General features: G+C 41.3%; 4 protein-coding genes, 2 non-coding genes and 2 pseudogenes across 11 annotated transcripts; 3 read left to right on the top strand and 5 right to left on the bottom strand.

The window, feature by feature from the left end:
* The first annotated feature begins 2637 nt into the window (after positions 1-2637).
* LOC109258706 (thioredoxin-like) lies at positions 2638-2962 on the top strand (annotated as a pseudogene).
* Positions 2963-40878: 37916 nt separating this feature from the next.
* CNGA2 (cyclic nucleotide gated channel subunit alpha 2) lies at positions 40879-47296 on the bottom strand. Its single transcript, XM_019435779.2, has 6 exons — positions 47164-47296; positions 46857-46949; positions 46041-46211; positions 44838-44945; positions 43088-43194; positions 40879-42739 (listed from the first exon to the last, which is right to left on the bottom strand). Exons 1-6 carry the CDS (start codon positions 47271-47273, stop codon positions 41325-41327), a joined length of 2004 nt encoding a protein of 667 aa, XP_019291324.1. The 5' UTR covers positions 47274-47296; the 3' UTR covers positions 40879-41324.
* Positions 47297-61460: 14164 nt separating this feature from the next.
* FATE1 (fetal and adult testis expressed 1) lies at positions 61461-85281 on the bottom strand. Its single transcript, XM_019435778.2, has 6 exons — positions 85210-85281; positions 68276-68601; positions 67134-67261; positions 63255-63361; positions 62769-62847; positions 61461-62027 (listed from the first exon to the last, which is right to left on the bottom strand). Exons 2-6 carry the CDS (start codon positions 68379-68381, stop codon positions 61896-61898), a joined length of 552 nt encoding a protein of 183 aa, XP_019291323.1. The 5' UTR covers positions 68382-68601; positions 85210-85281; the 3' UTR covers positions 61461-61895.
* On the bottom strand, positions 79728-90668 carry PRRG3 (proline rich and Gla domain 3). 4 transcript variants are annotated; one of them, XM_053892018.1, is made up of 4 exons: positions 90596-90668; positions 86868-86906; positions 85667-85827; positions 79728-85280 (listed from the first exon to the last, which is right to left on the bottom strand). In XM_053892018.1, the coding sequence occupies exons 2-4, from the start codon at positions 86872-86874 to the stop codon at positions 84753-84755; spliced, it is 696 nt and encodes a 231-aa protein (XP_053747993.1). In that variant the 5' UTR covers positions 86875-86906; positions 90596-90668; the 3' UTR covers positions 79728-84752. The 4 variants fall into 4 exon arrangements, with proteins under 4 accessions (XP_053747993.1, XP_053747992.1, XP_053747991.1 ...); XM_053892017.1 differs by lacking the exon at positions 90596-90668 and adding an exon at positions 90436-90566; XM_053892016.1 differs by lacking the exon at positions 90596-90668 and adding an exon at positions 89906-90119.
* Positions 90669-112376: 21708 nt separating this feature from the next.
* Positions 112377-226777, bottom strand: PASD1 (PAS domain containing repressor 1). Of its 3 annotated transcripts, none has more exons than XM_019435784.2 (17): positions 226277-226777; positions 222180-222264; positions 218140-218286; positions 207768-207834; positions 177571-177626; positions 176183-176337; positions 172560-172648; positions 169636-169725; positions 161947-162046; positions 161410-161523; positions 158416-158546; positions 155732-155814; positions 135031-135103; positions 127578-127704; positions 121682-121926; positions 117515-117715; positions 112377-113092 (listed from the first exon to the last, which is right to left on the bottom strand). In XM_019435784.2, exons 5-17 carry the CDS (start codon positions 177600-177602, stop codon positions 112937-112939), a joined length of 1596 nt encoding a protein of 531 aa, XP_019291329.1. In that variant the 5' UTR covers positions 177603-177626; positions 207768-207834; positions 218140-218286; positions 222180-222264; positions 226277-226777; the 3' UTR covers positions 112377-112936. The 3 variants fall into 3 exon arrangements, with proteins under 3 accessions (XP_019291329.1, XP_019291331.1, XP_019291330.1); XM_019435786.2 differs by having other exon boundaries at positions 112377-113089; XM_019435785.2 differs by lacking the exons at positions 218140-218286; positions 222180-222264; positions 226277-226777 and adding an exon at positions 215651-216039.
* Positions 140108-142418, bottom strand: LOC109258703 (mitogen-activated protein kinase kinase kinase kinase 4-like; annotated as a pseudogene).
* Positions 205962-206068, top strand: LOC128773947 (U6 spliceosomal RNA). The gene has a single exon (XR_008418440.1). It is a non-coding gene; the product is annotated as a U6 spliceosomal RNA (small nuclear RNA).
* On the top strand, positions 207385-207489 carry LOC128773978 (U6 spliceosomal RNA). Its single transcript, XR_008418466.1, has one exon. It is a non-coding gene; the product is annotated as a U6 spliceosomal RNA (small nuclear RNA).
* Positions 226778-288358: the final 61581 nt, after the last annotated feature.

Below are 288358 nucleotides of genomic sequence, written 5' to 3'. Positions count from 1 at the left end.
AAAGAAAAAGGGAAGGAAGGAAGGAAGGAAGGAAGGAAGGAAGGAAGGAAGGAAGGGCAAGCCACAATCTGATACTAGTTTTTTTTACAATGTCATCTGAAGAAAGCAGAAATTTGAATCTGAACAATATAATCTTTTGTGTCTAGAGTATTTCACTCAGCATGATACTTTTGGGATTCATCCATGCTTGACATGCATTGGTAATTCTCTTTTATTGCTAAGCAGTGCTCTATTGGATGAATATGCCAGTTTGTTTATCCCATTTGTATATCCAGCTTGTGCATATAAGTCTATCCAGTTTATCATTGTCCTGTTGATGGATATATGGGTTGTTTCCAGTTTTAGGCTATTATTTATAAAGCTTCTGTGAGCATTCTTATATGATTCTTTTTATAGACATGTATTTTCATGGTTCTTGAGTAAATGCCTAGGAGTTGAATGGTTAGGTTATAGAGTAAGTGGATGCTGAGTTTTATAGAAACTACCAGACCTTTTCCCAAAGTGATTATATCATTTTACATTCTTACCAAGAATGGTGACAGTTCCACTTTCTCCATATCCTCATCCATAGCTAGGATTATCAATCTTTTCATTTTTAACTATTCTGCTGAGTGTGTAGTGGTATCTCATTGTGATTCATTTTCATTTCCAAGATGACTAATACTGCAAGAAGTTTTTCATGTGCTTATTGGCCATTTGTATATTTTTTGTAAAGTGTTCAAAAAATTTTTTGCACATTTTTGGTTGTTTCTCTTTTTATTATTGAGTTGTAGAAGTTCTTTACATATTCTGAATGCTAGTCCCTTATCAAATACAAGTTTTTAAAAATATTTTCTCCCAGTACATATTTAGTAAGCAGTGTCATTTGATAAGCAGAATTTTTTTTAAAAATATGGATTGTAATTTATCAATTTTCTATCTGTTTTCTGTATCCTGGCTAAGAAACTGACTAACTCTAAGAGGCAAAATATTCTTCTACAATTTCCATTAAAAGGTTTATGGCATTTCACTATATGTGTAGGTCCCTGATCTGCACCAAATTATTTTTTGTATATGGTGTGAGGTTAGGTCCAAAGTTCATTTATTCATATGAATGGACTGTTATTTTAATGCCACTTGTTGAAAATATTTTTCCTTTTTCATTAGGTTGCTTTGGCACCTTTGTCAAAAATAAAATGACTGTATAAATGTGGATCTATTCTGAGATCTTTATTCTGTCATGCTGATGTATTGGCCAATATTTATGCCAGTAACACACTATCTTGATTAATATAGCTTTAGAGAAAGGCTTGAAGTCAGGTAAAGGTTAGTCCTCCGACTCTGCTTATATTTTTCAATATTGCTTCAGGCTTTCTAGGTCCTTTGCATTCCTATATAAATTCTAGAACCAGCTTGTCAGTTTCTACCAATATGAAGTGTAGATTGAACTGGAAGCACGGATACCATTTGGGATGCTATTGTGGTTGTCCATAGATAAGAAATATGTGCTTGAGGGGCACCAGGTGGCTCAGTTGGTTACGACTTCATCTCAGGTCATGATCTCAAGGTTTGTGAGCTTGAACCCTGCATCAGGCTCTGTGCTGACAGTACAGAGACTGCCTGAGATTCTCTCTCTCCCTCTTTCTCTGCCCCAACCCCACTTGCACGTGTGCCCCCTCTCTCTCTCTCTCTCCCACCCTCTCTCAAAAAATAAATGAATGAATGAACTTTAAAAAACAGAAAAATAAATATGTGTTTGAATCAATGCAGTTATATGTGGAAATTAGGAAATGCATTCTAGAAAATATCATGTCTTAATAATTGGACATGAAAGTCGAAAAACATGATGGAGAGTTAGATTACTCTGATATTTCTGTCCTGGATGACCAAGAGGATGACATTTCCCTGAAACATAAACCCTCTTTCATCTGGAAAGTATTTATTAAATCCATATTATGTAACAGAGCCTGTGCTTGGCACTGGGAACATAACAGAAGCAAAAGCATACATGGTCCCTACTTTACTGGAACATCTTGTGGATGAGAAATATATTCATTAAATAATCAAACAGATGTAAAATTGAAACTAATAAAAGTGTGCTACAGCAAGCACACGTAGCACCTAGATCTTGGTTACTAATACCTTTCTCCAATAAAAAGAACCAAGGACTCCTTGGAGAAACAGCTGCTTCTAGGACTGGGGTAAGGAAATATACAAGATAAACCAAGTATCTTAGCACCAGAAAGTAAAGAAGTGCCAAATACATTAGCTTCAAGCATACAATACAGTGATTCAGCAAGTCTATGTTACACCGTGCTCACCACAAGTGTAGCTACCATCTGTCATCATACAACACTATTACAATGTCATTGACTATATTCCCTATGCTGTGCCTTTTATTCCTGTCATTTATTCATTTCATAACTAGTGGCTGGTCTCTCCCATTTATCTTCACCCATTTTGCCTATCCCTTAAGCTCCCTTTCCTCTGGCAACAATCAGTCTGTGTATCAGCTAGATTTAAATTAAAAAAATAATTTTTTGAAAATGCTAGTTGCTATAAAGGGAAGGTGACCTGTGTGCTCTGCAAGCTCTGTCTGCTGTTTTTTGGATCCACTTTCATCAGTCCTTACCATTCTTGTCAGACCCAGCCACCAAAATGGTGAAACAGATTAAGAGCAAGTATGCTTTTCAGGAAGCTTTGAACAGTGCAGGACTACCTAAACTTGTAGTAATTGACTTATTAGCCATGTTATGTGGACCTGCCTTGCAAAAGGATCAAGCTTTTCTTTCATTGTCTCTCTGATAAGTATTCCAACATCTCATTCCTTGAAGTAGATGTGGATGGCCATCAGGATGTTGCCTCAGAGCGTGAAGTCAAATGCATGCCAACCTTCTAGTTTTTTAAAAAGGGATAAAAGGTGGGTGAATTTTCTGGAGATAATAAAGAAAAACTTGAAGCTACCATTAATGAATTAATCTAATTATGTTTTCTGAAAACATAACCAGCCATTGGCTATTGGAAACTTGTAATTTTTTATTTACAAAATGGAATGATCAAGTATTAAGACTATATACACAACTTCCATCCGATTATAAGTGACAATAAAATATTAATTCTGCCCTTTAAAAAAAAGAAGTGCTAAAAATGAAACAAAACAAAATCCCACTGTGATGAAGTGTCAAAATTACACAGGAGCCAACTGAAAGATTTCTCAATGGCCAAAGCTGAAATAATTTAAACAATAAAAGAAATAAAATAATACTAAAATATATTCCAAAGTATAAATTAAATATTCATGAGTCCATGGTGATATAAAATAATTGAATAAGTTGATAAATGGAGAAGAGATAGCTTCTCATGCAGACACCTTAAAGGAAGGAAAGCATAATACTTAACTCCTTAAGTGAGGGCTGCACATATTGACTTCTTAACAAAGAGGATAGTATGGAAAATGGGGGGAGAAAAATCATTTTACAGTGTAGAAACTGAACAAACACTACTTTAGCCAGGTGATCAAGGTCAACATCAACTATCATAAATCATGTAGATCATGTGTTGCCTTGATATGATGTGATGAAAATGCCATTTTACTTCTGTGGTTTTGCTCCCCAAAATCATAATTCCAGTCTAATCATGAGGAAAACATCAGACAAATCCCAACAGAAGGGCATTCTACAAAATACAAGATGAGTCTTTCTCAAAACTGTCAAAGTCGCCAAAAACAAAGAAAGTCCGAGAAATTGTCTCAGTCAAGAAAACCCTACAGAGACATATATCTAAATAACTAAATATAGCTTGGCATTTTGGAACACAAAAAGGACATTCGGTAAAAAATAAAGAAATCTGAGTGAACTACACATTTTAGTTCATAATATATGTATATTGGTTCATTATTATAACTAAGTTTCCACATTAATGTAAGATGTTAATAATAAGGGAAAACTGTGTGAGGGTGGAGGTATATGGGAACTGGCTGTACTATCTGCTTAATTTTTCTGTAAATCTAAAACTGTTCTAAAAAAAAAAGTCTAGGGGTGCTTGGGTGGCTTGGTTGGTTGAGCATCTGACTCTTGATTTTGGCTGAGGACATGATCTCACAGTTCATGAGATCAAGCTCTGTATCAAGCTCAGTGCTGACAGCACAGAGCCTGCTTGGGATTCTCTCTCTCCCTCTCTCTCTGCCTCTACTCTGCTCGCTCTCTTTCTCTCTCTCTCAAAATAAATAAATAAACATTTAAAAAAATAAAGTCTATTAATTTTTCTAAAACTTCTCTAGAGGAGAAGGCGAACCAGAAGATGGCGGCTTAGGAGGACGCTGGGCTCACCGCGCATCCTGCTGATCACTTAGATTACACCTACACCTGCCTAACTAACCCAGAAAACCACCAGAAACTAGCAGAACAGAGTCTCCAGAGCCAAGCGCAGACAAGAGGCCCATGGAAGAGGGTAGGAAGGTCAGAGAGGCGGTGCGTGCTGCACGGACTGGCAGGAGGGAGCAGGGGCAGAGGGGTGGCCTGCCGGCCAAGCAGAGACCCCGAGTCAGGCTCGCAAAAGCAGAGGGGCCTGACGGAGTGTGTTCTGACAGCAAGCGGGACTTGCCTAACATCTGGGAGGTCATAAGTTAACAGCTCTGCTCCGAAAGCAGGAAGCCTGGAGGACAAAGGGAGGGAGAGTTGCTGAGCCCCCGGAGGGCAGAGCTCAGTTTGGCGGGGAACAAAGGTGCTCTTGCCAGTGCCATCTCCCTCGCCCATCCCCCAGCCAAAATCCCAAAGGGAACCAGTCCCTGCCAGGGAACTTGCTTGCTCCACCCAAACACCCAACACTGTGCTTCTGCAGATCCATCCCTCCGGCGGTGGGTCTGACTCCCTCCCAGTGCCGCAGGGCCCCTCCCGAAGCAGATCTCCGAAGGAAAAGCGAGCTGAGCCTGCTCCTCCTGCCCCTGTGCACCCTGCCGATCCACCCCAGGTAATACGCCAGATCCCCAGCACCACAAGCCTGGCAGTGTGCAAGTAGGCCAGACCGGATGAGCCACCCCACAGTGAATCCCACCCCTAGGAGAGGGGAAGAGAAGGCACACACCAGTCTGACTGTGGCCCCAGCAGTGGGCTGGGGGCAGACATCAGGTCTGACTGCGGCCCCGCCCACCAACTCCAGTTATACACCACAGCACAGGGGAAGTGCCCTGCAGGTCCGCACCACTCCAGGGACTATCCAAAATGACCAAACGGAAGAATTCCCCTCAGAAGAATCTCCCGGAATTAACAACAGCTAATGAACTGATCAAAAAGGATTTAAATAATATAACAGAAAGTGAATTTAGAATAATAGTCATAAAATTAATCACTGGGCTTGAAAACAGTATAGAGGACAGCAGAGAATCTCTTGCTACAGAGATCACGGGACTCAGGAACAGTCAGGAGGAGCTGAAAAACACTTTAAACGAAATGCAAAACAGAATGGAAACAACGACAGCTAGGATTGAAGAGGCAGAGGAGAGAATAGGTGAACTAGAAGATAAAGTTATGGAAAAAGAGGAAGCTGAGAAAGAGAGATAAAAAATCCAGGAGTATGAGGGGAAAATTAGAGAACTAAGTGACACACTAAAAAGAAATAATATATGCATAATTGGTATCCCAGAGGAGGAAGAGAGAGGGAAAGGTGCTGAAGGGGTACTTGAAGAAATTATAGTTGAGAACTTCCCTGAACTGGGGAAGGAAAAAGGCATTGAAATTCAAGAGGCACAGAGAACTCCCTTCAGACGTAACTTGAATCCATCTTCTGCATGACATATCATAGTGAAACTGGCAAAATACAAGCATAAAAAGAAAATTCTGAAAGCAGCAAGGGATAAACGTGCCCTAACTTATAAAGGGAGACCTATAAGACTCATGACTGATCTCTCTTTTGAAACCTGGCAGGCCAGAAAGGATTGGCATGAGATCTTCAATGTATTGAACAGAAAAAATATGCAGCCAAGAATCCTTTATCCAGCAAGTCTGTCATTTAGAATAGAAGGAGAGATAAAGGTCTTCCCAAACAAACAAAAACTAAAGGAATTTGTCACCACTAAACCAGCCCTACAAGAGATCCTAAGGGGGATCCTGTGAGACAAAGTACCAGAGACATCGCTACAACCATAAAACATACAGACATCACAATGACTCTAAACCCGTATCTTTCTATAATAACACTGAATATAAATGGATTAAATGCACCAACCAAAAGACACAGGGTATCAGAATGGATAAAAAAACAGGACCCATCTATTTGCTGTCTACAAGAGACTCATTTTAGACCTGAGGACACCTTCAGATTGAGAGTGACAGGATGGAGAACTATTTATCATGCTACTGGAGGCCAAAATAAAGCTGGAGTAGCCATACTTATATCAGACAAACTAGACTTTAAATTAAAGGCTGTAACAAGAGATGAAGAAGGGCATTATATAATAATTACAGGGTCTATCCATCAGGAAGAGCTAACAATTATAAATGTCTATGCGCCGAATACTGGAGCCCCCAAATATATCAAACAATTACTCACAAACATAAGCAACCTTATTGATAAGAATGTGGTCATTGCAGGGGACTTTAACACCCCACTTACAGAAATGGATAGATCATCTAGACACATGGTCAATAAAGAAACAAGGGCCCTGAATGATACATTGAATCAGATGGACTTGACAGATATATTTAGAACTCTGCATCCCAAAGCAACAGAATATACTTTCTTCTCGAGTGCACATGGGACATTCTCCAAGATAGATCATATACTGGGCCACAAAACAGCCCTTCATAAGTATACAAGAATTGAAATTATACCATGCATACTTTCAGACCACAATGCCATGAAGCTTGAAATCAACCACAGGAAAAAGTCTGGAAAACCTCCAAAAGCATGGAGGTTAAAGAACACCCTACTAAAGAATGAGTGGGTCAACCAGGCAATTAGAGAAGAAATTAAAAAATATATGGAAACAAACGAAAATGAAAATACAACAATCCAAACGCTTTGGGACGCAGCGAAGGCAGTCCTGAGAGGAAAATACATTGCAATCCAGGCCTATCTCAAGAAGCAAGAAAAATCCCAAATACAAAATCTAACAGCACACCTAAAGGAAATAGAAGCAGAACAGCAAAGGCAGCCTAAACCCAGCAGAAGAAGAGAAATAATAAAGATCAGAGCAGAAATAAACAATATAGAATCTAAAAAAACTGTAGAGCAGATCAACGAAACCAAGAGTTGGTTTTTGGAAACAATAAACAAAATTGACAAACCTCTAGCCAGGCTTCTCAAAAAGAAAAGGGAGAGGACCCAAATAGATAAAATCATGAATGAAAATGGAATAATTACAACCAATCCCTCAGAGATACAAACAATTATCACGGAATACTATGAGAAATTATATGCCAACAAATTGGACAACCTGGAAGAAATGGACAAATTCCTAAACACCCACACTCTTCCAAAACTCAGTCAGGAGGAAATAGAAAGCTTGAACAGACCCATAACCAGCGAAGAAATTGAATTGGTTATCAAAAATCTCCCAACAAATAAGAGTCCAGGACCAGATGGCTTCCCAGGGGAGTTCTACCAGACGTTTAAAGCAGAGATCATACCTATCCTTCTCAAGCTATTCCAAGAAATAGAAAGGGAAGGAAAACTTCCCGACTCGTTCTATGAAGCCAGTATTACTTTGATTCCTAAACCAGACAGAGACCCAGTAAAAAAAGAGAACTACAGGCCAATATCCCTGATGAATATGGATGCAAAAATTCTCAGTAAGATACTAGCAAATCGAATTCAACAGCATATAAAAAGAATTATTCACCATGATCAACTGGGATTCATTCCTGGGATGCAGGGCTGGTTTAATGTTCACAAATCAATCAACGTGATACATCACATTAATAAAAGAAAAGATAAGAACCATATGATCCTGTCAATCGATGCAGAAAAGGCCTTTGACAAAATCCAGCACCCTTTCTTAATAAAAACCCTTGAGAAAGTCGGGATAGAAGGAACATACTTAAAGATCATAAAAGCCATTTATGAAAAGCCCACAGCTAACATCATCCTCAATGGGGAAAAACTGAGAGCTTTTTCCCTGAGATCAGGAACACGACAGGGATGCCCACTCTCACCGCTGTTGTTTAACATAGTGTTGGAAGTTCTAGCATCAGCAATCAGACAACAAAAGGAAATCAAAGGCATCAAAATTGGCAAAGATGAAGTCAAGCTTTCGCTTTTTGCAGATGACATGATATTATACATGGAAAATCCGATAGATTCCACCAAAAGTCTGCTAGAACGGATACATGAATTTAGCAAAGTTGCAGGATACAAAATCAATGTACAGAAATCAGTTGCATTCTTATACACTAACAATGAAGCAACAGAAAGACAAATAAAGAAACTGATCCCATTCACAATTGCACCAAGAAGCATAAAATACCTAGGAATAAATCTAACCAAAGATGTAAAAGATCTGTATGCTGAAAACTATAGAAAGCTTATGAAGGTAATTGAAGAAGATATAAAGAAATGGAAAGACATTCCCTGCTCATGGATTGGAAGAATAAATATTGTCAAAATGTCAATACTACCCAAAGCTATCTACACATTCAATGCAATCCCAATCAAAATTGCACCAGCATTCTTCTCGAAACTAGAACAAGCAATCCTAAAATTCATTTGGAACCACAAAAGGCCCCGAATAGCCAAAGTAATTTTGAAGAAGAAGACCAAAGCAGGAGGCATCACAATCCCAGACTTTAGCCTCTACTACAAAGCTGTCATCATCAAGACAGCATGGTATTGGCACAAAAACAGACACATAGACCAATGGAATAGAATAGAAACCCCAGAACTAGACCCACAAACGTATGGCCAACTAATCTTTGACAAAGCAGGAAAGAACATCCAATGGAAAAAAGACAGTCTCTTTAACAAGTGGTGCTGGGAGAACTGGACAGCAACATGCAGAAAGTTGAAACTAGACCACTTTCTGACACCATTCACAAAAATAAACTCAAAATGGATAAAGGACCTGAATGTGAGACAGGAAACCATCAAAACCCTAGAGGAGAAAACAGGAAAAGACCTCTCTGACCTCAGCCGTAGCAATCTCTTACTCGACACATCCCCAAAGGCAAGGGAATTAAAAGCAAAAGTGAATTACTGGGACCTTATGAAGATAAAAAGCTTCTGCACAGCAAAGGAAACAACCAACAAAACTTAAAGGCAACCAATGGAATGGGAAAAGATATTTGCAAATGACATATCAGACAAAGGGCTAGTATCCAAAATCTATAAAGAGCTCACCAAACTCCACACCCGAAAAACAAATAACCCAGTGAAGAAATGGGCAGAAAACATGAATAGACACTTCTCTAAAGAAGACATCCAGATGGCCAACAGGCACATGAAAAGATGTTCAACGTCGCTCCTTATCAGGGAAATACAAATCCAAACCACACTCAGATATCACCTCACGCCAGTCAGATTGGCCAAAAGGAACAAATCAGGAGACTATAGATGCTGGTGAGGATGTGGAGAAACGGGAACCCTCTTGCACTGTTGGTGGGAATGCAAATTGGTGCAGCCACTCTGGAAAGCAGTGTGGAGGTTCCTCAGAAAATTAAAAATAGACCTACCCTATGACCCAGCAATAGCACTGCTAGGAATTTACCCAAGGGATACAGGAGTACTGATGCATAGGGGCACTTGGACCCCAATGTTTATAGCAGCACTCTCAACAATAGCCAAATTATGGAAAGAGCCTAAATGTCCATCAACGGATGAATGGATAAAGAAATTGTGGTTTATATACACAATGGAATACTACATGGCAATGAGAAGGAACAAAATATGGCCCTTTGTAGCAACGTGGATGGAACTGGAGAGTGTGATGCTAAGTGAAATAAGCCATACAGAGAAAGACAGATACCATATGGTTTCACTCTTATGTGGATCCTGAGAAACGTAACAGAAACCCATGGGGGAGGGGAAGGAAAAAAAAAAGAGGTTAGAGTGGGAGAGAGCCAAAGCATAAGAGACTGTTAAAAACTGAGAACAAACTGAGGGTTGATGGGGGGTGGGAGGGAGGGTAGGGTGGGTGATGGGTATTGAGGAGGGCACCTTTTGGGATGAGCACTGGGTGTTGTGTGGAAACCAATTTGACAATAAATTTCATATATTGAAAAAAAAAACTTCTCTAAAGGAGAAGTGCATGGTCTAAGGGAGACTTGAGGCCAGAGAAGGAAGCATGATGTGTTCAAGGAACAGAAATAAAATCATTGTGATTTAAGTAGCATGATCAAATGTGAGTACGGTGCAAACTAAAATGGAACAGATAGATATATAGGGGCCAGAATGTGCAAAGCTTTGTAGATCATATTAAGTATTTTTGTCTTTATCTTGGGAGCAATGCTGTTAAGTAGCAGGGGATGGGAGGTGGCATGAGGCAAAGGGAGAGGTAAAAGATAACACCCAAAGTTTAGTTTGGCCAACTGAATGCCTGATACAGAATTTACTGAGACTGGAACACTGGAAGTGGGCAGAAATCAATTTTAGACATGTGGGATTTAAAGTGCCTATGGGATATCCAAGTAGAGTGGTAGTGGTGGTTGTAACTGTATTGTTGTGGTTTCAGGAAGGAGTGAGACCAGACTACTTCTTTCAAAAATTTGGTGGTAAAAAGAAGGAGAAAGTTGGGACAGTCACTGGGCAGGAATGAAAATTCAAGGGAGAGTGATAGAACAAGAGAAAAGGGATAGGCAATAGAATAAACTCTTGTCAGACACCAATTTTAAATTCAATCATTGGGCATTACCATATTTGATGACTATCTTCTCCCCCAACTTAATGGTGTCAGTGAAGAGCTTACTCTGCTCTTCACCGTAGACATGACTGTAGAGTGGCTGGGGCTTGTGATAGGTGGGGAGGCCATAAAATTCTGGGTGCTGGTTTGGGATGTGCTTTATATTAATATTTACTAAGAACATAATCAATACAGATTCTCAGAGTGATGATTCCAAAGAAATAAGTGTCTTCTCTAAAGTCAGTCCTGCCTCCACTTCAGGCAATAAGGAAGTATCCTTTGAATCCATTGCAGTCTTGCTTTTTGAGTGATTTTGAGTTGGTTGTATGGTAATTTGTAGCTCAGGCTGTAGGCAAAGAGCAGGCTTTGCTTTTGTCTCTCTCCTAGGCAAGATCTTTAATGCAACAGTGATCTAGACCCACCCTTTCTCCACAACCTGCTCTGCTTCAATCTTGTCTATTCCTTTTCCCACGTTTCAGATCACCAAACCAAGGACTTTCTTCCAGCAGCTGAAAACACAGGAGCCATGATTTCTGGCCTATATCCATTGCTATTTTGTTGATGGCTAGTAGGCTAGGTTCTTAGAATTGACTTAGGTTGGGACAGGGGTAATGGTAAGTAACTGCATGTAGCCACCTCTGAATTTATTCTGAAAACACTGTGGGGCCAGCATTAGGGTTGCCTTCATGTACTTTACTATGGGGAAAACTGCATTACCACAAACCATCCTGCCTGCAAAGAAACTTAGTTTGCCTGTTCCCTTAGAGTTAGGTATGGTACCCACTATTTCAATTGCACACATGTAAAAACCTAAGTGTGCCAGTCTGTTGGCAAGAGCTTTTCCTATCCTTATTGAGCATTAGATCCCAGAGAGGGTGGCAATCTGAACTGGCACACACTCTGTGCCTTGTCTGCACAGGACACAAATGAGATACCCAGGGATGAAATAAAAAGTTTTATCCTCAAAGAGCATAAGCAGTAATTTAAATACAAAGAGGGAAGACACCTAAAGATCTAAAAAGAGCATGAACACAGAGCTGCAGTTTACCAAGCACTCACATCTCACCTAATTCTCACAAATCCCTGCATAATAAATCCTATTTTTATTATCCCCAAGTTACAGAAGAGGAAACTGAAGTTCAGGATGGTGAATCATTTGGTCATGGTCAAGTTTTATAAGTAGAAAATACAGGATTCAAATCTAGATCTGATTGACTCTAAAATGTGTCTTCTTAACATCTTCTTAAGAACTCTGCAAGGCTATCTCAACAAACATTGACCTTTCCAGTGACCCCCCACCATCAAAAGATGGTAGAAACACCTGCTACAGGATGAGGGCATGTGGCGGTGGTTTCAGGGAAGGTGATGCACTGGAAAAGTGGAAATATAGCCTGAATCCTATTAGTGTGGGCAGGTGCATACCAGAGCTCAACATAGCTGCTCCATTCCGCTATCTTGTCCAGGCTAATCCTGTGCTGGAAGATGTGGTATTTCATTGAATATGCCCTTTGCCTCTGTAACAAGATTCCCTTCATCTCCAAGCAAAAATGATGGATTGGCTTTCTGCTTGCTTAGCTGCTCAGATTTGAAAAGCCATCTCAGTTGAGCCAACTTTTGAATCATTTACAGGAAAATAGTTCTGCTGCTAAGACCTGCGTTCTGGCATGACTTGGGTGTGATGACGGATAAGTCTCCCTGGGTCTCAGATTTCTCATTTGTGAAAAATAAATGTGCTGAGTTTCATTCCATCTATGCTCCATTGATTGAGAAGGGTAGAATTAGTCATTAGGTCAACAAACAAGAAGTTATTGAGGACCTCCTATGTGCCAGGCATACTGAGATGAAAAGTATACAGTGATGAATAAGACACGAATGATCCTGGCCCTCGTGGGGTTTAGTATGTATTGAGGGAGGTGGCCATGTAGCAGGTAACACATTGTAAGTAACACAATTATAATATATTGTGATCACAGCATGAGGGCTAAGAGACCAGGGTGTCTAACTCTGCCTGGGGGATTGGATAAGTTTGTCTTCTTTACCATTACCTTTCCTGGATAACTTCTATGCATCATTCATTCATTCATTCATTCACTCCCTAAATATTTCCTGAGTGCCTGCTGAGTGTCAGGCACTGGAAATACGGTGAAGGTCAAAAGAGACAATATCCTGGCCCTGTGGAGCTTACATTTAAATAAAAAAGATGCACAATAACCAAGTAAACAAATGTATCTACAGAGATAACTCAAAGTGGTGAGTCATAAGAAAAAAAGCTCAAGGCAATGCACTCATAACCCTGTAGGTACTTTAGGTTGGCCAGTTCAGAGAAGGTTTCTCTGAGAAAACAACATTTGAGGTGAGAGTAATTAACAAGGAGTCAGTCAGTGGAAAAGTAAGCTCCAAAGCCCTAAAGATAGACTGAGGTTAACCTATTCAAGGAAAAAGAAGGGGAAAGCCCATGGGGCTGGCATATGGAGAATTATAAGAGAGTGGCACCAAATGAGGTTGGAGTAGTAAGTGGCACCAGGTAACTTGAAGTCTTGGAGGTCAGGATAAGAAGGGTGATTTTATTCTGCATGCAGGAAGCAGCCATGGAAGGTTTTAAAGCAGGATGATAAAATGATTTCTATTTTTAAACAGAGAGGCAAACCATAAAGACTCTTAAGTACAGAGAACAAACTAAGGATAGATGGGGGAGTTGGGGAGAAGGAAAATGGGTGATGGTCATTGAGGAGGGCACTAGTTGGGATGAGCACTGAGGGTTGTATGTAAGCCAATTTGACAATAAATTATATTCATTAAAAAAAAGAAACAAAATAAATGAACAACATTTATTGAAATGAAAATGACAAACAAAAAAACAGATTATAGAGAACAAACTTATGATTTCCAGACAAGAGGTGGGTGGAGGGAAGGCGTGAAATAGGTAAAGGAGATTAAGAATACACTTGTCATGATGAGCACTAAAAAATATATAGAATTCTTGAATCAATGTATTGTACACATTAAATTAGTATAGCAGTGCATGTTAATTATGTTTTAATAAAAAAAAGTCATTTGACCATATATGCAAGGGTTTATTTCTGTGCTCTCTATTCTATTGATCTATATGTCTGTCATTATGCCATTACCTCACCGTTTTGATTACTATAGCTTTGAAACATTTTGAATTCAGGAAGTGTGATGGCTCCAGCTCTGTTCATCTTATTCAAAATTGCTTTGACTATTCGTGGTCTTTTGTGGTTCCATATGAATTTTAGGGTTTTTTTCTATTTCTATAAAAAATGTCATTGGGATTTTGATAAAGATTGCATTGAATATGGAGATCATTCTGGGTAGTATGAATATTTTAGCAATATTAATTATGTCAATCCATAAACATGGGGTGTCTTTGCATTTATTTGTGTTTTTTATTAATTCTTTCATCAATGTTTTGTAGTCTTAGGTGTACAAGCCTTTCACTTCCTTGGTTAAGTATATTCCTAATTATTTTACTGTTTGTGATTTTAATGTAAATGGGATTGTTTTCCTGATTTCCTCTTCAGTTAGTGTATAGAAACATCACTGTTTTTTGCACTTTGATTTTGTATGCTGCAATGTTACTGATTTTGCTTATTCTCCAAAACAGGATGTAAAGATGACCAACAGACACATGAAAATGTACTCAACATCACTAATCATCAGCGAAATACAAATCAAAACTGCAATGAGATATCACCTCACATCTATTTGGATGTCTATTGTTGAAAACAAAATTAAAAAGACAAGTACTGGTGATGATATAGAGAAACAAATGTATACTATTGATGGAAATATAAATTGATGCACCCACTATAGAAAACAGCATGGATGCCCCTCAAAAAATTAAAAATAGAACTACTATGTGATCCAGTGATCCCATTTCTAGGTATATACCCAGAGGAATTAAAATCAGGATCTCAAAGAGACAGGTGCTCTCTCATATTCATTGCAGCATTGTTCACAATAGCAAAATATAAAAGCAACCATAATGCCCATTGGCAGATGAATGGATAAAGAAAATGTGGTGTATACATATATACCATGGGATATTATTCAGCTTTTAAAAAGAAGAAAACTCTGCCATCTGCAACAACATGGAAGGACCTGGAGGACATTTTGCTAGATGAAATAAGCCAGACCTAGAAGGGCAAATACTACATGATACCATCTAAATGAGGAATAAAATAGTCAAAGTCATAGAATCATTTGTCTCCTTCACTTAACTGACAGCGCCTCTATGCCAGCAATGGCCTCTGGTTCCTGTTTCTATCAAATTCACCCCACAGCCCACACCCTAGAACCTGACACTGAATAACTGATGGCTCAGTGTTTGCAAGGGAGCCTAGTAACCCAAGAAACCTACAAATATGAAGTGTGAAGTCACAGCTGCAAATATGGGTCAAGAGGTCAGTAATTCTGGGACAAGCAACCTCGCCCCTGGGACACATCTAGGGCTGTAGCTATGGCTGGGACTGATGTGAAACTGTATGTTTCTTAATATAAAGGAGAGCAGGCTTGTTTCCTCCACCCATGAGCGATGTGCAGCACCTGATAAGAAAACACTGGACTCTCCAAAATGCTCCAACACTGACACTGACTTTGCAAGGCCTTTCTTTTCTCCATCTTCCTCACCCCTCCTCCATCTTTGCATATTTTGATTTTCGTGATTTTATCAGCAATTTATGTTCATAAAAGAATATGTGAAACATTCCAAATAAGAGAAAGAAGTAGAAAATGTCATCCACATTCCACCCACCCAAAGATAGCCACAGTTAAGATTTTGAAGTGTTTTCTTCCAATATTTCCTCTAATCTTTCTAAGCAGTGAAGGCTTCTGTGTGTTTGCCTTATTTCTACTGCTTAGTGACAACTGACAACCAGGTGAGCAGGAGGGAGCAGAATGAGGAAATGTAAATGTTAGGATAGTGGCATTTGAGCCCCCGCTAAGCTACTAACATGCTCTATGGTATTGCACATGTCTTGACCTTCCCTGGGCTTCAGTTTTCCCATCTTTATAATGGGGAATTGGATTAGGTGAGTTCAGAAGTTTCTTCCAACTTAAAATTATTTGAATCCATTAAGGAGTAGGTAAGCCTTCGGGGAGAAATTATTGTTTGAGCTGTGATTTGAAAATGGAAACTTCTGTTAGTAGATTTAGAAGACAGAAGTCTAGGTGGAAGAAAATGCAGTTGCAAAAACAGAAAGGTTGAAGAACAAAAGTTGCTCTTGGGAGATAGCTCCCAGATGGTTGAGTATGTGAGAATTGTAGTGGTAGATACAATGGCCAGACACTAAATACCTGGAATTCCTTCAGTAGAAGGCTGGGTCCAAGATGGGTTCCAAGCACTGGGTGTCTATAAGCCTGTAGAGTGGACAATGGCTATTGGGAGATGAGCAGGGTACAAAGTCAGCTTTTGCCTATCCAGGTGTGAGATCTCAGGGTAGGTCTGGTCTTGCTAGCCAAGCTGAGATGGAGACCAATGGAATCAAGGAAGTCTGAGGCCAGGAGCCTAAGAACTCCATCAGCTGCAAGCATGGCACAAATCCGAGGGTAAAGGACTCAAAGAAGCTAGAATGAAAAAGAAAGAGCAGAAATCCCAATAAGAAAACAACTCAAAAGCAAAAGGAAAAACTATAAAAAGAGTGAAATGATGACCCAAACACAGAGTTGATATTATCCTGCCATCTCCACCAGACTTATTCTCCCAAGTCACACATTAATTTGGGATAAGCTGGCAGATGGGGGTGAAGATGTTGAGAGAAACAGTCAAACTTCCTAGGAAAGAAGATGTTTGGAGACAAGGGTCTGGGTGTTCATTCACCTGTTAACAAGCATCTCCAAGAGTCTGCTTAGCAGCCAGTCCTTTCCAAAGGGTGCCAACCAAACTGCTGACCCTCTCTATCAAGACTTAAATGTACAAGACGGGCATATCAAAAACAGCTGACCATTTCCTGGGACTTTGTCCCAGTTTAAGTATACTTTGAGGGAATAGCTGTGCTTAGGACCTCATGGTCCGTACACTTTGGCTTTGCACAAACGTCATTAACTGGAGATATATAATTGTGTACACACACACACACACACACACACACACACACACATAGCCTTTGTTTCCATTTACCCATAGCACTTCATTATCACAAAATATAATAACAGAATTTCAGGGTTGGAATGGAATTTGAAAATCACTTAGTCCAGAAGCATTATAACTTACTTAAACAGGCAAATATAAATATTTATTAGACTTGAAGTTTCTAAAAAGAGACACAGGTTTCTAAATGCAAGTGGGCAAAGAAAGCTAGGTCCCCACTCACCAACCTCCCACTATTATCCACCAAACAAATGATATAGCCAGGCTTGAAGAGAGCATCCCACAGGGTTGCCTCTGGTAGGCTAGAGGCCTTCCAGAAGTTTTTCATCAATTTATATACCCAAGAAACCAGCTAACATGTGGTCTCAGTTTAGCTGAACAAGCATTCGATGGTTGGTTCAATAACTTGGGGGATAACTTTGGCAATCCCAAGAGCCCTTTTCACCTAGTAGGTGTTAGCCATGGTTCCCTGCTTCCTTGCCTTTCCTCTTGTCTAATGGTCATAGAAAAGAAGAAGAAACACTGTAGCTCATCATAAATCTGTCATGTAATTTTCTTTTAAAGGCCATCTCCCCTCTCAGCTAGCTTCTGAAACTTTAAACATGTCTCCTATGTAAGGAGAACTCTGGTCTTCCAGAACCAGCTGTGTCTATTTCCCATGCCTGCTGTGAAAGGCAGAACCTGATTGACCCCATGACCCATCCACTGCCCAGTTTGTTTTGCCTCAACTAATCCCAAGAAATACCAGTTACATCCTCTGAACCTTTATTGGCCATTCTCTCTTCCTTCTTCAACAGGAGATTTGGGGTCTTTTAGGAAAATCCTGCAAACCCCAGCATGAACTGGTGTACATAAGGAGCCCAGAGTAGGCCCTGGTGTTGGTGGTATAGTAAGAATGGAGGGCTGGGTGTGGCCCTGCTTACTGTGTTCAGTACGGGGATCTCTGCAAGTTCTGGAAGGTACTCAACCCTGTCCTTAGCTCAACACCCTACCCAGCCCCTTTGTCTGCTTGTGTGTTCTTTTCCTTCTTTTTAAATGCTCACAGAATGCTGCAGAACTATGGAATAGCATGAGATTTTCATGGTGATCATAAAGGCACCTCCTTTATCACCACTCTTCATTATCTTTCTGGCCATTATAAAGCCAGCCCTGTCAATGTGGACTACGAGTCTCCCCTTGCCTCTATCGAGAATTATCACCATGCTTGCAGCTTGGCTGCAGATTAAATATCTATCATGCTGATAAATGGCTTCTGCAGCAGGAGCAGAAATGCCAAGTCACCTTAGAGCAGTCAGTGGCTGGTGATCCAACCAGAGCAACCCTGTACAGGAAGCACAGAACCTGAGAAATCAGTTTTATATTTGTGGCATTGTGCCCAATCTCACCTGTGGCTTATCAGTCCTATAGGTCAGCTCATATGGAAGGATGCCAGGGAAGTTGTTGATGCCCTGGCTAGCAAGTGACTCTAGGAAAGCAAACATGCACAATTCCTCCTTTGTTATTCCAAGACAAAATTGGAGTCCCTGACTCAAAGGCACAGACTGGGCTTGCAGCCTGGGCTTGCAAGGCATTGGGTTATGGATGCAAAGCATGAGGTAATGAGCTTTGGCTGCCTCTACCCCAGACCATTGGAAGGAAGCATCTGGGATCCCTGCAGGAAGGGAGACTGATGAGCAGGTTCCACATTTGTGCATTCCTACAGTGTCCCTGGTGACCAAATCGACTTGTACACCACAGTAGATGAATTTGTCAGTTAAATTCTGAGGAGTACAGAAGCTCATGCTGCAGCTCGACAGCTCTGTCCCCAGGGGCCCACCATGACTCTCCTGCTTCATAAGGGGCTCCAGGCTGTCTCCAAAATTCTTGCTGCTAGGAAAGAGAAGGGATAAATTCAGAGGTCTGAAGTCCCTGGGGTCTCATTCTTTTCCATACTAATTGGCAAGTTCATCTCCAAGGCTTTTGCGTCATTGCTAGCTGGACATTCTGATCCTTGGTGAGTCACACCTCCTCAAGGGAGGGTTCCCTGATGTCTCTGCTGCCTGTGGTGCCAACAAATTCTTCTGAGGTTCCGGCAACAAGCAAGAGGAAAATGTTGCAAACATCAGTGCCAGTGATGCTAAGGTCATGGCTCAATCCTAGGAAAAGTGTTGTGCATGGCTCCTGTGGGGCTTTATGCGCCATATCAGGGTGGGCCTGCCCTCCTGCCAACAAGTGGCCTCCATCTCCACAGGGGGCTGATAGTAGAGGGACAGTGTGAAGGCTTCTCTGCCCCCAGCACAGTTCTCACTGATACGTGACTCAGGGGTTTTCTTGCTTACTTGTCTTAGTAGTTTTCTTTTTCACACCAGATTGTCCCCAACTCCATTCTATTGTGGGGCCCAGAAGTATGCTCAAAAGTTTGGACATAGTCTGCTCAACAAGGAGTCACTACTTCCCCTTCTTTAAACAGTGCAACAAACTACTATGGCAGCTTTTTCTCCAGCCACATCACACTCTGAACCCCTGTCGAGCTTTGTGGTCAACCAAACTAATTATTTTTCCTCTGAATTCCTTGAGAGCCTGAGATCTTTAATCAGGGTTACAAAATTTATTTTTTAAAATATGATGGCTTTCTATGTGACTCTTTAAAACATCATCTTGTTGAGTTGGGCCAAGATGCTACAACAATGACTACTTTTTTCTCTCCAAGCCTTATATAAATCTGGTAAATTTGGCAAATGAGCCTTTTATGTCTTTAGATTTTGGACTGACCAAGAGTAAGAACAGAGTTCTGGGACATATCACATTTGACCTGTGTTCAGTGTTAAACCCCAGCTCTCACTCCTATGGTGCATTTGCTCAGGTGGTTGCAAATCAACTTATTGGCATTAACATTCAAATCATATTTCTGAGAAGGTCGTGAGAATCTTGATTGGGTGGTTTAAAACACTGATATTCCTAGCATGTCACAAGTGAATCACAACTGGGACTCTGGGTGATCACTTGTCCCTTTTTTTATTGGAAATGTAAGACAGAAGCCCAGAAAGGGGAAGAGTTTGCCCAAATCTACCAGTGTAGCAGAACAGAATGAAGCTCTGTCCCCATGCAGTCCAGACCTTGTCCTCCATACCTTGCTGCAGGTCTCCATCACCGAAATATTTGAAGTTTCCTTCTAAGTGACATTGAAAATAAAAACAGAGACATGCCACCCTGTATCCCTTTCTTTGGTACAGCAGTGAAAATTCAGAAAGTATCATTCTTTTTTTTCCATTTTGCACTGAATGCCACCAGCTCTCACATACCCGGTGTCAAGACAAATCCCTAGATGCTACAGCAGTGGCTCTTCTCCCCTGCCCTGAAGACACAGGCTAGGATGGCTTACATAATGACCAGTGTTAAGTGTAATCCATAAAAGCCCTAAGATGTTAAGGCTGGGGCTAGACCATGAGGCGGGTTGGGAACAAAACACTCAGCAGGGTACCTAGACATCCATCAGTTATTTTGGCTCTTCTCTGATGGTGAGAAGTCTCTGTACCTACTTTCATGCATAGTTTTTACAGATTTGGACTGAAAGGAAGAAAAGCAATGGATATAAATTTTTTCTAATAAACTTCTTAACCAACCAATAAACTTGTTTTTTTACTTGGTTTCCCTTGATATTTGGTAGTGTTCTTTTTTATTTTAAACTTTACTTCCAACTCTAGAGCTTATATACATCTCTTTCACTGGAAGGAAGAAGTCATTTATCAGAAGCTGAGCAAGCCAGCTCACTAGTTATACACATTTGTGCTTCCTGCTGGGCCTCTGGCCCTTTCTCACCGGTATCATCTCTCTCTGGCTCCTAGGCTATCATAGTTATTGATTGTGTCTCTATCTAGCTGTCTGCCTCTGTCTTTTCTCATTCTCTCTCTCTCTCTCTCTCTCTCTCTCTCTCTCTCTATCTCTCTCTCTCTCTCTCTCTGGCTTGCTCTCAGATCGTGTCTCTTTGTTTCTTTCTCTTTCTCTGTCTCTTTCTCATTATGTCTCTCTTCTCTCTTGCCTTAGGTCTATCTCCCAGGTGGTAAAATCTGGAAGTTATAGTAATCCTTCCCAGAAGAACGAACAGTTTCCCTTCCAACTTGTAGCTGTGGCCCTTGTCCCTAGTTGTCTAACTTTGAAAAATGTTAATGGAACATCTGATATTGAAGATTTAGCACATGCTATTCTCAAAGCAAAAACAAAACAAAAAAAGCATTCCTAGACTTGAGAAAATATAATGTAAGAAAGAAAGAGAACTTCTGGGACTCCCTGGGGCTTAACCTGGCTTGCAAAAATACACCCTCGGCATTTGGAGGTGGCTTGTAGTGAGAGATGGCTGGAACCAGATGGAAGAGGCAGAGCCTTAAGTTGGGGCTATTCTTCCCCATGTCACACCCCTTCCATGGATCCCCATTGCCAGACAAAAAAGAAGCTCTTTAGCCTGGGGCACAAAGCCTGCTTTGCCATGTCCCTGCCATCATCTCCATCTTCACTTCTCAACATGCCTCACATATACCTTCTTATTCAGCCATTCCAAGATTTCCACCTTTCTCTCAAACCACCCTCCATTTCCATGGCTTTGTGCCATTGATCATGCTGTTTTCTTACCTAGAATTCCTTTTCCTCCTTCTACCTGACCTGACAATCTCCTGTAATTTTTTTTAAAAAACTTCATCTTCCATGCCCAAATCAAAAGTTGTCTCAATGATTCAACCATTTAACAACAATTTATTGAGTATCTACTATGTACTAGGTACTCTTCTAACTACTGGAAGCACAATTTTGAACAAGTCAGGTAAAGTCTCTGCCCTTATAAATCTTTTATCTTTAGTTAAAGAGATAGGCATTAATCAGATAAGCACACCAATGAAGATATAACAACATCTGGGTTAATAGCTACGAAAGAAGGGTCCAGGATGCAATAAGAACATGTAAGAACTTGATCTAGTATAGGAGATTGGAGAAGTCTTCTTTGCAGAGGCTGTGCATGAACTCAGGCATAATTAGGAGGAATTAACTATATTTCAGCCAAAGAGATAAATATATTCAAACTCTTTGAGGTTGGATGCTTATCTGTTTCATGTAGAGTCAGGGAATCAGGGTATCCAGAACATAGTGGAAGATGAGGAGAAAGGCAAAATATGAGGTCAGAGAGGTAATCAGAAGCAAGATTAGGCAGGGTTTGTAGGCCAGGGGAAAGAGATTGTATTTTAATCTTCATGAAATGGAAAGACACTGGAAAGTTCTGAACAGAAGTTACAAGCTTTGTAAAGATCCTTCTGGCTGCTGTGAGGAGAGTAGACTTTGAGAAAGTAGACAAGAACAAAGGCAGGGAAACCATTTAGGAGACTATTGAAGTCATCCAGGCAAGGGATGGTGCTGGCTGAGAAAAGATATATTTAAGAATTAGGGTCAAGGGGTGCCTGGGTGGCTCAGTCGGTTAAGTGTCCGACTTTGGCTCAGGTCATGATCTTGTGGTCCATGACTCTGAGCCCCATGTCGGGCTCTGTGCTGACAGCTCAGAGCCTGAACCTGCTTCGATTCTGTGTCTCCCTCTCTGACCCTCCCCCAGTTGCACTCTGTCTCTGTCTCTCACAAATAAACATCAAAAATTTAAAAAAAAGAATTAGAGTCTACATAATGTAAAATACATTGGGAAGTGAAAGGGGTATCGATGGTAGAGATATTTATTGAGTGGAAATACAAGATAAGAGAAACAACTTGAAGAAGGTCTTAAATTTTGCTTTAAACCAATTAGAATGGAACATGGTAATATTAACTAACAGTTTTTCAGGGCATTAGAGGGCCTTCTGTGTTCCAGGCCCCTTTCCCTACATTTTACATGTATTGCCTCACTCCTCCTCAAACCCTATAAAGTAGATGATGATGATGATGATGATGATGATGATGATTTTCATTTTTAAATAAGGTAACTGAGTCCTAGAGATTAAATAATTTCACAGCTAGTCAGTGAATGAGCAAAGATTTAAACCAGGCAGTTGGGCCCATGAGTCTAGGTCAGCTGCTGCTCATATTGTTTACAGCTTTATAATGACCAGTAGATGATTAGAGCTATGGGTCAGGTGCTCAAAGGATAGGTCTGGGCTGGAGCTGGAGGTTTAGCAGTCACAAGCACAGAGGTTATCACTGAAGGTGTAGAAGGTGAATGAGGTGGCCTACAGAGAGGTGACCATGACACCTTGCCCTCAGCTTCCCAGTGGTTTTCCCTTGGTCTGCCCTAAAGGAACTTTAAAGCTGTTACTCTACAGTGAGAATTACCTGAAAGCTCTTCCACCCTCTGGACAACAACCTCTCATGTGTTGCCCGAGAAGTTAGGTCTCTGGTTTGGGAACTCCACTTTGAAGACCACAAGGAACCCTTTTGACCCAGGCCAGGTCTTTGCCAAATCAATGTGTGCTTTATTTAGCACATACAGTGCAGAATGAGAAGGCCTAGGCCCTTTAAATGAAAAAGAGTGGACAAGTGCTTTAGCTACATTGGTCTTTGGATTCTGAAAGAAAACTATACAATCTGCCATCTTCACAGAGAGTGGGTAACTGGGAGCCAAGAGAAGCATATGGCAAACTGAGCTCTCAGTTGGTGAACCAAGACGAAAGGGCCTGACCCCAGGGAAGCCTCACAGGCTGGAGTAGAGGCACAACAAATTTTGGTGACCAAGAACAGAGGCACAGTGGCCTAGAACCTCCAGGCTGGAAATGATTTCTAAATGAATGATCCTCTGAACCTGTATTATGCAAAGTGTGGTCCACAGGTGAATGCTTGCTGATGAGATGGGTACAACAATAAGAGCAGATATTTAGATACTGCTTTAGCAACTTAGTATGGCTGCAACACAGAAGTGATTTTGTATTTTACAAAAGTATCAATTGTGAAAAAATGAAGATTGAAAAACTAGTCCTTCCATCCTAAGTAGTGTGAGAAGCACTACTCTGCATTTCTTGTTCCCTGCCTGGGGGTAAGTCACCAGGGTAGGGACTGTCATCTGTGTTTTTAACCCATTCCCAAGGTGACTCCCAAATCATCTTGGAAACCAGTGGACCAATAGTGTAGAATGATCTACACTCCAAACACATGTATAACATCCATCTTCCTGTGGCCATGCAATCATTCCTTGCACACCTCCAGGGCAAGTGACTCTGACCTTGAAAAAGTGAACCTGATGAACCTGGAGTGCTGGCTGGCAGCTGGGCCTCTACAAGACTCCACTAAGACAATGTTTATGGTCATAAGGTGCCCGGAACAAGTTTTTATGTTGATCTGCTGCTCAGACTGGGTCTCTGTTTGGACTCTTAGCCCCTCTTCAAGATGTGTCAGGAACCCTTGCTGTGTATGCCATCTCTGTCTACAGGGCCTACTGCTGGCTGCCTCACTGCAGTTACTGGTGCCACTATGTTCTTTTCTCCCTGTCCTGATCCATGTTCCCTGCTTGCCTGCTGGAGTGTAAGAGAGCTTGGTTTGTTAAGACCTATTCAACTGCTTCTATGTCCCCCTCATCTAACTCCACAACTACTTTTACTATCTCCCAAACCATCCTCTGCATTGATTGTACCCTCCCAACTATATCTGATGACCTCCCTTGAAATGCCTATTGATCTTAAACTTTTGCCTCTTCAAAGCAATTCTGGCCATGCTGTCCCTTTTAACTTGTTCATCTAAGTGGAGACTGGTGATGTTAAGTATTTGCGCTTTGGAGCAGGAGTTGTCTATTTTGTTTGAGCACTGTGTGTTAGCGTAGTATGGCGACAAGAGCCAAGAACAGGGGCTCAGGAAGCATGGATTTATCTCCCACCACTCTAACTAACTCACTGTGCATCTCTGGGAAACCCTACCTCTGTCTGAGCCTCAGCATCCTCATCCACAAAATGCAGCTGCCTTCCTCACAGGCTTCAACACTGAAAAAATAGAGGCCTTGAAATAGGCAAGTCAGTTTGCATAGGAGAAAAGCAAAGACGAAGGCTTATCCTACCAGATATTAAGATGTAATACAAAGTTACAGCAATTTAAAAAATAACAATAGGTACTGGTGTAGGAAACTACAAATCAATAAGCAAAGGAAGGGTTTTTGAATAAATAGTGCTGAAAAAACTGGTTAGATCCCCACCCACACCACATATAAAAAATTATTTCTGATGTATTAAAAACCTAAATATGAAAGGTAAAAACATAAAACTATTGGCAGAAAATGTAGAAGAAATCCTTTTGGCTTTCAGGAGGTCAGGATCAGACCTAAAATAAAACCTTCAAGCCATATGAATTGATAAATCCAACTAATAAAAATTGAGAATTTCTGTTTACAAAATGGTAACATTGAAAAAAAAGAGAAATGACTGGAGAGGTGAATACATTTGTGATGTTTAAAACCAAACCAAGAAGGGATCATTCAACAAGAAGATAAGATTAAAAAAAAACAGATAAAGTATTTGAGTAGGCAATTTACATAATGACCAATAAACATGTGAAAAGACAAGCTCACTAGTAATCATGGACATGCAAATTGAAACAATAAGATTTACTTGGCTCCCATCAGTCTGGCAAGTATTAGAAAGTTGAATAATAAGAACTGTCAGCAAGAACAAGGTGAAATTGGAGCTTCCATGCCCTCCTGGTAGAGTGTAAACTGCTTTACTGTTTTGAAGATTGAACTAGAGGGGCTTAGTAACATCATGTACACTGTACTTTATGATCCACCAATCCCACATCTGGGTGCCTATCCCAAAGTAGGTCCCATCAGGACATGTTCAAAGATACCCAATGTGACACTTCATGGAACTGGAGATGAGCCATTTTCCATCCCCAAGAGAATGGATAGATTAAATGGAAAACTAAGCAGCACTTTGAAGTAACTAGTTGTATGTGCAACATGGACTGATCTCAAAATTATAGTGCTGATTTTATTTTAAAATAAGAAACAGGACAAGATTTATAGCACAATAACATTTATGCAAATTAGGAACACATACACAAAACAACACTATATTTTACAAGAACACATACATATTCAGAGACTAATCTCAAATGCATTAGAGTGGGTGCCCATGGAAAGGGGAAAAGATGTGATGTGCAGATCTAGAATGAAGGGGGAAAAACAAAACCATGTACACCCTGTCCATGATTCTCATAGCCAGGCCTGAAATGAAGGGTGGATTTAATTCAACTCTCTGCACCTGAGGTCTACAAATAAGTTTTAATTAGTCTTTTAAAAGGAAAAGAAAGGGAGAGGGGGAATGGGAGTAACTGCTTACTGGGTATTGGGTTTCCTTTTGGGGTGATAAAAACGTCCTATAATTAGAAAGAAGTAATAGTTACACAACATTGAATTACACAACATGAATGTACTAAATGCTATTGAATTGTGCACTTAAAATGATTAAATGATTAATTTTATGTAACTTTTATCTCAATACAAACAAAAAGGAAAAGAAAGGAAGAGAAGGAAAGAGGAGCTGGCCATTCAGGGCTCCTTGGAGTGCAGCTTGCTCTGTGGTGTCTCCTCACCACAACCCTGTCTCCTGCCCATGGGCAAGGTTCTCCAATGTAGCACAAGGACCTCTTGGGCCTGGGTCTGGCCCTGTGCAATAATGGAATTGATGGCAATGCGCTGGGCTGCCTATGCCTCCCTTGATAAGCTAATCTTGGCACTGGTTACCTCACAGCCCCATGGTGAAGATCTAGTAGGCTGATGTATAGGAAAGAGCTCAGACCTGAGAAAGCACTATGCTGGTGTGAAGGATTGTTGGGGATATTTATGACCAAGCCAAATTGCACACAAGGCAATTTTCTCTCCCTTATTCCTTCCTGATATGGCAGCCAATTTTCATTTCAGACTTGGGACTTTGAGGGGGCAATATCACAACCATCCCCTCTTTCCCAGGGCTTGCCAAAAATTTGATCACCCTCCTGATGTCAAAACAACTGAGAGGTGTGCAGTGCAGGGAGGTGTGTTGGGGCCAGAGTTCAGAGACCATCAGTCAGACACAGGATGTCTTCTCAAGCAAAGGTTGCTTTGTCCCAGAGTCCCAGGCCTACAGCATATATTTGTACAGGATCTAGTCCATGCATCACACTCATGTCCAGGGGCCTTATCTTCACCTTGCATGGAGATGTCCTCAGAGCAGCCAGCTCTGGCAGAGATGGGACACTTTCATGCTGCAAGACAAGCTAGTGGGAGGCATCAAGACATTTCCTTTCTGTAGAGGAGGTTTTGGCAGCTCTTTCTTTGCTTAGAGACCCATTCAGTTACCCCATTGGTACTACTAGGTCTCAGGATGCTTAGGAAGGCAGATTTCCCTATGGTCTTGGTATTCAAGTTCAGCACCTTTGGTAGGAAAAGGTTAAGGCTGGAGCTAGTAATGCTAACATTCCAACACACGTGCCTTTTGTTCCATTACAAGCCAGGTCACCACGAACAGCCCACATGTACCTTCCTATCTAAGGAGGACCTTGGCATGCACTCCTCTTTCAGTAGAGAGACTAATCACAGCTCCCCTCCTCTCCATCTATGTTGCTGGCCAGCAGAGAAACAGCATTAAAACAAAGATCTGAATGTGTATCTCCCCTGCTTTCGAATATTGCAAATGGACAACCTAACAAAGCAAATGCCTCCACCTGTCTTTCAAGTATCTCCATTATAAGGCTCCAGGTAGCCTTTCCTGCTTTATCTATTGTCTTCTCCTACACCTACCCCTTTAGCTAAAACATTACACTGTTCTTATGAACACCAGGATTTTTTTCCTACCTTAGATTTTGCACATGTTGTTTTCCTTACTAGAAATGCCTGTCCTACCCTTCTGCCTTGAAAACTCCTACTCATCTTTCCCAACTCTCCCAGCATGGTTAGTCACTGCTTCTCCTGGGCTTTCCAGCAAATATTTATTAAGCTTCTGCTGTGTGCCAAGCACAGTGTCAGGCCTTAGAGGGTAACAAAGGGATCAAGACATACCTAGTCTTACATTCACAGAGCTGGCAGCCTAGTAAGTAGAATAAGATAGAGGGGTGGTGAGAGGGAGATTGAACAAATAAACAGATAAAGACAATATGAATGAGCAGTGTGGGCCAGAAAATAAAAAGATGAGGTGGTGTGACAAAGATTGGTTGAATGGCCACTTTAGACTGGGTGGCCAAACATGGTGACATTTAGGCTGAGGACTGAATGTGAAGAAGAGGCCCGTAATGTTAGAGACTGGGGGACAGAGGATGTAGGCAGTAGAAACAGCAAGTAATTAACCAAAAATTCAGAGCCTCTGCCATCACTGAAACAATGAATAAACACACACTGCCTTGGGAGAGGTGTCCTACTTCCCAGCTAGCCATAGGGATGGAAGGAAAACAGCTCGTCAAAGGCAACCACCTCCCTTGAGCAGTTCTGAGGTTTGTTCCCAGTAGATTGGCCTTTAATTCTCATCAAATTATTGTTGTTGGGCAAGAGCTCGGAGTGCCATATCCCTGGACCAACCCCATCAGGAAACACCTTGATATAGCAGGCCAAGGCATGTGGAGCCAAAAGACCTGACTCTTCGACTTATTCACTGCACATCTGTAGCCAATCACTTAAACTTCTTGTGCCATGGTTATTGTATGTGCAAAATGGGCAAACCCAGCTTGTTGAGTTAATGAGAGGTTTAAATGGAACCACATGTGTATGGAGCAAAATAAGCCAATATCACCATAATTGAATGGCCATTTAGTCTAGTCCTCTGCTTAATATAGGGACCCTGAGGCCTGATGTTACCCTAGCTTTGCTTCTGGCCCCAGTTATTGGACTACATGAATGTAGGGGCCTAGTTGGCCCTCAGTGTCTTCTGAGACAGTGTTTGTGCAGCCACCATACCCATGCTCCCTTGGGGATTCTAAGAGTCCCCAGAATGCCATTGTTGCTGTCCTCTGGCAGGTCTTGGTGCTATGACAGAATTGCACCTTGTAGGTGAGCTATGTCTTCAGGAGTTCCCCTGGGCCTCATGGGCTGTCTCTGTGAAGAGTAGAATCCTCATTTGGCTGGGAATATGACTAGGGAGGACTGATGGCTTTTCCTGCTCTGTTGAAGAGCCTATGATCAGATTGTACTGTTGTCCTGTCACCTTCAGGAACCCCCTTCCCCCACACTGCCTCTTTAATCATGAGCAGCCCCAATGGCTTCCCAAAGAGGTTTCTCTGGCTGCTCCACAACAGGCTAGGAGCAGAGGGATGGGTCAGCAAAATGGGCAGGGGAAGAGAGTGAGGCAAGCTGGAAATGAAGGGCCAGGACTTGGGCCTTGGGATTGAGAGACATAGGCAGAGGCAATGAGCAGCTAAAGGTTCAGATGATGGGCAAGGATGGCCAAACCCTACAGGAAGAGGCTAGGATGGAGAGTCATCCAACCATGAAGAGGACCCGTTTGTTCCAAGAGGAAGACAAAAGGGTTGTTGTACAGGAGATCTGCCTGGTGCTCAGCCCATGAACTTGCTCCCTCACAGATGGCTCATTGCTGGGGATACCCATCAGAAGCAATTCCCACTGATGGAACACTGACTAAAGATAGCACACAGCTCACTAAAGTGCAGGAGCCTTCACAGACCCACTTCATCATTGTCCAGGTGGCCATCAGCAGCCCCATTTGGCATGTTAGCTCAGAGGTGGGACTCTGCCCCAGCATGCCTGTCTCCCATGGCTTGCTCTTTTTCTGACTCTTTGCGGCCTGAGGCAGGGCTTAGGATGGCTGGGGGAATGGGGCTGGTGTTGGGAGTTGGGGTCCAGGCCCTTGGGCTCAGCACAAAGTCCACTGAGGCCCAATCCTCACCAGCTCCAAAGATTGGGATGCAGGGAGGAGTGGAGGGGCAGGACAGGCTAGGGCTCAGAGAAATGGGCAGGAGAGAGGCTAAGAAGGAAAGGAGGAGGGGAAGGGGCTGGAGACACAGCTTGATGGAGAGAAAGGAGATGAAAATAACTTGGTTCAGGGAAGAGCTGTGAAAAGCAAGGGCTGAACAGTGGGACAAGGGCCACCTAGAGAAGACACAGAGAGGAGAGGGCATGGAGGGGTAGGAAAGGAGGGCAGAGACATATTGAAAGGACAGCAGATGAGGGAAAGGATTCTGAGGAGAGAGAGGAGGGAGGGAGAAGAAAATGGCGAAAATGATGAGGAGAAGTGAAAAGGCAAGCAGAACAGAGTAATGGAGTGGGGGAGGGAGAGAGAGGAGAAGACACAGGAGGTGGGGAAAGAGGAGGAGAAAGAAAAAGAAGGAGGGAAAGAAAGGCAAAGAAAGGGAGCTACTGAGGGAGAAAAAGGAGGAGTGGACAAAGAAAGAGAATGAGGAGGCAGGGAGGGCAGCAGGAAAGCAGAGAAGAAATGTTAAAGGAAGGAAGGAGGGTGAGGGAAGAGAAAACAGCAAGGAAAGAGCCAGAGAAAGGCAACCAAAAAAGGCTTGAAGGCAGGGGAGGACCATTTCAGATGGCACTTGTGACCTGGATGAGAGGAATGACCAGCCAAGCCTGTGAAGATTCATTTCAAAGGGGGCATGACATTGGTCTGCTGGCCAGTCTCCCAGGAGATACTTCAGCATTCAAGCCAGCACACCTGCATGACCCATTGATTCTTTCCACTCCATGAGAGAGACACATGCCAGCCCACCACTAGGTAAGCCCACTACTCAGCAGAGCTGAGCACTAAGCTCTGAGTGTTGGGTGTTGGCCTAGCTGGAGAAGTAGCTAAGCTTTTCTAGCTGTCATTACTCTGTGGCCATGACTCACCAGGATAGGGGCCCAGAAGTCTCCCTGCCTCTCTCCCTTCCTCCTTACCTATTTTCCTTCCTTCCATCCATCTTTCTTTCTCCACTCAGAGCTGGTCACAGCTTTACCTCACATCCAAGTTCTTCAACTACCCTAATGAGGTAGGTGGTGGTCTGGATTCAGCCCCAGGTCCAGGTTGAAGCCCACAGTGAAAGCCAGGCAAAACCCAGGTGCTTGTGCAGCAATGCCTCACAGCTGGCTGCTAGATAGTGCCTCCACTCCTTTGTGTAGGAAGGGAAAATCTGCTTCCAGATCCAAGTTGTGGCTTTGCAGGGCCACTAGTCCAAAGTACTAGGCATCCCCAAATGTAAGGTGGCATTACAGATCTAGTTATAGTCACTGGCTATGAAAAATATGCTCTTAAAATAACAGGCAAAATGAGCTAATATAGGATTTTCATGCCATTCACAAATGATTCAATACACTACAAGATTTGAAAATAGACAAAAATCAAGTTCCAGCCAGCTCCAACTCAAAATCCTCAAATGTCACCAGTTAGTGCTTACTCCATCTGGCTGCAATGTTATCTCTGCACTTGGGTAAACAACCCACCAGAAACCTGAGTTTTGGGCCCATGGTGACTCAGCTGGGGGCTTCCGTTACTTTAGACGAAATTCAGGAGTAGCTTCCAGGTCACTTGCCCACAGTGGCCAGTGCTTTGAACCACTCACATGATGGGATCTATCTGAAGGTGTCCAGTAGCAGGCACAATTAACTCTTAGCACATTTGGACACAGTCATTGGCTCACCTTACATTGTCTTTGGGCCAAAGAAAACTATTTTCTGTTCCACAAGATCAGAACAAAAAGGGAACAGCCAGATTGTGTCTGCAAAATGAGCGGCATTTCTGGGACTATTTTCAGGCAGATTTCCTCTTTCCCACACTCTGTTTCCCCACCTATTCTCTGACCCACATCTGCACAGAACTGATATATTTCCTGAAGCCACTGCTATGCTATGGACATACTGGACACACACTTGTCTCCTGAAAGGCTATACTTTTATTCCATAGGTATAGTAGGAAACACAGACAAATCCACACATGTTAAAAAATAAATACACTGGTTTCCTTATTCTTTCAAGAAACATTTTTTGGCATCTTCTCTGTGCCAGGCACTGAACAGGGACAAGGAGATCACGCCACAAGAGGTAACTTAATCAAGCAGGGCCAAGGGGATCTCTGGAGACCCCCAAATCAAGGTTGCTTTGGGAAAGGCCAAAGTTAACTTGAAACCTAGGGAACTGGTCCCAGCCCTTGCAAAGGCTGGAAGGCCAAGGAAGGAAAGAGACAAGGGCCATGGGCTTCTAGGCTCCACCCACATGAAGAGACAGTGTTCCTAGGCCCATGTAGCACTCCCCAAATTGTTTCAGTGTTTAGAGGGAGGGTTCCAACCCAGCCTGTCTTTCCAAGCACATTGCATATCCAAGTGCTCAGCGATGAAATCAATCTGCAGAGGTGACTCACAGGCAGACAGCCAGCGCAGTCACGGAGCCCTGTCTGCATTCCCAATTTGCCTGCTCAGGTTGTCGCCTTGTTAATGTTATTTACCAGGCTCAATTCCCCCAATGCCTGTCCACAGCCTCTGCTAGAGCCCTCCAGGCATTGTCCCTGTACGCCTGTCGCATCTTGTCAATGCCTTCCTGAATTCAACAAGTCTGGGCAGCCTGTCTCCAGACTTGCCTGCTCATTCAGGGGGTGGGGAGGGGGCCAGGATCCAAGAAGGTGGCCTACTGGCTGCAGCCCCATTACCTCTCAGAGCAGGTCTCATGGGGAAATGTCCCACAGCTACACCTCTCCTGTCTTTCCTTGGGCAAGAAAGTGAAGGGGTTGCCAAAAATGGCTCTGCAGCGTGCCACTGTGCTGTTGGCAGATGTGGTCAGGGTCCCAGTCAGTGACAGGAGGGTGTGAAGGGATGGGATAGTATCCTATGCAGAGGGGATGGGCTGACTGGCAGGCGCGGGGGGCGGGGGGGGTGCGGTGTTGGCGCTTGGAGAACTTCCTCCTACCATGGCTTGTGCCGGTGGCTGCCCTTCTTATCTCGCCCGGGGGGGGGGGGGTGTCTCTTCTCTCTCCTCTTCTCTCCCAGGGGTCTTGGGCTGCCCCAGTTCCCTGTAGTCCAGGTCCTGCAAAAAGGTTCCTGTGACATGTACAGTGGGCAAGGGCTTGGAAAACTGGGTGTTAATCTCCACTTACAGCACGAGAGCACTCCGGCCGTGTTCTCCGGCCAGAAGTGGAACAGCAGCTGGACGAGCGATCTTGAACCTGAGGCAGCCTGGCCAGTCAGCTCATTTCAGACTCTCGTCCAGGCTGCTGTTCACCTCCACTGTCCGCCTGTTCAGCCCACCTCTCTTGGCCTCCAAGACCTGGGTCACAAAGGTTTCTCCCCGCTCCAGCACTGGACAGTCCTGACCACTTTAGAGCCAGAGCTCTCCAAAAAGCCAGAACAGAAGGGTCTCCAGAGACCTTCCTAATTGTACAGATAAGAAAATAGGCTACAAATTCATGAGGCAATACTAGGAACTTCTGTTTACTATCATCTCACCACTTCTCCCAGCCAACACCAGCCCTGAAGCCTTTCTAGCCACCCACCTTGCCCTTTTAGACTGGCAAAAAGAGGCAGTCTGTGCCTCAGGACTCAGACCCTCAAGAGCCAGAGGATCAACCTATGGATCTGAGGGATACCCATTCCTCCAGCTGGCCTCTGATTCCATCACTCTGGGAAAACGTTGGAAGGACTGGGATGTGGCACAAGTCCAGATTGGATAACTGAGTTGGCATTTAAATAACCTAACAACAAATTGCCCAATTTAATTTTCTTACTCAATCCAATAAAGGAGAAACAAGAAAATGTATCTTATTAAATACATTGATCCATAGAAACTGGCAACTCTGAAGGTCGGCCTGGAAGTTAGCAGTTACATAAACTTGAGTGATGCAAGGGTATGAGTTAAGAAACTCATCCCTTCCCTTCCTCAGAAAGGCTTCAAAGGGTCCTGGAAAACTCTTTCTTTAAAATAAGTGAGAAACTGAGCCTAAAAGGGAAAGAAACGCATTCAAGTTCAGCCAGTGAGGCCAAGTTAATTCCAGGGTCTGTGGAACTCAAGAGAGCATCGGGTTCATGTTCCACTTCAGCCAGAGACTGGGGTCCTTGACCTTGGTCTTCAGGTTATTTGCCCAATTAGATCCTTGGACCTGGCACATCATCCTGCTTGCCTAGACATCTCTGCATCCTTCAAGACAACATGAGGTTTTCAGGTATATATCTGTATATGGATAGCAAATTAGCAGCTTGCTCCGACTCCCTTAGAGCACCACCCTGTTTGAGTCCTGTAAGTACAAGTAGGTTAAAAGTTCTGGGAAAGAGCAGAGCATCACCATGCCTGGTGGAGCCAAGAAATATTGGTTTGATTGGAAATAAAGATAATGCCTTATTTCCCAACTCTTCCACTGTGCTATGCCCCAGGTTTCCAACAGTAGAAATTTCCAAGTATCTAGTAAATAGGGGTAGAGCAACCTACCTTACATTCCTGGGATCCCAGGCCAGTACCCTTATCAGAGCCTATACAGGCATTGCCCTGGGTCCAGCCACAGCACTGAGCCCCTTTAGACCTGTGCTTGCCAAGCCTTTTAGCTAGAAATTCATCTTCATCACTATCCCAAATGGTGCCAAATATTGCTGGCTTGGTGTCAGGTCTTAAATCAGGGCTGGACTGTCCTTCCAGGGAAATTTCTGTCTTGGAGAAAAGCAAAATCACTTAGTAGTTGGCAGCTCAGTCCATGCCAGGGGGAAGGTGACCTGCTACAGAACCCATAGTCAGTATAGCAAGCCATTCCTCCTGCTGGAACCAGATCGCATCCCATGCCTTCCTACCCCAGCTCCCTGTTCAGTTTGAGGAGCTCTCCCTTCAGTAGGACCCTCTAGGGAGGGCCCTCTATGGTCCCCACCCACACTTGTAGCCCCAAGTAGCCTTGGCTGTGGGGAGGGCACTGTGAATCCCACACAGACCTCTCCCCAGGAAGCAAGGAGAAAAAAAGACACAAACACAGATGAGCATGGGGGACAAGTATGATAAACCTGCTTGTAAGCATCAAAGGAAACTTCAGGGAAATGTAGCTTTATGGCTGACTTTGAAAGATGAGGATGTTGCAGACAGAAATTTGAGGAAAGAAGTAGGTATAAGCTGAGTTCCCTATGCGACAACCCTGGGTGGGTTATGGAATGCCAAAGACTCTTGTGTGGCCACAGCACACCTAGAGCATATGAGGATATGAAGAGAGAGAGAGAGATGAAGCTTAGAAGATGTGATATAATCCATTAGAGAGAGGGAATGGAGGCAGCCCTTCAAGGAGTTCCCAGCATTCAGCATTTAAAGAGCACTGTAACTTGCTAGTGTCTGCTCTAGGTGCTGGCAATGCAATGGGCAAGAGCAATCATGTCTGCTTCAGGGTGTTGACAGTGAAATGGGGGAAACAATCAATAAACAAGAGAACAAATAAGCAAGATGATTACAGAGTAATAAATACTTTAAAGAAAGTCAAACAAGACAATGAGACTGTGACACAGGAGGTGCAGGCTGTTTTTATGTGCATCTGTGTGAGGGCCCCTTCAGAAGTCTGAAGACAAAGAAACAGTCTAGAGGAAGAGGGATCAAGGCAGATGTACAATAAGTGCAAGGCCACAAGCTTGGTGAGCATGTGTTAAGAATTAAAAGACCAGAAGGCCTGGGGCAGAGAGAAGCAGGGGGAGAGAAAGAGCAGGAAAGGTCAGAGATATAGCCTGGGCCTATAACAGACAGGGCCTGGAGACCACAGTCATGAGTTTGGATTCTATTATAGGAATAATGGGAAGGCACTGGGAAGTTTTAAGCAGGTAAGTGGAGAGGATTTTAGGGAGACAAGGTAGAAGCGAGGACACTAGTCTGAAGACAACTGCAGGTATCTGGAAGAGAACTTATGGTGGTCTGGCCCACAGTGGGACCAGTGGAGGTGGGAGAGGTGTGTGGATTCTGACTTTACATTGAAAGTTAAGCAGAGACTATTTCCTGACTGGTTGGATATAGTGGATGAAGGAAAGAGGTAAATCCAGGATGGCTTAAAGTGTTTTGGCCTGAGCAACTGAAAGGGTGGATAAACCATTACTGACATGGGGAGGATTGGATGCAGCTGGTTTGGGAGAAAAACAATCAAAAGGTAAATTATGATGGTGTTGATTTTGAAATGTCTTAGTGGCATCTGGTAGGCATTTGGATATTCACCATTATCTGGTCACTACCTTCATGTGCTATTGGAACAGTTATTCATATAATCATTTTCTTTAAATCAACCTTAAATCAGCTCACTTTTTCCTTTAGCTCCATGCTAAGCAATAATATTCATAACATCAAGGGATTTTTTAATTAATTAATTAATTTTTAAATTTACATCCAAGTTAGCATATAGTACAACAATTATTTCAGGAGAAGATTCCAGTGATTCATCTACTATGCTCATCCCAGCAAGTATCCTCCTTAATGTGTTTTACCCATTTAGCCCATCCCCACACTCATGATCCCTCCAGCAACCCTCAGTTTATTCTCTATATTTACGAGTCTTTTATATTTTGTCCCCTTCCCTGTTTATATTATTTTTGCTTCCCTTCCCTTATGTTCATCTGTTTTGTGTCTTAAATTCCTCATATGAGTGAAGTCATACAATATTTGTCTTTCTCTGACGAATTTTGCTTAGCATAATACCCTCCAATTCCATCCACATAGTTGCAAATGGCAAGATTTCATTCTTTTTGATTGCCAAGTAATACTCCATTTTGTGTGTGTGTGTGTGTGTGTGTGTGTGTGTGTGTGCCACATCTTCTTTATCCCTTCATCTGTTGATGGGCATTTGGGCTCTTTCCATACTTTAGCTATTGTTGATAGTGCTGCTATAAACATTGGGGTGCAATAACATCAAGGGTTTTACAGACCTACTGGTGTTTTTTGCTCAATACACGTTAAAATCAATAATTACAAACATAGTTCCTAGATCCCCTTGAAGTTCAACCCTGACATTTCCTTCATACCCAACCCTCAGCAGAGTCTGGGCACCTAGCATACACAGACTTGAATTGAGCCATTGGCTTTGACACCCAGGAGCCTCTGAGGGCATTTGAAGGGATTGCAGTGAGGCATTCAGAGAGGAAGACCTGGTCGGACAGCACAGTGAAGCCCTGAGGGCAGATACCTAACTGCCTCAGTGAGCCCTGCTCTGCCCTCTGCTAGATGGGGGGGGGGGGAGGGGGGTTCACTGAGCAGAGCCCACCACCCTTTTCTTAGGTCCATGCGCCCTCTGGTGGCTGGGTTTTCTGGCTCTGTGCACTGGAGGCTTCTGAGCTCCTGTTTTCAGGCTACTCAGTAGGGGACCCTCTACTTCCGCCTCCTTTCAAGGAAGGAAGAAGAGGTCAGATTAGCTTTAGGCTCAAGACTAAGGAACAGATATGTGCTGCTGAGGCTGGGACTCAGGCTGGGCTGAGTTGGGAGCAGCAGTCTGCAAGCCAGGCTGAAACCACCAAAGGTCAGACCAAGAGGGGAAGGAAAGTTATGGGTGGGAGCAGGGACTTTTGTTTTCTACAGAAGGTCACCAATGCAAAGAAAAGCACATCGGTGGCTATATACAAATAGGATAATTTACCTTAAGTGGGTATTTTCAGAGGAAAATAAAAAAAACATTCCAATATAAATATTTTAAAATTAAGAGCAGGGAACATCAGACTGTGTTGAATAAATACAACACATAATGGAAAATGTACTTCAGTTCTTATATTACACCCAGGTATGGAAGAGAAGTGGGCGTGGTAGCCAGAAATGGCCAGGAAAGAGTCATGCTTTTGCAGAAAGCAACCAAGGAGGGGACTGGGACGGGGCACAGACACAGACACTGTCTGTCTAGGCTGACATCCAGATACTCACACAGGTGTGTGTTTGCACACACATGTGTGCACGTACACACACACACACACACACACACACACACACATACACCCTGAGCTGCATGGATATTCTTTCTGTCACTCTTTCATCTTTTTCTCAATGAGCAAAGTGTGTTTAGATGAGAAGAGACCAATTGCTAAACAGACCCTCACAGTCCAGTATGCAAGAAAGTCTCACATAGAAGGCTGTGGTAAGCCTGCGAACTGAGTATCAGAGGAAGAAAAATCAGAAAAGAGTGATCCAGGCAAAGGGAACAGCATGAAAAAAGTCCTAGAGGCCAGAAAAGACAGAAAAGAGTGATCCAGGCAAAGGGAACAGCATGAGAAAAGTCCTAGAAGCCTAAGAGAATGTAGACATTCAAGGAACTGCAAAAGCTCATGGGTGATTCAATTCAAAGATGTCTGGGGAGAGGGTGGGAGAAGAGCCCTGAATCCTGCATCTCAACACAGTGGGTTCCCCACATGACCCACGTGAGTCAGCTGCTTTGCGCTGGGGAAAACCAGGTCCAAGATTCAATGTCTGCCAGGTTGATGATGTGAAATCAGTCACCCGTGGGGGCTGGACAGAAGGTAAACCACATTCTAGACAGAAAGACTGCAGATTTCTTACTATAACCAAGGAAACATTTTTCAATGCAGTCTTCCCCCTTATTCTGGGCCCAGTGTCATTCTAGGGCAACAAAACTAATACCACTCTGGGTTCCAGCATGTAGGGAAACTTAGCTCCTTCATGTAGCCTTATCTATAAGCATCTGGGCAAGCAACTGGTTGGCTCCCCAAGGACTCCACTTCCTGGGGGCTCAGTCTGTCTTGAAGTGAAGGGGCTTAGTTAGAGCTTTTCTTCCAGCCCAGCACCCAAAGGGGAAGCATACACAGAATGCTGTTCCATCATGAATGTCGCCTCCCTACTGCTCCCACTCTCAAGGACCAAGTCTAAGCATGGGTAATGTTACAGATCCCTCCAAGTGAGTCTGCCCCTGGTTAAGATTTGTTACTATAAAGTAGGGAAGAGGCCAAGAAAGTACATTAAATGTAAAATAATTCTGGCTAGAAGAACGAATTCCAATGAAAATCAATGATGACACCTACATCCAGGCAAATTGGACTACATCAAAATTAAACACTTCTGTGTATAAAAATGTACAATCAACAGTTAAAAAGCAACCTATGGAATGGGGAGAAGAATTGCAAATCATATATCTGATATCAGTTAACATCACGGGTATATAAAGAACTCCTACAACTCAACATTTAAAAAAACAAACAACATGACTGAAAAATTTGCAAAAGACTAAATAGACATTTCTCCAAAAAAGATAAACAAATGGCTAACAAACACATGAAGAGATGCTCAACATCACTATTTACAAGGGAAATGAATATACGACTACAATGAGATACCACCCCACACCCATCAGTATGGCTACTGTTAAAAAAAAAAACAAACAAGAAACAAGTATTCGTGAGGATGTAAAGAAGTTAAAATCCATGTGTGCTGTTATTGGGAATGTAAAATGGTGCAGTTTCTATGGCAGACAGTATGATGGGCCCTCAAAAAAATTACAAAAATAGGATTACTATATGATGCAGCAATTCTACTTCTGGTTATAGTCTCAAAAGAAATTAAAAAAAAAGAAATTGGGCAGACATTTGTGTACTCATGTGCATAGCAGCATTATTCACAGTAGCCAAAAGATGGAAACAACCCGAGTGTCCATTGATAGATGAATGGAAAAACAAAATTTGCTCTATCTATACAATGGAGTATTATTCAGCCTAAAAAAGGAAGGAAATTCTGACACATGCTACAACATAGATGAACTTTAAGGACATTATGCTAAATGAAATAAGCCTGTCACTAAAGGAGAGATACTGTATAATTCTGCTTGTATGAGGTATCTAAAGTAATCAAGTAATAGAAACAAATTAAAATGATGGTTGCCAAGGGCTAGCAGGGAAAGACTATGGGAAGTTTTGTTTAATGAGGAGAGAGTTTCAGTTTGGGAAGCTGAAAAATTCTGGAAATTTGTTTCACAACAATGTGAATGTACTTAACACTATAAAATTTTACACTTAAAAATAGTTAAGATGGTAAATTTGATATGTATTGTACCGTGATTAGTAGATAGAGAAATAGAGACATAGAGAGATAGATGACAAATAGGCAGAAAGATAGGTAGGTAGATGATAGAGATAAGTGGTGTGCACAAAGGCATCTAAATCTGCACCTAGAGCTTCTTGCTCACTAATTAGCACTTGTCCTTTGGATTCCTGGTCAACTGGTACCCACTCAAATATCTGCTTCTCCAGAAGATCGTCCACGAATCACCAGACGTAGCCAGTGTTTCTGTCAAGACCTGGATACTGGCAAATGGAAACTTAAGAGTTTCAGTGTGTTCACTTACTGCCCCAGTAATTAAACATTTTCTGAAAGCCTGATCTGGGCGATGCATGTCCCCAAGGCTGAAGACAGAGCAGTGAAGGACAGTGTCTTGGCCCTGCCCTCAAAGAGCCTACAGTCTGGAAGGGAAACCAGTTCTGGGAAAACCAACCATACAGCAAATATCCAGGACACAGACTAGCAAGTGCTGTGGGAGCCTAGAGAGGGGATGATTGACTGCATATGTGGGAGCTTTCTCTGAGAAGGTGGTGCCTGAGCTGAGTCCTGAAGGACAAGTGGGGCTTAGACAGACAGCAGAAGACAGCAGAGAGAGTGTTACAGGCAGGGTGAGTCCTGGATAAGAGGAAAAAAGAGGGGAGAAAAGGAAAGAATGTGAATAGCAGAGTTGAGCAATAACCACTAGTTTAAATTAATTTATTAACTTATAAGCGCCTCTACTGCAGATATGAACTTGAAGAGCCTCCCACACACTGCCAGCCTCAGGGCCTCTTCAGTAATGTTCTGTATAGAGGGGTGATGGCCAGAGCTCCCACCCACCTCCTTCTCCAGGTGGCATTTCCTTGCTCCTCACTCCCTGCCTTGGAATGGACCAGAAACGAGGAGAATAATCATCTCCCTGGTCCAGAGAAGACTGCAGAGACCTTACTCCTGGATGGCAACGTTAAAATGGATGGACAGACTAGGACTTGGAGTGCCCGATGGAGTGGCACCCCTAACAGAACACTCTTCTACCTGCCCCCTTCCTTTCCTTGCCTTGGGATACAGACACTAGGTACCTGTGCTGTCTGTAGTCATTTCTTGAACTACATACATGTGCAGGAAAATGGGGATATTCAGAACACATATTAGAAAAGCAAGGGCCAGAACCAAATGGGAAGTGGCTATGTGCAAAGGACCCAGGAGAGAGGGCAGTTTCACATTAGGGTGCACACTGTCCTGCAGATTTGCTTCTTCAGAACAAATCATTGCCCAGGCTTCCAGCCCTAGGACAGACCCCTTGAAGACAGTTCAGATGCTCCTCTCTTTCTTCCTCAGACTTGGACAGGCTAAAGCTCCTGGAAACTGAGCCAACATGGTCTGCATTGTGCATAAGCTTGGCTATTAGCTGGACTTGGAGGAGGGCTCCTAGATGATTGAGCCAAAAACCTAGGACAGAGAGGCTTTGGGGAGAATTCAAGAGGGTAATGCATACAAATATGAACACCTACACAGCTCTTCTAGTTCCTGGGGTCAAGGACAAGGCTGGTAAGGCAGTTGGGCCCAAGACGTTATGGCTTATCAGCAGCAGCTGGCTCAGGGCTGTTCATCCCATCTGACAGGTAATCATGGTAATCATCTTCATTGTTCTGCTTCATCTTGGTTTCCAGAATGGTGATGCGCTGCTTAAGTTTCTGCTGGGCTCCCGTGTACTCAGCCAGCAGGCGGCCAAAGCGAGTGTGCAAGGTCTCCATGTTTGTCTCCAGCTGCTCTAGTTTCTCCTGCACGTCTACCTCCATGCTGGCTGCCACCTCATTCTCATCTAGCAGTCCCTCCTTCATCAAGATCTCCCGGCCCCTCTCCTCCAAGACCTTCTTGGCATCAGGGTACTCAGTCACAGCTTCCATAAGATCATCCTTGGATAAGCAAAAGAGATCTGAGTAACCAAGGCTGCGGATATTGGCTGTGCGTCGATTGCCCATTTTGCTGCCCTTAATGTTAAGGATACTGATCTCTCCAAAGCAACTCCCGGCTGAGAGCAGGGCATATTGAGTAACACCATCATCAGCCACTACTGCCAACTTTCCCTCCTTGATTATGTACATCTCCTTGCCAATATCACCCTTGCGGCAAATGTAATCCCCAGGGCTGAAGACCTGAGGACGAAGCTTCAATACCAGCTCCACCAGCAGGCCAGCCTCACAATCCTGGAAGATGCGCACTTTTTTGAGGGTGGATAGATGGACATTGATGGCTATCTCAGCCCTCAGCTTCGCTGGCAAGTTCTTGAGAACTTCCCGCTCATCCACACTTTTCTTATTGGTCCACAGGTAGTCAAACCACTTAATGACCTTGGCTTCCATCTCCTTACTGACCTTTCGGAACTGCATGTAATGTTTGACAGCATCAATCTTGGCCTGGAATTCAGCCCGAGTGGCATTCATGTTGGAGATCATAGAGCCCACATTCCCCACAATGGTGGCAAAGATGAGGACACCAATCAAGAAGTCAAAAATGACAAATAAGTACTCCTCATCCTTTACAGGAGGTGGTGTCTCCCCAATGGTGGTGAGTGTCAGTGTAGACCAGTAAAGGCAGTAAATGTATTCCCTAGCCAGGTAACCATACTCAGGGTCAGTGATATTGGGATAAACCCAAGTGTCAACCCCAAAGCCAATAGACTTGGAGATGGCATAGTAGATGCAGGCATTCCAGTGGATGATGACCAAGATGTAAAGGACCAAGTTGCTGATTCGGAAGATGTTGGGGTAGCTGGTGCGTGTCTCAGTGCGGTCAAAGAATTCAAACATGCGGGCAAAGTGTAGCAGGCGGTTAAAACGCAGCTCAGGGCTGTGGATGCCCACAGCAAAATAGATCAGATCCGTGGGAATGATAGAAGCTACATCCAGCTTGAACTGCAGGGTGTGGATATAGTTGTCCCGCAACTTCTTTGGATCTTTGACCAGCAGCCCCTGCTCCAGAAAGCCTAGTAGAGACACAAATCAGTATATCAGCTCTGCTCTCAAGCCTGTCCTTCCTAATTGGCTAATGTTCAGCAAGGGAGAAACTGTGCATTCAACCCTCATTCCTAAAGAGAGGTATAGGAAATTCACATAGCAAAGCTAGCATGAAGGACCCCAAGAGATGATCCCAAGGTCTAAACCTCACTAGGCAAATGGGGACTATAAGATTCAAAGAGGAGCAGACACCAACCCAAGTCCCAGCCAGGCAGTTGAGTCTAACACTGTGTCAAGAGAGCTTCCTGAAAATGTGGACTCAGGATTTTGGACCTATGGGTCATGCTCCTGCCTGTGCATCACAGTTACTCACTTACCTGTGCGCAGTCGGATGAAGAGGTCCGCAATGTACACCACATCTGAGAAGTAGTCCAGCACTAGCCACACTAGGTAATAGGTTTTCTGTAGGTCACTGAAGCAGGCTCTGTAGGAAGACAGGACTGGGCTTCACCCTCAAAGCCAGTCAAGGATCACTGGAGGCCTCAAACTGAGTGCCCACTGAGTGCAGGTCTTGGGATGGCTACCAGGATGCTGATGATTCACAGTCAGTCTGGTGTCATGCAGGAACTTAATGACAAGCAACTTTTACTCCAACTCATTATTGGATAGATATCCATAAATAAACATCTACACTGACCATTACTTGTCTATCTCATCCACTGAACCATGAATGCCAAGAAGACAGAGACTACCTCTGAGTCATTACTGCATGCCCCATGCTCTAGCCCAGAGCACCAGGATTTGACAAGTGTGAGTTAAATGAAAAATGAGTCATTGGAAGTATGAATTATAATACACAGCTGAATAACATCCATGCCCATCTTTTCAACATACCCCTATTGAGAGCCCAATACAGAGCACTGGCCTATCCATGTCAGAGAGAAGATAGTAGTTGGGCTTAGCCTAAAGGTAGTGGTAATGAAGAAAGATTGGAGGATGCAGTAGAGTTTTAGGAGGAATTAACAAGACTTGGTGGACTGAATGGGTAGAGACCTAGGATATGGACGTAATAGGAGATAGAACCCAGGATGATGACCCAATGATTATATTAGTCAGAGGGAAAAGCAGTTAATTCTAACTACTTGGTCGCATTTCACATAAAAGCCCAACCCCTTCCTCTGCTGCACAAAGCCTACAAAATAGTCCTGTGACTGCCTCATGCTCACTTGGAGTCCTCCAGCCACACTAGGCCATCCTGAGACAAGGTTTTGACACTTGTTCCTCCTTCCCAGAAAGTTTCTTTCACCAACCTCATGTCTCTTGGGCATTTGTTTTGTTCATATTTGCTGCCAGTGTCTCCCACTAGCCTGAGAGCTCCAAGACAGCAGTGACCTGATGGATGTTCAGTCAAATCCTTGCTGAATGAATAACTGAAGTGGGGGATGGGGTGGAATGGGAAAGCTACCTGTAGAGAGTGGCTTTGGAACTGAAATTGCGAGAAGAATCTCCATAGGCTAAAAATGGGGAGAGGGAATTTTCTCTTGAGGCAAGAACATGTTATTATCCAGGAGTAGAGAATGCTAGGGCTGGGGTTTGTCCAGAAGGTAGTGCTAGTGAGAAGGTCAGGTCCAGAGGGCCTTGAAGGCTACATTGAGGGCTTGAACTTGATCCCGTCAGCAATGAGGGACCATTGAAGGGTTTGTGAGGAAGGACTGACAATCAAATCCCAGTTTATACAAAGCATACTAGTTGCAAGTGTGAAGGATGCATTAGAGGGGACAAGAGTGACTGAAAGAAATGGGTTCAAGGCTGTTGTACTTGTCCCAGGGTGAAAGGAGGGTGGCCTTACCAAGGACAGTGTTGGTGTGGATGGAGGAGTAGGAACAGATTATGGATACCAGGAAAAGGATAAAGATGAAGCTTTAGTAGCATATTAAACTGGAAGGTAGGAGGGGGCATTGAGGGTTAATAGGGCAGAGGGAGGTGCCATTGGCAAGCAGGAAATTCAGAAAGAAGGCTGAGCTGGAATGAGCTCTGCGTCCACAGCTGAGACTGGTATTCTCTCAAACCCAAAGCCTGTGCCCTGGGCTTCTTTGGCCACCCCCTCCCAGATCCCTCCCTGCTCACCTGGCCACCAGCAGGCACCAATTGTAGAGGACAAGCATAGCAATGACAAATAGCCAGCGGTAGTACCAGTCTCCAGCTGGGTCCAAGACAAATAGTTCAAATTTCTTCCTGAGGAGACAGACAGAGGCCAGGCTTGGGGACTAGGTCCCCAGTGTGGCAGCACCCCAGCTCCCAGAGGCTAGGGGTCCCTTAAAAAGTAACACTTATGAGGATGTACAGAGTAAGGACTGAGTTGGCTCAGGGCCTCATTTTCAGAAAGCCACAACTTGGTACTGGGCATCTGAGTAGAGGTCACATAGATAAGAGTCACCCTTCTTCCTATTTTAACCCCACATAGGCCCATTGGCTCCAATGACTTATGGAGACTCCTTGCTCAGAGGGCAAGGCAAGGGGCAGTGTCTTTATTGGGGTTGGCCTCAGGACCTAAGGAGGGACTTCCACAGGATGGTAATGAGGGCTCAGGGATCCCTCCTGGGAAGAAAGAGGAACTCCAAGCAAGTGAGTGCCATGTGCTTCCTGCCCACCCCACTCTCCTTGTTTGGTCTCTGGCCTCCAGCTCCCAAATCACTTTCCCAGAAGCTACGTCCTGTCTTGGCAAAAGCTCTTTTGCCCCACTGGCCAGAATTGTGGAATGTCGGCTTGGCCAGACACCCCCAGTTGCCTACTCATTCCTCAAAGAATAGACCCTCTGGTTCCACCTCTCTGCCCTCCCTACTCCTTCCTGCGCAGTTGTTCCAGGCCTTCCTTAGCCAGTTAGCCCCCAGTATGGCCTCTCCAAAGGCCCACCTCTGTACCCACATTGGCACTGGTGTGGTCATACTCTCAGCAGCACTCCCCAGTTTCACCCTTCTCTGCATTTACTGACTGCTGAAACTGAGAGGGGCTGGTACATATTTAGGTGCCCTTGCTATTTGCCTCATTAGCAGCAAGAGGACATATGAAAAAGGGCAGCTAAGGGAAGAAAAGCAACCAGGGGCTCCCATGACAATTGGCCCCTGGAAGTTGGAAAGTTTGTGAACAAGGAAAATGGAAATGTACTGGAGTTAAAACCATAGCAAGTCTCCTCTGCCAACTCCTTTACCTATCATGGCAGGGTTTGGTATAGACCCCAGTCTGTCCCTGGTGATGGCATAAGAAAGGTCACCAAACCCTACAATTGCATGCTTGGGAGTCCCTCCAGTCCCAAAAGCTGGAAAACTATACTTGGTGCCCTTGCCCTCGCCGTCCTTGTTGCCTTTGCCATCGTCTTGCTGTGTTGTCACGGTCTGGAGCTCAGGCCCACGGAAACGTTCCAGGAATGAGTCAGGTCGAGGTTCCTCCTCACGGAAATTCTTGTTGGCCCACTCTCTGATGATCCCCACCAAGCGGACAATCCTAGAGATGACAGGGAGCATGAGCCAGAGAGGAGAATCATACTGTTCAGAAAGGACCCGGACCCAAGAGCTCACTATCTGTTGAGGGAGATGGAGAGGAGACCCTGGAAACAGGCCAGTCTATGATGTCCCCCATGCTAAGAGTTGGGAAGGGGGCCAGCACTGAGGGCAGAGAGGAGTTCAGGTATGTCTCTGAATGCAGCCTGAGGGGTAAGGGATAGCTCTGAGAAGACTCCCTGTAGGAGGTGCCATGTCAGTTGATTATGAAGAACAAATAGGTGGTTTCCAGAGCAAGATAAAGATTGTGCTAATGGAGGACAGGCCAGGAGGAAGATTGGCCTAAGTTTCTTGATTTCCTTATGGAGCCTTATGACTCTGGGCTGCAGATCTCAAGGTCCTCTACTTAGACCCTTTTGCTGGAAAAGATTCCCCCCCCCCTTCTCTCAATGAGGAGACAGACAATTCTAAAGGGAATGATCCACTGACCACTTCTAGCTTGCTCACAGGAGCCTCCTCAGAAAAAAACTGCTTCCTAAAGATCTTGGCAGAAAGGCTCAGTTGGAGTGAGACAAGGAGACTCATGGTAACCACTCTGATAGGCCCCATGGGCAAGAACTGGTAGCAGGAGGGCAGTGGTGGAACCCACCTGCGGAAGCCACCCCTCCCCCGCTGGGAGGCATCCACCTCCGCCAGCCTCTGCAGTTCTGAGGAGGTGTCATCATCGGCTGTAGATTGTGGCCTGTAGAGGAAGGAGCAGAGTTGACCAAGGTTTCTCTGGGCATACTTTGTCTCCTATTATACTTTTATCTCCTGGAAGGTGCTTAGAAATCCCATGGTCCCTTTAGAGGGTAACTTTAAGCCAAAGATTGTTTGCTCTGTGGCAGTGAGGCAAAGCTGGGAGAAAGGAGAAGCCTCCAGGTCATCTCTGAAACGATCCAATCCAATAGATTCACCTGATTTTTGTCCTGTGGTCATCTTTGCCATTGGCCTTGATGGCAGGAAGTGCATGGTGGTTGTGGTTATTGGTTGGGGAACTCTTCACACCATTGGATTTTTCTGTCATCCTCCATGTATGACCGATATCCTCACCTGCTAGAGAGATGGCCAAAAGGAAGCTCACAGACAATCTTAGATACCATATAAAGTAGAAGAGTTGCAGGTGAGCAGTGAGAACAGAACCAGGGCTCACCTGGAAAACCTCAGCATTCCTGGGTACTGCTATGGCAATGCAGGACAGGGGGATCCAGCACTGTCTAAGTACCAGGCTCTAAACACCAAAAGGTGATGGTCTGTCCCCACCATGCCCGGTAATTTAAAAGGAAACAGGAGTAAATTGCAAAATGTGTTTATTTTTCTTTTACTGCAGTGAATTTTTTGATAAATTGACTATCAATGCTAAAATGGAACAAAACAGCGGCACCTGAGTGGCCCAGTCAGTTAAGCATCCAACCGTTGATTTTGGCTTAAGTCATGATGTCACGGTTCTTGATATTGAGCCCCACGTCTGGCTCAGTGCTGACAGCATGGAGCCTGTTTGGCATTCTCTTTCCTTCTCTCTCTCTCTCTCTTTCTCTCTCTCCTCTTCCCCTTTCTCTCTCTCAAAATAAAATAAAATAAAATAAACAAAAAAATAGATAAAAACTGTCTAAGACATCTTCTGGTGCTTTGGCTTTGCAGATGTCTTGCACATGCTTACACTGCTGAGCACCTCCAAACCAGCCACTGCCCCAAAACTCCTGCCCCATGGAACGAGATGTATCTCCTTGACCCAAAACAGCTGCCACCTCCTCTGGCTCTCTGACTCTCCTGAGCCAAGACCACGTTAAAACTCATGCTCCTCAGGTGGGAGTCCATTTTTCATTGACTTTTTCAACTAGGGGTACTGTCTCTGGGGATCCTCCTTTCAGCTCCAGTCATATTCTTTCTAGCACACATTCCAAGTAATGTTGCACAAGCTGAGAAACAAAGAGGAGCTCTGTGGGTCGAGCAGGGAATGAAGAGGAGAGAAGGGAGAGCTCCCATAGGCTCCATGAGCTCCATGGGCTCCATAGGCAGTGGTACCAGGCAGGACTCTCTCCTTTGGGCTACAGGGAGCCTTGGAAGAGCTGAGAAGTAACATAGGTAGAGCAGCATTATATTATAGAAATATCCTCTGGCTGCTAGGTAGAGACTGGATTAAATGGGGAACAAGATTGAAGGCAAGGTGGTAGGGAGAAAGCTGAAGAAGATGGTGCCAAGAGAGCCTGAGGTAAGTGAGTAGAGTGTAAAACTACTCAGGAGGGAGAAAAGGCAGGACTCAGAGATGGATGGGAGAGCAAATGGGTGGAATCACACAAAAAGAGAATACAGAGTGAGGGATGAGTTCAGAGCTCTGGAGAACTCCAACATTTAAGATATGAGTAGAGGAGGAGGTGTCCACGAAATAGACTAAGAACAAGGAGCCTGAGAGGCAAAATCCAGAAGAGACAGGAGACAGGAGATTGTATACTGCAGTATTTCTTGGCATGGGGTCAGGGGGGCTAGGGCAAAAGAGACTCAGGGCAGCTCTTCTCTGCTCAGGCTGGTCAGCATGCCCCACCAGATTTTGATCAGAAATGGTCAGCACACTCCCCAGGTTACCTATGGTCCCTACTGCTGAAACCCTGCCACTCCCCACCTTTTCATCTTCCCCTCCCCATCCACTTGTTCCAGCTTCTGAAGCTGTCACCATGGTGATGGCAAGTACATCAAGCTCCGTGGTGAGTGGTAATAACAAGCAGCCTCAAAGCTGCTCCCCTGGTGCTCTCTGTGGAACTATGGCACTGGGATGCTAATGAAGGCACCTGAGGAATAGGAAGCAGCATCTCTGAGTCCCTGCTTGGACCCTAGAGGCAGCAGACCATGGAGACAGAAAGTTCCAGGCAATGCAAACAAAGTTGATGCCATTCACACTGATCAGAGTGGGCCTCGGTAGAGCACTGTTTAGTGAATGAACAGCAGGGGTACAGGTGGGGCAGTAAAGGGCAAATCCATTGCAAGGATGGAAAGTACACTGGTGTGAGGGGGTTAGACCCAGAGTGGAGAGTGAGCAGAGGAGGTCAAGCCAACCCATGGAGGCTGCAAACACCAAGCAGAGGACTAAGGACAGCCTCTCACTGATAAACATCTAGTGCAGGTGCTGCCTGTCACAGTTGGACCTCTTCCTTACTTACTAATCATCCCTAATAGCAGTGGCTCTCAGCCCACAAAAGGGACAGCTCTGGGGGCACATAAAATTTATGCCCTCTCTAGGGTCCTAGCACCAAGACAGATTCCTATCCCATGATTTCTATTCCTTCTCTGCTGGGAACAGACCCTTCCTTCAGTCTGGTTGCCTAGCAGCTGCCCTGCCACACACACTTTTATTCATCAGGACCACCCTTTCAGGCTGCTTGGCAGGGAACAAAGGCAGGCAGCAATCCCCTTACCCTGTAGGCAGCTAGGCCACTGGTTCTCATCCTCACACTCTCCAAAAATTTCATCTAGTCCTAAGGCTTCATTTACCATCATGTCCCAAAGCAAGATCAGAACCCAGGCGTCTCTCCAAAGCTACCCACCCATATCACCAGCTGCCTGGTAGAAATCTCCTTTGAGGCACATTAAATGCAACATAGCTGAAACTAAACTTGACACCTTTGCCTACAAATTGGTTTCTCCAGGTTACCCATCTCATAAAGGGGCCTGCCTTCTACCCAGTCATCCAAACCAGAAACTTGGATGTCAACCATAACTCCTTGTTTCTTTCCATCATCACATCAAGAGAGTGTCTATCCTCAGTCAAATGAACCCCTAAAGTGTCAACAATCTGTCCATCCACTATCTTCCATTCCCAAGGCACTGGCCTGGTCTCAAGTCTTCACTATTGCTCTCTAGACCTGCTGCATCAGACTCTGGCCCAATCCTCACCAGGCTCTGGACTGGAGGGAAGACATGGACACTTTCAGGGTTTGCTGGGAGTTAAAGCTCTCTGAGGGGATGAGAGCATAGAAGGAAGTGGAGGGGAGTTCTGAGGACGTGTAAAGGTGAAAGGTGACCCAAGAAGCTGAAAGAGTGGGAGATACTGAGGACAAGCACCAAAGAAGGGAGATTTTCAGGAAGGGAGGAGGCTTCAGGAGCCCACCCTTGCATCAAGAAGAGCAGGATTGCCTGCGGGGCCTGTCTTTGTCTACTGCCTCAAGCAAGAGCAGCCTCCAACCTCCCGCCTCCCTCTCCTCTGGCAGTCATTAGATTATTCTCTGTATTTATAGGTTTGATTCTACTTTTTGTTTGTTGGTGGGGAGATGGGAAAAACAGGTGAAATGGAGTGGAAAATACAGGCTTCCACTTATGTAATGAATGCATAACAAGGATAAAAAAAATGTACAGTGTGGAGAATATAGTCAATGATATTGTAATCGTGTTGCAAGGTGACATATTGTAGCTACACTTGTGGTGAGCACAGCATGACAGAGAAGTTGATTCACTATGTTGTACACCTGAAACTAATGCAACATTATGTGTCAACTATACTTAAATTTTCTAAGAAAAAAAAAAAGAGCAGCCTCTGGGAGTGGTGGTAAAAAACAGCATGTTTTGCAGGGTTTCATAAGTGAGTAGTAGGAGGCGAGAAAGAAAAGATATGAATATAGCTAACTCTTTCCAGAAGCTTGACTGAGAGAGAAAGGAGAGAGATAGAGGTTCTCTGTGTTGCTCCTGTTATTCTTTTACTAAAAGGAGATTTTAAAAAAGCAGGTATAAAGTTTTTGAAGAACAATTCAACAGATAATGAAAGTATCTGTGCATGTGACCAATTCCATTTAAGGCTGGAGCTCATGAAAGATGGATATAATGGGTGGCTCCAGGTACCAGAGGAGTAAGGGGAGACTTATGAAGAACATAGAGGAAGGGGCCAATAATGAATAGACTAGGAAGGAAGGAGGTGACAGACAGGTTAGATGGGGATGGGGATATTGTGAGAAACACCCGAAGGGGCTCAGTCATGTGAGAATTCTCACATTCTCAGTGAAATGAAAGAGGTTTCATCTTCAGAGGCATCAGGCAACAGTAGATGCAGACTGGAGGCCAGAAGGTTTGCAATGGCTGCTGCAGGGTTACACAGGGGAAACTGAGTAAGTGTGAGGGCAGGACTAGGCTGGGCAAGAAAGACAGCACACCATGTAACTGGCAAAGGGAAGAGAAATGGGTAGGGTCCTAGATGGAAAGTGGGACACCCAATGAAGAAAGCTTTCAGAGTAACACAATGATTCTGTAAAAAGGCTGATGTCAATCATGATATAGTTCTGGACCTCTTTTCTCTTCACCTACAAGTTGAGCAACCAACCCAAAACTTTTATAGAAAAACAAGATCCAAGGAGTTTCTTGGATCCTGGTTGAAAGCATTCTCAGGACAATTCCTTCAGAGATGCTAAAGCCAGGGACAGAAGGGACAAAGTAGTCATACAGCCAAGACAAAAAGGCAGATTAGCTTCCCGTTTGTGGCTCATTCAAATGCTCACTGCTGCCTGGTACTCTTTTATTCACTCACCTATCCCATGCATATTTCCATGGCACCTATTGTGCATCAGGTCTGTGATAAGTGCTGAGGTTAAAGAGAGTTTGGCCAAGTCTCTGAAAATGTTGTTCCCAGAATAAAAGGAAAGACAGGAGCACAAGTCATCCTCAGAGTCACTTCTCAATTCATGTCTATTCTGTTTCTCAACAACATTTAACACATCTTATCTACTCTCTCTTTCTTGAAATAAGGGGTTCCACTCTCCTTGTTCTCCTCCCTCACTGGCCACTTCTTACAGCGTCCTATAAAAGCATCTTCCTCTTTCCTAACTTTAAAGTTTGGAGTTTTCTGAACTCAGTCTCTGGATGGATCCCTTATCTGTTCTTTCATTTCCTCAGTCAGGGTTGTGGCTTTAAACACATCTGTATTCCGATGACTTGCAAATTTATAACACCAGCCCAGCCTCTCACCTGAACTCCAGTTTGCCTCCCTGACATTAGGGAACAACGGTCAATGACCACTAAGAGACAGGAAGAAAATGATCCCTACACTTGCCCCAGATTACTTTTGTGAGAGGTCCCAGACTGTGTCACAGAGACAGGAAACCCAGGTGGAGCCTTATAGATTCCTTGGATTGAGAAGACAGACGAGAATATCCAAGGAAACCAAGGCAGTTAGAGTTTGCAGAACAGAGTACTGGAGAAGAGAGAACTGCAAAGAGACACAATTCTGGAGATGTGCAGAGACCCTTTCAAGTATTCACCTGACCATTTATCAACACACACCTATGATGAAGGAAGTTATCTATGGCTGGGGAAATAATGATTCCAAAAAATTAGAGGTAATAGCTCCCAACCCTAACACAGGGCTTAGAATAGTGTCTGATGGCACCAACTAGACTAGAAAACCTAATGATTAATGGGTATTGGGTAGAGTGTCCAGAAGGGTCCTGATACTGTAATGGAGAATAATTCATTCCTATACTGAACCCTGTTCTGGTCCCACTGAAAAAGTCTGAAAAGCAAAACTCAAAAGGATCAAACCCTTTCCAAATAACTTAACTTCACCCCAGAGCAAGACCCAAAAATATTTTTAAAAATTAAAAAAAAAGTATCCAGCATCCAACAAGGTAAAATTCACAATGTGTGGCATCCACTTAAAAATTACCAAGCATACAGATAACGTCTCTATAATGATGAGGAAATTATCTACCAATTAAAATAAATCCAGAACTGATACAAGTGTAAAATTACCAGACAAGGGTATTAAAATACTTAACTATATTCCATATGTTGAAAAAATTAGGTAAGAGTATGGAATATATGAAAAGACCCAGATCAAACTTCTAAAGATGAAAACTACAAATTCTGAAATGAAAAGTACATTAGATAGAACTAATTGCCAATCAGATGTTGCAAAGAGCTTAGTAAACTTGAAGACAACAAGTTTCATGTTGTTTAATGTATTTTATCTAACATAATAAAATTATCTAAAATGAGGGATGCCTGGGTGACTCAGTCAGTTAAGCATCCAACTTTGGCTCAGGTCATGATGTCACAGCTCGTGAGTTCAAGCCCCACGTCAGGCTCTGTGCTCAGAGCTCGGCTGATAGCTGAACCTGCTTCAGATCCTGTGTCTCTCTCTCTCTTTGCCCTCCTCTGCTGGTCTCTGTCTCTCTCTCTCTTTCTCTCATTCACTCTCTCTCTCTCTCTTTCTCAAAATAATAAATAAACATTAAAAATTTAAAAAAAAATCAACTGTCCAAAATGAAGCACAAAGAGAAAAGAGAAACAGGAAAAGAAAGAGCAAAATGTCAATGAGCCATAGGACAACTTCAAGTGGCTTAATATAGGTTTTGGTGAAGTTCTTAAAGGAGAGAGAGAAAAATATATATATTTGAAGAAATAATGGCCAATTTTTTTTCAATTTTGAGAAAAACTATAAGCCCACAGATACAAAAATCTCACTGACCTAAGCACAAGAAAAATCAAGAAAATGATACCAAGGCACATTATAATCAAATTCTGCAAATCCATTGATAATGGAAAAATCTTTAAAGTAACCAGAGAAATAAGACACATTATGTACAGTCACAAAAGTAAAACTGAAGTCAAATGTCCAATAATAAAGGTAGGACCTGATAGTAATAAAGACAAAATCTGTCTCTCAAGCTTTCCTTCCAACTTCCAACCGGACATCATTCTCTAGTTCCCCTTGGACAACAGCAGTTCACCTCATCCCAAATCACACTGAATTCACCACCACCATCAGCCTTTCAAAAGACACTTGTGACCGACTGAGACTTCAAGCCTTCAGCTTCTGGCCTTCAGTGTGCCTTGGTACTCAAGCTTCTTCCTGAAGAGCATGTCCAGGCTCAGTCTCCCTGTGCACAGCTTCTCACCAAGTTTTCAAAGTCCTAGGGTGAAATCCACACTATGCCACCTTTCTTGTCAACACCGTCCTGCACTAGAATGTGCACTGCCTGAGGGCAAGCATCAGTATCTGCATTGTTAGTCACTGCATCCCCACATAGCACTGAAGCTGGCTCCTGGAAAGCACTGATATACACATTGATGAATGAAAGTAAGGAAGAGATGGAGAGAGGGGTAAGAAAACATAAACCTTAGTGCAGTTCTCAGAAATCTCAGAAGACTCAGCTCAGAAGAGGAAACTGCTAGTAGAGAGACTCACTCCAGTGCCGCTTCCTGGAAATCTCATGAGTCCCTCCAGGTGACCAAGTATCCCAACTTCTTTTACAGTCCAGGCCATCTTGGCCTCAGATTCAAGTTAATACCAGCCAGATTTTTTATTCTATGATTAGGAAGGGAATTCTTCCATGACTGACAGCCTAGAAAGGTGGGCTCCAAGTCTCAGCCAGAAGCTAGTGCCTCAGATATTCAATCCTAGCCATTACAGCAGAGAAGGTCCTAGGCTGCAGGCAAAGGATAGTACCAAGAGGTGAGTCATGCACACCATGGGTGGCTGGGAGGTAAGGGCAAGCAAGCAGGAAAGCAGGGAGGTAGGCAGGCAGGCATACAGTGACAAGAAGAACCAAGAAAAAGCTAGAACCTGGGGGTACAGAGGCAGCTTCTCACTCATTCAGTAGCTATCATGTGCTGAGTATTTGACCTGAGTTAATTCACTTCATCCTCACAATCTGACGAGTCTGATACTATTATTATTCCCACTTCACAGTTTCAAACCTAAGCAATCTGGCTCAAAAAGCACACTCAGCCACAGGGCCAGACTGGAAGGTGAACAGAATCAAGAAATCGGGCATGACTACAAAGAGGAGAATTAGGTCATAACTGCACCAGGCACTGCAGGCTCTTGTAGAGCTGAAATTGCAGTGACTCCTTGTACCTCAGGCTTGGAGGGACATCTGAAAGGGGCCCAGCTATGGCAAAGGAGAATTAGCAGGAGCTCAGAGTGGGCAACAAGCTGGAGGTGGAGTAAGTACCTGGAAGGCAGTAAATCCTTGATGTTTATCCACTTTTGGTTATCATCAGCCACCCTGAGGTCAGGCTCCAGCATAGCTTCTTTAAGAAACAGATGCTTAAGAACTATTTGTTGAATGAACAAAGTCTCCAGAGAGACAGGGCTTTGTACAAGAGGTCTAGTAGGCCACCATAGTTGACCATTCCTTTGGCAATGGGCTGCAGCCTCTAGTGTAGACACCATGACATCAGAAACTTGCCATGGTTTGGCTTCTTTTGCCAAGACAGAATTCATTTCTTTACAAACTTGGGGTTAGAGCATTATTTCTGACATCAGCCACACTCAGTCCATACCCCAGGGGAGGGAGGCTCTTCCTAGGACACGCTGGACCCTAGAGATAGTTCATATCCCCAATACCTGTTGTCCCCACTGAGAAGCCCCTTCTGTGCTCCACATCCCCAGGTGCCCATTGGCCATCTCTATCTCCTGGGGGCAGTCATTGCGCCTTGGACTCAATATGTCCCAATCTGACATGACCTTCTGACCCCAGCCCCAACTCTTATCTCCCCAGTGCCTTATCTTGAGAAAGCCACATCTCCCCCCACAGGTGCTTAGTCCAGAAAGCTAGGAATCATCCTTGGTATGCCCCACCCCATCTGTAAATCCTGTTGGTTCTACTGCCGAAATCTTCCTTCAGTACCTTCTTTCTTGTCTAGCCTGACTGCTGTTGCCTTAGGCCTGGCCTCAACCCTTGTCACAGCCTTCTGACTCTTTGCTTCTTTGCCTCCAAACCCACAGCCCTACCTCGTCTCTACCTTCCACACTGCAAGAGTGAGTTCAGTAAGTCTATACCAGGGTCTGTCACTCCTGCATCCAAAACCCATGGAATGGGCAGATGCCCTCACCTTAGAAATAAACTTTTTCACAGCAGGGACTTGTCTATTGTGTTTAGTCATTAATCTCAAAAGCCTAGCCCAATGATAAGCACATATGTATTTGGGAACTGAATGAACGAACAAATGAATGAATTTCCTGAACTTGCACTTTCCCAAATCTATATCTTGTTTTATTTTCACTTTTACCCACTTTATTTGTATCATAAACTTGTCATTTCCTTACATGTTTATTGTCTATCCCTCACAAGATAGTTACATCGACATGAATAAGGATATGGTGTGTTAAGTAATTATTGAATGGATATATGAATCATCTACATGACAAATTCCAAACTCTGCATTTGGGCATTCAAATCTCTTCTGGATTTCACCAGACCTATCTTTGCAGCCTCATCTCTTATGGAACCATCTCGTGTTGGAGCCTGGTGGGGTGTGGCCAGGTCTGGTCCTAGAAGTTTTGAGGCCACCATAGCACCTAAGGGCCAACCAACTATACACCCTGTCAGCCACAGTTGGGGTTCAACTCAAAGCACATGTATCCAGTCCAAGCACTTAATGTCACTCCCTTTAGGTAAGGCAGCCGTCACCCTGGAGGCTTCACCTCACAAGTGGTACTAAGGGCTCTTCTCATGCTCTTTCAACAGCAGGGACAGGACACTGGCAGGAAATCTAGAGACTAGGCCACCTCAACAGTAGCTGCCTCTTATGGCCACAGGCCAACATGGATGGAGGGGACACTTCCTGGCCTGGGGTCAAGCTGCGATAAAGGGCAAGCTCAGGTGAGATGCAAAAATGAAGAGCCTGTCCCTGCCCTAGGTCTGGGTCTAGAATCTTTCCTCAGTCAGAAGCTCCAAAAACTTGATTGCAGATGCAATCAAATAGTAGAAGGGCTGGCTCCCAAAGCCTGAGAGGCCTGTAGTGGTAACTCTTCCTCAAGGCTCTGCTGAAGAAGCCAGAGTGAACTCAAAGGGCTGAAAGCAAAGACTGAAATCCCAGTAGGAGTTCTGAAAGAAGCACTACATAACCCCCACCCCTACCTCCATTGTTCCTCATATGCAAAGAGCCATGGAGCTCCAAGTGGCACACTCCCCATGCTCTGAGGCTGGGATACACAGAAATGCCCTGGGCTAGGCAGACAGTGGAGGCAGGTGTAGGAGGTAAGACCCACAAGATTCTCCTTCTCTCCCACCAAACCCTGTCTGGCCAAGCAGCCCCTCAGCCCCTCTACTTCAAGCCTCCTCAAACCAGTTTCTTCCACTCTCCTAGAAGAGAACAAAGACTCAGCAGCCTTGCACCAAGCTTAAGATAGAACTCTGTGTCTACATACTCCTAGAGTCCCCAGGATTTCATTCAGCTGCTATGACAAGGGACAATGGTTCCCCACACAGCCACTTTCCCTCAGCTTCCTGGGAAGACCAATCACATGAAATACCATGTCAAGACAGGCTCTAGGACCTGTACACTTTCATGGGCTCCTGCCCCTACCACATGGAGACCACCAGCCCTGGCCACAAGATGGTGTCAGCCCTTGATCAGTGGCTGCCTCAACCCAATGCCTGTCCCTTTCCTTACCAATCAGATGGTTTCAGAGGCAGGCTGTCCCCTGGCCACAGTCAGCATCCATTGGTCCATCTGTGAAGCCTCCAATCAGAGATAAGACCTTGGGGAATCATCAGCACTTGATGCCAGCAGTTACCTCCTAGTGCTCCTAGTCCCAAGCCTGTGGGGTCCCTTAATCCCCACCCAGCTGGGAGCCCCCCAGTCAGAGAGCTTCTCCACGCTCCCTGACACCAACAGGAGAGGCTGGCAGTGGCCCAGAGGAGCTCATGCCCACAGCTGCAGCAAGCTCAAGACCCTGGCTCAGAGTGGCACCTCCCCACTGGAGAAGCTGCTGGGCCTGCTGGCTGGATGTGTGACCTTGTCACTGTGGGCCTTCTACACCTCAGGCTATAAGCAGGTAAGGGCTGAATGCTGTGCTGCCTGGTTGTGGGAGCTGCTTGTCTGCCCAGACCTAGGAGCCAGCCCCTCCCAAGCTCCCTGAGGAGCCCTCGCTTACATGGAGCATGCATCACTCAGGGCTTTGCGTCTGGGGACTCAAAGCTGCCAGCTCACTGCCCCCATGCAGCTGCCTCCTGGTCTTGGTCACAGTCCTGGCCAGACTACCTCAATAGATGGCAAACCAAGGAGAAACCTGGGAAACAAAAGAGATTCTTGGGGTGGGACAAGGTTGGAGAGGAACCCATTACTTCTTCTCCAGCTCTGTCTGAACTTGGACTCTAAGAGGGGCCATGGTTGGGGAAGTGAAAGAAGTCAAGGACCCTTGGGTGGCAAGTCATTAAGTCCTTTGCAAGAGACCGGGATTTCAGCCTGCTACCAGGTACAACAGAGCCCCCTCCATGCACCTCACATCTCTCTCTCTACATGCCCACCTTCCTCTTCCAGGCTTCCCCAGCTGCTGGGAAGCCAACCTGAGACAAAACTAGAATATTGAGTTTCAGCCTTTGCCAGGGCTGATAGGGGTTTAGGGACGAGTCCAGTGGGACAAACATGACCAGAGGCTTACAGTTTTCCTTACCTGTACACACAGCTGGGGAATTACCTCATCCCTGAGCTGGTTGCGTGGGGTGGCTTACGTGAGATCGTGTGCATAAGGCCCAGGACACAAACAAGTACGTGTATCTGCATGTGACAGTGACAGTTTGCAAGGATGCACACCAAGCTGAACATGGGAGTTAGTTCTATAGAGGGGCTTAACATTGTGAGATAAGGGGATTTGTTAGCTAAACCTATAATGTTTGTTTTTTTTCAGAAAGGTATCATCAAGCAGGACTTGTGTAATTATTTTTTAAATGTAATGTGCTGGCACATAGTAGGTGAACCAAAGAAAGTAGTGCTCAGAATTGACTTACTTTTATGCCAAAGTATTTTCCACAGGGGGCATGTCCTAAAGACTAGACTTGTATGACTAAGGCAAGGCCAGCCCTCCTTTCAGGAGGCAATCAGGCCAGAATTGCTCTCCAGGGACCCTGGTCAGAGGACATCCTACCAGACCTTTACTTCTACTAAATGCCAGGGATGCAGAAGGCAATGGAAGCAGTGCCTTCCTTCTAGCAGCTCCTGATCCAGTGTGGGCATCAGCTATGTACTCCTCTAATGCAAAGCCTGGGCAGCCCATAGGAAGTTTCATAGAGGAACGATAAACAGCACACTCCAGAAGAACCCCTTCCACCACATCCAAGTATAAATGAGTCTCTCTGCTCCTCCACTTGCCCAAGAAGTTCAAACCTTCTTGGGAGATGGGTTGGGCTAATGCTGGAGTGCTTGGGCAAGGCCAGAGCAGCTTGGCAGGGAAACAGCATCAAGGAAGCAGATGCTCCCAATGGATTATAGTCAGAAGGCCTAGTAGGAGGTGCCAAACCCTATAATAGGGCCCATAACAGAACTCTGCAGAAGGACCCACTGCCTGTCTCCCAGGCTGCCATGGAGAATAGCATAGGGAAGCTTTGGCTCCAGTTCCGCTCTGGAGGGCTCCATAGATGGAGTGGGCAGGCAAGGCTGGTAGCCAAGTAGTCACACCGCAAGGCAAAGTATGGAGGCCAGCCAGGGCCCAGGCAAGTTCTCCACCTTAGCTTACCTAGCCCGAGAAGCATTTCTCCAGGGGGCTGCCACACTGTTTGTTTGCAACTTAGCTAAATTGCTCCCAAGAGTAAACCTTTGTTTCACAACATATTTTCAGCCAGACTTCTTTTGCAAACATGTCCGTGTCTGCTCACACACACATGCAGACCCATGTCCCAAAGGCTTGCCCTAGGCTACAGAACCCTTCTCTTCCTCTGAGCCTTTTGTCATGGCCAGCTGGAACAGAAGAAAGGGGTGGATTTCAAAGAGCCACTCAAGAACAGACCTCATGGCATCCTTAACTCCAGGCCTCTACACTCTGCTTGGCTGGTCTTCCATGCCTTCAAAGGCAGTGGGAACTTTGGCCTTGTCGCTGTTCCCCTTAATAAGTCCCTATACTTTGGGGCCTGGTCTGCCTGAGGTTGTGGGGAGGGAACGGGTGGCCTGCAAAGAAGTCCTCCAGCCTTACTCTTAGCCTTCAGATGATTATTGTGCTCTAGGGCCCATTTGGAGGAGGCACAGAGGCTTCAGCTTCTCCCCAGGCCTCTTGGATTTCCCAACTAGAAGCATTTGTCTCTAGAGCAGCAGCCCTCTCCCCATTTCACCGAGGGACTTCCTCTGGCACCCCATTACCCTCTCTACTTTGAGACCAAAGAGGGAAGCCCCCAACTGTTTCTTCATTAAGTGTTCTTGTATCCACTTTCAGCAGGGCCCAGGCCCCAATGGCCACATGTATGGTATCCCTCAGGGCTGACAGGAGGTTCCTAAGACTCAAGAGTAGAAGAATCCCCTCATTTTATGGGGACCACTGAGCACTAGAGATGGGTGGGGCAGGGGCAAAGTAGGCTCATGACTCAAGTCTCTCTCTTTTATTCCCTCCTTCTTTCCATCCCTCTACCACTATCTCTCATCCTTCTTCTCCTCTCTCTCTCTCTCTCTCTGCCCCCCACCCCCTTTTCTCTTACACACACATATAGTCATGTTTATTTTATGTCTAATGACTAACATACTCTCTTACTTTTGTAGATGGAGAAGCCTTGACAGATTTGGAGGATTGGGGAAAGTCCAGTTAGCCACCAAAGCCGATGAGTAGCTTCTGGGTCCCTGCCCCCCAAAACATATGTATTTATCCCTTGGTCCCAGGAAAGGGGGCAACAGCTCTTCCCAAGTCCTCCTGGAGCTGAGCACAACTGCCTTTATATTCACTCAGGCCATGTCCTACTGCCCTACCAGCAATCCACTTTGAGGTGAGCTTCATGGGGTCATGAACATGGGGGAGAGAGGTTCAAGATTCTTCCATGTGGCCTTGCATCCAGCCTCTAGAGTTGAGTTGGGGCCTTGTCCCCATCAAGTCTATATGAGACAGGCAGAACCCTAGCCTGGGACACAGGAGAACCCGTTCTAGCCCTAACCCTGTCTCAGTATTGTTGGATGACCCAGGACCATGTTCTCCCTCTGCAGGACTCAATTTCCTCCTGGGAAAATAGAAAAGTTTCTGGTCCCTTCCAGGAGATTTCCTCTGATTGAGTGCCTACAATGCCTGACCCATACAAGCTGCTGCAGAACTTCTTCCCCACAAGCACTCACTGGAATAAACCCAACAGGAAGAACTTTGTCAATCCCTGTCCCTAAGCAGGCTCTCTATCTGGGCAGGGAACCTTGGGGAGGAGGGGGAGGAAGGAACCAGGACTTCTTGGGTGTGGCATCATCCCAGTCCCTGCAACAGTGACTTTGTTCAGAGGTGCTGTCCTCACATGAATCCTGGATGTAAGAAGTTCAGACACCAGAGTTTGCTGCTATCAGTGAACTTTTATTGAGCATGTTCTCTATGCAGAGTCCCATACACAACATGGAGAAAACTGGGAAGACACAGACAGCCAAGTCCCTGCCACAAAGGATGGAACAGAAGGGACTCTTAGGGCAAAGAGGCAAGGTTTAGCTCTGAGATGGTCACCATGGAGCTGTGATGGACAAGCAGGAAGCACCTGCCACTGTGGGGGCCACATGCCACCCTCCTCACCTTCCAAAGTGGCTGCGCCTCAGCCCATTCAGACCTCTACCTCCCAGCAGCCAGGGCCTCCCCAGGCCAAGGGTGTAACCAGAGTTGGAAAATGGCCCTGATGCTGCTAAGAGCTGCTGGGAGATGGAAGGAGGATGCGCAAGGGTGGCCCAGGGAGAAAAGGGAAGAAAAGGAAGGAGAAGAAGTCTCAGGAAGCAGGAAGCATCACTGGCGCATCCACAGCCACAGGTTGACGACACAGGCTGACATCAGCATGGTGAAGAACAGAGTTTCCCTGTGGCGCCAGGTGGCACCCTGTTCCTCCAGGGCTCGCAGCCGGCAGGTGATCACGTGCAGCTGCAGAGACCAGGAGGCTAATGAATGACAAGTCAATGGCTCCTGGAGAAGCCCTTGGCTCACTACTAGGGAAAGTATGAACTTAGTACAGAAAGGGGATTTGATGTCCTTTGGTAGGCCAAAGTGCCTCTGGGTGAGAAGCAGACAGAACAACTGAAACCAGGGGGCTGGGTTGGGCCCATGGGACAGATGTCCAGGCTGTTTGTGTTCATAGGACCAGCCACTTTGCCCACTCATTGGGTGTTCACCCAGTTGTCTAGAAGAAGCCAGCCTATCCCAACTGTGCTGGGGGAGGTGAGGAAGGGCATTTCATTCTTGGGGCAGGCTGGCATGAGGGCATCAGCAGCACCAGACTGAGGACTCCAAGATGGGTGACAGGGGCCGGAGACAGCCACCAAGGTAGATGCCCCTCTGGGTCCAGGGCTGCTGTGTTCTCTTCTTGAGAAGACAACTCTTTTCCCAGACCTCTTATCACCATTCTCTCTGCACAGACTTATAGCCTTTTCTGTTGCCTCTTGGTCCTCCTTTTGGCTTCCACTATTCCCTTCCACATATCAGGAAGAGAGGCAGGGCTGAAGCTGCCATGAAGGTGGGTCACTAGAGGCCTGAGGCCTGGGAGGAAAGGAAGGGGAACGTGACCTCAACTCTGCTGCTAGAGGCTAAGATGACTTCAAAGAGGGTGGTCTCATTGCTGTCAAGCCCCACCTGCCCCAAGATACCATGAGCATAGGAGATGCTCACCTGCCTTCTCATAACTTCCATCTCTAGTTCATTTAGCTCTTCCAGGCCAATCTCTGCCACCATATCTGCCTCTGGGTTGCTGGGAAACAAGAAAAGATAGAGGGTCAGAGCTACTGGTGGTCCCAGGCCAGGCCTGGCAGGGAGCACAGGAAGGCCATGAGGGCAAGCAGGTAAAGGCACGGCCTCTTGTAGACAATGACTCAGTCATCCTTGAGTCTTTCCCTTCACTGGTAAGAAGGTCCTGGGGCCTCAGGGCTGGGAACCAGCCCAGCCCAGCCTCAGGTTGCTCGGAGTCCCTGAATGGGCAAGAGGCCAGGAGGATCAGGGGCTATGGTAAGGAGGCAACAGAGCCTCAACATTCTAAGCATGGCCAGCTGCTCACAATACCCTCCTGGTCAGTCTACTTGCCAGTCCATCTGGCCCACTGTGGTTCCTGGCCAAAGAGCACCAGCTTTCTTTCTGCAGGGTCCCTGGGATCTTTCTTACCGCTCATAATGGAATCTCCTGCTTTGGAAGCCACCAGGATACTCCCAGGGGTTGGCATCACCATGGTCTGGTTCTTTCAACACTCTGGGTATTGACACCTGGGGCCCCTAAAGAAAAGGAATGGTCAGCAAAAGTAGACTACTCAGCCCCAGCTGAGCAGCTGCCCCACACTGCCCGGGACCAATAGTGTACCCATCAGGAGTCACGTGCTACCTGTTCTCTTAAATCACAGGCTGGCAGCTTCAGACCACTAGAGGAGCCTGGGAATCCCACAAGTTGGCTATCTGTCACCACTCCAACCTACCACGCTCCTCAGTAGTTTCTGACCATCCAGGCTGTGGGGAAGGAAGAATAGTGACAGGGATCCCCATCCTCTGCCAGCACTGTCACATACAGACATCAGATGAGTCCAAGATGAGAATGGAAAACCTCAATTTTAGAGCCAAGGAAATTGAGGCCTGTCAAGTGACTGCACTTCTTCCTAACGACACACAGTAAGTGTCTGAGCTCAAGATAGAACCCTAGCCACTGGGAAACAATAGCCTCTTTCTGTGTGTGCATGACCATTCCAGGGGCTTTCATTTTTATCCATCTGCTAACGACTCCCTGGAGTGGATGTCTCTGGCCAAGAGTTCTTCACTTAGTAGCAATGTGCCTCAGTGGTCCTGTTAGGAAATGGCAAGTTAGGAGGCATGGAATATGAAACACTCAGCTCCTGGCCGAATTAACTAATGCCTGTAGCCTAGCTGCTGGAATTCTCACAGAGGCTGCAAAGCCTCCTGCTTGCTCATTACAAAAGATGAGCTAGCAAGAAAAAAAAATGCTAGCAGTCGTGTGAGAGGCAACAGGTGGTGAGAGAGCTCAGCAAGGCTGCAGCATTCAGAAGGTGTTGAGAGCAAACCAAGGGAAGTGGGCCTATGGCTCAGAAGCAAATGGGGAGCAGTAGATCACTGAATTCCCCTTCTGCCAGTGGCCAGAGAGGACCCAGATGCGGAGGCTGCAGGGACACTGGGGTGGTCTCAAGGACCCATCAGGGGATGGAAGGGACAGGGGCCTTGGCTGAAGGTCTGTAAATGGAACAGCCATCCAGCCCTCTCACCCAACCTGGCTGTCAGCCAGGCAGTTCCCCCCAAGCCCAAACTTGAGCTAAATGGATGGGGGAGAGGGGTGGTTGTGCCACAAAACAGAGCCCTCTCCATTCTGGCATTTACCGGTGCCCTTTGTACAGTCCATGTTGCTAAAGTAGAACTTAATGTCTCTCCGTTCTCACCAACACACAGAGTTCTGGGTTGGCTGTATTTGCCTCACTCTTTCTTTTTATGGTTTTATTTGCCTCACTCTTAATGAGAAATAGACAACCAAGTCTTGCCTATCACCTGAGAAATATCTGCAGCCCTCCTATGTTCTTAAGAACAACAGTAAACTGCATGTGGCCTCCATACTCCATTTTTTATAATAATGCAAAATTTGTCGTTCTCAGAAGTGCACACAGATATTGGCATGTCTTTTTCTGTGTGAACTGTACTTGACAGCAATACTACTATTTGATTTTCCTCTTCATCTTCTTCTTGAGATACCTCAAAAATAGCATAAAAGTGACAGTATTGTCAAGAAAATCCCAAGACTATAAAAGGGAATTTGATTGAGAGTTTCTCCTAGAATAATTTCCACACCATCCCCTTGATTTTCCTACAGATTGGGATCAGAAGGACAAAAAGTTTTTTTGAGAGATTTGTAGGTACATAAGGATGAGAAACTGGTGGCTGGGATTTGTTTGTTTGAGATAACATAGTTTGTTTTTAACACATAAATATACAGGAATTAATGTGACAACATCTGCAAGTCGATGATAGCCTATTGTGGGTTGCTCATCATAAGGCCTAACTGTTCAAAAACAGTTGTCTTGTTGCTTTTTTGTTTTTAATTATGGAAACTCCCCATTTAGAATTACATGCATTGTAAAATATAACATTTTATATCAATTTGATAGAGATTAAGAAAATCTGTGAATTTCAACAAGTCATAGCTTCCCTCTACTATTGCAAAACGTGTTATTTTTATTTTCATGTAATTTTCAAGGCACACTACTTTTCACCCCCAAAACAGAAGAACAGTATTATTAACTTTTTTATCTTTTCATGTTGTGGTTCTCTCAGAAGTGAGCACAGTTCCATTCATTTTTGTTTGTTTTGCTCAAAAGTAAATAATAAATAGAATTGATAAATCTTAATTCTAAATGTCTAATTTCTAAATTCAATATGTTTTTTTTAAAGTACTCCTGCGGTCCTAATAGGTAACTATAATTACTCCGGAGTTTATACCCCGCCTCAACTGCCCTCCCAAGCCCACCCCATTCTGCCTCAGTCTCAGGGGCATGGGTGGCTTGCTGGAGCCTGACCTGATGGAACAACTTGATGTGGCTTCTACCTTTGGACAAAAGAAGCCAGTTCAATATTTCTGGCTTATTTTCATTCCCAGGAGGTCTCTGGGAGCTCTTTTTCTCTTTATTCTTTGGCAGTGGAATCACTTGGGCATTTTATTTTAACTCATTCCCTAGAACAGGGAGGCCTCCCTCCTCTCCAATCTTGTTGCCTTACCCCCACTAACTTCTGCAACACTGTAACAACCATGGTGAGCTGGTTAACAGAATCCACTACAGAACTATCAGACTCAAGTGATTCCCTAGAATCATCAAGTCATCCTCCTCTCCAAAATAGCTGCCTTTTTCCGGTCCCCTTTACAACAATATGGCCACCATTTTTTTTTCTAGAACATTCCCTCACCCAGAGTGAATGTAGTTTAAAGGATTAGCTACAGAACAATGGGATTCAGGTGACTTCCAAGAATATTGAGTCTCCCTCCCTCTCTAACCTGGTTGCCTTTTCCCAGTAATCTTTACAACAGTACAAAAAACATTTTAGTAAAACTTTCCCTCACCCACAGTGAAAGTAGCTTTAAAGGACTGGCTACAGAACTTGAGACTCACATGATTCCCTCCAACAGTCAAGTTCCCCTACTCTCCAGCTTGGTTGTCTTTTCCCAGTAACTTTTGCAACAGCATAGCAACCACATTTCTAAAACTTTCCCTCAACCACCAGTGAACATAACTTCAAGGACTGGCTACAGAATGAGATATTCCCTAGAACATTCAGGTCTCCCTCTTCTCCAAACAGACTGCATTTTCCCGGTATCTTTTGTGACAATATAGCTGCCTTTTTTTTTTCTAGAACATGCCTTAACTCACGTTAAATGTAGCTTAAAGGATTGGCCACAAAATAGTCATATTAAGTTGACTGGATTTCCTAAAAGCCAGGGAGCATAGGAACCTCACTTGCCTTACATTGTCCCACTCGTGAGTTATGTTTTATATATATATATATATATATATATATATATATATATATGTTTTATATATATATATATATATATATATATAATATAAATAATATATAAATATATAGCATTATAAATATAAATAATATATAAGTATATATTTAATATAATATATTCTATAAAATATATATTTATATAGAGAAATGTATAAAATACCTATAGAAATTTATTTATTTATTTATTTATAGAGGAAAGTTTCATTTCACACACACTAGAGTTTTGCAAAGTATACATGTAGTCCCCAAGTAATATGTGATTCAGGTGTTCTGCACTCCCAAGTTTGAACTCCCAGCCTACCAAAGGATGGCCCTGACCTCTCGCTGGACCTCCCTACCTTCATTGCCTGAATGGCACACAGGAGTTTCCTCCCCTCTCCCCAAGTCAACATCTGGCTCTACTCAACCTACCATTGTCAGGCTGCAGCCCCTACAGCCAGTACTCCCAACCCCAACCCAGTCACTGCATGCCAAGGCCTCCATACAGTACCATTTTCTTGGCCCGGGTGGCAGTCTTATTCCAAACTGGTTGGCCTGAACCAGAGTCAGCAGCCTTTGAATCCAATTTTTGTCGCCAATGAGAGGCACCCAAGGGCTGGGATCCACGCTCCTTCATTTCTAGGGAGAAGAACAGAGGTCCCAGGAACACCCATAGAGGCTGTACCAAGGCTTCCTGGGCACAAGACACACCAGAAAGAGGACAGGGTCCCCAAACTTCTTAGGAATCATTCAACACTCATTCACTGCTGTCTACTGGCAGATCTCAGGCCCCAGTCTGTTCATCTGTTCAAAAGTTTAGCAAGTATTTACTGAGGGCCAAGCTCTGGACTAGGTTACTGGAGGGAGAGCAATGACCAAGAGACAGGATTACAACAATCAACTGACTGCGTGTGCACAGGGGGAGTAAGGGGGCAAAACAGAAAATAATCTGTCAGTGTAGATTCAGATGAGGGATACATTCTCCCAAAATGATAAAAACAGAGCAACATGACAGAAGGTAGGGGCTACTTCTAGAAAAGTGAGAAACAACATTGAAGCAGAGACCTGAAAAAGAAAAAAAAGATCCCAGCCATGGAAAATCTAGGGAGAGTATCCCAGGCACAGAGAACAGAAAGCACAAAGGCTATGAGGAAGAGCCAACCTTGGAGTGTTGTAAGGACAAGAATAAATGCAGTTTGCAGTGGGTCGCCATGCCACAGTATGAAATATGTTGAGGTGGTGACCTTGATCAGTTCTTATAGATCACAGAAAGGAGTATGGATTTCACTCTAAGTGAGGAGGGACATTGAAGGTTTAGGAGAGAGAATTGATCTGATTAATCTTATACATTGAGCCCTCCGGATGCTTTGTCATAGACACAGTGGTAGCTTGGACCACACATATTGGTACCATCCTACTCTCTCATGGGCTGCAAAATGCTCACATCATCAATTCCTTTCCCCCAGATTCCCTGTCAGTCAAACCACAAATACATGTATATGCACACCAAGGCACAGACACACACACAGCCACACATACATGAAAACACATACATGCATATATATGAATCTGCCCAGCTATACACACACCTTCCCCACCACGATGGCACAGGTGCAGACACCCAAGGAAAGGGAAATTTCACGGGCTCCTCACCTGCTATCACTAGGTGCTCTTGGCTTTGCACACAGCTTCCAGGAACCAGCTCTTCAGCCATGGACATTTCCATCTCCTCCTTGATTCTATAGGGGCCTCCTGCCATTGCAGCCAGTTTTTTACTTTTAAACTATGGCCAAGGATACACAGGAAGCAGGGCACAGCAGAGGCACTTGGAAAATCTTTAAGGGGTAGGAGCTCAAGTCAGATATATCTGGGCATGGGGGTGGAGTCAGACTCCCTCACTGGGCTCAGGCCTTGCACCCAGCACATTCTGTTCTTGTTGTATCTTGTTGGCTGGGTCCACAGCCTTCTCCCCTGCTACTCTGTAAGCAACATAGGAGAAGAGATAAGTGTCAGAAGCTTTGCCTATGAGAACTACCCTGGCTCTCAGGTCACCTGATTTGGCCCCATTGAGAGGCCACCATTCATCATTTCTAAAGAGAGGCAGGTACTGGCACAGGAGCTCAGAGCCAGTAAGTAGCCAAAGCATGGTTATATCCCAAGCCTCGCATGACTTCTGCAAGCCCAGCTCTGGCTAGTAATCCAGGCCACAACACCCTTCAATAGGCATCCTCTGCAGAGCACATCCTGTCTCCCACAGTCTGGAGTTCCCAGGCAAGGGAGATGGTCTTTTGATGCCCTCGGTCAGCCTGAGCAGGAACCATGAGAACCAAGGGAGGGAAGGCAGGAAAGAAGGGAGCTGCTTGCAGCCAGTGGAGGCCTTACCATCCACAGGCCCTGGAGTCCCTGGTCTAAGTCCAAATTCTCCCTCAGTTTTCCTACTGATTAGCCCACTGTGAAGGTCAAGTTTACTTGTTTGCTTGGGTAGTCTATAGTTCTCAGTTATTCCATCAACCACTAGTCTAGTTGTTGCTGTGAAGGTATTTTGTAGTTGTGGTTAACATCTACATTCTGTGAACTTTAAGTAAAGGATGTTACTAATCCTAGATAATGTGAATGGGCCTCATCTAATCAGTTGAAAAGCCTGAAGAGTAAATACTGAGGTTTCCCAGAGGAGAAGAAATTTTGCTCAAGTCTGTAGCATCAGGAAACAAAAGCAAACATAAGCTACTGGGACTACATCAAAATAAAAAGCTTTGGCACAGTGAAGGAGACCATCAGCAAAACAGAAAGGCAAAAACAGAATGGGAAAAAATATTTGCAAATGATGTATCTGAGAAGGGGTGAATATCCAAAATATATAAAGAACTTATACAATTTAACACTTAAAAAATCTAATTAAAAAAGGGGCAGAGGACTTGAATATACATTTTTCCAAAGAAGACATACAGATGGCTAATAGACACATAAAAAGATGCTCAACATCACATCTGTCAGAATGGCTAGAACTAAAAAGACAAGAAATAGCAAGTGTTGGTGAGGATGTGGAGAAAAAGAAACCCTCATGCACTGTTGCTGGGAATGTAAATTGGTAAATGTAAACAGAATTGAGTTTCCTCAACAAAGTTAAAAATAGAAATACCATATGATCCAATAATTCCATCCTGGGTACTTACCCAGAGAAAATGAAACCAAACAACAAAAAAAGAAAATGAAAATACTAATTTGAAAATATATGTGCACCCCTATGTTTATTGCAACATTATTTAAAATAACCAAATTATGGAAGCAACTTAAGTGTCTACCAATAGGAATATTGGATATTGAATAAAGAAGATGTGGCTTACAGGCTTCCAGTTATGGAATGAGTAAGTCATGGGAATAAAAGGCACAGCATGAAGAATATCGTCAGCAGTACTGTAATAGCATTGTGTGGTGACAGATGGTAGCTACATTTGTGCTGAGAATAGCATAAAGTATAAACCTGTTGAATCACTATGTTGTACATCTGAAACTAATGTAACATTGTGTGTCAACTATACTCTAATTGAAAAAAAAGTTTTTTAAAAAGACTAAGCCATCTCTCCCTACCTAAGATTCTGCTGTGCGGGCCTGCCCTGAAAATTTTGGCCTTGCTAGTTCCACAATGGCAGGAGCCAATTCCTTAAAATTAATCTCTATATACATACACATATGCATATGCATATACATACACATACATACATATCCTATTGGTTCCTTTTCTCTGGAGAACCCTTACTGATACAACCACAAAAGGTGAACCTTGGCTCTTGAAAATAGCCCTAGAGTCCCTGTCAAAGAGGAGGCTATTTGTAAAAAGAACTGAGCACAGCTGGGGCCAGGTGGAAGGAAGAGGAGGAAGCAGGGGGGAGAAAGAGGAAGGGAGGAAGAAAAGGGTAAGAGAGAAAAGGGAGGGGCCGGAACTTGCTTGGAAAGGATGGCATGGTCTGGGCTGCCTGTCCCCCTCCCTGGCCCCATCTGTCCAGCCCTGGGACTAAGCTCTCTGGAGCAGAGCTGACATGGGTCCTTCCTGCATTCCTGAAGGCCCTGAGGAAGCCCTTCCCAGATGAGTGGAGCAGCTGCAATGAAATCTGAACTTTCTGGAAGGCCACCTTAGGAGCAGAGAAGTGTGCTCTGTGGGACTCAGGAGCCTGGGAAGCAGGAACCATGAACTTCTGCCTGGCCAGGGTTGCCAGACTGAGAAAACACAAATGTAGAATTCCAATTGAATCTGAATTTCAAATAAATAAACAAATAATTTTTAGTGTTAAGTACACTCTGTGCAACATTTGAGACAAACTTACAGTAAAAATTTATTCGTGGCTTATCTGGCATTCACATTTGACTGGGTATCCTTTATTTTATATCTGGCAAACCTATGCCCTGCCCATCCTCACCATGATCTCAAGATTTGACCTTGAGCAAGTCTTTCTTTTCTTTGGGCCTCAGTCTCCCCATTGGACAATAGAGTTAACAATCCCCTCCTTACAGAGTGGCTGGACTGTGAGAACACTAACAAAACCTTGCACTATTGGCCTCAGGTCAGATTAGTCTCTTAGTGCCAACTGGCCTTGACCAGTTGGGGCTTCTTGAGAACTAAGGCACTGGTCCCAGGTGTGTGCAGAGGCACTGCCTCCTGGTGGCAAAGGAACCCACCACCTAAAGTCATGCAAATTGTGTGGGCAGAATTCTTTCGCAATTCCTGTACTTCTATTCCCACCCAGAAACCTTGACATCTCACCATCTTAGTATGCCTACCTCTCTTGGAATGGGCACCACAGATGGCTAGGCAGTGGGGGTAATAATTTGCTGTTGTGACTTTGGACTTGTCCCGTAGCATAACTTTCTAGCATGCTAACCTTTTCCATCCAACATCATCATTTCCTTCTGAAATTGCCTCAAACTCTGAGTCTAAACACTCTGAAAAGTCCCCACCGTCTAGGGTGCCAGCCTTGGGAGTCTGAAGGCCTAGAGCATCCGTAGAGTACATTCCAAGCCTTATCGGGGCCAGGAAGATGGCTCATGGCTCGTGTAGCTGGTGGGTTACAGAGACCTAGAGTGTAGTGAAAGGGTCCCAGAGAAGAAGACCAGAGAGCCCAAAGCTCTATCCACCTCGGAAATTAGACAGATGCCTTTGGAAAGGGGAAGGACTGGTCTAGAGAACATCTGGCTAAGATGCGTATATATGTTTGTAGTGTTTTAGACAAATGAGATCATACATTTGAGGTACATGCAGTTCTGCAGTTTTTTTGTAAGTACATGACACATAGTAGGAAAGCCCTTATAAAAGCTTAAAAGAAAAACATACAGAAATGTGTAACCATACATGTACACATTTACATGAAGGAAAGTCCAGGGGATTCTTGTCTATCACTCTTTCTCTCTCTTTTTTTAAGGGTTTCATGGAATTTTTCCTCATTTTTATTGAGAAATATGCAATTTGCTTTTTAAGTGTGCCTTGGAGCTCGCCCCTGTCAGAACAAATCTCCCTCATGTCTCTCAAACACAGCTTTTGCTGCACAGCTGAGCCCCTGGTTATTGACCTGCTCATGGACATTTTGGGTGTCTAGAGCTTTTCACTTCACCTTTATACAGAATAAACAGTGATCATTCCTGGACATGCCACTTTGCAGGCGTGTAAATCTTTTTTGTAGAGCAGGTGCCTAGAAGTGGAATTGTGGGCTTCTAGGTATGCATGTTGACAATGTTTACTAATATCAACCAATATTGTCAAGGCCCATCCTAAGAGACTGCACCAAGTAGGACCTCAGTACAGAGAAGAAAGTTCCGTTTTCTTCATGGCCTTGTCAACACAAGATATTATGAAACTTTCTAAAATGCATCATTATGATGGGTAGAAAATGATATCTATCTCATTGTTGCTTTAATTTATATTGCTTTAATTATGAATAAACTGGAGCAATTTCTCATATGTTTATTGATCTTCTGTATTTCTTTCCTGTCTGCTGGAGGGCTTGGATCTTTATTAAAATAAGAGCTGCTTTATTAACAAAATGGATGGGGATGAAATCTCCCCCTCCCTTCAAGCTAAGCATCTCCAAAGAAAACATATCGTAGTTTTCCCTAAAGGTGATCACGAGCACAGAGCCTCCACTGGGAGCGAAACAAATTCAGTTAATTGCATCCAAGTTTGTGCTGAAATATAGAGGGCATCCAGCCCCCCGCCCCCAACACACACACACACAGAGCAGGTGTCTAACTCAGGCCTGTTTGCCCTTGTCTTGTGTCTGTCTGTCTCTGTGCCTGCCTGACCACCTGCCTCCACCAGTGCGTTCCAACCACCGGCCTCTTCCAACAGTTCCGCGAGCTGTGCACATGACAGTTTCCCAAAAAGCGGGGGGTCTGGAAGTCCTGTGTGCTGTCTGCTTCCACCTCCCTTGCAAGCAACAGTGAAGGGTAGCAGGAACCCAGGCCCAGGGTCAGTACACTTGGGAGTGATCTTAGCTCTGACACTGGGGCATCTTAGGCAAGTTGTTTCCCATGCTCTCTCTGTCTCCCACTCTTCCATGGAATATTGGGCTAAAACCCAGTTTTAAACTATGTTTCATGGTTTCAGGGGGGTGTGTTGGGAGTACCTGGGCTTCAAGGCAGACTCTAGCCTCTCTTCACATGGAGCAGCTCTGCTTTTATCACTTTGTTATATTGGGGTTTTATGAAAAAGACCATTCAAAGCCAATGGGTGCAATGGTCTGCTGCCTCCCAGCTCTGCTCAGAGCTCAGTTTCCGATAGCTATAGTACCAAGTCCAAGCTGACAATCCTGATTTGGGCTGCAAACCCAGATCCTATGCATCTGGGACCTTCCTCTCCACTTGCTAATGAATGTTACGAACCTGTAAACAATTCTCCTTCCTGCTCCTGGAAGCAGCTGGCACTGATGTCATCCCTGGACCCCCAGGGCCCTCCCCAACCCGAAGGGAAAGGGAAGGGGAACTAGCAGAGCCTTGCAGCTGTTCCTGCATTCCTTAGACTGGAAGGATAGAGAGGCAAACTGCAGGGACTGTAGCTAGCCCAGGGAATGAGGGCCACCTCATAAGCAGAGAGAGGGAAATAAGTGGCAGGAACATGTGGATCAGCGCTTAGGACTCATTCCACCCAGAGGTACATGGCCACTAGCAGGAGGTTACTGGAAGCACTTTGATTTCCAAATGTGGGCTCCTCTCATTCTGTGTGACTGTCTTGAATCAAGAGTGACTGGGTGCCAGGCCCTGAGACTAGGAACAAATTTCTCACCCTCATGGAGCTCATTCTTAGAAGGCAGATAGAAACAAGCAGACAGGCAGGAAGTCCATGTGTCTGTGGGGACAGTAGCAGGGGCTTATTTTTGTGACAGTCCTGCCCTTAATCTTAACACACTCTGCTTTCTTGGAAGTGTGGTGGGTGCTCCCTCAAGCTCTGCCAACCGAAGAGGAAGAGGCTGACCATTGTCCACAGCACTGACAGCCTCTGCACACCTCCAGGACAGCTCACTACTTCCTGAGAGGACTTGGACTGGGTGGAAATGCTGGCCATGTCCCCCAAACTCTGTCCAGTTTGGAGGGAGCAGCCCCAGCAGAAGTGGGTTAAAGACACTTAAACAGAGCCATATCCCAGGCTGATAAGCCTGCGTCTCAGCAGTTACAGTCCTCTCTGCGGCCCCTGAGGTTTTCCCTGCTGGAGCAAGCTGACTGACGAAAGGGAACTCGGAACTACCTATGCACGTGGGACAGAGTAGTACCAAAGAGCAAAAAGACTGGGAAGCTTGCCCCCTGGCTCCTTGTGTTGCCAGCGGCTGTCTCTGCTGCTGCTCCTTCCTTCTCCCTGTCTCTCTGCTGGCTTAAGAATCCCTTGCCCCGAGAGCTGGCAGCAGATTTGGAAACTTGGAGGTGGGGGGTTAGTGGTCTGCCAAGCAGTCACCTTTGCCCCATGTACAGGGACCCTTTGGAGGGGTGGGAAAGGACCTCTTTCCAGATCCCCAGAAAAGGGGTCAGACAAGGTGACCTCGCAAAGCCCGTGGCCTTGCTTGCAGCCTTTCCTGCAAGGTGACTCCTCAGATTGAAATGCATCTGCTTTCAATTGTTTCCATGTCCAATGACTGAAATGTGATGTGTATGTAAAATTCAGGAGGATCAGAAGCCAACGGAAAATGGCCAACAATAATGGACAGGTGGAAAAATGGTACAAAGTCTCAGACACTGACCAGCTCAAAAGCATAAGCAGCAGCCTCCCCTCCAAGCTAGAGAAAGAGGTGGAGGAGAGGAGAAACCCAAGATGAGAAACATAGTCCTGAGAAACTACATGTTTTTTCAGACCAGCAGATACTCCTCCCAGTATCCACCATTTTACAGATGGACAAGCTGAGTTCAATGTAATTGCCACTTAGCAATTCAGTGGCAGGACTTAGATGCAAACCTATGTCTTCAGACTGGTGATCCAGGGTCGTTGGTAGAATAGGACAAGGTCCCAGGGAGGAACTGACACAAGACAGCCTCAGCAAGCATCCTCTAGCCCCGTCCCACATTGACCTGCCCTTCACTCTCTAAAGACAGAGCCAGCAGGCAGGTCCTCACACAAAGGGCACAGACCACGGAGGATGGGGTGGACCAGAGACCAGGCTCTGCAGTCCAACTGTCCTCTCCCCACAACTCCTTGCGGTTGGAGTCCTAGCTCCTCACTTGATAGCAATGTGCCTCAGTGTCCTGTCAGGAAAAGGCAAGTTAGGAGACATGGAATATGAAGCATTCAGCCCCAGGCCAAATTAACACTTGAAGCCTAGCTGCTGGGATTCTCACAGAGGCTGCAAAAATAAAAAATAAAAAGCTGGCAGTCCTGCTAGCAAGGCTGGTGGCTCCCTGTGCTTGCATTCAACTCCAGATTTATCAGTGATCCATCTATGCATTCTCCAGGGCCTTCAGCTTCTCCCCCTTGCCAGGATGATTCTCTTCAGCACAGAAATATTATCATATCTTTCCCAGCACGGGGACATTGGTTTCATGAGAGCAGAGACCTTGTCAACCTCACTCACTACTGTCTCCTATGCACTTAGCCCAAAGCCTGACTCATGGCAGGAGCTCATAAAGTATTTGTTTAATTAAAATGACCTGAATATTCAAAAAAAGTCTTCCCTTTGTGTCTTGTCTCATTCGTGCTACTGTCCTTTCTCAATTCCTTGAAAGTTTTGCCCCCACCAGGCACATTGTCTAGACTCTTTGAGAGAGAGAGACAGAGCATGAGTGGGGGAGGAGAAGAGAGAGATGGAGACACAGAATCTGAAGCAGGCTCCAGGCTCTGAGCTGTCAGCACAGAGCCCAACAGGGGGCTCTAACTCACAAACCTCGAGATCATGACCTGAGCCAAAGTCAGACACTTAACCGACTGAGCCACCCAAGCACCCCTGTAAAAGCACATAATGGAATATTACTCAGCCATTAAAAAGAATGAAATCTTGCCATTTGCAATGACATGGATGCACCTAAAGTGTATTATGCTAAGCCAAATAAGTCAATCAGAGAAAGACAAATACTATATGATTTCACTTATATGTGGAATTTAAGAAGCAAAACAAATGAGCAAAAGGGAAAAAGAAAGAGACAAACCAAGAATCAGACTCTTAACTATAGAGAACACAGTGATGGTTACCAGAGGGGAGGGGGTGGGGTGATGGGTAACTTAGGTGATGGGGATTGAGGAGGGCACTTGTGATGAGCACTGGGTGTTGTATGGAAGTGTTGAATCACTATACTGTACACCTGAAACTAATATAACACTGTATGTTAACTAAATGGAATTGAAACAAAAACTTTTAAAAACAGATGAAGCACAGTTGCTCACAGACACAATTCACAGCTATGGCAGCTTGATACTGAGACACCAAGTGCTGCTCCACGTGTGCACTGCCTCTGTAACATGTCACTGCAAAACAAATGTTGAAGGATAACCACTATTATCTCTTTTGGCCTTTTATTTTTTTGTAAAAGCAAAAATCTGCTGATTTCTTTCAGTTAGTGAAAACAAGCAGTAATGTAGGTCTTTCATAAAAGCAAAGTAGTGTAAAGCAAACTATTGAAAAGTGGGGGATACCTGTATTTCTGTCTATCTCTTGTATACATCTCGTACTGGTTCTGTGTCTCTGGAGAACCCTGATACAACCTCTTCAATATATAATTCAGTGTTTGAGCAAAAATCTTCTCAGTAGTCTACTTCTCTCTGTTTCTTTTGCCACTATCCTTGGCAATCCCACCAATGCCTCTTGCCTGGATGACTGCATAGCCTCCTGCCTTATCTCTTATATCCCGTCATGACACCTTCAGCCCATTCCCCACATAGCAGGCCAACTGATTGTTTTAAATATAACAGGCTTGGCCATGTCCTCTTGCTCCTCAAAGCAGTCCTCAGTGCCCTCCCATTCTCGCTAGGGCGTAAAAACTATAGCTCTGAATATGACCTTGGGACCTCACATGGCTGCCTTCCCTCTGCCTCTCCAACCTCATCTTGCACAAGGATTTCCCCTTATGATACCCTGGCTTCTTCTGTTTCCATAAAAGCTTGATGGCCTTGCTAGACTCTAGGGGTCTTCATATGCCATTCCTCTGCCTGGTTTGTCTTCAGTGCTCTTTGCCTGATTCCTAGTCATCCTTCAAACTTTAGGTTGGGCATGGCTTCCTCAGAAAGGAATATTCAAAAAAAAGTGTCAGACCCTAGTCCCAGCACCCTGGACTTCCCCCAGCAGAAAGTTTGACATGCTTCATTGCTGTGGCTTGTCTAATGCCTCCACAAAACTAGGCCCAGAGCTCCAGAAAGGTAAGACCTAGAATGTTGCTGCACTCCCTACTGGAACCCTATGGCCTTGTTTGAAACAGGGACACCACCGGCTCGTAGAACATCATGTTCTGCCAGCACCTACCCCAGTATGCCCTTGTCAGTCCCAGAATTTGGGAGTGCTAGGACTGACCAGTCCACCCACTGTGCTGCTATGATTTACTGTAACCAGCCTGATATGAAATGTTACCCAGCCTCTATTTTTATAGCACATAAAGACTAGTGAAACTGAATTCATCATATAGTTTGAGCTCTTCAGAGAAGAGAAGTTGCTGAAAGTCACTGCTATTGTTGCTGCTGGTTTTGTCATTCATAAAAACAACATATTTTGTCTATAAAAAAATCTGAGGGGGAACAAAAATTTTGTCTGTTTTCAGGCTTTGGGTTCTCACATCACTCTCAACAGAGGGACCCTGAGAAAACTGTTCTGAAACCCACTTCTCTCCCAATTCCACTTGCCTTTTTGGCACCTTTGGCAACCGTCCCAGGCCTGTCCATTTGTGGCAGGGAAGAAACTGCTCTGGGGTCTTGTTTGAAACTAACGAGGTGCCCCTGTCTTTGCTAGTACCTAAGAGAAGTAATGATGTTCACCCACAAGCTTTTCCAGAGTGTGTATGATGTGCTCAGGATTGGAATAAAGAACAACAAAGACTCCCTCTGCTACAAGTGGAATGTTATAGGCTGAATTGTGTCTCCCACCCCCTCCAAATTCATATGTTGAAGTCCTCACTGCCAGTACCTCAGCATATGATTATACTGGGGGATGGGATCTTTAGAGAGGTAATTTAGGTTAAATGAGATCAAAAGAATGGGACCTAATCTAATCTGACTGGTTTCCTTACACCCAGAGGAGATAAAGACACCAACACACACCTAAGGAAGAGCATGTGATGACACAGGCAGAAAAGGATGGTCTAGAAGCCAAAGGGAAAGGCCTTAGAAACCAACCTTGCCAACACCTGGATCTCAGACTTCCACCTTCTAGAACTGTAAGAGAATACATCTGTGTCTTTTAAGTCATCCAGTCTGTGGCACTTCATTATGGCAGCCCAAGTAAACTAACACATTTGAAGGTTGGGTTCTGGTTGGAGAATATAATCAATCAACACATTTTATTTCATTGAACACTGACTGTGAGCCACCATGACAAGTTCTGAGGAAGAACTAGGGAGAAAAAACTTTTACAGGTTCTCTGCCCTGTGGAATTAATAGTTGGGCAGGAGGAGGTGTCTTGCCGCTAGAACCTGTGATCTTGTGGTATAGCAGGTAAACAAGAGAGGGAGACCCAATCCCTTGGATGGTGTCCCAGCAGGACTTTGGAAGCCAGGGGTCTCTCTCACATACTGGCTTCCTTACATGGCCTACCTTGAGACTTTTAAGTCACTGCCTAGAATTTTTGTTTCTGACAAAAAGAACCTAAAGTTCAAAACCCATGTTCAGAATGTGATCCCATGTGTGTACTGAAGTCTGCTTGAAGAGTATTCATTTAACTTCTCAGCATCCCTAGAACGTTGACATTACTCAACAAGCCAGTCTGGGATAAGAATGGAACCCAACGCCTCTGGTTGCTATTTCTGGCATGTAGGCTACATATTCAATCCTCACAGGAGGTCTTAAGTTTCACTGTCATTTTCTCAACACTTCCATGGCTTTTCCTATTAAAGGGTGGATTATTTTCATTCCTGGGGATTGGCCCAACTTGCACTGGTGATATCCCATGGTCATATCTCATCCCACACCAATGCTGGGACTGTTTGTAGCTAAGACTATGCTTCCACCAAGGGGAAGCTAAGGCATCATTGCCCTCCGAATAGTCTCTGAGTCTTGCCATCCTCAGAATTCAAGAAGCTGAACCAAGGTGAAGCCTGAGTATTAAGTCCTACCTTCACAGGATACAGGGAAAATTCTCTCTCTCACCCCTCCCCCAACTCTGAAACCAAGCCAGGAATCCTTCTAGCAAGAGACACTTCTGTGAGTAACCAGCGATCAGGTGACAGGGAAGTTGCTAACTTGATTTGTGACAGACTTTACTAACCTCATCCCAGGGGGATGGGTCAGGAGATCATCTTACAAACATGAGGACAAACTTTAGGACCCAGGATCCCTCTACTTCCTGCTTCTAAACTGGTTTGGGCTGTTTCCTTATCTACAGTCTGACTTTTGGAAAAAACAAGTTTTTTCCAAAACAAAGTTGATGGCCCACAACCATCAACACCTCCTGCAAGTTTGGGAGTCAGCAGGGATCCAAGACCTATGAGGACAGGACACAAGTGAATGCCAGGTGCTCTTTATTATTATTAATTATCTTTTTGTACAGAAAGAGACAAAATTTAACAGCTAAACTCAACAATTATAAAAAGAGAGAGAGAGAGAGAGAGTGAATTAGAAGCAAGTGTGTTTGTTGCTCCCAGGCTCCAGTGAAATCCTGACATACTACTGAATGTACAGATTTTCCAGCTGACGTGGGTCAACACATGAATACAAGCACAGTTTAAAGTGGTATCAAAATTAATCCATTTCACAGTAATCATGTCTATAAGCTGAGTTGCACATATCAGGGTTTCCATTGTCACAAATTCACAATCACAGAGTGAAATAGCAGGTGTGTTCAGGCCTGGGAAAGTGGCATCCGGAAGGAGAGAGATCGGGAGGCAAAAGCAGCGGTGGGATTTGTTCCAATCTTGAATATCTGTGTTAATGCTCAGGCTGGGGGCGGGAGAAGGGCAGGCACTGTTCAACGGTCAGATGTCTCAGTACAGTGGAACAACTGTTGAGGCAATGAGCCCGAGGGGGTGTGCTATTTGGATATCTTTGTCAGAGAAATTCCTGCTAGAGAGAGACTCACCGCCCACAGCCTGTGAAAGGAAAAGCTCCGTATGTTTAGTATTTGGGGGCAAATGATGGGAGTGGCCAGCTTGTTAGCGAAACATCTGCTTTACAGAATATTCAGCAAGATACACAGTTATATTACTTTACATTGCAAGCTAGTTCACAAACTATGTTATTCATAAGGTAAATAAAAGAGAATGAAAAGCTGCAGCACCCAACATTCCCACAATGGAGAGAGACCAAGAGATCATCCTATGTGGAAAGAGCCTCACACACAAGAATCACTGAACCCCAAAGCTGAAGGCACGGTGAAGGGATCTCTGATATCTTGAGCCTTTTATTTGAAAAATGTGCTCATTTTAACTAGATCCCTCTTACATATATGACCCTGAAAATTGAGTAAAGGGAAGAATATTTCAAAAATTTCTACAGCGCAAGAATCACAGATACCATGAATTATCTTAAGTTGTGATTTTCTATAAATTCTGAATTAGTGGGCTTCAAATTAATAGGCTTTTACCATAGTTGCAGGCAGTCTGATTACAGTACTTTGAAATTAGCTAATTATACTGATTAGTATGAACAGAGTTCAGTGGGGAGAATGTGCTTGTTTCTGAATCACACACTGAAAAGGTTTACTGCCCAGCTCTCTGTCTCAGCCTTGAACATGAGAGCAAGACACAGCACACAGGCACACTCCTCAAAACACAGAGCATAGGTGAATATGAGAGCCTCCCTCTCTCCCTGTCCCCTCCTCCCCTCCCCCCAGACAAAAGAACAATCTAGAGGCAGTGTTGTTTTTTCCTTCTTCTCCTGGGATGCCATTTTCTTGTCAAAAGATCAACCCGCAGCCAGAGAGGAACCATCTGGCTCCTACTCCTTAACAAAAAGACACTTTCCTGTCCTGAATTCCTCATATTCAGGCTACTAGAAAGACAACATCCAACCCTTTGGGCAGATTCCTGTTTTCCCAAGCACCCTAAGGAATTCACACTAATGGCAGTGGGAATCGCCAGCACAAAAGGAGGTCACTGGCCTCCAAGTCAGCCTGCTGGGTGTTACTGGGCACCGGTGTGCCTCACTCTTTCCCTTGTGCTTTCATTTTGAAAACCCCAGGTGATGGGGAGCAGCGCTGGAGGGACATGTTTGTGATTCTTGTTTTAAAAAGTCTTAAAAAGTTTTTGTTTGAAAACAAGCGACAGTCATATTTCAAGGAATTTTTTAAGCCTTTTCTCTTTTTTCTTAATGAAAAATATCTAAATAACTAGCCCCACCATTATGAAAGTCAAGAGTCACATATTTTTTCACACAAAAAAATAAAATTAAAAAATAAAATGGTCCAGGAGTGCTTAGATTTTCTTCAGCTGTTGATAACAACAGAATAGGAGCCGGGGCAGAGGACACTGTGCCAAAAGGACATGTGAGAGGGGGTCCCACAGGGCAAAGGCCCATAGGATGGAGCTGCTTAGTCTTCTCACAAAACTTTTTATGAAGTGGGGACATAAGGTGGTGACTTTGCGGGGCTTGGACAGCTAATACCAGCTCTCCTCCCTCACGGCCCTGTCAAAAGGCTGTCCAGCCCCAGGAGGTGACATTCCTCCCTTCAGACCGGAACCCTCCTAGTACAAATATAGCCACACACCAGCTATTGTTTCAGATAAGCATATGAGAAAAGGCAACGTGCACACATGTGCAGGCAGGCACACACACACACACACACACACGTCCAAAAACAACAAAAATGTGGCTACTACAGATTTAGCATTGTATCAAACCAACATCCATACAAAGACAGAGTTTGAGAAGATATATACAGGGCATTCGTAAAAGCCAAATGTGCACCGCGAGGAGTTATGACCATTGTATACTGTACAGTCTTTTTTCTACAATGTACCGCAAAAAACAAAAACAAAAACAAAAAACGTCCCAGAGACCACGGTGGCAAGCCCACCTGGAAGAATGCTGCCAAGCACCTGAACAGAACACCCTAGGACCCTAGGAACTGCCTGTGAGCTCTCCCTGTAGGCCCTCACTCAGCGCCTGAAGGACATAACACATGCTGTCCTCCACCAGGCCAGGTTCCTGCTTCCTGCTCCCTCCCATCTCCACCCAGCTTGGCAGGGAAGGGCTCAACAGATGCCAAAGGCAGCAGGCATTCCTTGACATACTCTTTTTGGCTCTGGTCATTGGGGCCAATGCTTGGCTCTCTTCTCAGTGGGGAGGAGATACATAGGGGTAAGTGACTCCTCCCATGCTCCCAGGTCACATGCAGGCACCTGCCTGAGGAAGTACTGGGAAAGCTGGGCTGGCCCCTGAGCTTCAGGCTGCCCCAGGTCCTCCAACATGACCAAACACGACTGACCATGGCCTCCATCGTGGTAAAGCAGGGCCTTTGTAGGCCAAAAATACGTTTGTGAGGAAGGGTAGGAGTGCAGTGTTAGAGGCCCAGAGGGAGGAAAACAGGAAGAAAGGAAAGCTGGAATGCCACCAGGTCAGCACCTTGGGCATCAGGGAGCTCTCAGAGAAGAACGGGACAGAAAGTGTCAACTGGCAGGAGACCAACTGTCCAGGTTGAGACTCAACATCAGTCACACAAAGGCCTCCACTAAGACTGGTCCCCTATAAGCTACACAATTCTAGAAGAATCTTCCCAAGGGAAAACTGCACTGGCTCCCTGGTGCTTTAAGAACTGCACAAGCATTAGCTCAGTCAGCCTCAAATAGGCTTGGGAGGTAGGGGGAGGGATGGAAAACCCCAGCCACCGAGTCAATTTGTCCAAGCTGGTGGACTCATTGGGGTAAGAACAGAAGCCTCCTAACTTGAAGCATGTCCCTGGGCAAGTTTTCAGGACTGGAGGGGCCTCCAGAAGTCATCTGTGGCCTCAAGGCAGGGCTTCATTCAGAGAATGAGGCCTGATGCCTGCCTCGGAGAGCTGTTTTGACAGAAAGAAGCTTGTCTTCTCAGTGGGTTTGAAACTGCTGTGGTTGCCAATGACCCTGGCTGTGCACTCTTTTGGGCCCCACAAAAATTTGCTACATTTTTTAAAGCACCACAGACGAAAAATGATTTGGCACGGAGGCCAGGAGGATGGACATGCAAGGGTGGGGGAGGCGGTGTCGAGAGTCTTTCGCATGGTCACGGACAGTTAAAGGCTGGGTCACTTCTGCCCCCCCCCTACTGTCCAAAGCCTCACTGAAATGCACAGGCAGCCTCTGGGCCACAGAAAGGGGTTATTAAAAATGCCAGCGCCTGGCAACACCCTGGATAGGCCTTTGACCCCAGGTCACAGGCTTCCCCATCTCCCCCGTCAAGAAATTTCTAAAAAGGGACACTTCAGGATCTTTTCCCCAGGTGGGCACTATTATTAAGGAGAAATCAATCATCTGAAGTTCAAGTTCAACTCATTGCACCTACTTGTGAAAAGGGAAAAATCCTAAAAGTTCAAAGCCAGAAAGCACAGTGCTGAGGAGGCCAAGTTCATGGGTTTAAGCATCCCATGGGCCAATCAACCTCATTAGGAGAAAACTTCAGCTCTCTGCTCCAGCCTGTAGCCCCAACCACACAGAGGCCATGGGCTTCCCAGGCAGGGTCACCAGCATTAGTTTTTCCAGGGCTATAATTGGGCTCATGCCAGTGGGTAGCAGTTTTAGCACAGCCAGTACACATCTGGAAAGCCAAGGTCTTCAGGAGGCCAAGCACACTAGAAGCAGAGCTAGCCCCCAGGATGGCAAAGTTCATGTGGACCTCGTGTTCAGTTTGGCAGCCAGGCCCCTGCTTCTCATCCTTCACACACCCTGCCCTCCTTCCAGCTTGCTCTAGATATTCCTTTTAATCTGGAGTAGGGGCAGATGTTGGGGCAGGGGAGTATCACAGAGCTGACTTCCCCCAGTCACCTATAAATGGCCCGTTATATTGTTTTGTTTTATTGTGTTGGTCATTTATTTGTTATTACTGTTTTTGTTTTTTGTTCAGTCCTGTCCCTGTCCTCAAAATGTAAGCAAGGACAGAAAGCACAGGACTGTTGAGGAAAGGGTGTTGCTGAAGGGCTAGCTTCTCTCCCTCATCTCTGTGGCCTAGGCTTCCAAACACAGACAGGTCTCCAGCCAGCTGCACAGCCCCAGGGCCTGAGCCTATGGACATTCTGGCCACAATCAACTCAATGGGGTAATACCTTTGGCATAAGAGAAGCCAGTTCCTGATGAGAGGACAGCATGGCAGGAGCATGGGAGCTTCTGGAAGAGCTGGACTCTCTGGCCTGTAGCTCTCCCCAGGGGCTTTGACGCAGGTGTGTTCCCTACCCCCCTCCACCTGTCTCTGACAACTGACTTCCTACAAATCCACGGTTAGGAAATTATTTGGCAACAAGGAGGCTAAGGCTGTTTTGTGGTGGCACAGTCTTTAAGAAGTTAAAAATAAAATAAGAGACCCCTGAAAGAGGCTTTCACACTGGACAGGACATGAGTCCTACTACTTGTCTGAGCCAGGGTTGGTGGCCACTATCTCCTCATACTTTGGGGGTGGGTCACTGTAAGAGACACTTGCCTCCTCACTGCTGCTCTCCTGGGGTGCAGTTACCTCCTCGTAGGATGGGGGAGGGGTGGCACTGGACAGCCTGGAGAGAGAGAGCTCAGGGAGGTAGAGGGTGCTCTCGAGGCGGACCGTGGTTCTGCCCCCTCGACTAGGCCCCCGCACCACCTGAGGATTGCTCCCTGCCTCACGGTGCACAGAGGACTCCCCCTGGCTATGCACAGTGCCCCTGTACACCATGACCCGGGGGAGGCTGTGCCCTGCGCGACTGGCTAGGTACCGGTTCTGAGCATACGAGGGGTGATGTCGTGTGGCTTTCTGCAGCTGGCACCTCCAGATGATGAACAAGGCAATGACAATCAGCAATGCCACCCCCAGAAGGGGAACAACCACATACATGGCATCTGGGCTTTGTGTAGGGTCTCGAACTGAGTAGACTGCATTCGGGTACCCCTTCCAGAACTCCATCTACAAAAGAAAAATGGCCACTTACATTTATATGCAAGAGCTCATGCCCCAGCTGGACCTCATAGACCTTCAGCAAGTCTGGTGTGTTTGGCAGGGCCTGCGGCTGCTCCCCACCCTACTGCATCTTACTGGCTTCCGAGGCCTATCAGAGAGGCTATGTAATGCACCCAGGATAAAGGACAACGCTCCCAAGTGAAGAGGTCCCCATAATCAGGCAGCTGGGACTCTGAAGACATGTTGTCTGTCCTTCTATGGCCCCAGTGGCCCTGCCTTAGACTGGACTGGCTTTCCTTTATTGCTTCTGACTGGTGTGAGATACCAGGGCCTGCTTTTGTTATTCCTGAGGCTCCCCCTGCTCCCAGAAGCTACCCCAGGACAGTACATGCCGTTTTCTCTTTGTCCTCAAACACCTCCTTGACCTCCTCGTAGCTGCAGACCTCCTCCATGCACTCTCGTTCGATGGTACCCTGGCGCAGCTCCTCCAGGAATTCATTGGCACGAGGGAACCGTTTCAGGACAGAATGGGCATTCTTGGCCTCCAGAAACACTGAAGAGAGAGCTGCACTGAAGCCTGGAATAGGAAGGCACCCAGGGGCTCCTTCAAACCAGACTCAGCCCAGACACAGAAATACAGTGACAAAGGAAAGCAAGACACAACCAGTGGGCAAGACACCACCCCAGATATGACTAGCCCTTTGTAAAAGGGACGAAAGTGCCAACTTTCTGTGATACCATGATGCATCTGCTTAGAATACCATGAACCCAGCAAGATTCAGGCCTCTGGTGTTATGGAGGAAAATGGGATCTGAGAGGGAGGTGCTTGTTGCACAAGAACAATATACATGAAGGATTTTGAGTATTGTAGTCAACACAGAGAAAGTACCCAGTATCTTCTGCCTCACCTCAAAAAGAGACATCAGAGCCCTTATCATGAGAATTGGCTCCCCTATAGACTGATGCTGGTGACCAATACCAAATCACCCCACAGCAGTCTACCAGGGTGGCGTCCGTCCACCTGAATGGCCACCTGTGCCGTCATCAACAGCCTAGCCCCAAACAGTCTACTACAAACCCAATCTGGGCTAGATCAAGGCACTGGATGCATACGAATCTAAGAGTGCCTCTGGAAAGAGGGTAGCAGGGAGAATATAAGTCTTTGTAGACTGGGCACAGATGCTTCCTGTAAAAATGTCATTGAGTGCTAGCCATATCGACTTATTCCAAAGGAAGGGACACAGCTACAGTCAAACTACCTGGCATAGTATCAGCTATATGCCTCCGTAAGCCTGAGCTCGGTCTCCTGCCAACCAGCGCCTTGCAGTGAAGCAAGCAGGGCTTTACCAACAAGCAGGTGCCCTTTCCTATGGCCTGTCATAGTAGTTTCTCTCATAGTGGACAAGTGAGCACATACTCCAGAAGGGAACCAGAGTTGAGAGGATAAACCTGCTACCCAGACGATGAGACAGGGGCCACAGGGACACACTCAGGACGGGAAAGCTGGAAAGGACTTGAAAAGTAAGCATGCACCTTTCCTGTGAGCCCCTGGGTAGGCCCTTCACCCCTCAGCCTGGCCCCTGGAAAACTCACCTGCCATCGCTGCTCCCTTAGATCCCGTGTCTCACTTGCCTGGCAAAGGAGAAAAGCAGAGTCACAATTAAATCATACCCCCAAAGCCTACAGCGCACCAGTTTGACCCTGAGATGTGGTCCCTACCCCTGCTGGCCTGGTCAAAGGTCAAAACAACACCTCATGAGGCACATTACCTCCTGGGCCACTCACAGCTCTATTACTTCCCATACTTCCCCAAGCTCTCTTTCCAGAGTTACCTGCCTGAGGCCCAGCAGAGCCCAAAGCTAACCTTTGGGCTCTTTCTCCCACAGACGGATTCTGAGGGTCTAGAAGACCTAAGGGTTGACTTCATTCTGAAAGAAAGAAAGAAAGAAAGAAAGAAAGAAAGAAAGAAAGAAAGAAAGAGAAAGAAAGAAAAAGAACTTCCCACAGGCCAAGTTTCTTCTTTCCTCACCTCTCTCCAAAAATCTTTGCACTTTTGAATTGGAAAGGATCTCAGAGAGATGGGGTCTTAGGTGAGGCCAAGCACACCAACAGTGTCAGAGACAGGATGCTAACTTTGCTCACAGTGGCAAGTCCCAGATACCTCTAGGGACAAGCACGCTCCTGGAAAACAGGCAGCATGCATTGAAGAAGCAGGTACTGGCAAAGCTTAACATGGCAACAACAACTACCTCAAAAGTCATGGCCCAAACCCAGGTGACTCACTGTGTTTGTCTGCACCAGACACAGTGCCCAGGATTTTCTGAAACTAACTATCTCTCTCCTCTCTTTGCATTAAGGAACACTGCAGTGGAGTACCAGGACAGTGACTGGCATGACCAAAACTGAGATGCTAAGTCAATGCAAGGGTTGCCTCTAATGTGAGCTATTGTCCAAAAGCCTCACTCCTGCTCAGGAATTATCCAGCCACAATGTAAACCATAGCCACAGCACACTGCTCTCCCCCAACACAGACTCCCACTCATGCACGTATTCCAGAGCACTGACCAAGCTGTCCACATCTGGGAGCAATCACCCTGCTGCTCCCCTCCCCAAGAAGAAGCTCTGGTTTTATGACTAACAGGATGTAAGACACGTGAACGGTGTAACCCGCTATGCCGCCCTTTTTGCCTAGGCTGCCAGGAAGTTCAGCGTTAACATTGATCACCAAGCACAAACATTCTAGAAGCCCAGCTGTTGAGCACATATGCTTCTCCTTTGCAACAGGGCATACATTTTTCTATTTAGGTGGTCAGAGTCTTATGTATTTTTAAAATATACCTTCTAATTCTTTTGGCAAACAGGTACGATATAAATCATAAATAAAATTAAAACTAAAGGAAAAACAGCAAATATAACATCCATCTATGGAAACACCACGTCAAGGGGGATTTTGTCTTTTGAATTCCACAACAATCCCACCCAAAACTATCAATGAGTGAACCTGTCAACAGATGGGTCTACCATTGTAAGATAAGTTGGCCCTCAATGTTTTAGAGTGAAGACGGAATATTAATCCTAATTTCTGCTTCATTATGGATCTCTGGGGTTCCCCTAGGGCCAATGCCACTCATGAGGTGAGCCTAACAGCAATGGTTTTGACTGAATTAAATACGGAGCTGTTGTGTCAGGGTATGAAAAGAATGAGTAAAGGCTGTACCAATAAGTGAAGATAGAAAAACATACGTTTCATTTTTTATCAAAGAGAACTGCAGTGTTGTTTTGTTCATTTGTATGTGGAAAAATTACATAACAGCTTACGTATAGCAACCTCTTGTCCCAAACACATCCGACTTTGGTGCATGCACACCCACACATGTCATAGCCACGGATGAGTGTTCTCCTGACACCTGATGAAGTCATTAGTTCATTTTAAGCTTCAAACAAGCCAGGAACTCCCCCCAAACAGCCCACAGGGCATGGCCCACTCCATTAACAATTCTGTAGTCACCATCACTGCTGCTACTGCTGCTGCTGCTGCTGCTGTTGCCATAAAGCCGCCTCCCCCTCCTTCCCCAAAATTTAGCGCCCGCTTCTTCCCCTATAAATACACCATCAATAGGCATTTCTATGGCAACAGCGAGGAAGCGTGAGGGCTCCACGACAGAGAATGCTGCTGCAGTCACGCATGTACATGTCCCTCCTACCCCTGGTGGATATTGTAAGGCTGACTGTAGGCCGGAGGAATTTTTAACCCACTCCCCTCAGGAACACAACTGAATCCTGAAAGCCTGGAAAGGAAGGAAGGCAGGGACTGGCCACCACCAAGACCTTCCTTAACCTCAGCCTGAGCTGAAGCTTCCAAATCAACAGCACTGTGAAACATCACTCCCAAAGTCCCTCGCATGGGGACAGGAAGCCATCAGAGCACCGGGTGTCCCAAGAGGTGGCCTCCACACCACTTCTCCAAATCCTCACCCTTTTCATTCCCCTCACTCAGAGCTGGTCGCCAGGAAAGGCTTCTGTGATCAGCAAATCGCATGAGTCATCAACCCACCCAGTGACATGGAACTCCCAAATTACGCTCAAACTCAAACTCTGGGCCCTCCTTGTCCCCTTCCACTCATGCCAACCCCTAAAGTGCCCATCCTTGCCCACTGTCGCCCGCCAGCAGCGCCCTGCCCACGAATTCCAGCTCCTGGCCCAGCTAGACTCTTCTCCTGGGTCTGCTCAAGACCCCAAACGCCTTGGCCCGTTTGGGCCTCCAGATCCTCCCCCAACAGTGCCCCGCGCCCAGCTCAGTGGCCCTGGACACAGAACCATGCCCTCGGGGCTGGAACACCCAACCCAAACGGCCTCACCGTTCTCTGGGCCCAGGAGGCGGCCGCCCAGTTTGCGCACGCAGCCCGCCACCTCGCTGCGGCGCCTCTTCCAGCAGGGCCCCTGTCCCCGCCCACCTGCTCCCCGTCGGCCGAGCCCCCGGCCCAGCCCAGCCGTCTCCTCCCTCCCTCCCTCCCCGCCCGCCGGCCTCCCGACACCCCGGGGGCCCCCAAGTCGGCCCGGCCAAGGCCAGGGCCGAGGTGCACCTGGAGCTCCCGCCCCTTGCAGCCGGGCGCCTGGGCCCTGCCCGTTACCTCGGCACCCCCCTGCCCCTGCTCTCCTCTGGGGACTCCGCCGCTGCCCGCCCCCACGCCCCGCTGCGCCAGGTCTGGCCTCGCGCCCCACGCCTTGCGCGCCACCCTCGAGCGCCACGACCACCGTGCCCTGATCGCCAGGCCGCGATCGTCGCGCCGCACCGCGAGCCGGGCCGCCAGGCCGAGGACAGGAGAGGGGTGGGGGTGAGGAGAGCGGGCCGAGGGGGAGGGAGGGCGGGCCAGCAAGCTGGGCCGGAGGGGCGGCGGCGCGCACCAAGCACCGCGCGCCCGCGCCCCAGTCCGCCGGCGCCGCCCCTGCCCCCGCCCGTGCCGCGGGGGGCGGGGCCTGGTCGGCGGGCCAGGGGCGCACCAAGGACCCCTGGCTAAAGGTGCTGGCCCTGTCGTGCCTCCGAGCGCTGGCCCTCGGAAGCCCAGGCGCTATAGCGGGCTGGGGCAGCCGCTCCCAAGGCCCACGCGCCAGGGGGCCCCGCGCAGCGAACCCTCCCCAGCTGTCCCCTACCCAGGCTCACCTGTCATTGTGGCCAGCCCGCCCCCGAGTGCCAGCCGAGAAAAGAAGGGGCTCAGGCCAGCAGCCTGGGCCCACCTAGCAGGGCTCCAGCGAGCCCGCAGAAGGGCTGGGTTGAGGCTGCGTTCTGCCAATGACTGGGTGACCTTGGCTTCTTCACTTACCTCCTCCCCACCCTGCCCTAGGACGGCAGGCTTCTTTCCTGTCAAATCTGGTAAATGGGGAGAATCCTGCCTCCCTCGCGGGGCTGCAGCGAAATAAAGGAGGAAATAGGCTTGGGAAACTCTTAAGGCGCGGAAAGGGGAGAGGAAGGGGAGCGCCGGGGGTGGGGGTGGGGCGGGGAGGGGGCTCAGGAGGCCGCGCTATGGGAGGTTCAGCATGACAGGACCAGATGCTGGTAGATGACACTAGTCCAAGGAGAGCCACGCAAGGAGGTGGAATGCTGAGGGAGGGCAGGACGGTTCTGGGGGAGCCCGGGGTATGAGTTTGCCAAAGCTTCCGAGGAGGGGTCCAGTGCACCCTGCTGGGTTTTCTGGGTTCTTTTTGTTCTCTGCACCTCTGGAGCCCACTTTGCAACTGGAGTGGGTGCCCCACCCCCACCCTTTTCCCTATTCTGGTGTTTGGGGCAGAATGATCCTGAGAAGGCATGCCCTGAACTATCCCCCACACCCATTCCAGGCAGAGAAACACCAACCTGCCCTGCCGCCAGGGACATGGAAAATAGGGGGGGAGGCCTCCATCACCCCAGACCTCTCCCAGTCCAACTCTCAGAGCTCAACAGTCCCTCTGCCCCTCCCTGTCCCTGCCCTTCCCTCTCCTTCCCCTTCCCCCACTCCCAATGGCGCTTGCCCCTCCATATCTGCCGCCTGTTCTCAGAGTCTTCCTCTGGCTTGCTTGCTCTTGCAGGGCTACAGAAGCCCTTTTTTTCCCAGTACAGCCCCTCTATGTTCTCCTGGATGAAAGCAGGAGGGAGGGCCACACTCCCTGGCCTGTGGGGCAGGCTTTCATGGAAAAAAATCAAGATCACCTGGGGATAGGAGTGGGGCTCCTTTGGGGCCCCAAGGGCTGCATATGTTTTAGAGCTCCCCTCAGTTCAGGGGGAGAGAGCTTGGGCCCTTGTTGGCGAGAGAGGTGGTTTGGATCTCTTCAGAAACTTACTTCCTGGGTCTCCTAGCCCACCACCAGGTCTCCATGCCAATCTTAACCATGTGCACAGGTAACTGCACACAATTTTCAATGTGTGAGGCTAAGGTCTGTGACTTTTGCACTTCTCTCAGCACCCCCACCGGAGCTTCTAGTTCCCTCCCTGCCCAGAATGCCTTTCCTCCCACTCTCAGCCTCTGTGCACATGCTTTCATTCTTCCCACATAGCTCAGATGACATCTGTACTCAGGTCATGCGGGATTCTCTGCCCCCACCCATGCTGACTGTTCCATTCTCAGCACTCTGTCTGCAGATGCCAAGGGCGGGAAGGGAGAAGAGCAGCCCTTCTGCAGCTTGCTGCCTGCTTCACCACTTGACCAGACCACAGATCAGCTGTGGTCCTGAGCAAGTGACTTAACCTATCTGCATCTCAGTTTCCTCACCTGTCAAAGGAGAATGATGATAATAGTACCTCCCTCAAAGGTGGTGAAGAGGACAGATGGGATAACACATCAAGTGTGCCTGGTGCTGAAGTATGAGCCTAACACAGGTCAGCTTTTGCTGGCAGCCAACTGCGTCAAGTTCGTTCCGTTGCTCACCTGAGCTGCACGTTTTCCTCCTCTATCTTGGGGTCAAGGACCTTGTTTCTTCATGTGTCCCTTGCATCCAACACAAAGCCTCATCCACAGCAGGCTCACAGATGCTAGCAGTGCTGAGGTCAGAGAGGCCCAATTTATGTGAGGAGCTGGACTGAAAGTCAGTCTTCAACTTACCACCAAGATGTTTTTCCCAACACTACCAGCAGCTCTGGCCCCTGCTTCCTCCCTGAGGTGAACCTGGGTCTTGGCTAACTCCAGACCTTGGCTTCTTCAGAAGGCTTTCTAACTCCCTTCAGGAGGGCTCTAGGCACTCCCAGGGACCACCTTGGGAGGGATGAAGGCCTCCATCCTCCCAAAAACTGCTTTGAGACCTTGGTCTGAATATCCCCTGGTCTGCACCAGGTGGGAAAGGCTTGGTCACTGGCTTCTCTGCCTTGGCTAGGCATGTGGCAGGTTGGTATGCTCAAGGAGCTTTATTTTCCAACCAAATTGCACTTCCCCCAGATTTTTGGTGCAGTCCAGATCCTCATTATCCAAATCCTAGAGTGATGCCATAGTCTCCCTGTGAGCTCTCACTCTCTCTCTTTCACTCTCTCTCCTCCATCACAGCCAACATGCACCCTTCTCTTATTTGCTACACTGGTGATCTCAACAAACATACCTTGGCACACATCCAAATCACATATGTAGGGCACTAAGTATTGTGGGAGGATCCATCTCTGAAAGAGTGTACAGTATAGTTGCTAATAATAATAAAATATGGCAAAAGGCGGATCATATTTCACTAAAAATTCCCAATACAGTAGAAGAGAAAAGACCTTTTACCAAACCTTCTCCAAACTTTTCACCTGCCTCTGTTCCTGATCCATATCCCATCATGCAGGACCAGCTTCAAGGGTGCATTCTCTATACTTGGTTTAAGGTTCTGCTGTCTCCATCTTGGAATTCTTTTTGAATACTTTTTGAAAAAGAGACATGCATTTTCATTTTGCACTGGGGCCCACAAAGTATACAGGCAGTCTTGCCCATTGGTGACATTCTCAACATCCTCGATCCTATCCCAGCATCTGAACCACCCTACTGCTCTCCTGATTCCTCTCCTCCTCCCCTCTGTGAGCCGTGGCCAGTCCCTCCTTTCCTCACGTCTCAGCTGCACTGATTCCATCATCTTCCTCCACATGGCATCTCCCTAACCCTATCCTTGTGTCTCTTCCTTTGGCTGAGACAAGTACCCTCTTCCAGCCTCACTCACTTTTGGCACCTCATTCTCTACCCAACCCTCATCCATCTCAGAATTGAACTCTTCTATGAACTCTTCTGCCCCCCTTCCCTTTATATCCTCACCAAGCTTCACCACATCTCTGAGTCTAAACACTGATCCTTAGCCCATAAGAGCCCCAATTCATCTTTGTACACTGATTAACCAACTAATCAAGTATCATGAGCTAAATTGTGCCTTACCCAATTCACATATTGAACTCTTAACCCCCTTACCTTAGAATGTGACTATATTTGGAGATAAGGTCTTTACAGAGGTCATTAAGTTAAAATGACATTATTGAGGTAGGCCCTACTCCAATCTGTCTGATGCCCATATGAGAAGAGATTAGGACACAGGCACACATATGAGAAACCATGTGAAGGCACTGGGAGAAAGCAACCATCTAGAAGCCAAGGAGAGAGGCCTCTGAATAAACCAATTCTAACAATGCTTTGATCCCAGACTTCTGGCCTCCAAAATTATGAGAAAATAAGTTTCTGTTGTGGAAGCCAACCTGTGGTACTTTGTCATGGCAGGCCAAGCAAATTAAGACATCAAGTATTTACTCAGTGCTATTATGTGCCAGCTAGTATTCTAGGACCTGGGATTACAGGAGCCAATAAAACAAACAAAAGGTCCTATCCTCATGAAGTTTAGACAAGAAAACAAAGAAGTCAAAGATATGGGATGTTAAGTAATGATTGGTGCTATGGAGAACAATGAAACAGAGAAGGGTCTTGGAGTGTGGAGTATTTAGATACAGTGGTCAGGGAAGACCCCACTGAGGAGATGGCATTTGAGTCAAGACCCAAAGGATATGAGGGGCCATAATGCTCTAGGTTGTGGGATCCACATGTGCCAGAGCCCTGGAATCAGGGGCATGCCTGGCACATCCTGTGGGCAGCCAGTAGGCTGATGTGCTGCACTGGAGGGACTGAGAGAGGAGGACAGTGGGGATGAAGCTAGGGAGGCTTCAACAGAGGGTGATGAGAGATTGTGCAGGGCCTTGCATCCCATTGTGAGGCCTTTGGCTATTAGAGTGATATGGAGAGAGCTTGAGGGGCAATGTGATGTCTATTTTCATACAAGTGATCACTCTGGATGATCTCTAAGAAAAGGTTAAAGAAAGACAAGAGTTGAAGCAGGGAGACTATTTTGGGACTCTTGAAATAATCCAGGTGAGAGACAATGGTGTTTTACACCAAGTGACACAGTGGAGGCAGTGAGAGGTATGCAGATTCTGGATAGGTTTTGATGACAGATTGGTATTAGGCTATGACAGAAAGACAGGAGTCAAGGGCAGCTCTCAGGGTTTAGCCAGAGGAACAGGAAGGATGAAGGTACATTAACTGAATTGAGAAAGACAGTAATAGGATCAGTTGGATGAAGGAGTGTGGAGTTCAGGGACAACATCAGTGCTACAGATATAATTGGAGAAAGAATACCATGTACTCAATATTAAAAATCATGAGACAGGATGAGGTCAATCATGGGGTGAGCATAGAAAAAGCAAAGCAACCCAAGAACCAAGCCATGAGTAGCCCAACATTTAGAGGTGGGACATATGAAAAGGAACCAGCAAATGAGACTGGGAAAGAAGGAACAGCGAGGTAGGGGGAAGCCAGCAGAATGTAGACCCAACTGAAGAAAGTGAAGGTTTGACCACTTTCTTCAGTGGAAGGAGAGATTGACCAATTATTCAAATCCCACTGACTAGACTAGTAAATAAGACAAAGAATTGATCACTGTGTTTAACAATGTGGAGGTCATTGATGGCCTTTGAGAACAATTTCCATGGAGATGCAGGGGCGTACAGGCGGATCAGAGTGTTTTCAATCAAGAGTAGGAAAAGAGAAATTGGAAGCAGTGATGACTGACAACTCTTTTGAGGAGTTGAGCTGCAAAGTATAGCAGAGAAATAGGAGAGTGGTGGTTGTAGGAATATGAGGAAATAAGATAAAAGTATTTTATCAGGGATGCCTGGGTGGCTCAGTCAGTTAAGCCTCTGACTTTGGCTCAGGTCATGATCTCGCAGTTCGTGGGTTTGAGCCCTGCATCAGGCTCTCTGCTGAAAGCTCAGAGCCTGGAGCCTGCTTCAGATTCTGTGTCTGCCACTCTCTTGCTCGTACACACACACACACGCACGCACACACCCACACACATACACACACACAGTCTCTCTCTCTTGAAAATAAAACATTTTTTAAAAACTAAGTATTTTTTAAAATGGGAGAAATTACGGCATGGTAACATGTTTATGTGCCAATGGGCCAGTAAAGAAGGAAAAAGTTGATGCAGGAAAAAGATGCACAGATGCAGGGAGGAGGGAGAGGTGGTGGTGGAGCTTGGAGCAGTTGTCTTCTGGTGGCTTCTCTTCTCAGTGAAACAGGAAGCCAGGCTAGTACCTGGGAGTGGGGGTAGGAGAGAAGTATCAGTGGTTTTAGGAGAAAAGGCTTGAAACAGTGTTCTGGGAGGAAGGAAGCCTGGATATTCTATGGAAACATAGCATGATTGCTGGGCTGCATTAAGAGTTCACTTGAGGTTAATTTAAAGTGTAATTACTCAGCATGTCTCCATGCTTTCCACCAACCACATTCAATCTCAGGGGTGCAGACCCAGAGTAGGTGGAAAGTTGGATTTTAACTGGGTTGAGTTTTGCTACATAAATACAAATAAATGGCAGAGGGACATGGGAGTTTTGTGTGGATTCTTGGGAGAAATTATGATGGCGATTGATCATGGATTAATGGGTAAGAAGAGAAGTAAAGATAGAGTCAGTGTTTGGTGAACGGCAGTGAAAACAACAGTAGTATTGTTGGCTGAAGGGTCCCAGTGGCAGTCAAAGGATTGCTGGAGTTCTTGTAGTATTAAAAGAAATGAGCTGGCTTTCAGAGAGTGGGATATGGAGGTTATGGAGATGTGGTGGTGACAGATAATGGCAAGAGCTCAGGATATGACCACAAGCATAAGGAGGAGGGAGAGAGTATTGGTGGAGAGTAGGTCAAGAGACTGAGAGACAAGGGGTTTGAATCATTTCTGTGGGTGTTGAAATCACCAAGAATGTACATATTTAACCACCTCTTATACCAGACCCCTTGAAGCGTTCTCCTTCCCAATCTCTTATTCCATTCCTTGGTTTCATTGTGAACCTGAGAAGCATACCATTCCTGAGCTTCACCTGTTCCCAGAGCCTCCTTCCTCCCTCAATCTCACTTGTCCTGAAGGTCACCCCACCACTAAGCTTACACCCTAGCACGTGCCATATTCCATGTCCCAAACTACCATGCCTTCCCTACCATGCTGAACATTTAACTGAGCACTTACTACTATGTACCAGGTGCTACGCCTGGTGCTGGTGACATAAAGGTGAATCAAACAGACCAAGGTCTGCTCTGCTTCCATTTTGGTTGGAGAAGAGAAACAATAAACTAGCAAACACAGAGAATACTTAAGAAGGTAGTTGGTAGATGTACAGTAGAGGAAAACAAAGCTGGGAATGGGGACAGGGGGAGCCAGGTCATCCTGTTTCTAACCCCTGCCTAGAGCCTCCCAGTCTGTGGACTGCTCACCCCAGGCCAGCTCATGGTGATAATGTGTAGCTTCATCCATGCTCCCAGAGTCTGCCCATTCCAACCCCAGCAGTGACCTTCACCTCTTTCTTGGGCTTGACCCCCAGATCAGCCCCCAATGACATCCATGATTCTCATCTATTCCTCAACCCTCACCTGAGCTTTATCATTGTGCTTCATCTATTCCCTAAGTTTCATGTCCAGAGTCTTGCTTCTTCCGTAAACCTCCCCCAGCCCTGACCATCTTTCCTACACAGAGCTTCTTCCCATTCCATCCCTCAGCTCCACCTCCGTCCTGGATCCAGACCCCATCTGGTCCTAGTTTATTCCTGAGCCCCAATATCTCCTCCCTCGCTCCTATTCTAGCTTCTGCCTTCCCAACTGGTATTGGACTGACTGTCAGCAATCAGCTCAAGTGCTGAGAAGCCCCCTTCATATGGTCCAGCAAGTTCTTGTGGAGACAGGGTCTGAGGGTTCAGAGTCCTGGAAGTTTAAGGACAGCCAAGGAACTTCCTAAGATTGGAGACTAGTCTTTCTCTAAAGAGTAAGGAAAAGTTCCCTCAGTGACTTAAAGGTTCCTGGAAACTCTGCCCTGGCAGTGAAATTTTTCTGCCTTTCTCTAGGCAGTCATCATCCCTTTAGCCACCTTCCCTGATGGGAGGGTAGAGGAACCTCTACCCTCAAAGATAATGTCTCCTTCTCAAAGATTATGCTGCACAAGGACTGGGGAACCAAAGATGGGTCTGAGTGGCCATCAACTAGCCCATCACAACCACACATCCCTTCTGTCCCAACACACACACACACACACACACACACACACACACATACACACACACTACTCCAGGAAAAGATACTTAAATAGATAAGGGACCTCAACCTTGGTGCATTTCATTTTCCCTACTGCCACCTCCTGGATACTGTAGACACTGTAGCTATGACCATAACCCCCTGCAGGTGCATTCCTTTCCTATGCCAGGCCTCTCTGGATACCATTATCCATAAAATATACTTGAGTGCTCCAAACTGAGGTCTAAATACATACCTTGACCATGGCTCTTATGTTTGGGGGTGGGGAACCAGAATCATGCCAGTTTTCAGAAAGGGACTGAGCCTCCCAGAGCGACTGCCTGACTGGAATGTTCACCAAGCGGGCAGAGGTGCCACTGACCACCAGTCTCTGTTCTTTGGGAGCAGACACTTAAGCGAGAGGACACTGATGAAAGATATGAGACATGAGAGGTCAGATTATGGAGTTTATGAAGCACTCACTATGCATAGGTATGTTCTAGAGGGTGGGGTCATAGCAGTGAACCAAGTCAATGGAAGGTCTTGTATGCATGGACGTTCCAGTGAGGGAAGACAAACAACACATTAATAAATAAGCACAATATAGATAATGTTCCATAAAAGCTAAGATGTCATCAATTGCATGATCTAGCAATTAAGCCATGCTTCCAATTAAGCCATGATACAACACTTCCTTACCATCTAAAATTTTAATTTTGTACTTATTAAAAGAACTATTTTGGGGGCACCTGGGTGGCTCAGTTGGTTAAGCATCAGACTTCAGCTCAGGTCATGATCTTGTTCATGAGTCTGAGCCCCGCATCTGGCTCTCTGTCCCCCTCTCTCTGCCCCTCCTCTGCTTGCACTGTCTCTTTCTCAAAAGTAAATAAACATTTTTTAAAAAAGAACTCTTTTAGACTTTATCATACATTGAGCTTTATCATAGATGTCTCTGGTGCTTGCATAAAAAGGAAAACTAAAGCAAAATAAATTGGTTAAAGTAAACTTGCTGCCATTCAGAGGCCAGCCCTCCTGAATCATTTTTTGACCAAGAGTTTTGGATGGCAGTATTGTCCTCTGTACCATTAGGAGTGTTGGGGAGGAGTCCTTTCTTTAAAGAATGTATTTTTTTAAGCCTGCAGGCCCTAAGTCATGCTTTGCAATTCCCAGGGGCTAGTCCACTTTGGACTCCTGCTTAGGAAATGTAACTGATCACATTTGATTTACCACGTCAGGCACCACTCTCCACCCTGTGCCATAGCAACTGGTTCCTAGAATTGAAAGAAGTGAGTCCCTATTGTCTCAGGGATTTCTTCTCAAACACTGACATGTACTGTTCAAGTTTTTATGTTGACACTTTTGATTGGTGCTTGGCTGGCAGCATTGTAAATGACGGTCATCTTGATTTCAAAAGCTGAAATGTAAGTGAAATGTAAAAAAAATGTTCCTCTTGGCATGTCGGATTGTGGTAAAGCCTATGGAGAAAAACAAAGCAGGAAGGGGGGATGGGAATGGCTAGGGGGTGAAGGTAATTGCAATTTTCAATTGGCTGGTTGAGGAAGAACTCACTGATTAGTAAGATTTGAGCAGCATTTAAAATACAGAGAGCTGTACAGATAGCAGAGTATTCTGGAAACAAGAACAGCAAATGCAAAGGCCCCGAGGCAGGAGTGTGTTTCACATCTCTGAGGAGCAAGGAGCACCAGGGAAGAGCTCAACCATGGCATTTTGGCAATATTGCACATCTCCACACAGGCAAGGTAGGCAAAGTTCAACTGCAGCCTGACTCAAGTCTTGGTGGAAGGCCCCATGATCCTCCCAGGAGCATTGAAAGATGGGTGGTTTTGTGAGGCTGCAAGACCCTTCCTCATCTTTCTGTCTGGTGCAAGGCTGCCATGAGGGAGTTTCTCATCCACTTCCCTGGTTCCAGTGAGGGATGAGAGTTTCCAGTGTGCCCTTTCTCCACCTTTGGGGACAGCGCCAACTAAACCAGTGCCTTGCTGAAGTATGGAATTGGCTTCTAAGTGCCAGAGCACATGCCTCATGTATCGCCTGTCAACTAATCATTGTGAAACTTGGGACATGAGGAAGGGAGATCAGTGTGGAGGAGTGGCAGAAGAGATCAGAAGAGAAGATCACTCTCCCTCTGCTCATCCCTCCTACAGTTACTTCTTAGTCCTGGGGTGCTTTCCTTCAGAGCACCTGCCACTCACTGCCATTTTTCTGATTCATTCATGTTTCCTTGCAGCCTGCCTGCCTCCCCTACATGATTGTAGTCCAGACTCCTTCCTCCTTTTCTAATCTCCTTTCCACACAGCCCAGGAATTATACTTTTTTCAATTCTGATCATAAAATATGCTCTCATTGTGGCAATTTTAGAAATCCCACTAGCCAGTAAAATCATTATTAAAATTTGTATATATTGCCTTCCTGTTTTTCACTCCACAAATCCAATTTTACATCATTTAGTTCATACGATGTAAAGACGTTTTTTATTTCCTTTTTAAAATCTAATTATGAAAGCCATAGCATGCACATTATTATAATATTACAGCAAAACATACTTACATAAGATAGAAAGTTAAAATCACCCCTAATCCCGCCACCTGGTGAGAATCACTTCAGTATTTGGAATCTATCTCTCTGATGTTTTCTTCCACATATGTATTTTCTTTCACACACACAAAAAGGAATTGTGAGTTCTTTTCCCCTAACAAGATCTCGTGATCTTATGGGTAGCTCTCCCTGTCACTGAAACACAGAGTAGAACTGAACCAATATGTCCTTATTTCTGACTTCTCTCCTGCTTCCTACTCCTATGGCTCTCTTTTCCACTGTAAGTACACACATCTTTGGCATTTGACCATTTTCTCCCTTTGTTGTTTCATGCTTGAAAAGGCTTTTTCCACCCCCAAAATTATTCATTTTTCATTATTTCATTTTCATTATTCATTTTTCAGCATAAACTCCATATATAACCACTGAATTTCTCTTGTAAATCAGGGGTGATATGGATTACAGACAGATTCTACCCAGCCTCTACTTTCACTATGTCCTCATGTGAGACTTTCTTAAAAGTATACTTATGGGTCCCTAGCAATGAAACTCCTTTTCTGTGAATTATCTATGCTCTTACTCCTCTGCTGCAAACTTAGTGTTTTTCTTATTGATTCACATATGTTCTTTGCACATTAGGTACACTGATTTATAGCACATATTTACACTCTTGCTTGCCCCTTCCTGTTGCTTATCTTTTTGGCATACAGACATTTATTATTTTAATGTAGATAAATCTATTATTTTGCTTTTCCTTTGCATTTCCTTCTATCTTTTTTAAACATAGAAAGCCCCATCCACACACAGATCTGAAAGATACCTCATACATTTTATCTCTTTTTTTATGGCTTTGCAGTTAGAGAAAAACGTAAATCCAGAAGCCTAGAAGGGGTGGGAGCTCATAGAGTGAGGTGGGGTTATAGCACTCATGTCTCCCAAGCCTTTGCTGTGGATGTTTCCTTTCCTTGTAATGTCCACCCTCCTCGCCATCTTCTCTAAATGATGACATCCATTTGGAGGTGAGACCCAGTAGAAGCTTGTGTGGACATTGCACTTCCAGCTCAGAATGATCTCTCCATCATTTTTACCTCTACCTAACAAACCACTACTTACTTCCTTTAGAGTACGTCTTCCATTTCCACCCTATTCCCCGGACTTTGGAGAGAGTGGGAAATCAGTCTGTGCCCCACTTTGCAATATAGTTCAGAGGTGAGGGCAGAACCTAAATTATTATTTATTCAATATGGGTAGGTCTATTTACTTATTTATTCAACAAAATAGTATATGAGTAGAAGTTGAGGTGATTTGCATTGTTATGAGAGTTTATAACAAGAGAGGGGATTTTAGTTGAAACAGTGTGCTAAGATTAGAATAAGAAACAAAAGTCATAGATATTGGAAATTACACATTGCAAAAATGTATCATTATTGGTAAATTCTATAGTTGCCTGCTTAGAAAGCAAAAGTGTTATGTACTGTGTGAGATGATGGTGGGAGCCTTAGGGGCAGAGAGAAGTAGATGGATTCCAGATCAATTTTGGAGGTAGACCAAACAAGATACGTATATTGGGTGGATGTGCAGCATTTGGAAAATGGAAGTAGTTCAGAGTGACCCTGAGTCCATTGGTTGGTTCGAGTGCCACAAACTGGGGCTGCCATAACAAAATGCCATACAATGGGGTGGGGCTTCAACAACACATATCTATTTCTCACAGTCCTGCAGGCTATCATTCCAAGATCAGTGTGCTTCAAATGTGGTTCTTGGTGAGGGCCCTCTTCTTGACTTGCACATGGCTGCCTTTTCACTGTGTCCTCGCATGGCCATTCCTCTGTGTGCACACAGTAAGAGAGGAATCTCTGGTGTTCTTCTTCTTATAATTACACCAGTCCTATTGGACTAGATTCCCCACCCTTCTGACTTCATTTAACCTTAATTATTTCCCTAAAAGCCATCTCCTCAAATACAGTCACATTGGGGTTTAGACTTCCAACACATGAATTTGGGGGGATGTAATTCATTCAACAGCAGTGGCTCATGCAAGAGAAATGTATTGCCTCATAGTTCTGGAAGCTAGAAGTACGAGATCAAGATGTTGGCATGATTGGTTTCTTCTGAGGCTGTGAGAGAGAATGTGTTCCCCACAGCTAGCTTCTGGTGATTTGATGAAAACTTTTGGCCTTACTTGAAGTATAGAAGTATCCCCCCAATCTCTACCTTTATGTCCACATGGGACTATCCTTGTGTGAACACCTGTGTCTAAATGTCCCCTTTTCATAAGGATAGCAGTTTTATTGTGTTAGGGACCTTCCCCACTCCCGTATGACCTTATCTGGATTAATAACATCTTCAATGACCCTATTTCCAAATAAGGTCACATTGTGAAATACCGGGTGGTTAGGGTTTCACCATATGAATGTTTGGGGGACTCAATTCAATCCATACACTAGATTTATGGCTTAAAGACTTAGGTGAATGAGGGTCCTATTTACTGAAAGAAGGAAGACTATGGGGCAGGCTTGTAGGATCTCAAAGGTTTTGTTTGGGGCATATTAAACTGGAAATGACAATTCGGTATCTAAGTTTTGAGATAAGAATTAGGAAGTTGCTTATATGGGTCTCATTCAGTAAAGGAAGGTAGAGTGTTTTGTGTGTGTGTGTGTGTGTGTGTGTGTGTGTGACTTAAACCTATGGGACTGGATGTGATCACCTAGGGCATGGAAGGAGGTAGAGAAAAACTTAAAATCAAAGTTCTGTGCCTTCTAGTATTTAGAAGTCAGGCAGAAGAACCAGCAAAGGAGAGTGAGAAGGAACAACCAGTGAAGTAAGAGATGCGGGCAACAGAAGAGAGGTATCATACCATCTTAGAGAAGGGCATGTTAACAGAAAAAAGGGGTTGTCCAGTGGGTCAATACTGCTGACAGCCAAAGTAACAACAGTAGGGCATAGAAGTGCAGAGCTAATTTGACAATATGGAGTTCATAGGCAAACATGGTAAGAGCTATTTCAATGGTAGGGGCTGAAGCTGGATCTGAGCATGTTGATAATACACTGGGGGAGAGGGGAAGTGGAGATAGTACCTATAGACAAGTGCTTGGAAAGGGAGCAGAGAAATGTGGTACTTGCTGGGGAGGGATGTGGAAGTTAAGGGGTGAGTTTTGTTCAAGACAGGAAATATTACAGCATGGTGATGGTCAAGTAAAGAGGGGTAATCTGATGATGCAGAGACAGGGTCACATGGGAAGGGATGGCATTCAGAATGCAGAGAAGGCATCACCCTTATAAAGCAGAAAGGCTACTTCCATCATTTTATCTTGAGGAAAAGAGTGAAGTGGGAAGACCTGAGGACTTTGAGAGAGCAAGTCACCTTTCTGAGAATCGGATTGGCAAACACAAAACATGGACGTCCTTCTGAGCATTGAAGTGTGCTTGGATGCAGCTGGAGACTGTACATCTATAGTACTGCACAATCTGCCAGCTTGTGTAATTCTGTCTAGAGACACAGAGAAGCTTAAGTGCAGACACACAGAAGACAAATAGTAGGGTTCATGCAAAGTTGGAGATTTGTCAGCGATTGTGACAAAGGAAAGAAAGGATAGGAATGACTACATGATGGACCATGGGTTTGAAGGCACTTGGACAGTAGAGAAGTGAGAGATACAAGGTTGCTAAGGGCTGGACCGAAGTCTTGAGAATAGAGTTTTGCTGGGCATAGGGTCTGGTCCTGAAGTAGGTGTTCAGGAAATGTTAGTGGATTTGGTCACAAGGGAGGCCACTGGAGAGCTGCAATACTGCAACTATACGCCAGGGGGCAAGAGACGACAAGAAATGAGTCCAACCAAGGCCCGCCTCAAGTTTGGGGGCCTGTGGCCAGAACTCCAGTGACCCTTCTGCCTGCTCTAAGCTTCCCTCATGCATGGGCGTGAATGGTGCTGCCTACCAACCTGGAGCCTACTGTTGGTACCACCAGGTAGCTGCTGGTGGGGTGTGTAGGGCAGGAACAGAAGAAACCAAGAGCTCCAAGACACAGATAAGGGAAACATCCTTCATTCATATAAGTCCTGTACTCCTGGCCCATGTCTGGGCTCTGTCCAATGGCCCAGGCTTGAGAAACCACAGGAACAGACTCTGAATGTTCTTGGGCACCATAAGGTATGGGAAGCTGACACCAAGAAGCCCAGCCTATGTGCTCCCCTAAAGAGCCATCAAACCTTCTTCTTGAGGCTGGTACCATGGTATGTAGCCTCATAGGCTGGTCCCAATCTAGAGGACCCCTAGAGCTAAGTGTCCAGAACCTGAAAATGTGTTTGTGACCAAGCAGGAGCCTGGAAAAGCTCTGCTGGAAAGGAGACAGCCCATTGCACAACAGATCTTCCCTGATACCTATATGAGACCATGTAGACCATCTAGCCATCTGTTTATTCATCACTATCTCATTCATTCACACCTTCCCTGCCCATACTGTGTGTCAGTGGAGGAAACAGACAATTATGTCCAAGAGGATATACTGGGGAAAGAGAGAAGTCAAGACCAATGTCTGACTAGTAATTTGAGTGGCTGAGAAGATAAAGGTGTAAGTTCCCTGAGAGATTGTTTTTGGTTGTGTTGACTTGAAGTGTCTAGAGGACACTCATGGGGAGATGTCTAGTGTGCAGTGGGATTTACAGGACTAGAGGCCAGCAGGGAGAGCAGGGATAGGCTATTGATGTTTTGGAGTTCGTTTCCCAGGTGGGGGCCAGGGGGCTGAAGGGGAAAGTGCAGTCATCAAAAGAGAAAGTGAGTCTGAAAGGTTGAAGGGTGGCTTGGAGTGGACACTGTCCTGGGAATGCTTGTAAGCTGAGCAGAAAGGACCAAGAAAGAGGACCCAGTTGAACCAAGAGGAGAGGGGGTGTGAATGCAGCAAGTATCTGCAATATGTTGATCCTCTCAGGGACCAGGTACCCCTCTGTGTCTTCATTAGCACTGAGAACCAGCATGGGAGCCAGACTGGCAGGGGGCAGATTGACATGTGTTTGCTCATTCATTCATTCTTTCCTTCATCCATGAGGGTTCTTATGTCTAGCCCCCACTCTGGAACAGGTCTCTTATCTTTGCCCTCATGTTCCAGAGAGTCAGCACAGGCACAGGAAGGTCAAGTGATCTGCCCAAAGTTTCAGAGCATGTGAGTGGATAGAAGGTAGACATCTAAGATAAAAGTTCAATGTCTTGCTTTCCTCAGCACCATATACTATATGGAAACTGGGGAGCCTTGTCCATAGGCAGCTGAGGGGAAGAGAATACAGGAACAGCACTAAACTAGGTGGCCCCACCTCCTTCCCAGGTCACTTGCTGTCCACAACACCCCTCTAAACATGCAGTCTGCCCTTCCTAGAAGATCACTTGCTCCAAGGTTCTGGGTGTAAATTCTCCCTTAACCTGGTTCCCAGCTGAAGTCACACCCCACTTCAGCTGAACTTCTAGCCCCTCTCCCACCTACCTTCCCCACAAGCTGGTGGGCTAAAGCTGTAAATAGATTACACAAACACTTGAACACATGATTATAAATACTGCAATTTGTCTGTCCTGTCTGTTGACCTTTGCCTCCATGCCTTTGACATGTTTTGATTCTGCAGGGTTGTGGGTTTTGTTTCATCTACAAGGTGACCATGTGGTTAATTACCCTTTGACCTTCAGGGTCAAGGCCTCCATCTAGGCAGGAAACATCCATGGCTCTGGAAGTTTTGGGCCTCTTGGCATTCAGTTGTCACTGCCAATTCCCCTTGCTCCCCACCCACCCCCCACCCCCATCTCCCTGCAGTGTTCCTGCCTTTTGTGTGCCACAGAGCCATTTGCAGGGGTTCACTGGAGCCGCTACCAGGGACACCTGCCACCTCAACTTCTACCCAGTTTTTTCATCTACTAAGCACCAGCCTCCCTCCAGTCCAATAGGAAAGTGGCAACTCAGGGGTCAGGACACTACCTCCTCTAAAGGGCACTCCAGCATGTTCTGCACATCCTCATCTCTGAGTCTCTCCCTGAGGAAGGGCTACAAGTTGATTGGCTAACATTGAGAAGCTTATGAGCATATATACCTGCACTAAATAGGTGAATGGAGGAGGAAGGCTCTTTTGGGGCCTATGGCTAGGGGAATGGGTTACATTTTGGCTGCTGGGAAGTTGCCCAACAAGGTTTGAGGGCCTCACCAGCTTGACTTCCCACTTGATGCTCCTGCCTCAAGTAGCTGGGATTTTTAGGAAAAATTTTCCAGGTAACTGTTAGGGACTTAAGTCACCAAGATGTTCACTGGAACACAGGGAAGGCTCAGTCTATAAGGCATGATATTCTAGGGGCCAACAACACCTGCTCTGATCTCTGCCTGCTGTAACTCAGTCTAGAAGGGGCAATGCCACAGGTGCAGTGGGAGCTGAACAAAGACAAATGCTCCAAGTGAGACACAGGCAGGGGTCGAAGGGGACATGGAATAGACAAGGGCTTCCTGGCTAAGCTCTGAATCATGAGCAAGGGTTGGAAATGCAGAGATGGGAGGGAAGGACACGCCAGGTATATGGAATAGTGTCAAATCCATGAGGGTAGAAAGATCAGGGCTTGTGTCAAACATGATGGTTCAGTGAGGCTGGGGGCAGAGTATGTGAAGCAATAAAGGACACAAAGCTGTGGAAAAAGAGTGAAGCCAGACTACACCAGGCTGAGAACTTGGATTTTGTTTCATAAGCAATGGAGAACCATTCAACATTGTTTTGCTTACCCACGAAAACAACACATCTCAATTATTTAATATCCCCTATGAAACATGTAACTGGATCTAGTATAAAGCAGAGGGCTTTCATTATAGTTTTGGTAGCCCATTTTGAGAGCTGGGAATGGGATCTGGTGTGCTGTCTCCTGAGACTGCAAATTCTGGTCTCTGGTGGGAGAAGCTGCAGTTCTAAGGTCCCATGCCTACCTTACCCTCCTCCCCTCTGCACACTCTTTCTCCCTCACCCTTTTCTTCCCAGTGATTTTGGCAGATATGTACAACATTTGCACACAAGAATGTTCTTTCACTCTCATTCACTACCTTCACCATCATTGTCATCAGAATACTTGGAACACTGGAGATGCTACAGAGGGCATCAGACAGTACTGTGCTATTCATGTGAATGGTCTACTTTCTTCATCAAAAGCATTCAGGAACAGGAACATTTATAAATTTTTGATGCCACAGAAAACACATGAATATTGACCTGTTAATTCTGTATGTGGATTATTCTATTATGTCTGGACTGAGTCTGCTCAGTGAGGAGGCTATTGTGCCCACCTGGGAATGAACTGATGTGGGGGTCATGGCAGCTGTGTCTGGAAGCTCTGCCATGTGTGGCAGCTGGGGTGCTTCAGCTGTGTTCTTCCAGTGTCTCCTGGCCCACTAACCCACAGACAAATGCAACTCCTATGCTTTCCCACACAAGGGAAGCAAATGTGGTTTCATGCTGGAAAGGTAAACAAATCCACACTGAGCCACCATCAAGTCTTGTAGGGTCATGGTATGGTAACAGTAGTCTCAGCCAGGGGCCACCTTCCTGTCACCATTGCTGAAAGCTGCCTGCTTTGAATCTTGGGACTGTTGATGGCTGTGTTGTGAGAATGACAGCCAGGGCCTACAGCTCCTGGATCTACTGTTCAGGCAACTGGGGTGAGGGAGGAGACCACAGCTATCCCAGCAGAGGTACACATCAAGGCCAGGAAATTCTGAGAACATGCAGCCCTTGTATCCCAGCCAGTGAGTACAGTATGGGCCACTGTGCTCAGGGGCCAAGGCTGAATGCTGCTGCCTCTTGGAAGCCACCCAGGCTGGAGAGCCAGGCAGCTGAGGCTGGGTATCCTGACAGCAAGGCCTGCTTTGCCTTTGGATTCTTCCTTCTAACCTTTCAGTGGGACATGCCTGCCCTTGGGCGGCTGGAGAAACAGCTCATCTCCCCTTGCTCTCTTTCCCACACCCAAGAAGAGCCTGGGAGAGAAGACAAGGTGGCTCATATGCATCATGTGGGGCCGGAGGGAAGGGGATGGAGCAGTTCCAGGTGTGGCATCCATTGGAAGATTTCTCTGGTGAAACTTTGTGCTGTGGGCTGCAAAGTCCCCAGAGCCTCCTGGAGCAGTTTAGTTTAGCACAGACCATGAAGATGACCATAGCTATTTCCAGTTTGAGTCATGGCCTTAGAAGCTTGTGCTATGACCACTCTATTTGACCCAAGCCTTAGCTAAATTTCTGTCCTGCCCTTGGCAAGGCTGGTACAGTCCCCACCCCTTAGTTCATGACACAGAGTGCATGTAATACTCACTTGTTTCTGATTCCATTGTTGCTAAAGGAATACTAGTCACTCCTTGCCCTTGTGCTGTCCTGCCCTCTTCTGCCCTGGCCAGCCCTGCCCCCTCCAAAGCCTGAGAGTGGACAGCTTTTTCCCTGGCTACAATCATCAGGAGACCATCTGGATCTGGGGAAATTAGCTCTCATGCCTGGGAAAATATGCCAAAAGATAAGTACCAGCCGACTCCAGTTAAAGCCAAGTCCAGGAGAAGCAGGAATGCCTTGGAGCAGACACTGGGCCTGAAACTGCTGGAGAGGTGTAGAGAACTCACTCATCATGGTTTGACTTCAGTAATACACAGAACAAAATGACAACTGGACAATCCTGCATGTGAGCACTGGTTCTGGGAATTTGACCCCTGTAGCACTCTAAAATGTCGTGTCCTTGCAGTTATTCCTGTGGGGATCTCCAGGAAAGAGTGGACCCAGGCAACCTGCCCCTCTGACCCTCTGGCAACCTAGTCCTGGGGCTGAACCAGGAGCTAAGCAGTTGATTGAGGCACAGCCTTAGATGACCACAAACCTTCCCTGTTCAGAGTTCTTGTCCGAAATCCAGGGGGGTTTACTGAAGCCTGAATAAATTGGGCTGGGTCAGACAAATCCTGGCCTAGGCATACTCTAAACACTAAATTCAAACAATAACCCCAAACAAATGCCTCCAGCCTCCTTCACTTCTACAGTGCCTTTCCCAAAGCCTCTTCCAGCTTTGTAATTCCATTTATCCTTATCTGCTCTGAGAACTAGGAAGGAAAAGCATCATCTCTTCCTCTAGATGGAGAAACTAAGGCACAGAGAGTTTAAGTGACTGTCCCAAGCAGAACAGGGCCTCAGTTGCATCTCATGGGAGTGCACCATTTAGGGCCTGCCTGACCATGTAAACAGAGAAACGGGGCAGGACCAAACTTTCTTCCTGTTGGAAACTACAGGTTCAGCTATGGGAACTACTGCTACTGCACAGTAGGCACCAAGCTTCTCCCATGGTTAGAATGCTACCAGCTGACTGAGTAGCTTGAAGGAGGCTACGGAGGAGCCAAATGCCACCCCCCACCCACACATGCTCTACAAGGCAGCTCTTGACCTCTGAGCCCAGGCCAATCTGCACACCAGGAGAGCAGTGCCTCTTGCTCCCTTGCAATCTCTCCTCACTCTAACAAGCATGGCCTGGTTTGTACATGTACAGTCCTTCCTGTACTGTGTGACAGGATGGGGAGGGTGGCTCCCTGACCAAGAGAAGCAACTGTCAATGGAGGAGGCAGACAACAGAGTACCTGCCAACACCCCAGAGTGCCAGTCACTTCTAACTCTGCCTATCTAAAGTCAAACAGGATATCAAGAATGCCCCTGAGCTCGGTTTCTGTCTTTGCTGGGCAGCCCAAGAGAACTGGTTCTTGGAAACGTTCTGCATTTGCTGAACACAATGGGCTAAGGAGTGACTGACAAGTGAGTGAGCCTTCAGCTGCTTCTTCCCAATGGCTACAAAAGGATATGCCAAAAAGCAAACAGCCCCCATGTCTTGGTCAGCTTAGGCTGCCATAACAAAATACTACAGATGGGGGGCTTCAACAACAGATCTCTATTTTTCACCATTCTGAAGGCTGAAAGTCCAAAATGAAGGTTCCAGCAAGATAGGTTTGTTTTTTTTTTTTTTTTTTAATGTTTGTTTATTTTTGAGAGCGGGCAGGGGAGGGTAGAGGGAGAGGGAGACAGAGAATCTGAAACAGGGTCCAGGCTCCAAGCTGTCAGCACAGAGCCTAATGTGGGGCTTGAATTCATAAACTGCGAGATCATGACCTGAGCTGAAGTCAGACACCCAACTGACTGAGCCACCCAAGCACCCCAGGAAGGTATTTTATTCTGATACCTCTTCTCTTCACTTACAGGTAGCCACCATCTTGCTCTGTACTGATATGACCTCTTCCTTATGCACACAAGGTGAGAGAGGGAGCAAGCTCTCTGTGTCTCTTCTTCTTTTAATTTTTTATTATTTTAAATTTACATCCAAATTAGTTAGCATATAGTGCAACAACGATTTCAGTAGATTCCTTAATGCCCCTTACCCATTTAGCCCATCTCCCCTTCCACAACCCCTCCAGTAACCCTCAGTTTGTTCTCCATATTTATGAGTCTCTTCTGTTTTGTCCCCCCTCCCTGTTTTTATATTATTTTTGTTTCCCTTCCCTTATGTTCATCTGTTTTGTCTCTTAAAGTCTTCATATGAGTGAAGTCATATGCTTTTTGTCTTTCTCTAATGTCACTTAGCATAATGCCCTCCAGTTCCATCCATGTAGTTGCAAATGGCAAGATTTCATTCTTTTTGATCGCCAAGTAATACTCCATTGTATATATATATACCACATCTTCTTTATCCATGCATCCATCCATGGACATTTGTGCTCTTCCCATACTTTGGCTATTGTTGATAGTGCTGCTATAAACATGGGGGTGCATGTGTCCTTTCGAAACAGCACACCTGTATCCCTTGGATAAATGCCTAGTAGTGTGATTGCTGGGTCGTAGGGTAGTTCTATTTTTAGTTTTTTGAGGAACCTCCATGCTGTTTTCCAGAGTGGCTGCACCAGCTTGCATTGCCACCAACAGTGCAAAAGAGATCCTCTTTCTCCACATCCTCGCCAACATCTGTTGTTGCCTGAGTTGTCAATGTTAGCCATTCTGACAGGTGTGAGGTGGTATCTCATTGTGGTTTTGACTTGTATTTCCCTGATGATGAGTGAAGTTGAGCATTTTTTCATGTGTCGGTTGGCAATCTGGATGTGTTCTTTGGAGAAGTGTCTATTCATGTCTTTTGCCCATTTCTTCACTGGATTATTTGTTTTTTGGGTGTTGAGTTTGAGAAGTTTTTTATAGATTTTGGATACTAACCCTTTATCTGATACATCATTTGCAAATATCTTCTCCCATTCTGTCGGTTGCCTTTTAGTTTTGCTGATTGTTTCCTTCTTACAAAGGCATTACTACCATTATGGGGGTCCCAATCTTATGACCTCATCTGAACCTAAGTGCCTCCCAAGGGCACCACCTTCAAATACTATCACTTTGGGAGAGGGTAGGGGGTTAATATATGAATTTGAGGGGGATACATTCAGTCCATACCACCCTGGTAGAGATCAGGTTTCCTATGGATGTGAGGCCTCATGTGCCCCCTTTAACTTGTCACTGAAGACTGAGGTTTCCTTTGCCTTATTCCAGCAATGACTCATTATCTTAAGACAGATATTAAAGGCTCAGGATGACTTCTGATAAGGTTATCCAAGTGCCCCCTCCCCTCTCCTCTCATCTTCTGTGCAGACAGCTGGGAACATGCTCTCCTTGGTGTTTGGCCAGTGAACAAATCACTTTTCCTCCAAGGTGTCATCTCTGGAAGAAAAGCTATAGTCAAGAGAGAAGGAACATGCATGCAGAGAGAAGGAACATGCATGCAGAGCATCCAGAGGTGAAGCAGAGCATGGGCTACATGCAATGGGTAACCTCTACGCCCACTGTTTTCGGCCTGGTGGGCCTGTGGATGCCCTTGGCATCAATGAAAGAGCCATCAGCCTTGGCAAATGTGGCAGGGAGCTGAAGCATACATGAGGGACCCAACTCTAAGAAATGAGCCTGGTACCAGGATCCTGGTACCAATTAAGTCAGTACCATTTTTAGGTTCCAAAAATTAGTCATAAGTTCACAGAGTTGCAACGAAAGACAATTTTTATTAAGCATTGGAACTGTGATTATTTCAGTACAAAGCGCCTGTGTTAATCTGATTGCAGCTTCCCACAGTTGGAATGCCATTCCCTTGGGTTTCCCAAACATGACTGTGGAGGAGATGCAGGGCCTGGTCATCAAGGCCAAGGCTTTGGCTTGTGGCTTAAGACAGAACAGCTTCTTACTAGATTGCACACCATGCTGGAAAACGTTTCTTGGCAGAAAAAAGATATTCTAACTTGCAGCCTCTGCAACATGCCTGCCCATGGTAGAATAGGTGTGTGCAAGGTCAAGCAGGGTAGGTGAGGACAGTGGTCTCCTGCTGTGGCCTGGCTACTGTCACATATTAGCACACTGGGGATCACAGGCTGCCGCTGAAACACAACTTCCAAGAAACAGGTTGTGCTCAACAATCCCAAACAGAACTTATCAAGAAAGAAAAGAAAGTACCCACCCCATTCTTCAACCCCTACTCCAGGGGATTCTGTAAGCTTTGGAGTTCCCCTGGCCATGCAGGCCTCATTGGTCTGTCTGTCCCTCTTCTCTCAAGGTTCAGTATGAAAATCCCACTGGTGTTCATCCAAGCTGGACTGTTCTGCAGACATGAAATAGTTGATTTGGCCTGGTGTTAATTCATCATGGTCCTGGAAAGCCTCTGAATCTGGAGATCCCTGGCTTCCTACTTCAGTAGCTGGCACCTGCTAAGAAAAAGGGGGACAAGGTGAGAAGCTCCCTTTAGTTCAAGTCAGCAAGCTACTGAGAAATATCTCTTTGGAACACACGCCTGCAAGGTGCTGCTAGAAAGTGCAGCTGGGGAAAACGGGGTTCCTCTCCACTTTCATGTTTCAACAGCATCTTGCCTGAAAGACCAGCAAAAGTAGCATTGGACTCTCCCAAAGTTGTCTTAATGCCTAAGGCTACTGAGTTCTGTGTCTGGCCCTCCCTAGCCCAGCTTCTCTGCCAGTCATGGCTAGCTGAAGGCTTGGAAGGTCTCTTCCTGCCCCTACCCTTGGACCTTGCTATTACACTGCTCAGACTAAGTAACTTCATTGCTAAGCCTCACTTACCAGTGAGGTACTTGGCCCACTTGAACAATGTGATGGTAAAGGTAACAACAACCCACTCTAAGTTGTTTAGTGGGGACGAGGGGCAGACACAAACGTGGTATTACAAAGAGTAGGCTGGGGGAGCCTTTTCTGTTTAAGGAGGAAGGATCCCTTGGGTTGGGTTTTGAGGGTGATGTAAGATTTCAAGAAGTACAACTAAAGGGGTGGAAGAGAATACAGAAGAACAGACAGAGCAGGGCTGGGCTATGGGAAGAAAGATTGATATGCTTGGGGACTTGGGGACAGGGAGTGCCCAGAGGACAGTGGAAATGAGTCAAGGCAGGGTGTGGGGAGACCCTGAAGTCTTGTGGACAAGGAAGCTCCCACATGGTCCTGCCCTTGGCCATTCCACTGCATTCTCCCAACAACCTCCCAGGGGTCCTCCCTTCTCCACTTCCCTGAGATACCTGTTCAGCTTTGTCTCAGCTCTGCTTCTAAGGACCCATCCAGACGACAGTGCCTCAAAAGCAGACATGATGAAGGGTTTAACCAGAGTCTGGCTTGGTAACTCAACTACAGGGTCCACTGAGCATCTGGTCTCTTTGCATGAGAAGTCCCTCTCATGGATCAACTTTTCTGAGGACTGGCAGTCCAGTTGGTCCAGGTGTGTATGTGAAAATAATCACACTTTAGCCATTTAAAATAACCAAACTCCCTCATCCTGCCTTGGTCTACTGTTTTTTTTTCCTTTTCTTGTTCTTGATAGTTTTAAAAATCAGAGGTTAGACTCCATCAAGGTTTCTAAATCCAGAATCAAAACACCTTTATAAGTGCTTTTAGTCATATTGAGAATTTATGGTCCCAAGGGGCTTGCTGGGAGTGTACCTGGGAGCAAAATCCAATATGTGACTGCCATCTGGACCAGCTGCTAACACTGCCCTGGAAACATGACTATTACAGACAGTGCCCAAAGTGGGGTCTGTCCTGCCAAATATGGAGCACCCTGTGGATGAATACCAAGCACATTCCATAGAAGGACCCTTGTTTATTTTCAGTACAAGGAAACATACTCATACTAGGCTCTGGACTTTGTACGAGGGAACTAAAGATCCACAAGTTCAGAAAGGGGCCTGGCCTCTGGCAATGATTTCAGCATATGGCATGACTCACTTTGCCCAGGTAACATATGTTTAAGAAGTTTCCATGTGAGATTGCATTTAATATACATGAGGACAGCGCACTTTTTCATGGAACCCTGAAGAGAATCTTTTTACTCAGCAGTGCCTGCCACCACCATGTGAGTAACCACCCTCAAATTTACTGAGCTTTGAAGCCTGGATTTCACACAGATAGCATACTCCTGTTGTGTGTGCCTTTTGGGGAAAAGACCCAGCCTCCATACAGAACCCCTGACCTGGGCTGGGGAGGAGAGGAGAAAGGAATGGTATACCTGGGCCCAGGTGGCTTGGTCCTGCATAGTGGCCTGCTCACTGGAAGGATAAGTATTCACTTGGAAGTAAATGTGATACTGTGGATCTGGTGGCTGTTGCCAAAGTTGAATGTAATCCTGTGAGGTCTCCAGGGTGACTCAGTTTGAGTCAGAATTTATGGGAGACTCAGAAAAGCTGGTAGAGGAACCTGTCTCAGAGCCGGAACTATACAGCAGTGGCAGCAGATTGATGGGGGACCCCTGCTGGTCCTCAGGAAGAAAACTGAAAGAAACGTGTTACAGTGACGTGGATCAGGGAACAATGATGACCCAGGAGCCATTGCCTTGCTCATCAGTAGGTGCTTATGGCACATTTCGTTTTGGTGGCTAAATCAGGATTCACTGGTTTGCACTCTCACTTTGCCTGAGTAAGATTCCATTTGCCACATTAAAGTGAATGTAAAGATTGAGATTAATTAGTTTTTTGTCTCAAGTAGTTTTATTTGTTTTACTTGGACACTCCTGGCTCTGCCACATGCCTTAATGCAAGTTACTTTACCCACCCAAAGTCAGTGCCTTGTCCTTTGTCACTGAAGGAGCTGGTAGCTGAATGGGGGTGCCAGGCCAGTTCCTCATTGCAAGTCCAGCGCTCTCTCCAAAACACTATGTCTGGGGCTCTTGGGATAAATAGGGACTTCCGAATCTGTACTTTCCACAACTTCCTCAAGTGGATTCTGATCAGGCCAGTGCAAAACATGGCACTAACCCACCTACCCCACGTATCAGGGTCACTGATCCTACAGGAAGGCCCAGAAGGAAATCTGGAGCTCTGGGAGGCCCACACAGAGAACTGGCATTCATTCAAAAATATTTATTGGGCATCAAGCATGTGCTATATACAACCCCTTCATTGCTGAGCAGAGTCTTCTCTTTCTGGAATTTGGGGCCACAGACTATCACTGAACAAAAAATGTGTTCATGTCCTCATACTGTCTCCAGGGCTTAGTCCTTCTGTGATGTTAGCTCTTTGGAATTCATTGGCCATCAAGCAAATGTTTCACGCCCACTTCTCTCCCACAGATTGTCAATTCATGGAGACCACTTCATCTGATCTGTTGTGATCACCAGATCCCAGTGAAGTGGGAGAAGAAAGCTGAGAGCCAGAAGTTATTCAGATATGGGCACTCAAGACTTCCCTATAGATACCCTGTGCCATGAGTCTGGGCTTGGGTGGATGAAGCCAAGAGATTTCGAGATTTGCATGCTAATTCCCTAGCTTGGGGGTGTACTCATCTAGGCCTTCTATTTTCATGGAGACTTCTCTGTTCCATCAATGCATGCTTGGCCACACACTGTGAACACAGAGGTAGGGAACCAGTGGCCACAGAGCAAGATGGGTGGGAGCATGCTGCTTTTGATGAGGGCACTTTTGGTGTCCTGTGGACAAGTCACTCATGGTTTTAGTCATGGCGTCCAGTCACGAGGGGAAAGCAGGGATCTTAGCCACTGCCACTGTCCCATGCACTTCTTCCCTCTGTCATCTTCGAGGCCCCGAAGGTTTTCATCTTGACAGTAGTCAGGGGGATGTTGTCCAGCCATTAACTGGACAGGAACAACGACGGGCTGGTTCTGCATAAATGTAACAAGGTCATCACAGAGGGACACAGCCATGCCAGCCTGGTTTAGCAGGCGTATTTGCAGCATCTGGTTTCCCACAGGATCTGCTGCTACAGGTATTGTTACTGCCCCTGCACATGTTGCATCCAAAGGAAAGAGATGACAGTACCTCAGTGTCTGCAAGAGCCCCCCAGAGATTGCTGGAATGCTCCCCCTCTGTTCTCCTGAAGCAGAAGATGACTGGCCCTGCATCTCTGGGCTTGGTCTGGGTAACTATCTTACTTGTTTGCTAAGGCACTAGTTGCAGTCATGCTCTTGGCTAAATAAGCTACAATTCAGAACATATGTACATGTATGTGTGGATGTGTGTCCAGGTCTAGTTAGTCAAGATTTTTTTTTTTATCTCAGGTAAATGAACTGCAACCGAGTAGGCACTACACCCTCAGGAGAACCAGGTGAGCCCCAATTTTCATGAAAATCAAATCTCTTTTCAGCTACGTAGTTAAAACAGCCTTTCCCTACCTGGTTGGAGGCATCGCAAGGCTCCTCAAGCTCCTCAGGGAATTTGAAATAGCGGGAAGATGAACCACAGGAAAGGCTGGTGTCCTTGAAATCTGGGAAGGGCCCCTCCATTTGCTCAGTGCGCGGTTTCTTGGGCACTGGCTCCAAAGACTGGGGCTCAGGACAGTGAAGGTGGTGTGAGGTGGTTGGCTGCATCTGTAAGGACACAGTATCACAAAGGTATTATTCAGGAGCCACACCTTTCCTCAGGGCATGGAGCCACAGTGCCTTCAGGCAGGCTCACAGGAAGCCCTGGTTGTATATAAGGCCGTCTGCCATTGCCAGAGCCCAGCTGGGCCCATCTCAGCCACTGCAGCCAAGAGACAGAGCAAAGCCAGATGTCACTGCTGAATACCACTCCAAATGTCCCATGCCATCCTGGAGCAGCTGCTGTCACTACTAGCAGGCCCTACTAACTCCTTGAAAACTACCAAGGTCCCTTTCTCCTCTCCCTTCTGCCTCTTACTTACATGGAACTGGCCTCTGATCTGAAAGCCGGAATCCTCTGTTCTCCGAAGCTGCTCCTTCATCATTTCCAGTGCGTCTTGTAGGCTTCTGATCTCAGCCTGCAGCATCCGAGTCTTTTCTTCCAGCTGCTCCCTAAACTTCCTCATCAGCCCCAGTTCCCGTTTGTTGATGTACAATGCAATTGACAGTAGTGGTTCTAATAGCTGTGGGGAGGAATTGCTTGTGGTTCATAGATAGGGACACCAGGTTCTCCAAATCCTACCATATTGCTTTATTTCCAAGTTTTTAAAGACTGAGAATGTGAATGATGTCACTCCACTCCCAATTTCATTCGTTACTAGAAAGTCTGAAGAAATGGTTACAGAATCCAGGATTTCTAGATCAGAAATGGATCATGGGAATCATTTAGTCAGATTTTTTGCCTCAAAACATAAAGCTATGGAATTGGCCCCAAAGTGTGAAGCCACCTGCCCAAAGTCCTTAGTGGAAGACTCAGAATGCAGTGAGTCATATCACAGATGAGGCATGTGGGAAACATCTATCAGATGCCCCTGTTGGCAATGTGGTAAGAGGAATGGTCAACTTGCACTTCCTTTGTTCCAGGTGCTCTTATAAGCACTACAAAGAAATCCACAGATCTGACCTTCACAATGTCCTCTAAAGTAAGTGCTGTCCATACAGTTATAGTAGAGGTAACAGGGACCTGAAACAGACCAGAGGAAGGACACATACAAATGAAGGGACATATTTGAGAGAATTTAATAAAGTGGACATGGCTTCTCAACTAGCTAGCTAAGGGGGCAGGAAAGAGGTGGGGTTCTTGGAAAAAAGCTATCTGTGAAAGCTATCGTTCGCCTGATCTGGGCTAGATATTGTGTGTATAAACAAGATGAGAGAGCCACAGTGTCAGTATTAATGACGAGAAAGTACATACGCATGCGACTACTAGAAAACAAAAACAAAAGTCTCTTCTGTGGCCTTCTATTCTATACTGTGGCCTTAAACCCCTTTATGGCTAATGGAAGCACACAGCTGAATTATTAAAGAGAGACAGAGGAAAATACATGCAAGTTGTTTTTCTCACTTGGAATAAAAAATCATATATTTTAAGCCATTGAAAATTGTCCAATTGTCCTTCTTTTGTTATATAGTATATAGATCTTCATATAAGAAATCAGGCATTCAGTACACCTGGGTGGTTCAGTCAGCTAAGCATCCAACTTTGACTCAGGTCATGATCTCATGGTTTGTGGGTTCTAGGCCCATGTTGGGCTTTGTGCTGACAGCTCAGAGCCTGGAGCCTGCTTCAGATTCTGTGTCTCCCTCTCTCTCACCACCCACCCCCCACCCCCCGCCACACATGCTCTAATTCTCTTTCAAAATAAATATTAAAAAAAAGAAAGCAGGCTTTCAATAAACAAATGAAATGAAATGAAATGAAATGAAATGAAATGAAATGAAATAAATAAAATAAAATAAAATAAAATAAAATAAAATAAAATAAAAAGTCTAAACTCAAGACTGGAAGCGACAAACCTTATAGGTTATCATATCCACACTCCCATTCTCCAAGCAAGAATCTTTGCTGTCTTTGGTAGATGAGCTACCAAGCCTGTCTCAAACTTTTCTGTGGAAGGTGAGGAAGCTCACCACCTGGGGAGGTAACCTAACTCATCTAAGAAAGGCTTTCTTGAGAGGAATGGAAAGTTGCCAGTCCTGAGCTGCTAGCTCTCCACCCTAGTTTGATCCACTGGAGACTTGTCTTCCACTTCAGGAACATGATGGCTATGCAGCTACTTGGATCAGGCTGTCCTGTCCCTTCCCAGCCTCCCTTCTCCAATGCCTTCCACTGTGACTACCTCCCACTACTGACAATATGACATTTTTCAGCCTTCCTCCATCCTGTCTCCATCTTCTGGCTACATTCCAGCCTGTCAATCCATAGCACCCCAAAATAAGCCCAATAAGCCCATGTACCACATGCAGAACTTTATTATGCACACTCATTGCTGGTTATTTTGACTATTTTAAACAAATATTATATTGAAAGTTTAGTTATAAATTCATTCAAAGCAGAAGAGAAACGTCAACAGTGGAAGGGGAACCACAGCATTTTGGCATAATAAAGACATAAATAAGGACAAAATGGATTTATACAGAAATTTTCTTTTAAATTGTTCAAAAATTTTTCATAGCAGTCCAAAAATCCCTGCAAGGCAAGCAGACCATTTCAAGATGGAGAAACTGACATGCAGGGATGTGCCAAAGTCACTGCACACTGTCTTCTATCCCTCAGTTCTTCTCATTACAATAGGGAGTGACTCATCTTAGGCTTCATAATTAATGCACACAATTCCATGTAACAAACCATAAACTCATTACCTTGCCTGCCAATCCTGATTTTAATAATCTTGTCTATTATAAAAGATGATTGTCCAAATCTGTCATTACGTACACAAATTTGAGGATAGAAGAGCAACAGAGTAGTTAATCCAAATGTATTGATTTGGCCTCAGACCATACATCAATGTTGACATTTGAAGGTTGGCTACATCTAACATTCTGAAAGGCATGCTTCTAGCCTAAAAAAAATTCCATTGGAGAAACCTAGCTTGTGGTGGGGAGGTGCTGCTATGGTAAGCAGGAAAGTCATCTTTCTTGGAGATGGTTAGCATTCCCTCACAGGTGATAAGGAACAGTGCTTTAAAGTACTGCCTTTCCCAAGGGAATTAAAATCAAAAGTGAACTATTGGGACCTCATCAAGATAAAAAGCTTCTGTACAGCAAAGGAAACAATCAATAAAACTAAAAGGCAACCGATGGAATGGGAAAAGATATTTGCAAATGACACATCGGATAAAAGGCTAGTATCTAAAATCTATAAAGAACTCACCAAACTCCACACCTGAAAAACAAATAATCCAGTGAAGAAATGGGTAAAAGACATGAATAGAAACTTTTCCAAAGAAGACATCCGGATGGCCAACAGACACATGAAAAGATGCTCAACGTCACTCCTCATCAGGGAAATACAAATCAAAACCACACTCAGATACCATTTCATGTCAGTCAGAGTGGCTAAAATGAACAAATCAGGAGACTATAGATGCTGGTGAGGATGTGGAGAGATGGGAACCCTCTTGCACTGCTGGTAGGAATGCAAAATGATGCAGCCACTCTGGAAAACAGTGTGGAGGTTCCTCAAAAAATGAAAAATAGAACTACCCTATGACCCAGCAATAGCACTGCTAGAAATCTACCCAAAAGATACAGGAGTGCTGATGCATAGGGCACATGTACCCCAATGCTTATAGCATCACTTTCAACAATAGCCAAATTATGGAAAGAGCCCAAATGTCCATCGATGGATGAATGGATAAAGAAGATGTGGTTTATATATACAATGGAATACTACTTGGCAATGAGAAAGAATGAAATCTGGCCATTTGCAGCACTGTGGATGGAACTGGAGGGTATTATGCTAAGTGAAATAAGCCAGGCAGAGTAAGACAGATACCATATGTTTTCACTCATATGTGGATCTTGAGAAACATAACAGAAGACCAGGGGGGAGAGGAAGCGGGGAATAAAAGTTACAGAGAGGAAGGGAGGCAAACCATAAAAGACTCTTAAGGACTGAGAACAAACTAAGGGTAGATGGGGGTGGGGGATAGGGGAAAGTGGGTTATGGGCAGGGAGGAGGGCATTTGTTGGGATGAGCAATGGGTGTTGTATGAAAACCAATTTGACAATAAATTATATTTTAAGACTGTTTAAAAATAAAATAAAATAAAATAAAATAAAATAAAATAAAATAAAATAAAATAAAATGTAATAAAGTAAAATAAAATAAAATACTGCCTTTTCTTAGTGGATAACCTTCCCATTTGGCCCAAACTTTCTCTCAAGCACAAGGTGTCTTTGCATATTTCACATTAAGAAAGGAACGGAGATTTGGTTTTACTTAGAGAATCTTCAATCTCCCTATTTTCTAGGGTCTACTGGATTCTCAGCAGAATAGGAAAATCCAGTATGACAGAAATGGTGATACAGTTAAAAAAAAAATAAGATGCTTTCTGCAAAATGAACCTGAGCACAAGAGTGGAAATTCAGGGTTTTGCAAGGTTAGTGGTCCAGACAAATACATGGAGCAAGACTCCCAGAGGTACCTCATCACTGATGCCACCAGCCACACTGAAGGATGAGAGGGCCTCCTGCTCCACCTGGTCTAGCTGGTCCTCCTCCTCCACCTCCTCCGCTCGTTCCACCTCTTCTTCGTTGTCTACTTGTTCCACCTCTTCCATCTCATCAATCTGACCCATCTTTTCCACCTCGTCCACCTGTTGCACCTCATCCATATCATCCACCTGTTCCACCTTAGGTTCTAATTCAGAGCTCTGCAAAGATGATGTAGCTGAAGAAGAAAGCACAGTGGCATTCATGACCAAGAAAGCAGAAGTACCAACATTATCAAAGATTTACTGATTTCTCTTTATTTCCCCTTTTAAGTCATAAAAACAGGAGTGTCCAGTTTTATTCTATGTTAAGGATCAGATGTGCCAGGTACCAGGAGTAAGTCAGAGCATTACTTAAAAATCTGTTCATATTTGATAAGGGGATGGAGAACCATCTATCATGCTAATGGTCAACAAAAGAAAGCCGGAGTAGACATAACTTATATCAGACAATTTAGACTTCAAAATAAAGACTGTATCAGGAGATGCAGAAGGGCATTATATCATAATCAAGGGGTCTATCCACCAAGAAGACCTAACAATTGTAAGCATTTATGCGCCAAATGTGAGAGCACCCAAATATATAAATCAATTAATCACAAACATAAAGAAACTCATCAATAGTAATACCATAATAGTAGGAGACTTCAACACCCCACTCACAGCAATGGACAGATCATCTAGTCAAAAAATCAACAAGGAAACAAGGGCTTTGAATGACACAATGGACCAGATGGACTTAACAGATATATTCAGAATATTTCATCCTAAAGCAGCAGAATATACATGGAACGTTCTCCGGAATAGACCATATACTGGAGCACAAATCAGCCCTAAGTAAGTACAAAAAGACCAAGATCATACCGTGCATATTTTCAGACCACAACGCTATGAAACTCAAAATCATCCACAAGAAAAAATCTGGAAAGGTAACAAATACTTGGAGACTGAAGATCATCCTACTAAAGAATAAATGGACTAACCAAGAAGTTAAAGAGGAAATTAAAAAGTATGTGGAAGTCAATGAAAATGATAACACCACAACCCAAAATCTCTGGGACGCAGCAAAGGTGGTCATAAGAGGAAAGCATATAGCAACCCAGGCCTTCCTAAAGAAGGAAGAAAGAGCTCAGATACACAACCTAACCTTACACCTTAAGGAGCTGGAAAAAGAAGAGCAAATAAAACCCCAAACCAGCAGAAGACAGGAAATAATAAAGATTAGAGCAGAAATTAATGCTATCGAAACCAAAAAAACACAGAACAGATTAATGAAACCAGAAGCTGGTTGTTCAAAGAATTAACAAAATTGATAAACCACTAGCCAGTTTGATCAAAAGGAAAAAGGAAAGGACCCAAATAAATAAAATCAATAATGAAAGAGGCGAGATCACCACCAACACAGCAGAAATAAAAACAATAAGAGAATATTATGAGCAATTATATGCCAATAAAATGGGCAATCTGGAAGAAATGAACAAATTCCTAGAAACATACACACTACCAAAATGGAAACAGGAAGAAATAGAAAATTTGAACAGACCCATAACCAGTAAGGAAATCGAATTAGTAATCAAAAATCTGCCAAAAAACAAGAGTCCAGGGCCAGATGGCTTTCCAGGGGAATTCTACCAAACATTTAAGGAAGAGTTAACACCTATTCTCTTGAAGCTGTTCCAAAAAATAGACATGGAAGGAAAACTTCCAAACTCTTCCTATGAAGCCACCATTACCTTGATTCCAAAACCAGACAGAGACACCACTAAAAAGGAGAACTATAGACCAATTTCCCTGATGAACATGGATGCAAAAATCCTCCACAAGATATTAGCCAATTGGTTCCAACAATACATTAAAAATTATTCACCACGACCAAGTGAGATTTATACCTGGGATGCAGGGCTGGTTCAATATCCACAAAACAATCAACGTGATTCACCACATCAATAAAAGAAAGGACAAGAACCATATGATCCTCTCAATAGATGCAGAGAAAGCATTTGACAAAATACAGCATCCTTTCTTGATAAAAACCCTCAAGAAGGTAGGGAGAGAAGGAGCGTACCTCGAGATCATAAAAGCCATGTATGAACAACCCAACACTAATATCATCCTCAATGAAAAAACTGAGAGCTTTCCCCCTAAGGTCAGGAACAAGACAGGGATGTCCACTCTCGCCACTGTTGTTCAACATACTATTGGAAGTCTTACTCTCTGCAACCAGACAACACAAAGAAATAAAAGGCATCCAAATTAACCAGGAGGAGGTCAAACTTTCACTCTTAGCACATGACATGATACTGTATATGGAAAACCCAAAAGATTCCACCAAAGTACTGCTAGAATTGATTCATGAATTCAGCAAAGTTTCAGGATATAAAATCAATGCACAGAAATCAGATGCATTCCTATACACCAATAATGAAGTGACAGAGAAATCAAGGAATCGATCCCATTTATAGTCGCACAAAAAAAATAAAATAAAATAAAATACCTAGGAATAAATCTAACCAAACAGGTGAAAAATCTATATACTGAAAACTATAGAAAGGTTATGAAAGAAATTGAAGACACAAAAAAAGAAAAAATAGAAAAAGATTCCAGGCTCCTGGATACGAGGAACAAATATTGTTAAAATGTCGATACTACCCAAAGCAATCTACATATTCAATGCAATCCCTATCAAAATAACACCAGCATTCTTCACAGAGTTAGAACAAACAATCCTAAAATTTGTATGGAACCAGAAAAGACCCCAAAGAGCCAAAGCAATCTTGAAAAAGAAAACGAAAGCAGGAGGCATCACAATCCCAGACTTCAAGCTATAGTGCAAAGCTGTAATCATCAAGACAGTATGGTACTGCCACAAGAACAGACACTCAGATCAATGGAACAGATTAGAGAACCCAGAAATGGACCCACAAACATATGCCAACTAATCTTTGACAAAGCAGGAATGAATATCCAATGGAATAAAGCCAGTCTCTTCAGCAAGTGGTGCTGGGAAAACTGGACAGCGACATGCAGAAGAATGTACCTGGACCACTTTCTTACCCCATACACAAAAACAAACTCAAAATGGATGAAAGACCTCAATGTAAGACAGGAAGCCATCAAAATCCTCGAGGAGAAAGCAGGCAAAAACCTCTTTGATCTTGGCCACAGCGACTTCTTACTCAACACGTCTCCGGAGGCAAGGGAAACAAAAGCAAAAAATGAACTACTGGGACCTCATCAAAATAAAAAGCTTCTGCACAGCGAAGGAAACAATCAGCAAAACTAAAAGGCAACCGACAGAATGGGAGAAGATATTTGCAAATGACATATCAGATAAAGGGTTAGTATCCAAAATCTATAAAAAAACTTCTCAAACTCAACACCCAAAAAACAAATAATCCAGTGAAGAAATGGGCAAAAGACATGAATAGACACTTCTCCAAAGAACACATCCAGATGGCCAACCGACACATGAAAAAATGCTCAACTTCACTCATCATCAGGGAAATACAAGTCAAAACCACAATGAGATACCACCTCACACCTGTCAGAATGGCTAACATTGACAACTCAGGCAACAACAGATGTTGGCGAGGATGTGGAGAAAGAGGATCTCTTTTGCACTGTTGGTGGCAATGCAAGCTGGTGCAGCCACTCTGGAAAACAGCATGGAGGTTCCTCAAAAAACTAAAAATAGAACTACCCTACGACCCAGCAATCACACTACTAGGCATTCATCCAAGGGATACAGGTGTGCTGTTTCGAAAGGACACATGCACCCCCATGTTTATAGCAGCACTATCAACAATAGCCAAAGTATGGGAAGAGCCCAAATGTCCATGGATGGATGCATGGATAAAGAAGATATAGTATATATATACAATGGAGTATTATTTGGCGATCAAAAAGCATGAAATCTTGCCATTTGCAACTACATGGATGGAACTGGAGGGCATTATGCTAAGTGAAACTAGAGAAAGACAAAAAGCATATGACTTCACTCATATGAAGACTTTAAGAGACAAAACAGATGAGTATAAGGGAAGGGAAAAAATAATATAAAAACAGGGAGGGGGGACAAAACAGAAGAGACTCATAAATATGGAGAACAAACTGAGGGTTACAGGAGGGGTGTGGGAGGGGGGGATGGGCTAAATGGGTAAGGGGCACTAAGGAATCTACTCCTGAAATCATTGTTGCACTAGATGCTAATTTGGATGTAAATTAAAAAAATAATAATAAAACAAGTTAAAATTTAAAAAAAAACAAAAAAAATCTGTTCATATTTGAAAATAAATAAAAAGGAAGTAGTGTCTGACTTTTCTTCTACCCACCCACGCATAAGTGGGTAGGTACCCAAACCATTCGTGTTGAGTGTCTTTTCACTATAAAAATTTTTTTGGCTGTGCTTCTGAAAATTCGTACCTTCCAACTGATAATACCAAATTAAACGTAATGAAAAAAGATTCTCCTTCAACAGCCCCAAAAGCAAAGTGGAGAATATTATTTGAAGAATGCAAACTGGCAGTCATTTTGGAATATAGTTTGGCAGTTTATTTTACACACATTTTCCATATGACCCAGCTGTCCCACTCCTAGGAATTTAATGAAGTCAATTGAACATTTGTATTCCCACAAAAAAACCCTCTATGCAAATGTTTACAGTAGTTTTACTTATAATCACTGAAAACGTGGAAATAACCCAGATGTCTTTCTGCAGATTAATGGATTTTTAAACAAATAACTGTGGTGCATGCATAAGATGCAGTACTACTAAGCAAGGAAAGAGGAATGAACCATTGATTCATGAAACATGGATGAATCTTATATGCATTTTGTTAACAAAGCCAGAACAAAAAGGTAAGGCACTATATGATTCCATTTACAGGACATTCTGGAAAAAGGAAAACAGAGAAGGAATACAGATCAATGGTTGCCAGAGGAGGAGGACAGAGCTGGAGTTCAAAGAGACAACTCTAAGGAATTTGGGGATGACAGAACTGTTCTGTTTGGTAATGTGGTAGCAGATACAGGACTCCTTGCCTTTGTCAAACTCATAGAAGCATACATCTCAAAGAGTGTGTGCAAATTTAAAACTAAATTTGCTCTTATATGTTTTAGAAATCACAATCATGGGTTCATGGTCTTCCCCCTCTCTAAATCAATTTTTTAAAGGACTTTTTAAACAAAGTTTGAAATTGGCAGCAATAATGTCAAAGTCATTAATTAGAACATTTAAAAAATATATGTATTAGTTCTATATGTGAAGATTCCCAAATTCAAATACTCTATGCTAAGCTCAGCAAATTAGACATGATCCGTATTATGCATCCAGCACTGCTTTAAGTTTTGTACTTTTTATACAATTATATTTATGAAATTTCTTTAATACCAAAACTTACATAATAAATATTACTGTTTCTGAGAGACTATCCTTTTTAGTCTTTACTAAAAGTTCTTCTTATAGTACATTTTTTTAAAAACAAGAGGTTTCTTTGGATTGCAATCCCTATGGCACAGTCTTCACTAAGACTGCATAAGAGATAAGATGCTACTCCTCCAAGGACTGGGATCTAGCACCAATCTTTAGAATATTAAATTTTAATGGGACAGAATAATACCATTCTCCAGCACTCAAACCACTGATGAGATACTCACTTTCACTGCTCTCAAATCATCATCTCAAAAAACTTACAGAAGATGAAGAAAGTTCACTCTTGAGATTTCACACCATTATAAACAGAACACTCTCTTCCTTTGAAAAGCCATAACTACCCTGTGGGCCACTGTTTTTCTTCTGATAATCTCCATCCAAGTGTCCAAATGTACCTACCTGATGATTCAGGTATGCTTTCCATGGAAGATATGCTGCAGTCATAACATGTAGCAGACTCTATCCCACTTTCATGAACAGATTCCTGCAGTCCATATTGCTTGACTGTTATAAGATCAACTTGATCCTGGGAATTTCCAAAAGAGAAGATGACATTTCAATTTGGAGAAAGAGATATACAAACAATAGGAAACACAGGCAGAACACAAACTTGGATGCATTTCACATCACAATTTCCAACATTGGTTCTATCAATTAAATACCTAAACAAAACCATCATTAAATATGTTCTTGAAAAACACTGCTGGAAGGTAATAACGAGCAGCGATTATGGGTGCAACATGCTATACATTGTCAAAACTGAGAAAATAAACACAGTACAGATGTGCTTAAAGCACAAGCATAAGAGAAATGTGTGCCATCAAAGACCATGGCAAAAAAAAAAAAATACACACCTCTCAGAGGTGTTGGTAGGATGCTGATGTGACTGTGGGAGAAGGGCACCACCACCACTAGCAGGGCCATTTCTCCAGAGGTCCTGCACATGCAGCCTGTACTGACTGCAAGGAAAGGTCAGTCGAGGCTGCTTAATGACTACTTCTAATCTGCATTTAAACCATGAAGTAGGCTTAAATGCACATTACACTTGGAAGTATTATTAGCAAAAACATCTTTACTCTGTGTACTAGTAGCACAGAGATGGAAATGGCCCTGGAGAGCTTCTAGTGCAACCTCCCCATTTGATAGTGTCAAAGAGGAGAAGGTCATACAGCAAGTTAGTAGCAGAGTGAGAGGTAGAATCCAACGACTCCTTGGCACAAGAACAGACACTCAGATCAATGGAACAGAATAGAGAACCCAGAAATGGACCCACAAACATATGCCAACTAATCTTTGACAAAGCAGGAATGAATATCCAATGGAATAAAGCCAGTCTCTTCAGCAAGTGGTGCTGGGAAAACTGGACAGCGACATGCAGAAGAATGTACCTGGACCACTTTCTTACCCCATACACAAAAACAAACTCAAAATGGATGAAAGACCTCAATGTAAGACAGGAAGCCATCAAAATCCTCGAGGAGAAAGCAGGCAAAAACCTCTTTGATCTTGGCCACAGCGACTTCTTACTCAACACGTCTCCGGAGGCAAGGGAAACAAAAGCAAAAAATGAACTACTGGGACCTCATCAAAATAAAAAGCTTCTGCACAGCGAAGGAAACAATCAGCAAAACTAAAAGGCAACCGACAGAATGGGAGAAGATATTTGCAAATGACATATCAGATAAAGGGTTAGTATCCAAAATCTATAAAAAAACTTCTCAAACTCAACACCCAAAAAACAAATAATCCAGTGAAGAAATGGGCAAAAGACATGAATAGACACTTCTCCAAAGAACACATCCAGATGGCCAACCGACACATGAAAAAATGCTCAACTTCACTCATCATCAGGGAAATACAAGTCAAAACCACAATGAGATACCACCTCACACCTGTCAGAATGGCTAACATTGACAACTCAGGCAACAACAGATGTTGGCGAGGATGTGGAGAAAGAGGATCTCTTTTGCATTGTTGGTGGCAATGCAAGCTGGTGCAGCCACTCTGGAAAACAGCATGGAGGTTCCTCAAAAAACTAAAAACAGAACTACCCTACGACCCAGCAATCACACTACTAGGCATTTATCCAAGGGATACAGGTGTGCTGTTTTGAAGGGACACATGCACTCTCATGTTTATAGCAGCACTATCAACAATAGCCAAAGTATGGGAAGAGCCCAAATGTCCATGGATGGATGCATGGATAAAGAAGATGTAGTATATATATACAATGGAGTATTACTTGGCGATCAAAAAGAATGAAATCTTGCCATTTGCAACTACTTGAATGGAACTGGAGGGCATTATGCTAAGTGAAATTAGTCAGAGAAAGATAAAAAGCATATGACTTCACTCATATGAGGACTTTAAGAGACAAAACAGATGAACATAAGGGAAGGGAAACAAAAATAATATAAAAACAGGGAGGGGGACAAAACAGAAGAGACTCATAAATATGGAGAAAAAACTGAGGGCTACTAGAGGGGTTGTGGGAGGGGGGATGGGCTAAATGGGTAAGGGGCACTAAGGAATCTACTCCTGAAATCATTGTTGCACTATATGCTAACTAATTTGGATGTAAATTTAAAAAAATAAAAAATTAAATTAAAAAAAATAAAGGGAATATAAGACCCACCTCAAAAAAAAAATTAAAGGAAAAGGAGGATCTTTCCCCAATACTTTGCTCTATAATTAAAAAAAACACGTCCCTGTAGTAGGTTGAATAATGGCCCCCAAAGATATCAAGATCCTAGTCCTGGAAACTTGTAAATGTAATCTTTTTTGGAAATATGGTCTTTGCATATGTAATCAAGTCAAAATGAGATTATACTAGATTAGAGAAGGCCCTAAATCCAGTTTTACTGGTATCCCTATAAGAAGAGGACATTTGCACAGGAGTTTCTCAAAACACTTGGAAACTAAAAAACACATGCTAATTAAACACTACACTTCAAAATAATCATAAAGGAAATCTCAAAGAAAATGAAAGAAGTACATTGAGCTGAATGCAAGATATGAAAACTTGTGGGGCTTAGCTGGAGCACTTAGAGGGAGATGTATAGTGCTGATTGCACATGTTGGAAATGACAAAGAGTCTCAGTAATCTAAGCTCCTACCTAAAGAACCTAGAAAAAGAAGAGCAAAATAAACCCAAATCAAATAGAAAGAAGGAAATTATATAAGAGCAGAGATCAATGAAATTGAAAATAGACAAGAAAATCAATGAAACAAAGAGTTTGAGCTTTGAAAGTTCAATAAAATTGATAACTCTCTACCAAGACTATTAAAATTAAAAAGAGGACACAACCTATATCAAGAAGGAAACAGAGGCTATCACTGACAGACCAAGCAGTCATCAATATGATAATAAGAGAATACTATAAACAATTGTACACACAAATTTCACGACTTAGATGAAATGGACCAATTTCTCAAAAAACACAAACCACTATGTTCATCCAATATGAAATAAATAATTTGAGTAGTCCTTTATTAAAGTAATTGAATTTGTAATGAAAAACTTCCCCCGAAAGAAATCTGGAAGCCCAGATGGTTGCACTGGAGAATTATAACCATTTAAAGAAGAATTAATACTGGGGCACCTGGGTGACCCAGTTAGTTAAACGTCCGACTTTTGATCTCAGTTCAGGTGATGGTGATCTCAAGGTTCCTGATATTGATCCCCACAACAGGCTCTAGGCTGAACAGCACGGAGCCTGCTTGGGATTCTCTCTCTCCTTCTCTCTCTGCCCCTCCCCTGCTTGCACATTTTCTCTAAATAAATAAATAAATAAATAAATAAATAAATAAATAAACTTAAAAAAATTTAGAAACAAGAATCCAATGACTCCAAACCCAGCGCTCTTTTAAGCCATTTCCTGCTTTAAGCTGCATACATTATATTCCTATTTTAGTGATCCACTTCAACTTCCTTAATAACTGGGTCCTTTTTGAACAGTCTGCAGCCCACTGCTCATATGAAATGTAAGTGCCTAGGTTAGCAGTGGAATCTTTTACATCCCTGCTGAAAATTTTAGTGTTTGGGTTTTTTTGTTTTGTTTTGTTTTGTTATTTGGTTGTTGTTGTTTTTGGACTGGATTAAGACAGAGTTCTATGCCAATTTTTCTATAAGGAACCTGCTTGTTGAAACACACTGATCCAGATCAAATCCCAGCATTTGAAATTCAGGAAATTGTACAACCTCCCTGTTCAAGGGAAGTGTTTTGTACTCCTTAACATAAGCACTATGCTGCTGGGGATGTGACAATCTTTTCAATATTTAGAAAGATATGCTAGTGGGTGGTATTCACTGAGATGCAATATGACCTTTCTTTCCCTGTCCTCTTCCTTCTGCTTTTCATCACAGTCATATATCAATTTAATCAGTAGCTTTCTGCTTCCTGGATGAGTTTCAATAGAAATGTGGATACTTGGGTGTTAAGATGTCCATTTTTGTGTGTTCATATATTTTATTTAGTCTATCAATATAAAGTCACTAAACTCAAACTTAAAATTACAGAATCATGTGCAGCAATGGTAACTGGCCTGGAAAAAAACAAAGCAAAAAACGATTTTAGAAGCAAAAAGATACCAGTGAAGGGGAGCAGATGTGTCACCTGTAGTAAGCTGTGGCAACTGTAGGGCTCATTTGATTGTTTCCCATCTCTTAAGAGTCCCTGTCCTTTGTTGCCTGATGAACACTATCCTGAAAACTGTTATTTCATACATTTTGTCATTTGGGGCAGGAACGTTAAATCTAGTCCCAAGCACTCCATCTTCATTAGAAGCAGAAGTTTTTCAATTCCATGGAATACTATACAGTTATTGAAATAATTATAATTAGGATTAGAGAAAGATGAAACAGGGTTACAAGTGAAAGCCAAAGCTGTGGAGTAGCATGTAAACTATCATTATCACTAAGTGAAAAACACATATGCTGGTAGACTAAGACTGAATGGGAATAAGCAAAGTAAATAGCAATTGTGCCATGGTGGTGGGATTATGGGTTTCTTTAAAAAAATGTACCTTTAAATGCTATAATTACTTAGGTTTTATAAGTTTTATAAAGTGAGAATTTTTAAATCCAGCTTTCCTCAAAACACACTAAGTTCCTCAGAACACAGTAAGTCGAAGGACTCTGGATTGTTCACACATTACACACTGCAGGTCCTGGGTAAATATCTGTTGACTGACTGATGAGGCAAGGCTGTCAACTGCATAGATGCCAGACTGATAGCCAGAGCTATATGGATGTCTTGGCCTCTTTTCCTAGCATAATTGCAATTAGTTTGCATGTAAACAGAACACTGCTCTGTTTAAATTAGCCTTTTTCTATGTAATTTCCTCCATTTCATACTTTCTTGAACAGAATGTTAGGTTAAGCAGACGTATTGTGTTCAGAAAGTTTTACCTACGTACAAGTAGCTTGTTATCCTTCAAGGTTCTTCTGACTCGTCTAAGAATTAAATTTACATCAGACAGATTAACAGGAGAAAATTAAACACGGATATATCTTACATACGTACATAGGAGAGACCCAGGAAAACTGAGTGATTCCCCAAGATGACTGAAGCCATCATCTTAAATACCATCTCCAGCTAAAGACAAAAGAAGATGCTGGGACTGGGGGAGTCAGTTATAGGAGGTGAGCAGGAAAAGCACAGTAATAAGGGTAAGAGTCTTGTGCAGATCTAAATGGTCGTTTACTCCATTGATGAGTTTCTAGTGATTTAGACTCTTCCTCCTCTTCCTGGTACAAGGAGGGAGACACCCTTACAAATGGAGATTTCCCTTATAAATATAAATGTCTCTTACAAAAGGGTAACTTCTACTCAATTTTCTGAGCTTCCCCTGTGTTTGCACTTTCTTAAAAATATTCAGCCTAAAATAATCCTTATGCCAGAGACATATTTTGGAATGGTAAATTCTCCTCCCCTACAATGACCATAGTTGGAAAATGCACTCCAAAATCAGCACTTTATATTTAAAATATGTGCTCACAGTATCTCCCATGTTACAGAAAAGCTTAAATAGTAAAATGACTTGCTGTCTACATAGTCCCAGAAACACACAAATCCTTTCAGACAAAATCACATACAGGCCTGAAAACCAAAGTGAGAGTCCACCCATCCAGCCTATCTATACTGCTCTTGGAATCCCTTTACTGTACATTTGAAGAATGCTATAAAAATAATACAGTGCTGTGACATACAATATTCGTTTGTGCATCTAATATTTATAAGTTCCTACTACGTGTGGTAAGCCTTGTTCAAGATATTTGGGGATATGTTGATAAACAAGACAGTCCTGCTTTCATAGAAGCTTCATTCTATTGCAGGGATACCAAAAATACGCTGATAAATGAGGTTCCTTTGAACATTCCTTCGTCACATTCAGATGAGAAAGCCTGGCAGATGACCACTCCTCTTTTACTGATGGGGAGATGGAGACTTTCCATGGGAAAATAACTTTCTCCAGGTCACAAAATTGGTACATGGCAGAATCAATCAGGAATTGACCCTTATCTTCTGAAGCCTAGGCCATTTTTCTCTCTGCAGCACAACCACCACTGCAGTGATCCAGCCAAGGAGCTGTGCCATGGGCACCCATGGAGTGGCAGGTAAGGTGGAACACCATCTACAGGGAAGGCTTTCTGGTAGGTTTTTCTGTTCTATGCCTTTTTTTCTTGCAGTTTGACCTTATCTGCCAGACTACAGTTTCAGATCACTGAGAGCAGGTCCAGATTTCATCTTTCTATTAATGTGCATCCCTAAGATTCTCTCTAATAAATATTTCTATTAATGTGCATCCCTAAGATTCTCTTTAGTAACATCTGGTGAATGGATAAATGAACGACACATTCAGTGGCTTAGGAAAAAGATGGGGACAATCTAGGCTAATGAGGAGCTGGATGCTGCCCATGATGGGATGATGCAGTCTCATGAGCCTACTCACATTATTTTTGAAATGTACTCACAAGTCTAAAAGATCTTGAGCAATGGCATAGAGCTTAGCTTATTTTTTAAAGGTACTACAAGTACCATCCTAAGTGCTGGGGGCCAAGGGCAGGCTGCCCCAAGATGGGCCAGCTTGACATGAAGACTATTTTGAGTTAAAAAGCAATCAAAATCCAGCAGATTCAGGAAAAACTCTTTACCTCCTCGACAACTGCTTAAAAAAATTAGATAGAGGCCCAGCTCCAGACAGAGCTATCTCCATAGATAACTACAGTATACCACAGAAAGAGAGCTATCTCCATAGATAACTACAGTATACCATGAGCTAGGGATGGGGTATAGGGAGGAACCTAGCAATGCCTGTTTGATCAAAGTCCTCTGTGTGTCCCATTGTTTCTGAGTGGCCCAGAAAATATTTGTTTACTAAACATTTACTCTTTTTCATTCTTCTTAAGGATTTCATTCCTTCCCTTTGAAGTCCCAGATCCCCACCCCCTTTTCCTTAGTTCAGACGACATATATAATGACATATATACCTCATTTTGCTTGACTTCTTTGAAGTTTCCATGTCTGTGTGGGTTCCCTGTATGTACATTCATAAATTTGATTCTCTTCCATTAATCTGTCTCATGTTGATTTGATTCTTAGTCTGGTTAGAAGGACCCTGAAGGGGACAAGACCTTATGGCTCCCCAACACAAGTACAGTGGTTGCTGGCTCCCAATAAGAAATGGCTACAAAATGGCAGCTGTGGAACACCACTCAAGTGCTATGCCTAGATGGGATACTTCTCAAAATTAAAGTCTTTTTTATGTTGGCAACATACATTAACTAAAGAATCAATGTTACAAGGATAAGGATCCATCCATTTGCCCTACGGCTCTCTTATGTACGTACATCTGAGGCAGGAGCAGCAGGTTCAGCACACAGGGATTCCATTCTAGAAATTCTTATTTGGCCTTGAACACTTCTATAAAGAGATGAAAAGAGAAATGGTATGCACATCTTATTTTCCATTTAAATCTAAATTTTCTATTACACAGTAAAAATAAGGTTCAAAACAGAACAAATATCTATTTTTCTTAATATATAACATCATCAATCTTTGAGGTGCTGTTATTCCTACAGAGAAAGTTGCTCTGCACAGTATCTATAAAATAAATCATCTGGACCCTCATTAGAATGAAGTTTGTTTCGGGTTTCAGTGCCTCTGGTTAACAGTGGTGAGCAAAAGCAAGCTAAAAAACAAAACAAAACAAAACCCGCCAACGTGTATGAGTGAATCTTGATTTTTAAACCAACTGCAATTACAAAAAGAAATGCCTTCAGGCCAAATTTAATTTTGTTTCCTGTAATTAGAGAAACTCTGCATTCTTTGGCTCATTAACAATTCATTTCTGTCAAAATTAGAATTTCGATGCCCAAGGTAAGAATGCAGCTTCCTGGCACTGAAGTCTAAGTACTAGTTTATTTTTTAACAAATGAGTGGACGGTAAGAGAGAAGGGGAGGGGGAGGAGAGAATATGAGTGAATGAGAATCTGGGTTTTAATATTGAAATTACTTTTTCAGCCTTAAAAATTTCCTGAGGATCTGTTATAGAAATGTGTTTTGTTTTCAAGAGTTTTTCTTTTACAGGCCCCATCACTCCACAAAATGAGAAACTGGAGTCTGATAACAGATATGATAAAAAGCATGTCCTTAGAATAGCAACGCAGTGACAAAATGGTACCTGTGAAACCCTCTCAATTTATTCAAAAGACAAGAAATTAACAGAATAACTGGATTTTTCTGCAAGGTTTCAAAAAGTCAATACTGATCCAATGGCTAAAATTTTTCCACTCATATTTCACAGGACCCATTAAAAAAATCAATTTACTTACATCATTTATTTTTAATGGTAGAAAACTAAGAAAAGTTTGAAAAAATTATATTTTGGATATCAAAATATATACCATTTAGGAAGTATTGATTTAAATTGCACAAAACAACTACTTAATGAGTAAATTCAGTCATATGTTGGGGCTATAAAATACTTACTATGTATTTCTTAATGGCTTGACTTTCAGCATCAAGTCACATAGAGTTACTTACAAATTTGCCCTGACATCATTTAAAAATAAAATTCCTAGAAGACTATCATCTATATTTTTAAATTTTTTTCAGTCTTTGACCAAATTTATAAGCCAGTTTACTCTAACTGAATGTTTTCTTTGTAACTGTGGGTACTTCTTCAAGGTCGTTCACTTTCTGCTCTTTATTTATATTATCTCCTTGCACACTGCATTTTGTCTCTTGGCTTCAACTAGGAGCAACTCTGACATCTGCATCTCAAGCTATCTACCTTAGATATAGACCCAAATATCCAACTGCCTTTAGGACATGCAGTCTGGATGTCTAACATTAGACACCTTAACCCCAGGTGGTCCAATTAGACTACTCTTCCTCTTCCTCATCCTCCTTCTTATCCTCCAGTGTCTCCTCTATTGGTGACAATAGCCACCCTCTACCAGTCACTCAAGACTAAAACCTCCAGTCATCTTTGACTCATTCTCTGTCTTCTGTATGAAAGTTTGTTACTAACTTTCTGTCCACTTTTTCTACTTGGCAATTTCTTGAAGGCAGTGCACATACATTGAACCTCTTGCATTCTTAGCACCTAGCACAATGCAGAACACTTACTAGGTGCTTCATGAATATTTTCTGAGTGAATAAAGAAATAAACAATCTGAGTAGCGAACTCAGTTGAAATATTTGCACATTCCCCACCCCAGATCTGCTTGGCTTGAAGCAATTACTTTCAAGAACAAACTGAGGCTTCCATCTGTTCCTTAAAAGCAATTAAAGGCCACTATATTGGCTTCTAAATAGTATCTTTTTTAATTTTGAGAGAGTGATCACGTGAGCAGGGAAGAGGGTCAGAGGAGAGGGTCAGGGGAGAGAGAGAGAGAGAGAGAGAGAGAGAGAGAGAGAGAGAGAATCCCAAGCAGGCTCCATGCTCAGCACAGAGCTCAACATAGGGCTCAATTCCACGACCCTGGGATCGTGAACTGAGCTGAAATCAAGAGCGGGATGCTCAACAAACTGAGCCACTCAGGCTCCCCAACAGTAAATATCTTTATATGTGAGACAAACAGCATGTGAATGAATACATTGCTGCACTGTCCAATATGGCAGCCATTTACCACATGTGGCTCAATTGAAATCAAAATTAAAGAAAATTTAAAATTTATGCCTTCAGTCACAGCAGCCACATTTCCAGTGTGCAGTAGGCACATGTGACTAATGGCTATGGTATTACAGCATATTAAACAGCATTTCTATTATGACAAAAAGTTCTATTGGACAGTGCTATATCAAAGGATGCAGTGAGTTATACTGGACAAGACACTGACTTTGACAACAAAACGTCATGAGGTGATTATGACTTGCTTTAAGTCCACTGGCTTGGATATCAAGAATATAATAGTTTTCCAAATTCTTCCATGAATGTGTATTTCACACTTCTCTCTACATCAGGATAGATGGCAAATTTCTGACTTATAATCAGAATGTAAAAGTTACACATAAGCACATACATTGCTTAAAAAAAAGCATTAAGGAATATTTCATACCTAACTAGTCTGTACATGTAAATAGTGAATTCAGGCTCAGGATAGGAGGCATAACGGAGGGTTTGTAGCCATAAAATACTGCTGGCCTTTGGTTAGGCGCAGTTAATATAAACAGAACTTTCATTTTTCAAATTGTATCAGTTAATTTTCAAAAGGAAAGAAAATGATCAAAGAACACTCTGCTAGATGTATTTACATGGAAAAAATACTTTCTAATATTATGAAGAAAAGTACCTCTGTATCATTATGTAAAACCTCAAAATGTTATTCCTAAATTGGGTCTTTAATGTTTCTTATTCTACTTTAAATCTTTACCAAGGTTTGATGTTCATTGCTAAAGAACTCAATGCTACTGAATTACTTTAATGGAAGGTTGTTCTTGGCTCAAAAAAGTCTACTTCTACTTACTATATAAATGAAACTATAGATATGAAAAACATGTCCAATGAATATTGTCCTTTCATAAATCAATGCAGTATAAACTAAGGTGGGTTTTGAACAGTTGTGGCAGACAGGAAAACTGATGACAGTAAAATATAATCTTAAATGTCTCTCCTTTAACTTAACAGCTGAGATGATTTAATATGAAGTGATGGAAGAAAGCAAAACCAGGTTTCCCTTCTTGGTTGCAGGCTGTGACCAGAGTTTAAGAAAATAATTTTCAAGGTTACTTTAACAAAAGCTAATCCATAGGTTCATAGAAGAAACCCGCTATCACTCTCTGTCTGAAATGGGAAATCTTAGGTCAAGGTGCAGGCAGCCACTTTTGCTTCAGGCCCAACTGCATCTCAGCCATCCTTGACAACTGGATTGGAACTGGCATCACCAGAGACTACCTCTTCCCAAGTCACTATACTTTAGGTGGTTCCCTAGGCATTATGCCTGACACAGCCTCCTATTTTTCCCATTTCCCTATTTTCACCATTGTGTCCAACATTCCAGAGCTGCCAGGTGACAGAATTTGAGGTTGCACAGACTTGGGCTCAAACCTTAGCTTATATTTCCTAACTTTGAGTCTTAGAGCAAGTATTTTAGCTTCCCTGAGCCCCAGCTTCTGAATGTTTAAAGTGAGACTCATAGTATGTACCTTGTATCATTCTTGTAAAGATAAATTAACATTTAGACAAAGTGCTCTGTAATCTGTACAGTCCAACGTGATCATCTCAAATGCCCTCATTAGTCATTCTCCCTTTGATTGCTCCATTCCTTTAAGTTCTTCTCCACTTAAATATATGATTTAGGATGTATAAGACTGTAATTTGCTCTAAAATGGTTCTTTTGTGATTTTAATTCTCTCTCCTAAAAATGTGCTTCACAAAGATGAGTTCTGCATATGTTATTGCTCTATTCCTTCAGATCCAAGAAGCAGATTCTCCAGTGTTAAGCAGACTGGGAGGTCAACAATTGCTATTGCTATCAGGGAGGAAGAGAGGTGCTGTATGGCTATGCAGCTCTCCATAGAATGCGCACTTGTAAATAGCCCCTGAATGAAGGCACAAACTGATCCCTACTAATACAAAATACCCTGCTTTTTAAATATTTCTTTTCTTTCACTGTAACACTGTAACACTGTAAATAAATTATTGGAGAACATCATCTTAATAGATTTACATTATTTGAAGATAGAATTTGTTTTGAGAAACTCACCCAAAGACAGATAGGCAAAGGGGATGATTTTGATCAGTTCAGGGAATCAGTAATTTGAAGTGAGTACTCCATCACCACCCTCAGTTATAAGGCAATTGCTAACTAATCTTACTCCTTACCCACCACCAATCTCACCTCTGACGGTAGGGGAGACACTATTATTTACTGAGTTCCTACCATGTGGTAGGTGTCTTACACATATTATCTCTTTGGATCCTAAAATAACTCAATAGCATGTGTTCTATTATCATCCCCACTTTACAGATGAGGGAGATAAGGCTCCACAAGGTGAATAATATAGAAGGTCATGACAAATGACAAAGTCTGAATATAAACCTGGTCTGCTAAATCCTTATACCAGTGAGGGCAATAGTTATGTCACCACCATTCAGGTTAAAAGGAACAATTTGCCATATCAAAATATGCCTCTTTGTCACAAGGATTATCTTGAGCTGGTTATTTTTTTATTTTTATTTTTTAGAACGTGAACAGCACCAGATGCATTGTAGCCTTGATTTATTTTTGAATAGAAAAAAAGAAGAGACGGGATAAGCTGGTTAGAGGTACAGAAAGGAAGTGGCAAACAAAACAAAACAAAACTCCACAAATGGTGTCTGCACACACACCTCTCCTGGACTACACCAGTGTAGCTCTGAGCTTCAGTTGCAAGGAATTCCAAGTTCTCAGGATCTTGAAAACTTGGGGCCAGCAATCCTTATCGCACTGCTTCTACCAGCTCAGAAGTCCTGCCTAACATCATGAAATAAACCTGACTGTGCAACCAGACTGAACAGAGGCAAAGAAGACCTTGTCGTTGTCAGATAAGAATTTTCATCTTTGAGCCCTTTTGTGCATAAGCACATCATCCAGGTGACCAGTTCCCACAGATCGGATATCTACACCCTTTTCTCCCCAGCCCATCATCTAATTGGATCAAATATATGTTACAGACGTTGGCATCTCTCCACTACAGAGCCACATCCTTGGTGATTCTTCCATCAATATTCACATAAACCCCTTCTTCTTCATAGAACACCAGAAACTCCATGCCATCTGTGTTGGGGAGGATAATGATTGCATGGGGTTGGATAATACACTGGATCATAGAGTGTGGACTCATGTGTGTTGGTAGATAAATGTCATAAACTGATCCTGAATCCACATCAACAGCATGGAAACCAGCGCAGGATCCATACAACACTTTCAAACTCTGGTCTTCCTCAACAGTGAGATCTGCTAGTAATGGCTTATGTACCAATTCTCCAAATGACTTAAAGGCCATAAATTTGTGATATGGTTTGGGTGCCCACACATACACCTCCACAGAACTCTTCAAAGTAATTACCAGAAATTTTATTCTTTCATATTTTACAACTTTATACTGTACGCATCCTTCCAAATCCTATATAGCTGTCCATCCCTGCTTCTTCTCAACTTCTGAATCATTGTGAAATATTTTATTTCTTAACCAGGACAAATGGTAGACATGTAACTTTTCCTTTCTGCCAGATATTGTCATGAAGACATTCAAGCCTACAAGGACATCCATTTGCTGAAGTCGCCTTTGGTTGATCAGAGAATATACCTTCCCTTGGCCACTTCTGTCCAGGAGCATCAGGCCACTCTGTACCCATTGGCAAATTCACTCCTTATAAGGCAACACACAGAATCTTGGAGTTAATTCTCTTCTTACATTTATGAATCTCTGGGGTGTCATTTTGTTGCCTAGTGTTGGTGGGATTCATACTGACTACAGAGCCCTTCTGGGTAGGATCTTGCCTTATGGCTTCTGGTGTCATTCCATCACAGGAAAATCCCACCACAGAAGTCACTGTTCTCCCACTAGATGGAGAAATCTGTAGTAATCTGGGGGTTATAAAAGGTGTAAAGGAGAAGGAAGAGTTGTGTTTCTAGAATGTGCTACCAGCAGCTTGAGTCTAGTGGACAATTAGAGTGTCCTCCTTGGATGGGATCATGGCTGGTTCACCTTCTACATCATCATGGACAATCATGGTTTTCATGGATTCTGTTTCACCATTGCTCAGATTCAGAGATGATGCTACTCTGGTGTCCTCTGGTCCAGAGGCGGGTTCCTCACCCCTTCTTGTTCTACATCATTGCCTTCCTCATCTGTCATCCCTGACTCCTCACTGGATAAGAAATAGTCTGCCATTTTGTGTGGGGGTCTCACATCTTCCACTTCTTGAAGCGCTTTGGCCAGTACAGTCAAATCAGCAGGCTTGAGAGTTCTAAAAACTTCTTATCTTCAGGTTTTTTCACTGCATTTTTGAGGCACTGAGATGGATAGTCATTGGATTTGGATGACAATCTCACTCTGAAGAGCTCCCCAGAATCGCTCTGAGACCCAGGGTGGGACCCAGGCTGGGATCTTGAGTTGTTGGGCCCCCAGGAACTGCCACTACCAGGCCTGGGCACCAGTTTCTCCACTCTCTCATACAGCAGCCTGGGCTCAATACTGCTGGTGAAGTTTCTTTGACCTGCTTGGCTATTTTGCTGTCCACTGCCTTGCAGTGGGGAATCCTGCTGGGACAGAACAGGGAAACGAGATGTTGTACTCACAGGAACCTGTGGCTCAGTTGGTCTCTGCAGGGCAGGAAGCATAGACAGAGTTGCCACTGGAAAAAGACTGATCTGAAAGGCAATGGTGCCTTTAATACTCTGCCTGTCTGCTTCGACTGGGCTTCAGGGGATGTGTGGTTAGTTTTCCTAAATCTGTCTTCCACCTCTTGAACTCTGTCAGCAGTGAACTGGTTATTCTTAAGAGACACAGGTCCTCTGAAAACTGGGTAGAAGTTACACTTTTGTAAGAGAAACTTACATATAAATGGTAAATCTCCATTTATAAATGGTAAATCTCCATTTATAAGTGTATCTCCCTTTCTAGAAACTCTTATCAATGGAGAGGGCAGGGACTTAAATCTGCACAACCACCATACTTTTTTTTTTTTTTTTTACTGTGCTTTTCCTGATATCCTCCATAAATGGCTTTTTCCCCATACCAACATCTTTTATCTTTAGCTGGGTATAACTTTTAAGGTAGTGGCTTGGGCAATTTCAGGAAATTTCTCGGTTTTCCTGGGTCTCTCCCTATGTGTGTATACAGGAGGTATATATGCTGTTAAACTTCTGTTTCTCTCCTGTCAATTTGTCTTTTATTATAGGACATCTCAGCCAAGAACCTGGAAAGGGAGGAAAACTTACTTTTCCTCCTCTACAAGGGAGTAGTAGAAATCAAATAATCTTTAGTTTTGCTCAGCTCCAGCTGGAAATGTCCACATGTTTGGTATGACTTTGTTTTTATTATTATAGCATGTATGCCCTGTAAATTAATTGACCACATGTTAAAATCAGTTCCATTCCTTTATAGTCACACCACAAGCTAACCTATGAACATCTTCCACAGAATGAACCACAAATGAGTATGTGTTTTTACCAACTCTGCCCAACAGTCTGTACACACTACTATGCTCTCCATTCTTTCCAAAAAGGGTGTGAACTTGCCTCACTTCTGGCTCCTTCTTGGTTTTTCTTTTGGAAAGCCTCTGCTTTCCAGGACAGGAGCAGACTGATTCACCAAATCAATTTAACATCAAATTTGCCAAAAGCCAACTTGCCAACAGACCCTTTGGCTAAATGACCAATAAATCAAAGGGATCTATTTGCAAATTGGTCAAATATACTGATGTAATAAAAACCTGTTTTTTCAAACTATTCATAAAATTTACAGTGCAATGGATTGCCAGAGCTCAAGCCTGTAGTAGAAGGTAAGGAATTCAGAATTCTGGGACCTTCAGATACCAACTTGGTTCCCAATGTCCTTCTCTCATGGACACAAGTTCCTGCTCAACCCAACATGAAGCTGTGCTGGACTGTTGGCTCTCCTTCATTTCTTTTCCTAATACAAAATTTCCCCTTATTGTCTGCTCCATCTGGCTACAGCAGTATCGAGCTGGGGTACAGACACATGGAACCTTCATTAAAATGCTAATTAAAAAACTGACCAAGCAAAATATTCCAGGTATCTTCAAAAACTGTTAAAAAAAAAAAAACCTTTCAATTTACTCTAGAATCACTGAACTTTGACACTTAAAAGACACACATTTTGGGAAAATTGGCAAACTTGGCAAATGAGTCTGTGGTGATAAAATCTGAAAACATGCTAGAGCATTGAAAAAAATAGAAAATGAATTCTTAATAGAATTAATACTACACTAAAATAACCTAGAAGTTTTTCATATGAAATCCCAGAATAAATATTGTTGCTATTCATAAGAACAGTAAGCTTTTTGTGACTTTTAACTTCTAACAAATTGCACACTCCTTAAAATGTTGATAACAAGAATATATCCACTCACTATATTTAGGAATGTAACCACTGCATATAATTAATAATAATATATTCATATGAAAATATATCAATTATTTTAATATATAAGGGGTCCAAACTACAACCTTTGAGCCAAAACTGGAAGCAGCATGCTTTTGTGTGAGGTAGGAATGATTTTTGCTTTTTTAAAAAGTTATAAAAAAAGAAAATAATATGCTATGGAGACTTTATACAGCCTGTAAAGCCTAAAATATTTAATATCTGGTCCTTTTCAGAAAACTGTTTATCAACCCTTGGAATATATTCAAAAAGCACATTTCTTAAGACATGCTTTTTGATGAAGCAATGCATTTGGGTAAATTTTGTAAATTGGTCATTTGATGGATTGGTTTGGAATGAATTGGTTTTTGGCAATTTGGGCACTGGAAAAATTGATCATTTGGCAGAAAGATTTCCAAGAATTGTTTTTTGTGAACTCACCTGGAGCTCATCATGCTTTCTCTCAAATGCAAGACTATGGAATAAATAGATATGTCAAAATTTGACAAAAACATAGGCAGGTGAAAAATTTCATTTCTCCCAATGACTATAGAAGCCAATGAAAAACCGAGTCCCACCAGAGAAACCCAATCTTTTCTCACTTGGGAAAGATCTTGATGGACTTGAAGTTGTTTAAGGTCAGAGTCTCCTGCTAACAAAGGGACAGCAAATCCCATGCCCCTCTTTAAAAAAACATTTCAGCATTTAAATATGAAAATACTTTGTGAGTGCTTCCAAAAATGTTTTTTTGGCTTAAATGATCATTTTCAGTCTCAAAATTTTTTTCTTTCCTTTTTTATGGAAGAGGTAAAGTATGATATTTCAGATACTCTGGATAAAAGTAGTGTGCTTTGAATGTACCAGTTTTCTCCAGTAGACTTTCCAATCCAATTTATACTATTGACTATCCTATATTGAAGACCTTGGCAGCTTTTAGGTCTAAATTCTGGCAAAAAGAGTATTTATTTTCTGACCCATTACTACAGGGCCAAAAAGGAATAGAGCAGGGAAATGCTTGCGGTGTGTGTGTTTGTATGTGACTGTGTGTGAGCTAGGAGAGAGGCAGAAAGTGAAATAAGATGGCTTGGGAAATACTTGGATCTTCTCCTCTCAGATTCCCTACTCTGGGCACTGTACCTCTCACTGTTCCTTGGCCAAAGTGCCAAGAGAATTGGTGCTCACAAGAGGAAGACTTAAGGTCTCTAAGATGAATGTAGCAAATGCATCTTCCTTTCTTCCTGCTCAAGTCACAGAAATTGATTTTTTGTGGCTTTTAAAATCATATTCTTTGTGTGGGCTGATATGTATTTGATATATCATGGAAAAATCTGAAGCTAATATAGCTAAGCTGATATGTAACCAAACCTACATCATACGGGAAGTTCAGATGATTTTACATATTAGAATATGAAGATTTAAAACAAAATGTTAAGTTTCAAATATTTAAAATATGGGGTCCCTTGGGGGCACCTGGGTTGTTCAGTCAGTTGAGCATCAAACTCTTGATTTCAGCTCAGGTCCCAGGGTTGTGGGTTGGAGCCCCATTTCAGGCTCTGTGCTGAGCATGGAGCCTGCTTGGGATTCTCTCTCTCTCTGCCCTTCCCCTGTTTACTCTCTCTCTCTCCCTTTATAAAATGAAAATTAAAACAAAATATAAAATGAAATAAAATAAAATAAAAAATAAAATAAATAAAATAAAATAAAATATGGGGTTCCTTTTAAAACTATCTGGCAGGTAATTACTTTTATCACATAGCTAAGAAAACTCAATCTTTGTTTTAGTGATATGTTAACAGACTTGTTTCCAATCACTACTAATACACAACTATAAAGGAACCAAACTCAAATGTTCCAATCCTCATATATTTCAGTGTTTTACATAGGATGGAGTCCAAATGGGAAAATTTCCACCAAAGGCTTACACCATCCATTTCAAAGAAAACATAACTCTCTAAAGCGCCAGTTTGAACTTCTGTAATGTGCTTTTTTGGTTACACCAGTTTTCCACAAACACATCAAAAGAGGAAAAACATCTAACAGCACTCAGTGGTATTTCCTCACTAAAACAGAAAAACAAAGAATGCACAATACTCATAACATTTAGAAAGTACATACAAATCATCAACATGGAAAAAGCCACAGCCTTGTGTCCCCTATACCTCAAAGGACAAGTAACTAAGCAGTGCCCTGATGTCAAAGAATGAAAAGAAAGAAAACACCAAGTAAACAAAAACCCTATTGCTATGAAAATATGGTCAGTAATCAATAATCCAAAAAAAAAAAAAATCAAAGTTTTATCATCTTTAAAAGATTATTGCTATTATTGGCCTCTTATGAACAACATGAAAATATTAAGTAAACAAGAAGGCACCTTTAGAATCTGATTAGTGTTTTGCGGTCTGCCCCTTTCTCAAACATAGAAAAGGCAACATATAGTGTTGATTGGTGAATCACTGGAACATGCCTGGACCTCAGCCTGGATACCAGCTGCTAACACTACCAACATTCATAGGCAGACTGAATGTCAAAGCTACACAGTTCTCCATCACATATTTGTGGAAAATTCATTCCAGGAGAAATTCATAAATCAAACAAGAAACTATAGTAAGACCAGCACTGTGTAGGAAGATATAAAGAGAGTTTGCTCTTTTCCTGCTAACTAGTAAGGCTTTTATGCCAAGCCTTCTAGCACAGGACAGGGTTCTAGAAGGATGCATCTCCTACTCCAAGAGAATGGAGTCTTTGAAGGATTGGAACTGATACCTGATACATGTTTTTATAATTCATCTGGTCCTGTATTTACTTGCATACTTCATTATTTTCATATTTAGATCTATTATCAAATATTTTTCCATTATGAAATGGTTTGAAAACTTTTTTTATGAATTACAGTTCATCATTGTTCAGTCAAAATTATTCCCTTGACATAGCACTTCAAAAAAAGGAAACACACACGACATTTTTACACAGAAAAAACTAAGCAGAACCAACTTCTTTTTAATATAGCCGGCAGCTTCACAGGGCCTGGACTGGGTACATATGTTCATGGTAAGGTTTTACCAAACAGCCCATGTTTCATTTGGCATCTTAGTCTCCCTACTTTATAATACACTCTGTCAATCATTTCCTGAAGGTGATATTCTATGTGTTTTTTCTGTCACTTTCATAGGACTACTACTGAGCCAGTTAGGGAAATAAAACAACAGAGATCAAAATCCAGCATATGTTAAAAGAAAAACCTTTTCTGATATGTCTGCACTGTGTATTAAAGCACTGATAACCTAAGTGTTAGGTGTGTAGATATGAGAAATAATTTTAAATTTGGCCTTATTTTTTTTCATTCTCCATATCAACCCCATTAGTTTTTAATGGTAAAGTGTCATGTGGCTACTCACATGCTTGTATCTTAGAAATCAGAAAGCAAGTTAAGTTAATAAGACAAACTATTTTCTGTATTGAGGGAGGCACAAGTTGAATGCAGTTTGGACACTTCCTTCTTGGAGATTTTGATTCTCTAGAAGAGCTTCAATACTCTGTGTAATCCCAAGGCAAAGTGGAGAGTGTCAATGGGAAAGCAGGAAGGGGTAAGCTCTTCCAGCCCAGGTGGCAGGAAGGACTTCTGAGAGGAATTTCTGGAGTGGTGAGGAGTATCTGGACATACAAAATACAGAAGAGAAGGCCATTTTTATCAATTCAGAAAAACAGAACCAAAGGTACAGTGAAAGATCGTAGACACATTTACATGGAATGGTGACTTTATTAGAGTTTCTTCTTTACTTGTCCATCTCCACATTAGGCAGTAAGTACGATGAAGACAGGCACAGGTTGGGCACTGAGAACAGAGCCTAAAAGAGTATATAGTTTTTTTGTGGAACTCAATGAACGAATAGCCCCAAGATAACTATAAATTTATGAACTTCAAAAAGCATGACTAAGGAAAAAGAGCATGGTGCCATGGTAGAGAACCAAAAGTGGATCTAGACGACCAGTAGGAGTGAATCATGGGAAGTAGGGGTGACTATAAATGGACAGCACAAAGAAGGTTTTTAGGGAGTGATGGAACTGTTCTTTATCCTGATTATGGTCATGGTTACATGAATCCATGCCTGTATTAAAACCATAGAACTGTACACCAAGAAAAAACAAATCAATTTTACCATATAATTTAAGATATGCATTGCTTAATAATTTAAATATATATGTCCACAAAAAGACTTGTAAAAGAATGTTCATTGCAGCTCTATTTGTAGTAGCCAAAAATTAGAAATAAATGTCCATCAAAGGAAAATGCCTGACAAATTGTGGTATATGCATAGACCAGAATATTCCTCGGCAACAAAAAGGAATAAACGACTGATACATATGACAGGATGAATCTCAGATGTATTATACTGAGTTTTAAGAGAGCAGATTCAACAGAGTATATGTTATATAGCTTCATTTTTATGAAATTCTAATAAAGCAAAGAAATCTATAGCAAAACACATCAGAATAGTGGTTGCCTCTAGGTCAAGGGTTAACAGGGAAGGGGCACAAAAAGGATTTCTAGTGTGTTGAAAATATTGTATGTCTTGATAGGAATATGGGTCACATGTGTTTATGCATTTGTGAAAGCTCACAGAATATTAAAAATGGATCTGTGCATTTTATTATATGTAAACTTTACCTTAAAATATAAACAATAACCAGCTCAAATGAAGAAGTCTGCTTTTTGCAATGAAGTGAGTTGGCAACCCTAAAACTACTCTCTGTGTGTTCTAGACTTGAGCAAATAAGGAAATCTATTGAGGATAATGGGGCCAAGCATCTCCAACTATTGGAGAAAAGTGTTGCACAAATGGAAACAGGAGGACTAGAATGAACCCTCTGGTACTGGTTTAGATGTGGAGGTATCCATATGAATTCATGGTTTGTATTATTTTATATACACATATACACCTAAGTACACATACACAGAGATGGGTAGATAAGAAAATAAATATAGATATAGGCCTTTATGCCTAGGTGTGTGTGGATTTGTTTCCCAGTTCTGAAAGCACTAGAAGTAGACACAGAGTAGTAACAAGGAGCATGACTAGTGCCCAGATCTTGGCTTCTAAATATCTGCATTTAAGAAGCCAGGGTTCCTTTGACTAAGGCTTGGAGAACCAACCGATTTCATGGATGAGGCAAAGAAAGAACTAAATGAGCCTGGAACATCATTAGTGCCAGAAAGTAAGGAATGATCCAAGAATGGTGAAAAATATCAAAAAGACAGAAGAGCTTGGTTGAAAGGGCTGCCACTGGTCGATTTGGGGACAATCCAAGCATTGAAATAAATAATAACAGCAAAGTATTTTAATCCAGTGAATAGACAAATGAATAAATAAATAATGAATGTGAAAAGAAGAGGGAGAGAAAAAGTGGAGAAGAAAGGATAGAAAAAGACAGAGGGAAGGGAAAAGGAGGAGAGAATAATGATAAAGCAAATGCAGCAAAACTTTAATACTTGTAAGCACAGGTAGAGGACGATATATTATAGTAGTAGTTCCTGCCAATATTCAAATAAAAAGTTTAAAAGTTAAAAAAAATTAACAGAGATAAAGGAAAAGAATCCCTGGGATACAAAAAGGTAAAGCAAAAAACATTAAGTCAAAAGAGAACCAGATCCTGTCCCACTTCCTCAGATCCTAAGGCACAGCCTGACATCTTCACTACAGGCTGACAAATGAATAGCATGAGGAGGGAAAAAATTACAATTTTAATTGTCTGAGTAGAACAAGCAGCTGCCAGTATATTTATCCAAAGCTAATTTTCATAAAATAGGTTAATACTCAGATAATTTGTTCCAGATTTTTCACAAGTTTGATATTTATTAGACTTCTTTTCATTAGTGTCTACACCCTCAGTGATTTCAGAGTTTGAGTTTTGAGTACAAACTTACTATGAGCTTTTCAAAAATATTAATAATCAAATTGTTCTTATCAATTATAAATCTAATAAGACAGTCTAATAACTTTATGCTTTGAGATGATCATATAGCTAAAGAAGGAATATGGGTGGGCTAGAGGTCATATAAACACAATGAAACACAAAATCCAGAAACCTGAGCCTGCTCTCCCTTCTTTTCTCTTCTTCTTCTGTTTTTGTTTTTGTTTTTATGTTTGCCTTTTTAGAACCAGGTCCTATACATACCAACAGGACAAGTTAAATGGAAACCAAGAGACTTGCTCCAGATCTAACAACTACAGCTGCATGAGAATGGGTCCCAACTCCTTTTCTTATCTGTTAGAGGCAGGTGTCAGCATGTGATGGTGTCTCAGGTGGGTGTGAGACCATGGAGTAAACAGACTGAACTCAGACTCTCAATGGGGCCTCCAAGCCATGAATTCCATCATGTTCAGATTTGGCTACACACCCTGTCCTGACCCCAGCAAGGCAAGGTGCACTCTTTGCAGAGAATAGTTTGGGTGTTGATGGATATAGAATCATCTCATAAGGATAGGGGTTTCAAGTTGGCTGGGTTTAAACAGAAAAAGAGGACAACCTTAAATTAACAGAAAAATAAGAGTATTAAAGAAATCACCAGACTCAGACTTCAGATCATGACCATAAACCAAGTTTACATGTAACCCTTTGCACTTAATAATGTCATTATAGCTCAGTTAACGATTTAGTGGAGATCTAAATTATAACTACTCCATTTTGAAATTACTTCTTAATTGATAATAATTTGATTTTGTATAGTATTTTACAAAGCATATAGATATAATTTATTTATCAAAGCAGACAGGCCTCATTTCCTTATCTTATTTGTGATGCACATTCTGCATTAATTATCCTCACCATTTATAGATAATAAACCTGAGACTCAAGGAGGCTTGTCCAAGATCACACAACTTGTAAATGGTCAAGCTGAGAAATAAAACACGAATACTTCAGTTGTTTAAAAATCCCAATACTGTGAGTTTTTTAAAGCATCACTATACCATAAGACCTCCACACTATTTGCCAAAGATGATGACAGGCAATGTGGAGTAGAATTAGGCAAGTAACTTGCAGAGGGAGAGTAGAGAGCCTTGACTGAGGCTTCAAGAGGCAGTGAAAATGTCGCTTGTGGAGACACAAGCTGGCCACCTTACCTATTACATCACACCATTCAGAATTGCCAATATTGCACCATCTTTTAACCTATAAAAATGTCAATTGCATATGGTAAAACTTAAATCAAATTTATCCTCCCCTCACAACCTTCCCTATCCCTCGTCATTGCTTACCGTTTTCCATTGGCCCTCCTCACCATGTAACCCACTCTGGTCTATTGATTTATGTATTGTCTTTCTCTTCCACTAGAATGGAGCTTTAGAAGTTAAGGATTTTTGTTCACTGCTGTGTCCTCAGAGCCTAGAACAGAACTTCCCCTATAGTAGGTGCTAAATACTTGCTGTATGCATAAGTTTCACTGGGACTGGAATGATGGAACCTGTGAGCTAGCTCCTTAGTGGTAAAGAAACACAATCAAATGTGCTGCAGTGATGCACAGGGCCCTTCCCCTGCTCAAGGTGGGGTGGACACAAGTAATGAAGTCTGTATAGAATAGTACCAAGGCTCCATATAACAAAACTGTGGTAATGAGAATTACCATACATCTTTACAAAATTCTCTTCACACCTTTGTACAAAATAACTCTTCACTGACACAAGCTGAAAGGGGAATTAGGCAGGAACATTCTTTTTGGTGAAGCTGCTGACAGCTGGAGTCTCCCAGGGACCAATTCCAGCACTGTAGCAGTTTCTGAAGACTGAAACCAAGTGTAAGAGCTATTAGAACCCTTGGAAATGCTTGCTATTTGATATTCCAGTGTTCTTTACTCTATCTGAAGGTGAGAAGATGCTATCTTCATCAACACTGGGCTAATCGTCATAGTCCCCTCCCTATTAATTTTTCTCTCCTCTACATTTAAGGAGAAATTAAAGGGGAAAAAAAGATTTTCTCTCGAAAACATCCTCAATCAAGTACTTCCCAAAGGCTCCTCGAGTTTCCTCCTTGGAATCCCATACTAGCCACAGCTGCTGGAACTGATGTCCTGACAGGAATGAGCCCAGGAAAATCTGGGTCCCAATTCCACTCTACTGTGGAACAAATTGTGTGAGTTGGGCATATCATAATCCTCTATGACTACATTCTGACAAGTCTAAAATCTACCTTATAGATTTGTTTTCAATTTGTTTTCAGGTTAATAAACATGAAATCCTATCATGAAGGCTAAAGAACAGAATGCATTTCTACTGAGATGACACTGTGATGGGAATTTGGGTCTTACCTCTACATACATCTGGCCAAACTAAAAGAGTAGCTAGGTATTTCATTCTGGCTCTAGCAGGAGCCAGATAGGAGAGGGCTAACAGTATTCCAGTTTTGGTCTGCCCCTTACGTACTTTCAAGTACCCCTTACTTCTTTGTATCTTCAGTGGTCCAAGCAAACAAGACCTTGCACTCCATTGCATCTGTAGCTTTAATGGAAAATAACCCAACCACTGAGTCCCTCTCCTGAAATGAAAGGTTCTTTAGCCTCAAATCTGAAACATGCAAGGACAATACACCCTCCATGGAAACAGACCCTTTCTTCTAAACATCTCAAATTCCCCTCTTTGTGTTTCTTTCATAAGCATAGGCAATGCTTTCAAGCCTTTTAGCAAAATGATTCTTGCCTTTCAAAGAACATGTAGAATTACCAAGAGAAATTCCCAAACCACTTTGGGAGCTCCAGGTCCCTATGGCCTCTGTGCCTGATTACTTTCCTAACTGTCCTTCAGTCTATAAAATGAAAGCCAGATTACCAATCTGCTCAGGGTGTCTATGAAACATACGAAACCATGACTCTGACATGCCATGATTTCTTCTCCTTATTTTTATTTAAAAATATCCTGAGAACAAGGAAAGAGTCTATGACAAAAACAAGGCAATACTAGTTTGCACTGATTTATAATAATACTGCATTACCTTTGAGAGGTCTCATGGCATGGAATGGATTACCATTTTGATAGGATCAACCAATCAATCAGTCCCTGAGTAGATGTTCATTTCTGCCTACTTGATGTGAAGCTCTGTGCCAGACAGGGACAAGGCTGGCAGGTCCACCTTTACAGACCTCAAGATAGTGGACAAGCCAGGCCCACCAACAACCCATCACGTGAGAGCTGAGGTGTCTGAGAGCACAGCAGTGACCATGGTATTGAAGGAGAGGGGAGGGATGTGAGACATGGGAGGTGGAATTAAACAGAATTTCTTCATCAGATCCATCAACTCTGTCCTAAGTGTCATTTTCCATCTTACTTTCTATATGATAAATAATAATCCATTGCATAATTTTGAAAGAACTTTAGTAATATTTTATGAAAGTACAGAACATATAAAACTATAGTGCATTCATCCACACTGAAGTGATAATATCTTACAATATTAGAAGGGGTTTTAAGCCTCAAGAAAACATTTCTTTTAGGGGCACCTGGGTGGCTCAGTTGGTTAAGCGTCCGACTTCAACTCAGGTCACGATCTCGTGGTCCGAGAGTTTGAGCCCCGCGTCGGGCTCTGGGCTGATGGCTCAGAGCCTGGAGCCTGCTTTGGATTCTGTGTCTCCCTCTCTCTCTGCCCCTCCCCCGTTCATGCTCTGTCTGTCTCTGTCTCAAAAATAAATAAACGTTAAAAAAATTATAAAAAAAATAAAAAGAAAAAAAACATTTCTTTTATATCTAAGTAGATCACTGGTATAGATGTGGTAACTGGCTCGTTTCTGCATCAGAATATTTTTCATCCAATTAAACTCTGCTTAATAGTAAAACACAGGTCTCCTCACTCTCTGAACTCTTACTATCTGAATATTTGCTACAATGATCTGCTGACTGAATTATCCACATGGTTTGCTGCTGTTGTATCTCAGGTACTCTCCTGATAGGAGAGTGTCTTGAGTTCACATTGTTTAAACATGCCATGTTTTGCAGATATCCTCTTCCCCACATTATTCAGTAAACAGTCTAATAAAGTTGAGTAACTAATGAAGGAAATGGTCAAGCCTAAAAAGTGTAAATAAGCACATGCGCTACAAGGAAAACTGGGGGTGATAAAGCACATTAAGAGAGCTGAATGAGGGGCGCCTGGGTGGCTCAGTCGGTTAAGCATCCGACTTCAGCTCAGGTCATGATCTCATGGTCCGTGAGTTCGAGCCCCGCGTTGGGCTCTGTGCTGACAGGTCAGAGCCCAGAGCCTGTTTCAGATTCTGTGTCTCCCTCTCTCTCTGCCCCTCCCCTGTTCATGCTCTGTCTCTCTCTGTCTCAAAAATAAATAAACGTTAAAAAAAAAATTTTTAAAAAAAAGAGAGCTGAATGATCATTAGTCTTAAGCTTGGCCATGCACTTGTCCTGTCCCCAACACCTAGGAATCACAGATACAATGCTGAATATTTACAAGAAATTTGAGATCCTGAAAAAAAAAAAAAAAAGCTTTCTGGTGCAAATGAGTGTGATCTTGGCATGAGCGGACTTATCACATTCACACAATTACAAATGCAATCTCATGTTAGCAAGAGTTGTAGGACACCAAACATGTGGAATGCAAACAGACTGCCACTGTGCGCTCTGTTTTCCATCCCATTGCTTTGTGTGTAGCTTCAGACAATGGTTTGCAGCCAAGCACCTCTGAACTCTCCCGCCAGGAAGGGAAGATTCTCCCCCATTCCTTAGATCCAGACACAGATGAATGTCAGACATTTCCTGTTTAACTCATTTCTTCACTAGCTCTTTCTTCCTTACCACCCCCACCATCAAATAGTAACAGTGACCACAGCCTCCAACTCTCTCCTCTCCCACCATCAGGCCTCACATAAACATGTCTTTAATCATAAGAAACCTCTTAAAAAATTATCTGGTTTATTTTCTTTTTTGCTAAGTATTATTGGCATGTGGTGCACATCTTTAATATATTATTTTATTATTTATTTACACATGCATATCTACTGTGATATAGAAGGAAATTTTAACCCACTCTCAATAATCTATGCTGTGCAGTATCTAGTATTATGGTTTTTTACATACAGACTAATGAGTTTAACAAGTATTAAATAACTAGATAGTATTACATACAATTTCTATTTTGCAGAAATCCTTGGTGGATTGTTAAGCAGATACATGAGGGGGTTTAATGATATCTGGTAAACTGGCATTTTCTTGTGAGTTGGGACTGCATTTTTATTTCTTTTTCCACTGAAACTCATGGAACACTGCCTCCGTTCTTTGAAACTTTGTTACCAAATGTCATAAAATAAATTATATTCACAAAAAGAGGGACACCTGTATAATAGCAGTTACCACAATGTGCACTTATTGTTCCACCATTTAAAAGTATTTCTAGAAAAAGTAATCAAATGCTATTTTTAAATGAATTGTCTTAATTTGAAAGTCATTAAATGTCTGCATCAGTTAAGTGTGCTCTATAGCTTTTTTTTATGTTTATTTATTTTTGACAGAGAGAGAGAGAGAGAGAGAGAGAGAGCGAGCGCACGCGCGCGCTCATGAGTGGGGGAGGGGCAGAGAGAGAGGGAGACACAGAATCTGAAACAGATTCCAGGCTCTGAGCTATCAGCACAGAGCCTGATGTGGAGCTTGAACTCATGGACAGCAAGATCATGACCTGAGCTGAAGTTGGACGCTCAACTGACTGAGTCACCCAGGCGCCCCCTATAGCTTTTTTTTTTTTTTTAATAAAAAGCCAATCACTTGTACTTACATTCAGTTGGAGAAATAAGAATTATATTAGCTGGGCAAAGGAATTCAGGCTAGTAGATTGCTCTTCTGGATTCAATTGTTTGTCTTTTCATTTTAATGGGAAAATATTTGTACATATCATTTCTTGTTTTAGTTTTGTTGAATAAAAGTATGCCCTAGGTCTCCATCACTTACTTCAGCAGTAGTCTCTCACCTGCACTCTGTAGATAGATGTTCCTCATCTGAGTCATTTATCAGCTGAATATCTTCCCCAGCTTTCTCCACAGTGAAAAGGTCCTGCAGAGAAACTGGCATTTTAGATACTTAAAATGAACTTATATAGTAAAAATACCTGACACATTAGTATAGCACGTAGTAAATTTGGAAGCAATCACATATCCAATGTCACAGCTCATCTGTATATCAATGTGAGAAAGGCACTTGATTTTATAGTCATGAAAACTGAGGATTATAGAGAAGTAATGATTTGGCCCAAGATACACGGCTGGTAGACACAAAACAAAGTAGATCCATCATCTCACAGTTGCACTCTGAGTTTGCTGCACCATCCACTGTGCTACATAGTCAACACTGTGAAAAAAATCTTCCTCCAAAAAGCCCTCTGTTCTCACAAGATTTATTCTCCAAAGTGACCATTAATATGGAACAAATATCCTAGAAACCCAGAGGAAAATTGCAAAAGATCACAAATAGAGATCCTTGTGCCATGAGGGACTCTAGAGTGAAGGACGTGTGCCAAATGAGATTTTCCTTTCTCAGAGGTGGGAGTAGTATATTTTGGGGGTGACTTCCACAATGGGATGTCTGTCTTCATGTGGCAAATATGAAAGCTCAAATCTCAGCTGCCAGAGAGGCATAATGATTGGGGCAATCAGACCAAGCAACTTCCTTCAATTGCTTTTCTGACACTTTTCTTATGGTCTTAAATCTGGGAGAAAAAAAGTGACACATGTCTACTCTAAAATGGAATGTAACAGGGTCTTTCACAGTTTCTGAAATGTGGTCAGTTAAAGTCCACAATCTAAACCATAGACAAGAGTAAAGCAGATCTTTTGCTCTCTCTGGATCCTAATGATAACAATTATCATAATGATAATGATGAGTATGATGGCTGTAATAGCTCACACTTACCAAGTGCTTGCCATGCATAAGGTGCTGTCTTATTTACTTTTCACCACAACTCTAAAAGAAGGTTTTATTATTGCCATATATAGAAAAAGAAACTGAAGCTAAAAGATTTACGCAACTTGGATGAAGTCCTGCAGCTGGTCTGGATCCAGAGGCCTGTCTTGTAAGGCAGTTGGATGTGTTGTATGTCACAATGTCATCATAATGTTAACATGGCTCTTGATTTGCCCCCCACTCCCACATCACCCAATCCATAGTGTCACCGTCTGACTCAAGTCAGTTCGTGGCACTTCCATTTATTGAGCTTCTCAGGCTTAAAAGCTAGGAGTCATTTCTCTTCTCCCACCCACTTTCAACACATCAGCAAGGACTTTGTGCCCCATCTCCCAACAATAACCCAAACCCATGTACTTCTATCTCCATGACTCCAATCCTAGTCCAAGCTCTACCATCTCTCATGCCACTCCTCTTGCCTGTGCTCTTGTTTCCCAGATTCCATTTCCCACCCAGGAACCAGTCTAATCTCTCAAAAACAATGAAATCAGATCATGTCATGCTGCTTTCCACTATAGCTGAAGTAAAAGTCAAACTCATGATCATGATTCTCAAAGTTCTCCATAACCTGGCTTCTGCCCACTTCTTGTACCTAATTTTCTACTACTCCTTTCCTCTTTCACCTTCTTCTAGTCACATAACAGTACTTGCACCTTGGAACTCTCTAAGCTAGTTACTACTTCAAGATTTTTACAGCTGCTGAACCCTTTACCTGGATTGCCTTCCTTTCTTTGCTGGGTTGACCTCATAACTGAGGGTCTCAGTTCAAAAGACAGGTCATCAGAGAAAGACCTTCCCTGACCACACTGTCTGAACTCCTTCTTCCCACCAGCTATTAACATATGATTGTTTTATCATCTACATGACACTTTTAAACATTACATGTCTATTGTCTATTTCTTCTAATGCATCCCCAGGACCTAGCATAGTGTCTGGCACATAGTAGGTGCTTAATAAATATGTTACTTAGTGAATAAATATTCATTGGACCTGAATCTATCCAAAGAATTCTAAAGATTGATTTTCCTTTTTAGAGAAAGAATCTGTGAGTGCTACATTAGTAGAACACTAAGTGAAAATTGGTGGTGGATGTGGGAGAGAGCTGCCTCAAAACTCACCTCATGACAGAAACCTTCCTTTGTTCACCTGTCAAAATGGTCACTTCTCTTAATATGTTCCAGCCCTCAGCCCCTGTATACCTCTTTCATATTACATTAAAACCACTTGTTACTGGGGCGCCTGAGTGGCTCAGTCAGTTGAGCATCTGACTTCAGTTCAGGTCATGATCTCACGGTTCATGAGTTCGAGCCCCACGTCCAGCTCTGGGCTGACAGCTCAGAGCCTAGAGCCCGCTTCAGATTCTGTGTCTCCCTCTGTCTGCCCCTCCGCTGCTTGCACTCTGTCTCTCACATTGTCTCAAAAATAAATAAACGTTAAAAATTTTAAAAAAATAAAATAAAACCACTTGTAAGTGATTGTGTATCTCTTTTGAGTGTGTTGAGATCTCCACTCACGTGCTCACCTTCTGAAATGCAGGAGCTGATCTGTCCTCATTCACTTATCTTAGCACAACCCCCTGCACACATTGGGTTCCTTAGAAATGCTGTCCAGTAGCTGATGGACCAAAGGGGACATGGCCTTTCAAAGGAAGCCCGCAATTCCCCAGTTGGGAAGGCACACACACAACATACTCACCCGTAGAATCTGAGTCCTGAGGATACAAATGGACCCGACCAGATAAAACCGATCCTCCAGAGGAAGATATGTACCACAGGATTCAGCAAAAGAGGGACTGGGGAAGAAGCTACTGAAGAGCACCAAAGGCTCTACGGGAGACAGAGACACACATGTGACAATCAAATAGAAAGGCAGGCTGTCTACATAAGAAATGAACACCTGACACATCAGTGCACTGTTTGCCAGCCCACTGATAATTTTCAGAATTCTGAGTCACAGATTTTTCCTGCCTTCCTTCTGTTCCAGCTATCCTCCTTACCCTGGTCTCCACCAAAACATGAAGAAGTCATTACTGAGAAATAATTGTTGCAAGTTCAGGGTGATATTCAACTTTGTGTTCTTACTCTGTGGATGGATTTTGTAGTCTTCAAAAGAAATTTAGCTCCCCTCTTTTATATAGGGCACATGGGTATTAAATATGTGTGTAATTTGTGTGCATATGTAGTCAACTGAATGTTTTAAAAGTATACGACCCTTAATTTTCAACACATATGACAAACATATCAGACAACCATTGTGTGAACTAATTTTGATTGTTTATTTACTCATTCATTCATTCGCTATATTTTTAGACCTCAGTATCAAAGAACCGAGTTAATTACACTCTTAGTCCATGGAATAGAATGAACACAGATAAAGTCTCTACTCTTGATTTTTCTGATCCTTCTGCACCCACAGACACCCATTGCCATATACCACTTTTAATATCTAAACTTGTAAAATATGTAGTCTGGTTTTATGTGTATGTGCTTACCACTTACAAAGGTGGCATTGTGCTATAGATCTCATTCTGTTTCTTACTTTTTTCAATCAACATTATGGTTTTAAGATTTAACTGGAGTGCCTGGGTGGCTCAGTCAGTTAAGCATCTGACTTTGGCTCAGGTTGTGATCTTGCAGTCCGTGGATTAGAGCTATGCACTGTGCAGCCTGCTTGGAATTCTCTCTCTCCCTCTCTCTCTGCCCCTTGCCCACTCATACTCTCTCTCTCTCTCTCTCTCTCTCTCTCTCTCTCAAAATAAATAAACTTAAAAAAAAGATTTAACCATGTTGTAGTATGTATATCCGAAGTCACTGCTTTCAAAGTTTTCCATATTGCACATTTTTCTCATTTTACTTGCCCATTTCCCTAATAATGCACACCTAGGCTGTCTCCAACTCCCTCCAACCATAAAAAACACTATGGCATATATAGCACATGTCCCTTTAGGCACAGATCTCTCTGTAAGTCTGCCTCTGATATATCTCCACCCAGTGATGAGACTGCTGAGTCACAGGTTAATTAACATAATTTAAGTTCACTCTGTTTTTCAGGAATGCTTCATGAGTTTACATTCCTCTCAACACTGTCTTAGTATTTTATTTCTCACCTCCTCACCAATATTTGTTTATTATTCACACTTCCTGATTTCTGTCATTCAGATGGGTGTACAGTGCTATCTCACTGGTTTTTAAATCTTTCATTCTTTGCTTACTAGTGAGTTCAAGCATCTTTTCACATATTCGTTGGGCTATTTACCTATGGTTCAAGCCCTAGATGTTTTAATGGCCCCATATCAGTGTTTATGTTAATTTATCAGCCAATAGATCCTGAAACCTTGAAAATTGTAAATTTGGACTCCATATCCACACAACACTGATTTGAGGTTTGATTTCTTGTAAATGACACATATTTTTTTCCATTCAAATTCTGAGGGAGATGGCAAACATTATTCCTCTAGGCCAGTGGACAGGATTTTACTGATCATGTTAAGTTTCTAGGTTTTATGTATTGGTCCTTGAATGAATGTTAGCACTCCAGACCCCAGCCAGCGAAGCCCATGGATGATGCATAACCCACCTAGGCTTCCTCTTATTATAGTCTTGTACTTTATACTCTAATTCCTGTCACCCAAGGACTTAACTTTCCTTTAAGCTTGGGTATGCATCAAACTTCTTTTGTTATGTTTTAAAAATTGTTTCCTTGTTTTTGTAGAAGGAAAGAGTCATTCTTACTAGTTCAATCCACCATATTACCAAGTGACCCTATCTTGTGAATTTTACTATTTTTTAAACTGAATATTTAATATAAGTTTTAATAATAAAAGGGATGAAACAAGGATTAGTTGTTTATAATAGGCGCTAGATATTTCTGTAAAAGGTATTCCATTTTTCAAAGGAGTTTCCCCTATTTCCCTGTCTTTTCTATCTTCCTCAGAGCAATAAACAGTAATTACAACTCTCATAAGTAAGCTGCTCTGTTGTATTGGACAGTAATTATATTTATATATTTCAAGTCCTCATCATCTCCAAACCCCCTCTTCCTTTTACTGCACAGTCTCACTGCACTGTTTCACAAAAACATTGCACTCTGCTAAAATTCATAGAGTCTGAACGAAAGCTAGAGGCCCAAGCATTTTTGGATACCAATTTAGTAGCAGTGTCTACTGGCACAAACCTATTTATTCCTAACTGCAATAGAAATGAAAACTACTTCAATGAACAAGCAACTCAGGAATAAGATCATTAAATATAACTAAACATTTTAAATATAAATATTATCTATTTTCTGATTAGTGTCAGGTAAGTATATAAGCTACCTATCCCGAAATTCTGATCTCAGACAAAAAGGTCAGAGACATTTACAAACAAGGTGTTTCATATTATCAGGCCCATTTTTAGAACAATAAGATCCTTTGGAACAATAACTTTAGTCTTTCTTTTTATCAGAGATTTCTGTTGGTCCTTCTTTTGGTAATCCATTTATATCATCACTCATAATCTACTTTCCCTTTGTTTTTATCATGGAATTCTTTTTCAAAAGTCTGATCAGTGTCTACAACCAAACCGCTATGGTCACAGGGATATAAGAGAATCTGAGGGCGCCGGCAGTGGAAAGGCATTTATGTTAGCAACGAAGGGCTATGAAACACATTAACTTTATCTAAATTAGACTGAAAACTGAATTGCTTACCATTTGAAATATCTTTTAAAGTCAGAATTAATTTCACATATTCATAAGTAGGGTTACTACCACGTTTATCATTTCCTCTCTTTATATGACAGCAAAAGTCAGTATGTTTTCCCACTAAGAAAAAAAAGATACAAAACACATTTACAATGGTATGTTACCACATTCTGCAGGATTATTTCATAAGACCATTGTCTTACTTAGAACATATTTTTAAAAAATATCATTTTCTTTCCATGAACATTAGCTCTGGCATAGCTATCTATGTTGTAGCTCTGGAGTAGAGTGCCAGCTAGAACATTATATAACACTAATACAATTATACAAAAGCTCAAATAATCAGGGTTCATGACAAAGAACAAGACTTAATGGAGAAGAAATATTTTAATACTAGAAATATAATTTGTGTAATTGTATTAAGTTAATATATAATCAGCAGCTATATTGGCTCTAAGGTCTTTATTTTTATTACTCCTTTGAGTAGTTGTTACTTGGGTCTTAAAAGCTAAGAACTTACAATTTAGGAGACACAATCTGTACCTGAGCTTGACGAAGGAAGTTTGAGAGCAATCTTTCGGTGGACTTCACTTTTCTCATGATCAGGCAGAAGACTTAATAATTTTTTACCCACAATCTCATCCTTAAGAAAGACAGAGAGAATACATTTTGTTACATGTGCTATTACTGTTCACTTCCTCTACCTCCTTACTCCAGTAAGCTTATCATCTGCTCCCCCTCAGCCATCTCATGGTCATACCTATTATACCTCTACAAGTCCCAGTTCACATTACTCCACTCTATGTCCATCACCTCCTACCTTTCCAGTGCACACACACAAGTACCCTACCTCTCCAACAATTACTCCACACGCTGAGACCTCCAGTTCATTCCCATCACATTTTTACTGTGCATTATCTCCTGTAAATTGTCATATCCTACTTTGCTCAGTTCAGATTCCACCATGAATCACTATAAGCACTCCCATGTTCAACTTCTGACATATATGCCTGGGAAAATACCAACTCTGGTTAATTTCAACTCTTCATATACCTTATACCTTCACCCAAGCAACCGCATGTCTATGGCAACCATGCTATGTATTATTTTAAATGGGCACACAGATCTGTGTGGAAATCATTCTTCATTTCCTTAGACAATTCACTCCCTCACTCTTCAGTGCGACTCTTTCTTGCCTTTTCTTCCTTCTTAAAACCTCCAAGCCTTCCTCATCCTCATATTCAGCTGGGGATCTCATTTTTTATTGAAATGTAAAACAAAGGGGAAAGAAAATGTCAATAACTTCCTGCCATCTAATCTACCAACCCATTTGTTTCTGTGGCTAGAGACCTATTTTTTCTCCTATTCCAAGGAATAAGCTTCCACTGAAGTCTAGTGCACTGCCTTTCATCCTCTCTCAACTATTCAAGGACATCATTCCAGAAATTTCCCCCTACCTCCCACATCATTAAGATTTCCCTCTCTACCAGGTCTTTCCCATAGCATGTAAATGCTATATCAGGGATGATATAATATCAGTTATCTTAAAAACAAAAACAACACAGAATTCCAAAAATCTAAAACTTTCCTTGACCCTACATTCTCTCCTCTGGCTCTTCTCTGGCATACTTTGGAACAAAAATCTTTGAAAGGAACTATACTTGCTGCCTCTCATTTCTTTAGCTTTCACTCTGCCTTGAAACCACACTAACCAGATTTTTACCCTAACCACTCCACTTTTGTCAAGGTCAAGTTGCCAAATCCAATAGTCAATTCTCAACCCTCACTAACATCTCAGCATTTGATACAACAAATCCCTCCTTCTTCTTGACACACTTTATTTATACTTGGCTTCCAGAATACCATACAAATATGGCTATCCTTCTGCTTTGAAGGCTACTCCATCATGGTTTTCTTATCTGGATCTTTCTCCTCTGTGTACTTGACACTGGAGTTCATAGGGCCTAGTCATTAGACCTCTTTTACTATGCTGTCTTTGTGGGCAGTCTCTTTCTGCTGTAGCTCATCAAATACCATCTATCTTTGTACCTCCAGTCCAGACTTCTCCTTGAAGTCTTCTAGATAACTCATCTTAGATGTCTAATAGGATTTCAATTTTAAGATGTTCAAAATAGTGCACCTGAATTTTTCCCTCACAAAGCATGCTACTCCCTCAGTCTTCCACATTTCAGTAAATGGCACCATCATTTACCCTCATGCTTGTCCTTGACTTGCCTTTTTCCTCCTAAACCCCAAACCCAGTCAATCAGCAAACTCTGTTGGTAAAACAGTCAAAATGGATGCAGAATCGGTCCACTTTTCACCACATGGGCTAAACCATAATCTCTAGATTGGATTACTGCAACAGCCTTACCTCCTCTCCCTGTATTTATTTTTGAAGCATCCCTGCTCCCACTCCATTCTTCACAGAACAGCTACAATGTTTCATTTAAAACATAAGTCAAGTTTTCCTCTACTTAACATTTTCCACCAGCTACCCAAGTTATTCAGAGCAAAAGCCAAACTAATTTCAATGGCTTATATAGTTCTATGTTCTGGTTCCTTGCTGTTCATTGACTTTAGTCCCTCCCATTTTTTATGGTTGCTCACTGCATTCCAGGTACAGTAAACTCCTTGTTCATATCCAAATACACCAAGCAAATAGTCACCTTGGGGCCCTAAAATGCTCTTCATTCAATGTGAAACATTGTTTTCTAGATATTTACAATGATGTTCTCCCTTACTTCATTCAAGTCTCCACTCAAAAGTATTTTAAATAGAACTGATTTCCTGACATTCTCTTCCTGCCTTTTTTTTTATAACACATTCATTACCACCTGACATTATAGTCACATGTATATGTTTATCTGTTTATTATCTGTCTCCCTCAGTAAAATGTAAATAACATTAAAACAGAGACCTTTGCTGACTTATTCACTATTAAATCCTCAACACCTAGAACTCAGCTTGGCACAAGTGAGCATTCAGTAAATGTTAGTTGAATGAATAATGCTGTACCATGTAGCTGAAATATGGTGACACATGGATAAATTGAATATCAGACATTAAGTAATGAGTTTTTAATGTGATAGGAACAAAGTAATAAACAAAGTATTCTTTGTAGCTGAATAATGGTTTTGGGTGATGAACCACAGATTCAAATAATTTTTAAATGAATAATATTAATAATGTACAGTCAAATTCAGAAATATATTTTATGGTCCATTTGTAGAAGCTAGCCTATGAGTTAGCCAATGTTCAAATTAGTAGATTGATCCTGACTCAATAAAAAAAAAGCATGGCTTGACTGAGGGCAGAAATATTACCTTAATTTAGCAAACAAAACATTATGAAATTAACAAGCAATAAATTTTGACAATGAAAGTCATTCAATAAGAAATTTACCTCCTAAAAGAAATATAGATATTTTTCATTAAACTTCACTTTTTCAATAAAAATTGTATTATTAGTTTAGTTATGAAACAAACTATAGGTATCAAACCAAGTTACCTCTGGTCAGTGGGAACCACTCATTCATTTATCTAACACATGATTAACAACTGCTCCATGCCAGACACTGTGCTAGGTATATTCACACAAATAAGCTATCATAACACCCTGTGAGAGGAAAAATTATCTCCTATTTTGTTGATGAAGAAATTAAGGCTTGTCCAATTATTGAGAGATCAGAAGTTCAGTGGTAAATTTCATCCCCAAGTCCATCCAAATAACTGTATATCCATTGTTCCCTCCACTCTACCATAGCTGCTTCAAGTCCAATTTATACAAAGGGCAGCTGATTTGCTACTGGGACAGTTTCTGCATTTTGGACACTCTACATGAAGCAATTTATCAATTTCTTTTTTTTTTATTGAGTACTTATGAGGGTTAAACATGATGATCCTGATATGAATTCTAATTTTAATGAATACATAATTCAGTAGAGCAGATCAAAGTGTCAGGGCTCACCAGTTCTTTCATCAGTAGAAGAATAAAGGACAGCACTGTCGCATCAAAGAATTCAAAGTGAGCAGACTTTTGATAGTGTACATCCCCTTGGATGGAAATACTGGCAAAGATTTTCTTATTAATTAACTACATTCTTTAAGGACAGTGATAGTCACAATGAATGCCTTAGAACTGACCACCAACTAAAAAAAGGTGAATGTAACAATCATTCCAGTGTAACTACTCCATAGTTAAAGGGCAGAGATCTGAAAACATTATCAACACCATGTTATTTTTATAAATCTTTAGCATTTGCTCTTCTTATTACACAAGGCAGAAAGATCAAGGCACTTAAAGCTTAAATAAGCAAAGATAAATACCAGTGAAAAATTAAAAAGTTTTTTCAAAAGCCAAGTTTGCAAATACTTATTAGTTGTCCCACAAATATTAGAGTGGTGAGTCTCAGTGATGTCAAAAAAAAAAAAAAAAAGTAAAGGAATTTGCTCCACTCCATGACATTTATTGAGAATCCAGGCAAGAAGTGTCTTTTTGTTGGCAGAGACATTCACATTAAACATGCATTAGAAAACTGTTCAACTATATAGGGCACAGGGAAGTATAAGAGCCTCTGCATGAAATTCAGACTGCATTTTGAATCAAACAAGACTCATCACGAGTAATTCTCTACTATGCTGTAAGCTTCACAGGGAGAAGAGAGGAAAATTCATCACAATTATCATGAACTAACTATATACCTATATTCAAAACCTGCTAAAGTTTCTTAATAATTCAATGCTGAGAAACTATTTCCAGAGGAAATGTGTTTACAATTTGTTTAAGAATTGTCAAAGAGAACAACTACATGTAAATTCCCAGTTTTAATTTTTTTCAGGGGGTAGTGATGAAGTAGGGTGAGTAGGAGAGCAGGCTGCTAGGAAGTACAAGTTACTACTACAAGTGACTGCAAGTTTTTCCAAAGGAAAAACTATCAAGGAAATAAATGAGTGGGAAAATACAATGGCAAATTTCCGATATAAATTTAATACCATGATGATGATAGTAGACCTCATTTCGGTCACAATGGTATGTGTTACAACATCATATCTTGGACTCCTCATATCTTTTTGTCACACCCCCATCCAATCCATCAGCAAAACTTATTTTACCTACAAAACACCGATGGCTTCCACATCCACCTTACTGCAATTCATCACTATCTAATAGCCTGGATTAATGCAATAGCTTTCCAAGTGGACTCCCTACTTTCATGTCTGCCCCCATAGCTTATTCTTTTTTTTAGTTGCAGTATACTTAACATACAGTGTAATTTTAGTTTCAGGTGTACAATATAGCGATCCAACACTTCCATACATCACCCAGTCCTCATCTCAACAAGTACACTCCTTAATCCCCATCACCTACTTCCTCCCTCCTCTCTCGTGATCATCAGTGTGTTCTCTAGAGTTAAGAGTCTGCTTCTTGGGGCACCTGGGTGGCTCAGTCGGTTAAGCTTCTGACTTTGGTTCAGGTCATGATCTCACAGTTTGTGCATTCAAGACCCGCATCCAGTTCTGTGCTGACAGCTCAGAGCCTGGAGCCTGCTTCAGATTGTGTCTGTCTGTCTCTCTCTCTCTCTCTCTGCCACTCCCCTGCTCACTCTCTGTCTCTCTCTCTCAAAACTAAATAAATATTTTTTAAAAAGTCTGTTTCTTGCTTTGCTTCTCTTTTATTTTCCCTTTGCTCATATGTGAGATTTAAGAAACAAAATAAATGACCCATAGCCTATTTTTTAACACAGGAGCCAGAGTGACCCCCTCCCAAAAAAAAAGCTCATAATTTCCTTCATCTGCTCCAACCCCCACAATGGCTTTCTCCCATCTCAGAGGAAAAGACAAAGTGATCACAATGGCCCGAAACAGGGTAGACCTCTGCTACTGCTCTGACCTCATCACCTCCTAGTACTTCTCCTTTTGATCACAGCACTCCAGTCACAACAGCCTCTCTATTGTGCCTTTTCCATACCAAGCACATTCTTGTCTTAGTGCCTTGTCACTTGCTTTTGATTCTGCCTGGAACATATTTGCTCCAGTTATCTACATGACTCACATACTCACTTCATTCAGGTCTCTGTTCAAATGTCCCCTGATAAGGCAGGTCTTCACTAACCCCACATTTGCAAAAGCCCACCTCAAGGAATATTTTTTCCACATTCACAGATGAGAAACTAAAGCTCATGTAGTTATTAAGTGATAGAGCTAAATTTTAATCTTCAGATTGTCTGATTTCAGAGAACAAGTTCTTTCCATCCACCATGCTAGCAGTTTACAGTTGCCCAAGAGACAGAGGTGTCTTGATATTTAATGAAATTGTAGCTTCCTGGAGCCAGGAAGATCCTCTAGAAATGGTTTTGTCTCTCCATTAATATAAGATGGGTGACTTATAAAAATGAAATTTTTAATCAAAGCCTGGGAAAAATTTCATGTTGTTACAAATTAAGAAGAGTTAGGATTTAATGAAGAAAAGTGTGAACTTATGCCTCAGGTATAAGTCCTTTTTAACGAGATTATAAAACTCCATTCTCATTTCATGTTTATGTACAGACCTAATATTAATAGCTTTATTTTTAAGTATACCCATCTCTGGTAATCAAATCGATGGCTTAAGATTAGTCATTCAACCCCATGTCCCAGATACCTCTACCTTAGGGTAAGTCTGTGTGTGTGCATGTTACCTAAAATGCTTAAAGTTGAAATATTCTCTTGAGAGTGGAAAGTTTGAACCAAACTACATAAAGAAACAAGGATAGCACGACTAAGACATTCACTGTGCAAAATCCTCACAATAGGAAAAGTTCACCTTTCCTTTCACAATGACCAATTTGGTTTAAGTAATATCTAATATAAGACTTTGGGAAGATTTCTAGTCTTCACTATAACAAAACTTAATCTGTCATGGATCATACTCATACAGTCTTACTTTTAATATAGATTTAATAAGACCATTCCTCTTCCATGATATAAGTGCTCTAAAGTCTAATTCAATGAAAATCTCTAATATTTGTATTTTATTCAGCTGTTTTGGCATCCTACACATATAAGCTGAATTTGAAAATGTGAACTGTTCTCTAAAAGAAATAAAACAGAATAAGAAAAAAAGATATTGATCATAGTATCTTCAAATAAAGATAAAAGAGTAGAAAAGTTCTCTAAGCTTCCAACCGGGCCTTGCAACATGTTGGCTGGAATAGCATAACTAGTGGAATAAGCTTTGAATCCACTTTTAACTTAATTAAAGAATAATGTAACATGACTTCTATTAATTTACATGTTCCAAACTTGAGTGCTATAGATCTCAGGGCCAGGGTGTGTCAAGTTCTTTACTCAACTGTGTAGAATGAGGAATATACAATGAAAGCAACAATCCAAATAAGATTCACACAACTAGCCAAATGACAGAGATTTCAAGAGTGGAGGTGGATGTATTCTACCTATCCTCGCTCCACACACATGCATTAGTGGAACAGGAAGGTATGTAGTACTTTCATATTTGAGTGGTATATTTTTTAGATGCTCAACCTGAAGATCCAGAAAAATTTTTAGGTAATCACATATTCTAAGTCAATGATCTTATGAAGATAGAGAAAGCTTTCATGAAGAGGGGCATAATAATACCAAAGAGCTCAGGAATGAGTGACCTTTTGGGACAGCACAGATCCTGACTACAACTCCTATGTAAATGTCTCCAGCAATACTTACAATACTGCTAAACTATGCCATCATATCTATATTTTTTTTCTAAATTAGATCATAATTTGTTCTTTAATATAAAGAAACAAAAAGCAAATCAGATCTGGAAATGGATACCATGAGCCAGCATAAACAAATCATGACATTCTTTCTTTAATTAGTATGTAGTGGACGCTAAGGAAATGTACAAAATCAAACACCTCCATCCCAGTGAGGGCTGCTTCACAAAGTAGTCACCTTGGGGGTTACCGACTGATTTTGAGGAGACTTCCATTTTAAAAAGTACATTCTTCTTTGGAGATTGCCTTCGGGGCCCTTTACAAAACACACATACACACACACTATTTCATTACCTCATATCACAATTTGTTTTTATAGATTTAAAACTGAAACCAATAAACATGACAATAAAACAAGTGCACATTTTGACAACATTGAGAGAACATCTTCTCTGATGAGTTATATGCTCCTGAAAACAAACAATGAACCCCTAAACAATAAACCAGAATGATCCTTCCCCAAAACTGGAAAAACTTACTGGTAAATGGCCAAGGAGACAAGTGATGCTTCCACCGACATAAATTATCACTCCATCTAGGCTCAGTATTATCATAAAGCCATCTAATGACTAAGGAAGAGAGAATAATAATGTAATTAAATAGTGGAACAATAATAAAATGATAGCTTTATTTCTAAATGCATAAATAATTATAATAGCACACTGAAAATGTATTGTGGGCCTTAAATATCAATAAAGCAGGCACAGACTTAATTAAAATTCCATTATTCTGCCTCCTACACAGAATCTACTTAACCTTAAGCATGTTTATCAAATGATGTGTCACTTAGACAAACAAATTTTAATGTATACTCAATTAACACAAAGCTCTCCAACACAAGCTAGGAAGATTCATTTCCATGTGTAGGTTGTTTCACATTTATTCAAAATTAATTTCAAAAATGCTAAGAATATTTTGCAGGGCATTTTTATTTGTGGTTAGTCATCTACTTATACATATGGAGATTACCATCACTTTCCTGCTATATAATGGATTTGATATCCAGACAAGTGCCTCCTGGTTGAGAACCCCTAAAATTATGAATAAAGTATATAAAAACATATATTTCAAAACAAAACCAAGCTTATTATAAAGTAAAGGAAACAATCTGGTATCAGAAATAACTATAACATGAGAATTAACAGGTAAGGGGATATTGGAGCCTGAATTTGCCTTGTAAATATCTGCATAACACTGATGGCATAGAGATTGGGAGAGAGAAAGCAAAACCAGGCATACACAAGGTGGGAAGTGAAATCAGAGACTTCTGCATAAAACCAGGCTTCCCAAAGGGTAACACTCTCAGCAGACCAAATAGATCTTATCCAGCAAAGGGAGAGAGTGAATGCACATGTCTGCCTCAGGCTCAGCTCTGGCTAGAGAAGGAAAAGAAAAACTAGTCTCATCTGAGAATCACTAAACAGAAGCTCGCACTCACACAGATTTGGAGCCGGCATTCGCAAACTACCTGTGTAACTTTCCACACCCCAAGCCCATTATTTAGTTTAAAGTGGTCTTGGGGCACCTGGGTGGCCAACTCTGGAGCATCTGACTCTTAATCTCAGCTCAGGTCGTGATTTTGCAGACTGTGAGATTGGGCCCACCCCTGCATCAGGCTCTGCGCTGACAGCGTAGAGCCTGCTTAGGATTCTCTCTCTCCCTCTCTCTGCCCCTCCCCCACTCATGCTTGCTCATGCTCTCTCTTTCTCTCAAAAATAAATAAAATAAACTTTAAAAAATTGTTTAAATAAATAAAGTGCTTCTCACTCTGGACATCTAGTAAAAAGAAACTGAAATCATTTCTAGAGAATCATTTTAAAAACAGGGCTTGAGGCACCTAGGTGGCTCAGTCAGTTATGTGGCTGACTCTTAATTTCAGCTCAGGTCATGATCTCATGGTTCGTGAATTCATGAGTTCATGAACTTGAGCCCCACATCGGGCTCCACACTGACTGTGTAGAACCTGCTTGTGATTTTCTCTCTCTCCCTCTCTTTCTCCCCCTCCCCCACTCACTCGAGTGGATTCTCTCTCTCTCAAAAATAAATAAATAAACTTTAAGCAATTTACAACCAGGGCTCAAAGAATTCATGTGGATAAAGTTCCAAATGACATGAGCTCATAATAAGATATTGAAAACACAAGAAGAAATAAAACATGAACAATGGGCAGAATAAATAACAAAATGCAGAATCAAAATAAAAAACAGCAGATACCAAAATTACTGAAGATAGAATATAAAAGAAGTTTGCTTAAATTGCTTAAATAAATAATAAAGGGTAAATATCATGAAAGAACAAGAGACTCAAAACTGACCAGGCAGACATAAAAAGTAAACAAATGTCTAGAAATTATATTATTATCAAAAATAAAAACACAATGTACAGTTAAATAGTATGCTAGAACATAGCTGGAAAGAAAACAGAGCTAAAGAAATGACTCAGACTGCAACACAGAAAGACATGGGGATGGAAAATATGGGAAACTGAATGACACAGAGAAGGGAGTGAGGAAGTGTGCTAGATATTTTACAGTATGTCCACTTTATTCTCACAACTCAGTGAAAGCAATTTTTTAATACCCATTATATAGAGGAAGAAATCAAGGATCGGAGATAATAACTTTCTCAAGGACACACAGCAAATAAACGACAAAGGCATAATTCATAGCCTTATCAGTCTGACTCAAAAGACCATGGTCTGGGACACCTGGATGGCTAGGTCAGTTTGGTGGCAGACTCTTGATTTAGGTTCAGATCGTGATCTCGTGGTTCATGGGACCCTGCATCAGGATCTGCACTGACACCCAGAGCCTGCTTGGGATCCTCTCTCTCCCTCTCTCTGCCCCTCCCCAGCTCATATTCACTCTTTTTCTCTTTCAAAATAAATAAATAAATAAACATTGAAAAAAAGAGAGAAAAGAAAAAGTCCATGGTAATTCAGGTTTTAGTTGTGGCCTTTTAATTTAGTAAAACTAACCAGTTTCCTTGGAGATAGAAACCATAAACACCTCATGTCCTTGATGGAAAAAAATAAGACTTGAAGGCCTGTTTTATAGAGGCTAACAATCTATGTTGAAGGGTCTACCAGATATTACTTAATTTGCCACTAACCCATGCAAAGACTTGTTTGTGTTTGTTGTCACTCAAGATGAGTGGTTTTCAAAACTCAGTTAGCAAAGAAGAATCTGTAGAGCCTGTTAGAAATGCAGGCTCCTGGCTCTACCAGGATTGAGACTCTGATTCAGACAGTTCAAGGTGGGTCCCAAGAATCTGTGTTTTCACCAAGCTTCCTAGGTAATTCTGATATGTATGGTCTCCAAGCCACACTGTGAAAAACACTATTCTTTATCTTCTATTGCACGTATTCTACATATAAAATAATCCAAGAAAGAATGCCCTCTTACTTGTAGTGTCTTACACTTGAAGTCTTCATAGCTCTGAAATGATGGAATCCAATTAGATATGTCTCTGGAGGTTTCCGGATTGACTTTGCCTTTTTAGGAAAACGAAGAAAGGATAGAAAACTGTCACATTAAAATGATTAGATATGGGTATTCGATTTTTCAAAGTTATAATTAATTTTATAGAAAAGACTCTCATGAGAAAATGCTGAGTGCTAATGAAGGAGCTGATGTAGACTAACTAATTGCTTATAAATTGTCAGAAACAGAGAAGTGTTTGGAATTGAAAAAGGCCTTGAAGATCATCCAACTCAATTTCCACTTGTACACACTTCTCCAAAGATTTTATGATTTTCAACCTCCAGTTCTTTCCTTTTCTTGACTTCTTTAAGTCTTCTGCATTCTACCAAAACCGGGTAATTTTAATATGCAATAAGGTACAGGCTGTGTCAAGGGTCTAGGTAGATCCAAGCACATAACTAGAAAATCTTTAAGCCCTATCTCATATCTCTTTGAAGCTGTTAACAATGTTCTATCTCCCATCCATCCTTCTTCACTCTTCAAGGTTTTCTGGTTTTCCCAGTGAGCCCTGTTTCTTCTGCTGCTGTGCTCACTCAGAGCTTTTGCCATCAACAGCTGCTCCCTTCAACCCCCCAATCCCATCTACTCTACAAACTTCACTAACTCAGGGATTTCCCTAACACAAATCTCCAATCTCCAGTTATTTTAATGCATGTCAATTAACTGTTAGTTTCTTCTCCTCACAAAGAACTTAGACACCCATGGAATACAACTTTGACCCCTATTAAAAATGTTAAATCTCCTGACAAGGATAATTCTGATAGCAGAGTTTGTTTTCTTAGAGAGTATGAGTCTCAGATCATTTCCTATCAGTAGATGTAGGTAAGAAGCAGACCAAGCATGAGCAGAGAAGTTCCAGAACCCTCACTAAAGAATAAATGAAGAGGGTGTGTAACTGCATGGGAAATGACAGAATATAAAAATAAACCATGCCAATTGCACAAATGCCTCAAGATCAGTGTTTCCGACCACTGTCCCAGCCTGAAAATTCAATTCTGGTCAGAGCTCCTCAAGCTCAGGAAACAACCCATGACACTCTCCAACAGCTGATTTCTGAAGTCATTTCCCCACTGTCTCTCAGCTTTGCCTAGTGATTTTCATCTCCTATACTCCCTCCAAAGAAATAAATGAGATTGAAAAGAGTCTACATATTTCCAAGAAAATAAAACAATGTATTTTATCAATCAACCATAAAAGGCTTATCTACATTACTATTGTCCATAAATTTATTCTTGTTTTGCTTGTAGGACAGGCACTGTATCCAATTCTTCACGAACACCCCAGTGTCCAGTATTTAATTAATAATATGGAACTTGGTAATTCTTGTTAAATTAAACGTCATTCATTCACTCATTCATTTAACTGATATTTACTGAGCTCCAACTATGTATCCTACTTTGTTCTAGAGGCTCAGGATATAGTATGAAGAAGACAAGTGAGGTGACTATCCTTTTGTATCTTATAGACTGGTGGAGGGGTAGACAGATAATGAACACATGGACAATGGAACCAATAATTTCATATACCTTTAAGTACAATAATTTAGACTGGGTGATCAAGGAAAGCTTGACTGAGGGTACCATCTGAGCCAAGCTCTGAATGACACGAAGACAGCCACAGCAAAACCTGGGAGCAAAGCATCCTGAGCAGAGGAAGCAGTAAGTTAAGTGAAGCATGAAAGAATTTGTCCTATTTAAATTACAGACAGGAGGCGAAAGTGGCTACAGTAGGGTGACCAAAGGATAGAGTAGTAGGAAATGAAGTCTGAAAGACAGGCAGGGCCAAATCATGTAGGGTATATGTTAAGGCGTTAGCATTACTCTGAATGGAATATGAAATACTTTCAAGCAGGAGGGTGACATATGTTTTTAAAAGACTACTATGGCTGTTTGTGCAAAATAGATCAAATTGGGGAACAAGAGTAGAAACAGAGTCTAGTCAGAAAGCTTCTGCAAAAGTAACAGATGATGGTGGCCTGGATTAAGTTGGTATACCAAGGCTATGGAAATGGGGAGAAGTGAATAAATTTGAGATATATTTTAGAGGCAAAACCAAAAGGACTTGCTGATGGATTGGGTGAGGAGGTGGAAGAAATAGAGGACACAAGAATGATTTATAGATTTTTAGCTTGAGCCACTGGAAGAATGACTGGTGGTACCAGTTACTGGAATAAGGAGAACCGGGAGGGGGTAGGTGGGTGTGAGAGGCAATGAAGTGGAGAAGGACCACAAGTTCCTTTATGACCATAATAACTTTTCTATTAGATATCCAAGTGAAGAAATCACATGGGAAACTCTTGCTGATTTAATAACGTGTATGGTTCTTGAGTATGGAGTTCAGGTAGGTCAGGGCTAGAGATAGACTTATAAAGCAGAGGTCACTGACATCCAGGTAGCACTTCCAGTTAGGAGACTGGACGAGATTACCCAGGAAATGAGTGTAGACATAGAAGAAAAAAGGTCCAAGGACTGAGTTCTAGGCCACACCAGTGTTCAGAAGTTGAAAGGGGAAGTAGAAAAGTAGAAAGAAAAAACGGGAAGGAGCAGCAGATGAGCTAAGAGAGAAACGAAGTGAGTGTGTTATCCTGGAAGCCAAGAAAAAAGTACTTCAAGAAGAAAGGAGTGGATGCCTGTCCAATGTTTTTGAAAGGCCACGGAAGATGAGGAGAGTTAAGGGCCAAATAATCAGCAATGTGCAGGTCACTGTTATCCCTGACAAAAGTAGCTGTAGTGGAGTTGTGAGAGCTGCAGCCTCAGTGAGTGGATTGAGGAAAAGAATGAAGGATGAAGATGTGGGGACAAGGTCTTACAGTCATTTCAAAAAGTTGTACTGTGAAGAGGACACAGAAACAGAGTAACAGAAGTATCATGGGGTCAAGAAAATATTTTTTTAAGGTAAGAGATTTTTATAGTATGATTATATGCATATGGGTATAACCTGTTCAGATGTTTTGAATTAAGCCTACTTAGGTATCATAGGTACTATTTTATACCATCAGGGCCATGTTCCCCTTAGCCACACTTACAATATGCTTCAATTGCCTAAGATACAGAAATCTGCATTATTATTGCCTGGTATACTTCTATTAATTCTCATTTCTTTATTCTACTTTTCCACGAACCTTAATAACATTTTCAGCATTGGCTATTAATAAACTTACGAATGGAGAGAAACTAAATATCTGTGTATTTAGAAGATGCTTCAGGGGGGTGCCTGGGTGGCTCAGTCAGTTAAGCATCCAACTCTTGATTTTGGCTCAGATCATGATCTCACGGTTCGTGAGTTCAAGCCCCAAGTTGGACTCCTCAGCCTGGTTGGGATTCTCTCTCTCCCTTTCTCTCTCTGGCTCTCCCCCACTCATGCCCTCTCTCAAAATAAGTAAACTTTTTTTTAAAAAAGAAGGTGTTTCTGGAGATCCTCTATTCATTAATCTCTCCCAAAGATGTTTGAAGTAAAGGAAGAGATCCAGCTGTCCCACCCACAACTAGTTTTCAATATGGCTAATCAAAAAGCTATACGAATGGGTTAGGGTGCTCAGACCAAACCTTCCTTCTTCCGTGAAGGGTCAGTAGTGCGCTGTGATGTTTTATATCTGTCTCCTTTTACAGGATATCCATGAGCTTGAATTATGGCACGCAGTTCTCTGAAAAAGGAACTGTACTGGTCCTTCTTTTTATTTTCAGATACATTAGGTACATCCCTAAGTGACAAAAAATAATCAAGGTTGTTAATGGTAAGGGTAGGTCTAAGAATTCAGATGGTGGAACAATGGATGGAGGAGAAATAAGAAGAGAGAAAGGGAGTTGTTAATGTCAACATCTGAGCAAAACTCCAGTCCATTGATCATTCATATGACAACAATAACTGCCAATATTAAAATGAGGAAATGAGGGGCGCCTGGGTGGCTCAGTCAGTTAAGTGTCTGACTTCGGCTCAGGTCATGATCTCACAGTTTGTGGGTTCAAGCCCCCTGTCGGGCTCTGTGCTGACAGATCAGAGCCTGGAGCCTGTTTCAGATTCTATGCCTCCCTCTCTCTCTGTCCCTCCCCTGTTCACGCTCTGTCTCTGTCTCAAGAATAAATAAACATTAAAAAATATTTTTTAAATAAAAAATAAAATAAATTTAAAAAAATAAAATGAGGAAATGAAAGCCAATTTCATTTAGACTGTGAGGCCCATGAGAGTAGGGACCAGATCTGTCTCAGTGTCTTCCATAGCAAAGCCCAGCACAGTGTCTGGCACGGTGACCTATGAATTATATAAAATAAATTCAATCCAAATTAACTTGAATTTAAATGGTGGACCTTTGTTCCACCATATATTCTTACCTGCTTTTACAAGAGTACTTCTCATTAAAGAAAAATCTCTCTAAATGATCTGTAATTACTCAAGAGGCTCTTGCAAAGCCATTGCTCCTTCTCAGAGAGAAGGCTGAGCAATAAAATGCTAATTGAGATTGTTTTTTACCTTTGAAAAACAGATCATACTGAAAAATTTGGACAAAAACTTTTTGATCAGTGCACTGGAATTTATTTTAGATGCTTGAATTGGAAAAATAAGGTAATTTATCTTTCCAAACATGTATGAATTTAAGCTCTAGGCAAGCCATGGACCCAAAACAGGCTTCTAAACCTATCAGGGAGTATAAATCATTTATGTAGTGTCAGCCTGGGCAACCACTGTGTAAGGTGGAGGACACAGTTTGAAGAGGGAGGTTTTCAGGGAATATTTGCTTTACCTATGCATTACATAGGTAATCCACTTAGTATTATAACAGGGTTGGGGCTATGGGTTATGGAAAACCCACTGGAGATACCAAATTTCCCTGAGTCAGGCTTCCCCCGAGGAAGTAGGATTTTGCTAGATGTGAAATAGGAACAGAAGACAGGGGAGAGGGCTTTGACAGAAATATCAGTCAGTTATGAATTCATACCTCTTCTCTTTTTCTCTCTCAGACTCATCCATTATTCAGTGATGTAACAAAGAATTCTGAAATCAAAGTGGAACAATATTTTACTAAGAAATCAGTCTATGATGAATCACAATAAAGCAATAAGACTAATCAAAATTCTCTATTGCATAGCACCTTTCCCTTAAGGAATGCCTATTTCTTTTAAAGATAGAATTTCATTAAGTACCAATAACCCTCTCATATGTTATGTATATGTTGAAGATTTGCTTTATTGTCTGATCCCCAATGAATGTTTGTCACAATAACATTACAAATGAATATATTTGAAAAAGTTACAAAAACATTCTGTGAAGTTACACAACTTAATCCAAAAGTAAGTATCTGTAAGCTTAATTCCATACCCTTAAAATTCTTTTAACTTCTATTAACCTGAAGAACACTTAATGAAACAAAGATTGATGTGGGTTAGGTTTCATATCTATACACAATACCATGCCACGATAGACAAAATCTGCATTTATTGCTGCTATCACAGAAATCCTGGGCATATAAAAATGGCACTGAAATCACCAAAGTCCTCTGCTTTGAATTGTATAATTAGACTCACATATCACCTCAAGGTCAAAATCTCAGAGTAAAAGTCAATGACATTCAAATACATGTCTGTTAAGTAAGAAGTAGCAGCTAAAATATAACAAACATCCTTTAAAAGCTCTCAAGAAAGTAAGGAAAGCTTAGGGGTAACACAGTGAGAAGACGCTGAAAACCAAAGCTGGTTAGTATACCAACCTGTGCTACTGTGAGGACAGGGAAGCATAGCCATGCAACAAAAGACCTCGAGTATTAAGGCCCTGCTGGGTAAAGGAGAATTCAAGCAGATCTTTGAAACTAAAACCCACCAACTTCTCCCTACACATAGGCATTACTCTCAGAGACTACAGTTTAATTTAAAAAGCTCTCTCGGCAGCAAAGGAAGAAAAGAAGGAAGTTTGGCTATCTCAGCATGTTCTCTTGGGTAGGAAAAAAAGGGTGCCGTTAGACTTAATAGGGTTCCAGGAGAATGGAAAAGCAAACCCATTTTGTACAGATACTCTCTAAAGTCAAGTTCTACCAAATCTCCACAGATAAGGCACCACTGAAGATGAGCTCACCATCCAGAATGGGAAGATGTATAAGGAAACAATCCACCATTTACCAGAATTAGGACCCACACCCAAGCAGTATGAGACCTCCAAGAACTTCAAATCATTAAAAGATCTGAAAGCCATTATAAAAAATAATTGTGTTTAGAAATATGAAAAACAAAATAGATGGAAGTGAAAATATGAGAAAAGCCAGGTAGACATGAAAAAGAACAAAAGTGAGATTCAATAAATAAAAACATATTCAATGGAATTCATTTCAAAAGGATGGATTAATCATGTATTATGAAAAACCGGATGAGAAACTTAGTAAACAGAATACAGATATGAAGAAATTTATCATATTGCCTTTACAGAGAGACAGTAAAGTGGGAAATATGAACAAGAGGTTATGAAACATGCAAGAGAGAATGGTAAGGCCTAATATAGATCTCAGTTCCAGATGAAGAGAATAGCAAGAATGAGAGAAAGTCAGTAAAGAGATAATAGCTAAAATTTTTCCAAAATGGAAAATGTCATCCAATCTAGATAAATTAAAATAAAACCACATCTAGAAACATCATAGTGAAATTTCAGAACATGAAAGATAGCTAGGTCATTCTAGGCCATAAAACAGATCAACAAACACCAAAGAACCATATGCTCCCCCCCAATGCCATTTAATTAGAAATCAAGAACAAAAAGATAACATAAACCCTGTAGATCTGTATATTTAAAACAATAGCAACAACAAAAGCAAAATTTCCTAAATAGCTCTGGAAATCAGAAAATATTTAGAACTTAAGTATTATAAAATACTACATATTAAAAACTGTAAAATGCAGCTAAGGCAACACCAAAGAATTTATACCCTTAAACGCTCATGAGAAAAAAATGAAAATAAATGAGCTAAGTAGTCAACAGAGCAAATTGTGAAAAAAGAGTAAAGCCAAATAAAGGGAATGTAAGGAAATAATAAAGGTAAGATGAGAAAACAACATGATAAAAGGATATACTAGAACAGGTAAAAAAAAAATCTGTTTCTTAAAAAAAAAGACAATAAAATAAAACATTGTTATACCAGATCAATCAAGAAATAAAAGAGAAGACACATTCTGGAATGAAAAGTGCATACGTATGAACTTGAGATGATAAAAAGCAGTATGATCAATTCTATGTCCATAAATTTGAAAACAGATATGAAATGGAGTATTTTCTAGAAAAAATGTATTTTCACCTATTAAGCCTATTTAATAATACAAAGAAAATGTGAAGAAATCATATAAATGTAAAGAAATTAATGTAATAATTAAAAATCTATCCACAGAAAAACAATCTAACCTAATATAAACAAACAGTCCCAATGGTTTCACAAACTGACACTTATAAACACTTAAATAATGGGTATCTCATATTTCATGCAAATTATTCCAGAAAACAGACAGAAAAGTCACTCATCCAACTCATTTTATAATCCTAGTACTTCTTTATACCAAGCCAGAAAAAGGCAGCATCAAAAGGGGATATTTTATAAGCTAATTTTATTTATGATAAAGAAGAAAAATACTTATCAAACCCAAACAAAGAGAGTATTTTAAAATTTGGGCTAATTCTAGAAATACTAAGATAATTTCATATTAGAAAAATATAATTCAACATATCAGACAAAAAGAAAAAATGAATAAGATCATCTTGGTCGATGCAGAAAACTCATTTGATATCATTCAATATATATATATATAATTTTTAAAAGTATTTGTTAAAAGTTTATTTATTTTGAGAGAGCTAGAGAGAGCACAAGTGGGAAAGAGGCAGAAAGAGGGAGAACCAGAATCCTAAGCAGGATCTGTGCTGTGCTATTAGCACAGAGCCCAATGTGGGGCCTGAACCCACAAACCCATGAGATCATGACCGGAGCCGAGATCAAGAGTCAGACGTAAATATTTTTAACATACTAGGTATAGACAGAAGCTTCCTTAACCTGATAAAGGGAAACAACCAAAAACATACAAAGATCATGCTTAAAGGTGGAGCATTAAAGAAATTTTTTAGATTCAGGAAAAAAATAAATGCGGCTACTAAGACACTTAACATATAGTGCTAAAGGTACTAACCAATGCATTAAGGTAAGAAAAAGAAATAAAATGAGTAACTCTTGGAAAGGAAAAATAAAAGTCCTCATTCATGAACACTATGGTTATCTACATAGAAAATTTAAGAGATTCTGCAATTTATGAAAATAATAAAATAGTTCAGAAAGATTGCTGTATACCAGATTAATATGTAAAAGTTAATTTTGTTCCTATATAGCAGCAACCACATTTAGAAAATATTTTTTTACGATACAATAGAAACAAAAATTTATAGGGGCTACTGCTTATGGCCATGGAATAACTCATATGGGAACAGCCCATGAACAACCAAGAAACTGGACAAATTAGAGGAAATACCTATTTGGAAACACTGGACAGCAGGCAGCACATGCCGGTGATCCCTGAGGTAAGAGCAAAAATGAGATGAACCCTACAATAATCCCAAATTTCTACCTAAAGATACTTCCAGACCACAGTTCTGGAAGCACAATCCCAAGGAGAGTACAGTAATCTTACCAAAGCCAAGATGGTGGAATTTGTAAGGCAGAATACTGGAAAGAGAAAAGTTATGGTGAAACAAACAAACTCCAGAAATCTGAATATAGATTCTCTTGAATCTTTGGCTGAATACTTAACCTGTGCCTGTGCAAGGTAACACTCTAAAAGACCAGTCAAGGAACAACTCCCAGGGAAAGAAAAAATCCGGTGAATTCAAAACTAAGCAATCACAGCTTACACATGGCTGGAAGACTCTGGAGTTTTATCCAGCAGAGTGGAGAAAAAAGACGGAGAAAATGCACAGAAACTCACGGTGGGATAATATCAGAAAAACTAAAATATATGTAACTGAATTCCCAGAAGGGGGAGGCAAAAAAATTTGAATGGCCATTTTTTTCCATACTGGATGAAAATATAAATTCATATATTCAAGAAGCTCAATGAATCTAAGAATATAAACACAACAGAAAACTCACCAAGGCATACATAAACAAACTGCTGAAAAACAATTATAAAGAGAAAATCTTAAAAGCAAACAGAAATAAAAAACACATTTAACATAAGAGAAAAAAGAATGACCTCTGTCTGACTTCTTACCAAACAACTCAAGCAAGAAAATGAAACATCTTTAAAGTGCTCAGGGGAGTTGGAATCAAACTAGAATTTTATATCCAACAAAGATACACCCTTCAAATAAACTGAGGGTAAAATAAAGACATCTTTAGATTAACAAAATCTGAAAGAAGTCAAGGCCAACATACCAGCACTACCAGATATGTTAAAGGAAGTACTTCAGGTAAAAGGAAAAGGATACCAGATGGAAACTCAGATTTACATAAATACATGAAAAGCACTGGCAGTAATATATATGTAGATAAATACAAAAGAACTTTTTTCATCTCTATTGCCAAGATAATTCAAATAAAATTCAATTTTATAATATAAGTAGAAGTCAAACCTATGAGAATAGCAACGCAAAAGACAGGAGATTAGAGAATAACAATGTACCATTGTCAGGTTCTTACATGATATGTGAGGTGGCACAGTATGAGTTCACAGCACACAGTAATAAATTAAAGATGTATACTACAAACTGCCTAGAGCAACAAATAAAATGCACATGTGATACAAATTATAAATCAAGAGAGAAAATGGAATACTAATTCAATACTCATTTAATCAAAAAAAAAGCAGAAAAAGAAGACAAAGAGAACAAAGATCAAATGGGAAAAACAGAAAACATATAGCAAGAAGGTAGACTTAAACTTAACCATAAAAATAATTATATTAATTTTACACAAATATAAAGTCTGGGACTGCTAAAGTGTGATAGAAAAGTAAGGCCAAACTACCCTTGAACAATATGGGGGGTTAGGGCACTGACACCCCCCCCCACACACACACACACAGTTGAAAATGCACATTTAACTTTTGACTCCCCTAAAACTTAACTACTGTTGACTGGAAACCTTACTGATAGCATACAGAATTGATTAACACATATTTTGGATGTTATATGTATTACACATTACATTCTTATAATAAAGTAAGCTAGAGAAAAGAAAATGCTTAAAAAAATCATAAGGAAGTGAACATACATTTATAGTCCTGTACTGTATTTTTTTTAAAAAAATCCACATAAGTGGACTGATGCAGTTCAAACCAGTATTGTTCAAGGGTCAACTATTCTAGTGTCTACAAGATACCTTAATTGTAAAGACACAGCTAGGTTACAAGTAAAAGAATAGAAAGACACAGCTAGGTTACAAGTAAAAGAATAGAAGCATATACTATGTAATCCCAATGACAAAAAGCTTGAATGTCTAATTAATATCAGACAAGACTTTAGGTAAGGAATAGTACTAAGGAAAAAGAGGGACATTTCACAATGATAAAGGAGTCAAACAAGGAAACATTAAGAATCCTAAATAGATATGCACCTAATTACAAAGCTTCAAAATAGAGTAAGAACCGAAATAAGAAATAAATCCACAATTATAGTTGGTGAGTTCAATACTTCTCTACCAGTAATCAATAGAGCAAGTAAACACAAAATAAGTAAGGGTATCAAAGACTTACCATAGTGCCAACAAACTTGGCCCCATATGTTTACAGAACATGACGCCTAGCAACTATAGAATATACATTTCTATGTATAACGCTTATAAAGATCCAAAATATGCTGGGTCATAAAACCAGTTTAAGTAAGTTTAAAGCATTAAAACCATACAGATTATGTTCTCTTACCAAAATAGAATTAAATTAGAAATCAAGGGGCACCTGGGTGGCTCAGTCAATTAAGCTTCTGACTCTTGGTTTTAGCTCAGGTGATGATCTCACGGTTTGTGAGTTCGAGTCTTGCATCAGGCTCTGACAGTGCACAGCCTGCTAGGGATTCTCTCTCTCTCTCTCTCTCTCTCTCTGTCTCTCTCTCTCTCTTTCTCTCTGCCCCTCCCCAGCTTGCTCTCTCTCAAAAAATAAAGAAACATTAATAAATAAATAAATAAATTATAAATCAATAATAAATAAAAAAATCTCAGGAAAACCCCTGAACACTTGGAAGTTAAATGACATACTTCTTTTTTTTTAATTTTTTTAATGTTTATTTATTTTTGAGACAGAGAGAGAGAGACAGAGCATGAATGGTGGAGGGTCAGAGAGAGGGAGACACAGAATCTGAAGCAGGCTCCAGGCTCCGAGCTGTCAGCACAGAGCCCGACACGGAGCTTGAACTCACAGACTGTGAGATCATGACCTGAGCCGAAGTCGGATGCTTAACCAACTGAGCAACCCAGGCGCCCCTAAATAACATACTTGTAAATAATTTGTGGGTCACAGAAGAAACCTTTGAAAAAGATTTAAACAAAGGAAATTAGACAACATTTCTATAACTGAATGATTATGAAAATTGTGTTTTAATTCCCCAAACTTCAATAATCGGATTGTAATTTATTAAAATTGCATTATACATACTTATGGTATTATGTATTTCCAAGAAAAGTTATATCTCCTTAATTACACAAATCATTTTTCATGTTTTTAAATAAATTTATAGGTTTCCTCATATAGAAATCATAAAACTTGTGGTTGCCAGAGGAGAGGGGGTGGGGGATGGGTAAAATAGGTGAAGGGGATGAAGAGGTACAAATTTCCAATTATAAAATGAATAAATCATGGAGATGAAAACTACAGCATGTGTAATATAGTCAATAATATTATAATATCCTTGTATGGTGACAGATGGGGACTACACTTACTGTGGTGAGAATTTCATAATGTATATAAATGTCAAATCACTATGTTGTGCACTTGACAAATATAACATTGTATATCAACTATACTTCAATAATAAAAATATTTTTAAAAACTATTACCCTACTTAAAAAAAAGAAAAGAGGAGCTCCTGGGTAGCTCAGTTGGTTGAGCGTCCGACTTTGGCTCAGGTAATGATCTCACAGTTCGTGAGTTCGAGCTCCATGACAGCACAGAGCCTGGAGCCTGCTTCAGATTCTGTGTCTCCCTCTCTCTCTGCTCCTCCCCTGCTCACACTCTGTCCCTCTCTCAAAAATAAAAATAAAGATTAAAAAAATTTAAAAAAAAGAAAAACTATACAGTGCTCAGTAGTTAATTTAACAAAAAGGTACTAAAACACTACACAGAAAATGTCTTTGTTAAAACAGACAAAAGAAGACCTAAATAAATGGAAAGATATGCCATATCCCTGGACAGGAAGTCCCAATATCATAAAAATATCAGATCTCCCCAACTAATCTACAAATTAATGTAATTCTGATCAAAGTTCAGTAGATTTTTTGCTTAAGTTTGCTTTTCTATATAACTTGACAAGTTTATTACAAAATTCCTATGGGAAGCAATGAATCAGAAAGACCCACAATAATCTTGAAGAACAACAACAGTGTAAAAGGATGTGTCCTACTAGACACTGAGGCTTACTATAAAGCTATAGTATTTCAGTAAATGAACAGTGGTGCAAAACACAGGTATGGAATAATGAGACAAAAGACACCCATTAAGGAACAGCTCTATGCATAAATTAAAATCTGGTTTATGACAAAAGAAGCATTATAATTTTGAAATTTCTACCATGGAGTGGGTGTATGTGTGTGTGTGTACATGCACATACACATACTTTTTCTTTTAGTTCACAAGAAAACACACTGAATTGATGGATAATGGGAATATACCATGAACTAATTTCTGTAATTAATCATTTGCGCTCTGTAGTTGAGAATCAATTATGCAGATACTTCCTAGTGTGAAAATTGTGATGACACAGGTTACCAGTGTTCAGTTGGGATAAGATCCACAGTTGAAGGAATCTCTACTTTATCTCTCAGTCTGTAAACTGCCAGAGCCAAATAAGTTACCAGACTCTTCCATGGCAATATTAGTCTTCTCTGGAGACAAGGGACTTGCTGATCACATCTGGGCTCCTGCTGCTAATATTCTTGAAACATTTTGCAGGGGCCATATCTGGGGCCTGTGTGACATGCATAACATGCGCCATCAGCTCCCAGTAGAAACAGATCAGGACTAAATGCCACTAAAGGTTTAATCTTATTAGAATCAAAGCGAACACATCCTGAGACCAACTCGAGGACTCAAGCTAGGCTCATAGTGATTACACTATGCAGCTGTGGGAGGGAGAAAATAAGGCTGAGTAGCAAGGTCATGACATTTTTGGATGCAAACCAGAATAAAGACTATAGCAATGTAATTCAAAGGATTTACTTACATATCTTAGGGCTGATGATGACCTTTCCAGTAAATCTCCACAATTTCAGATAAATACTTGGACTCATCCACCTTTGCTTGTTGTGCTTGAGGATTTATAAAGCTGAATTTTAATGAAGCTCCATGTGAAATGTCTACACTTGTTGCATTGGCCCACCACTAGGAGTCCAGCTTTCTTTATCCTTTCTCCTAAAATTACATTTCTTATTTCATGGGAAGTATCAGCATTTGCAACATTCCCTGGTGGATTTTTTATGTGTTTTTAATCAGTGCAGAGGCCACTGAAAAGCATTTTGTAACCAATCCGTATTATGAAAAAATACTTGTTATTGGTGAAAAAGAAGGTCATAAAATAGTATATGTTATATTATCCCAACCATGTAAAATATGATACATACATGAATAAAATGTGGTGTAGAAAACAGGACTAGGAAAAGAAAACATTCAGAAGTGTCTCTGACTGATGGAACGATGTGTGATTAAAACTATTTTTTATTTAAATTGTTTTATTTTATTTTTTCCAGCTTTTTGCATTTATTAAGCTTGCTATATGTGTAACATTCAAAATTAAGAAACACCTCTCAAAAATAATATAGAGCCAGTGCTGAACAGTGAAGAGTGTGGGCTTCGAATCAACTGGACTTGGGTTCAAATCACAACTCTATCCCTTTATAGTTGTGTGGCATCGGTGAGTTCTTTAACCCTTATGTCTATCAATTATCTCAACTGTAAAGTCTGAATTATCATACCTACATGCCAAGGTTTCTGTGATAATTAAGCTAATGGACATAAAAGTGGCTAGCACTGTGTCTAGCACATAGTAGCCACCCAATAAATTTTAGTTTTAATTAGAGATGTTAGTATTAGTAGCAGTATACAATCTAAAGGAGTGTGAGGGAGATGCAGTCTTCTCAGGGAGTGAATCAAGGGCAAACAACTGGTCATGCAGAGGTTTCTTGATGCCACTTGAGACAAGAGAGAACCCTGAGGAGGTCAATCACCACGCAGTGGGCCAGATGGATAAATCTAACATGTCATGAGTAAGTGGTGTCTCAGCCCAGTGACGGAGTCAGGCTATGATGCCACTTAATGTGTATCCTCATCATGAACAACATGTGGTGGCAGAGCATGACTGTATAGTGGTACTAAGCTGCACGGAAGCAAGATTTTCTCCAAAGCAACAAACAGCCCACACGTAGGAATGGAGGAGGGAAATGGTCAGATTGATCTCTGCTTAGAGTTTTCCTGAGCACCAAGGAAGAAAAGAGGCACTGATATTGGTCAGAGAAAGTGCTTGAAATGTTGGGCCCTAATGTAAAGATTGAGTAAGAAGTTGCAGGCAGAAATAGGGGAGGTTCAACAAGAAAAAGTACAGCAGTCAAGGGACTGGAATAAATCTGAAAAGGGCAAAGAGCAGGGCTACTAAAAGTGCCACAGAAAGAGCAATAGACAAATAGGGGTTCCAGCATAAATGGGGAGAATTCAGTTGAAAATGCCAGCAGTAGTTTCTGGTGATAACAAATGCAATCATGAAAAATATTCTCTTTCATAAAGAGAGAGGTCTAGCAAGAAACAGAGCACATCTTCACCCTGCCACATCTGAAGAGGCTGAGGTTAACTAGTTAGTGCTCCGTAACCAAGGAACAACTCCCTTCTCTGTAGGGCTGCCTAATCACAGGCCATCACCGGGAGGCCTAATGAGCCAGTCAGCAGATTTAGTCCTAGCTCACCACAGCCCTAACTGTGCTCTGCTGATAAATTTGCCCCCCACCCCCTGCTTCAGCCCCACCAATCTATCTGTCAGTTAGCCTTGGCCCCACTGACAGAGAAGGAAATCCTTGCGGCCTTCACAGACCAATAATGGCCAGAAAGTGTTTGGCTCACGTAAACATCATTTAAAATGTTTATATGGAATTCTAAAGAAAACCAGATAGGGTCTGAAGAAAAGCAGAATGTAACAGTGAATCCATTTTAGGGTATTACTCTGGTTACAATATTTGTTTATTTAAAATAAAAACCTCAGAGTATTTAAAATACCACTGTGGAAGATAATCATGCCATATATTTGTAGTTATAAAATTTGCTGTGCATTATCAGGAACCAACTCTTCCTTTATACAGACAGAGAGACAGACAGACAGACACACACACACACACACACACACACACACACATTTTTAAATAAACAATTGCTCAAGTAAAGTGGTCTTTCAAATATCACTATGATTCTGGGGATTATTTTAAGTGTATAGGGGAAAATGCATGATGGCATACTTCAAAAATTTGAATGAAGTCATCGTCTCTTACTCATATAAGGTTTATTAAAGATATTTAATCAGTGAGAAAGAATGAAATATTTACAATTTTCATGTAGACAGTAATGATGTCCAATGTGTATGGCATAAATATATCAACCAAGTCAGTGGAATTTTCCAATTTATTTTCAATCAAAACTTTCTTCAGAAATTACATCTCGTAAGACTATATTTCATCAGTTACTCATCCATCTTAAGGGAACATGATTTTCCAATGGATAAAATTAAGAATGGAAATTAATCTCAACTGGATTATGTAATATGGGTGCCAAATACCATACCAAATAAGCCAGGAAAGGGCAAGTGGCAAAGTCATGCTCCAAAAGAGATCCAGAAACAGGATCAGGGTGACTTTTCTTTCTCGAACCTGAATTCTTTCAGCAAGCTCTCAATGCACAGTCATGGGCCTTGGTATGGATGAGGTGGTGGGGAAGCCAGGCACTGGAGAAAATGAACCTATTTGCATAGGAGAACATACACCTGCACAAGTAAAATGTCCGCTCATTCCTAGACCAAAGCAGATGCTCATTTTGTGTCCCTTCTGTGGTCCCTTCTGAGGACAGGGTCAGGTTATTTGTGCTTACTGTTGCATTCTCAGCACCCCAACCTGTTCCTGGAAGAATACATATGCTGAATAAATGTTTGGTGAATGAATAAGTTAACAAAAAAAATAAATAAACAAACACTGAGTCCTACTTGGCAAAATGCTGATGAACAGCCAAAGGTTGCCGAACAACTCTCATCCTGCTAATTCTGTTCCTAAAAATCAGAGAGGGAAAGAAAGAGAGAAAGAGAGAAAGAGGTGGGGGTGGGGGGCGGTGAGGGAAAGAGGGAAGGAAAGAAAGGAAGGAAGGAAGGAAGGAAGGAAGGAAGGAAGGAAGGAAGGAAGGAAGGCAGGCAGTCAAACCCCAATCTAGAAAAACAAAGTTGGATCTACAAGTGTATCTCTTTTTTTTTGTTTTGTTTTTCAATATATGAAATTTATTGTCAAATAGGTTTCCATACAACACCCAGTGCTCATCCCAAAAGGTACCCTCCTCAATACCCATCACCCACCCTCCCCTCCCTCCCACCCCCCATCAACCCTCAGTTTGTTCTCAGTTATTAACAGTCTCCTATGCTTTGGCTCTCTCCCACTCTAACCTCTTTTTTTTTCCTTCCCCTTCCCCATGGGTTTCTGTTAAGTTTCTCAGGATCCACATAAGAGTGAAACCATATGGTATCTGTCTTTCTCTGTATGGCTTATTTCACTTAGCATCACACTCTCCAGTTCCATCCATGTTGCTACAAAAGGCCATATTTCATTCTTTCTCATTGCCACGTAGTATTCCATTGTGTATATAAACCACAATTTCTTTATCCATTCATCAGTTGATGGACATTTAGGCTCTTTCCATAATTTGGCTATTGTTGAGAGTGCTGCTATAAACATTGGGGTCCAAGTGCCCCTATGCATCAGTACTCCTGTATCCCTTGGGTAAATTCCTAGCAGTGCTATTGCTGGGTCATAGGGTAGGTCTATTTTTAATTTTCTGAGGAACCTCCACACTGCTTTCCAGAGCAGCTGCACCAATTTGCATTCCCACCAACAGTGCAAGAGGGTTCCCGTTTCTCCACATCCTCGCCAGCATCTATAGTCTCCTGATTTGTTCATTTTGGCCACTCTGACTGGCGTGAGGTGATATCTGAGTGTGGTTTGGATTTGTATTTCCCTGATAAGGAGCGACGTTGAACATCTTTTCATGTGCCTGTTGGCCATCTGGATGTCTTCTTTAGAGAAGTGTCTATTCATGTTTTCTGCCCATTTCTTCACTGGGTTATTTGTTTTTCAGGTGTGGAGTTTGGTGAGCTCTTTATAGATTTTGGATACTAGCCCTTTGTCTGATATGTCATTTGCAAATATCTTTTCCCATTCCGTTGGTTGCCTTTTAGTTTCGTTGGTTGTTTCCTTTGCTGTGCAGAAGCTTTTTATCTTCATAAGGTCCCAGTAATTCATTTTTGCTTTTAATTCCCTTGCCTTTGGGGATGTGTCGAGTAAGAGATTGCTACGGCTGAGGTCAGAGAGGTCTTTTCCTGCTTTCTCCTCTAGGGTTTTGATGGTTTCCTGTCTCACATTCAGGTCCTTTATCCATTTTGAGTTTATTTTTGTGAATGGTGTGAGAAAGTGGTCTAGTTTTAACCTTCTGCATGTTGCTGTCCAGTTCTCCCAGCACCATTTGTTAAAGAGACGGTCTTTTATCCATTGGATGTTCTTTCCTGCTTTGTCAAAGATTAGTTGGCCATACGTTTGTGGGTCTAGTTCTGGGGTTTCTATTCTATTCCATTGGTCTATGTGTCTGTTTTAGTGCCAACCATGCTGTCTTGATGATCACAGCTTTGTAGTAGAGGCTAAAGTCTGGGATTGTGATGCCTCCTGCTTTGATCTTCTTCTTCAAAATTACTTTGGCTATTCGGGGCCTTTTGTGGTTCCAAATGAATTTTAGGATTGCTTGTTCTAGTTTCGAGAAGAATGCTGGTGCCATTTTGATTGGGATTGCATTGAATGTGTAGATAGCTTTGGGTAGTATTGACATTTTGACAATATTTATTCTTCCAATCCATGAGCAGGGAATGTCTTTCCATTTCTTTATATCTTCTTCAATTACCTTCATAAGCTTTCTATAGTTTTCAGCATACAGATCTTTTACATCTTTGGTTAGATTTATTCCTAGGTATTTTATGCTTCTTGGTGCAATTGTGAATGGGATAAGTTTCTTTATTTGTCCTTCTGTTGCTTCATTGTTAGTGTATAGGAATGCAACTGATTTCTGTACATTGATTTTGTATCCTGCAACTTTGCTGAATTCATGTATCAGTTCTAGCAGACTTTTGGTGGAGTCTATCGGATTTTCCATGTATAATATCATGTCATCTGCAAAAAGTGAAAGCTTGACTTCATCTTTGCCAATTTTGATGCCTTTGATTTCCTTTCGTTGTCTGCTGATGCTAGAACTTCCAACACTATGTTAAACAACAGCGGTGAGAGTGGGCATCCCTGTCGTGTTCCTGATCTCAGGGAAAAAGCTCTCAGTTTTTCCCCATTGAGGATGATGTTAGCTGTGGGCTTTTCATAAATGGCTTTTATGATCTTTAAGTATGTTCCTTCTATCCCGACTTTCTCAAGGGTTTTTTTATTAAGAAAGGGTGCTGGATTTTGTCAAAGGCCTTTTCTGCATCGATTGACAGGATCATATGGTTCTTCTCTTTTTTTTTTGTTAATGTGATGTATCACGTTGATTGATTTGCGAATGTTGAACCAGCCCTGTATCCCAGGAATGAATCCCACTTGATCATGGTGAATAATTCTTTTTATACGCTGTTGAATTCGATTTGCTAGTATCTTATTGAGAATTTTTGCATCCATATTCATCAGGGATATTGGCCTGTAGTTCTCTTTTTTTACTGGGTCTCTGTCTGGTTTAGGAATCAAAGTAATACTGGCTTCATAGAACGAGTCTGGAAGTTTTCCTTCCCTTTCTATTTCTTGGAATAGCTTGAGAAGGATAGGTATGATCTCTGCTTTAAACATCTGGTAGAGCTCTCCTGGGAAGCCATCTGGTCCTGGACTCTTATTTGTTGGGAGATTTTTGATAACCGATTCAATTTCTTCGCTGGTTATGGGTCTGTTCAAGCTTTCTATTTCCTCCTGATTGAGTTTTGGAAGAGTGTGGGTGTTTAGGAATTTGTCCATTTCTTCCAGGTTGTCCAATTTGTTGGCATATAATTTCTCATAGTATTCCCTGATAATTGTTTGTATCTCTGAGGGATTGGTTGTAATAATCCCATTTTCATTCATGATTTTATCTATTTGGGTCCTCTCCCTTTTCTTTTTGAGAAGCCTGGCTAGAGGTTTGTCAATTTTGTTTATTGTTTCCAAAAACCAACTCTTGGTTTCGTTGATCTGCTCTACAGTTTTTTTAGATTCTATACTGTTTATTTCTGCTCTGATCTTTATTATTTCTCTTCTTCTGCTGGGTTTAGGCTGCCTTTGCTGTTCTGCTTCTATTTCCTTTAGGTGTGCTGTTAGATTTTGTATTTGGGATTTTTCTTGCTTCTTGAGATAGGCCTGGACTGCAATGTATTTTCCTCTCAGGACTGCCTTCGCTGCGTCCCAAAGCGTTTGGATTGTTGTATTTTCATTTTCGTTTGTTTCCATATATTTTTTAATTTCTTCTCTAATTGCCTGGTTGACCCACTCATTCTTTAGTAAGGTGTTCTTTAACCTCCATGCTTTTGGAGGTTTTCCAGACTTTTTCCTGTGGTTGATTTCAAGCTTCATAGCATTGTGGTCTGAAAGTATGCATGGTATAATTTCAATTCTTGTGAACTTATGAAGGGCTGTATTGTGACCCAGTATATGATCTATCTTGGAGAATGTTCCATGTGCACTCGAGAAGAAAGTATATTCTGTTGCTTTGGGATGCAGAGTTCTAAATATATCTGTCAAGTCCATCTGATCCAATGTATCATTCAGGGCCCTTATTTCTTTATTGACCGTGTGTCTAGATGATCTTATCCATTTCTGTAAGTGGAGTGTTAAAGTCCCCTGCAATTACCACATTCTTATCAATAAGGTTGCTTATGTTTGTGAGTAATTGTTTTATATATTTGGGGGCTCCGGTATTCGGCGCATAGACATTTATAATTGTTAGCTCTTCCTGATGGATAGACCCTGTAATTATTATATAATGCCCTTCTTCATCTCTTGTTACAGCCTTTAATTTAAAGTCTAGTTTGTCTGATATAAGTATGGCTACTCCAGCTTTCTTTTGGCTTCCAGTAGCATGATAAATAGTTCTCCATCCCCTCACTCTCAATCTAAAGGTGTCCTCAGGTCTAAAATGAGTCTCTTGTAGACAGCAAATAGATGGGTCTTGTTTTTTTATCCATTCTGATACCCTACGTCTTTTGGTTGGCGCATTTAGTCCATTTACATTCTGTGTTATTATAGAAAGATACGGGTTTAGAGTCATTGTGATGTCTGTATGTTTTATGCTTGTAGTGATGTCTCTGGTACTTTGTCTCACAGGGTCCCCCTTAGGATCTCTTGTAGGGCTGGTTTAGTGGTGACAAATTCCTTCAGTTTTTGTTTGTTTGGGAAGACCTTTATCTCTCCTTCTATTCTAAATGACAGACTTGCTGGATAAAGGATTCTCGGCTGCATATTTTTCCTGTTTAGCACACTGAAGATATCGTGCCAATCCTTTCTGGCCTGCCAAGTTTCAAAAGAGAGATCAGTCACGAGTCTTATAGGTCTCCCTTTATATGGGAGGGCACGTTTATCCCTTGCTGCTTTCAGAATTTTCTCTTTATCCTTGTATTTTGCCAGTTTCACTATGATATGTCGTGCAGAAGATCGATTCAAGTTACGTCTGAAGGGAGTTCTCTGTGCCTCTTGGATTTCAATGCCTTTTTCCTTCCCCAGTTCAGGGAAGTTCTCAGCTATTATTTCTTCAAGTACCCCTTCAGCACCTTTCCCTCTCTCTTCCTCCTCTGGGATACCAATTATGCATATATTATTTCTTTTTAGTGTATCACTTAGTTCTCTAATTTTCCCCTCATACTCCTGGATTTTTTTATCTTTCTCTCAGCTTCCTCTTTTTCCATAACTTTATCTTCTAGTTCACCTATTCTCTCCTCTGCCTCTTCAATCCGAGCCGTCGTGGTTTCCATTTTGTTTTGCATTTCGTTTAAAGTGTTTTTCAGCTCCTCGTGACTGTTCCTTAGTCCCTTGATCTCTGTAGCAAGAGATTCTCTGCTGTCCTCTATACTGTTTTCAAGCCCAGCGATTAATTTTATGACTATTATTCTAAATTCACTTTCTGTTATATCATTTAAATCCTTTTTGATCCGTTCATTAGCTGTTGTTATTTCCTGGAGATTCTTCTGAGGGGAATTCTTCCATTTAGTCATTTTGGATAGTCCCTGGAGTGGTGCGGACCTGCAGGGCACTTCCCCTGTGCTGTGGTGTATAACTGGAGTTGGTGGGCGGGGCCGCAGTGCGACCTGATGTCTGCCCCCAGCCCACCACTGGGGCCACAGTCAGACTGGTGTGTGCCTTCTCTTCTCCTCTCCTAGGGGCGGGATTCACTGTGGGGTAGCATGGCCCGTCTGGGCTACTTGCACACTGCCAGGCTTGTGGTGCTGGGGATCTGGCGTATTAGCTGGGGTGGGTAGGCAAGGTGCATGGGGGCAGGAGGGGCAGGCTTAGCTCGCTTCTCCTTAGGTGATCCACTTCGGGAGGGGCCCTGTGGCAGCTGGAGGGAGTCAGATCCGCTGCCGGAGGTTTGGCTCCGCAGAAGCACAGAGTTGGGTGTTTGCGTGGAGCGAGCAAGTTCCCTGGCAGGAACTGGTTCCCTTTGGGATTTTGGCTGGGGGATGGGCGAGGGAGATGGCGCTGGCGAGCGCCTTTGTGCCCCGCCAAGCTGAGTCTGTCGTCCGGGGGCTCAGCAACTCTCCCTCCCTTTGTCCTCCAGCCTTCCCGCTTTCCGAGCAGAGCTGTTAACTTATGACCTCCCAGATGCTAAGTCGCGCTTGCTGTCGGAACACACTCCGTCTGGCCCCTCTGCTTTTGCCAGCTAGACTCGGGGGCTCTGCTTGGCAGGCAGGCTGCCCCTCCGCCCCGGCTCCCTCCCGCCAGTTCGTGGAGCGTGCACCGCCTCGCCGCCCTTCCTACCCTCTTCCGTGGGCCTCTCGTCTGCGCTTGGCTCCGGAGACTCCATTCTGCTAATCCTCTGGCGGTTTTCTGGGTTATTTATGCAGGTGTAGGTGGAATCTAAGTGATCAGCAGGACTAGCGGTGAGCCCAGCGTCCTCCTATGCCGCCATCTTCCAACCTCCTAGTACAAGTGTATCTCTTATTGGTTTTACAGTTTTACGAATTCTGTATGCTCTCTTAGTCTGAGGCAATACTAAGAAGCAAAAGTTTTGTACATTCTTCAACATTCCTGCAAGATATTTCCAGTTTTTATATGGTGCTGGAAAAACTAAACATGTTCCTGAAAGAAATCAACAATCCACTAAATTTCTAATCTTATTCCAATTAAGTTTCTTGATGTTCTATAAAACCTTTCCATGGTCCTGCCATTTCTGAAATTTCAGCAATTCATTCAATCCCTGTGCCCACTATACCTTGGCAGTGCACAGGTTTATGGGAAAGACTGACATCTACATAAATCCATGGATTGAAGGCAAGGGAATTATCACTACTGGGCTAGAAGCTTCACAGAAGGCATCTGAGACAATTATGCAATGGATCCAAAAGACCTCAACTGCTAAATGGAGAGGAGAGGACATCACAGGCAGAAAACAGAGTCTGAGTAAAGGTACCAAGGTGAAAGATCATGGTATAGTGACATCAAACTGTTCTTACTGATGCCTAGCATGTGAACCCAGACAAATTACCTTGACCTTTCTGGGCCCCAGTTTCCTCATCTACAAAATGGGAATAATAATAGCACCACTTCACAGGGCTGTTGTGAAGATTCACTGAAATAATGGACAGCAAAGTATGATAAGAAACAGAAAGCAAAATGGTGGTTACCAGGGGCTGGGGGGAGGAGAAATGGGAGATACTGTTTAACAGGTACAGAGTTTCATTTGGGGATGATGGAAAGGCTGTGGAGATGGAGAGTGGCAATAGCTGCACAGCAATATAAAATGCATTTAACACCACTCGGCTGCATGCTTTAAAAATGGTTAAAATGATAAATTTTATGTTATGTGTATTCTACTACCACAATAAAAAAAAATGCAAAACGAAACCAAAAATAAAGTGCCAGGCTTGCTCAGCAAGCAACACAGTGTAACTGAAACCAAGAACACTAGGAAAGTAGTTGGGGCCAGAAGCAAAGAGTTTTGAGTATTAGGCTGATGAGAAGTATGAATTTGATCTACCCTAGTATCCTGTGGGAACACTTGGAAGTGCTCTTACTTGAATTGATATTTTGTAATGACATAATCGACATTGGTATTTTACGAAGATCACCCTGGGAATGAGTTAGATGATTACAAGGAAGTTGAGGCTGAAAGAAGGGATGCCAATTAGACTTCTGCATTTTAAAGTGTGCCCCCCCCCCAGCATGGTTGGTCTTGCCTGAAAGCAAATTCTCAAGCTGCTCCAGATCTGCTGAATCAGAATCCTCATGCTACAAGACCTCTGGTAATGCCTACACACACTAACCTTTGAGAAGCATGGGGTTAGAAGACCTGAGGAGTTCAGCCGGTAGACGTTGAAGACTTGCAGTGGGACAGTGGCAGCAGAGATGGAGCCATAATCACCAAGATTTATGGAATTTAGTACATACATGCTAGGTTCTGTGTATTGCAAAAACTACCATTTAATCCTCACAATAGTACCATGTGACAGGTGCTATTACTTCCATTTCTCACATGGAATACCAACAAGTCATAAAAAGGAGGGACATTCTGCCACTTGCAACAACATAGATGGAACTTGAGAGCATTATGCTAAATGAATTGAGACAGAGAGGGGCGCCTGGGTGGCTCAGTCAGTTAAGCTTCTGACTTTGGCTCAGGTCATGATCCCACGGTTCGTGAGTTTGAGCCCCACATAGAGCTCTGTGCTGACAGCTCAGAACCTGGAGCCTGCCTCAGATTCTGTCTCCCTCTCTTTCTGCCCCCCACCCCCTGCTTGCATTCTCTCTCACTCTCTCCCTCTCTCTCAAAAATAGTTTTTAAAAATTTAAAAAGAGAAAGACAAATAGTGTATGATCTCACTTACATGTGGAATCTTAAAAATATATACCACATAGCAACAGAGAACAGATTGGTGGTTGCTATAGGTGGTGGATGGGGGTGGGGGATATGGGAGAAGATGGTCAAAAGGTACAAACTTCCAGTTATAAAATAAATGAGCTCTGGAGGTGTAATTTACAGCCTGGTGGCTAAAGTTAACAATACTGTATTGTATATTTAAAAGGTGCCATGAGAGTAGATATTAAAAGTTGTCAGTACAAAGAAAAAAACTGTGACTATGTAATGTGATGGATGTTAACTTATTGTGGTAATCGTTTTGCAATATATACATAAATCATTATGTTGTGCACCTTAAACTTAAACACGGTTATGTGTCAATTATATCTCAATAAAACTTTTTTTTTTACCTAATGACCAAGTTCTCTCCATTGTTTGTTATTGAAATTCTATTAGCATCAGTTGTACAATATAATGATTCAATAATTCTATACATTTCTCGGTGCTCATCAAGATAAGTGTAGTCTTGATCCCCTTTATCTATTTCATATCCCCCTATTCCCCTCTGGCAACCACCAGTTTGTTCTCTGTATTTAAGAGTCCATTTTGGGGTTTTTTTCCCTTTGTTTTGTTTCTTAAATTCCATATGAGTCAATAATACTGGAAAAATTTTTTTCAATTAGGGTTTAAATAACTTGTCTGAGGTTACATAGCTAGTACCTGACAGAACTGGGATTTGAATCAGTCTGTAAACATTGGTTTCATCATCTCCTCTGTACTTCTTTTCAAACCTCAGGGAAAATGAGTTTGCCCTGTCTTGTTCCACTACCCACTTTCTTTCTCTGTTATTAAACTCAGATGATTACTCTGACAGATCTCTAAACTATTTTGGAAGCCCAATTGATATGGACGACAGCATATGAATAAATGGGAAACTTCTGAGCTATCTAGCTACCCACTCAGGTGCAATCTTCTACATCTTGTCTCCCACCTTTGCCTGGGTTATACATGAAGCCCCTAAGTAACCTGCTTCCTAGTCAGGGATCAAACTGAATGTCCCTTCCACAAGCCTGTCCCATTCAGAATCCCAAGGCTATGCAAGAATTTGGGTGATCAGCAACAGGGAGGCATTTAATGTTTGTTCTTTTCCTTTCCTTATTTATGAAGAAAACTCAACATTTATTCCCCTTGGTTTCAACAACAGCAGTTCTCCAGAATTAAGTTTCTACCATATTGTAAAACAACCATCTAAAAGGAGTATAGTCAAATTCTTCATCTTTACCCAGTTATATGTCAAAACTCCTCAAGCATGAGCATCAACACTCTATTCCTACAAACAAAAGTTGTCAAGTTATTACCTTTCATACCTCCCTCTTCCTTGCCTGCTCTCGTTTGGGCCCATCTGATCAGCATCCATGGCCTGACTCTGGAGCCCACCTCTGCACTGTGGCTCACATTTGCCTGCTCCTGCCTTTCCTCCATGTCAGACCTCTCAGACTCAGGCCCTTCAGTTCAGTTCCTGCAACCACCCTGTTCTCATCGGTCTCCACTCTTACTCTGCTTCGGTCCATCCTCACGTAGCGGCCGATACAATCCAATACACCAACCTAATCTTGCCTCTCTTCCTGAAGTTCTCCCTTTGATCTCCCACTATCCCAGACTTACAAAGTGGCCCTGATCTCTCCAACAAGTAACTTATTCAATTCTCACATCAGCTCTATGAGGTAGGCTCTGATGTTGTCATCTCAGTTTCTCAGGAAACTGAGGCACAGTAGGGTGGCCCAAGATCACCCAGCTAGCAGGTGATCCATCTGAGATTTGAATATAAGGAGTCTGTTGTTGGGAGTTAAAAACTATACTTAGGGGTGCCTGGGTGGCTCAGCTGGTTAAGGGTTCACCTCCTGATTTCCATTCAGGTCATGATCTCACGGTTCATGAGTCTTAGCCCCACATCAGGCTCTGAGCTGACAGCGCAGAGCCTGCTTGAGATTCTCTCTCTCCTTCTCTCTCTTCCCCTTCCCCGCACACTCTCTGTCTCTATCTCTGTCTCTCTCTCTCTCAAATAAATTTAAAACAATAAAAATATTAAAACAAAAAATAAAAAAAATAAAAACTACACTAGACTGCCTTGCATCCTTCGGCCACCGTTTCCGAGAAGTCTTCCCAGATTTCCCTCTAAGTCTTTCCTTCAAAGACCCCTATATAAACTGTGCCAGGGTGCCTGCGTGGCTCAGTCAGTTAAGCATCCAACTTCGGCTCAGGTCATGATCTCATGGTTCATGGGTTCAAGCCCTGCATCGGGCTCTATATTGACAGCTTGGAGCCTGCAGCCTGCTTCAGATTCTGTGTCTCCCTCTCTCTCTGCCCTTTCCTCCCTCGTGCTATCTCTGTCTCTCTGAAAAATAAATAAATAAAAATACATACATATATACATACATACATACATACATACATACATACATACATACATTGTGCCCTGTGTGCATTAGAACGTAAGCTTCCTCAGGGCAGATTTTCTGTTCTCTATATGTACAAATTACTGGATATTTGTTTAATCCAATTAAATGTGTATAAGCACAAAAGATGATAGAGAGAATTCATGTTACCTCTTGTGAGAGAGCTAGTGCCAACTGCTTCACCTTCACAGCTCTCCTTTCTCTTTGCAAAGTTCACAATGGCAGAATATGGTCCTATACACCCAGATGATAGAAGAAAGGAAATGGGAATTTAGAATGCCAAAAATCAAAAGGATGTGGTCCTTAAGAGTCCTAGGATTTTAGAGCAGAAATGTTTTCAGAGAAATCCAGCCTGGTCAATGTCCAAAGCAAATTTTGTATACGGTTTGCCAACCCTATCATGCTTTAGGCTATTTCAAAGGGTCAGAGGATGGGTAATGGCCTATGGAAGCATTTAAACAAGATAAACGGATTCCAAGTCTCTCATATCTAATGGCTAAAGTTCTGTTCCACACCTTCTTTAATTGTTCAGGGTTATCTCCACTCAAATTCAACATTAGTTTGACTTAAAGTGCACAAAATGATGACCTGATATACATCATACACTGTGAAATGATTACCACGATCAAGTTAATTAACACATTTATCAACTCACCTAATTATCGTTTTTGTGTGGTAAGAACACTTAAGATCTACTCTCAGCAAATTTCAAGTATAAAATGCAGCACTCTTAACGACACTGACATTACTGTATATCTCCAAACTTAGTCATCTTATAAAGTTTGTACTTTTAAAACTATTGCTCATAATCCCTACATTTCTATATATGCCACTCTACACCAACCTTGATTTTCTAATAATCCATGAAATGTATAATATTCTCCTAATTGACATTTTTTTTTTAAATCTAGCAAGAACTAACAGGGAAGCACCAGTAGATTTTTATCCTATCTCTTTTAGATCTTCCTTTGATTTCCCTTAGACTTAGTCTGAATTCTTTTAGGACTCGGATAGACGAAAGCACCTTAACTTGAAAAGCTAAAGCACTGCACTTATTTGCATTCATGGAGTGCCTACTTTGTGCCAGGCTTGGCAATGCTGAACGTGGGAGTCCAAGGACAAGGATGGTACAGTCTCTGCTCTCGTGTAGTTGACAGTCAATAAAGGAAGAGGCATTTAGACCAATAGTTATAACCCTTCAATTAAAAAAGGATGTCATCATGTTAAGACAGTCTGAATTACCAAGGAACACACAGAACTGAAAAATATTGCAAACTTTTCAATTTAATTACCAAGAGTTTGTTTCTATCTCTTCTCTTTGAAATCACAGACTGGGATGGAACTTGCTGAGAATCTGTCTTCAGGCCTCTTGCTATAAGAGTTCCCAGAAGATGAAAACAACCTCCTTACAATGTTATTTTTATATTTAAGCAATAAAGTTCCTTTGGGATGGGGCCCAGACTCAGCCATATCTACTGAATTTAGCTTTATAGTAGTATGACAACAGAAAATTTTTCAAAAAAGTTAAACACAGTAATAATATTAGGTGACATTTATTAAACACTTGCTACATCCAAGGCTCTATTATTATCTTCCCCATTTTACACATGAGGAAAATGGAGTCTGGATAGGTTAGCTAACTTTTCCAAGACCACCCTGACAGTCAGTGGCAGTGCCTGAACATTTATTCACTAATGCACTGCCTCTTAGGGACTTGGCATGGGCCCTCTTTCAACACTCTTGCCCATCTGCAAATGTCACATGCCATCTCCCACCTACCCTCCTCCCACCCTCCCCCACTCCATCCTCCACCCATGACCTTCTAGCCAACTAGGAGTAATCACGAACATCTCATGTTTCTCCTAATTTTGGTTTCCCAGCCTATCAACAAATTACTTTGAAGTTATGTAGCAATCACATTTATGTCCAATACCTTTCTGCAAATGATCATGTCCTTGAAACTCACCAAAAATCATAAATATGCTGACAAACTGTCTAAACACATCAATGTCCTTTGCTGAATAACATAGGGGAGTTTGGTTTCTATCTAGGTGAGAGCCCAGTCCCTTGACAGTGATTTGTGAGACACAAGATTTGAGTGTTTGAGAATCTCTGGTCTATAGCAAAGAGTGACAGCCTGGTGAACTTCAAGACTCTAGACAGCATCAAGGCTGAAGTGCAGCAGAACTCAGTCTTTGTAAACAGCAAGAATCTTGCAGTGCATTCCATCGACTCCTTCCTCCCTCGGCTCCCTCCAGTGGTTGGAGATGATGGGTTCCAAGCCTCTGCTACACCTCTTTCCCACTCAAGAGTTCTCCCAAAGCCCCCCTGCATGTTTTTTGCTGTCATTATCCAACTGGATGATGGCATCAAACCAAGGCTAATACTCTTAGATTCACTCAAGACCCAAGAACACATTGTTGAGAAATCTCCTAGTCAGCTATTTACACAGAAAAGTTTCCCTGTCTATCCTTCACACATCATAACTCTGTCCTATCTATGCCAACTACTCGTTGATACTGCAGAAAACTGAGCTAACAGAGCTGGCTGTGCATTGCCTCTCCTTCCAGGCTTAGTCAATGGACACATTCTTCCTCTACCCTGTTCTTTTTCTCTCCCCTTTTCCATCACTTAGCCCCTGTATTCCAATATTGGTTTACTTGTAAAAGAATCAACCCAAGAATTTACCAAAAATTAAGAACGAGAAACTCACGAAGTGTAATTGATAGTTTATCTGTAAAGGAAGGAGTATAAGGAAGGTGTTAATGGGGAAGGGCAACAGAAGAAACTCCTATATCCCAATATCCTGGTTCTCTTTCCCATATAACTCTTAGGAAAAGGTAGACACTCAATTGTGGAAGTAAAGGAATGCTTCCCCTCATCAGACAACACATCTTTCCTGAAGGGCTGTGTACAAGTTAAATCCCATTTATTCATTAGACATTTGTTAGACATTTTCAAAGTGAGGACTCTATGGCAGACCCTGGGGGATAAAGAGATTAAGTTGATATGGACTGCTCTTTGAGAGATCAGACTTGTAAATAGATAACTAAGAATACAAGGTTGAAACTGCTGAAATTTAAATTCACATAAAGTGCTTTGGAAGCTGAGGAGAAGGAACAGAGATTAGGGGCACAGAGAGAACCCAGGAACAGAGGCACAGAAGCTGGAATCTGATGTTATAGGTAGCAGGGAACATCTGGGTTAAAGTAATCATACTTTTTCATAAATGCAACCTCCTGAGCTCTGCCATAGTGAAGCTCACGGTTCCCTAGCTAGTGGAAGCTTGGGCAATCATTCTTAGAGCCACAGAGAAAGCAGACCTGAAACTCCTACAGAAGAAAAAACAAATCATTATCAAAAAAAACTATTTTGATCCATTATATTTCAAGAGAACTTCAATTTCATTCCATTGAGGAAAATCAATGTGTATAATCGTGTCTAACAATTAAAATAATGTAAAGCACTAAAGTATAGTCTCCAAGACTCTAGAAGATAAGCTCGTTCTTTCTTTCCTTTTCTTTCTTTGTTTTTCTTTCTTCTTTTTTCTTCCTCCCTCCCTCCCTTCCTCACTCCCTACCTTAGATCCTTCCCTTCCTTCCTCCCTTTCTTTTCTCTGTTCTTTACTTTCCTTTTCTTTCCTTTCCCTTCCCTTTCTCTTCCCTTCCCCTTCTCTTTCCCCTTCCTTCCCCTTCCCTTCCTTTCCTTTCTTCCTTCCTTCCTCCTTTCCGTTCTTTTTCTGTGCAAGGAACCACTAGTCCCAGAATAATGGCCACATATGTCTAGAGGTCCTAGATGCCTGAATTCCAGCGCAAGGAAGCAACTTTGCATGCTTCATGACTCAGCACCCAGGTTCGCTGGGATTGTATCTGGGTCCTGGGAATATAGGGATAGGCAGGGCCATAAGCAGGCACTTCTTGGAGACAGGCCAGGCTACCAGGCTGCCAGGCTGCCACTCTTGTTCCTAAACTGGGCTGCTGAGAAGCTCCTTCTTGTCTGCACATCTCCTCTTGACCTCCCATCCTCATTTTTGCCCCAAAATTGTTACTGAATGTGTAAATAAATTAATAAATGAAGTAACCATGCTTTAATATTGGCTAAAACACTGGATTTTGCAAATTATTGTGTAAAATTTTAGAATCAAATCGAGATTATCCCCATGCTACTCTCATGATTATTTCAGTATGCCTCCTTCCCAAAACCATCTGAGGTTTGTGGGGTTCCTACAGAGTTATTCCTTTGCTCCTTACAAAAGCTGAGTAATAACTTATCATTTGACTTGGATTCTATAGATCTGCATAATACTTTACTCTTCATTATTAGTCATGTAGGGATAAAATTTCATTGCACATTATATTAGAACTTACAGAAACTAAAGGTTAATCTAGTCACTCCACTAATTCAAAAATTTTATTAAAATGACCAAGATACAACACACCTAAGAGGCTTATGTTGAACTTTCAAGTTTCTTTTTTTTTTTTTTTTTTTTTGATAGAGAGACAGAGAGACAGAGAGAAAGACAGAGAGAGAGAGAGAGAGAAAGTGTGTGTGTGCAGGCAGAGGAGCAGAGGGAGAGGGAAAGAAAGAATCCAGAGAATCCCAAGATGGGGCTCAATCTCAGTTCCATGAGATCACGACCTGAACTGAAATCAAGAGTTGGATGCCTGACTGAGCCACTCAGGCACCCCAAACTTTCAAGGTTTTTAATTATGAGCCTTTACTGGCTCACAAAATAAATATTTGCTATGAAACTATCCATGTTAGATCTACCTTATATGCTATAAAAACAGACAGTGACCTTTTAAAATTATATATTAAATAAAATTCCAATCATATTCATTGAAAAGAAAACTAGCTGAAACCTGATGCCAAGGATTTCAAAATTTTTGCAGAATGGGAAGATTACTTTTTACTGTTTCTTTAAAGAAAAGTGAATTTGTCAAACCACATGCAAATTCAATTTTCTACCATGGAAAAAGATGGGTTCTCAGAAACATGGAATTGGATTTAGTCTGTGACCCTAATGGCTCAACAGATGATTCTTCAAAAAGAAAAAAAAATCAAATAATGTATTCTGAAACTCTTTTCTTTAACTCTTCTCTGAAGTAACATATCCTCCAAGCTTCCTTGGGAGGGAAATAAACTCTTTGTTGTCACAGGTGTTATGCTGTTCCCCACACTTCCTCTCCCAAGGACATGGACATGATTACTAAAGTCCACCCTCTTTAAGCCATGCAGTGCAGAGGGAGAGGAGGAGAAATCTCTGGCAACTGTCATCCCTGTGCAATAGCACCTAAGAGTAGAGGGGACTGTGCCAACAAATGTCATTCTTTGTTTTGGGGGCTGGTCATATTTTTCTATCATCTCTGAAGCAGAGAAAGTGCTAAGCCTAGAAGCCCAGTTTCTGAACCTACTAGAGATACCACAGGAATTTTTGTTACCTTCAAACCTGCTGGACCCTAAATCAATGCAAACATTCATGGCCAGTTGTCCTAGGAAGTTTGAAGTTGCAATTAATTGCTACTAATCTTCTTGCTCAGAGATGGCTAGTAAATCTTATTCCTGGGGAGTTCAAGAATACAAGGCTCAGATGCCATTGCTCACATCTGTTAAATGGCCTAATACGAGTAACCCAGACCTTCCTAAAGGTCATTGCTCCCACAGAACACAACACCAAAGGATGTTAATAAGTATGAAGCAAATACAAAAGTGAAGTGTTACTTGGTTGTATACATTTGGAAAATGCTGAGTTAAATATAGTGAAACTGATTTTTTTTACTACAAGACATCTCAGGGGGCGCCTGGGTGGCGCAGTCGGTTAAGCGTCCGGCTTCAGCCAGGTCACGATCTCGCGGTCCGTGAGTTCGAGCCCCGCGTCAGGCTCTGGGCTGATGGCTCGGAGCCTGGAGCCTGTTTCCGATTCTGTGTCTCCCTCTCTCTCTGCCCCTCCCCCGTTCATGCTCTGTCTCTCTCTGTCCCAAAAATAAATAAAAAACATTGAAAAAAAAATTAAAAAAAAAAAAGACATCTCAGGGCTTTTCATAGGTTTTAGGAGCACTGGGAATCGCCAAGATGACTTCACTGAGTCTTTGGTTTGCTTTACTTTCCATCCTCAAGCACCTTCAATGACAAGATGCATTTTAGCTTACAAATGACAGAAAGGAAACTTTGAAAACTTAACAATAAATGTTGAATGATATCTGGGATATAAATAACTGTCTGGGATCCCCCCCAAACTCTTATGAAGGGTCCAGGGGAAAACGAATGTGGTTAACTACAGAGGTCATTTCTAGCTGGTTCATGGGTTTTAGTCTGAAATTCTCCCCCAAATGTCCCCAACACAGCCTGCCCAAAAACCTGGGCACAACTCCAGGGATAAAGGGCTCACACCTAACCTTTCTTTTAAAGAAGAGTGGAAAGCAGTGCTCACTTTGGCAGCACACATAGTAAAACTGAAATGATACAGAGAAGATTGGCATGGCCCTTATGCAAGGATGACAGCCAACTTCATGAAGCACTCCATAATTTTTATAGGTCAAATATATTTCAATAAAGCTGAAATTTTAAAGAAGGAAAACAGAAAAGACGTTCTTCTAACAGGAAAAAACCAAGAATCACAATTATTATTCATTACAAATGTGTCACCCTCAGAATTACCTATGTAAGAAAATGTTCTCTTTCATGCAAACAGTATGAGCCACAAATTAATATGCCCTTAATCTCTAACATCTAAATAATTTTGAAGCCAGAAACAAGGTAAAATCTGTTCACCAGGTGTACCACCACAGTGGAATTCCTATACTAAGGAAATATTCCCATTGTGGAATTTCAAGACTCCAAAGGACAATTTGTGTTTCTATTGGGATGTTTTTATAAAATGAACAATTTGGCATATGAGACATGTAAGTTCCATGCAATTTTTGAAAATGTATTTGTGAACTAACCAGCTGCATGCCTGGGGAAATACCCCTTCTGAAAGAAATGAGTGAGAATGAGTATAATAGTTACATTCTAAGATTTATAAACAGACTTTCTATATCTGTTCACTTGTTCATTACAGAAGTATCAAAGTTCCCAGAGAACCTAAACACCAAATTACATTCATTGCAATAAATATATATTACATTTTATTTTATATAATCACACAGTGCAAGGAAAATATGTAGGTTGAGTTTTCATTTATGAGAGAATATGATCATATACATATCTATATAAATATAAAATCAGATGCAAAAAAATTAACATTCAAGTTCAGTTCTGTTTGTATTTGTTCTCCAACTGAGTTTGCATGTGCGTATGTGTGAACACACACACACACACAGACACACACACACACACCCCTCAATCTAAAACCTACAATTTATCAAAACCAAAAATATCTTTTCTTTCCTTCACTTTACAGTTCTCTCAGGGAAATGGGTAGAGTGCTACATTTAGAGTGACCAAGTAGAATCTCTTAAGATAAAATATGAGTTGAGTTTAAATCTTTAGCTGGTGGGGCGCCTGGGTGGCGCAGTCGGTTGAGCGTCCGACTTCAGCCAGGTCACGATCTCGCGGTCCGTGAGTTCGAGCCCCGCGTCGGGCTCTGGGCTGATGGCTCGGAGCCTGGAGCCTGTTTCCGATTCTGTGTCTCCCTCTCTCACTGCCCCTCCCCCGTTCATGCTCTGTCTCTCTCTGTCCCAAAAATAAATAAAAAACGTTGAAAAAAAAAATTTAAAAAAAAATAAAAAAATAAAAAAAATAAATCTTTAGCTGGTGAAAATCAAGGACATCTATAAACAGATTTTTTTTGTGCTATCCAATTTCACATGCATTCAATTCACTAGTGTTAAGAATTGGACTGTGGCGCTTACTTCAGCAACACATATGCTAAAACTGGAACAATTACAGAGATTAGCATGTCCCCTGTATAAGGGTGACATGAAAATTCGTGAAGCGTTCCATATGAAAACAAAAAAAGAATCCACTGTGATTACATGATGTTACATCTTGACCTGTGCTTTAATCCTGACTGAGCATGTCTTGATTGTATGAATTATTGATTAATTCAGGTGTTATTATTATTTAAAAATGCAACTCATTACTTAGATTTTTCCCAATCACTTATGACTTGCCGATCAGTTTCAAAGCACAGAGGACTCTTACTTCCACTGGATTACAAGTGCACAGTAAAATATAAAAGGTAAGTCTAAAAAGAAAAGTCTAAAAGATAAAAACTGTTTTCTTACTCAAGAACAAGAAGTGAAGAAACTGATGGATGTTGTTTGTGGACAGTGGATGGTCTATCCAGATGACCTGCAAAGAAAGAAATATTTCTAGATCAAAAATAGTCCTTCTAGCAACACAAGGGAAGTCAATTATTATGTAACTGCACATTTAAAATACAGAGACCCTTTTTCAACCACCAAGACTTTCCAGGTTAGAACTGACTTTTCCATACAGTGTTATGATTCTTATAACAATGCTTTGGGGTGGAGAAAGTAGGATTGCTCCTCACTCAAGAAGGTTCTTAAACTGCTTCTAGCTTCCACATAAAGTCGAATTTCCTTCCTCCTAATTCCAGCCCTCTTCAATCACCATGGCAGCCTGCTTGACCAAAGGGACTGAGCTTTCTGATGCTATCTCGTCCAGTGACCCTGATATGACCTCTAGAGGTGATATTAAGATTTGTTTCTATGCAAACTCTCCTTCGTGTACAATTAAGAAAAAAAAAATTACATGTAATTCTTAACTTGGTTCATAGATAATGAAGTGTTGATGCTCAAGAATTTCTTCTAACTGGTGTTATGGACTTGCTTCGTGTTAAGCAAGCAGTATTCCCACCTTCTCTGAGGGACACACAATCCTTGCACCATTTGGGCAGTACCAACACTGCAGCCAAACAGTATGTTCCCAAAATAGAAATCTGTTTCTGATGTTTGGCAAACACTCCACAGCCTTTATGAGGCTTGAAGGCATCTGGATATCTGGATATATAAGTTTGGATCCAAAAAGACATCATTTTCCCAGAATCATGTAGAATGCTCTCTTATGCATGTTCTTCTCAGATTCCTCCTCCATGAGCCCCAAGGAGTTCACTGTCCACTACTCTCTCAGGGCACTGGCCACTTTCTAGGGAGCCTAATTGCTATTTGAGCTCTTGTTGGTCCCCCTCCAACACTGGAGTATGAGCACAAGGCTAGAATCTGGTCTCACTCCTCCCTGTCCCCAGCATCTGGCACAGAGTAGAAGTGCTAAAAGCATGCATTGAAGGAACCATGAGCCACACCACTGTTTACATCTTCTGAGTGCCAGGAAGTACTTGCCACTACCCAGACACACGCTCTTCATTGCCTGACACCCACCCTTTGCTCAATGACAGTCTCCCTTCCTGGAATGCCCTTCCCTGTGTCTTTACTGATTGAAGCCGCATCTATCTTTCAAAGACACATTCCCCAAAGCACCTTCTCCAAGAGTGATTTTCTGATCCTCTCTCCAGTACCCCTGATGGCACCTGCCCTAGTTGGCACTGTATCAAAGTCATGTGTTGCCAGTCTCTCCCCTCCATGGGGGAACAGGATTAGTTCCTCTCAACAACTCATGGCTGTCTGAACCTAGCCTGTAAAACTGTGAATAATAAATCACATTCAGCTGGGTGAGGATTGTGGCAAGAGCTTGCTCTTTCTCCAGAGACCCTAGAGTTCAAGAAAAGAATGACTAAGGATATAGAAAAATATGTAGGAAAGAAAGTAGGAGAGATGACTTCATATGTGGAGCCCTCTCTTTACATAAAAGTATATTTTAAGTGAACCATTGAAAGAGGTCTTAGTGAATCCTTTAATTAAGAATCTGATAGGTGGGGCGCCTAGGTGGCTCAGTCAGTTGAGAGTCTAACTCTTGATTTCAGTTCAAATCATGATCTCAGGGTCATGGGATAGAACCCCGTGGCAGGCTCCACACTCGTGGAAACTGCTTGGGATCTGCTTGGGATTCTCTCTCTCTCTCTCTCTCTCTCTCTCTCTCTCTAATAAAAATAAGATAAAACAGCCAACTGGTGAAAGAAAACAAAGAATATGATACTGGAACACTTCATAGCAGAACTTTCTAAACTGGAATATTAACATACATAAAATTACAGAAATACCAAATTTGAGACAAGAACATGAAAGTATTACTTACAGATTATATTGGAATATTTTAGGCCATTCTTAGTCCATATTTGGTAAGGTCCATTCTACTTGACTACATAGGAAGCTACCAAGGGAGCACGAATTGTGTTTTCAGGAATCTGAGTCCTACACTTCTAGTTTCTGGGCAAATCAGGGTGTCTACAGTGATTTCCAGTGCTTCCATTTATTTGCTCAGTTGTTCAGGTCCCAAATAGTTACCCACTATGGGCAAGGCACTGTGCCAGTTAGTGTCACTGATACTGCTGCTGTTGCTGTTATCAGCCCTTAAAGCTAAAAGAACTACAGAAAATCACAATTATTACTATTTCAAAGAAGAGCTACATAACTGTCAAAAAGAATTCTCTAAAAATTAAGTAGTTGGAATGTTGAAGAATCAAACGGGAACATCAATGTGGTCAGACAGGCTGGGTTGTCTACCTGAAGACAATAACATTTTTATTTAATTTGTAAGATAGCTGGACACTACTGCAAATTTCTGAGAAAGTGACTACCAAGATCAAACCAACTCTAAGTGAGATGATGCAGGGGACTCAAGCAGGCAGACTGAGGAAAGGCTGGAGTTTAGAAGGCAGTTGTGGAAGGAAGAGAAGAAAGTTGCAAAAGGGTGGATTTCAGACATGCTTTAGCAGAGGCAGACTAATAAGAGAAGGGACAAAGGGTAAGCTAAGAGGAAGATGTGATACTATCTATCATAATGGGCCTGGGGGCAGTGCAGGTTGGAGTGGTTGAAGGTCACAAGGTCAGAGTTGTCTTTTACTAAAGGGAAACTGGGTTAGAGAAGAGTCTAGAGAGAAAATTCACCAGGTTCTCTTGCAGGTTTAGGCATCAATGAAACATGCAAGAAAACCCACCTCTTTTTGACAAGAATGATCAATTTGACCACACAGACATGAGAGATATTTGGACAGATGACTTAGAGATCTCTTCCAGCTTGGGAGAGTCCACAATTCTACAAGACATGTCCGGAGAGAGTATTTAAAATCTGACTAATCATTGGAGTGCCCTAAGGAAGTGATTTAAGGAGAAGATAAAATCTCAAAAATATTCAACTAGAAAGATGGAGGGAGTAAGCAGCAGCTTCTTTACTCCAGACAAAAACAAGGAAGGCCAGGATCAGAAAAGGAATGAAGAGAACTAGAAACAAGAGATAAAGACGTAATATATTTTGCATAACGTCAAAGAACAACAATTTCAGCACTGCCAAACTCTATGCCACTTTAATCTGTTCCACTTGAGGAATAATTTGTTCTTTGTCAATATCTTAATCATAAGAAGTTTTTGCCAGTGGTCAATTTATTAGCAATGGCATTTACAAAACCATTTCAATTAGCTTTTTTTCCTAGGAGCACCTAACCTGGGAGATCTCCCACCCAGCCCTGCACAAAGCCTATCTGCCCAGAAAGGCTTAGCTGGCCTCTGTCACGGTGGGGGGGGGGGGGGGGGCTTTGGACAAAGAAAATGGATTTGCATAAAGGTGGTTAGCTGAGCACAGCCCCTATGTGAGGCTATACAGTGTTGAAAAGGCCATTCTCCAACCTGGCAGTGTAATCCTAATGGAGAGCTTTTGTTCCAGAGGCTGTGGTAGGCTGCTTTATTCAGCTGACAATCCACAGTAAAAGAATGAATGAACCACCTCCTTTTGGTAAAGCCAAGGCAGCTGGCAGCCCACAAGCCCCACAGCTTACCGAATAAGAGGCAGGACAATTGTTAGCCCCAGACCCAAAAGGTGCTCTGTAACGGAGTGCCCACTGCTAGTGCTCCTGGCTGCATGCTGGGTGTTCACCACTCAAGACAAAGTTCCCCAGGCCACCTTCACATCAGAAAGGAGCTATGGGATCCGAAAGCGCCAGCAAAGTCCTTCCCTTACAATCCTTCCAAAAGACACCCAAAACCTTTCGTCACATGTAGCCCCTTCGCTAGCTTTGTAGAACACTATAATCATTTCCCATTAGAATGCTGAGAAAGAGCCAGCCTTCTTGTTCCTTCTGAGATTTCCTTTTTAAAAAGAAATTCAGTTTATTTCTCTTATTTTTAAGAGTGTTAAATTTACAAAATGGAACAGAGAAACTATGCAAACACAATTCTACCACCCCGGGACAAATATTGTCACTTTGTATGATTTCTTCCCAATCTTTTTTATGTAACTGTGAGAACTCTGTAAATACAGTTTGTTCCCAAGGCAAGTCTAACTGATCCCTATTTTCCAACTAAGGAACAAGCCCTTTAGAAGTTAGATGGTTTCTCCTAACTTATTTTAACCCCCTTATCTTAAGGTATTTCCCAACCTAACCTCCAGTTCTCCTCAACCTTATTCCACTCTTCCATAGACCTTAGACTGCCTTATCAAAAAAGTAGGGAAGTTGTCTCCAAGAATCTGTTGAACAATTTTTTAAGGGGGCCATTTCCATGAATGAAAACCCACATGCAACAAAAATAATTTAAGATCAATATATGAATTATGTGCCAATATCACATGAATGATCAAATATATATTTATATAAATATATAAAGTATATATAATATACATATGTAAATATGTATATTATACACACACACACACACCATTTTGGTAAAAAGTTTCCCAATTTGTTAGCCACACGGTTCTCAAATTAGAAGAGGGGCCAAAGAAACCCTCCATTTCCCGAATGAAAGATTGCAGACCTACTCACTTAAATGATATCCCTAATTGTTCCTGACTCTTGGCTTCACCAATGCCAAAGGCCCCTCCTGCCCACCCCACTCCCAGCCCCCACTCCCGCCCAGTTCCTTTTCTTAATGCTGATGGTTAAGACACAGCCACATTAAAGTGAGGCTCTGCAAATGCCCTTACTGAAAACTACAAAAGCCTATCTGTTTGATATACTTCAAATGCTTTCTGGGATCACATATGTTGGAACTTCCTACCAAAGGTTCCAACTTGTTTGTTATGGAATATAGAGAAAGATGAAACAGCTTTCACTGAATTTCCAGATTTTTCACATTGATTGACTTTGTTTGTGAATTTCACCTCAAAGTGTAATCGGTTAGTGCAAACCTGCTTGTTACTTTAAAGCTTTCTCATTTCCTGAGAACAAACTGAGGGCTGTGGCGGGGTGGGAGGGAGGGGAGGTTGGGTGATGGGTATTGAAGAGGGCATCTTTTGGGATGAGCACTGGGTGTTGTATGGAAACCAATTTGACAATAAATTTCATATATTTTAAATAAATAAATAAATAAATAAATAAATAAATAAATAAATAAGCAAGCTTTCTCATTTCTAAGCACTGTGTGGTCCACACCATACAGCACAGCTCACACCTAGGTTTCTTGAGATCAATGCAAATGGAGCTCATACTAGAAAAGGCAAACAGTAAGCAGCCTTTATGAAGTCTTATCTGCAGAGTACCCATGAATGTTTCAAAGTAGGTTTGACACATCCTGAGGAGGACAGTGAAGCTTCCACAACTTTTCACCTATATTAAGGGAGTGAGTAAAATAAATTGGCTACCTATTTGACTGCAGAATTAATTGCTTAATTTTATAAAACAGGAGGAATTTATGATTCCTCCAGAAATTACATTTTTTCCCTTGTACAGGTGCAGCTCTGGGTAAGAGAAGGACTCTGTTAAGAAGTTCTGTCATCGCCTGGGATGGGCTTTCAGCCTGAGAATCACTCTCTGCCCTGATATTCAGAGTCAAGCAACTAACCTCAAAATAGGAGAGAATACATAGGATCAAAACAGGAGTTCATTCCATTATGAAGAACAAGGAGAAATTTATTACCGTACTATTTTATTTACCTATGGAGATACACCATACATGAAAACCTTTCTCAGAACTGCTTAAAAATATATTTTCCTGATATAAATAACAACATTCACAAGGTAAGGACCCAAAAGAGAACCATTTAGTAGTAAAATAACCAACCAACATGAGAAAACCCAAGTGTTCCTCCCTGCAAACACCACCATCTATAATGGTCTCACCCGTCACCCAAGGTCCCCTGTCACAGCAAACCACACTTCAAGCCACTGAGCTATATAAATAAAGAGCTATCTGCATTTTAATCCATTACAAATGTAATGACCTCAGCCGACCAAGCCAGAGCCATGGATGATTCACTGGCCTGCTTGCTCACACTGTTTTCCCAGTATCAAGTAATGAGAACTCCAGGGCTCCTCATCTGCCATTTTAAATTAGAAAGGGAAAAAAACATACTTCTCTGAGGGGTTAGTCACTATATAAAAAATTGATCCTCTTATTTCTTTAAAAAAATAAGTCAAAAAATAATAATTCAAAATTCCCTTAATTAGTATAATTAACATTATTCTTGCTTTAAGATTCCTTCTTCATGTGTGGGGTCAGAGAAAATAGTAATCTACTGACTACTACACCCCCCAGAGGAACAGCAGGGACCATACAGACCTTGCCCTGTCCTTTTTTTCCTCGTTTCTTTCTCCTGGCCTTGCCAGATTTACAGCTATCTATTCTTTTATCTTTCACGTTTTGTTTCCACCTGGGAAAGAGCAAAATTCCTTGAAATCTTAAAAATACTAGCTTCTAGTTTGCTCAAAACCTCTGAGTCACTTGGTGCGTTAACTGTGCTTCTCACGTGCAACGGTATTTACACATTCATGTTTTAGAATTTGATATAAAGAATTGATTTAAGAATTGATCACATCTCATGGCCACTTTTTTTCTTTTGGATATTTCTATTTTCAAACCCCTATCACATGGCTTCATGGTAGCTTTACTTTCAGAGTTATAAATGGTGCCACTATTTACAAGCAAAATTTGACTTTATAGAATGAAGGTAGTAAGTGTCGGTCACAAAGTAAAATTTGGGACCACTGATAAAATAATTCATTGAGTTTCTCTAGCAATACACTTAGTTCATCTGGTTGGTTATTAAATAAAAATTCTGTTTCCTTAATTCATAGGAGACTTAAAAGCTACAGCAGCCTCCACCCCTAATGCAATGCAGAACATGCTATTCTTCCTTTTATTGATAGAAAAATTATTCAAAACTGCCAGAGTTCCCTTCCCTCTCACACCCAATTTGGCTATATTTGTCAAAGAAAGAACAGTTTCATAAACATCAATTTAAACACAAGAAAACTATTTTAACACATGTTGTTCTGCCAACCATAAAAGCTTCTCCTCAACCTGAATTGTTCACTTTGTTTAATTTGTTCCTGTTTATTTACTTTGGGGGGTCCTATTTACTTATTGCTGTAGGGGCATTTGTTTATATTTATCTAGGCTTCAGTTATACATACTACAGCTTTTTAGATTCATACAGGGGGTTCAGCTTTTACATTGGCATTACTCCATCTTAAACGATGGATTTTCTGGAGTAGCTGAGAGTTCTATGCTCAGTCTGGATGGGCTCAGATATGAGTCCTAATGCAAACGCCTTATCTTTTAAACATAAAACCAAATGATACCTCAAGTGGATCCTTTAAAAATCCACTATTGCAACATGGCCTTCAAACTTGGAAAAGTCTGCAGTGTCACAGTTCACCAGCTGCTCAGCCTACTAAAGCCAGGTAAATCTCTTGCTTTCCTTCTCCCCTCAATTGTGCTAACGTGCCTTGGACAGCCTCTGGCTTTGTTACTCGCTCGCTTTCCTCACAAATCTGTTTCTGAGGTTTAGGCTGATACTGGGAACTTTCTAGAATTTTCCAAAGAAGAGTCAAAGAGTGCCTCCTGCAGTGCTACCTGCGATGGTATCCCTATGGAGGCCTCAAAACACCAGCAAACCACCTGTGCACCCAACCATCCTCCCAACCAGGCATCCCTCCCAGGGTGTTCTAGAAGACATCTTTCTGAACTCGCGGTGATGAGAAAATGACAGCGAGCCCGCAGTGATGAGAAAAGGGCAGCGAGCCTGCGGTGATAAGAAAATGGCAGCAAGCCCGCGGTGATAAGAAAATGGCAGCGCGCCACCCAAGGCCTGTTACCTCACAGAAGCCCTCACCAGCCTGCGTTCACCTTCTTCCCTCTCAGAGGCGTCCAATTTGAGGAGCCAGTGCCTGGGGCCCAGGGGCGCTGAGGAGCTGGCAGGGGCCAGATGAGAGCCTGGAAGCTCCTCCTTGGCCTCCAGTCCTCACGGAAAGCCGTGAGGGTTGGTCAACGAAGAGCAGCCTCAGATTCCTCAGATGATGAAACACCTAAACCGGCTATGCTCCCAGGGTACCTAGCGCGGAAAAAGGGGCAAGGTGCATTTCCGCCTTGACCTAAGCTATTGGGGTTGCGTAGAACGCCTCCGGAACTGGGATGCAGGAAGCTCCTTCCGCTCGGCTCCTGGCTTCCGACCACCAAGGTTCCGCTTCAGCATAGGGCACTGGCCGGGCAGCACCTGCTGAGGTCTGTGGAGCCCAGAGATGGGGTCTTTTGGGTCCAATCTGGGCTCCATAGTGGAGCTAAAGAAGCTCCGATCTCCTGCTAATCAAAAGGGCCCTTATAGCCTGAGGGGGACCAAAATTTCATCCATGGTTGAGGAGCAAGTTGAGTATCAAGCTGAGCATGAAGTCCCGCCGGGTCAATGCCACTCAACAGGGGCAGCTTCAGTGGTGCTTGGAACCCCAGAGGTGAAAGGGAGGACAACTGTAGGCTGTTCTCCTTGACTTGTCATTTTTTTTTTTTTAATTTTTTTTCAACGTTTTTTATTTATTTTTGGGACAGAGAGAGACAGAGCATGAATGGGGGAGGGGCAGAGAGAAGGGGAGACACAGAATCGGAAACAGGCTCCAGGCTCCGAGCCATCAGCCCAGAGCCTGACGCGGGGCTCGAACTCACGGGCCGCGAGATCGTGACCTGGCTGAAGTCGGACGCTCAACCGACTGCGCCACCCAGGCGCCCCGGCTTGTCATCTTTTTAAGCATGACAGTGATCCCAACTGCAAGACAGCTTTCTTTCATACTTCCCAGTCTGCCCTCCTGGCCAGCCTTTCCCACAGAGACATCCACCAGGGCTTTGCAGGGTTGCCCTGCGCCATGCAATTGGACTTCTCAAGTCTGTTTTAAAGATTCTCAGAGAAGGCAATTCCACCACTTCCCTCAGCCACTCATCACAGAATTGAGAAAGGAGTAGATTTAACATGACATGTTGTTTTCTCAAGCTGGCCAATTTTATGACAAGTTAAAAAGACCTTCAATGAGTTGAAAAATTAAAAACCAACTTTAGTTCTAATCCAGCATACAGTATGGGATGAACAAAGTAAATATTAATGTCATATCATTAATATTAAACATTTTTCATAATAGTGACAAACTTTGTCCCTCAAAACAAGAAGGACATGCCACAGAAAGGGCTCCAGAACTTTCCCTCTCCAATGCAACGTTTTGGATTTCTAAACTGACTACTCAATCATTGCATAAAATATATGTATATGTATGATGTAAAAATATATCAAAACAGCATGTTGTACACTTCAAATATGTCTTTTTTAAATTTGTCAATCATATCTCAATAAATGGGGGCAGTGCATCACTATGAGGGGAGTCTTTGGATATATTCTTTCCCCATTATAAAATTAAAGTTAAAATTCTAGTACCCCTGAAACTAACATAGCATCGTGTGTCCACTATACTTCCATTAAAAAAAAAAAAAAGTTAAAATCCTAAACTTTTACGGAGTTTAGAAAGAAGCTCCTAAACTCATTTTCAAGAGGGACTCATTTTAAAACATCATGAGTCTTCCCAAAGTGCATTTTAAATAAACCATTTGGATTTGTAGCTACAGTACAGCCTTCAGGCACCACAAACTCTAATTATGAAGCTTAAAAGCTTCACCTTGGCATGACATCTGAAATAACCAGGAAATGGTAAAACAGAAAGTTGTTTAGTAAGGTAGGTATTTACATAACACTTCCTTAAATCCTAAAGCACAATGTTGCATTGGGGCAGAAGAGCCAGGTCCCATCTTCCGACTGTCATGTTCTTCTCATCCTAAAACAAATCAATTCTTTTAGTGCCAGATTACATGCAAGGGGGTAAGGACAGCATGTAGGTATGTATTACTTGTCATTGGTAGAGCATATCATCAGCATTAATTAACTTTGATTATACAATTAGTATTGAGTTGTCAAAGACAACATTCAAAACAGAGGGATTATTAAAAGCATTCATCCTAATAATGATCAACCAATCTTCCTCAGAAACAAACCAGGACTCGCCCCCAAAAGCAGAAAGATTAGCAGCAGCAGAGCAAAGCAGGAAGAGTTTGGGCTTAAGTATAAATCATGGCTAGTCTTGGAGAATGTAATTAACTTCTCTCAAGCCACCGTGTCCTCTCACCAATGGGACCAGTAATAAATAGTACCTGCTCATATAGGAGGGAGGATTTGATGGGATGATGCATGCAACTTGCCCGGCACAGAGCCAGGCAAGAAGAAGGCCGTGGCCAGTGGGGCTATAATTACCATCAGGAAGAACAATAAAATACTCACCAAAGGCGGGCAGGGCTTCCAGATGTCCATCCCTTCGGAACACAGCATGCAGGATTTGGGAGACTTCTACCTGAGCTTCTTCTGGTTTTGCTTTACCTCTGGTTTTTCTCACAGGGGACCTGCCAGTATCAGAGACTAGGCATTCCTCTGCAAAGAAAGGACGGCCATGAGTAGTCTCTACAGCAAGCCCCCAAAATTCCATGGAAATTTCCAAAGGAATTTCTTGGATGACAAAAACAAAACAAAACAAAAAAACAAATGATGTAAGGTTTTATCTCTATGTGGGCTTCAAACTGCTGGTTGTTTGCTTCATACTCAAAGATAAGTTATCCCATTTTTACATCTCTTGAGGGAAAAGAGAACACACTCGCACAAAATCGACATCAAGCCACTCCTGGCTTATAAGAACACCCACACCTTTGTTCATCCCCAGTTCAGTCAGATACCATTTTGCAAAAATGTAATATTTCACTACATCTGAAATACATGGATCAATGTGTGATTTCAGTTTCCATTAAAAGTCCCCCATTTTTCCTGGTATGATACTAATATATTGTGGTATACTTTAATGAGGTATGATCTGTTTTACTTGTGGGAAAATTCAATGATAAATACATGAAGGGAATTTAAGTAGTGCTATTTTAATCCATCTTGAATTAAAAAAAATAAAAACAATCAGTGAGGGGCACCTGGGTGGCTCAGTCAGTTAAGCGACTGACTCTTGATCTCAGCTCAGGTCTTGATCTGAGTGTTGTGAGTTCAAGCCTCACATTGGTCTCTGTGCTGGACATGAAGCCTACTTAAAAAAAAAAAACAAAAACAATCAGTGAATTCTGCAAGGTTCCACCCTTTTAGTCCACATCCCCATCAGTCCTCGCCTGCACTCCTCACTCGAGTCCTTCCTACTCTCAGTCTTGTCCCCTCCAAACTGTTCTCCACCCAGCAGCCAACATGATCTCTAAAAAAGTTCATGCCACACCATTCCCGCAGTGGGAATGCTGTCTGCTCCATGCCACAAGCAATTATTGGCTGTTGAGGAAAACCTGCTCCCATTCTCAAGGCCTCTAATACCCACCCTGATCGTAATGGCTGCTCTTCTCTCCTCACTGCACAACAATTAGAACCTTGCTATAGCTTTTACTAAAAATTTTAATGTAACAAACTGTGGAAGAGACATGGTCTGGCATTGAAACCCAGAAAAAAAGATACATTTTTTTTCTGGGAGATAATTAACTAAAAAGAAAAACCAATTGTTAAAATACGTTCCCAGAGGGCCTAAATGCCTATTCCTTTATGCTTCTATTCTCAACTTAGCAGGAGTAAGTTTGGAACACTGAAACTACCTATGCTCTCCAACCTACAGACTGTGAGCGAACCCCTAAGGGTCTCTCACAAGGATGGGAGTAGGGTAGCAATATGGAACTTGCTGAGGGTTTTGCCTTAGTGATGCTGGCATAGCCAAGTGCATCCTTATTGATGGTTTGGTCCAAGCCCCTCATTTTCTAATGAAGGACAATGAAGCCCAGTGGCTTCCTTGGGAAGGAATCCTTCCTTTGGGAAGGATTGTCTAGAATCTTAGAGCAAGAGATCAGTTGTGCCCAGGCAAGAAAGCCTGGCTGTACCCACTGTATCATGCCCACATGTATTTTGCACCCACAAAAAGTCCTATGTCTGGTAAAGATGTCTTCTTACTTCCTAGTACAGGGACGGTATTTTTCATATGAGAAATGTGTTTCCTGCTTTCAGGGGGACAGAGGAGTGTGTGAGTGTCTTTGCACCAGTTGCTTCACAAGTAGCTCCAATTCAAAATAATCAGTATACCGTGGTAGTACATTTTGGGCAGCCTGCCCTTGGCCCCCACAGCACAGAACCTTAAGTTGCTTTTATACTAGAAAACATCTTTACCCAAAGACTATGAGCAAGACATGGTTTTGTTCTCTGGCCATTTTTTTCCCAGCATTTGTATAATTATCTGTAGCTTCAGTTGCTATGGAAAGCAAACACTACTTGCCATGACAACAGTAATAACTTAAGATACGCAGCTTGTCTCAGACTATGAAGCTTCAAAAACACTGAAATGTGTAGGACTTTAATATCCTTCCTTTAAAAAAATCAATCAAATGACCTTCCCAGAAAAGCCACCTGAGTGTTCACTTTCTCTATGATATCTGTCATGAAAAGCCAGCATACCTCAACAAGGAATGCCCAAGGGCTGAAATCAAAGGATATTTTAGTAAAAATTGATTTTAAAAACACGTTCCTAAGAATCAAAGAACAAATAAATGAAGATTTACTGTGTACCTCTTCTGCACCAGAAGTGTGTAGATTCTTTTACATACATTTCATCTGATTGTGATTGTACCTCATTTTACAGAAGAGACAAACAGACCCAGAAAAGTGAAATAACTAGTCCAGAGAGACAGAACCAGGATTCAAACTCGGGGTGAGCTGGCTCCACCCAGCCCACCATACATTGTTTATTCAAGCAGTCTAGTCACCTGATTATTTTGATCAACCCAAAACTGAAGGTTCAGAATGAATTTGGGTTAAAAAATATAGAAAACAAATAGTCCTTTTTTTTTTTTTTTTCAAAATCAATCCAATCACTGGCCTTCTTCTCAGTATACCCTAGGAATAGCTACAGTCCCCTGTCATCTGGCTCCCTCTGCCTCAGGTCAGACGAGAAATGATGAGGGTAGGCAGTACGTTGGGAATTCTTGCTGAAACTCACTAATATGGCTATCAAAATGACAGATAATAAGTAGTGTTGAGGATGTGAAGGAATTGGAACCCTCATACACTGCTGGTGAGAAGGCAGAGTAGTACAGCCACATTGGAAAACAGTCTGGCAGTTCCTTAAAGGTTAAACATAGAGTTACCACAGGACTCAGCAATTTCACTCCTAGGTATGTCCCCAGAAGAATTGAAAATATATGTCCACATCAAAAATTATACAGGAATGCTTATATAGCATTCTTCATAATAGCCAAAAAGTGGAAATAACCCAACTGTCAATTAAATGGTGGCTGGATGAACAAAATATAGTCTATCCATACAGTGGAATATTATTCAGCCATAAAAATGAGTGGAGTATCGACTGATGATACAGTAAGGATGAAGCTTGAAAACATTTTGCTAAATGCAATAATCTGGTCACTAAGAGACATATGTTGTATGATTCCACCTATATGAGTACCTAGAGTTGTCAGATTCATAGAGACAGAAAGTATAATAGAATGCCAGGAGCTAGAGGAAAGAGGAAATGGAAAGTCATCATCTAGGGGTGCCTGGGTGGCTCAGTTGGTTAGACGTCGACTTCAGCTCAGGTCATGATTTCACTGTTGCTGAGTTTGAGCCCTTCATCGGGCTCTGTGCTGACAGCTCAGAGCCTGGGGCATGTTTCAGATTCTCTGTCTCTCTCTCTCTGCCCTTCCCCACCCCCCCCCTCAAAAATAAATAAACATTAAAAAAAATTTAAAAAGAAAGTCATCCTCTATGGGGACAGAATTTCAGTTTTGCAAGATGAAAAGAATTCTGGAGATTTGTTGCACAGCAATGTGAATGTACTTAATATTATTGAACTGTATACTTTAAAATGGTTAAGATAGAAAGTTTTATGTTACATGTGTTTAACCATAATAAAAAAGATTCCATTTAGAACGAAATATCCAGAATAGGCAAATCCAGAGAGACAGAAAGCAGATTAGTGGTTCCAGGAGGTGGGGGGAGGGAGGATGGGGGAAATGCCTACTAAAGGGGATAGGGTTTCTTTTGGGGGGGGGGTGATGAAATGTTCTGGAATTACATAATTCCAGGTTGTGTGATGTTTGTACAATCTTGTGAATACACTGATAAACCATTGACTTGTACTCTTCTAAAGGGCAAATTTTTGAGATATGTAAATTATATATCAATTAAAAATTTGATGTAAGAAAAGAAGAATCTAGGTGTGAGAGCTGGTGTCTATGTCAGAAATGAAAGGGAGAGGAAGGAGAGGAAATTGATAATTATGAGAAACCATGCAAAGGCAATGTACCCACCTGCTTGGCCACAAACTGCTCCTTGTACCGTGGTTGCACACGATCACATGCCACAGTTAGCTCAAACCAAGGATGGGCTTCATGGCTGGAGAGCAAATATTTGAGCAAAATATGTGTACATCCTTATGATTATTTTAAACGTGACAGAAAAATCACTATAAAACACAGTTGATAACTAGCCATAATGGCTAACTGGTCAGTGGCTAACTAGAGGATATAAGAAATAATTACATTATGAATAAATGTTAATACTGTATTTGAATACAACCTGGAGGTAATTATATATTCCAACCCCATGTCTTTTGAGTAAATTGCACCTCATTTTCACTACTGATATTGGATAATAGAAATCTCTGTGGATAGTTAACAGGATACTAGGGTAAATTAACAATAAGCATCATTTAATTAAGCTATTTGAGAAGTCTGCTGCCTATTGGATTCGTTACAAGTACATCAAAGTTTTCGATTCACAGCAATTTATGGCATAAGTTCCTGGCTGTCTCATGGAACAAGGAATTGCCACAAACTTTTTAGAATGAAGAAAAGTGGGCTCCTGGGTGGTTCACTTTGTTGAGCATCCAACTCTTGATTTCAGCTCAGGTCATGATCTTATGGTTTGTGAGTTCAAGCCCCACATCAGGCTCTGTGCTGACAGTGTGGGACCTGCTTGGGATCCTCTCTCTTCCTCTCTCTCTCTGCCCTTCCTCTGCTCACTCTCTCTCTCTCTCTCAAAAATAAATAAATAAACTTTAAAAAATAGAATGAGGAAAAGTAAGGAGACTGTTGGAAACCGAACTGAGCTTTCAACTTGCAATGAGCTCTTGGCACTTAATGGAACACTGAAGTCAATGCTCTTCATGGTGTAGCTAATTATCACCTATACCAAATCCAACAGGTGAGCCACTTCTCAGATTTGTCTTGCAAGCTTGGCTTTTTCTTTTTTGTTTTGAGGAGAGTTATTACTTTCCTAGCACTGAAGAAAATGACCAAGGTTAATGCATACAAAGTCAAGCTAAATTTGTACTAGAGATACTATTAAATTTAAGTAGACCATAAAAAAAAAGTTAAGTAGACCATGGAACAAAATAGAGTTCAGAAGGAGTCTCAGGTATATATTGAATCACAGAATATGATAAAAAGTGATGCCACAGATTATAGGAAAGGATAAATGATTTGGTGGCTGGTGCTGGAAGAAAAATCAAACTAGGTTCCCATCTAACAATCTGTATGGAGGTGGATTCCCAATGGTTTCAGGAATCATTATGAAAGGAAACAATAATAACATCAAAAAGGAAATTACAAAAATGTTTTTTTATCTTGGAGTAGGGAAGAATTTCTTATAGAAGAAAATCTTTGTTTTCTCTAAACCTAAAGATGTCAAGTGAAAATTAATACATTTGATTACATTCAAATTAAAGATTTCTGTTTAGTGAAAGGCACCATCAATAAAATTAAAGACAGATGGTGAGATGGGAGAAAAAAAGTGCAATATCTAAAGCCAACAAAAATTAATATTTTAAAAGTATCACAAAAAAGATACAAAGCCTAATAGAAAAATGGGCAAAGGATAAATGAACAAAACATTTATTAAAAATGAAACCCAAAAAGCAAGCATATGAAATGCTCCAAGTCATTAATTAATGCAAATTAAAACATCTATGTGATATCAGTTTACACCTGTTTTCCTGGAAAAATTAGGAAGCTATAGATTACCAAGTGTTGACAGAACTGAGGTATTACAGGAATCTTCATGCTTTGCTGTGGTAGCATAGACGGGGCCAGCCACTTGGAGAACAGTCCAGCACTACTCAGTTAAATTAAGTCTACACAGTGACCTGGCTATTTTGCTTTTGTATATATGTTTGTATGTAGGTATTTGTGTATGTATATGTGTATGCATACACATACATATAAAATTTTAACTTATACACATGTTCATAGCAGCATTATTCATAATAGCTAAAAAGGTGGAAACAATCTAAATGCCCATCAGCTGATGAATAAACAAAGTTATTGTATATCCATATAATGTAATATTATTTAGCCATAAAAATAAAGTACTGATTCATCCTACAACCTGAATGAACTTTGACAACATTATGCTAAGTGAAATAAGCCAGACACAAAAGGACAAATACCGTATGATTCTATTTATATGAATATCGAGAAGAGGCAAAGCCACAGAGAAAGAAAGTAAATTAATGATTATTTAGTGCTACAGGTAGGGGGAGATGGTACCTGGTTGATAATGGGTATGGTATTTCTTTTTTGAGTGATGAAAATGTTCTAAACTTAGATTATAGTGATGGTTATGCAACTCTGTGAGTATATTAAAACCATTGAATTATGTGCTTTAAATGGGTGAGCTTGTGGTATGTGAATTATATTAATGATAAATCTGTTATTTAAAAAAGGAAAGAATGAATGGATGCACGAATACATGAAATAAATAAATAAAACTATAAGCAGGGCTTTGTATGGACTTATGATAAGAATGTGCCCAGAAGAGGGTGATTAATTCAATCTTCTGCCAGTGGTATCTGCCTCCTTTTCTCTGGCTGCTAATCTTCCTGGATGTTGTAGATCTTTTGAGCATATTATCTTCTCCTTTGACTTGCTCCCATTCACATGCTGGGCCTGGGTTTGTCCTTGGTCTGAACCACCCTGCAGATCCTGTAGGCGAATCAAAGCCTCTTGCAGGTAGAGGAAGTGGTAGACAACTTCTGACATGACTTTTGATGCTCCTCACTTCCTGGTATTCATGATTTTATGTAATCTTCTCCCCTTTGAGTATGGGCTGGGCCTAGGAACTTCTTTATATCCAATAGAATATGGCAGAAGTTATGGGATGACACATGATTAGATTACAAAAGACTGTGACTTGGGGCACCTGGGTTGCTCAGTCATCAGTTAAGTGTCCAACTTTGGCTCAGGTCATGATCTCCTGGTTTGTGGGATCCAGCCCTGCCTGGAGCTCTGTGCTGACAGCTCAGAGCCTGGAGCCTGCTTAGGATTCTGTCTCTCCCTCTCTGCTCCTCCCACACTCACGCTCTGTCTCTGTCTCTGTCTCTGTCTCTCTCTCTCTCTCAAAAACAAGTAGACATTAAAAACTTTTTTTGAAAACCTGTGATTTGTGAATTTCATCTTGATAGCTCTTTTCTCTCTGTCTCTCTTTTTCTCTTTCTCATTGGTACTATCTCTCGCCATTGTACTTACTACCATGTTGTGAGATGGCAAGTAACCAAGAGATGCATCTAGTCAACAGGTTATGAGGAACTCAGGCTTCACTCAAACAATCTGGAAGGAATGGAATTTTGGTCCCTACCATGTGAGTGATCTTGGAAGAGGATCTTTCCTCAGTTGAGCCTTTATATTAGACTGTAGCCCCAGCTAACACCTTGATTGAGATAGCCTTGGTAGGGAATCTATAGCAGAGAATGCATCTAAGCCATGCCAGAACACCTGATCCATGAAAACTGTGAGATAATAAATGTGTTAAGCCATTAAGTTTTGGAGTAATTTGTTATGCCATAGCAGAGCAGTTATAACTAATCCAAAGGATAAGACATGTTAAACATGATTTTTCCCTGTCACCAGAACTTTGGAACCAAACTTCCCTTGTAGTTGGGTGGGGCTAGGTGTCTGGCCCCATAAAAAATTAATTTGGTTATTTGTTTGTATAGTTCAAAACTCTCCCTTGACTTTCCAATAATTTCAGGGTAAAATCCAAAATAAGTTCTTACTGTAGCCTACAAGACCCTCCATGATCTGCTCCATGCTGCCCTTTCGGACTCATCCTACTCTCTCTCCCCTTCACCCTCTCTACTCTGACCACACTAGTATTCTTTCTGGTCACTGAATCAAGTATGTTTTCATTCTGGGGGCTTTACCCTTTGCTTTTTACATTTAGAAATTTCTTCCCCCAAAACATCTGCAAGACTCACTACCTCCCTTCCTTCAGTTCTTTAATCAAACATCACCTCCTCAAAGAGGTCTTTCCTGACAATCGCTAAAGTAGGTTTCAAGTCTCAGTCTATTCCATTCTGTATACCTTATTGTAATAGGACTTATCATCATCTACAACTGCATGCACTTACTTGTGTATTTGTTCTGTCTCCTCCCTCTAGAAGGTCAGTTCCATGAAGGCAGGGACTTTGTTTTGTTTGCTACTATATCTCCAGTGCCTGGCACCTATAGCTAGATGAGGAAAGGGGGTATTAGAAGAGATGACAAGTCACTTCCCAGAGACTGCTCTAATTTGAAGCAGAAAGGGGGAGGTTTTGGCAGCCAGATAAAAACATATGAGTATTCAGAGAGCCCCAAATCTGCCCTGTGACCTCCAGGAATTCCTAGGGAATGCCAGGGTATGTACCATAGGGGTAAAGAGTTCTCAACAAATCTCTCACCTTAACTGCAAAACTAGTTCCATTAAAAAGGCCCTTCAGATGACTACTCAATAGATTCCTCCTCTTATGTGGCTAGAAAATATGTTCTTCATGAGGTCTATTTTTTCTAAGTTTTTTCTATTTGCATTTTGTTCTTTCATGTCCAATTATCATGCATAGTTTAACTGCATGATTTAATTAACTACCAAAATGCAAAAGTACAAAATTTTATGTATAAATAATTAGTAACACAGGCAAACTCTTGTTACTTTAGAATGAACAGCTGGTAGCTAATTGTGCTCACAATTACCTAATTGCAGGTTTAGCAACTTTTGGACTTGTTTTATATTCAAAATAGTTTCCATCTTCTTTAATTTAAAAAATTGTTCTAAATTTAAAGGAAGAGTACATCTAAGTGAAAGGTTATAATATGATTTTGTAAAACATGCAGAAGAATACTATGTGGAATAAAATCTAATTAGAACACAAATTGATGTTCCATTGAGAGTAGACAAAATTGAGTTTCAGACTTTGTTTATTGTCACAGTTAAAAGAATCTGTAAGATTGACAAAATCCAATGGGAGAAGATGTGAAAACATTCACAAAAAGTTAAAAAAAAAAGAAAAACAGAAAAAAAAACACTGTAAAGTAAATAAATGTATTCCCAATGGTTCTATATATCTTGGGGACACAAATGAGGAAAGAACAAAACAAAAATAGGTTAGGAAAGGGAACTAAAACACACACACACACACACACACACACACACACACACAACCCTGTAACTCTGATAAGTATTTTATTTTGAAGCCCCAAGTAAGCAATGTTGGGGGAAATAAAACATCTCGTTTCTCTGTGTTGTAGCTAACCACTGGATGTCTCATTCTGCTAGCAAGTCAGGAAAAACAACATGGCAGCATGTATGATCACAGCCTTTGACACAGTCATCTCCTTCCTAATCGTAATCACAAAAGAGAAAAAAATCTAAGCATAAAGCTACTTATTATAGTTTTACACACTATATGAATGATTTCAGAAATGAAGCATAGTAAAGTGAATATTGCAAAATAAATAAAGTTACAAGATTTTATTAAATAGGCAAAATAAAAAAGACTGCCTCATTCAATATTCAGGGTGTTTTCAGAAAGTGGTTAAAACCAGTTTAAAAGTTTATGTCATTTCTTATAATGAATCCTCTACTTTGATGTAAGAGGAACAAGAGTTAATGAACATCTTGGTTTAGAGACAAGTTTTCAGCAATTTTATTTATTATGGTGACTATTGTTTATGGTCAATAAACTTCCTAATTAGCATTAATTTAACTCAATTCATTCAATACTTTGAATGAAACTGAACCAAATATATGTCAATGTTTGACTTTTAAGACTAGCATGCAAGGGCACCTGGGTGGCTCAGTCAGTTAAGCATCCAACTCTTGGTTTCGGCTTGGGTCATGATCTCATGGTTTCCTGAGTTCGAGTCCCACATCGGGCTCCAAGCTGACATTGCAGAGCTTGCTTGGGATTCTCTGTCTCTCTCTCTCTCTGCCCCTCCCCTACTTGCGCTATCTCTGTCTCTCTCAAAATAAATAAACTTAAAAAAAGAAAAAGAGACTAGCATGCAGATGATTCTTTTAAATCCTGCTATGTTTTAGACAAATCATATATTTGGGGCCTAGCTTATCTGCCAAAGAAGAGTCCAAATTTAAACAACTATGTATGTATACATTATCTATATCTCTACCTACTGTCAACTCGAAAGAAAAACTATACCCCTTTCATAAATTCATGCTCTCATATTATCTACTAAGTATGTGTGAAGGAGAATCCCTTTTTTCTCCAGGGATTTATTTGTAACCATACAAATTCAGCTGGTGGCTTTAATTCTCAACTCAGTTTGATTTTAGAAGCACATATTGACTATCTACTATAGACAGAGCAACATATTTTATCAGGAACACTTCATCAGAAATATTTTAGCAGCAACATTTCAGAAGTATTTCCTCAGAGAAATACATAGGTTGTTAACATTAGAATTGCTACTTTACATACAATGTATTTAGATTGGGGATGTTGGTATTTACATATTAATCAAATGAAAGGCACCAGTGTTCACCACTACCCCCTCCTCCTGCTTTCCAGTTTCTAGTCAAAATAAACTATTTTGAAATTGAAGGGAGCATCATTTTTCCAGATGCTTGATATAACTGTGTCCTTTTGTTGTCCACATTCTAAACTTCCCCTAAGTTCATTTGTTGCATCTCCTTAATTAACCACTCCCATCCACTTTGTCTAGCATTGATTTTTGTTCTTCTCTAACTACCTTTAGAATCTATCATCTGTAATACATATGTTTTTGTGTAGGATTATCTACTTATGATTATAAATATTCTCTAAGACTTACTTCTCTAGCCAGATAGTAATTTTGCAAGAAATGGGGACCAGGCCTACTATTTCGATGCTTTTTTACTGTTGAGAACACAACATGTCATAAGAACACAAGAAGTAAATGTGGATTGATTGCTTGATAATGCTACAGAATAATCTGCAAATAAACTGAAAGCAACTGATACACATATTAACTTCTTGAAATTCAGTAAAAGCTATAATCAGTCATTTAAAACTGCAGCCAAGTCTCAGAAATCCTGGAAGACATGGGGAGTTGTCCTAAAATATTTAAAAGTTGAGCTTAAAGAATATTTTCAAAGATAGTCACTTCCCTTATTTCTACATTTACCAGCAAAAACAGTTACCAGGAACCTATACCAAGATAGAGATAGGAATGACATGCAAACAGGATGCTACTCACTTGGAAATGAATGATTTCAAATTTACTTTTAAGACTTAGCTGTGTTCACCTATGTCCCTTCCCTACCTACTCCCTCAAATGCATTAGTAAAGGTCATCTTGAAATCTGCCAAATATGAAACTTTAGTCTTTGTTGGCTTGATTTTGGTGAATTCAGAATGTCTAAATGAAGAATTTATAATATATGACTGTGAAGGAAACTCATGGCTGATCAAGTCAAATAAATCTCTTGGGGAGCTTAATTTAGTGTTTCTCCCTTGAAGGAAAATGACCAAGTCCTGCCTAACATCAGCCCCAGGGAAAGACTTCAGGATCAGGAAGAAGGATTTACAAATTCTTAAAATTGCCCTCTGTTTATACTTTAATTTTGACGACTCAACAATTCCTTTAAATTCTGCTCAGTACCTTAACCAGAATGCTTCCATACTGAAAGAATTAAGTGGAAATAGCTTCTGGCTGGAAAATACAAACAAGTTTCAGTTATCTTGATCACTGAGAACTAGAGAACAAGGCCCACCCTTCCTGGAAAACAAGCAATTAGCTTCTTGGATTTGTGTGGCTAGTTGAAAATAGTTAATGAACTTGCTAATATTCACTGCCTGTTGAGAAATTAGCTGATTCCCCAGCCCCACAGTTACATGGTGATGGGTGGAAGCTCTTGGGTAGGTTGTTTCAGCACTTCTGGATCCCACCAGTAAAAAAATCATTAATAGTCTATGAGAGAGAGAGAGAGAGAGAGAGTGAGAGAGAGCATTCAATATTAACAAACATCTCCAAAACTGTAAGTTTCCCAGTACATACAAACAAGGCCCTTAAAAACAGTGCCTTAACATAAGTTTCAAGTCTTCTTCGGGGGCTGATTTCTTAAAACCTCATAGCTTTACATTCTGTGGAATGCAATCAGCTCCACCTTTTAGCACCCTGAGTTTTGTCCTGCTTTTACCAGAATTGACTATTTACTTACACCTAATACTTGATAATGGGCTAATGTGCAACATTGATCTGGGGGACTGGATAGTGTTTGGTGTCAGGCCAAAGAGTAGAAAATGATTCCCTTTGAATGTTTTCAGATTGTATACTTCCTTACTGATGTGATAAAATAAGCTCCAATTTAGATGGCCCTTCTGGATAATGTTGTATGTTGGTTTGTTGTTGAACATCCACATATCTCTTTTCAACTCTAATTATTTGTTTATTTGAACTACTCTTGGCTATGGTCAGTGGTGAAATGTGAAGGGCTAATTTCAGCAGATGTTTGAAGCCAGGTCCGCAGGGAGCCTCTATAAGGACCCCTGTGTAAGATGAGGGGGAAGGGCCTGGAGGTCAGGGTCATAGGTAAATCAGCATCAGTTTCCAAAGAGTGAAAGCAGAATTAAACCAGAGACAGGCCAGGGTCTGGTCCTGGGAATTGAGGAAGAAAGATGGCACACAGGGAGTGATAAATTTGGAATAGAACACAGGAGATGATGACACAGGGAGTTAAGGACTGAGTAGCTGAGAGCAGAGAGGTGTTAAAACAACATCTAAGTATGCGGATGGGCAGAGAACAGGGCCAGATCAAACTTGATGCTTACTTTGTACCTTCTGGAAAATGAGGTACAGGAAGGAGAATGTGTGTACTATTTCCCTGCTAATTATTGTTACCCAGATACTGTCGACTTACAATTTTGGAAGCATATCTCCTTGATCACATAAACAAGTTGAGAGGAGAATGGGTCCTCCATCCATCCACATGAGTGTATGAGTCAGCAGCACCTTGGCGCGTGAAGGGTCCTCTGAGCATTCATTTCCATGCTCATTTCCTGTGGAACATCTCAAAAAGGACCCTTGTCACTTTGTTCATTTCAAAATAGATTGATCTGCATCTGAGAGATGTATCTATCAAATAGGGACAGATGATCCATCAGCTGATTTGTGAGTTATTAAGGCAACTAGGACCACATAAATACAAACAGTATTCAAATGAAGGTAACCTTTTTGTGCAAAAGGTCCCTGCCAATTAAAACTTGTGAAAGTTGTCTTTGTCCCCTTGTGGAACAGCATGGCTGTTCAATAGGTGCCAGTCTATTATGTTGAACTTTAAATTGAATATTCAAAATATTTACATAATACCTCTTCAAACTAAATTGAAAACTTCAAAAATACATATATTCAAATTACACTCTCATTGTGTGAAATTAGAGGACATGGACAAAAATGTTATTTTTGTTGGAGAGTAAGTGACCTTTTCATGTAGTAATTTCAAAGGGTCGCTTAATCAACAGAGAGATCTCTTGGGTTATCATTTGTGCTTTTTACCAACATTACCCTAGCATTGTATTGGTAACTGTGAAGAGTATACATTGTGCTTTTTGAAAACAGGAACTAATAGGAATTGTTTTCCATATAAATAATACATCAGAAAGAAAACATAGTCCTTTTCATTATTATTTGTCAAGTACTTTAATCATTTTGGACAATTGAACATACATCATCTTTGTCTCTTTTTTATGATTATAAAAGCAGTGTGTATCTTTGTAAAAAAAATAAAAAGTTTGACTAACCAGTTTAAAAACACATAATCTCATCAGGCAGAAGCAATCATGATACTGTCTTGGTACATTTCCTTTCATTTGTATTACTTTTACATAACTGAAACCATGTTGTGCACTTAATTTTATGCTGTTTTTAGAAATTAACATTATAATAAGTTTATTCTTCATATTACTAAATAAAATTATACAACCTGATGGTATGGAGATACCATAATTTATTTAAACATACCCCTACTGTTGTACAGACTTGTCGAATCTTAAGTTGTGTACCTGAACCTAATGTAAAACTGTGTGCCAACTATGCTTCAGTAAGAAAATACCCCTATTTTTAACTATTATTGAACACTTAGGTTCTTTCTACTTTTCCCTATTACATGTGATAATCGTCTGTGCATAAAATGATTGCATTAGAATAAGGTCAAAGAAATGGTATGCATAGAAGTATTTCCTTAGTGTACAAAGAAGTGGAATTTTAAGGTCAAGAAAAGTTATATAGCCCTTGATAGACACTGCAAATTGTTTAACTAAAGATGGCTAAAAATTATTTTTCAAAATGACTAAATTCTTCAGTTAAATTTTTCTCTGGCAAGTTCAATAGAATTTGAATAAATTTGAAAGGAGCCATTTTACTTATAATTGAGCTTTGTTTTTATCTGTTAGTCCTGGACTTTCTGATATCAAATAACCGATAACCTAATACATATGAAAATACTTCTAGAATTACAAACAGTCAGAGTTTGGAGGCATCTTGGTGAGCATCTCATGTTAACTCCTTTTATAGGAAGAGATTTCAGAAGCAAAGTGATAGGGGCAAGGGAATAGACACAGTTGAGACTAAGCTTAAGTCTCCTGAATCGCAGCCCAGTGTTCTCACTGCACTGTGCTATATTGCAGGGTTTCTTTTTAAATACTAAAAATACCCACAATTTTCCTATAAACCTTGACCAAGACAGCCCATTAGCACCACTCTGTTTCAATACAGAAAGTCAGATTTTTTTAATGTTTATTTATTTATTTTGAGAGAGAGAGAGAGAGAGAGAAAGAGAGAAGTAGAGAGAGAGAATCCCAAGCAGGCTCCGCACTGTCAGTGTGGAGCCCAACAAGGGGCTTGATCTCATGAACCATGAGATTATGACCTGAGCCGAAATCAAGAGTCGGATGCTTAACTGAATGAGCCACCCAGGTACTACAGAAGTCAGATGCCTTTCTTACTATTCACCTAAGATTTCATACAGCAAGATATCTGGAATGGATATACATGATTTTTCACTTTCTGATCCTTTTTTGAGGTGTACCTTACAGTGTGTTCACTTTTCTCTAAGTATGTTATACTCAAACCCATTTAGAAATTATGTATTTTAGAGCATAGAGAAGTTGAATCACGATGTTTTACACCTGAAACTAATGTAACATTATGTGTCAACTGTACTCAAACTTTAAAAACTATTAAAAATTAAAAAAAATCATATATTATATAGAAGCAAGAAATCTCTAACTCAGTAAATCAACTATGATACAAAAGCATTCTCTCCTCTGCATACATGGAAAATGGTCTCTATCCTCACTGGAAAATGAAATGCTATATGTTTTATATTTTAATTAAAAAATAATTGCATCCACCTGAAAATTGAAAGAGTAAAAGATGTCACAAACAAAAATTCAATCAAAGAGACAATAAATGGGTACTTATAGACTATAAAACAATGAAAACCAATACAGTTAACATTAAATCTATGAAATATATCTGAAGAAGTATTCAGAGGTAAATAGATGACTTTTAATATTTTTAAAAAGTGAAAATAAAATTGATGATATTTTAGAAAGGAAACATTAAATCTGGAGGCCATTGTTGGAAATGGTGGGGTAATAGCAGCACTCTCAGGTAATAAGGCAGGGATAATGATATTTGTTATGACCATGGGCCCCAGAATCGGGTGGTATGCACTCAAATTTCAACTCTATCACATTCATAGTGGTATGATGTTGGGTAGGTTATTGAACTTTTCAGAAATTTAATTTTCAGATCTAGAAAATTTCTGGATAACATTCTCCGTAAAGCGTCAGATACTAATTTTTTTTAATTTTCTTAACGTTTATTTCTTTTTGAGACAGAGAAAGACAGAGCATGGACAGGGGAGGGTCAGAGAAAGGGAGACACAGAATCTGAAGCAGGCTCCAGGCACCGAGCTGTCAGCACAGAGCCGGACACGGGGCTCGAACTCACGGACTGTGAGATCATGACCTGAGCCGAAGTCGGATGCTTAACCGACTGAGCTACCCAGGCACCCCACTAAATATTTTAGGCTTTTGTGGTTCGTTTAATAGTCTCTCCCAACCACTTTATTCTGCCATTGTAGCACAAAAGCAGAATAGGCAATATGTAAATAATGAGTGTGGCCATTGGGTGGGGGTAGAATATGCTACCTCAAAATATCCCAATTTAGCATATTGATTATTTTGAATTAAGGTTACTTAAGGAACAGCCAGTACAAGGAGGACACTCTGACCCTCCTTTGTCTCCCTGAAAACAGGAAATAAATCTTCCATGTGAAAGGTATGCTCCCTGCACCAGAAAGAAGAGAGGCATCCTTATCATCAGAGATAGGGAATTTAAGGGGGAGAAACCTGTATAAATAAACCTTGTTACTTCCTCACTAATTTACTACCTCAAGCCCAAACCTCTTTGTCTTGTCAGTTCTTCACAAATTTATTGTTTCTGTGTCTAAAATGTATAAAAGCTTCCGGCTTTGCTCACTTTTTTGAATATCATATTTTTATGAGTTCCTGTGTACACAAAATTGAATCTGCTTTCCTCCTGTTAATCTTTCTTATGCCAATTTAATTATTAGATCAGCCAAAGAATGTAGAAGAGAAGATGGGAAGTTTTCCTCCCCTACACTATGTTCCATTTGTCTTCACTAAAATTTTATTTACAAAAACAGGCAACTACAGGCAGAATTTGGTCACATGTTGGTTGTGGTTTGCTGCCCTTTAAATCACAGTGTTTCATGATAATTTAATCAAATATAATAGTCTGTGAAGTGCTCTACAGAGAAAATTAGGATAGTATAGAAAATAACTACACACACACACACACACACACACACACACACCAACATTGCATTCTTGGGTGAAATCCCACTTGGTCATGGTACATAATCCTTTTTATATGTTGATGAATTCAGTTTGCCATCACTTTGTTGAGTTTTTCTTTGCATCAATATTCATGAGGAATATTGGTCTGTAGTTTTGTTGTAATGTATTTATCTGGTTTGGGTATCAGGGTATAACACTGGCTTCCTAGAATGCATTGGGAATTGTTCCCTCCTTTTCTATTTTTGAAAATTCAAGAAAGATTGGTATTAATTCTTTAGACATTTGGTAGAATTCAGCCATGAAGCCATGCAGGTCTGGCTATTCATTGGGGGAAGTTATTTGAGTTATTAAATTCAATCTCTTTACTTTTTAAAGGTCTGTTTAGGTTTCCTATTTCTTCTTAAATCAGTTTCAGTATTTTGGGTCCTTCCAGAAATTTTTCCATCTCATCTCAGTTATCTAATTCGTTGGTATACAATTGTTCATAGTATTCCTTTATAAACCTTTTTATTACCCGTCAGACCAGTAGTAATGTTCCCTCTTTCATTCCTGATTTGAGTCTTATCACATTTTCTTGGTCTACTTATCCAATAGTTTGTCAATTGTATTGATTTTTTCAAAAACCCGACTTCTTTTAATAGTTTCCCCTGCCCCTTCTCTGAGTTCCAAATCTCTGCAACATGCAGCTGGAACAGAGGCAGAATGACGGTAGCCTGCCTTTCCTGGGGAGAAATCAGGCTAGGGCTGATTCATAGTGATCCTTTGGTCTTGAGTGGTCCTGAGCTGCAGCTGGGAGGAGTTGAGTTTCCAACATGATGAGTTTAGGGGTGGATAAGGGAGTGAGTCACTGTTTCTACTGCAATTTAGTAGATTATTTTCAATACATGTTTCCCCATTTGCTGAATACTTTCTGAATTTCCAGAGACTTTTTAAAAATGTTTTATTTATTTTTGAGAAAGAGAGAGAGGGAGAGGGCAGAGAGAGGGGGAGAAAGAGAATCCCAAGCAGGCTCTGGACTGTCAGCACAGAGCCCGATGCAGGTTCGAACTCATGAACCATGAGATTATGACCCGAGCTGAAATCAAGAATCCAACACTTAACCGACTGAGCCACCCCAACATCCCTGAATTTCCAGAGACTTTAAACTATTTAAGATTTTATTTTGTTAGTAATCTCTACACCCAAGGTGGAGCTCAAACCTACAACCTCAAGATCGAGTCACATGCTCTACCAACTGAGCCAGGCAGGTACCCTGAATTTCCAGAGACTTAAAATAGTTGCATTCTTCAGTAACATTCACCATTTACGGTTGTTTCATTGGGAAGAGGAAACACAGAGGTATTCATGTCACCATTCTGTAAATTACTTCTTCAGCCTGACACTCCTTTCGATACCCAGATTAATAATCCCTTCCATTTTAAATGAAACCTCTTTCTTGTGCTGGGTCCACTCTGGCTTGTCTAGCTCTGTGTACTCTATTTGGCTGTATGCATCATGGAGGCAAGTGCCAGGAGACTCCCAAGCTTGTTCCTGTCAACCTGATTCCTGTTTAAATTTTGTTTCCTTCCCTTCCATCTTTATCTAGTCTCTCTGCCCTTCACTTCCATTCTTGCTGCTCCTGCCCATATACTTTCTAAGATGGCATATGCCACACTCCAGAAGGTGCCACTGGGCATAACTAGACAGCTGGGGAGGGAGTGATGTGAGATGAAACTTCTTGCCAAGGAAGGAGGTCCAGTTACCATCTACTTAATCACCACTGTTTCAAAAATAGGATGGGTATTTCTTTTTTTTAATTTTTTTAATGTTTATTTATTCTTGAGTGGGAGACAGAGAGTGAGCAGGGGAGGGGCAGACAGAGAGAGACACAGAATCTGAAGCAGGCTCCAGGCTCTGAGCTGTCAGCAGAGCCCCACATGGGGCTCAAACTCACAAACTGTGAGATCATGACTTGAGCCGAAGTCGGAAGCTTAACAGCCTGACCCACCCAGGCACCCCTAAGATGGGTATTTCTTATAAAAAAATAGTAAAAATTAAAAATCTTACAGTAAAACATTTTGAATACATTTTACTTATGCAAAACTCTTCATATTGTTCAGTGATACACATTCACACAGCAAGTACTGGTCAATGAGAGGCCAATTTGGAACTGCTCACCTAAAGAACACATCTGACTGCACTCTCAACCCCCACTCTCACTCCTGCCCCAGCAACTGCACCATGACTCTCCTAACACCCTCTCCTCCCTGTTCTCTGGCACATTGTTTTAGTCGGCTGCTCATTGATGAGTTGGATTGCCTTGTAAGACAGTGAGTATCTTGAAAGCAGGGATCCTATCTTCCTCATCTGCATGGCTACAAGAAGTAGTTGCAGGGTTAGGGCATCTGGGTGGCTCACTTGGTTAAGCGTCCAACTTCGGCTCAGGTCATGATCTCGCGATTTGTGGCTTCAAGCCCCATGTCGGGCTCTGTGCTGACAGCTCAGAGACTGGAGCCTGCTTCAGATTCTGTGTCTCCCCTTCCCTCTGCCCCTTCCATGCTCGTGCTCTGTCTCTATCTCTCAATAATAAATAAATGTTACAAAAAAAAAAGTAGCTGCAGGGTTAAGGAGAAAGTAGTCTATAAATGTATGCTGAATGAGTGAATGAATAAGTGAATGAATTGTTGCACATTTGCAGAATCATAAAATCCAAACTTCTTAGCCAAGCTGACAGGGCTTTCCTGATCTGGCCCCTGCACACCATCCTACCAATCTTATCACCTTCAATTCTTCTTCCCAACATGGAGGTTTCCATTTCAGCCCAACCAGTCTGCTCTCTTATCCTCAAGCATCCTGCATCACCTCACCTGCTCACAGTGTTGGTGCTCTTGTGCACAACTCTGCTTATTTGAATGCTCTTTATCCTTTATTTAAGCCTTTATGAGGCTACCCAGACCCTTTTGCAGAAGTGAACATCTCTTCAGAGGAGGTCAGGCCTATTTCCATGAGGGCAGGCAGAAAACCTTCAAATGGCTTGAAGTCTTCTCCTATGGTATTGATAGAAATAGTGACTAGAACAATGTCAGGGATAGTCCTATGGCACATATCATTAAAATTTTTTCTCCAGTCTGACAGCAATTTTAAATCAGCTCACTTAAGGAACCAACCTTTAAAATCACCCAGTCTTGGGGCACCTGGTTGGCTCAGTCGGTTAAGTGTCTGACTTTGGCTCAGGTCATGATCTCATGGCTCATGAGTTCGAGCCCCACATCAGGCTCTGTGATGACAGCTCAGAGCCTGGAGCCTGTTTCGGATACTGTGTCCCTCTCTTGCTCTGCCCCTCCCCTGCTCATGCTCTGTCTCTCTCTCTTTCTCAAGAATGAATTTTTTAAAAACATTATTTTTTTAAGTAAATAAACATTAAAAAAATTTTTAAAATAAAATAAAATCACCCAGTCTTTACTGTCTGGAATTTGCCTCTTTCTGTTTATGGAAAAATCAGAGTGGCTTTTGCCTCATTCAAGTCTCATTCTTCATGATTCTGCAAAGAAATTTGTTTCTTGTTCAACAAATATCTAAATGCTCACCACAAGCCAAACAGGTGCTGCTTTACAGATAGTGTGTTTGTTACTCCATCTAAAAATTCCTCAGGTCCAGGGGACAGATTGTGTCTCGGTGAGGGAGCTTTGATTTCTTGAAAAGTGCTAGGGAAGCCTGGGTGGTTCAGTCAGTTAAGCATCCAACTCTTGATTTCGGCTCAGGTCATGATCTCACAGTGTGTGAGTTCAAGCTCCACATTGGGCTCTGCACTGACAGTGTGGAGCCTGCTTGGGATTCTCTCTCTCTCCCTCTCTCTCTCACCCTCCCCACTCATGTGCACTGGCTCTCTCTCAAAATAAGTAAAATAAACATTAAAAAATCAAAGTGCTATGTGTTCTCTTACTTTTGTCTCCTTAAACATGAGTTGCCAATCCCTCTTTACTGTGTGGGATGGTTGAATGCAGCCCTTCCTGGATTGGATGGTCCTTGGAGTCTGTTCTGTGTAACAAATGAACATTTTCTCTGCTTGAGACATGATTCATCCTTGTAATTTGACTATTGCAAACTTTCTGTGTATCAAGCATAAGCTGTTAGTCCATCTGGGCCATCCCTGGGTCCATTATAAGCACACTACCATTGAAATAATGAGCCATGACTTCATATTTTCCCATCCTCTGCCAAAATGCTATCATCTAGCTTTTCAGGAAAGAAAACAAGTGGAATCTACTCCAGAAAGCTGGATTGGGCTGGTACATGTGCTTTCTCTAATGAGCACCTCTTTTTGGCTGAATAGGAAGCAACCAACTCACTCCAGAGTCTCAAAACACTGATGTTGAGGAGTCCTGAGGAAATCTTTGATGACAATAACAGCAACAATTCGGACGAGATATTGTGATAGCCATTCTTTATGCATGCACAGTGCATCATTGTTTATAAAGTGCCACAGGATATCTTGTCTCACTTAATTATCACCACAGTACTATGAGGTAGGCAGGATAAAAATTACTGTTCCCATTTATCAGATGAAGAAACTGAGGTCCAGGGGGCACAAGGCTTGTTTAAGACCACAAAACTAGTAAGTAGAAAAGCCAGAAGAAGAACTTAGGATTTCTGACCTCTGGGCCAAAGCTCAGAAGGAGGAAGACTTTCTGTGATCTGTCTTCTGGCTGAAATGGAACCGCAAGAACCTTGAGTAGCTAGACTATCTGGGTAATGTAGGGGTAAATACAAATGGTTGCTCTTGGATTATGTACCTCCAGGAATGACATTTTTGCCCAAACTTCCAGGTAGCCATTTATTTATTTATTCACTCAATAAATATATATTGAGCCTGTAGTATGTTCCAGGCACTGGGAATACAGTAGAGCACAAAACCAAAGTTGTTGATTTCCTAAGGCTTATAGTCTAGTGGAGAGATCTATTGAACAGAAAAATCACAAATGGTAATAGGTGCTATGAAAGAAGAGTATAGGGTGCTATGAAACAGAATAAAAAGGGAACCTCATTCAGTTTGGGAAAGTAAGAGAAAGCCTCCCTGACGAAAGCATATTTAACAATTTGAAACCTAAAGGATGGAGTAGGACTAACCCAAAGAGTTGGTTGAGGACGGTTGGGTAGCACAGGTGAGGGTGTACTAAGCAAATGGAACCACATGAATGAAGGCCCTAAGACAGGACTGAGCTTGGTACATTAGAGGAAGAGTAAAAAGATTCATGTGGACAGAGGGGAATGAACGAAGGGGAAATTGGAGACAGATTATCTGGAGTGTGAACACAGACAAGATCATAAAGGCCAAGAACAACTTCCTTTTGAGCCTGCTTTGAATGTACTTGACTGAGGCCTAGACTACTGAGGACCCTGTGAGTGTTTATACATTTATTATTCAAACCCCTTCCCATCCATCTTAGATGCTCTGGGGCCACCTAGAGGCCAAAACAAAGTGCCCAGGAAGAGCAGTAGGCAGAAATCTGGAAATGCTATTATTTAAAGGGTAGGCCAAGGAAGAATTCGCTAGACTATAAACTCCTTCAGGGCAGAGAATCCAATACCTGGTATGACAACCTGCACATAGTAGGGTTCTTGAGAAATATTCACCAGATGGAGCGAGAGTAGTCCACAAAGAAGACTGGGGAAAACTGCACAGAAATGTGAGAAGAATCATGATGGTGCATTGTCACAGAAGTTAAGATACCAGAGAGCTTCAAAAGGAGGGAAAGGTCAACTGTTGAATGAGTGACTAAAAAAGATCAGGAACATGTTTCATATGTTGATGAAACTCTTCCAAGCTGATGGGCTCCCAAATATTGATCTGTAGCCCAGACCTTTCCCCCTGAGCACCAAACTTGAAAATCCAACAGGCACAATTTGTTCCACAATGTGCTGTGTCCCGAAATGAACATGTCATCTTTCTTCCAACTCTTGGCCCTCTTCTTCTGTTTTATATTCTACAAATTGCAACACTGAAGCTTATTAGCAAACTAGAAACCTAGGAGTAATTATAGACTCATCCTACTCCCTCTGCCACAAAATTAATCAATCACCATTCACTGTTTAGTCTACCTCCTCATTAGTTACCATTTCTATCCACTCTGATCCAATTCCTCTGTTCCTGCCCTGGTCCAGTCCACCATTATCTCTCATGTGCATAAGTGAGGTAACCTCTTAACTGGTTTACTCACATCTGCCCTTGCTCTCTCATATACTTTTATCCAAAAACCAGCCAGAGGGCTTCCCCCCACACGTATATTTTTTAATTTAACCTTATTTTTATTTACATTAAGAAAAAATCACTTTTCTGGTATACAGTTGATGAATTTGGAAAAGACTACCTCAGAGTCATACAACCACTGCCATAACAATGACACAGAACAATTCCATATCTAACCCCCTCCAAAAGTTCTCACATGCTACCCCTTTGTAGTTAAACATCCTCTGCCCCACACACATAACATTTACAGGATGTCATAGGAATGAAATCAGAGTATTTAACCTTTTCAGATAGGCTTCTTTCACTTAGCATAATGCATCTGAGATTCATCCATGTTGTGTGTATCAGTTCTTTTCATTACTGAGTAGTATTCCATTGGATGGATGTGTCATAGTTTATCCATTTCCCAGTTTGGGTTATTTCCAGTTTTTGTTTAACATTATGAATAAAGCTGCCATGAACATACACATACAATTTTTTGTGTGTGAACATGTGTTTTCATGTCACTTGGATAAATACCTACGAGTAAAATTGCTAGGTCATATGAGAAGTGTATGTTTAACTTTAAAAAAAAAAACCTTCCAAACTGTCTTCCAACATGGCAGTACCATTTTGCATTCCCACCAGCATTGTATGAGGCTTCTAGTAGCTTTACAACCTCACCAGCACTTGGTTTGTCCATTTTTTATTTTTTACATATTTTTGAATGTTAGTCATTCTAACAGATGTGTAGTGGTTCTCATTGTGGCTTTAAACTGCATTTCCAAACCAAATAATGATGCTGATCATATTTTCATGTGCATATTTATCTATATAAAGATGTATCTTCCATGTATCTTCTTTGATACACCCATATATCTTCTTTGGTGAAATATATGTTCAAATATTCTCTACATTTTTTTTAAGATTTATTTATTTTTGAGAGAGAGAGCACAAGCAGGGAAGGGGCAGAGAGAGGTGGACAGAAGATCTGGAGCAGACTCTGTGCTGACAGAAGCAAACCTGATGCGGGGCTTGACCTCACAAGCCCTGAGATCATGACTTGAGCCGAAGTCAGATGCTCAACCCGACCGAGCCACCCAGGTGCCCCCATTCTTCTAATTGGACTGTTTGATCTTATTTTTGGGTTTTGAGATTTCTTGGTATATTCTAGATAAATTCCTTTGCCATATATGTGATTAGCAAGTATTTTCTCCCAGTCTATGTCTTATATTTTTATCCTTTTAATGATGTCTTTTGCAGAGGGGATATTTTTTATTTATATAAAGTCCAATTTGTTATTTTTTCTTTTTATAGTCATGCTTTCAGTATTGTATCTAAAACCTATTTCTCTAACCTAAGGTCACAAAGATTTTTCCTGTTTTCATCTAAAATCTTTATAGTTTAAAATTTTCCATTAAAGTCTATAATCCATTCTGAGTGATTTATGTTTAAGATTTGAGGTATATGTAAAGTCGTTTCAATTGTTTTGCATATGGATGTGAAAATTTTCATGCAGCATTTGTTGAAAAGGCTATTTTTTCTCCTTTGAATTGCCATTGCAATGTTGTTAAAACTCAGTTGGCTAGATATGTGTGGGTCTATTTCTAGGTTCTCAATTTTTCCCATTGATCTATGTGTCTATCCTTCCATCAAGATCATACTGATTTGTTTCTTTAAGCTCTATACGAAGTCTTAAAATAAGGTAGTGTGAGTCCTCCAACTTTGTTCTTTTCCAAAATTTTTCCTATTCTACTTCTTGTGGTCTACCATATACATTTTAGAATAAGTTTGTTGATATCTACAAAAACCTTCCAGGATTTTGATGGGGACTATGTCCATAGATCTATTTGTAGAGAATTGACATCTTAGTAATGTTTCCAATTAATGAACACAGTATGTCTTTCCATTTATTTAGATCTTATTTTTTTCACCAATATTTTGTAGTTTTCAGCATACAGGACATGCACATAATTTTCTAGGTTTACATATAATATTCCATATTTTGAGCTACTGTAAATACTTTCTACATTATGCTAGGTGAAATAAGCCACTTACAGTAGGACAAATACTGCATGATTCCACTTATATGAAGCGTCTAAAATAGTCAAACTCACAGAAGCAGAAAGTACAATGGTGGTTGCCAGAAGCTGGGGGAAGGGGAAATGGGGTTCAATAGGTATAAAGTTTCAATTATGTAACATGAATAAGTTCTAGAGATTTGCTGTACAGCATAGTGCCTATAGTTAGCAATACTGTATTACACACTTAAAAATTTGTTAAAAGGTTGACACCATTTTAAATATTCTTATCACAAAATAAAACAAAAACAGAAACCAAAACAAAGGGACATAAGGAAACTTTGGGAGGTGCAGAAATATCTATTACTCTGATTATAGTGATGGCATCATGGGTGAATGCATATGTCCACATGCATCAAATTATATGTATTAAACATGTGCAGGATTTTGTATATCCATTATACCTCATTAAAGCTGTAAAAAATTTCAATTTCCAAATATTCACTGACAATATAGAATACAATTAATTTTTGTCTATTGACTTCTACAATGTGACTTTGCTAAACTCCCTAAGTACTTTTAAGAGCTTTTTGAGATTTCATTATATTTTTCTAGTTAGACAGTAATGCTGTTTGCTAATAGAGTTAATTCTATTTCTTCCTTTCCAATGTGGGTGTGTTTTATTTCTTTGCCCCTCTCCTATTGCAATTGCTAGGATTCCAAGGATGATGTTGAATAGTATTGGTTAAAGCAGCACCCTTGGCTTGTGCTTGACCTAAAGAGAAAGAATTCAATTTTCCACCATTAGGAATTATGTTAGCTTAATAATTTTCATAGATGCCATTTATCAGGTTATCATTTTTATCAGGTTTACCTTTTATTTGTGGTTTGCACAGTGTTTTTATCATAAAAGGATACTGAGTTTCATCAAATGCTTTTTCTGCATCAGTTGATATGATTGTGTGGTTTTCATTTTTAGTTTTATTTATTTTTTTATTTATTTTTTTAAATTATTTATTTATTTATTTATTTTTTTTTTTTTTTTTTGCATGTTGAACCAGCCTTGCATTTCTGGAATAAATTCCACTTGGTCATGATGCATTATTTTTTTATATATTGTTGAATTCAATTTGCTAATATTGTGGTGAGAACTTTCACATTTATATTCGTGAAGGATACTGGTCTGTAGTTTTCCTTTATTGTAATGCCTTTGGTTTTGGTAATCATGTTAATGCTGGCTTCAAAAAATGAATTTGGAAGTATTTCCACCTCTTCTATTTTATGGAGAGTTTTTGTAATGGAATGAGTATTATTCCTCCTTTAGATATTTAGGACAATTCACCAGAAACCATCTGGACTGAAGTCTTGTGTTTTTTTTTTTTTTTTTTTTAATGGAAGGTTTTTAACTATGAATTCAATTCCTTTAATATAAATACAACTTTTCAGGTTATCTATTTCTTAAGTGACTTTTTGTTAGGGAATTTGTCCATTTTATCTAATATGTCAAATTTACTGGCATAGGGTTGTCCATGTTATTAATTAATCATCCTTTTAATATCCATACTGATATCCTTTCTTGCATGACAGATATTGGTAATTTGTGTCTTCTCTCTCCTTTTCGTGGTCTATCTGGCTAGAGGCTTATCAGTTTTATTTATTTTTATGAAGAACAAGCTTTCTTATATTCCATGAGTGAAATTATATGGTATTTTGTCTTGTTGAAATAGGTAATGGGTATTAAGGAGGGCACTTATCATGATGAGTACCAAGTGTTGTCTGGAAGCACTGAATCACTAAATTCTACAACTGAAGTTAATATTATACTGTATGTTAACTGGAATTTAAATAAAAACTTGGAAAAAAAAAGAACAAGTTTTTGGTTTCATTGATTTAGCCTATTTTCTGTTTTCAATTTCATTGATTTCTGCTTTCATCTTTATTATTTCCTTACTTTTGCATCTCCTTGCTTTGAATTTACTGTGCTATTATGTTTGTAGCTTCATAATGTAGGAGCTTATGTCATTGATTTGAGATTTTTCTTCTTTTCTAATGTAAGCTTTAAATATTATAAACTTCCCCCAAAACACTATGTTAGCTATATTCCACAAATTTTGATTATGTCATTTACATTTTCACTCAATATTTTCTACTTTTCCTTGAATTATAATCTTTGATACATGGATTATTTAGAAATGTTATTAATTTCCAAATATTAAAGAATTTCCCAGGTATATTTCTCTTAATGATTTCTAGTTTAATTCTGATATTGTCAGCATATTTTGTATGATTTCAATTTTTATAAATCTTTTCAAGTTTATTATATGGCCTATGATGTTACATATTCTAGAGAATGGTCCATATGCACATGAAAAGAATTTGTAATCTACTGTTTGGGGTGGATTGCTCTAGGAATGTCAATTAGGTCAAGTTGGCTGATAGGTTGTTCATCTCTGACATACAATTTCTGATTCTCTACTTGTTCTACTCATTACTGGGAGAGGAGTGTTGTATTCTCCAAAAATATTTGTGGATTTTCTGTTTCCTTTAATTCCTGTTTTTGCTTAATGTGTTTTGGAACTCTGTTATGAAATGCATACACATTTAGGGTTGTTATATATTTTAAGCAGATAGACTATTTAATCACTATGTAATATCCCTTTTAACCTAGGCAATTGCTTTGTTCTGAAGTTTCCTTCTTGATAATAATATACACATGCTTCCTTAATTTCATTGATGCTTACCCGTTACATCTTTATCAATTCTTTTACTTGTAAATTATATAAATATATCATTATATTTAAAGTGGGCTTACTGTAGGATCACTATGTTATACACCTAAAACAAATGTAACTTAATATATCAACTATGCTTCAATTTAAAATAATAAATAAATAAAATCAAGTTAAAGTTTAATGGCATAACACAAACACACGTAAGAAAAGGAAAAAAATAAAATGGGTTTATTGTAGGATGCATATAGTTGGGTCTTATTTTTGTTATTTAATTTGACAATTTTTCTTTTTCTTTTTCTTTTTTAAGTAGGCTTCATGCCTTCCACATAGTCCAATGTAGGGCTTAAACTCACAACCCTGGGATCAAGACCTGAACTGAGGTCAAGAGTCTGATGCTTAACTGATTGAACCACCCAGGCTCCCCGACAATTTTGCTGTTTTAATTGATGTGTATATATCTTTTATATTTAATGTACTTACTGATATGGTTGGATTTAGGTCTTCCACTGTATCAGTTTTGTTTGTTGCTTCTGTGCTCTTATTCCTTGTTCTTCCTTTCTTGACTTCTTATTACTTGAATATTTTAAATATCCCATTTTAATTTACATATTTGATTTTTGGCTGTGTCACTTTATATATTTTTAAGACTTTTTTAAAAGCAGTTGAAATTTTATAGCAAAAGAAGAAGGTACAGGGATTTCTCATATACTCCTGTCCCCATACGTGCATAGCCTCCCTCACCCATTTTCAGCATCCCTTACCAGAGTAAGACATTTTTTACAGTTGATAAACCTACATTAACACATAATAATCATTTAACACCCATATTTTACATTAGGGTTCACTCTTGGTGTTGTACATTCTATAGGTTTGGACAAATATATAATCACTATCACAGTATCATGCAAAGTATTTTCACTGCTCTGAAAATCCTCTATGCTCAACCTATTCATCTCTCCCTCCCCAATTGTTGGCAACCACTGATTTTTATTTTTTCCATAATTTTACTTTTTCCAAAATGCCATATACAGTTGACCCTTAAACAACGTGAAGTTTAGGGGATGGATATCCCATGCAGTCAAAAATCCATGTATAAGTTTTGATTCCCCCAAAACTTAACTACAAATAGCCTACTATTGACCAGAAGCATAACTGATAAACAGTTGATTAACACACATTTTGTATGTTATATGTATCATATATTCTAGTCTTATAATAAAGCTAGAGAAAAGAAAATATTTAGAAAATAAAAAAATACATTTATAGTACTGTACTGTACTTATTGAAAAATATCAGCATATAAGTGGACCCATACAGTTCAAACTTGTGCTGTTCAAGGGTCAACTGAAGTTTGAATCATACAGTGTGTTGACCTTTCAGATTGGCCTCTTTCACTTAGTAATATGTATTGAAGCTTTCTCCATGGCTTTTCATGAACTGATAGCTCTTTTTTTTTATCTGAATAATATTCCATTGTCTGGATATATGACAGTTTATCCATTCACCTAGTGAACGACTTCTTTATTGCTTCCAAATTTTGACAATTGTGAATAATGCTAGTATAAACATCTGGCTACAGGCTTTTGTGTGGAGATAAGTTTTCAACTCATTTGGGTAAATACCAACAAGTATGACTGGTGGATCATATGGTAAGAGTATATTTAGTTTGTAAGAAGTTGCCAAGCTGTCTTCCAAAGTGGCTGTACCATTTTACATTCCCACCTGCAATGAATGAAAATTCCTCTTGCTCCACACCTTCACCAGCATGCTGTCTACTTTATCCATGAGAGCCCTTATCATATTAATCATAGTTGTTTGAAATTCCTGATCTAATAATTCCAACATCCTTACCATGTCTGCTCCTAATGCTTACTCTCTCTCTTCCAATTGTGTTTTTTGCTTTTTAGTATGCCTTGTAATATTTTCTTGATAGCCAAACACGATGTACTGTGTAAAAGAAGTGCTGTAAGTAAGCCTTTAGTAATGTGGTGGTAAGGTCTGGGATGATATGTTCTACTGTCCTATGATTATGTCTCACTCTTTTAGGGAGCATGTATCTCTGGACTGTGAATTTCACAAGTGTTTCTCATTTATCACCCCTTAGGTGGAACAGGATGACTAGAGTGGGCTGGAGTTGAGTATACCCCTTCTCCCATGTGGAAAGCTAGAGCTGACTCGAGTTGGGTATTTCTCTTCCCACTGGTCAGTTAAGCTGTAATTAACTTAGTTAATTAGTTAACTTAGTTAACTTAGTTAGGCTTGTTAGTTAAGCCTAACCCAGCAGGTTAGGCTCTGGTTAACTGGATTCTTCTAAAGGCAGGCCTTGTTACAAAGAACAGAGTGCTCTGATGTATTTCAAAATGGTTCCTTTTTCCCTTCCTCTGCCAGAAGCCCAAGGGATTTTTTCTCTAATATTCACTGTGGAACCTGGTTGAGGTTCTGGAGGTAGATCTCACATTATTGTGCCCCTTATCCTATGACTGGGTCTCCCAATAGTTTTTAATTCAGAGTTGTCCACCCCAAACTTCCAGCAATTCATCAATTACAGTTCAAGTTTTCTTGTCCTAGCACTGGCCACAGTATAGTACATTCATATCAAGGAACACTACTCAGTGATAAAAAGTGAACTGTTGATACACACAACAACCGGGATGAATGTTCAGATAATTATGCTAAGTGAAAAAAAATCCCAAAATCTTACATACTGTATTATTCAATTTATATAACATTCTTGAAAAGATGAAATTATAAAAATGGGAACAGATTAGTAGTTGCCAGGGGAGGAGGTGGGTATGAGAGATAATATTAGCTCAATGTGCTATAACAAAGTACTGATGGCTTTGTTAGCTATAGACTGGATGGCTTAACAGAAAGTTCTTGATCATAGTTTTGGAGGCTGGCAAGTCCAAGATTAAGGTGCCCAGCATTTTGGTTCATGGTGAGGGCCCTCTTCTGGTTTACAGACAGATGCATTCTTCCTGCATTCTTACATGGCAGAGAGAGCAAACTCAGGTTTCTTTATCTTCTTATGAAAGCACCAATCCCATCATGGGGGCCACACCCCATGACCTCATCCAAACCTAATCACCTCCCAAAGCCCCCCACCTCCAAATACCATCACATTGGGGATAAACGCTTCAATATATGAATTTTAAGGGGATACAGTCTATGAATCCCCACAAAGGAAGTGAATATGTCTATAAAAGGGCAACAAATGAGGTTTCATTTCATGATGGAAATGTTGTGTATCTCGACTGTATCAATGTTAATATCTTGGTTTATAGTTTTAGAAGGAAGATGCTACCATTGTGGAAAATTGGGTAGTGTACATGAGATCTATCTGTATTATTTCTTATAATTGCATGTTAATCTATAATTATCTCAAAATTATAATTGCATGTTAATCTATAATTATCTCAAAATTTAAAATTTAATGAAAAAATGACTGCAAACAGTGCTCTCCTTTATTGCCTGCCTTAGGGGTGAACCACTCCTACTGTCCTCCCTCACTTTTGGTAGCCAACTGTTTAATCCCAAGTTTTCTTAACAAGAAAGTACCCTAATCAGTGTTGGGTATGTAACCTCCAAACACTATTATTTCAGTCCTTGAGGGTGTTGTCATTGACTTTTAGTAGGGTGAGATTTTTCGCTCTTTTGGGGGTCTTTAGTTTCTTATAGCATAGGGCAGGATGCAAAAAACAACACTATGAGGCAGGTGGCCTAGAGGTAATGTATTTTATGTACTGTCTGCCTTTTGAGGGGGGTGACACACTTCACCCAATATAGGTTCCTGCGATCTTCACCCTGATGTTGCTGTCCCCTAACTCCCTGCAAACACATGCAGAAACAGAAATTTTCCTCCTTGCCTGTGGGACAGTATTGTGAAATTTGTCTCCAGTGTGCAGACCTTATCTAGTCCTTATTCCCAATGTCTGGCTAATTGTGGGCTTTCTGGTCTAACCCTCAGCCCCATAGAACCCCATCTCCATCCCTTCTCACACACCTGCCTCTTCCCTTTGTCCTTCTCTACCATCAGAGAACTCACAGAGACACACATGCAAATGTTCACAACAGGTTCTTATTCATCACTATGCATGTACCCTGTTTGTGCATGGCTTGGTCTCTACATAGTGGGCCATTTCTTAGTGACTAGACCTTGGAAAATTCACTGATATTTGAAACCTCTGGCCCCACTCTAAAGTTCTGGCTGCCCTGGTCATCATTTGAAGTGGTAAGTTTCTCTACTCTCTCTTGGTCTTGCTCGGGCTCATTTTGATTCAACTTTTCATTCAGCCTGTGATAATGGCTAAATAAAGGAATGGGAACTTTGGGAGAGGTTTTGTTTCTTAAACTCCCATGAAAGTGTCTTTTAACATTCATAGTTATCTTGACCATCTGCAAAGACAATAGGGTGAGCACAGAGGGGCATTAATTTAGGGGGAAGAAGATGAAGGGTGGAAGAGAGTGGGGGCTTCAGAAGGGAGAGGTTGAGGAGGGTCTGTGTGCCAGGCAAGGGCAGGGAAGGAGTCTAGGGGGCAGGGAATAAACGGAGATGAGGAGGATCTTGGGTGGAGTCATCTCACTTTGTCACTGCCTCTGGACATGGGTTTACAGGTGGTCCTCTTTTTCCTCCCTTTGATGCTTAGAGTCAGTTGTTCTATAACTCTACTAGGAGCTTGTGGTTCACAGGTCACCTTCCCCATGCCAAAATTTTCCAGTGGTCTATGCCAAGCCTCATGACCTGCCTATATATGACTTTTCATAGGATAATGAGGGGCCACACTCGTCAGCTTTGTTTCATCTACAAGGCTCCCCTCCAGCCAATGGTAGTGCCAGATGCTTAGACATCACAGAATACCATGCTGACAAAATTGTGGGGGAGGGGACATGCTGGAAAGGCCAAGATGCTGGGGTGGCAGAAAGGGGGAATTTTCTTAGCACCCTTTAAGAGTCTTCCAAACTGACCTGTCACCTTCCTCATCTTTGTATGTCAATTTTGGTGGGTCATACGGCAAGTAGGGTGTCTCCTCCAAACTTTTTCCCACAGCCACCCTATTCAGTGATGCGTTATGTTCTCTCCCACCCTTCACCATTGCCAAGTTGGTTTTTTTTTAAGTTTTATTTATTTTTATTTAAGTAATACCTACACCCAACATAGGGCTCGAACTCAAAACCCCAAGATCAAGAGTTGCATCCTCTTCTGAGATAGCCAGGTGCCCCCCCTCCCGACACCAAATTGTATTTTTTTGTTTTATCTTCAATCCATCCATGATAATGTAACCATATTTAAGTCTATGCAGAGATGTAAATGATTTCATTTCCCTCCTACAAATTCCTCCACATACCTTGAAGATCATTCAATTCTTTTTTTTAATGTTTTTATTATTTATTTCTAAGAGAGCAACAGAGAGAGAGAGAGAGAGAGGAGGAAGGGGTAGAGAAAGAGGGAAACACAGAATCTGAAGCAGACTCCAAGCTGTGAGCTGTCAGCACAGAGCCCAACCTGGGGCTCGAAATAACAAACCTCGAGATCATGACCTGAACTGAAGTCAGACGCTTAACCGACTGAGCCATCCAGGCACCCCAAAGATCATTCAACTCTTGCCTACTACTAGGTATCATTTTTTATCCCACATCCTTTTACCAGTGACCACATACCTCTCCTAAGTTTTCCTTTTTCCAATCTGAAATCACTGTCTTCAGGCTATCAAGACTTCACTGAATAAAATTGCTCTGTTGGGTATCCTAGGGTCTTGTTTCAAATCTAGGAGTCTTGCTTATCTCAGTAGATGTACTACTCAGACTTAACTTTTAATAGTGTATGGGGGATGAGGCAGAGATACACAGATGCTGCAAGTTGTAATGGGTGTTTGCATGCAAAAAACTACAACCTAAAACTGAGGAATGCATCTAGGAAGGGGCTTGATTTAACCAGAGGCATGTGTGCCTTCTGTAAAAAGCTCTTCTTAACATGATCCTTACCAACAAGACATTTTTATTATTTTATTTTACTGCTGGCATTCTTAGCATCCTAACTCCTTTCCTTCTCCTGTACCCTTCTGGAGAAATAGAACTTACGTGGAATTCTTTCTTATGAACAACTGTAATGAGCTTCCAGCTTCTAGGTGGAGACAACTTGTGATCACTTTTAATTCGTTTACCATCTTAGGTGGACAGTCTCTCATTTGGGTTTTGTCCCTGTAGGAAAGAGATTATGGAGTTAACCATGGGCCAGAGTGGCTCTATTAATATCAGACAAAAGAGATTTCAGAGGAAAATATATTATCAAAGTGAAAGAAGTCATTTAATAATAATAAAGTCAATTAATCAAGAGAACAAAAAGTCCTGAACATTTAGCTACCCATAGAAGACCTTCAAATTACATGGAACAAAAACTGATAGAACTGCAAGGAGAAACAGACAAGTCCACAATCATAGTCAGAGATTTCAATATTCTCTCAATAAATGAAAAACAAGTAGACAGAAAACCAGTAAAGATAGAGAAAATTTGAACCAAGCTATCAGTTAAATTAACCTAATGACATTTATAGACTAATTTAAATAACATCAGACTTCACGTTCTCTTCAAGTCCACATGGGACATTTACCAACGTGGATATAATATTCTGGTCATAAAGCAAGTCTCAATAAATTCAGAAGGTTTCAAATCATGTGAAGTTTATTTTCTGGCCACAATAGAATTAAATTTGAAATCAATAAGAAAAATATGTCTGGATAATCCCCAAATATTTGGAAAGTAAATAATATGCCTATAAGTAACTCATGGGACAAAGAAGAAGTCAAGGGGGAAATTAGAATATATTTTAAGCAGAATTAAAATGAAAACACAACATAACAGAATTTATGTAATACTGCCAAAGTAGTACTTATAGGGAAATTTACATTACTAAATGCCTATAATGAAGGGAAGAAATGTCTCAAATCAGTGACCTCAGCTTCTTTTTTTAAGAATATACAGAAAGATGGGGTGTCTGGGTGGCTCCGTCAGTTAGGTGTCTGACTTCTGCTCAGGTCATTATCTCACAGTTCATGAGTTCCAGCCCTGTATCCGGCTCTCCACTGTCAGCTTTGGATCTTCTGTCCCCTTCTATCTCTACCCCTCTCCCACTCTCTCTTTCTCGTGCTCTCTCTCTCTCTCTCTAAAATAAACATTAAAAAAAGAAATCTAAAAAAAGAAAAGCCCATTAAATCCAAATAAAGTAGATGAAAGAAAATAATAAAGACTAAAACTATATCAATGAAGTATAGAAGAGAAAAACAACAGAGAAAAATGATGAAACCAAAAGGGGATTCTTTGAAAAGGACAATAAAATTGACAATTTGTCTAGCCAAATGAGAATAAAAGGAGAAAAGACAAAAATAACCAATATCAGGAATAGAAAGATGACATCACAACAGAGTCTACAGATAATAAGAAGAAAATAGTCTGAACAATGTACACCAATAAATGTGACAACTTTCATAAAATGGATACTCTGAAAGATACAAACTACCAAAGCTCACTCAAGAAAAAAATACTACACCTAACTTTACACTAATGAGGTAATTCCTTGGTGGGCTCCCAGGTAGTTTCAGAAAGGAGGATGGTTGGCTGAGTAACCAACTATGTGACTAGAGGACTGGAACTTTTAGCCTCACCCTCAACTTTTGGGAAGGAGTGACTGGCTGAAGATTGAGAAAGTCACCAATGACCAATGATTTAATCAGTCATGCCTATGCAATTGAGCCTCCACAAAAACCCCTAAACTAAGCTGTTTGAAGAGCTTCCAGGTTGGCCAACACATCAAAGTTCTAGGAGGATGGCATGTTTTGGAAGGGCGTGTGTCCCTTCCTCCATACTTTACCTTATTGCATCTTCCCTTTTGTTTCTTCCTGAGCTGTATTCTTTATAATAAGCCAGTAATAGCAAGTAAAAGAAGGAGGAAGAGGGTAAGGAGAGGTAGAAAGAGGAAAAGAGGAAGAAAAAAGAATAAATACATAACCCAAATAGCCTTTAACATGTCAATAAAATTGAACTTGTAGTTAAAAGATATCTGAGAGAGGGGTGCCTGGGTGGCTCAGTTGGTTAAGCAACCAACTCTACCCTTGATTTCAGCTCATGTCATGATCTCATGGTTCATGAGTTCGAACCCTGCATCAGACTCTGTGCTGACAGTGCAAAGCCTACTTGGGATCCTCTTTCCCCCCACGTCTCTGCCTCTCCCCGCTCATGTGCGTGTTCTCTCTCTCTCTCTCTCTCTCTCTCTCTCTCTCTCTCAAAAACAAAAACAAAAACAAAAACAAACAAACAAAAACTTAAAAGATATCCCAGAGATAAAATTTAAGATCCAGATGGCTTCACTAGTGAACCTAACCAAATGTTTAAAGAAGAATTAACACCAATGCTTCACAAACTCTTCCAAAAAATAGAAGAGGGAACACTTACAAATTCATTCTCTCAGGCCAATATTACCCTGATCTCAAAGCCAATCACATGAAAAGACAAATACAGACCAATAACCTTTATCAATATAGGCACAGAAATACTTCTAGCAAAACAAGTCCCAAAACTTATAAAAAGGATTATACCACATGACCAAGTGCAATTTTTCCCAAAAATGCAACACTGGCTTAACATCCAAAATTCAATCAATGTAATATCTCATATTAATTGATTGAAGGGAAAAACACATGATCACCTCAATAGACACAGAAAGAGCATTTGACAAAGTGCAACATCCTTTCCTGATTAAAAAACAAAACTCAACAAACTCAGAATAGAAGGAAAGTTTCTCAACCCAATAAAAGCAATGTACAAAAATACCACATCATACTTAATGAATAAAGACTGACTAGTTTTTGCCTAAGATGAGGAACAAGAATGCCCACTCTTACCACTTTTTAAATTTTTTTAACGTTTTTATTTATTATTGAGAGACAGAGAGACACAGAGCATGAGCAGGGGAGTGCTAGAGAGAGGGGGAGACATAGAATCTGAAGTAGGTTCCAGGTTCTGAGCTGTCAGAGCCTGACGTGGGGCTCGAACTCACAAACTGCGAGATCATGACCTGAGCCGAAGTCAGACACTTAACCAACTGAGCCACCCAGCTGCCCCTCACTCTCACCACTTCTATTTAACCAGGAATTAGGCAAGAAAAAGAAATACAAGGCATCCAGATTGGAAAGGAGAAAGTAAAATTGCCTTTATTCACAGATGACATGCTACTAAATCTAATAAATGAGTTTGGCAATGTTGCAGATTATAAGGTCAATATACAAAATTCAATTTTATTTCCATATATTATCAATGATCAACTGGACATGGAAATAAAACATTTACAATAGCATCAAATAAGATAAACAGAAAGAAAAATTTAACAAAATATATGAATGACCAATGCACTGAAAACTATAAAATGTTGCTGAGATCATTAAAAAAGAGTTAAATAAATGGAGAAATAGACCCTGTTCATTGGTCAGAAAACTCAATATTGTTACAATGCCAATCTTCTCAAATTAGTCTACAGATTTAGTATAAGCCCAATCAATACCCCATTAGTTTTTTTGTAGAAATTGACAACATGATTTAAAAATTCAAATGAAAACATAGAAGACCAAAACAACTTTAAAAAATAACAACGTTGCAGGGCAAACAGTGTCTGATTTTGACTTATTTTAAAGCTACAATAATCAAAGCAATGTGGTTTTGACATAAAGGTAGATAAATGAAACATAAGAGAGAATCTAGAAATAAAGTCATACATATACAAAGAACTGATTTTTGACAAAAGTGTAATTCATTGGAGCAAGTATAGTTTTATCAACAAAGGTGCTGGAAAAAAATGAACATCAATATACAAACAAACATTGAAACTCTGATCATCCATAGCTCCTGCCACATGCAAACAAACATTAACTCAAAATGGATGATAGACCTAAAAATAAAACCTAAAACTATAGAACTTCTACAAAAACTATAGAAGAAAACAGTTATGAACTTAAGTTAGGCAAAGATTGTTTAAATATGACACTAAAGTACAATCCATACAAGAACTATATGATAAATTGTACTTTACCAAAGTTAAATAAAAAATTTTGCTCTTCCAAAAGTCACTGTTAAGGGATTTTAAAGAGAAGTAGCAGACAGGCAGAGAATGTTGGCAAACCATATATATGGTAGAGAATTTGTATTCAAATATATGAAGAATCCTCAAAACTCAATAATAAGGAAGCAAACAGCACAATTTTTAAACTGGGCAAAAGATTTAAACAGACACTTCACCAAAGAAGATATATGAATGGTTAATAAGCACATAAAAAGATGCTCAAAAATCACTGGTCACTGGGGGAATGCACATTAAAGCCAAAATGACATAATAACCACATAGTTATTAAAAGGGCTAAAATCAGAAAGACTTACTGTACCACGTGCCAGCAAGGATGTGGAGGAACTGGACCTTTCATACATAACTGGCATGAGCACCTTGGAACCTTGGAGAAGAGTTTGGCAGTTGCTTAAGAAGTTAAAAACATACATCTAACATATGATTTCACACTTTCACTCCTAGATATTTATCAAAGAGAAATGAAAGCACATGTTCACATAAGGACTTGTATATGAATGTTCATAGCAGCTTTACGTATAATAGTCTCAAACTACAGATGTCCATCAACAGATGTATGAATAAATAAACTGTGGCATAGTCATATAATCAGCGCACACTACTACTGAGCAATAAAAAGAATAAACTGTTGAATCTCAAAACAATTATGTTGACTGAAAGAAGCCAGACCAAAAATTGTACATGTTGAATGATTGCATTTACATAATATTCAAGAACATATAAATGAATCTATAGTTACAGAAAGAAGGTAGTAGTTACCTGGGAACTGGGGGTGAAGAGAGGTAGGAGTGAGGGATTACTAAGGAAGGTTTGGAGGTGATGGGTAGATTTACCATCTTTATTTTGATCATGGTTTCCTGGATATAGACATGTGTCAAAACTTATCAATTTGGACACTTTAAACATGTGCAGTTTACTGGATGTCAATTATCCCTCAATTATTATATAATAATAATAAATGATAAACTTCAGTCAAAATAGATCACTCCCTCTGAGTCTGGCCCTAAACTTAGGGCTGTGGGTCTACCGTGGGAATTGTCTTACTGGCCAGGCTAATAGTGATGATAAGAAAAAACTTCCTTTTATTGGGCATTCATTTTGTTCCTGGCACAGTGCAACAGATAAAAAGCAACCAAATACTTCTCATATGACTCATTTGGCAGGGCCTAGAACAGAAAATTCAATGAAGGGTCAAGTTTGGGGCATCATTTTAACTAGCGTTCACTTCATAACAACACTGGAAAAATGAAGCCACTTTTGTTTTAGTGTCATAATTTTGAGAATCTTGCTAATCACCCTGATATACACAAACATCTTAAACAGAGCAATTTGACTTCTGAAATAGCTATAGTAGATTTTCAAGAGTGCTAGGTGTATCATTCTAAAAATACTTCCTTCCTCTAAATCCTGCCTTAGTTTCCTACTACTCACAAAACCCAACATTCATGATAAACCCAGGCTATGAAACCAGAATTATTTCTTACTAATACTTCATACTTGATAGGTACTTTACAGTTTTCTAAGCTCTCCCTTATAATGATTGATTTATAATTCTCACAAAAGGATAGGAATTAGAATCCCATTTACCCTCTTCATACCCACTGGGATGGGTATAATCAGAAATGATTGGCAATAACAAATGTTGATGAGGATGTAGAGAGCTGCAACCTTCATATATTGGGGGTGGAAATGTAAAAAGTTGCTCCCCTTTGAAAAAGCTTGGAAATTCCTCAGAAAGTTATACATCAAGCTACCACAAGATCCAGCAAGTCCATTCCTAGATATATAATCAAGAGAATTGAAAATATGACTGCACAAAACTTGTACATGAATGCTCATAGCAGCGTTATTCATAATAGCCAAAAAACAGAAACAACCCAAATGCCCATAAATGGGCATGGATTTTCTTTTGGACTGATAAAAATATCCAGAAATTGATTATGGTCTCAAAAGTATGAATATATTGTCAACACTGAATTGTACCTTTTAAAAGGGTGGATTCTACTGTATATGATTTATATCTTGATTTTTAAGAAGAATCTCCATTTAAGAAGAATCTCCATTCCTTATGAGGAAACAGGTTAAGAGAGGTTAAATGTCTTGCCCAGGTTTTCTGCCTCCAGGTTTGTGAGCTAGTCTGAGCCTCAAAATATTCAGAGAAAACCTTGGTTAAATCCCCCTTTCCACCTGGGCTGTTTCTTCTTGGTCCCTTAGCTTACTTGTCCTTGCTTATTCAAGCTACTACTTACTGAGCACTGGCTATGTGCTCAGCACAGTATTAAGCATTCAACATATATGACTCCATACCTTCTCCCATAAGAAAGGGCTATTATTTTTCTTCTCTCACTCTGAAGAAAAGAAACTAGGCTCAGAGAACTTAAATTACTGGTCCAGGGTTACACAGTAATAAGAAGACTCTAGATTTGAGTCTACATCTGAGTCTGGGATCATTGCCAATGTCATTGCAATATCCCCTCATGCCTCCACTGTCCCCCACACATACATTGATCCTCCCACAGAATGCCTTTCCCTCTTACATGCACCTAGAGCGTATACACCCCTTCCCTAAGAACTATTTCTGTTTCCCAGGCGTATGCACCCCTTCCCTAAGAACTACTTCTGTTTCCCAGATTCCAGCAGCATGTGGAGGCATTAGATAATTAGATGCTCTGATTTTTCTAAAAATTCAGTCCGATTCATTTTGACATTCCAAGTCCTATCTTGAACAGAAAGGGAGAAAACAAAGTTTTGCTTGTATAGGATGCACTTCAGAAATGGTAACTCTCAAAACACACTGTTTCTTTAGATAGAAAAATTGCTGCCCCCATTTAAAGGAGTGCCCTGACTCTGTACCTGTTTAATAGTGGCCTTATGGAGATTCTGATGCAGGCAGACTGTAGTTTTTCCAAAGCTGTCCAGCAGATTCTAAGATGTGGTTGGGGCCACATTTCATTGGTGCAAGGCTTTGCTGAACCCCACTTGTAGAAGTTATCCCTCACTCCTTTGAATCTCCTTCCCAGACTCCCCAAATGATACAGAGTTCTACTATCACAGGTAGGTCACTGACAAGGATGTTTCCATGCACTCACACTTTTCCCCAGCCAGACACAAGGTTTTTCCTGGTGGAGCCTGTGCATTGCTTGACTTTGTATGCCTTACTGTGGCTGACACAGTACGTCTTTATTGTATGTGTGATTGCACACTGAAGTTTAGATCAAACAAAAGAGAAACAAGATCTTTCTCAGCTTGAAAGAAGAAAATTCTCACCACTTTATAAAGGGTCAATTTCACCTTGGAAAGTTTCCCTTTTATCCTTTGAAGACATGAAAACATTTCCTAAACTTAATTCTCCTGAGAAATGTTGCAATAAAATAACACAAAAGGGAGACAAGAGTATTAGAACAAGGGAAGGAAACGAGGAACTTCACTCTGATCATCCCTGCTCAGGGATGACTGCTTTAGAATCAGAGGTGGGTGGCAGCAGAGAGTTGCTACATCGGGCTAATGAATCTGTGAATATTTGGGAGCTGATGAGGCATTCATTTTGCCCCTGACATCTGAAGGCCAGCACTAGAGGCAAACACAGGGTGGTGGGAAATTAGTGTGATGGCATTAGACTGAGGGAGAGCAACGGAGCCCCAGGACAGCTCTGGTAGTGGTTGGACCAGAGCAAGGGAGGTCCTGAAAGGAAGGTGCTGAAATGCCAGGCAAGTTAGGACAATAAAGGCAGGTCCTGAAAGATGAAGGAGAGACCAGCAGCCAGACCAACTAGCAGCTGAACAAGCTGGATCCTGATAGGAGGTTGCTCCAGTCTTCCTGAGTAGCAGATTAGGTCACAGCATTGGGGAACCAGTGTTTTCAATTGGAAGGAGAGGAAAATGGTTCTTCAGACAGAAGAATTCAGCACTGTCACTGAGGCCCCTGTCTCTTCACCCAGCTCATTGAGCTGCTATTAGCCTTATTTTACTGACGCTCAGACAGGTGGAAAAAACCTGCCCATGATTCACCTGACTATATGTCTGATCACAAAGCCCAGGCCAGTTCATTTCCCTCCACCTCATCAGTAGAGGCTGCCTGAATGTATGTCAGCATATGTTGGAGAGAAAATTCAGTCATCACATAGAAGATTGCTGTAGATAATCTCCAGGGTAATCCAAACCAGAGAGTTTCTGAGTCTTTTAAGAGGCCGGAAGACCAGCTGATGGAGACATTCAAAGGCCAAGAATCAAGAGAGCTAGAAATTGAAGTGATGACCACCAAGGGGTTACAGCAGTTCTTGAAAAGAACAGTGACCTAGGTAATGTCTTCATTCTAAGTATGGTCTTGAGTAGCCACGTATTTTACATGCACATTTTTTTTTGCATGAAACATGTTCCTGAAGGCAATGGCTTAATATGCATTTGTTAAATTGGATTTGATTTTAAATGTTATTGGGACTATATTATTGGGAAAAGTCTACAGCAACTCATTGTGAGAGGCTCTTTCCGCTAATACACTCAAGAAATATTTATTGTGTATCTACTAAGTGCTAGGCACAGCTTGAGGCACTAAACACAGCAGTGAACAGGAAAGAATCAGGTGGAGCTGGCATTCCTTAAAGAGTAAAACCTCAAGGAGCACCTGGGTGGCTCAGTCGGTTGAGCATCCAACTTCGGCTCAGGTCATGATCTCATGGTTCATGGGTTTGAGCCCCACATCGGGCTCTGTGCTGAATGCTTGCTCAGAGCCTGGAGCCTGCTTCAGATTCTGTCTCCTTCTCTTTCTGCCCCTCCCCTGCTAGTGCTCTGTCTCTCTGTTTCTGAAATATAAATAAATGTAAAAAAAAATTTTTAAAGAGTAAAACCTCACATATGTTTCTCTATTTATAAGGTCAGCTCTTCAGTAGGTAGGTTCTCTGAGAGTGTATAGTACAAATGTTTTGGGGGTATTTTTGTGGGACTTGCCATTTAGTAGGTGTGTTCCACATTCCAGAATCTTACCCTTTGCTTGTTACACATGGGGTTCATAGAGCCTGCCTGCTTTCTAAGGCTGATACAGTAGCAGACCACTGAAAACACACAAGGTACCTGGTACCTTGGTACCAATGGTACAAATATTTGTTGAATTCAATGAAAAAAGTAACAGCACAAATAGTAATATCCCTTTGGATTCATGTTTTTCAAGTCAAAAAAAGGTCAAAATGGCTGGAGCCTCAGACCATAGTTTTCTCAGAAGAAAACTAATTTAATTTTTTTATTGAAATATAGTTAACACACAGTGTTGCATTAGTTTCAGGTGTCCAACACAGTGACTTGACAATTCTATACATTAGGCTATGCTCACCCCAGTGTAGCTACCACTGTCACCATACAATGAAAGTAATTTGATTTTTAAAGTAGGTTATAAAATTGAATACAGAACAAAGCTCAAGTGAGGTTCTGACATACAAGTGGATAACATTTGGGGTTTTATTTCATAAAATGAATAATCAGATCAATATTTCACTATGCAATTTCAACTATACAGACAAAAATAGCTACCACTGATTTCTGAAGTGGCTAGTGCAAACGAACTATCAGCTTTCTGAGTGTGTCTCTATCAGATACTAACTTTCCTTATCGTGAAAATCTTTTAAATGCAGAAGGTGGAAAATGTTCTTTTATTTGTTCTATAATTTTATTAATAGTTCTTCCAAGAATAGCATGGATTTTAAAAAAAAAGATATTAGGAAGAAGCCCAGGTTAAAGTCCAAACTGCAAAAATATATCTCCAAAGAAAATAGTTATCATCACCTAAATCAATATAAGTCCAGGAAATAAGAAAATGTCATTGCTTATTTTTTGCAGTCAAAATTTCTAATACGGTCAGTCTAAACTCGACTACTTAGCAGAGCAGTAACCAGGTTAAAAAAATCATTTCACCTCCATCTCTTCCTGAAGCAGGTAGGAATGCCACTAAAATACCTGTAAATATAATAATGTAAATGCTTAGGAAGAGATGTATGTCTTTGAACAACAAGGCTAACGCATCAATGAAAGTTCTGTTTCCATAGGCCATATATACTGAGATTCCCAGCTGGACAGTACCTTGGATATCAGTTAGCTAGCTCAATACCCTCAATCCCTCAAAAAGAAATTGTCTCTTGATAATCAATGCACAGCAACAAAATTGGCCTTTCCAATTGATTAAACCACACTTTAATAAGGCCCAGTACGTGAACTCAAAACATCTGGATACAAGGTAGGTAATTTCCTCTGACTTGTTTGTTTATAGGCCCGGATCTTGTTCCTCATCCCAATAACCAGGCCACTCTTAGCAGGTCATGAAAAGTGAGATACCTACAAGAAAGAGTCATATATTGTGTCAAGGCCCACAAATAAGTCTCTGTAGGCATGCATGGCTGGGGTAATACACATATGTTAGAGGTGTAATGGCCAGATTCTGAGTGCTGACAACCCAGTTTCCCAGTATGCCTTTTTAAAACTTTTTTAAAGTTTATTTATTTATTTTGAAAGAGCGAGTAAGGGAGGGGCAGAGAGAGAGAGAAGGAGAGCGTGAGAATCTCAAGCAGGCTCCTCACTGATACACGAGCCTGATGCAGGGCTTGAACTCATGAGCCATGAGATCATGACCCAAGCTGGAACCAAGAGTCAGACGCCTAGCTGACAGAGACACCCAGGTGCCCCTCCCAGTATGCTTTGATGCCTGCACCTTCTTGACCCATAACTGCCACAAAGTGGCAGAGGCATGCATTAAACCACGAATTCTAGGTACAAATAAAGAATGAGGAAGTTAAGCTAAGGGATGCAGCTTTAATACAATTCTTTCAATGATGTTTCTCCACTGTAACCAATGCAAGTGAGGAAACTGACAGAGGTTTGACATTTTCTGTTTGACTTTAACATTGACTCATTGCAATGATGATAAGGTTAATGCATCCAGAGAGATGAAATGCCAGAGACATTTTTTAAAAAATTGACACCATGTCAGTCTTTTAAGTTGTTAGTGTTCTTAAACACTATAGGGTATGGTTGCAAATAAACGAAATAATGAGCAGTAACATAAAAACAGTGAAAAAAACTGCAATTTAACCATCTTTACTTCATTGCCCATGGTTCATTGAAAATAAAAAAAAAAACCATAATTCAATTATAGCTAGGTGTGGAAACCAAAGCCCAGAGAGAAGGGACTTGTCCAAGTCAGTAGCAGAAACCAGACTAGAACCCATATCGTCCTGGGCACTAAGCCACTGCTTTGTAAACCCTACTGCACCCATAAATCAGGAAGGAGCACCTTCTCTTATTAAGGGTGCATGAACTCTAGAGCATGGCTCATCAAAATTTATAGAGCCATCAATGTCTGCAATAAAAAAGCTCAGCTAGATTTCCCTTTTAATGAAAGTATTAAAAACACCATTTGAGAGAACATTGTTTATTTGCAATATCTCCTCCTGTTAACCTTGATTTAGTGTTTAAGCAGAGAAATCTAATCTCAGATAAATCTCAACAGTAAATAATTCAGGTTTCAAATCAGATAAGGTATGAATTCCACTTCCAGATTTGTGTTCCTTTCTCTAATTGACAATGCAGCCTTTTGCTGTCATTCACGCAGGGGATAGTGTGTGTCGCCTGTAATGAAATGAACTCTGAATTAAATACTGCTCAGCTCTCTTCTGCTTTGAAGTTTGCTTTAAACAATCAGAATCCACAAGTTTCTCAAATTCAAGCAGACATTCATTTTTGTTTGCTGAAGCTTTTTGTTTAAAATTTGTATGTGGAAGTAGAAGAAATCTACAGAGTTTTGAAGTCTTAATTATAACCAAGCTTTATGTATTGAAATTCGAAAGACACAGTATTAGATATTAGAATGCCATGCAGCATACACTCAATTCTTGTCTGATTTCCCATGGGCTAATACAGATAGCAGAATTTCAATCATTTGCTCATTCTGACTTCTGGTTTTCCATGTCAGCAAACATTTTCCAATTGCCCATTCTGAGCAGGAAGCTGTGGTAGATGCAGAGACGAGGTGTAGAGTACGGGGTGGAGGAGGGAAGGGGTGGACAGGTACAGAGAAGACTAAGCCCTGTCTCCATCATCCCATCACCTGTGGTCTAGGAAGAGTATTAAGACAAGGACATATGCATCACTCAGGAGGGTCAACAGAGGGAAGAAGTGTTCCAGGGCAGAGTTTCAGGAGAGCCTCCCAGAGGAGAGGGAATGGGAACTTGGCCTTGACGAACAGAATTTTAACAGGCATACTTGGGGTACAGAAGCAAGAGAGTATTCCAGGTGGAGAGAAAAGCAACAGCAATTGCACAGAGGTGGGAGACGGCAGATGAGACTGGGGACTGAATGGAAACAAGCCCATAAACTCTGATTGACTGTGTTTGGTAAGGCTCATGTATGCAGCAAAGCCATATGGCTGGCTAATTAAAGACACTAATTTCAATGCTCTTGTGGCATTAAGATTAGCTACAGGAAGCTAACAGTCCAAGGCTGATTTTTGTAACTGTAATCCATCTAATGGCAATGGCTTATGGACTATTGTCTAGCTAGGCCCCACTGAAGTTTGTATCAAACCTAATACTGAGAACTGGGAGCTCCAAAGACCTGGGACAGATGTAGAGCCTTCCTCTATGTCTGAAAAGCTACCATAATTCTTGTGTTTGCTTGGCTCTTTGCAAAATTAAGACAGAGCAGGAGAGCAGAGGCCTACAGAGGCTGTTTCCTTTTGATGGGCCCCATAGCAGCTCTGAGTCCACAAGCTGCAAGCCTCTAAAATAACACTGATTTCAGAATGTGCAAAGATAGAATCTGAAAGTCTGAGGCCAGGAACTCTAATTCCCAACAGCTGGTCTCTAAACAAAAACCCATAGGGGTGCCTGGGTGGCCTGGTTGGTTAAGCGTCTGACGCTTGGTTTCGGCTCAGGTCATGATCTCATGGTGTGCGAGTTTGAGCCCCACATCAGGCTTTACACTGACAGTGTGCCTGGGATTCTCGCTCTGTCCCTCTCTTCCTCTCCCCTGCTTGTGCTCTATGTCTTAAAAAAGATAAAATAAACTTAGAAAAATGTTTAAAAAAAACTCACAGATGCAAACTGGAGCAAACTATTTAGAAAAATCAAGAACTGTTTGGCTAATAGGCCTATTGTTGTACAATAGGCAAAATTTTAAAAATCCTTCCAGAAATTTCCATTTTCCATTTCCCACTAGGGCACAGCTTCAAGCTTCCCTCTGATACACACGGAACAGAGCTACAAAACCCACAGCAAGAAGGAACAGACTCAAGAAACATTCATCCCACCTATACAACTAAATCCTGTGTGTAACTGTTTTAATCCACATGCTCTTTCCTCACTAAGATAATCAGAGTATGATGATCACACATTGTGCATTTGACAGTAGTGGCCAAGATTGGTCACCACTTTCAAGTACAAGCACTTTGAATCAATATGAACTGTACTTTATGACAGACCTAGGAGCAGAAACTTCATTCACAAAAGGCAATTACACTTCCCTACTACAAGCACTACCTGATGTTTGTTGATTCACTTAGTTTAATTCAAATAGTATATGTTCCACCCCAGGGACCTGAAGGATGGACCACATAATATTTTAACTTAGAGTTATTGAAGTATAATTTACACACAATACAATTCACCATTTTTAGTGTATAGTTCTATGAGATTTGATGAACACATAGTAACTAACATTTCCAGTACCTCTAAAAATTCCCTTGTGCCCCTGTTTAGTCAAGCCCTTCTGACATCTCCAATCCTTGACAACTATTGATCTGTTTTCTGTTCCTTTAGCTTTGCTTCTTATAGAATGTGGTGTAAATGGAATGATACAGTATCTAGCCATTTGAGTCTGGCTTCTTTCACTTAGCAGAATGCAGATTCACCAATGTGGTTGTGTACATCAATAGTTTATTCCTTTTTATTGTATATAGGATTCCATTGCATGGATGTACCAAATGTATTTATCCTTTCATCAGTTGAAGGCCATTTGAGTTGTTTCCATTTTTGAAAATTATGGATAAAGTTTTTACAAACATTCACATCCAGGGCATTGTGTGAACATAAGATATCTCAAGCTCAACATGTCTAAAACTAAATTACTGATCTTTTTCTCCAACCTACCCATGAAAGAAATTTCCTTTCTCATTGGACAGCAATTCTATCCCTTCCAGTTGGTCATGCTAGAAACAACTGCATCAAACTTGTCGTTTCTCTCATGCAACAACAATCTGTCAGCAAATTGTGATGGCTATACCTTAAAAATATATCCAGAATTCTAATACTTTTTACCACCTCCATTGCTACCACCTGGTCCCATATACCATCATCTCTTACCTGTATTACTCATTAGCCTTCTAAATGGTCTCCTTGCTTTGTCCCTTTACCCCCATAGTATATTCTCAACACAGCAGCCAAAAAATTCTTTCTAACATGTTAAGTCAGATCATGTCACTCCTTTGCTCCCAATTTCACTCACATGAAAACTCTAAATCCTTAAAATGTCCCATAAGGCCCTGTTCCATAGGGTCCTTTTTCCTGTTACCTGCCTGATCTTCTGCCACTTACCTTGCTCTCTCTGTTCTAGCCACATTGGTCTCCTTGATCTTCCTCAAATACGTATGTCTCACTCCTGCCTCAGGGCCTTTGCATTCATGGTTCCCTCTTCCTAGAATGCTCTTTCCCTGTAAATTCATAAAGCTAACTCCCTCACCTCCTTCAAGTCTTTGCTTAAATGTTATTTTCTCAATAAGGCCTATCCAGACCATTCTATTCAGTAGAGCATCCTGCCCTAACCTGATATACACATCCCACGTATACACACACTGTATCCTTGATCCACCTTACCCTGCTCTACTTTTTCATTTTTGTAAACATTTATCACCTTCCAATATACTATTGTTAAGTTCATGTATGGATCATGTTTACTATCTGTCTTCCCCTGCTAGAATGTAAGTTTTATAGGAGAAAGACCTTTGCTTTATCACTGAAATATTTCAATCACCTAACACACTGCCTGACACAAAATAGTCACTCAACAAATATTTGCTGAATGAGGGACTGCAAGGACTTATCCAACAACAATCCTCTGCATGAAGATCCTAACACCCAAGGCCAAGCTGTCTTCTTAAAAGTCCTCATGAGCTGCATCAGCCTGAGTATTGTGTGCAATTTGGACAGTAGCATAAAGGCACTGCCAAGAATCCATGCCTATAAGGGAACATCAGAGAAGTCTCTCAGTGTCATGGTGCCAAGCCCTAGGACATTTGGCCATCTACACCAAGGTCTAATGTCCATGCTGCAAACAGCACCAGCAACTTTTTTGGACTGCAACATCAAATGTGTTCAAAGTAGTTACTGTAAAAGAGGAAAACCCCTCAGCATGAACAGTGCCTCCAAGGGGCAAGGAGAATATCACACTGAGCCCAGAACTCAAAAATAACCAAACAGTGGTGCCTGGGTGGCTCAGTTGGTTGAGTGTCCAACTTCGGTTCAGGTCATGTTCAAGCCCCACGTCGGGCTCTGTGCTGACAGAGCCTGGAGCCTGCTTCAGATTCTATGTCCCTCTCTTGCTCTGCCCCTCCCCTGCTCATGCTCTGTCTCTCTGTCTCTGTCTGTCAACGATACACACACACACACACACACACACACACACACACACACAAATAACCAAATAATCATTTGGGTTGGGTTAATCTAGTTGATATATTAGTTGAGATGGCAAAAATATGGGGAACTTTCTACCAGACTGAATGAACCCTGCTTAACATCTGCTGGTTAATTATAAAAGTGTTCTTTTTATGAAAAATTGACTTGTGTGGTTGGTACTGCTTTCTAATAAATGCTGGAATGTTCTTTTTAAAAAAAATTTAATGTTTATTTGTCTTTGAGAGAGAGAGACAGAGCATGAGTTGGGGAGGGGCAGAGAGAGAGGAAGACACAGAATCTGAAACAAGTTCCAAGCGCTGAGCTGTCAGCACAGAGACCGACGTAGGGCCGAAGTCAGAGGCTTAAGCAACCGAGCCATCCAGGTGCCCTTTTTTAAAAGAAAATTTTTTTAATGCTGGGATCTTCTTAAAATAGCTGCCCCAAAAGCACAGACTCTGGAACACATAATCAATTAGTATTGGTTGAGTGAACAAATGAAACTCTAGGATCATGGAATTTAGTATATGAAGTGGAAATAGCACTGGATTTAGGGAAACAAAGCCTGAATTTGTGTCCAAATGCTACTAATTAGTCTTGTGATACCAAAGCTTTGAGATTCAGTTTCCTCACCTATAAAAAAGCATAATGACTCTTGCCCTGACTGCCATGTAGAGTTATCAGGAAGATGAATAAATGACAAAACGGATATGAGTTATTTGTAAATTGTGAAGCATGGGACATATGCATGTTACTATACATTTTACAGCTGAAGAGTCATCTAAAGTGATCCTCTTGTTAAACAGAGAGATCCTGAGGCTCATAGAGGGAGAGATGTATGATCAAGGTCACACAATGAGGCAATGGTATTGCAGAGTCTACAAACCAGGCCTCTTGACTCACAACCCAGTTCACTTTCCATTATACCACAGCTGTTTTGTGCTTCTCTGACAATGAGGAAAGATACTGAGAGTCTGAGGAGACCCAGTCAGCTAGAGTTAGCTAAAGAACCTAAAAGGAAACATCTGCCCAGAGAGAAAATTAGAGATTCACAGAGGATCCCTCTCAAGTATTTAGCAGAGGACTGATCAGCACATGCATGTGAGAAAGCTAGCCAAGACTAAAGAAAGAACTTCCCCACAAATTCTTGGAGTACTTGGAGTTCTCATAGAGCTGAGAATAGAGCCAGTTCCCACTAGCCACACTGGAAACCTCATGACTCACAAGGCATAAGGTAGGATATTCAAAATGGTCTTGCTTTAGTGGTAGGAAATAACTATAGAACAAATGTTGCTTTGTTTCCTCCTGAAGTTTTAAAGAAAGAAAAGAAAAAATAAAACTATTCCAAGTAACCTAACTGCATACCAGAAATAAAGTTCAAGAAGAATGCAAAAAATATCAACCACAATCAACAAAATATAGGCAAACCAATCCAGCAACATATATACACACAATGACCCAGTAGGATTTATCCCAGGAACCTAAAGATTGTTCAACATCTGAAAATCCATTAATGTAATGTGTCATATCAATAAAATAAGAAAAAACAAAAATCACATGATAATCTCAATAGATGTAAAAAAACATTGGACAAAATCCAACACACTCTCCTGAGAAAAACACTCAACAAGCTTGTAACAGAAGGGAACATCAACCCAATAAAGGAATTCTACAAAAAAAAAAAAAAACAATAGCTGAAAAGACAAGGCATAGACTGGGAGAAAACATTTACAAAGATATATCTGATAGAGGACTGTTACCCAAAATATAGAAATAAAACTCTTAAAAGTCAGCAATGAGAAAACAAACAACCCAATTAAAAAATGGGTCAAGGGCCTTGGGGCACCTGGGTAGCTTAGTGGGTTAAGCGTCAGACTTCGGCTCAGGCCATGATCTCACAGTTTGTGGGCTTGACCCCCACGTGGGGCTCTGTGTTGACAGCTCAGAGCCTGGAGCCTGCTTTGGATTCTGTGCCTCCCTCTCTCTCTGCTCCTGCCCCACTCATGCTCTGTCTCTTTCTCTCTCAAAAATAAATAAACATTAAAACAATTTTTTTTAATTTAAAAAAACAAAAAATGGGTCAAGGACCTTAACAGACACTTCACCAAAGAAGATCAACAGATGCAAATAAGCATATGAAAAGATGCTCCACATCACATGTCATTACTGAATTGCAAATTAAAACAACAATGAGATACCATGACACACCTATTAGAATGGCCAAAATACCAAGTACTGACAACACCAAATGCTGGGGAGGATATGGAGCAACAAGAACTCTCATATTCCTGTTGGGAAGGCAGAATGGTATAGCGACTTGGGAAGAAAGTTTGGCAATTTCATACAAAACTAAACACACTCTTACCATATGATACAGCAGTCACACTCTTCGTAATCACCCAAAGGAACTAAAAACCAATGTACACACAAAAAAACCATCATGTGGGGGCGCCTGGGTGGCTCAGTGGTTGAGCATCTGACTTTTAATTTTGGCTCGGGTCATGATCCCAGGGTCATGGGATTGAACTCCGTGGGCATTGGGCTCTGTCCTGACAGTATACAGCCTGCTTGGGATTCTCTTTCTCTCCCTCTGGCCCTCTTCCCCCTCATGCTCTCTCGCTCTAAAGTACTAACAACAACAACAACAACAACAACAACAAAAACCCATTACATGGATGTGTATAGCAGCTTTATTCTTAATCAAGCAAAATGCAGAAGCAACCCAGATGCTCTTCAATAGTAAATGGATAAACAGCGGCACATCCAAACAATGGCACAAATGGAGTATCATTTAGCACTAAAAAGTAATGAGCTATCAAGCTACTAAAAGACATGGAGGAAACTTCAATGCATATTGCTAAATGAAAGAAGCCAATCTGAAAAGGACACATACTGGGAAAGGCGAAACAATGGAGACAGTTAAAAAAAAAAAAAAACAGTGTTGACAGAGGTTCATGGTTGGGGTGGAGGATTAATAAGTGGAGTACAGGGGGTTTTTAAGGCAGTGAAACTATAATGCTGTAGTGGTGAATATATATCATTATACATTTGTCAAAACTCATAGAATGTACAACACAAAGAGTGAACCCTAATATAAACTATGAACTTTAGTTAATAATAATGCTTCAGTATTAGCTCATCAATCACAGAAATGTACCACACTAATACAAGATGTTAATAATAGGGGAAACTGTATGGCATGGAGAGATTGGGGCACATAGAGAAACTCTCTTCCATAGACCTAAATCTACTCCAAAAAATGAAGTCTATTAAGTTTTAAAAATGCCACTAACAGTATTACAAAAAAACAAAATTCTTTTTTTTTAATTTTTTAATCTTTATTTTTGAGGGAGAGAGAAAGAGACAAAATGGGGGGGGGGGTGGCGCAGAGAGGGACACAGAGAATCAGAAGCAGGCTCCAGACTCCAAGCTGTCAGCACAGAGCATGACATGGGGCTCGAACTCACAGACCATGAGTTCATGACCTGAGCCAAAGTCGGACACATAACCAACTGAGCCACTCAGGCACCCCACAAAACAAAATTTTCTTTAGTCACAAATCACAAAAAAATTATGCACAATCCCTATCTGGAGAAAACTGTAAGATTTTATTGAAAAGCCCACTTAAAAATACGGAAATAATGGAGAAATGTATCATGATCTTGCATGGGAAGATTCATTATCTTAAAAATATCAATTCTCAGGTGGGGGAATGAGCAAAATGAGTGAAGGGGAGCGGGAAATACAGGCTTCCAGTTATAGAATGAATAAGTCACGAGGATAAAGGCACAGCATAAGGAATAAAGTTGATGGTATTGTAGTAGTATTGTATGGTGACAGATGGTAGCTATACTTGTCAAATTATTATGTTGTGTGTCAACTGTACTTCAATAAAAATATCAATTCCCTCCCAAATGGATCTATATATTAAATGAAACTCCAATAAATTTCCCAAGGTTTTTTGTGGAATACAACAAGCTAATTTTAAAATTTATGCTGAAAAACAAAGACCCGAAAGTAGCCAAGACATTCCAAAAGAATGATCCAGATAGGAAGATAAACTGACAGATATCAAGATTTATAGCAATCAATAGAAATAATGTGCTATAAATGCTGTGTGCTTATTATTCACTTCTGATAAGGAATAATTAAGAAATTGTATGATGAGAAATATGCTAGTTGATATTACATTGATGCCTAAGATAATTTTATTTATGTGCTTCTTTTATATTACACCTTCCTAATAAAAATAATTTAAGAGAAAAACTATAGCAATTAAGACCATGTGGTTTTAGTACAAGGGTAGACAAACAGTCCATTGGAATAGAACACAGTCCAGAAATAAATGCACACATAGTGTCTTGTTTACTGACAGAGAAGTAATTACAGCTTATTGAATAGGATGGACTATATAATACAAATGATTCTGGGAGAACATTTTCGAAAGAAAAGAAAAGAAAAGAAAAGAAAAGAAAAGAAAAGAAAAGAAAAGAAAAGAAAAGAAAAGAAAAGAAATCCAAATTTCACACCATATGAAAATCGCCTGTACTTGTATTGAAGATTGTACTAAGGACTTAAGTGTAAAATGTGAAACTATAAAATGTTTAGAAGATGACACAGGGTTACAACTTTGTAACCTCAGATTAGAGAAGCAAGCAAAACCCAGTAAGGAAAATGGTGAACTCAACTACATTAAAGTTAAGAACTTCTTTTTATTAAAAAAAACCCTAAGGAAAATAACAAGACAAGTCACATGCTGGAATGAGATATTTATGTATATAAAGCTAATAAAAGATTAATATCTACAATATATAAAAAACTTCTAAAAATCAATAAGAAATTATAAACTAATTTAAAAATTGGGCAAAAGACACATTTTGGAGGAAACGAATTGCATGGGGCCCATAAACACATAAACATATGCTTAAGATCATTTTAATAAAGAAAATGTAAATTAAAACCAAAATGACATATATTTCACACCTAACAATTTGGTGAAGGTGAAAAAGTTAGAGAATATTTGTTGACAAAATGTAGTAATATAAATGGTAGTAATATAGTAACTACTTTGGAAATGTTGACAATTACCTGATGAAACTGGTATGTACTTAGCCTATAACTTAGCAATTACCCTAAAACCTAGCAATTATATTTCATGGTTTGGAGAAAACTCATAAGTGTATCTAGAGGCATATAAGAATAGTCATTATAGTATTGTTTTAAATGTGTAAAAACCCAAAACAAGTACCCAAGTATCTATTAGTAGTAGGATACATTGCAGTATATTCATGCAATAGGATACCAAGCAGCAGTAAAAATGAGTAAATTATAGTTACATTCATGTCACAAACCTGAATCTCAGGAACATAATAAATGAAAGAGGCAAGTTACAAGAAAATACATAGAAAAAACATGTGATATGATTCTATTTATGTAAGAAACAGACAACACTAAACAATATATAGTAGGGATACATAAACAGAAAAATTATAATAAAAAGCAGGTGAATATTTAATTTAATATTAAGGACAGTGTTTACCTGTAGTCTTTGGGGGATAAAGAATGATGTGATCTTATAGAGGTTTATTTTACAAGAGGCTTCCAAGGTACTAGTTAGGTGTTCATTTTATAATTTTAAACAGTACATGAATAATTTATATATTCGTTTGTATGTATTATGTACCTCATAAAAAAATTTAAAGGTAAAGAGTTAAGAATAACCAAAATACTTTAAAGAATAAAAACGAAGTGAGGGAATTTGACTAATGGAACAAAATAGAGAATTGGAAACAGCCCTCCACAGATATAAAAAATAAGTGGGCGAAATGATAAAATTACATTTTTAACCAACATCATACCAAAAATCGTTGTCATTTTTCAGGCAGATTAAAGAACTAAACATGAAAATAAAATCTTTAAAATTCTTTGAAGAAAGCTTTTAAGATAATTTTTATAATTTCCGGGTAAGGAAGAATTAAATCAGTAAGACTCAAAAAGTATAACTTGTAAAAAAAAAAAAAACAGCTTGATAATTTTGATTATATTAAAATTAAAAACTTCTGTGCATCAAAAGTCATTGGGAAAAATAAATGTAAACCAATATCATGGAAGAATTATTTGGAACACTTATTCCTGACAAAGGAATAGAATATAAAAGGGTATATTAAAATTCTTATTAATCAATATTGAAAAAACAAATACATTAAAAAGGTGCAAAATATAGAAACAGGGAGTTCACAGAAGAGAGAACCGGAATAAATTCACGAAAATATGTTCAACCTTACTAGTAATCAGGAAAATGCAAATTTAAAACATCCCTTAGATTAGTAAAATTTTTAAAGTCTGATAATATTTTGACTCAGATATGAGAAACTTGAACTCCCAAACACTGTTGCTGATTTTATAAATTGTTAGGACCACTTTGGAGAGCAATTTGGAAATATTCAGTAAGATTAAAAACGTGCATACTTGGGGTGCCTGGGTGGCTCAGTCAGTAAAGTATCCGACTTCTGTTCAGGTCATGATCTCACAGTTTGTGGGTTTGAGCCCCGCATTGGGCTCTGTGCTGACAGCTCAGAGCTTGGAGCCTGCTTCAGATTCCGTGTCTCCCTATCTTTCTGGCCCTCCCAACTCATACTCTGTCTCTCTGTCTCTCTCAAGAATAAATAGACATTTAAAAAAATGTGCATACTCTATGACCCAGAAATTACCCTGTTAGATATATACCCTAGATTCTGGTTCTCCAGACTGCTGGAGGTTTCTGAGAGCCATTAAAGGGGTCTACTAGATCAACTATTTTCATAATAACACTAACAAATTATTTGTTTTTTAATCTCATGAGTGTATAGTGGAGTTTTCAAGAGGCTACATGACATATGATATGACAATAGATCGAATGGAGAAATAGGAAAATCCAGAGGTTAAAGAGTTTTTCAGAGATCTAAAACAATGGCACTCTTGTGACATTTCTTTTTGTTTTGGAAAATAATAGGGGTTTTTTTCATAAAAATGTTATTTCTAAATAAACAAAGAATTATGTAAATTTTCTCAGCTTTAATTTCCATTTCTGTTAAATAACAATAGCTATAACCCACATAAACAAAACTCTTGGGGTCCTCAACAATCCATAAGTCTCCAACTGGACTCATTTACCAAATATTTCCTAAGCACCTTCTTGGTGCCAGGCTGTGGACTGGGTTCTTTATGGCACATAAAGGATGAGGAGAAAGAGGATCTCTTTTGCATTGTTGGTGGCAATGCAAGCTGGTACAGCCACTCTGGAAAACAGTATGGAGATTCCTCAAAAAACTAAAAATAGAACTACCCTACGACCTAGCAATTGCACTACTAGGCATTTATCCAATGGATACAGGTGTGCTGTTTCGAAGGGACACAGGCACCCCCATGTTTATAGCAGCATTATCAACAATAGCCAAAGTATGGAAAGAGCCCAAATGTCCATCGATGGCTGCATGGATAAAGAAGATGCGGTGTGTGTGTGTGTGTGTGTGTGTGTGTGTGTGTGTGTATATATATATATATATATATATACACACACACAATGGAGTAATACTTGGCAATCAAAAAGAATGAAATCTTGCCATTTGCAATGACGTGGATGGAACTGGAGGGTATTACGCTAAGTGAAATTAGTCAGAGAAAGACAAAAATCATATGACTCCACTCATATGAAGACTTTAAGAGACAAAACAGATAAACTTAAGGGAAGGGAAACAAAAATAATATAAAAACAGGGAGGGGGACAAATCAGAAGAGACTCATAAATATGGAGAACAAACTGAGGATTATGGGAAGGGTTGTGGGAGGAGGGATGGGCTAAATGGGTAAGGGGCACTAAGGAATCTACTCCTGAAATCATTGTTGCACTATATGCTAACTAATTTGGATGTAAATTTTAAAAAAATAAAAAATAAAACAAGTTAAAATAAAAAATATATATAATAAAATAAAAATAAAATCTCCCAAGAAAGAAATGTCCAGACCCAGATAGCTTCCCTGGAAAATCTTACCAAACATTTAAGGGACATTTAACATCAATTCTACACAATCTCTTCCAGTATATAAAAGAGGATAAATACCTTTGGATAAACTTTATGAAGGTGGTGTTACCATGATACCAACACCAGACAAAAACATTACAAGAAAAGAAAACTATACACCAATATCCTTCATGAACAAACACAAGAGTCCTTTACAAAATAATAGGAGGTCGAATCCAGCAAACATATTAAAAGAATAATACAGTACATCTAAGTGGAGAGTCGTGAACCTATAAAGGAGACAGGGAAGGAGAGAAGAGATAGGAAAAACAAAGAAGAACACCATGTCTTGAAGGTCAAGATTAAAATACTCAGGAGAGGAGGTATTAGTCAAGTTTATTAACTGTTGCAGAGAAGCCAAGCAAGATGAGAAAAAAAATACTGCTTAGTGACAAGGATGTCATTGATGACTTTGGTAAGAGCAGTGTAGGAGAAGTGTTGGAGACAGAAGCCAGATTGCAGTAGGAGGGGAGTGAGTGAGAGGCAAGGAAGTTAGGACATTGAGTGCAGACAACCCCTTCCAGAATGATGGCTAAGAGAGTAGGAGAGAGTTCATTAGCTTGAGAGGCAGCTGAGATAAGGATAGGAGGAAGGATTTCTTTTTTTTTCATTTTTATTTTTTTAGAGAGAGAGAAAGAATGTGTGAGCAGGGGAGAGGGCTGGGGTGGGTGGGAGAGAGGGGGGGGGAGGGAGGGAGGGAGGGAGGGAGAGAGAGAGAGAGAGAGAGAGAGAGAGAGAGAGAGAGAGAGAGAGAGAATCTCAAGCAGGCTCCATGTTAAGCATGGAACCCAATGTAGGGCTTGATCCCACAACCCTGGGATCATGACCTGAGCCGAAATAAGAGTCAGATGTTCAACTGACTGAGCCACCTGGGCACCCAGGAGGAAGGATTTCTTTTTATTATTATTTTTTTCCTTAATGTTTATTTGTTTTTGAGAGACATAGAGAGCACATGAGCTGGGGAGGGGCAGAGAGAGAGGGGAGAGAGGATCTGAAATGGGCTCCGTGCTAACAGCAGTGAGCCCGATGTGGGGCTCGAACCCATGAATTGTGACATCATGACCTAAGCCAAAGTCAGACGCTCAACTGAATGAGCCACCCAGGTGCCTCAGGAGGAAGGATTTCTAATGCAGGAAGATTTGGGGACATATTTAATTGCTTGGGTGAAAGAGACATCCCAGAAGAGGTCATTCCCATAGATGACAGGGATTGATGAAAAAGCCAGATCCCCAAGAAGGAGAAAGAGATGGGATCCACTGCACCAGGTGAGAGGCCGGCCTCAGCCTGGGAAAGGAACCCTTATTCGCCTACCATATGAAAGAACAATATGACTTTGAGTCTTGGACTATCTATATTGAGACTTTGGGCAAGTCATAGAACTTCTTTAAACTTCAGCGTGTCCACTTATAAAGTGTTAATAAATATATCTAATTTCTGTTTTTCTTTCTGTTCAAAATGATACCCTCAGTCCTACTGGATTAAGATCCTATCTCACATATGACACCTGCCTGAACTCTGTCATTCAATCAATTGATGTGATGTGGTGGTTAAAGAGCCACGAAGAGTATGACCTTGGGCAAGCTGCTTAACCTCTCAAAGCTTTAGTTTTCACATTTGTAAAATGGGGATGATATTACTTCTTTTTTTAAGTTTATTTATGTATTTTGAGATAGAGAGAAAGTGCAAGTCAGGGAGGGGCAAAGAATGAGATAGAGAGAAAGTGCAAGTCAGAGAGGGGCAAAGAGAGAGGCAGAGAGAGAATTCCAAGTCCATGCTGACAGCACAGAGCCTGATGCAGGGCTCAAGGCCACGAACTGTGAGATCATGAACTGAGCCGAAGTCAGATGCTTAACTGACTGAGCCACCCAGGTGCTCCGAGAATGATATTACTTCTTATCTCACAAGGCCATTTGAGGAGTAAAGGAAGTATGACCCATAAAGTGCTTAGCATAGCAACTGACCTATTCTAAATGCTTAATAAATTGCAGGTATAACCTACAAGGGAGAAAGTAAATCGAGAGAGAGGTTTGAGTTTTGTTCATCTCAGTATATCTTACAAGACCTGTCATGGAGTTAGCACTCAGAATATATGAGTAAATTAAACAGCATTTCATAAAGCTGAAAGACATCGAGTGCTAAGGATTGTCTACGGTCACATAGTCGGTTATAGGCTCAGCTGGGACTAGATGCCAGGTCCCCTGTCTCCCAGTCTGGGGAGGGCTCTTTCTAGTACATTATACAGTGGAGGGTGACATAATCACATTTCTAAGAACACAAGTACTGTGTGGGGCAACATAACTCTTTATAAGTAAAGGCCCACCTAGGAGATAGAAGAGAAAAAGACTTTTAGTTTCATTTGCCAGCAGAAACTCACAGCCAGGTCACACCCACCTGCTATTAGGACCTAATAGATTTGAAGCTTCCCCTCTTAGTTCAATTCATTTCACAATTCTCTATGGCTTCAGGCTAACTTAATTGTTAGACTTAGTCCCTTAAACAGTTGAGACTCACAATGATCAAGTTAAATTCATAGGGCACGATCAGTGTTTAATTTGATATTGTTCCAAAGTCCTTGTTAATTACAATGTGGGTATCATTACAAAATGATGATTCACTCTTTATATATATCAGAGGAAATTAAAGCCATGTATATTGGGACCTGGAACCAGCTAAAGCTCTGAAAAGTTTAAAAACGCAAGGAAGAGCATACAAATATGCTCAGTTGACTTTTGACAAATGTGCAAAATAAATACAGTGGAGGAAAGGGCTCTTTCAACAAATGGTGTTGGAACAATTGGACATCCATAGGCAAAAAATGAACATAGACCAAAACCTCACACCTTATACAAAAATTAACTCAAAACAGATCATGAATTTAAATGTAAAACATAAAACTATAAAAGTTTTGGGGGGGAAAAGGACAAAATGTTTGCAATTTACGACTAGGCAAAGAGTTCATAGACTTGAAACCAGTAAGATGGCCTGGAAAACTCAATAAATTGGACCTGACAAAAATGTAAAACTTTTGCTCTTCAAAAGCCCATGTGGAGAGTGAAAAGACTAGCTGAAAGAAAAATATTTGCAAAGCACATATCTGACACAGGACTTGTATGTAGCATAAAGTTCTCTTGGGGTGCCTGGGTGGCTCAATCAGCTGAGCATCTGACTTCAGTCAGGTCATGATATCACAGTTTGTGAGTTCGATCCTGACATCAGGCTCTCTGCTGTCAGCATGGAGCCCACTTCAGAGCCTCTGTCCCCCTGTCTCTCTGCCCCTCCTCTGCTCATTCTCTCTCAAAATAAATAAATAAACACATACATACATACATACATACACAAAGTTAAAAAATAAAATGCTCTCAAATTTCAACAGTAAAAACTAACAAGCCAATTAGAAAATGGGCAAGAGACATGAAGATGTATTTCACCAAAGAAGGTATGCAGATTGCAAAAACCACATGAAAAGATGCTCAACATCATCAGCCATCAAGGAATGCAAATTATAACAATGAGATACCACTACACACTGAACAGAATGGCTAGAATAAAAATAGTGACACCATCAAATACTAGGGAGGATGTGGAGAAGCTGGATCACCCATGCTTTGCTGGCAGGAATATAAAATGGTACAGCCACTCTGGAAAACGATTTGGCAGTTTCTCATAAAACTAAACATGCAAATTCCATACACCCCAGCAACTGCATTCTTGGACATTTATTCCAAAGACTTTAAAACTTGTGTTCATTCAAAACCCCATACATGAATGTTTATAAAAGCTTTATTTGTAATAATCCCAAACAGGAAACAAATGAGACGTCCTCCAATGGGTGAATAGACAAACAAGCTGAGGCTAACAATTAGAACATGGGATTCTACTCACCAATAACGAGGAATGAACTAATGATATACATGAGAACCTGCATACTAAATGATTCCATTTATATAACTATCTTGAAATGAGAACATTACAGAGATGAAGAGTATATTAGTGGTTACCAGGGGTTAGAGATTGCACCAGAATGTGGACACTGGTGGGAAGTACGTGCAGTGATGGAAGAACTGTTCAGTGTCTTGGGGGTGGTGGTGGATACATGAGCCAGCAGGGGACAATGTTGTATATACACTTTCACACACGACATATGTGACCATGCATATGTGCGTGGGCACAAGTAAAACTGGAAATATATCAAAAAGTGGATTGCATCCCTGTTAATATCTTGGTTGTGAAATTATACTATAATTTTTCAAAGCGTTAATATTAGGGAAACCAGACAGAGTTTCTGGACAGACCCCCAATAAGAGATCTCTGTATTATTTCTCAAAATTGTATGTGAATCTACAATGATTGTATTAAAACAATAAAGTGTGAGGAGGTGTCAAAAGTTCATCAAAACAGAAGGAAAACCAACAAATCACTGAAGTAGTACCTAGTAAAATTTTATTGTGCACACATGATAAAGAAAGTGTGTAAACCAGGAGCACTCAAAACAAAACATGGAATGAGGTTCAGGGGTATACTGTTATAAAACAGCTTAGATAGTGAGAAAAACACTAAATAAATGGAGAGATAGTGTGGCTAAAAAGGATAGAAGATATTTCAAAGATTGGGTTAACAAGGTTTGGCTACTGATATGGGGCTGAAGGGAAAAGCATTAAGGACAGGAATTGAAGGAGGACTTGCCAAGTTCGGGCAAAGCAATGGGTGCCATCTCGGGGACCCCGGGATGCTGGGTAGTGAAGAGGAAGCAAATAAGATGATGATTTTCACCTTTTACTTGCCTGTACAGGATGAGTTTGAGGAATTTGGGGGACAACTGACTGGAGGTGTCAAAGAGCCATGTGGCACTAAGGTCTGGCATTGAGAGGAGAGGTCTGGCCTAGAGAAATGTGTTTGGGCATTACCAGCACAAATATGCTAACAGGTGTGGACAAGATGACCTAGGATAGAGTGTAAAGAGAGAAGAGGACTGACCCGTTGAGGACAGCACAACTTAGGAAACACAGGATTGGGTAACTTGTCCAATGTTCACCTTACCGCTTCCCTGTAACAATTCTTTAGAAAAACAACAACAAAGCAAAAACCTTTATGAAAAAATGTCAGGATCTCAGTAGAAAATCAACCCATTTGATTTAATTTCCAATAAGATATCTTTGCTGCCACAGCTGCTATGTGTTTTGCACAAATTCAGGCAGTGGAACTTATTGCAGAGAAATTAAACCAAAAAGGATTTGTTGAGGAAGACAGTGTACTTTGATGAAATGAAGTTTGTTCCCTAAACCACTCAGAACAGCTCTTCATCTCATTTTTTCAGATCAATCTTTTTAGATAAAAAACCTATTTTGGTCAAGTCTTTGGACACTGGATTGAAAAAGGCTCCTTAACTTGATGGGGCTGGAGAGAATAATCAGACGGTAATTTCCTTGGTCCTAGTGGAAAAATCGTGATGAGCTGAGTAGAGGCGCTTTGACCAACTATATACACAGCATAATTTTATGTCTAATCTGCTGATAAAAGTACATATTTCCTATAATAGGCCCTCTAACTATGAAATAATGAAATGAGGGGAGGTGAGAGCTGTTGATGGACTTACAAAAACCTTAGCGATGGCCAAGTAATACTGATTAGAGAACATTGAGAGGCTATATGACTAAGCCTGCACGTCAGCACTGAAGTTTTCTTCGTTTTGTAAGTGACAAGAACACATTAAGAGGGTCTGTGTAAATCAGAAAAGTTTCCCTCTCCCAGGTAGGCTCTGGTGATGACTCATTGAGGAGAGGCCACTTGATGCAGTCCCTGTTCCAGGAGAGGTGCTTAAAGCCCTCTGATAAAGAAACCCTTTATTATCAGCCTTCTCTCTCTTTCCACTTCCAGAACCTGCCTATTAGGAAGAGACAGGCATCACTGAGACAGTGGCTCACTCATCCTGGAGCCTCTGGTACTTGCTCTGAGAGGTGAGGTGAGAGGAATTCTTGGGGGACCTCAGGAACTATGAACGGCCATATGTCACACTGTCAGCTCCCAGTGAAGGAAATCGGGGGGAAATCTGCTTTACCTGCTATATGATTTTTTTAGAGCTATTGTAAAATAAAAAAGTACCAACAAACCAGATAGTTTAAACAGAAAAAAAACACCAAAAACAAACAGACAAACAAACAAACAAACAAACATCTTTTGTATCAGTCTGGAGGATAAAAGTCTGAGATCCAGGTATCAACAGGGGTGCTTCCTTCTGAGTGCTGTGACAGAAAGATGTATTCCAGGCTTCTCTCCATGGCTTGCAGACAGCTATCTTCTCCCTGTGTCTTCATGTGGTGTTCTCCCCGTGTGTATGGTTGTGTCCGTGTCCAGTTTTCCCTTTTTATTGTATTAGGCCCCACACTAGACTTCATTTTAACTTGATTACCTCAATAAAAACACTATCTCCAAATAAAGTCACATTCTGAGGTACTCGGGGTTTGGATTTCAACATATCTTTTTTAGCAGGGGAGGGGAAGGAAGCAGATACAATTCAACTCATAACACCTGTCAAATATGTAATCTGGTCCCTGGGGAAAACACTGTTCCTGCATTGTGAGACATATTGCTGGTAAGAGACTTTCAGCCTTGGACCAATGCACTGACAGGGCTACAGGGGCCCCCAGAAACCATGCAGTCCCACAAGGGACTGGTCCAAATTCACAAGTCAGTGGCTCAGAGTTGAGGCCACAACCCAGTTCTTAGGAAGCGCCACAAGCCTCAGGCAGAAGCCATGGGAAAAACATTATAAGGAGTATCTTTTCCCGAGGATTAACCCGGAGAGCAGGAGCCTCCCTAAGGTATTGCTCTGAGGGCGACTGAGTGGCACTGCTGGCCACATTTCTTAATGGTTGTCGGCCCTCTCCCATGTCCCCCTCCCTATCCTCATCCAATTCCTCTGTCAATGAGCTCTGACAGTGAGCTCAACTGAAACGGGTTCTCCCACCTATGCAAGTACTTCTAAATCCATTTGAAAACTACAAGAGAGAAGACAGAAGGAGGAAATAAAGAGAAGTGACTCAGCTCATTACAAAATATGATTGAAAATTACAGTAAATTGGACATAAGCTGAGCTTCCTCTTTTGATAATAAAAAGTTTGAATTTATTGCTCAAACTGCATGAAATTTTCTCTTACTGAGGTCTGTAGACCTGTCTGTTACCCTTGTTTTTCTTTTCTTTAAAAAGTGTGGTAACATACAGATAACAAAAAAGTTACCATTTTAACCATTTTTAAATGTGACGTTCAGTGTTATTAAGTACGTTGACATTTTTTGCAGGCATCACCACTGTCCATCTGCAGAACCTTTTATCTTCCAAAACTGAAATTTTGTTTCCATTTAACAACAATTCCTGAATCCTCCTCCCCCAGCCCCTGGCAACCACCATTCTACTTTCTGTCTCTGTGAATCTGTCTGCTCTAGGCAACTCTTAGAGGTGGAATCACACACTCTTTGTTCCTTTTGTGACTGGCTTATTTCACTGAGCATAATTGTAGCAGGCGTTAGAATTTCCACTTTTACTTCTTTTATATAAGGTCTGGCTTTGAAAACGTGGCCACTGGATTGTTTTTAGTTGGGGGAGGCTACTAGCACCAAGTGCATCTGGAACTATGAAGTCATTATGGTTGGAAGTGAATCTTGGGCTCAGTGAGCAAGGCCCAGAGACAAGAATAAAGGAGATCAGAGAAGTGATAAGCTCAGAGAGGCTCCCCTGCCATCACACTTGCATTTGTGCAGGGCACTAGCCCAAATACATAGGGCAAGGTCTTTGGCCAGCAGTCTTATCTATTCAATCCAATTGAACACATATGTATTGAGTGCTGACACACAAAGCACTACAGCCTATGGAGAGACAACTTTGGTGGCTTAGAGCAGGCCAGTGAAATGGGCTAACCTATAGAAGGCAGGAAAGCAAGGGGAGGCCACCAAAGATAACCATCCATTTGACCCTCACTCTTTGTGTACATGTGACCTCCTCTCCTCATTCTGTGGCACTGAACCTCAGGAAACTGCCACCAGCCATCTTTGGCTGTCGCAAAGCCAAGTGTAGGAGATTGACCGATTGAGGTCCCATTAATTCATTCCCTGCCTCATTCCAGAAAGGATTTAAGGGGGCTGGTGTAGGTCATTGAACCTTTAAGTTCTCTATAACACAGCTTCCCAACTACTGCACTCCAAATTAGCACAGGCTTGCATGGGTATTGACCTGCCCAGCCATTCCATTGGCTGGCAAAGCCTGGGGCAAGGGCTCAGCCTGTGGGCAGGATGTTTCGAGCTATGAAAATACTCCTTCGTCCAGCTCCAGTGTGCCATACAATATTATCATTTTCTAAGTAGGTATTTATGTGAAAAACTATTGGGAAGCTCTGAACTATGACTTATCTTTGCTTCCTCTTACTGTGTCAACCTTACTTATTCCTACCTCCTCTGTGCAGTCTCCTCTGTCGTTTCTAGCCCAGCACTCAAGACACATTTATTTACCCCTCCTCACGTTTCAAATGAAAAGATACCCATTAACTGCCTTATTCTGAATGTCACTACTATACCATGCACAAGAGCTAAAAGGAAAAGAGAAATAACCAACATTTACTCAGTACATACTAAGTGCAGACATTTTATGTACATAATCTCACATCATTCTCACCACAGCAGCCACAATTATTAACTCCAACTGACAGATGAAACAACCAAGGCTCAGAAAAGTTAGAATGATTATCCAAGTTTATGGCTATGACATGGTAGAGGCAAGATTTGAACTCAGGGAGGCTCTCTTGCTTCAAAGCCCACACTGTTCATCTCAAACTTGACTGCAGACCTAGTCAGGCCTTCTGGTTCACCTCCTCCTACCAGACTGAGCAGGACTTCCACTCTGGCACCCCTACATTGTCTAACAGTGGTAGGATACATAGTAGGCACTTCCAGAATGCTTCTTGAGCTTGTCTGTACAATTGACCCTTGAACAACATGAGGCTTAGGGGCATTGATCCTCCATGAACTTGAAAATGTGAGTATAACTTTTGACTCCCCCAAAACTTAACTATGGCTACTGTTGACTGGCAGCCTTACCAATAACATAACAGTCAATTAACATGTATTTTGTATATTATATGTATTATACATTGTATTTTCACACTAAGGTAAACTAGAGAAAAAAAGTGTTATTAAGAAAATTGTAAGGAAGAGGGGCACCTGGATGGCTCATCGGTTAGGTGTCTGACTCTTGATCTCGGCCCAGGTCATGATCTCACAATTCACAAGATTGAGCCCCACTTCATGCTATCAGCACAAAGCCTACCTGGGATTCTCTCCCTCCCTCCCTCCCTCTCCCCCCCCCCCCCTCTCTCTCTCTCTCTCTCTCTCTCTCACACACACACACACACACACACACACAATAAATAAATAAATAAATAAATAAATAAATAAATCATAAAAGAAAATACATTTACAGTACTGTATTTATTGAAAAATTTCATATGTAAGTGGACCCACACAGTACAAACCCCTGTTGTCCAAGAGTCACCTGTAGTTTAACACCCTTAACTCTGTCCTCAGGTGTGAAGTGCACTGTTTTGCTTTCCAGCATGACACCATCCAGATTCAACAGCAGCCCAGGCTTCTCACTAACATTCATGGATGATGTGACCTGGTTCAGTCAGGTCTGTAATTTTCTCACTGGCTTTGACGTCTCCCAAAATGCAAGCAGAGTTTCAAAAACTAACAACTGAAAGTTCTATTTGAAAAGTTGAAAGGTAGTACACCATAGTTAGATGTGTACAAGCACTTTTACCCCATTTAGTCTTGTGGCTCTATAATCACTTTCAAGTTACTATTATGACTTTATTTTCTCATCCATTTTTGCATAAAGTTTTAAATGGTTTCTGTCTCACTCGAAATCTGTTGATCCATTAGGAGCTTTTAAACTTCCCATGACAGCAGAGCACACAGATACAGCCCTATGTTCTATCAGGACTAGACATAATGTATTGATTTCAAAATACCACCTTGGCAGAAATCGACTGACAGGCCTTAAATCAAAACCTCTCATGAAGCATACTGTAGATGGTTAGAGCACTTACCCTCTAAATAAATACTTCAATTCCATGTGAAATTAGAAAAATGTGAACCCATCTTCAAGATCATTGATATTCAGAAAATCTTTCAGAGTACTTTACTGAGTCCCCAAAACACAATTACTGGGAGCCTTCATCACAACAGCCTATCAACACTGCTCAAAAGAAGGCAGGATGGGGCTGTGGGGCCTGGGTGATGCTAATTAAGGTAATTTCTCTTAGTCACTTCCCAATCTATAAAATGAGGGGGCAGTGGAGTAGTTGATACCAGGTTCTATCAGAGTCTAAAATTGCCACTACTTTTTTTTATTAGGTTCAAGAATATTGTAATTAAGACAAGTGGCCCTCTGATTTTTGTGTTCATAGCCTATATTTGATTATTACAGTTTTCTGGCACATCCTAAGGGATTAAAGGACTCACAACAACACCAAACAAGCAAGCAAAAATTACAACACACCCCAGCTCAGTATAAAAATGCCTCTCTCTGTGCCCAAAGCCACTCCTTCTTTCATTCCTTTCTGATGTTACACTACATGTGCCTTACTTCTTTTTCAAGCAAATTATTATCCCCTCTCACAACCTGTTCATTAAGCGCAAGGGGGAAGAGTAGGAGATGGGGATACGGTAACTGGGAAGAAGATTATATGAGACTTTTGGTTTTACTCTATGTAAGAGTTTTGGGCAGAAGAGTGACATGATCTAAGTTTTACTTGTAGAACATCAATCTAGCAACTGTGTAGGGAATATACCAAATGGAACAAGGGCAGAAGCAGGGTAATCAGGTAGAAGGCTACTGTAGTCACCCCAGCAAGAGATGATGATGATGATGATGATGATGATGATGATGACGACAATGACGATGATGATGGGTAGGACTGGGGTGGAAGACATGATGGTAGTGAGAAGTGGCTATATGTAAAAGGAAATATGGAAATATTTGTTGATGAATTAGATTTAGGTTAGGAGACAGCAATATCAAGTTAATCTCCAAGGCTTTAGCCTGAGCAACTGCTATTTACTGGGATTCAGAAGTCTGCAAGAAGATCAAGTTACAGGAGGAGATTGGGGGTTTGAGTTGAAATGTCTATTGTAAACCCCAGAGGCTATGCAAAGTTTACAGTTGGGTGTACAAGTTGGGTTCAAGAGAGAGGCTTAGGCTGGAAAAGTAAACCTGGAAGGAGCTCATACATGGTTTTTAAAGCCATCATTTTGAGTAAGATCAGAAAGGCAATGAGCGGAGAGGAGGGAAGACAGGATACAAAGGAAGAAGCTTTATGCCCTCTAACCTTAAGAGTAGATGAGGAGGAACTGTCATATGAGAAGCAGCAGCAGCAGCAGCAGCAGCAGCCAGTGTAGTAAGAGGAAAGTCAGGAGACTGGAGCCCTGGAAGCCAAGGAAGCAAGCCTGCTTATTTCAAAGATTTGTATGATATACACCATCATAACACAGTATATGACAGAATTATAGGAAAAAAATCTTTCATGATGAACAAAAATGTGGTGGCACTACTGCTGATCCATTTATTGTAAGCAAAAGAACTGTCCTGCTCAACTACAACCCTGCCTGCCATGATCCAAGCCAATGCTACTGTTGCCCCTGGCTCTTTCTCACCACTGAGAGCTCATGGAAGTGCTAGAACTGAAAAGTTGAGCAGGGATTTTAGATATCAGCCATAATTTGGCCCAAACCTCTCCTCTGCCACAAACTGGCTGTGTGACCTTGAACATGCTGCTTCACTTCTTCTCTGACCCTTAGTTTCTTCATTTTTAAAGTAGGCTATATCTCCCAGGGTTTGAGGAGAGTAAAAATGAACATCTATACACTTATCGCTTGACACAGAGTAAAAGCTCAGAGTGTCTAATCTTACTAGCTAATCTCTTGCAAAATATAAAATTTCATCTATTATCTGAGAAATTCATCACACTGCCTTTATATTACCAAAGCTCAGAGAAAAATAAATCCTTAAATTCTAAGACACATGGAATCTCCCTCTTCCATTATCCAGCCACTGCCGCTTCTCAGATCTCCCCACCTCCCAGCCCAGCTGCATGCCATCCATATTGGTGTCTCTTCCTCTAGCCCTAGCCCCAGCCGGATGTAGAGGAATGGCTGCTTACCAGCCCCGATCCTGGTGCCTCTTGAAACATCCTTTGACACTTATGTGATGCCACACTCTAGTTCTCATCCTTCTTGATCTTCTTCCTGGGTTCTTCTTCCTCCGCCTGCCCCTTAAAGCCTGGGATCTGCCCTGGATCATCCTTTCCTACAAGCTACATGGTCCCTCTGGGAAGCTCACAAACACCCAACCTTTACCTCTTCACTGTGGCATTTGCTCTTGTCTCCAAAGTTTATACTAGAGTCTCTAGGCAAGCCTTATTTCCTGAGCTCCAGACCCACCAACTACAAACTGGACACCTTCCCACCTCCTCAGTATCCTGGCAAGCACCTCCAGTTTAGTGATGGTGTCAAGAAAGCTTCTCT

Source organism: Panthera pardus, unplaced genomic scaffold, assembly GCF_024362965.1.
Source record: "Panthera pardus isolate Hobbes unplaced genomic scaffold, ASM2436296v1 HiC_scaffold_27, whole genome shotgun sequence".
Taxonomy (NCBI): Eukaryota; Metazoa; Chordata; class Mammalia; order Carnivora; family Felidae; genus Panthera; species Panthera pardus.
Note: the sequence above shows the minus strand (reverse complement) of the source record. Positions and strands in the feature narration are given on the sequence as shown.

Bases quoted from the DNA above. Each gene is read 5' to 3' on its own strand.
- CNGA2 (XM_019435779.2), bottom strand. From the start codon at position 47,273: ATGACAGAAAAATCCAATGGTGTGAAGAGTTCCCCAACCAATAACCAC. The intron at 46,950-47,163 runs GTGAATCTATTG...CTTCCTCTACAG, and splicing joins GACCACAGGACAAAAATCAG to GCCACAATCTACAGCCGATG. The intron at 42,740-43,087 runs GTAAGTGAGTAA...TGTCTCTACTAG, and splicing joins CTTCATCCGACTGCGCACAG to GCTTTCTGGAGCAGGGGCTG.
- PASD1 (XM_019435784.2), bottom strand. From the start codon at position 177,602: ATGGATGAGTCTGAGAGAGAAAAAGAGAAGAG. The intron at 176,338-177,570 runs GTATGAATTCAT...TTTGTCACTTAG, and splicing joins GAGAGAGAAAAAGAGAAGAG to GGATGTACCTAATGTATCTG. The intron at 117,716-121,681 runs GTACCTCTGGGA...TCCTCCCCACAG, and splicing joins CTGGTGGCATCAGTGATGAG to CTATTAGAACCACTACTGTC.
- FATE1 (XM_019435778.2), bottom strand. From the start codon at position 68,381: ATGGCAGGAGGCCCCTATAGAATCAAGGAGGAGATGGAAATGTCCATG. The intron at 62,848-63,254 runs GTAAGAAAGATC...CTTGTTTCCCAG, and splicing joins AGGAGATTCCATTATGAGCG to CAACCCAGAGGCAGATATGG. The intron at 62,028-62,768 runs GTGAGCATCTCC...TGGTCTCTGCAG, and splicing joins TGGAAGTTATGAGAAGGCAG to CTGCACGTGATCACCTGCCG.
- PRRG3 (XM_053892018.1), bottom strand. The intron at 85,281-85,666 runs GCATGTACTGTC...TTTCTTTTGTAG, and splicing joins TTGAGGACAAAGAGAAAACG to ATGGAGTTCTGGAAGGGGTA.